This window comes from Mytilus edulis, chromosome 8 (assembly GCF_963676685.1).
Source record: "Mytilus edulis chromosome 8, xbMytEdul2.2, whole genome shotgun sequence".
Taxonomy (NCBI): domain Eukaryota; kingdom Metazoa; phylum Mollusca; class Bivalvia; order Mytilida; family Mytilidae; genus Mytilus; species Mytilus edulis.
This window is the reverse complement of record NC_092351.1, coordinates 64,099,215-64,366,681: the sequence shown is the minus strand read 5'-3', so window position 1 is coordinate 64,366,681 and position 267,467 is coordinate 64,099,215. Positions and strand designations below refer to the sequence as shown.

At 31.1% G+C, this 267,467-nt stretch overlaps 7 protein-coding genes across 10 annotated transcripts; 2 read left to right on the top strand and 5 right to left on the bottom strand.

The window, feature by feature from the left end:
- Positions 1 to 28,983: 28,983 nt before the first annotated feature.
- LOC139486070 (protocadherin-9-like) lies at positions 28,984 to 42,316 on the bottom strand. 2 transcript variants are annotated; one of them, XM_071270763.1, is made up of 5 exons: positions 39,563 to 42,316; positions 36,474 to 36,638; positions 34,928 to 35,069; positions 30,068 to 31,635; positions 28,984 to 29,771 (listed from the first exon to the last, which is right to left on the bottom strand). In XM_071270763.1, the coding sequence occupies exons 1-4, from the start codon at positions 42,314 to 42,316 to the stop codon at positions 31,148 to 31,150; spliced, it is 3,549 nt and encodes a 1,182-aa protein (XP_071126864.1). In that variant the 3' UTR covers positions 28,984 to 29,771; positions 30,068 to 31,147. The 2 variants fall into 2 exon arrangements, with proteins under 2 accessions (XP_071126864.1, XP_071126865.1); XM_071270764.1 differs by lacking the exon at positions 28,984 to 29,771 and adding an exon at positions 33,879 to 33,907 and having other exon boundaries at positions 30,884 to 31,635.
- On the bottom strand, positions 39,687 to 149,430 carry LOC139486072 (ATP-dependent (S)-NAD(P)H-hydrate dehydratase-like). 2 transcript variants are annotated; one of them, XM_071270768.1, is made up of 11 exons: positions 149,299 to 149,430; positions 147,671 to 147,818; positions 147,276 to 147,321; positions 146,507 to 146,595; positions 143,090 to 143,201; positions 142,687 to 142,737; positions 139,682 to 139,786; positions 132,405 to 132,525; positions 114,886 to 115,006; positions 63,511 to 63,672; positions 39,687 to 42,459 (listed from the first exon to the last, which is right to left on the bottom strand). In XM_071270768.1, coding segments are annotated over exons 1-11 (1,017 nt in total). In that variant the 5' UTR covers positions 149,360 to 149,430; the 3' UTR covers positions 39,687 to 42,458. The 2 variants fall into 2 exon arrangements, 1 of the variants encoding a protein (XP_071126869.1); XR_011655470.1 differs by lacking the exons at positions 39,687 to 42,459; positions 63,511 to 63,672 and adding an exon at positions 109,936 to 112,142 and having other exon boundaries at positions 113,477 to 115,006.
- A 16-nt stretch (positions 149,431 to 149,446) lies between these two features.
- On the top strand, positions 149,447 to 183,045 carry LOC139486071 (coiled-coil domain-containing protein 138-like). 2 transcript variants are annotated; one of them, XM_071270766.1, is made up of 15 exons: positions 149,447 to 149,517; positions 151,702 to 151,766; positions 153,578 to 153,751; positions 154,986 to 155,062; positions 156,006 to 156,137; positions 172,523 to 172,642; positions 174,184 to 174,261; positions 175,278 to 175,397; positions 176,723 to 176,872; positions 177,473 to 177,595; positions 178,686 to 178,896; positions 180,186 to 180,310; positions 181,216 to 181,406; positions 182,076 to 182,498; positions 182,812 to 183,045. In XM_071270766.1, exons 1-14 carry the CDS (start codon positions 149,489 to 149,491, stop codon positions 182,221 to 182,223), a joined length of 1,743 nt encoding a protein of 580 aa, XP_071126867.1. In that variant the 5' UTR covers positions 149,447 to 149,488; the 3' UTR covers positions 182,224 to 182,498; positions 182,812 to 183,045. The 2 variants fall into 2 exon arrangements, with proteins under 2 accessions (XP_071126867.1, XP_071126868.1); XM_071270767.1 differs by having other exon boundaries at positions 149,495 to 149,537.
- LOC139487081 (E3 ubiquitin-protein ligase TRIM71-like) lies at positions 169,983 to 171,805 on the bottom strand. Its single transcript, XM_071272086.1, has one exon. It carries the CDS (start codon positions 171,706 to 171,708, stop codon positions 169,990 to 169,992), a length of 1,719 nt encoding a protein of 572 aa, XP_071128187.1. The 5' UTR covers positions 171,709 to 171,805; the 3' UTR covers positions 169,983 to 169,989.
- Positions 183,046 to 186,615: 3,570 nt separating the features above from the next.
- LOC139484282 (coiled-coil domain-containing protein 138-like) lies at positions 186,616 to 222,190 on the top strand. The gene is made up of 14 exons (XM_071268017.1): positions 186,616 to 186,766; positions 187,083 to 187,250; positions 187,653 to 187,817; positions 190,039 to 190,178; positions 191,589 to 191,720; positions 211,560 to 211,679; positions 214,379 to 214,456; positions 216,133 to 216,252; positions 217,947 to 218,096; positions 218,693 to 218,815; positions 219,023 to 219,233; positions 219,812 to 219,936; positions 220,878 to 221,068; positions 221,546 to 222,190. Exons 1-14 carry the CDS (start codon positions 186,616 to 186,618, stop codon positions 221,691 to 221,693), a joined length of 2,022 nt encoding a protein of 673 aa, XP_071124118.1. The 3' UTR covers positions 221,694 to 222,190.
- Positions 222,191 to 226,866: 4,676 nt separating this feature from the next.
- Positions 226,867 to 228,594, bottom strand: LOC139484281 (uncharacterized). The gene has a single exon (XM_071268016.1). The coding sequence runs from the start codon at positions 228,553 to 228,555 to the stop codon at positions 226,867 to 226,869; it is 1,689 nt and encodes a 562-aa protein (XP_071124117.1). The 5' UTR covers positions 228,556 to 228,594.
- A 4,620-nt stretch (positions 228,595 to 233,214) lies between these two features.
- LOC139486066 (uncharacterized) lies at positions 233,215 to 243,805 on the bottom strand. Its single transcript, XM_071270758.1, has 2 exons — positions 243,567 to 243,805; positions 233,215 to 235,520 (listed from the first exon to the last, which is right to left on the bottom strand). The coding sequence occupies exon 2, from the start codon at positions 235,505 to 235,507 to the stop codon at positions 234,068 to 234,070; it is 1,440 nt and encodes a 479-aa protein (XP_071126859.1). The 5' UTR covers positions 235,508 to 235,520; positions 243,567 to 243,805; the 3' UTR covers positions 233,215 to 234,067.
- Between the last annotated feature and the right edge of the window lie 23,662 nt (positions 243,806 to 267,467).

Sequence of the window (267,467 nt, the reverse complement as noted above, 5' to 3'; positions counted from 1 at the left end):
GGTATACATCCATTGCACAATTTATGTACAGGAAAAATCACAGAAAAAGCAAAGGAACAGCGCTTTCAGTGATGTTCTTCGTCTCAAAGCCAAAGAGAGGCCTTCAGCACGGAGCCAAACAATAATCTGTGCTCAGTGCATTTTTTAGACGGTTTGAGCTGAATTATTTGGAAAATGATTCGGCTTTACTTTGTAAGATGTAGCACTACAAAATCGAGCATGACCAAAAATAAAATATTGGAAAGCTGTATATGATATTTAAAACAAAATAGTTCCGAGAATATAAAATTTGTTTATTGTTTGTTCATTTTTGTTGTAATAATATTTGTTTAGAAAATAAGGAGATGTGGTATGAGACAACAATCCACCAAAGTCCAAATGAAGTAAGTGTTAGTAATTATAGACAATTGTACGGCCTTCAACAATGATAAAGAACACATACCTTATAGTCAACTGTAAAAAGGCCAGCACAATTAACCACTTTACTAGACACATAAAGAATGTGGCGAAGTTAAACATTTTTTAGCACTAAACACCCCTTACATATGACATTGCTTGTTACAACACAAGATAAGAACACACTAAAAAAATCAGCTAATAAGTCGTCAGATCGGTACAAAGCAGGAAAACTTCAAACAAGAAAGCCCAGACTGGACAGGGTATATATAATATATACCCTGTCTATATATATAATTATGATCCCTTACAACAGGAAAGACACAAACTACAGATCTGAGAGTACTCGCAGTTACTGACAGCTTGTTTAAAATCAATAACCTACTTATAAACAAATCGTTCAGCGTATGTTCACTTGTGTTATTTATAATATATCTCTTGATTAAGTGAAGCCATTTCAATAGATATATTTTATAGTGTTGTGATGTTACACTATTTTTTCAGATAAGGATGAAGGTTTGGTACTATTAAAACGTTTGAACCCGCTGCATTGGTTTGCACCTGTCCTAAGTCAGAAATCTGATGTTTAGTAGTTGTCGTTTGTTGATGTGGTTCATAAGTGTTTCTCGTTCCTTGTTTTTTATATAGATAAGACCATTGGTTTTCCCGTTCGTATGATTCTACACTAGTAAATGTTTGGGGCCCTTTGTAGCTTGCTGTTTGATGTGAATCAAGGCTCCGTGTTGAAGACCGTACTTTGACCTATGATAGTTTGCTTTTGTGGGTTGTGACTTGGATGGAGAGTTGTTTCATTGGCACTAATACCACATCTTCTTGTATCTAAATCATGTATATAAGACCAGTACACATCCAACATTCAATGTAGTGTAAAGATGCCATGAACAGCCAGTATATAGTATGGTTTCAATTTACTGATCAAAGTGTATGGGAATGCGTTAAATGTTTCTTGTAATGTGTCTAAAAACTTACATTAGGAGACAGGAAAGTCTGCATTACGGGTCAATATGTATGTACAAATAAACACTATATTCAAAGATCGAATTACAATGTTGAATTGGTGACGATTGATAAATTCATCCGGATCGTACCTTAATTTCTGGGCTATATAAAACATCATCTTAGAAATTAAATGTGCTGTTCCCTTTGAATTAAGTTTTTAACAGGTATAGCCAAAGTTTGAAACGCAAATTTAGTAAAAGTTTTAAGAAATGTGTGGTAACTCTGAAATCAAAAACTATCACTGGAGACACAGCATTGCGAACTATTTTTGATATATACACCGTAAGACGGTGCCATAGGAACATCATCGCAAAAATAAAAATGGAAACTAGTTATTTGTTTAAAATTAATTTGTCTTTCTTAACTGATAAGTGTTTTGTTATTTGGTTATTTTTGTTTGTTTCATTAATTGTTTTAAAAACAAACATGGCTGACAAATGACATTGTTTTTTCCGTCTTTTTCTTTCATGTTTAAAACAACAATGTACAAGAACGGAATCTTAAAATAAGGAATGGAACAATAAGTTCAAGTCCGCATCTACGGACTTCATTGTAAGTTTCTAGATTTGTAGAGGTTTTTGTCCTGTATTTGTTGGAATTGATTTGTAGACGCCATTAAAGATCAAATCGTATGGGGTCTTTTTTCGGGAATATATATGTAACACTCCCAAACGTGTCCTGTCCCCCAAACGTGTCTGTTCTCCCTAAACGTGTCCGTAATATCCAATATTCCCCAAACGTGTCTGATTTTATAACCCCCAAACGTGTCCGATAATTGTTATTCGCCAAAACGTGTCCACTATTTAAGGGCATACGATACAGTTACAGGAGAGGTAATGACGTTGCTAACGTAAAATGTTATTTTCGCGACGTCAAACTATGACATATCGGGAAAAGATGCATTTTTCGACTGATTTTTATCGTTCAAACTGATTTAACTTGAAAACGAGTGCATGGACCCCTATTTTTTAAAACGACATTTTGTTTCATTTTGCAGGGAGATTATGTGGACCAAATTTTATAAAACTGTAAATAGTGCAATTTTTTTAATTTTGATAAATATACAGCGAAAAATTACGTTTTTTTCTCAATTCATGACCATTTGATAAATATGACTTATTTTTGAATAAAAAATGCATAAATTTTTATGATACTTATAAAATACAGAAATTACAAATTATTTAACAAAAAACAATTTGTGTTTATCTTTTAAAACAAAAAAGTTATGGGTTTCTTTCGAAAGGGAAAATTCGGCCAGAAATCCGAATTTTTAGCAAATATACAAAATTTCGACCTCATTTAACTCAAAAAGTAGCACATGAAGGTATATTTTTTATTACATATTTGATTTAATCAGGCAAAAATTAGCCTATATAGAAATTTTCATCAAACTGTAAATACGGGATCAAAACTGTATCGTATGCCCTTAACGCCAGGACGTCTCACGTCTTTTAGCGCTATTACATGAATAAAATCAATACCGTTTACGGCAATTCTATAATCATGATGGGGACATAGTTGATGATGTGGTCATTTATTAGTATAAGTTGGTTCAATGCCGGTTGTTATTGCAAATTTAATCTGTAACATATAAATCGACTTTTGACTGAAATTGCTTATAGTCCAGTTGCAAGTATTATGCTCGTTTAGAGCGCACAAACATGTACAAACAATTCTAGTTCAGTTGGATTAAGCGTTTACCATAGGATAACACCAAATTAAATTCAAATACAATATATTCAGGTTAAACTATGCTTATACATATTGTTTAAAGGTGTTAGTCTTATTTATAAAGCTTGTATTAACAATTACACAAACAAAGCAAGCAAGCCAAACAAAGTTTTACTTTGCAAGCATTAGGAAATCAGCTGTATTCCGCGAATACTGCACGGTAGGATTTTAAAAGAATTGACTTCCTTTTTTTCAACAGTTCTGATATTTTAAAAGATATTCAAATCATAAACTGGTTATCAGGTATTTTAATAAATTTTAGATTTCCAGCATCACTACTAAAGTGAAGACATACAAACAAGAGTCATAAGTCCAGTGCCAAATATTTCAAACATTATTTGAACGATATCATATTAACAATGAATACTATACATAAGTTTTATTATCAAACCGGGGATTTAGGATTGGGCCTAAATTTGTTTACGATTATTCGGGATAAACCTTAGTTAAACTTAAAAATCTAAAGAGCCAGTAAAGACCGATTTTTTTTAAAACTTCACTAAGAAACTATTTGATTCTCTCAAAAAAATGGAAAAAAAGCTCTAAACATTATAAACTTGTAGTAAGGTTTTTTTATTATGATATTTTAGTTTCGAGCATCACTAAAATACACGAAAACTAGAGACATTACGTCCAGTGGCAAATATTTCATGCATGGACAGGACGACAACATACTTTGGATAAGTTATATATAACGAGATGCAGAAGAATATTTGCCGGAACTCTTGGATTGTACCTTAATTATTCCGGGAATTTGGGATTATGCCTAAATGAATTGTGTACAGTTATAAGAATTTACACTTTACGGTTTTTAGGTATCTACACTAATCGTTACTCGGAATTAAATTATATTTTTTTTGGAGCGGAAAAGGACAGTTTATTTTTACGGAATATCAGTGTAACAATCTTTTAGTTCTCTTTATATTATAGGACAAGTTTGGGGGATTGGGCACGTTTGACGGATTAGGCACGTTTGGGTGTTTATTAAACAATGGACATGTTTAGGCGTTTAAATAATACAAATGACACGCTTTGACGCCCTTTTTACAACTAGACATGTTTTGCAGTTCAGTGACGTCGATGTGGACACGTTTGGGAGTATCGGACACTTTTGGGGGGAAGCACACGTTTCTGAGTATTACATATATAAATCAGTGTAAGGGTCTGGATGGAGCTCTTCATTTCAGTGTTCTTTAATTTTGTTTATTTATTTCTCTCTGCTCTTTGATGATGTTGTGGTTTTGTGTTGTTTTCCCGTTGTTGTTGTTTTTGGCTATTTATCTGTTTGTTTGTTTTGTGTGGTTTTTTTAGGGAAAGGGGTAATTTTGTTATGTTATCTTATGTTTCATTTCCTTGAAATTTGAAAGCGTATGAGGAAAAAAAAGTTCCGTAAAATTGTGTTATGGCTTATTGTTGTTTTGTCGTTGTTTTCCCCCAATTTATCTGTTGGTTTGTTGTGTTTTTGTTTTTCTACGGGAGGAGAATTTTCTGATCTTATCTCATTGAAATTCTTTGTTCTTTGTTTTTATATTAATTGTTTTTTTTAAGGTTGAACCTTTTTTGTATATTCTTTGTGTATTTATGTTTTGTTCATTTGTGTTTATTTGTGTTTATTGTTTTGTATATTTGTGTTTATTGTTTTGTTTATTTGTGTTTATTGTTTTGTTAAGTGTTTTGTTTTTGTTATTAATGTTTATTTTGTGTTTTGTTTATTGTTGTTTTGTTTTAGTTTTATTCATTTATTGTTTTGTTTAAGTTGTGTTGTTTTGTTTTAGTTTATTGTTTTATTTTTGTGTTTATGTTTTTTTATTCATTGTTTTGTTTATTTGTTTATTGTTGTTTTGTTTTGTTTAATTGTTCATTTTGTGTTTGTTTGTTTGTTTACTTTGCTTATTGTTGTTTTCTTTTTGGTTTATTTGTGTTTTGTGTTTTGTTTTATTGTTTTCTTTTTATTGTTTTGCTTTTATTGTTTATTGTTTTTTTATTCATTGTATTTGTTTATTGTTTTGTTTGTTTGGTTTTTTTTTATGTTTATTTTGTGTTTAATTGTTTACTTTGTTTATTGTTGTTTTATTTTTGGTTTATTTGTGTTTTGTTTTGTTTTATTGTTTTGTTTTATTATTTATTGTTTTTTATTTTAATATTTAATTAGTTTTAATTGTTTGTTTGTTTTTATTTATTATTTGTTATTTTATATGTTATTTTCTTCGTTATTCTTAGGTTTAAGGTGGGATGGGATAGTTGGGTTTAAATTTTATTTGAAAAGATAAGACAACAGTGCACAATAAAATCTTTATTCAAAAAGGCACTACACAATTAAGGACTGGTCATTTGGTTAGGTACTATGCTTTTTTACGTGCAACGTATTCCATGGCAAAATTGGTTAGGTACTATGCTTTGAATCACGTGCAACGTCTTGTCCCTAGGCTGTCTATGGCGGGAATGACTCCCACAAGCAACCGTTGCTACGTTTTATGTTTAAGACGCGGACGTGATAGAGAGCACCCTAGAGACATAAAGACAAACATGGCTGACAAGTGACATTGTGTTTTCTGCCTTTTTCTTTCATGTTTAAAAGAACAATGTACAAGAACGGAATCTTCAAATACGGAATGGAACAATAAGTTCAAGTCCGCATCTACGGACTTATTTGTAAGTTTCTAGATTTGTAGAAGTTTTTGTCCTGTATTTGTTGGAATTGATTTGTAGACGCCATTGAAGATCAAATCGTATGGTTATTTTTTCGGGAATATATATAAATCAGTGTGAGGGTCTGGATGGAGATCTTCATTTCAGTGTTCTTTAATTTTGTTTATTTATTTCTCTCTGCTCTTTGATGATGTTGTGGTTTTGTGTTGTTTTCCCGTTGTTGTTGTTTTGGGCTATTTATCTGTTTGTTTGTTTTGTGTGTATTTTTTAGGGAAAGGGGTAATTTTGTTATGTTATCTTATGTTTCATTTCCTTGAAATTTGAAAGCTTATGGGGGAAAAAAAGTTCCGTAAAATTGTGTTATGGCTTATTGTTGTTTTGCCGTTGTTTTCCCCCAATTTATCTGTTGGTTTGTTGTGTTTTTGTTTTTCTACGGGAGGAGAATTTTCTGATCTTATCTAATTGAAATTCTTTGTTCTTTGTTTTTATATTAATTGGGTTTTTTTTTTAAGGTTGAACCTTTTTTGTATATTCCTTGTGTATTTATGCTTTGTTTATTTGTGCTTATTGTTTTGTTTATTAGTGTTTATTGTTTTGTTTATTTGTGTTTATTGTTTTGTTTATTTGTGTTTATTGTTTGTTGAGTGTTTTGTTTTTGTTATTAATGTTTATTTTGTGTTTTGTTTATTGTTGTTTTGTTTTAGTTTTTTTCATTTATTGTTTTGTTTAAGTTTATTGTTTTATTTTTATGTTTATCTTTTTTTATTCATTGTTTTGTTTATTTGTTTATTGTTGTTTTGTTTTGTTAAATTGTTCATTTTGTGTTTGTTTGTTTACTTTGCTTATTGTTGTTTTCCTTTTTGGTTTATTTGTGTTTTTTTGTTTTGTTTTTATTGTTTTGCTTTTATTGTTTATTGTTTATGGTTTTTTTATTCATTGTTTTTGTTTATTGTTTTGTTTGTTTGTTTTTTTATGTTTATTTTGTGTTTAATTGTTTACTTTGTTTATTGTTGTTTTATTTTTGGTTTATTTGTGTTTTGTTTTATTGTTTTGTTTTATTATTTATTGTTTTTTATTTTAATATTTAATTAGTTTTAATTGTTTGTTTGTTTTTATTTATTATTTGTTATTTTATATGTTATTTTCTTCGTTATTCTTAGGTTTAAGGTGGGATGGGATAGTTGGGTTTAAATTTTATTTGAAAAGATAAGACAACAGTGCACAATAAAATCTTTATTCAAAAAGGCACAACACAATTAAGGACTGGTCAGTTGGTTAGGTACTATGCTTTTTTACGTGCAACGTATTCCATGGCAAAATTGGTTAGGTACTATGCTTTGAATCACGTGCAACGTCTTGTCCATAGGCTGTCTATGGCGTGAATGACTCCCACAAGCAACAGTTGCTACGTTTTATGTTTAAGACGCGGACGTGATAGAGAGCACCCTAGAGACATAAAAACAAAAATGGCTGACAAGTGACATTGTGTTTTCTGTCTTTTTCTTTCATGTTTAAAAGAACAATGTACAAGAACGGAATCTTCAAATAAGGAATGGAACAATAAGTTCAAGTCCGCATCTACGGACTTCATTGTAAGTTTCTAGATTTGTAGAAGTTTTTGTCCTGTATTTGTTGGAATTGATTTGTAGAAGTCGTTGAAGATCAAATCGTAGGTTTTTTTTGGGGAATATATATAAATCAGTGTAAGGGTCTGGATGGAGCTCTTCATTTCAGTGTTCTTTAATTTTGTTTATTTATTTCTCTCTGCTCTTTGATGATGTTGTGGTTTTGTGTTGTTTTCCCGTTGTTGTTGTTTTGGGCTATTTATCTGTTTGTTTGTTTTGTGTGTTTTTTTAGGGAAAGGGGTAATTTTGTTATGTTATCTTATGTTTCATTTCCTTGAAAATTGAAAGCTTATGGGGAAAAAAAAGTTCCGTAAAATTGTGTTATGGCTTATTGTTGTTTTGCCGTTGTTTTCCCCCAATTTATCTGTTGGTTTGTTGTGTTTTTGTTTTTCTACGGGAGGAGAATTTTCTGATCTTAATTCATTGAAATTCTTTGTTCTTTGTTTTTATATTAATTGGGTTTTTTTTAAGGTTGAACCTTTTTTGTATATTCGTTGTGTATTTATGTTTTGTTCATTTGTGTTTATTGTTTTGTTTATTTGTGTTTATTGTTTTGTTTATTTATTGTTTGTTTGTTAAGTGTTTTGTTTTTGTTATTAATGTTTATTTTGTGTTTTGTTTATTGTTGTTTTGTTTTAGTTTTATTCATTTATTGTTTTGTTTTAGTTTATTGTTTTATTTTGTGTTTATGTTTTTTTATTCATTGTTTTGTTTATTTGTTTATTGTTGTTTTGTTTTGTTTAATTGTTTATTTTGTGTTTGTTTGTTTACTTTGCTTATTGTTGTTTTCTTTTTGGTTTATTTGTGTTTTGTTTTATTGTTTTGTTTTTATTGTTGATTATTTGTTTTTATTCATTGTTTTTGTTTATTTGTTTATTGTTTTGTTTGTTTGTTTGTTTTTTATGTTTATTTTGTGTTTAATTGTTTACTTTGTTTATTGTTGTTTTATTTTTGGTTTATTTGTGTTTTGTTTTATTGTTTTGTTTTATTATTTATTGTTTTTTATTTTAATATTTAATTAGTTTTAATTGTTTGTTTGTTTTTATTTATTATTTGTTATTTCATATGTTATTTTCTTGGTTATTCTTAGGTTTAAGGTGGGATGGGATAGTTGGGTTTAAATTTTATTTGAAAAGATAAGACAACAGTGCACAATAAAATCTTTATTCAAAAAGGCACAACACAATTAAGGACTGGTCAGTTGGTTAGGTACAAGGCTTTTTTTTTTACGTGCAACGTATTCCATGGCAAAATTGGTTAGGTACTATGCTTTAAATCACGTGCAACGTCTTGTCCCTAGGCTGTCTATGGCGGGAATGACTCCCACACGCAACCGTTGCTACGTTTTATGTTTAAGACGCGGACGTGATAGAGAGCACCCTAGAGACATAAAAACAAACATGGCTAACAAGTGACACTGTGTTTTCTGTCTTTTTCTTTCATGTTTAAAAGAACAATGTACAAGAACGGAATCTTCAAACAAGGAATGGAACAATAAGTTCAAGTCCGCATCTACGGACTTCATTGTAACTTTCTAGATTTGTAGAAGTGTTTGTCCTGTATTTGTTGGAATTGATTTGTAGACGCCATTGAAGATCAAATCGTATGGTTATTTTTTCGGGAATATATATAAATCAGTGTAAGGGTCTGGATGGAGCTCTTCATTTCAGTGTTCTTTGATTTGTTTATTTATTTCTCTCTGCTCTTTGATGATGTTGTGGTTTTGTGTTGTTTTCCCGTTGTTGTTGTTGTTGTTATGGGCTATTTATCTGTTTGTTTGTTTTGTGTGGTTTTTTTAGGGAAAGGGGTAATTTTGTTATGTTATCTTATGTTTCATTTCCTTGAAATTTGAAAGCTTATGGGGAAAAATAGTTCCGTAAAATTGTGTTATGGGTTATTGTTGTTTTGCCGTTGTTTTCCCCCAATTTATCTGTTGGTTTGTTGTGTTTTTGTTTTTCTACGGGAGGAGAATTTTCTGATCTTATCTAATTGAAATTCTTTGTTCTTTGTTTTTATATTAATTGGTTTTTTTTTAGGGTTGAACCTTTTTTGTATATTCGTTGTGTATTTATGTTTTGCTCATTTGTGTTTCTTGTTTTGTTTATTTGTGTTTATTGTTTTGTTTATTTGTGTTTATTGTTTTGTTTATTTGATTATTGTTTGTTAAGTGTTTTGTTTTTGTTATTAATGTTTATTTTGTGTTTATTTTGTGTTTTGTTTATTGTTGTTTTGTTTTAGTTTTATTCATTTATTGTTTTGTTTAATTGTTTTGTTTAAGTTTATTGTTTTAATTTTGTGTTTATGTTTTTTTATTCATTGCTTTGTTTATTTTTTTATTATTGTTTTGTTTTGTTAAATTGTTCATTTTGTGTTTGTTTACATTGCTTATTGTTGTTTTCTTTTTGGTTTATTTGTGTTTTGTGTTTTGTTTTATTGTTTTGTTTTTATTGTTTTGCTTTTATTGTTTATTGTTTATGGTTTTGTATTCATTGTTTTTGTTTATTTGTTTATTGTTTTGTTTGTTTGTTAGTTTTTTGTTTGTTTTTTATGTTTATTTTGTGTTTAATTGTTTACTTTGTTTATTGTTGTTTTATTTTTGGTTTATTTGTGTTTTGTTTTATTGTTTTGTTTTATTATTTATTGTTTTTTATTTTAATATTTAATTAGTTTTAATTGTTTGTTTGTTTTTATTTATTATTTGTTATTTTATATGTTATTTTCTTCGTTATTCTTAGGTTTAAGGTGGGATGGGATAGTTGGGTTTAAATTTTATTTGAAAAGATAAGACAACAGTGCACAATAAAATCTTTATTCAAAAAGGCACAACACAATTAAGGACTGGTCAGTTGGTTAGGTACTATGCTTTTTTACGTGCAACGTATTCCATGGCAAAATTGGTTAGGTACTATGCTTTGAATCACGTGCAACGTCTTGTCCCTAGGCTGTCTATGGCGGGAATGACTCCCACAAGCAACCGTTGCTACGTTTTATGTTTAAGACGCGGACGTGATAGAGAGCCCCCTAGAGACATAAAGACAAACATGGCTGACAAGTGACATTGTGTTTTCTGTCTTTTTCTTTCATGTTTAAAAGAACAATGTACAAGAACGGAATCTTCAAATAAGGAATGGAACAATAAGTTCAAGTCCGCATCTACGGACTTCATTGTAAGTTTCTAGATTTGTAGAAGTTTTTGTCCTGTATTTGTTGGAATTGATTTGTAGACTCCATTGAAGATCAAATCGTATGGTTATTTTTTCGGGAATATATATAAATCAGTGTAAGGGTCTGGATGGAGCTCTTCATTTCAGTGTTCTTTGATTTGTTTATTTATTTCTCTCTGCTCTTTGATGATGTTGTGGTTTTGTGTTGTTTTCCCTTGTTGTTGTTATGGGCTATTTATCTGTTTGTTTGTTTTGTGTGGTTTTTTTAGGGAAAGGGGTAATTTTGTTATGTTATCTTATGTTTCATTTCCTTGAAATTTGAAAGCTTATGGGGAAAAAATAGTTCCGTAAAATTGTGTTATGGGTTATTGTTGTTTTGCCGTTGTTTTCCCCCAATTTATCTGTTGGTTTGTAGTGTTTTTGTTTTTCTACGGGAGGAGAATTTTCTGATCTTATCTCATTGAAATTCTTTTTCTTTGTTTTTATATTAATTGGGTTTTTTTTTAGGGTTGAACCTTTTTTGTATATTCGTTGTGTATTTATGTTTTGCTCATTTGTGTTTCTTGTTTTGTTTATTTGTGTTTATTGTTTTGTTTATTTGTGTTTATTGTTTTGTTTATTTGTGTTTATTGTTTTGTTTATTTGATTATTGTTTGTTAAGTGTTTTGTTTTTGTTATTAATGTTTATTTTGTGTTTATTTTGTGTTTTGTTTATTGTTGTTTTGTTTTAGTTTTATTCATTTATTGTTTTGTTTAATTGTTTTGTTTAAGTTTATTGTTTTATTTTTGTGTTTATGTTTTTTATTCATTGCTTTGTTTATTTTTTTATTATTGTTTTGTTTTGTTAAATTGTTCATTTTGTGTTTGTTTACTTTGCTTATTGTTGCTTTCTTTTTGGTTGATTTGTGTTTTGTGTTTTGTTTTATTTTTTTGTTTTTATTGTTTTGCTTTTATTGTTTATTTTTTATTGTTTTTTTTTATTCATTGTTTTTGTTTATTTGTTTATTGTTTTGTTTGTTTGTTTGTTTTTTGTTTATTTTATGTTTAATTGTTCACTTTGTTTATTGTTGTTTTATTTTTGGTTTATTTGTGTTTTATTGTTTTGTTTTTATTGTTTTGCTTTTATTTATTGTTTATTGTTTATGGGTTTTTTATTCATTGTTTTTATTTATTGTTTTGTTTGTTTGTTTTTTAATGTTTATTTTGTATTTAATTGTTTACTTTGTTTATTGTTGTTTTATTTTTGGTTTATTTGTGTTTTGTGTTTTGTTTTATTATTTATTGTTTTTTATTTTAATATTTAATTAGTTTTAATTGTTTGTTTGTTTTTATTTATTATTTGTTATTTTATATGTTATTTTCTTCGTTATTCTTAGGTTTAAGGTGGGATGGGATAGTTCGGTTTAATTTTTTTTTTTGAAAAGATAAGACAACAGTGCACAAAAAAATCTTTATTCAAAAAGGCACAACACAATTGAGGACAAGTCAGTTGGTTAGGTACTATGCTTTTTTACGTGCAACGTATTCCATAGCAAAATTGGTTAGGTACTATGCTTTGAATCACGTGCAACGACTTGTCCCTAGGCTGTCTATGGCGGGAATGACTCCCACAAGCAACCGTTGCTACGTTTTATGTTTAAGACGCGGACGTGATAGAGAGCACCCTAGAGACATAAAAACAAACATGGCTGACAAGTGACATTGTGTTTTCTGTCTTTTTCTTTCATGTTTAAAAGAACAATGTACAAGAACGGAATCTTCAAATAAGGAATGGAACAATAAGTTCAAGTCCGCATCTACGGACTTCATTGTAAGTTTCTAGATTTGTAGAAGTTTTTGTCCTGTATTTGTTGGAATTGATTTGTAGACGCCATTGAAGATCAAATCGTATTTGTTGTTTTTTCGGGAATATATATAAATCAGTGTAAGGGTCTGGATGGAGCTCTTCATTTCAGTGTTCTTTAATTTTGTTTATTTATTAAGGTCTTTCCTTTCTTAAATGGAAAGACCTTACTGTATTTCGTTTGTTTATTATTATTATTATTATTATTATTCTTTTTCTTCCGCCGTTTTCAAAGTCAATCGCCAAGAAAAGTACGCAAGATATCAAAATAATCTTTGGAACTAAGTATCGGGTTAATAAAAGCTATCTTGTATTAAGGGCACCGTAGTGTACTATTTACCTTATAGGAGTTATCTCCCCAATTCCAAAAAAACTGTTATCGCTATAACTCATGAACTATAAGACTTAGCGGCAAATGGTTTTTTTTTAAATGTTCCTTGCCAAATGATACAAGTTCAAATAATTTTAACCGAAGCGATCCAGTGACTTATTATAGGAGTTATTTCCCCTTGAATATTTTAATTTTCGATATGCATATAAATCTCATGAACCGTAAGTTGTAAAGACTGCGGGTCTTCAGATTTGAGTTCATTGGACCAAAACTTAAAAATATAGGTCAAGGTCAAAGGTCAAGGTCATATTTTTGATTTTCAAAAGTTTTTCATTTCCCTATAACTATTGAACGGTTATAGATACAGAAAATTTAAGCAGTGAAAACTGATTGGTACTGCAAGGGGCAACTTTTTTACATTATGACTATATTGATTTTACCATCATGTAAGGGACATAACACCCACTGATGGTTTTTAAAAAGCCATTTTTAGGCAAAACTCTTAAACAAAAGGTCCTTGACCCATAGGGTCTTTTGCAATGACCTTGTGGAGCAATGAACTTGACGAAGGTCACAAGGTCAAAGGTCAAGGTCATCAAATTATGTGGTTTTGACACTATTTAAAAAGTTTTATGTGTGTTTGAATCCAAACCAACCAACCAACCAACCAACCAACCAACCAATCAATCATTCAATCAATTAATCAATCAATCAATCAATCAATCAATGTTTCCGTTTAATGTGTTTCATAAGGGATCCAAGGTGGGGTTTTTTGCTGGTTTTAATTGAGCCTATTAAACGTGTTTAACCAACCAACGTGTTTAACCAGCATATTTAACCAACGTGTCTTATTAACCAACCAACCAACCAACCAACCAATCAATCAATCAATCAATCAATCATTCATTCAATACATGTTTCCGTTTCATGTGTTTAATACGGAATCCAAGGTCTCTTTTTTTCGCTTGTTTCAAGAGACCCTATATCAAGTGTTTAACTAATAAACCAACCAACCAACCAACCAACCAACCAACTAATCAATAAATTTATCAATCAACATATATATGATATATTTATTTATGACAGTATAATTAAAAGAAAATGGAAGGAAAGACCTATCAATTATTCAAGAAGAATTGAACTTTAATTTCTCTCTGCTCTTTGATGATGTTGTGGTTTTGTGTTGTTTTCCCGTTGTTGTTGTTTTGGGCTATTTATCTGTTTGTTTGTTTTATGTGGGTTTTTTTAGGGAAAGGGATAATTTTTTTATGTTATCTTATGTTTCATTTCCTTGAAATTTGAAAGCTTATGAGGGGAAAAAAGTTCCGTAAAATTGTGTTATGGCTTATTGTTGTTTTGTCGTTGTTTTTCCCCAATTTATCTGTTGGTTTGTTGTGTTTTTGTTTTTCTACGGGAGGAGAATTTTCTGATCTTATCTCATTGAAATTCTTTGTTGTTTGTTTTTATATTAATTGGTTTTTTTTTTAGGTTGAACCTTTTTTGTATATTCGTTGTGTATTTATGTGTTGTTCATTTGTGTTTATTGTTTTGTTTATTTGTGTTTCTTGTTTTGTTTATTTGTTTATTGTTTGTTAAGTGTTTTGTTTTTGTTATTAATGTTTATTTTGTGTTTTGTTTATTGTTGTTTTGTTTTAGTTTGATTCATTTATTGTTTTGTTTAATTGTTTTGTTTAAGTTTATTGTTTTATTTTTGTGTTTATGTTTTTTTATTCATTGTTTCGTTTATTTGTTTATTGTTGTTTTGTTTTGTTAAATTGTTCATTTTCGTTTGTTTGTTTACTTTGCTTATTGTTGTTTTCCTTTTTGGTTTATTTGTGTTTTATTGTTTTGCTTTTATTATTTATTGTTTATGGTTTTTTTATTCATTGTTTTTGTTGATTGTTTTGTTTGTTTGTTTGTTTGGTTTTTTTTATGTTTATTTTGTGTTTAATTGTTTACTTTGTTTATTGTTGTTTTATTTTTGTTTTATTTGTGTTTTGTGTTTTGTTTTATTGTTTTGTTTTATTATTTATTGTTTTTTATTTTAATATTTAATTAGTTTTAATTGTTTGTTTGTTTTTATTTATTATTTGTTATTTTATATGTTATTTTCTTCGTTATTCTTAGGTTTAAGGTGGGATGGGATAGTTGGGTTTAAATTTTATTTGAAAAGATAAGACAACAGTGCACAAATAAAATCTTTATTCATAAAGGCACAACACAATTAAGGACTGGTCAGTTGGTTAGGTACTATGCTTTTTTCACGTGCAACGTATTCCATGGCAAAATTGGTTAGGTACTATGCTTTGAATCACGTGCAACGTCTTGTCCCTAGGCTGTCTATGGCGGGAATGACTTCCACAAGCAACCGTTGCTACGTTTTATGTTTAAGACGCGGACGTGATAGAGAGCACCATAGAGACATAAAAACAAACATGGCTGACAAGTGGCATTGTGTTTTCTGTCTTTTTCTTTCATGTTTAAAAGAACAATGTACAAGAACGGAATCTTCAAATAAGGAATGGAACAATAAGTTCAAGTCCGAATCTTCGGACTTGATTGTAAGTTTCTAGATTTGTAGAAGTTTTTGTCCTGTATTTGTTGGAATTGATTTGTAGACGCCATTGAAGATCAAATCGTAGGTTTTTTTTTCCGGGAATATATATAAATCAGTGTGAGGGTCTGGGTGGAGCTCTTCATTTCAGTATTCTTTAATTTTGTTTATTTTTTTCTCTCTGTTCTTTGATGATGTTGTGGTTTTGTGTTGTTTTCCCGTCTTTTTTTGTGACTATTTATCTGTTTGTTTGTTTTGTGTTTTTTTGGGGGGAAAGGGGTAATTTTGTTCTGTTCCGTAAAATTGTGTTATGGCTTATTGTTGTTTTGTCGTTGTTTTTCCCCCAATTTATCTGTTGGTTTGTTTTGTTTTTGTGTTTTTAGGAGAGGAGAATTTTCTGACCTTATCGTATTGAAATTTTTTTGTTCTTTGTTTCTATATCAATTGGGTTTTGTGTTGTTTTCCCGTCTTTTTTTTTTTTTTTTTTTGCTATTTATCTGTTTGTTTGTTTTGTGTTTTTTTAGGGAAAGGGGTAATTTTGTTATGTTATCTTATGTTTCATTTTCTTGAAATTTGAAAGCTTATGAGGGAAAAAAGTTCCGTAAAATTGTGTTATGGCTTATTGTTGTTTTGTCGTTGTTTTTCCCCAATTTATCTGTTGGTTGGTTTTGTTTTTGTTTTTTTAACGGGAGGAGAATTTTCTGATCTTATCTTATTGAATTTTTTTTGTTCTTTGTTTTTATATTAATTGGGTTTTGTGTTGTTTTCCCGTCTTTTTTTTTTTTTTTTTTTTGCTATTTATCTGTTTGTTTGTTTTGTGTTTTTTTAGGGAAAGGGGTAATTTTGTTATGTTATCTTATGTTTCATTTTCTTGAAATTTGAAAGCTTGTGAGGGAAAAAAGTTCCGTAAAATTGTGTTATGGCTTATTGTTGTTTTGTCGTTGTTTTCCCCAAATTTATCTGTTGGTTTGTTTTGTTTTAGTTTTTCTACGGGAGGAGAATTTTCTGATCTTATCTTATTGAAATTCTCTGTTCTTTGTTTTTATATTAATTGGTTTATTTTTTAAGGCTGAACCTTTTTTATGTTTTGTTCATTTGTGTTTATTGTTTTGTTTATTTGTGTTTATTGTTTTGTTTATTTGTTTATTGTTTTGTTTTTGTTTCTAATGTTAACTGTTTTTATTTTTGTTTATTGTTGTTTTGTTTTAGTTTTATTCTTTTATTGTTTTGTTTAAGTTTTGTTGTTTAAGTTTTAGTTTATTGTTTTATCTTTTGTGTTGATGGTTTTTTTATTCATTGTTTTGTTTATTTGTTTATTGTTTGTTTAATGTTTTGTGTTGTTTTTTATGTTTATTTTGTGTTTGTTTGTTTACTTTGTTTATTGTTGTTTTCTTTTTGGTTTATTTGTGTTTTCTATTTTTGTTTATATTTTTTTATTGTTTTTTATTTTTTATTTTAATATTTAATTAGTTTTTATTGTTTGTTTGTTTGTTTTTATTTATTATTTGTTATTTTTTTTGTTATTTTCTTCGTTATTCTTAGGTTTAAGGGTGGATGGGAGAGTTAGGTTTAAATTTTATTTGAAAAGATAAGACAACAGTGCACAATCAAATTTTATTTAAAAAGATAAGACAACAGTGCACAATAAAATCTTTATTAAAAAAAGCACAACACAATTGAGGACTGGTCAGTTGGTTAGGTACTATGCTTTTTTACGTGCAACGTATTCCATGGCAGAATTGGTTAGGTACTATGCTTTGAATCACGTTCAACGTCTTGTCCCTAGGCTGTCTATGGCGGGAATGACTCTCACAAACAACCGTTGCTACGTTTTATTTTTAAGACGCGGACGTGATAGAGAGCACCATAGAGACATAAAAACAAACATGGCTGACAAGTGACATTGTGTTTTCCGTCTTTTTCTTTCATGTTTAAAAGAACAATGTACAAGAACGGAATCTTCAAATAAGGAATGGAACAATAAGTTCAAGTCCAAATCTACGGACTTCATTGTAAGTTTCTAGATTTGTAGAAGATTTTGTCCTGTATTTGTTGGAATTGATTTGTAGAAGTCGTTGAAGATCAAATCGTAGGTTTTTTTCGGGAATATATATAAATCAGTGTAAGGGTCTGGATGGAGCTCTTCATTTCAGTGTTCTTTAATTTTGTTTATTTATTTCTCTCTGTTCTTTGATGATGTTGTGGTTTTGTGTTGTTTTCCCGTCTTTTTTTTTCACTCTTTATCTGTTTGTTTGTTTTGTTGCTTTTTTTTAGGGAAAGGGGTATTTTTGTTATGTTGTCTTATGTTTCATTTTCTTGAAATTTGAAAGCTTATGAGGGAAAAAAAGTTCCGTAAAATTGTGTTATGGCTTATTGTTGTTTTGTCGTTCTTTTCCCCAAATTTATCTGTTGGTTTGTTGTGTTTTTGTTTTTTAACGGTAGGAGAATTTTCTGATCTTATCTTATTGAAATTCTTTGTTCTTTGTTTTTATATTAATTGGGTTTTGTGTTGTTTTCCCGTCTTTTCTTTTTTTTTTTGCTATTTATCTGTTTGTTTGTTTATTGTTTTGGTTTTTTTTTTTTTAGAAAAAGGGGTAAGTTTGTTATGTTATCTTATGTTTCATTTCCATGAAATTTGAAAGCTTATGAGGGAAAAAATGTTCCGTAAAATTGTAATAGCTTATTGTTGTTTTATCGTTGTTTTCCCCAATGTATCTGTTGGTTTGTTTAGTTTTTGTTTTTTCTACGGGAGGAGAATTTTCTGATCTTATCTTATTGAAATTCTTTGTTCTTTGTTTTTATATAAATTGGTTTTTTTTTTTAAGGTTGAACCTTTTTTGTATATTCGTTGTGTATTTATGTTTTGTTCATTTGTGTTTATTGTTTTGTTTATTTGTTTATTGTTTGTTTATTGTTTGTTTATTGTTTTGTTTTTGTTTCTAATGTTTATTTTGTGTTTTGTTTATTGTTTTCTTTTGGTTTATTGTTTTGTGTTTATGGTTTTTTTATTCATTGTTTTGTTTATTTGTTTATTGTTTGTTTTTTGTTTGTTTTTTGTTTTTTTTTAATATTTATTTTGTGTTTTTTTCTTTACTTTGTTTATTGTTGTTTTCTTTTTGGTTTATTGTTTTGTTTTTATTGTTTTGATTTTATTTTTTATTGTTTGTTTTTTTTATTCATTGTTTTGTTTTATTGTTTTTTATTTTATAGTTTAATATTGAATTAGTTTTAATTGTTTGTTTGTTTTTATTTATTATTTGTTCTTTTATCTGTTATTTTCTTCGTTATTCTTAGGTTTAAGGATGGATGGGAGAGTCAGGTTTAAATTTTATTTGAAAAGAGAAGACAACAGTGCACAATTAAATTTTATTTGAAAAGATAAGACAACAGTGCAAAATAAAATCTTTATTCAAAAAAGCACAACACAATTAAGGACTGGTCATTTGGTTAGGTACTATGCTTTTTTACGTGCAACGTATTCCATGGCAGAATTGGTTAGGTACTATGCTTTGAATCACGTGCTTCGTCTTGTCCCTAGGCTGTCTATGGCGGGAATGACTCTCACAAGCAACCGTTGCTACGTTTTATTTTTAAGACGCGGACGTGATAGAGAGCACCATAGAGACATAAAAACAAACATGGCTGACAAGTGACATTGTGTTTTCTGTCTTTTTCTTTCATGTTTAAAAGAACAATGTACAAGAACGGAATCTTCAAATAAGGAATGGAACAATAAGTTCAAGTCCAAATCTTCGGACTTCATTGTAAGTTTCTAGATTTGTAGAAGTTTTTGTCCTGTATTTGTTGGAATTGATTTGTAGACGCCATTGAAGATCAAATCGTATGGTTATTTTTTCGGGAATATATATAAATCAGTGTGAGGGTCTGGATGGAGCTCTTCATTTCAGTATTCTTTAATTTTGTTTATTTATTTCTCTCTGCTCTTTGATGATGTTGTGGTTTTGTGTTATTTTCCCGTCTTTTTTTTTTTTTTTTACTATTTATCTGTTTGTTTGTTTTGTGTTTTATTTAGGGAAAGGGGTAATTTTGTTATGTTGTCTTATGTTTCATTTTCTTGAAATTTGAAAGCTTATGAGGGAAAAAAAGTTCCGTAAAATTGTGTTGTGGTTTATTGTTGTTTTGTCGTTGTTTTCCTCAAATTTATCTGTTGGTTTGTTTTGTTTTTGTTTTTTTAACGAGAGGAGAATTTTCTGATCTTATCTGATTGAAATTCTTTGTTGTTTGTTTTTATATTAATTGGGTTTTGTGCTGTTTTCCCGTTTTTTCTTTGGCTATTTATCTGTTTGTTTATTTATTGGTTTTTTTTTTTAGAGAAAGGGGTATTTTTGTTTTGTTATGTTATTTTTCATTTCATTGAAATTTGAAAGCTTATGAAGGAAAAAAAGTTCCGTAAAATTGTGTTATGGCTTATTGTTGTTTTGTCGTTGTTTTTCCCCAATTTATCATTTGGTTTGTTTTGTTTTTGTTTTTCTAAGGGAAGAGAATTTTCTGATCTTATCTTATTGAAATTCTTTGTTCTTTGTTTTTATATTAATTGGTTTTTTTTAAGGTGGAACCTTTTTTGTTTATTCGTTGTGTATTTATTTTTTGTTCATTTCCGTTGAGTGTTATGTTTATTTGTGTTTATTGTTTGTTTGGTGTTTTGTTTTTGTTTCTAATGTTTATTTTGTGTTTTGTTTATTGTTTTTCTTTTGGTTAATGATTGTTTGTTTTAGATTTCTTTATTTATTGTTTTGTTTAAGTTTTGTTGTTTTGTTTTAATTTATTGTTTTAATTTTGTGTTTATGGTTTTTTATTCATTGTTTTGTTTATTTGTGTTTATTGTTTTGTTTATTTGTGTTGATTGTTTTGTTTATTTGTGTTTGTTTGTTTAGTGTTTTGTTTTCGTTATTAATGTTTATTTTGCGTTTTGTTTATTGTTTTTCTTTTGATTTATTGTTGTTTTATTTTAGTTTCATTTATTTATTGTTTTGTTTTAGTTTTGTTGTTTTGTTTTGGTTTGTTGTTTTGTTTTTTTTGTTTATTGTTGTTGTTGTTTTTTTTTTAATGTTTATTTTGTGTTTGTTTGTTTTCTTTGTTTATTGTTGTTTTTTTTTGGTTTAGTTGTGTTTTGTGTTTTGTTTTGTTTTTATTGTTTTATTGTTTATTGTTTATGTTTTTTTTTATTCAATGCTTAGTTTAATTGTGTTTTTTTTTTATTTTTTTTATTTTAATATTTAAGTAGTTTTAATTGTTTGTTTGTTTTTATTTTTTATTTGTTCTTTTATATGTTATTTTCTTCGTTATTCTTAGGTTTAAGGATGGATGGGAGAGTTGGGTTAAAGTTTTATTTGAAAAGATAAGACAACAGTGCACAATAAAATTTTATTTGAAAAGATAAGACAACAGTGCAAAATATAATCTTTATTAAAAAAAGCACAACACAATTAAGGACTGGTCATTTGGTTAGGTACTATGCTTTTTAACTGCAACGTATTCCATGGCAGAATTGGTTAGGTACTATGCTTTGAATCACGTGCAACGTCTTGTCCCTAGGCTGTCTATGGCGGGAATGACTCTCACAAGCAACCGCAATCGTAACTACTCGGCCATTCTCGCTACGCAGTACAATAGCTTCGTGCAACCAGAAAGGCCGAGTTGTTCCGATTGAAGCAACCGTTGCTACGTTTTATTTTTAAGACGCGGACGTGATAGAGAGCACCATAGAAACATAAAAACAAACATGGCTGACAAGTGGCATTGTGTTTTCTGTCTTTTTCTTTCATGTTTAAAAGAACAATGTACAAGGACGGAATCTTCAAATAAGAAATGAAATAAATACATTAAGTCTGAATCTACTGACTTCATCATATAACGTTCTAGATTAGTAGAAGTTCTTGTCTTATGACATTTTTCCTTATTCCTTATATTTTTTTACACGTTATTTGAGTTCCGTGAGATTATATTGTGAGTTATGTCGCTGTTTTTTATATATTTTTATATATTTGTTTTGGTTTGTCTGCTTAAATAAACTTTGAGAATGGAAATGGGGAATGTGTCAAAGAAACAATAACCCGACAATAGAGCAGACATGCTGTCCTTCTTTTTCTTTTCTTTTTTATTGTGTCATGTCTTATTTCTTTCTTTATTATGTGTTGTTCGGGTAACGGGTGTTTGAAACTTTTGTTGAAATTACGGTCTTGATCATTGGGGAGGTCTTCAATATTTTATTCTTTACCTTCAAGATATTTTTTCTATTCTTAATTCATGTTTAGTCTCTATTCTTTATATTTCAGGATCCGATTATTTAAAAAAAAAAATTTAGGAGCCTATTTCTCTGTATTCTTTATTAACTTTGTCCTTTGATTTGCATTTTTTGCTCATTATTCTCGTCTCTCTATTCTATTGTACCGAGGACGATCCCATTCACACTGGCAGTGTTTATGAACTAGATCGAATGGTTTTGTGTGTTGGCTTATTACAATAAAAGGTAAGCATACTGATAAGTTTCACTGTAAAAGCTTAAGCTTATGGCTGGTTCCAAAATGTATATATCGTTAAATTTTGACAAAAGCACAAGCAATAATTCGACAAAAAAAAAACAGCTTATCTAGAAGTTAATATAATTTGGTCTTGCTAATCTAGAAAATTTAAAGTGTCTATTCAATTTGTCAGATTGCAATTCGCCCCACGTCAAGCATAGGAAAGGTGAATAAAGTAATTTTAGATTCCTGAACCTTTAAATATAAGTCAATTAGAGTTATCCTTCTTCCAATAAACTACGCTACACATAAAAAAAACCACACCAAAAGAACCATTTGGCATATATAAGGGTATATTAATGTTGAATTATTCGGTTCGGATGAAGTATTTAAGGTTTATAACTTAAATTAAAACGGAAATCAGTACCATGCATATATGAGTCGGACTTTTAATTCAGATTTCGTAAACTGAATATGGAATATTACTTATAATGTAGTTGAGAGGTGAAAAATACCACAGGAACATTCAAATTCATACGTCGAATTAAACTGACAAAGTCATGGCTTAAAAAGAAAAAAACAAACAGCAAATTAAACATAACATAAAAGAAAACCCGAAAGACTGAGCGACATGAACCCCACCAAACACTGGGTGTAGACATTTGCCGAAACCAGGGTATCATAAAGTCAGAGAGATTGAACCAGGCTGCTATCAAATATTTAAAAAATATCTTGTATCCTATATGCGTTGTGACTATGTATGTAATATTTGTCATGGCACATTAAAAAGCAAATTACAATCCATCAATAAAGTCGTTTAAAAGTTTGGTTTTTTTTTTGGGGGGGGGGGGGGGCTAAAGAGGATTGGGCTATACCAAGATTGTTACAATTCAAAAATGAACTATAACCCAAATGCATTCTTGTATATCTCAAAGATTATCGTGACCACTGGATGTTAAGCAACCAACAATCAATCAATCAATCAAAGATTATACAAGGTAAATCTGGTTTTGTTTAAGTGGTTTTTGTTAAACAATCAGAACTTCCACGATGGTCTAGTGATCGATTCCCGACCGATTCAAACCAAAGACTTAAAAAAATAACGTTTTCTTATCCTTCGTTATGAATAGTGTAATTTAGGAGTTTGAGCAAATTTAAGAGTCTTAGACTCATCGACTCGGAATTAGAATAATGCGCATGTGTACTAGGTTTCCGTGTTTTCCTGAGGACTGTGCCTTGTGAACTAGCACGTAAAAAATCTGTTTCAGCGTTCGGTCTAGTACAATGCATGGTTCCTATTCATATCCCGTTTCCTAGATATTGTTTTTGAATATAGATTTCATTTGATTTTGGAAGTTACAATCAGCAATGCAGCTGAAGACAAATTTGATAAAATATTTCGAAATCGTGTAATGTAAATTTTGCAATTGAAGAACATCTTTAAATGGAAAGATGACACACAAGCTTTACTGTTTGTAGAAGTCGTATTTTGGTTAACTAATTATAAAGTATGTTTTCGATCATAACTTGCCAAAATTGATCAAATTTGTAGTCTAGAGTATTCTTATATGCATTGATAATCATGTACAAGAATGTTTAGAAATCTGCTGTAATATTTTAGAATCTCAAAGTATAGATACATGCCTAAACTGTGATTCTGTAACCTTTGGTAGGAGTGGAAGACTTTCGTTGACATTGGCCCTTATTTGAACTATTTAATTGGAAATTGGAAGTACTATTTATCCACAAAATTCGGGACTTGAAAGAGCTTATCAAATTGTAAAGACGATCTTTAATATTTCGTGGACTTCAATTTCGGATGTGTCGAAATTGGTGTGGTATGTTATACTGTATAAAAATCTTTTCTGAAGCCTGTTATCCTTTGTATGAAAAATTCCTGAAAAAAATGAATATTTCAAGAACAAGGTTTTTTCCTGCTCTTCTTTATTTAGATTTTCGAAATAGAATTAACAACTTTCACCTAAAAGCAAGATTAACATGACTGCTATTTATATAAACGACGATTTTAGCGATACTCGGACACTGAAAGATAATGTCATGCGCGTAGCTACGTTTACGTCAAAACGCCCGGGCGTACACTTGAATTTTGAAAATAAAACAAATAATCGACATAGAATAAGAAAAAACTGGTCAAAAGCACATCATCCTTGTTTTTTCAATGGATTGTTATTTTGAACAAGAGGCTCTCAAGAGCCTGAATCGCTCACCTTAAATTTTTTGCTTAAATCTTCCATCAATGATTATTTTGGGTTTTCAATTTATATAAATGGTTCTTCGATTCTGTCATATCTTCTTCAAAAGCAAAAACAAGAGTGGACACACTGAAATGTCTCGTTTGTCTCGTGTTCATAATATAATTTATGATGAAAGTATGAAAAACCATTGTATACCTCAAGCATTACATTATTGCTGTTTACAGTTTATCTACATCTATAATAATATTCAAGATAATAACCAAAAACAGCAAAATTTCCTTAAAATTACCAATTCAGGGGCGTTGTCCGATTCATCTGAAAATTTTAGGGCAGATAGATCTTGACCTGATAAACAATTTTACCCCATATCAGATTTGCTCTAAATGCTTTGGTTTTTGAGTTATAAGCTAAAAACTGCATTTTACCCCTATGTTCTATTTTTAGCCATGGTGGCCATGTTTTTTGATGAAATGGGTATTAAAACACAAACTTTATTCTAGATACCCTAGGAATCAATCAGATGAAGTTTGGTTTGAATTGGTTCAGTAGTTTCAGAGGAGAAGATCTTTGAAATAGTTTACGACGGACGGACGACGACGGACGCCAAGTGATGGCAAAAGCTCACATTTCCTTTTGGAAAGGTGAGCTAATAAAAAGGGACTAAATTTACTCAAATAGATCATTCCAATCTTTTGTAAAAGTCTGAAATTACTATGAATTCTACGTACTTTTCTTATATTTAAAGCAATTCACTATCTGCTCAGATTCGATATGCTGTTTGTATTTTTGTCGAGACTGTGATGTATGTCCCAAAAGCGAGACAAATCGGCGTCAATATTTAGGGTCCAAATGTGTAAAGTCTTTTGAATGACTCTCCGTGAAATTTTACGAAAGTTGGACAGAAACTGTTTATGATCAAAAGAGTAATCAGAGCAATATAATAATGCAATTATATATTTAATTTTCCGTCATTTTAAGGACAAAATGTATTTCTTTCTGCAATTAATAAGTGGTCGAAGTTTGGGCTTACATTTTGTTATTTCTCAATTATATTAACTACTTGTCGAACCTTCATCGAATTTTATGAAAATGCCGAAGAAGCTTTTTCTATGACTAATGTCTAAAATTTTGAAAGCATTTGTTTTCGTTCATTTTTCTGTTCTTTTCTTATAGACAGATAGCCGGACTCTTCTTTACGCAATTAATTGTTTTACATGCTCAATTTATAAATCTTTAATTCATAGATTGTCGTGAAATATTCCTGATCAAGAAAAAAATATCAAAAGAAAATTTTAGATTTTTTTTTAAATCCCTTTAAAGGAATGATGAGTTGATTCACTTTTTGTGGGAAGAAATCCTAGGTGTTCTACAATTTTTTTTTTTATTGCACCTCTCAGAAATATTTTTTTTCGTGTTCATTAAAAGGTGCTTTTGTCGATTGTATGCTCACTCACGGCACCCTTTAAACTTATTTAAAAGTAATATTGGTTTGGACGTTTTCTCTAAAACCAATGACCATTAGGCTAGTAGCTTCCAGTTTAACACTATGAATAAGTTAACATATTACAAAATTTAACCAAAACAAACAAACCATTTACATGTAGATTCAAAAGTATGTTGCTATCAATGATTTTTTACTGACAGGAATCATTACGGTATCTCATTCTCGGTAGCTTTCGGGGGCTTCGTCCCTTTCGAACCCACTACCGACAGGTGCTTTAACATTGAGCGGTTGGCACCCCTTATATCCCTCGCCAAGGTTCGGGCGTACACGTAAAAATGACACAGCTACGCCACTGCTCTCAAAAAAATATTTGAAGAAATTTTCTTTTTATTTATGAAATCTGAAATGAGAAATTTTTTTTTCACATCCCCTTCCCTTATTCCAAAACTGATCTCAATTCAAATTTCTAATGGAGTTTGCAACAATAACTACTCATTTAAATACATCGTAAAATATTAAAATGTAAAAAAAAAGTGCTTGTTATCACTGAATTGTAAAGATTGTTTTAATTTATCAGTTGGTAGTAAAATTGAATATACATTGTATATTGTGTAAAACAATGATTTAAGTTGATTCAACTACTATTCTGGACAAAGAAAGATAACTCCAATTGAAAATTTCTTGCTATTGCAGAATATTGTGCAATAAGATATTTCTGGCTATTGCGCAATACTGTGCAATTGAAAATACTTGCTATTGCACAATACTGTGCAAGTGAAGATTTCTTACTATTGCACAATACTGTGCAATAGAAAATTTCTTGCTATTGCACAATACTGTGCAATTGAAGATTTCTTGCTATTGCACAATACTGTGCAATTGAAGATTTCTTGCTATTGCACAATACTGTGCAATAGAAAATTTCTTGCTATTGCACAATACTGTGCAATTGAAGATTTCTTGCTATTGCACACTACTGTGCAATTGAAGATTTCTTGCTATTGCTGAATACTGTTCAAATAGAAAAATTCTTGCTATTGCACAATACTTAATATAATAATTTTGGATCCTGATTTGGACCAACTTGAAAACTGGGCCCATAATCAACCAGATGCTCCACAGGGCGCAGCTTTATATGACTGCAGAGGTTGAACCCTGAACGGTTGGGGCAAGTATGGACACAACTTTCAAGCTGGATTCAGCTCTAAATTTGGACTGTGATTAAATAGTTGACACAGCATAGGTTTCTGACACAGAATGAATGTGGTCTAATGAACTTAAAATGTTTGTTTTGCCTTTGAGCAATTCACTATGCTGTTGAATATTAATCCTCTCAAAAAAATTGAAGAAATAGCAATAACTACTCATTTAAATACATCATAAAATATTAAAATGTAAAAAAAGTGCTTGTTATCACTGAATGGTAAAGATTGTTTTAATTTATCAGTTGGTAGTAAAAGTGAATATACATTGTATATTGTATAAAACAATGATTTAAGTTGATTCAACTACTATTCTGGACAAAGAAAGATAACTCCAATCAATTGAAAATTTCTTGCTATTGCTGAATACTCTGCAATTTAAAATTTCTTGCTATTGCACAATACTTAATATAATAATTTTGGACCCTGATTTGGACCAACTTGAAAACTGGGCCCATAATCAAAAATCAAAGTACATGTTTAGATTCAGCATACCAAAGAACCCCAAGGATTCCATTTTTGTCAAAATCAAACAAAGTTTAATTTTGGACCCTTTGGACCTAAATGTAGACCGATTTGAAAACGGGACCAAAAATTAAGAATCTACATACACAGTTAGATTCGGCATATCAAAGAACCCCAATTATTCAATTTTTGATGAAATAAAACAAAGTTTAATTTTGGACCCTTTGGGCCCCTTTTTCCTAAACTGTTGGGACCAAAACTCCCAAAATCAATCCCAACCTTCCTTTTATGGTCATAAACCTTGTGTTTAAATTTCATAGATTTCTATTTACTTATACTAAAGTTATGGTGCAAAAACCAAGAAAAATGCTTATTTGGGCCCCTTTTTGGCCCCTAATTCCTAAACTGTTGGGACCTCAACTCCCTAAATCAATCCCAACCTTCCTTTTGTGGTCATAAACCTTGTGTTTAAATTTCATTGAATTCTTTTTACTTATACTAAAGTTATTGTGTGAAAATCAAGAATAATGCTTATTTGGGCCCTTTTTTGGCCCCTAATTCCTAAACTGTTGGAACCAAAACTCCCAAAATCAATCCCAACCTTCCTTTTGTGGTCATAAACCTTGTGTCAAAATTTCATAAATTTCTATTTACTTAAACTAAAGTTATAGTGCGAAAACCAAGAAAATGCTTATTTGGGCCCTTTTTGGCCCCTAATTCCTAAACTGTTGGGACCAAAACTCCCAAAACCAATCCCAACCTTCCTTTTATGGTCATAAACCTTGTGTTAAAATTTCATAGATTTCTATTTACTTATACTAAAGTTATAGTGCGAAAACCAAATGTCTTCTGACGACGACGACGCCACCGCCGCCAAAGTGATACCAATATACATCCAAATAATTTTCGATTTTTGCGGTCGTATAAAAAGACTAGTTGACTCGAATTCAGAATAATGTGTAGAGTTATGGCAACATTTTAACAGAAAGCTAGCTATCAGTGTTTCTAGCAGTCTAGAACAAAGCTTTTATAATTTATATGTATCACATTAACATGTTCTATTCCTGAATATGCATTTTCCATTGGATGTCAAATCTAGTTTCCTTTTGTGAAAAAGAGAGACATCAAACCAGGAATTAACTGTTCCAAAGTTTTTTTTTAAATATCAGAAAATGAACTACTTTTTGTTCAATTGCCTCTCAAACTTTGTCAGTGGTGGTCTTATATCTTTATGGGATTCAGGTTTTTTTTCTTCTCTTTTTCATTTTAAGAATTCTGTATTGAAGGCTGATCTTTTTTAGTCTATTTTTGGTTTTCATAATTCATGGCAATATAGACTATTTAGTTGCAGACTATGTTGACCTCTTAATGTGTTTTTGTCATTTGTGCTGTTAGTTTGCTGTCTCATTGACTATACCCTTCATATACATCTTTGTTATTCCAGTTTCAAAGGAATTAATAAATGTAATTAATAAATGTATTGAACATTTTGCAAATCTATTTACTGTAAATTCAGAAATTATTGCGAGGTTTTTATTATTGCGAAAAATGCGACAGAGTTGTAAACGCAATAATTTAAACTCGCATTGTGAAATATTTTACATGAATTAAACACGATTTTTTCTCAAAATCGTAAAAATTAAAGTCACATTAAAGTCTAAAATCACAAAATCCCAATAATAAATGCACGCAATAATTTCTGAATTTACAGTACATTGAAAATAATTTTACGATCTAAAACTGTTGTGACCTAAAGAGAGTTATTCTCTATTTTCCATTTGTCTTTCTTAGGTTGCTGTCCCATTGTCATTTACTAACGCTTCATATCTATTCTATACTCAAAGATGAACACAACGCAACATTTCATTTGTATAAAGATTTATTACGTTTTTCTGTAAAAAATACAATAATTATGTACAAAATATCAACAAATTGTTTGTACAATTATTCAACATAAATAAAAATTGTACGTTATCATTAAAACAACAATCATTTTCAACATTCATACTCTGAGTTTGATTTAAAATGTATGCTCATTACAGAGATCTTCTGAGAGCACAACAATAAGGGACATAACTCTAAGACAGATTTTAGATATTAATTTATCTTTTAAATCCCTAAAATTTTTAAATTCCATTTCATTTGTAAAATCTAAATCAAAAAACAATTTGAAGAGTATAAATTAAAATATGTAAAAACATAAAATCTTAAAATCATTTCTAAAAAATTTTATGTTCTTAAAGCACTTTAGTTTAGACTTTTGGTTCATTTTGGAAAAAATAATTTGTCAAGAACAATTGTACTTCTAATTTCTTTTAGTATTACAATAACAGTATTATGATAATGCATGTTTCATAAATTATAATGAAAAATATTTGATGAAATGTGATGATAATGTCTTTGATATGAGAAATGACTAGAGTATTTTAGTTACCAAATAATAATATCTGGTTTATCTCCCCTTAACTATATTTTTTTTGGGTCACAGTTACTTCAAAATGCTTTGTTTTTTTTCTTCTCCAGTTTAATCTCAACAAAGTCTATAATCAATAGAAAATTCCACAGAGCTTATTTAAACATTTTCTGTTCTATTGGAAATTTTTAAGATCAAGTATGATAAAAATAATAATCCAACCACCTGTAAGGGAGCTACCATTTGATTTTTATGGGGGGGGGGGGGGGGGGGGGGGCTAGGATGAAAAATTTTGTCCTGCATTTTTTTTTAGCTGTAATCTCTGTCCTGCCTTTTTATTTTTCACTTTGTTCGGTCCTGCCTTTTTTTTTTTAGTTTATCCTGACTTTTTTTATCTAAATTGTCGTCCTGACTTTTTTTTTTTGCAAGTGTCTCATCCTGCCTTTTTTTTTTACTCAAAACTCCTGTCCTGCCTATTTTTTTCAAATTTCATCCTAGCCCCCCCATAAAAATCAAATGGTAGCTCCCTAACTAAACAAATCGTTAGGTAAAAATTCAAACAACAAGGATTTGATACATTACATTAAATAAATATCGAAAGACTAAGCATTTCTTTATTGAGACCTTAGTATCTAAACTTGGTTTTCATTATACCCCTCAGAAATTTCTTTCCAAAAAAACTACATGTTTGTTTTGTCTGTAGAGAAGGGAAATAATAAATACTGAAATATTTGAGGTCCATGATAAAATTTAAAAAATCTTCGTAGAAAATACCTTGAAGTTAAAATGTGGCGATTTATTTAATTTTCATCTTTTAAAACTTACTGACCAAAACATTTGAATTCTATTAGTGTGTACATATGGAGACACTAACTATGTCTGGTAAATAATTTCTATTGAAAAAATAAAATGTACCCAGTTATTGGTTTGATTTTCACTGGCCATAGGACTGTAACAGGTTCCAGACCTTCTTTCACACAAAAATAACTATGTAGCACTATAATCAATTATAATAACAGGAATTCTATTTTGGTCAACAACTCTACCAGAGTAATTAATTCTACTTCTCGAGGAGTGAGGAATCTGAATAGCCTCAAAAAAGAAAATGTTAGGTTTTGGACAATTTTTTTTTTTTGTAGAATTAAAAATTCTTGAACTCTATTTCTACAAATCAATTATTTTCCATGAAAAGTCATATACCAGATTGACCAAATGTAAGTATTAAAATTGTGAAGTAAAAAATGAAAATTAATAACCTCCCCCCTATTACTTGGTGTTAAAGATGCACAAGTCTCATTGTTGAAAGTCTTTGTGAATTCAGAAAAGGTTTAAACAAATATCTAATATATTTTCCTTCTTATATGATAGAGTTATTGACCTGAATTGAGATTTCTACAGCTCAGTATATTATGTTTTTCATGCAAACATCACAGTTATAACATTGAGACAACAAAAAAGAGCACCTTCAATGTGCATGAAACACATTTTATTTTGATAAATAGAAATGTTGCTATGGTTAAACAAGTTCCCATAGAAACAGTTCTGAAAATGAGGCAGTTTAAATTGTAACATTTTGGCACCAAGGACTTAAATAACAACCATACAACAAAGATTACACAATTACATCCGAATTGAAAAACAAATTGTCTATTTCGTTGACTAGCTCGTCGGGATTTATCGTGTAACTTCCGGACGTTGTCGTACTGGCTCCGTCATCATCTCGCGTGGCGATACTGTCACTCATTGTGTCTATATCTTGCATGGAGTATCTAAGTCCGTATGCACTGTGAGATGCCTCATCGAGAGTTTCTAAAGTTCTTCCGTGAGATAAATTATTCCGTGAAGGAGTCTGAATAGCACTAATTCCACTTTGTGAAAAGTTCGGCAAATGTGCGTTCATGTATGACGCCACTAGCGCCTCTTTTCGTTTGACATATTTTGATTTTAATTCATCGACTGTCGTATTTGCGTTCACACTATCGTCACTGAAGCTTATATTCCGTGGATAACTGTCTGATTTATTTTTGATTGGCGTATCAAAACTGGAATGTAAAAGACTGGAGTTCTTAGAAGAATGGTTCCCCGATTTGTATGGCTCATCTGAAAATGAGAAAAACAAAAATTTTAGAATTTTGTAAACAATGTCATTTTAACAATATTCTGAAAAATTATGCCAAGTGTAACACAGGTTTATTTTGTTAATATTTTCCCTATTGAAAATTGACATCAAATAATGATGATTTTTTCACTACTTAGAAAAATATGTTTCATAAAAGTTTGTTTTTTGTGCTTTTCCACACACGTCATAATAATTTCTACATGTGTAAAACATGTCAACAAGTTCAGTCCTTTTACCCAAGAATAGCAACAGTCACGCAGTTTAATATCATAATGATAAATTCCTTTGTTCTACAAGTGGTATATAGAAACCAGATTTCTTCCTAGGATAGATACTTAAGTCACAAATTCTTGTACGAAAAACAACTATTAAAGCATTTACAGCAATCGTTAAACAAATTGTCTGAATACTTTAGCATAAATATCATTCTTTAAGAGGCATATCAAAGACCAATTCACAACATGGTACTAGAACACTCTTAGTAAATGCATGCTTTTGAATATCTCTGAAGATAGAAGGAACGTCTCACAGTTATTCACTTCAGAGAGAATAAAGAGTTTTTGGTTAATTGCGAGGAAATGTTAATTTTATCAAAAATTATAAATCACACAGAACAAAGCTAAACAACATCAATCTAAATTATATAATTGTAAGTTGTAAACGAAATTCTTCAAGAGGAAACTTCCGAAGACATCTTGAAATTCGGAAACAAGCATTTTTATTAATATTTAACATGCTTTAATAATTCTTATTATATTTTACTAAATGTCTATGGTAGTTTTTGGTACAGAAAATCACAATGCAATTTAAAAAATGTTTTAACATAATGTCTTTTGGTACAGAAAATCAAAAGGCAATTAAGAGATGTAATTTCCATTATGATGAAAAATTTAAAATTCAGTGACTGACATATGCTGGAGAGTTCTTTATACTCATCTGTTATATCAGACTACTTAAAGAGTTTTAGTGAAGCAAGACATTTTGGCTATCTGTCAATTTCTTAATTACAAATTGTATATTTCAAGGTGAATGAAAATGACAACTGTTTTAGGTTCATTAATGAGTTACTTAGCTTCAAAATTGTTGCCACCCAGATAAAAAGATAAAATAAATTAAGATTGAATGGGATTTAAAGACAAGAACTTACAGCAGCCATTGCCATCACACTTTATCATTTTGCTAATTGAACCAAATCTTTTTACATATCAATTTCTGTAGCAAATGATTTTCTTAGTTATTTTTGTCAGCTCAATTATGTTACATGAAATTAACAGGGATTCCAAATCTTTCAATCAAATTGCTTTTCCTGACATACAGAAGCCATGCTACTTTTTTTTGTTCAGTCTTTGACAAAAAAATAGTAAAAAAAATATTGAGAAATCGAAAATTACAAAAGTTTTGGGATTGGGAAAATAAAATGATAAAGGAGTAAGTTCGGTAAGGGCCATATTTGGCCCCAATTATAAAGTTCATTGTTACAAGACAATAAATGCTTTAAGTTGCCTTAAAGACATGTGAGAAAGTTAAACAGAACTGTTTTTGTCAAAGTTTAATTCTAACACGTTGTTTTTTACATCCCAAAAAGGTCAAGATAAGGGATTTTTGTGAAATTTGACAAAATCAGCTGGATTTCAACCAAATAAAGGACAAGGAAACAGAGAGCGCAGGCGTCGACAAGCTTAATATTCAAATAAGACATGTGAAATGTCTTCACAAACATTATTTTAAAAGATCTTTGTTGTCGACGTATGCGCTCTATGTTTCCTGTCCAATAATCTATGGAAATTTACCCATTTTCATTTATTTTTTCGTGAAAAATCAATATGAGTACAACTTGTGACCTCATAATGAAATGCAGAAACGTGAAATTTTCAACAAAATGGCTTATATCCTATCTAGTCAATGTATTAGCTAAAATTTATTGTAACAAATCCGAATTTGAAATTTACGCTAAAAAAGGGGGCCATTTTAGGACCTTATCGAACATACTCCTTTGAGTTAAAGCCACAGGCTTTACCACTCCTCTTCAATTTACTGTTTAATATAAATCCTTAGCCTTCAAATATTTGCCTTTAATCGTTCCTGATGAAGTCAATCCAGAAAAGCGCTTCAAACTCATACAAATTATTAAGTGTTATTTTAATTTTTTTGGGGGAAAAACATTACATATTTTGTCAAAAATGCTCAAGATTTACCATGCAGATTAAAATAGACCTGAACTTACTTCTTAAACATAGCATTGATAAAATACCACTGTAAAATTAGAAACAAATGATTCAGAACTTTAAAGATTTATAATTTTCTTAAATAAATAAAATCATAACATTTGATTTTGTCATCCTTTTCAAACAGATGTACTTATTTTATAGTGTAAGTGTTTATAAAATGATTCATGTTCCAGATCATTAATTTTGACGTTTATCTAAAATATTTTACTTGATGACAAGATCATTATCATTTTATCACCAAAATAAAGATATTAACACTCATATGTAATAAGTAAAAAGGTTCTAACTTCTTTTATGAAATCGTAATTTGTCCCAATTTTACTAATTTTGATTCAAGTCCGAAAATTTTCTTTTTTAAAGTTCCTTGCAATAAAAATCAATGTTTTCAAAATTCCAATAGGAATAAAAAATAATAAAAATCAAATTAAAATTGTTATATAAATTTGTTTTCATATAAATGTTCCACTGTCGCCACCTCAATTTATGGTTTAAATTTTAAATTTATTACCTTTTAAGGTAATTTATTTTTAAAATTTACATCATAAGCAGCTACAAAAAACGAGACATTGATACATTTAAAAAAAAATATTCAACCTTTTTTTTATCCTTATAAATTTTCTAATAAATACCTCTTTTTGTCACAAAGAACATTTTAACGATTTTGAAATAACTTGCTCATTTTCGTCCCCCATTAAACACAGTCCCATTATGGTGAGAAGATTTATATATTCTTGCTTGAAGGGGTCAAAGTTATAAAAACGTTTGATATCTCAATAACTTTCTAATAAGGTAAACGTCAAAATTTACAAATGAAAGAAAAAGGTACTGAAATTACAGCATTATAATTACTTTTGAAATGATGAATTGGTCTTAAAAATCAAATACATCTTAACTGTAAAATCATTTCATTTTTATCACCTATTTAATAAATATGCTAAAATGACACAAATTTTTAAAATCTGCAAAAAAAGATGACCGTTTTCTTTTGAATCTTGTTGAAAACAATGTTTAGTTGATTACTGAATACATTGCAAAGGTCAATTACCTGTGTCACTGAAAGGGTGACCTCTGTTGCTATGGATATCTTCTTCGCTTCCACCTCGCCCGCTGTCGCTGGTTGCCGATTCTGCAGAAGCTTCACTATGTGCGTCATCGTTTTTATGAGGTAGTAGCTGCATTTCTCTGGCCTAAAATACAATAAATTCAGAGTTACTAATCAAGAGGTCACAGTTTAAAATAGTTATTTGAGGTCAAAGTTTAAAATACTTACATAGATATCAACTATACTAAATTCAAACAGAGCTATTATTTTTTTGTTCACCTCTTTAAAATTGATAATTTAAAAGCATTAGAAAAACATAGTACATTTTACTGCATTCAAAATTCTTTCCTCTATAAAGTGTACTGATAGTTACATTGCATGACCACCCCTTTAACTATTCTGCCTCAGGCAGTTTGTGTAACAGTTATGTTGTAAAAGATTATTTCAAACAAGTATATCGGGTCAAGTAATTCAATTACAAAAGGTGTACAAATTAATTTACATGATACACAAATCTTGAAAAAAAAATTAAAAGTTAAAAAAAAAAAAAAAGAAGATAAAAGAACAGGGGAAGTAACTCCAGCATTTCTTTCACTAACTTGTCACCTATGAAACTTAATATGATATGATAACATTACAAATGTCGAAAATGATTAGTGAAGATTTAGTAAAAAGATTTAATTCCTTTATGAAGAAGAAAGTTTCTGAACTTCTTTTGATATATTATGATAATATTTATACGGAAGATGACCTCCGTCTTTTGACATGAAAATTGCCGATGGTTATGTGAACAGTGCGTTTTCTATTCTTAATGGCAACAAAAAGAGTCGCTATGGCAAATCCATTGTAAAGAAATGTAAATAATTATTTCAAGAATAAAATCACTAATTCTGATCCCTATTTAACTTTACAAACACAACGACACTTAATATCTATTTTTAATCATTTTCTCACTGCTCATCCTTGCCCACGGCTAAATATTCAACAACCGAATGAAATAGTTAAAATATTATTTCATACGGACATTTTAAGTAATAATTTTTACAACTTTTTTCACTTTTGATGTTTTTACAATCTATTACCTCCCGGAAAGATTGAGAGCTGCTGACCAAACATGTTTACATAAATATTTTAATTATTGCACTGTATAATTTTTTGACGAGTCTTATAACATTATTTTCTTTACACTGGTTGTCTGTTGTTAAGAACTTAGTACCGTTACCTTGTAATACATTTATTGTATAAATGTAAAACGCTTTCTATTTAAAGCAGTGAAACTAAGAGCATTTAGTCTTGACACTAAATTGACATGACCCATTGACACAATTTCCATCTCAATACATTTTCCTATGATGTGTTTGTGTACTTGCTGGCCAATTCATTTTCTTTTTGTTTTTTGCTTAGGCATGAGAGTTTCTCTTTGGCTTGAATGGACAAAAGTTCAATTAATGTCTTGTAAAAGTTTCAAAAAGGGAGAGACAACTTACAACTTAACTCAACTAACAAAATTTCATATACCCTGTACCCCTGTTTCAGTGATAACACCTACCTCTTGCTCTTTAAGCTGTTGGTACCAGTAACCAGGACTTTGTGGACGGGGATCAGCCTGGTACCCTAGACAATCTATCCCATATTGCTTGTCACCATATGAATGTTTACTGTTTTCTGGATTCTGTGTATTGCTTGTGATCAAAGAACTACTGGCTTGTGGATTCTGAAAATTTTAAAACATTTTAAATAAAGAAATTTAAATCACAGCCAATGAGAAAACTTTCCACCAAAGAACAAATGTAGCTAGGTCACCTATTGCTCATTGTTGCCTTCAATAATGAGCAGAACCTATATCAAATACTTTTTCTATATCTAAATAATTTATAATTTCTTGCAATGTGTATATAATATATTTGTACTGTATAGTCACAATTGCCTTCAACCTCTCAGTATAAATGTGCATTATATCTTCAATAAATAAATATTTTGTTGGTATTATATTTGCAATATTGAGAATAAAACTAAATGCAAGTTTTGGGATATAAATTTCAGAATATGAAGACAACAATCGTATCATAGTTCTCTTGGTCATAAATAAATAAATCAAGATTTTTGAAGGTGTCCTTTATGATCAATAAAAATAAAAAATTTAGGACTTTGTGGTTCTAAATTTACCAAACACCAGATGCCATTCAAATCAAGCTAGCACTAGCTGATCGATAAATCACACACCATTAAAATCATTTCCTTTGCCAATATTTTCATTGTGATTCAAAGTCGACTAATTTGTCCGCCATTAATTCATTTGGGTGTTGATTATTCATTTATTTACTGGTTAGGTGATTTTGTATTGTTGATATTTGAGGTCGACATTTTGTTTTTATTTCAATACAATTGTAATTCTTATCTATTCCGGAGGTTTTCTCACCCGTAAAAATTCGACAGACATTCTTGTCAAATGATTAAAACTTACCAAACTTATTTAGGCAAACAAAAACATATAGATATTTAAAATATGAAAATTGACGATAATTCTCAAATTAAAACTTATCTTTAATTAGCGCCACAAACAAAATCGAAGTCACCACTAATTCTTGACTTAACTTTGTGAGGGGAAAAACTTCATTCAAAATGACCTTACGTTTTCAATTAAGCATGAACTGAATCTCTTTAACTTGCATAATTATCTAGTGAATTTTGCGCCTTTTAAAATTTGCGTTCACTTAGTCTTTCATATGGTCATTTAAGAAACCTCAATAATTATGTGTATTGTACACCTAAATTTCACATTTAGTATTTAAAACTAACATCAACTGTTTGAAATATGCATCATACCTTATCATATAACAACCAACCCTTAAAACAATATTTATTATTCAAATGAACTGTGGATGAATTTTTGGAGGAAAAAAATACTTAAGAATAACTATGACCCTAAATCCAATTAAAAACATATTCTGTGGTTCCAAATATGACTAAAAACATTTGTAAAACTATTTCTGAAGAACATTTTTCGAATGACTTACAAAGTCAATGTTTAAACTTAGGATAAGAATACATGTAGTTCTTAAAATGTTTGAACGAGGTGGGTTTAAGAATTCAACAAATATTTGGAAAATTTGTTGATTTTTTCAAATTAAATTTTTGATACACAATGATTTCATTTAATTTTGAATTTCAACAGGTTTGTCCTTATAAATCAGAAAATTTAGGTCAACTAGAAATTATTTTTCAGTGTCAGAGTCCATAATTTTGTTGTTTTTTGGCAGAAATCTTTTTAAACAAAAAAGTTGATAATAAAATAAGTTTCATAAATAGGATTCTTACACTAGTACATCTTTCTTGTTTTGTTTATCTGTTTTTGCAGGGTTAGATCATTTCTAATTAAAGATGTCAGGATAAATTAATAATTCATGAAATTTATCATTTAATTAGATCTCCAAGAAGGTCTATAGGGTTTCTAATGCATTAATTATTTAAGTTAGCATCTGTTTCCCATCTTAAGAAATTTGTAAATCATACCTTTTTAACAAAATTTGTAAGTTGTTGTAATTAATATGGCTACATTTTATTTCTGAGTAATTTGTAATAAAGGAGTCTTCTTGATTTAATCAGCTTTCATGATAACTTTTATCACTCAAATATTTGAATGGTAAAGAAAACCAAAATGTTTTTTTGGTTTTGTAAAATAATACTCGTTTTAAGCATACAGAAAATGAAAAAAAAAATGTTCAAACTTTGAAAACCTTAAAAAAAAAAGTGGGACTAAAATTTATTATGATTAAATTTTAATGCAACCATGGATTAAAATTTATCATTCAAATTCAATAATATTTGTATAGAGATGAAAAACTTCAGCAATCACATTTTTCGCACATATTCAAACTCTAGGCACCACCCAGATTTATGACACACCAAAATGGGTCTTTAATTTCAATTTAGTCCCCCACATATCTTCTGAATTATGAAATATTTTTGAAAACTTATATCATTAACCAAACACACACATCATCGTGACATGGTTGTATGTCAATTTCAATGTGAAATAGAAATAAAAGATGTAGATTTCATTATTCTCATATTTTCAATGCTAAGCATGACAAGAATAGCTTGTCAAGGGGAGGTAATTAATCTTATTTTGTCAAAGAGGATTAATTTTACAAATGATATAGCAAATAGTTAGCCTATCAAAGTGAATGATGAACTATCTTATCTAACAAATATTTTGAATATTGGATCATTATTTAAGCATTTATCTTAACAAGGAGGAGCTAGGACTTCTTCTTTTTTTCACCAATCAATTTTAAACCAAATATTAAGTCAAATATTCTAAAGACTTTGTACTATAGCCTAGAGTTTTCAGGTATCAATTTTTCTGTTTCTTTCAATTTTAACATACTTTTGACTGCTCATAAAGAATTCAGAATGCTTTTAAAAGTTTCATGTTGGTTTTAAAATCAGAGGTTATAACTGCTGTGTTTTTAGACTTTGGTTGCTGTCTCATGTGATTGATATATACCCAACATTTTCTTTCATCTATATTTTGCTAATTATTCATCTCTAAAACTGTCATTCAGATACCCCTCCCCCTCAAAACTACTGTGCACCCCTCTCTCATTTCCCCTTTATCATAATAAAAATACTCACGTCTATAATTTTTCCATCTAAGAATGTAATGCCAGGATGTTTGGATGTTGAGAATGACGTAATGTTTGTAAATGTTGATGTATTCACAGAATCAGATTCTTCACTTAACGAAAAACTAACTTCCTTTTTGTTTTTCTTCTTCAAATTCAATGGTGCATCTGAAAATTGTGACGATTCTGTAGAAATGGTCTCATTATGATTTGAATTGAACATTCGTTTCTCATACATGGTTTCTTGGTTGTTCTTTTTCTGCTGACGATGACCCAGATCCAAGCGCCGAATGACACAGATTGTTATGATAATGGCTGCCGAGAGTACAATCGTCACGACGATAATGACTGCGACTATGACAACATTTGTTCCTTGTTCTTCTTTCTGTTTGACAGTCAGACTTGTTTCATTGGTCAAGGTCACCACGACATTGAAACGAAAGTAGGTCACATGTTGACTATATCCACTATCTTTTACAGAAATTAGAACTCTGTAGGTATCAGAGTCGTACAAATGCATACTTTTTGCAACAGATAAATTCCCAGAATGCATATCAAGTCTGAAAATGTTTGGATTATTTGGTGAAATACTGTCGATGCCATAAAGCAGACGTGCATTGTTTCCAAGGTCACTGTCAGTTGCATTTATAGTCATGATGACTGTTCCTGCTGCAGCAGTGTAAGGAACGTAAAACGTATCGTTGTTGATATTTGGCATGTGTATAATGGGTGGGTTATCATTGTCATCAAACACATTCACTGTGACTGCTGCAGTCGACGATAATGGTGGATTCCCTTTATCGGTGACCTGAATGGTAAAGTTGTACTGTGACTGTACTTCTCGGTCAAGCTTGCTGCATTTGATGACCCCAGTATTTGGGTCAAGGTAAAACACATTTGGTGCTGGAAAACGGAATGAAAAAGTAAATTGTCCGTTTGAACCTGCATCAAGATCTTCAGCTGTAACAGTTCCAACAGTGGGTTCATTTTCTTGTCCTTCCAAAGCATTAAAAATGAATATTGATTTTTTGAAAGTTGGCGGGTGGTCATTGATGTCCTCTAATGTCAACACAACCAATATTGATGACATTTGTTGAGGTATTCCATCATCGGTGGCATTCACATGAAATCTCACTTCAGAGTCTACAAATGCTTCACGATCAAACACAGCATTTGTTTTAACTACACCGGTTTCATTGTCAATGATGAAATTATCTCCAGCATCAGTGTGTAAAGAGTACGAAACTTTACCATTGTCCCCACTATCCTTGTCAGTTGCCGATATCTGAACAATTTCTTGAAAAGTTTCCAAATTTTCTAAAATGGTTGCTCTATACATGTTAGTTTTAAATACAGGTGAATTGTCATTTTCATCTTTCACATAGATAGTGAAAGAAGTTGTATTTTGTTGTTGGGGAATTCCCTGATCTTGGCACGTTAATGTTATATTGTGAGCTTTCTTTGTTTCGTAATCAAGTTTACTACTGATCACTATTTTATACATATTAGTGTATAGTTCTTCCAGTTTGAAATGGTCCCCTAAAATCTGACATAGCACTTTTCCGTTAGACCCTAAATCTTTATCGGATACAGAAACTGTGGCAATGTAACGTCCAACTTCTGCTGATTCTGAGATCAGAGTGCCACCTGGTGGAAAATTTGTATTTATTTGAGGTGCATTGTCATTTATATCAACAACATCAACTGTTACCATGGCAGACGAGGATAGTGGAATTCTCCCATGATCCACCACTTCGACTAAGAATTGATATTGTTTTTCCTCCTCATAATCCAGTCCTGCTATAACATAGATTTCTCCAGTGGTTTCATTTACTGCAAATACCTCTGTCACTTTTGATAAAACTCTAGAATTAAAACGATAAGAAAATTTCCCATTTTGTCCAATGTCAGCATCTGAAGCTCCAAGTGCAAGGATTGGCGTTTTTAAAGATGCACTTTCAGGAACGCTCGTTTGATATGTTGGTTGTGAAAAAAGTGGACGGTTGTCGTTGAAATCAGTTATACTCATATTCACTGTCAAAGTTCCAGTTCGTTGTGGAAATCCACCATCACGAGCAAAAATTTTCAACTGATAAAAATCCCTCGTTTCACGATCTAACTTATAATTCACAATGAGTCCTAAATCAGATGACCCATCCAAATTTTTGGTCACATCTAAGCCAAACATTTCGTTTCCTGGAACGAGTTCGTAAGTTTGGACGGAATTATTGAACCCTGTATCTTTGTCGTCTGCTGCACTTGTATATAATATATATCCAACAGATACTGCTTCTTCGACTGTCAATGCTATTTCAGAGTTAGGAAAAACTGGAGAGTTGTCATTAGTATCCTCTATCGAAACATTTATCTGAATTATTTTGTAGAGATCTAATAATCCGTTTTTTGAATCCCTTTTATAAACAGCTACATTGAAATTTAGGAAGCAAACTTTCTGATACGGACATAAAATTTCACGATCTAAAACTTGTTTACTGTAAAGTGAACTGCTTGTTTCGTTGATTTTAAAAAGAAGTGCATGCTGGTTGCCCTGCGTTAAAATTTGAAATCTCATGTGACTAAATTCCTCCTGCGTAACATTTCCATAAAGTAAACTGTCTCTTGCAACATTTCCAACGAACGTGCCCTCCATTTGTTCTTCACGAAAACTATAACTGAGCGACGTAGATTCCTGTGCAGCGGTAAAGCTGTGATACACGTCCAAAGCTAATAATAGAAACAACTGTCGAACACTTGAGCTTGTCATGTTGATATCTTTTATGATTGATGCGAAATGTTGAGATGATGATGAAAATGATTTAATTTAAACAAAGTTATGCACAATTTATATTGTTTCACATTCACACTACATGTTGCATTTAGTCCATCCAAAGTGCTCCAAAACCAATCCTGAAAGATATAAAAATGAGGCATTTAATCTACAGAGTCCACAATTTAAATAACGTATTACTCAGGCTATACAGCAATCACTTTATTTTACCTGTTCAATGAGAAAAATCTAAATATTTACCTAAAGTATCAAATATTTTTCAATTTAGTCAATTTGTTTGTAGAACCAGTTAACTACTTCACTTGTATTCTGAAGTCAACAGCATGAAATGTACATGCTAGTGGGAGTGAAATATACAACTCCTCTGACAGCACCTATTGTTCATTTCTGACCAATCAGATTGGTCAAATTTACACTGACCAGTGGCCAGATTATGATAAGCTGGACAGTGAGTTTTTTTCATGCTAATTATCCAGTTAATTGACATGATCTAGTAGTCTGAGGGCCACCTGAGGGCTGATATGTCCAAAACATAAATATTAATCTGATCAATATATCTTATTAGAATGAGTTGTAAAAATTGACACATTTATGCTAACTTAAGCTGGTTTTATGTATGAAAAAATAAAATTGAAATTAAAATTATGTTTTTTATTTAATCTCAAAAGTTTACTTAAATTTAATGATCCTTTTATTCATTTAAAAAAATTTATATTTTAACATCTGTCATGTAGAAAAGTTTAAAATCATCTTCAAAGAAATAATAGATAATTTATTTTCAAAAATTTGCTTTGATATGAAAATTAAATTACTTTCATTATTCCCTTTTATCATTTCTGTCTCTGAACCACTGTTTAGATTTTATTTCCAATTGAATGAAACATATAAATACACTGTTAAATATTCTGTTTCTTGTTATAATATTATATCTTTTAATTATATGAAGCAATTAAAGTAATTATTGTGTATCTATTTTTGTTTGAATTTTTTTTTCATGTTTAAAATATACTTTATTCTATTTTCAATTTGGAAAACAATCATCCTTTTTTTGTTGCAAAAATATTTTCTGTGTATTCTTTATTCATTTCCATAATGGCAAGCATTTTTTGTTGCAAAATGAGTTTTCTTTTCTCCATAAATACTTACTTTTAAACCTTTCAAAATTCCAAATTAAGGTTTTAAATAAAACAATTAAATTATCAATAGTCAAGGAAATATCACGTATTACAATACAAAAATGGTCAATAATTAATTAAAAAATCTGTTCACAGAAAGGTTGACATTCTGAATATTACAACTCAATATCGTTGACAGATTTTTCTCAGGACTGAGTCAAAGAGGGCTAATGTAAATATCCTTCTGACTAAATTGCAATGAAAACTCCTGACAGTTTTTGTCATTTAATCCATTTACAGATATTTGTAAACAAAACATTGACTTGTGTCTACTGTAAACAATCAACAACATCAAAGAAATGTACATTCCTTGTCAATCATTCATTATATCCATTAGTGAAATTATCTCCCCTTAATGGATGAGTATTTACCAACATTGTTTTTGTATGTAATTAACAAAGAAACATACATGTAAATGAATGTTAATGTTATCTAAGTAAGCAAAGTGTTTTGTAGCAATTTACAACTCATCGGAAATTCGCATATGCGAGGACTTTTTTCTTTTTTTCAAAAGCAAGTTATAATTGTCAAGCATCAATTTGGAGGGACAATATTTTTGACTCGATATCTGCATTATGAAATGAAATAGATTTTTTTAAATCTGAATTGAAATGTAAACAAAGACTATAAATTTATTAACTCATCCACTGAAAAGATTATAGTACCTCAAATTTGTCAAATAAATTGTAAGCATAGCCATTTTTATTAAAGTATGGAAGTTATTAGGCTTTTTTCTTTATGGCAACTACTTTTTAGTTTGTATTCTATTCTAGTACATGTATCATATTTAATTTGTATAATCAACACTTCTTAATTATGATAACAAGGATAATCAAACCTCTCAAAACAAGTGTAAATCGTATCTTTTATTTTTCTTTTCAACTTTCTTAAAACACTTCCAAACTTAAAAAAAAAATGTTTTTCACAAAAATGTCCAAGAGAGCACTTGTATTTTTTTGACAGCCATTATGGATTAGGTCACCTGCATGGTAAATTTCTTTATTAGACTGAAATTAACCCTACCATGTCATACTTATCAGATATATATTAACAATACATGGTAATGAGATGCTAATTATTCGTGGGGAGATGAAAATTAGCTGTGACGACCTGGTGAGCGGATAATAATATACTCCCAGCATGGGGAGGGGGATAAGGAACTTATGGACCCTTTCCAAGCCTATCTAATTCACCCAAATAAACCAATTTAGGTGTCATACAGAATGTCTACTAATGCTTATTTCCAAAATCAATAACAAATTAATTTCCATGTAATCACGTTAATTTCACTTCTTAAGAAATAAACGCCAAACAAATGTCTAGTAGATTTGGGATTATGACATATTTTTGTGATTTAAGAAATAAATTTATCTATAAATCCTTAATACATGCGGAGAATGCAACTTGATTTTCTAATAATTTCCAGGGATGAAATGAATTATTATGACTAATCTAATTATGTACTTGTATCTTTCACATGTGCTTCATTGTTGTTTGCTTTGAGTTCAGTGGCAAATACTCCAGTAAAAAGTTTCCTAGGCTTGTGAATCTTCATTTTAAATGTAACCTCAAACAGATCCCAATATCCCTTATATTATCTATTCAGAAAGGTCATACAATGTGACCAGGAAGGCTCTGTATATAGGTTGTTTTTAGAAGCAATGTTCCCTAAAACATTTATGAAGTGTTCAAATTAATTGGTATATTCACTTTAAATTTACTGGTTTATAAAAAAACATGTGCATTTGTCTTCTGAGTGCCTCATCGTGTTACTGACTCCCCCTTTTTTTCATACATAAAAATTATTGACACTGATCATCCGATCATGTTTTTTCAGGTGAAGGCTGACATCAAATGCAGAGCTTGACTAATTTGAGTTATCATTGCTACTGACAATATTATAATTCATTCCTAAAGTACAGGAAATGCTTACTGTTTTGATCCCTCAAAGAATGCCTTATTTAAGTAAATATAACTATTGTAAAATATGACAAAACCCTACCTGTTCCTTTCCCTCCAAACAGTCCCAATAATCCCCTCAGAATAAAATTTACTCAGGTGCCGACCTCATGCAGTCCATTTAAACACAATAGTCCAAATCAAAAGTTAATATTAAATCTCGAAAGAAAACAAACTTCTTACAATCACTCAGCCCCTATCAAAACTAACAGATAATTAAAACTTGATTATTGTAAGCTGGGGGATTAAGGAAAGGCTACCCCCAAAGCCCCATATTTGATATATTTACAATTAACCTGGATATTTTATAAATCTTATCAACGTTCGAAGTAAACAAATGTAAGAAACTAAGCGAGAGTCGTAGATATGGTTAAAATCACGAAAAATTTACCATTGCTTAGTATTGATAGAATGTCGCCATATTGTTTATAAAATTGCAAAGATGTTTATTAAACTTTGACAAACATTGTGTTAATATCTTAAGGTATAGGTTAAAAGATCTGACCAGATGTGGACGTTTACACGGTGCCGTGTCCGGGAACCTGGTATGTCATCAACATTGTTCTGATAAACTGTGTCAAGTGCTTCATCATCTGTCTGATGTAAGGGGAAAATTATTTAAATATAAGGGAAGCAACTCTTTGAGTGTTTGTTAAATGAAATCTGTATACTATAATATTCAGGCCAAACAATTAACTAGTATAAATTGCTGCAAAGCCAAATTGTCACATACTTGCTTTCAATTCTTATATAATCTTATAATTGAACTAAACAAGATACCTACAGGAATTAAATTGTCTGTATTCTACATCATAGAAAAATATTGAGAAATTTTGTATTGAAATTTAGATACATATCATCAACTGAGTGAGAAAAAAGCTAAGAGAAGAAGTGTAAAATATACGTCGTTGCAACTCAAATACAACTGATTTGCTTTGTACATATATTGTAAGGTGTACAGTTTTTAATGTCAGTCGCTTACTAGGATTTTGAACCAAAATGAAATAACATAGCACAGATATACAGAATTTGTGGCAAAGCATTGATGAATTTAAGAATCAACAGATCTCAACATACAATGGAATTAAATAAATACCAAATTTAAATTTTCTAGTTCAAGTCAATAACGAGCATAAATTAAACCCCCAATTATCTCGACAGGGCACTAGTTTATAAGATCAGATATATTTTCCCCCTAGCCTCATGATGACATGACAAGATAATTTACTCCCTTGCTAACCCTGTTTTAGCCATCTTAGTTTGTGATGGTGTCGACTGATAATGCTAATTGTATGTAAATCATGTTTTGACACCTATCCATATTTTGGTCTGAAAAATATCAGGGATTAAATCAAAAATATATTGAACTGTATGTGTTACAATTTCCATTTTCAGCCAAATTTTAATAAACAATTTTTGAAATTTCCTTAATTTTTTTTTTAAAGTTTCGCGAACGACTTTGGCCCAATTGAGCTCTTTTTCCAATTACTGAAAAAAAAGTCCATCATTTTTTTTATCAAGTTTTTATCATTTGTCATGAAAAGACAAATTTTCTTTTTTGCCTATAACAAAGATAAGATAGGGTACTAAATATGGCTTTACACCAATCTTACACTTACTTAGCTGTTCTGAATAATTTTTAACAAATACTGGAAATTTTTAATCAATTATATATTCATTTATGACTGATTTACTATACATTTTAATAATTACTTGAAACTTTTAATTAAATTTAATAATTCAACATTTTATGATAATTCAATAATTTAACAATCGAATGGATCAGCTGCAAATATAATTTTGGTCAGAAAAAAGTTGAAAGTCAAAATAAACTTGTTTTAATTGTCATGATTTAACAATTTATCACTTCTGATCAATTAAACTTCTAATCTAATCTTTAAAATCATTTAAATCAAGGTTGCAGATTTCCTCATACAATGATTACTGAAATTGTGAACAGTGTGAAATTTATTTTCGAAATTAACAACAGTATGAAATTGAGGTTTGACCCCATTTCCCTGCATAACAGTATTATCTAAAATGGTTTGAATTCATTAAACTGATTATGCACAGATATTTTTTAACTATTTAAAATGGCATTTACTGTGTATTATACAATCTCAAATCATTTTTGACAAGTTGAGAACATTTTTGAACACCTATGCAGTAAAATCTGCATAATTAGATCAGAAATGAACATGATTTTAATCTGATATTGACACTGATTATAGGTGATATGCAAAACAGCAGGTAAAAAATTGTATTCAAGGAAATGAATTCAAATAAGTGAAGTACAACTTTTAGTGAAATTTTTAAGTTGTTTTTGATTAGAATTTTGGATAAAAAATCACACAACAGAAAAAAATCTTAGCACATAAGCTTATTTTCCCGAAACACAGCATGCAATTTAGAAGAAAGACTGATTCATTTGCTAAAGCAACTGGATGAATTCTTTAAACAGAAAATCATAGGTGAATCATTCCATCAACCTCTTAAGATTTGTGTATGTCTAATTTTTTAAGGCTAAACATTGGCAATTTCATCTCATAAACCATATTTCCTCCTTTCGCATCATCAATACTATAACACATCTATTTACAAATCAACAAATAAAGAAATTACAGAGATCTTTGTTATGTCCTCAGTTCTAAAACCATGACAGATGCATCTTTAATTTTACAAAACAAATTCTGTGGTTTAATTTCACAAAGCAAATCTGTCAGGCGAAAAATCACTTTTATTTTCATCTACTCATGATCGTCCAAGTGACTAATCAAAAACAGTTTCACAACTTGAATTGCTTAAAGAGTTAAATTGTTTGGCACTTGAAGACCAGAGCCTTGGAATTCTCAAATTGTTACTAAAACAGGTACAAATCATGCAACCATTTGGAAAGACATGGAGAAAAGATGTGAAATTAAGCGAAAGAAGTTTTGAAAGTCAAAAGTTTAATTAGCATATTAATTTTTATATTTCAAAAGTGTTTGCACTATCATCTTTTTCAAGTGAATGATTTAGGGTTTGCAAGAAAATGGATTAAGGCACACAGTAGTATTAAATTCCCTTTAAAAGATGGCTTTTGTGAACATTATAACCCTTAACACTTCAATTTTTTAAAATTTAATGAATGTTCTTTCAATCTATTTGCTTTTATAATAAATTGTACTTAATTCATATATTTATATTTTTATCCCATTTTAAATGTTAAAATTTCCAATATGGACATTTTAAATTACATATTGTGATGGGTGTAATACAATTATTAAAATAAATATAAGTCAACACTAAAAGGTGTTTTAATTCCCATTAAGTCTGTCTCCGGAACAAAAAACTGGCATACCAAGTTTAATGACAATCTAGCAGTGTAATTTGAATTTTAACGTTTTGACATTACAAGGAATTAAAAACTTGTACACAAATCCTGAGCATAAAATTTATTTCAAATTTATTGCAATGCTGCACCTGTATGAAAAATACAAGATGAAATCTTGTGATATAAAAATTTAATATTTTTGTAATCCTTAAATTTATTGTTATCTTGTTTTTAAAGATATATAAATACATCTAAAATGATCTTAATCTTGTTATAAATATGCCATTACGAAGGTGTCACTGCGACAAATATTGCTTGGAGCGTACTCAAAAATCGGAAATCACAATCCCCCCAAACAAGTTATGAGAAGAAATGGGTATATTTTGAATAAGATATTCTTGACAACAATTCTAAGGAAATCTTAAATCATAGATTGTGACATCTTTAAATCAAATGCTAAAATAATTTAATTGATTTATTTGAATTTTTGAAAACACCATCTGATATAATGATACAATTTATTGAAATTGACAAAGATTAAAATAAGTGAAAATGGCCTTATTGTTATATTTGTAAATAATAATGACTATAAATGCTTGAAATTACAAATTTTAAAATTCTGTGAATTTTTAAAAATATTTTCATTAAAAAGAACCAAATAACTTATTAAACAATTGTAAAGTAAAAAGACAGCCTTTGCAAATTTTCAATTTTTCTTAATTAATTTGCACTGAAATAAAATTTAAAGTAGCTATGATTAAGAAAAAAACTAAAAATTTTGTGACTCAATATAATGGTTTTGTCCCACACTTATTTTGATTATGTAGGTATGCCTATATATTGATTTTTACCTACATTTTACCTTTACTTCTTTGATCTTTTGTTTTTTACCCAAGGACATAAGCAAATTTGCCAATTACAATAAAAACATATACACTTTAACTTGTCAAAATTAAATGATTAAATTACATTCATTTAACCATACACCAAAGCTTAGTGGACAATGAAAAATTGTAAGTTTTGCCAAAAAACAAATTTCGTTGATTGATCTTTCAACAATAAAGGTGGTCTATTTTTATAGCAATTTTCTAAATTAGGTTACATAAACTACAAAAAGCTTATATATTCTCCATATATGTATTTACTTAATTTCTCCCCATAAATCTGAAAATTATATGTGGGAAATCAAACATCAAAGGTACAAAGCACTATGGGAAAGATGTTATAAGTTATAAAACACTGATTGAGGAAAGTGTTACTTAAAAACTTTCACAAAATAAAGAAAATTATTGTAGGTATCGATTCAAATTCACCTTTTCTGTTACTATGGGTTTAAAAATACCATCAATAGTATGTGTTAAAGTACACCTACACTAACCACGAAATTGTAAGCCAATAACTACAGTTGCGTTAAGTGTACTTCATCTGTTGTGATTTCATATGAAGTATCCAGACCTTCTTTATCCTTCTAAAACTTAAGGCTTTATGCAAAAATATTTATGACATTATGTGTATTTTGAAAAAATTGCAGCGATAAAAAATTAGCTGTTTACATCGCTGGATTCATAATGAGATGCTCTCTAAGGAGTTTTATCAACTCATATATATGTTCCAGACCGTATGAGTATTTGGACCGTACGCGTACGGTCTGGACCGTATGCGTACTTTTTCAAAATACTCATACGGTCGGACCGTACGCGTACGGTCTGACTAATATTAAGAAGTTGGTCAAGTTTATTAATTTCAAATGTATATTACAGATCAACATAACTTAATTCTCAAATTAATATAAAAAAGTTCAATTGTGATTGGAATAAAAACTTTATATTCTAACTATTTAAAAAAATCACGCTAATCAACTCTGTTGATCTCTTGTATTTAGCATATCAATCAGTTATACATTAACTGAATTATGATCACTGAAATTGAAGATATCTTAAGTAAACATAATTGTTGGAACCCCCTCCCCTTTTTTTGGACGATCAATGCATTTGTATGGGAGCATATAGTTGGAACCCCCCCCCCTTTACTCTGGCCGTTGGAATTCCCTTTTTAAAATGGCTGGATCCGCCCCTAATTTTTAATTGTAAAAAATATTACGTTACTCGTTGTAGCAAGTGTCACCTTGGGCGAGTGTACCAACATAAGATTCAGAAATACAATTAAACAAATGTTTAATTTCAATTGTTCGTTTGTTCAGTTTATCCATCTAATTGTAATAATAAAAATTTGTAAAACTAAATTTAAAGATTGTGATAAATTGTTTAAATATAACCCATATGATCCAATCACATGTATGGTCAGCTCGTACTGGACCATACGCGTATACTCATACGGTCCGACCGTACGCGTATGGTCGGACCGTACGAGTATACGTATACGGTCCGGACCGTACGCGTACGGTCCAAATACTCATATGGTCTGGAACATATATAAATATTCAATATGGGGCATTTAATACAAGATAAACTTCTTACTATTTTATCTGCTCCAGTCAGAAAACCAGATGAAAAATCTTCTAAGTGTCAAAATATTTTTATTACATCATAAATGATATAATGTATACTGCTTGCCTGAAACAGATTGTAATAAGCAAGGTTGTTGGCAAAAAGGTTTCTAGTTTAGTTATTGGGAGTTTCTTAGTGAATATAGATTTTATAGTCAGCTTATGTTTTATAACCTATGACCTTCATAAGAGTGCATGTCAGTTTTATAGTTTCAAAAAATATAATATAAAAAAGAAGATGTGGTATGATTGCCAATGAGACAACTGTCCACAAGAGACCAAAATGGCACAGACATTAACAACTATAGGTCACCGTACAGCCTTCAACAATGAGCAAAGCCCATACCGCATAGTCAGCTATAAAAGGCCCAGATATGACAATGTAAAACAATTCAAACAAGAAAACTAACAGCCTTATTTATGTAAAAAAATGAACGAAAAACAAATATGTAACACATAAACAAACGACAACTACTGAATTACAGGTTCCTGACTTGGGACAGGCACATACATAAATAATGTGGCGGGTTTAAACATGTTAGCGGGATCCAAACCCTCCCCCTAACCTGGGACAGTGGTATAACAGTATAATATAAGAACGAATAATATGGTTTGTGTTAGCTGGGACGATATCAAAAGTTCAATGAAGGATAAAAAACTTAATTCACATAGTTTTTTCACTGACACCCCCCCCCCCCCCCCCCCCCCCCCGCTTAACTTAATTTGGGAAAAATTGATTGACCCATATAGATATATGTAAAAATCAATGTCGGATAACCACATCTTGCAGCAGGAATCAACCTCCCCACCCCCAAACTATTTGAGTTTAAGTTTTTTATCTTACATTGATCTTTTGATGTCATCCCTAAATACTCATTCTTCAGTTTTCTTTGTTGTGTTTTGTATATACACTGTTGTTTGTCTTTTGGTTGGTTTTCATTTTAGCCTTTGAAAATCTGAGTTACCAAAAAGGGGGATTGTTTCAATAGAATCATGTTCAAAAAAATTGACAGACCATTAACATTAATAAAACAATTGATATTGAAACATGAAAAAACAGAGAGACCAATGGAATTCTATAGTTCATCATCCTTGATGAGCATATGAAAATTTAAATAATTCATGTCATGATATAAAACTATATCCGGCCTGCTAAAGGCATGATTAAGTGAGAAATCCATAAAAATAATTTGTTCTGGGATTTGAAGAAATTTAACACAGCTTTATAAAGTATAGGAAAATACATCATTTCAATTTTCAATTCATTATATAAACCGCTAGGTTATCACAAATTGATGCAATATCCAACAAATATTTAAGTTTATTCTCAAATAGGGAAAATAGATAAGAATATAAGGAAAGGTTGAGTATATCAATGAGGCAGTAACCCAACAATACAAAAATACTAAAATTAGAGTCATGAATGCAACCGTCATCACTGAAAAATCCAGAATCATACAGTTTCAAAGACAGGGGTAACATCCTATTGTATCTATACACATAGGCGGATCCAGGGGAAAAAATTTGGTTGATTATATAGGGAATCATTGAAGCATGACTGGAGTGGGCCTCCCTTAGGAAAAGTTCTGGATCAGCCACTGATACAGCACTATATATTATCTCTATATAAATAGGAGATGTGATTACATCTATTAGACAGCAACTGGCCAACATGAAACAGGTAAAGAGGGGTTAAAGTGATAAAAAGCTTAAACCTCTAAATGTCTTTAACACCTTTCACCTTTCTCTGCAATGTTGGGTTACTGTTTCATTTTCAATTCAAATAACTTTACATTTTTTTTCATATATAATGCATCTGAAAATTTGAGTCATATCTTAAGGCATAATAGTACGAAGCAGAAACAATTTGATCATATTACAAAAGGAAACAAAATACCAAAAAGACAAAACAGAATTATGTATTAAATGAAACATAAACCATGTTTTGCTAAAGTATAGTTTTACACAAAAACTTCCCATTCTCAAAGCTTTAAAAGAGCAAAGATGTTTGATCCATTGATCCACCTATTTTACAAAAATTCTGATATTTTCAGCTTTTTCAATAAAACTACATGGGAACACCTTAGTCATAATTACAATATTCCCCTTAAATTAGAAACATATCGCCAATTTCCATGTACTTTAAGCTTTTTAAAAAATGTTAAAATGTATGTTTTTCTTGGCATATATTTCCACCATTGATTTGGAAGTTTGAATTCATTGACCAGCTAAATTATTAATAACTTTCAAATAAATTATTAAAATCTCAAATTTTTCAAAGAAAAACATTTTTTTTATTCATGATGTTAAAATATTTTATTCAAGATATTGTTACATATGATAAACAGCATAATTTTCATTTCTTTTCTCACCGATTTGATTTTACTGAATATATGAAATTTATTGCATGAACCAATTAAAGCAGATGACAAGATGATCAATGTTCAATAACATATACATGAACTGCCTTCTTTCATTTTTTTTTTAATAAATTAAAGTGTCTTACAAATTCTAAGCAGCTTACCTTAAATTTCATCTTTTTAACGTAAAATTAATCCTTAAATATTACAGTTGAAACATTACAACAGTATGGTTATATCCTAATAGTCTCACAACAAGTCCAAACCATGTTTACGAAAAAATTGGTAGTTCAAACAATTTTCCGATATATGTTCAATTATTTTCTTTTGTTTAAAATCCTTGAGTATTTAGAATACAATCTGAAAAGTGTTCTTTCTCTTTTAAAAACATAAGTTGAGTCATACCATTGCAATTTAGAAACACGGCATTTGTACCACAGAGCAATTTTCGAAATCGCGGAACTTTAAATTTTTTCTTTTAATGTTTTTAATGTTAATGGAAGGTATAAACCCGCTGACGTGTGATTGAAGTTTTAGACTGATATAATTATATGATTGAATGTTTTAGATGATTTAGGTCTCAGCTCTCATTCTTTGATATGGTCTGACGGAGCAAGAAATCGCCACAAGCGATGCGTCCATTAGTGATTTTTTTACCTAAACCTCTTTAGCACATAGCGGAGAATCCCACCTCCAACATTTATTGACTTGTTAAACTTCAATTACGGATGTTTTTAGAGGTTTATGGCTAAAATCTATAATAATATAGAAACATGTCACCTGTCCTACTCAGGTCAGTCATATCAAAAGTTCATCAAATATTTAAAGTATTTTGGCCACTGAAACATAAAACAAAGACCCATAAAATTCTTTCATGTTCTGAATTGTTTTTGTTTTAGTTCTATGGCAACACATTGACTTGGTTTCTTCGTGTAAGTGCCACATGCAGTCTAAGAGTTTCATCTCAGTATTTAATGAGGGTTTTCTCATTTATCCCGCCTTATTGGGGTAATTCTTTCTCTTCTTTTAGCCAGACCCCACTACTTTTTAACCCATATACACGACATCCCAAGTCCAAGAGTGTCATCCCCTCCTTATTTCTACTTTAAGAATAGAAACAGGGTTACCAAGACCTCTTCAGACTGACAGTTAACCTCTTGTCAAAGAAAGGCGTCAGTTCGGCTGTGCTTCCTGTATAAATAATGGATGTAAAGAGTGTGTATCAGTTCAAAACATTTGGTTGAGGCAAACTTAAGAGAATGATTACCAATTTTGGGACTTGCAGACGGACAAAGGCAACACTTAATGAGGGTTGTAATGGGGGTAACCTTTATTACGAATAATGGTAAAAATTCTTACCAAATGATGTTAACAATAATTTTTGGAGTGTGACAATAAAATGTACACTTTCTTTTCAACGATTAAAACATGGACTGATTTAGACGAATCACCTTATTTTTTTCTCCAAAAAACAATAATTATTTGAGACCTCTGACGAATCATGATAAGGATATTTTTTGACGAATCACGGTAAAATTTTAACGAATTTGACGCTAACGGTAGCTGAAAAATGACTGTTTCACCCCTGACGTTGAAGAGCATTAATTCCCTCCTCAATGCCTCATCCTGTGACTGCAGGGACATAAATATGTATTCCGAAAATGCTGATTACATAAAATTTGCCTATCCCTATATAAAACCTTTGATGTTTGAATTATCTCATAAAACATACATTTTAATGCTCTTCGATTTTTTGATTGCATAACTACTTATTGGTATACGTATCGATCTCAGTTTAGTAGGAGTATCAGTAATGTTTTGTTTAATTTCATCGATTTTATCTGTAATTTGAGTTCTAAAAACAAACTTTGTTTCTCTTAGTTAATTGTACGTTTTTTGTAACAGCATGCAACTAATTGTTACATCATGTCCAATGAATCGTGTAACACGGAGAAACTGTGATTTCCTGTGGGACGAGAAACTTGCTTTATCATACAGGACATGTTTTTGTTTTTACCAAAGTAATTCAACATTTCCTGGCATTCTACATTTTAAATGTTATTTCAAGTAAAAAAGCTTAAAATTCTTTTAGAAAAAAAGGTATACAATTTTGTAAGGCTGCAATTTCCGCATAACAATACTCAATTTAAACATCAATACCAAACTATAATTTTGTTTTATTTAAAATATTTGTTTCATAATTTTAGACATGTATTTTAAACTAATGTTATATTTATTTGCACAAAAGCCTTTTCAAAATACAATACCCATGCATTATAAGGCTGTGTTCTCTCTGCGTGGAAAAATAATTGCTTCTGCCATTTTTATATAATTTTGCTTTCATCTATTTCGTTTCTATTTTTCGTATTTATGTAGGAAATACAAATTTTACTTACATTAAACATTATGGCAGATTGCAAATAAATCCTTTTTCTTGTTAATTTCTATTAATTCCATATAAGATTTAAACACAGCCATTTTTTATGTTTTTGAACTTCTAATTCTCTTCCGCTAACTTTACTTTCTGATATATCTTAATTCATGTGTTTTCTATCGATCGACCCTCAAACGTCGAAAATTATAACCATAAACAAAAGGTTGGGGTAGGGGTTGATAATTCTTTTGTTTGACCGTTATTATTGTTAAGCATTATAGCGGGATGGCATATATAGGTATTTAAATCTCTTGTAAATACAAAGTCAGTGAAAGTTATGCTGAAAGCGTCACAGTGAACGGAAACAATAGCAGCGAAAGTGGCCCGAAAAATTGTCTCTTATCTTTTAACAAAACAAACAAGTATGAATTTCTAGCAAGAAAAATGGGTATGAGTCATGAAAGATATCACTAATGCCTCATTAAGCAGTAATTAAAAGCTACGATATCATAAAAACTTAGTAAATTTTTTAACTAATTTGCAGATAAGGAAGCATTAATGCCTTTGTGTACTTTTTATTGTACCGATATCAAAATTGATGGAAGGCCAAAAGTTTAATCATTTTTAGTTGTACTGAAACAGATATAAAACATATTCAAAATATTTAAACATATAAGTGCTTTTAGCATTAAATTGTTTTTTGCGATTAAATTTGTAGGAATTTTAATTTAATTAAATTTTGAAAGTTTTTAAAATTGAAGAGCAAAAAAAATATTTCAGATAATACTTTGGGAGTGTTCAGTTTAATCAATTTTTATTTCATCTTTTAAATCTTAATTGAGCTGTTTGAAGTCCATATTTTATGAGAAAATTGTAGTCAAATAAGTGAAAAGCATCAAGTCATATCTATATTTGATACTAAAGAAAAAACAAGGTTACAAAACCAAATCTATATAGATTACATTTATTACAAAATATTTGACTGTCACCCCTTTTTATTACGAAAGTAAAAACTATATAAAAAGGTGTGACAAATCTGAGCGAATACCAACAAAAGATGCACCTGAAAACCTCAAACATAAAAAAAGAAAACAAACAAAAAAAGTAAAAGTGTCTGAAAGATGGGAAAGTATCAAATGAGGCGAATCTGACAGTGGCGCTGAGCACATACAAAGCACACGATAGCCGGAAATTGAGCAGAAGACAATACTATCGCCACGAGTACGATGGCTATCAAAAAGATCTCAGATTGATAGAACTCAAAGCTATGAGATAACACCCTTTGTGTGGTTTTTGACCTTTTTGCACAATCAATATCTAATCTCTAAACAGAGGGTAAACTTGAAACTGATATTCCGATAAACTCAGATTTATATCAAGGCAAAATTCATTGAATATGGTGTCAATAGCGAATGATTAAAATACGTATTTTATTACTGAAATGGAGGTTTTTAATTCAAATTGTTAATTACGTAAGAAAAGGTGAATTATATTTGTCCATGGAAATGTCATCTAAAATTATAGGAAATTACTTTAGTTGTTATTTGAGTCTATTTTTTTGGTATAAATTCAAAGCATAAATGTTTACATCTTCGTTCTGAAGATCTCAATGAAAATAATACACTCTTATATGAATAAGTGTGTTCAATGTTTTAGATATTTCTTATTTTGATTCAAAACATTAACTTTCTAGGAAGGTAAACTCTAAATCAACTGCAAAAGAAAGATGGTTGGAAGAGACTTATTTTTCACATCATTTTTTCTTCTTAAAACGGAAAAAAGGGGGGGGGAGGAGTGTGGCAATTCAAATACAAGGAACTAACTCTTTGCACTTGCCACTTCTGCTGATATGTAATTCCCAAAGTTTAAGAAATTTATAATCCTTACCTTGAAGCATCAACAAATTTTGGTCTCATTTTCCGAAAAAAGCTTCGCTGACAAATTCCTTAATGTCCTTACACGAAAATTCAATTCAACGACTAATGAGCCATGAACAGAACCAAACAAGCTTAAAAATATTTCCCAAAGGTTCTCATCAATAATTATTAGACTAATGGACACCATAAAAGCCTTAAACAGTTGAAAAAAGAAACATTCTATCCTTTAAACAAACAGGCTAAACCTTAAAGTAATACTCTTAAGTCACCTGCTGAGAGAGTGTGGTAATGTTGTGTAAGGTTAAGTCAATTTGTCCCTCATACATGTTAATCTTAATCCAATAATTCATGACAATGAATGGTAGGAATTTAATTAATAAATCCAATTAGGATAAATTAGGATTAATTAGTCAATGGGCAATACATAACTTTCTAAGAAGATTGTGGTTATTTATGACAGGGTAAACAAGATAAAATTATGTGACAAAAACATTTAAAGACTTATTGGCATTTGTCATAGGTTTCTAAATGATCAACAGTATAAGTCAAATATCTTAAAGCTTTAATATTTAGAATGTTCATTTACAGTAATCTGGTATCTTAAAGCTTGTTCAGAATGTTCTTTCCAGGAACATGTGACTAAGGAATGGTCATACAATTTTGATACTTCAGGCAAATACAAAAATGTTTTTTAGAAGGGTAAAAGTGTACCTTGTATTAATCTACCTAATCTTATTTGTTTTTAAGGTATAAACAATATATATAATATATATATAATAAAAAGTGCCTAGAAAATCAATATAATGATGTTAGAATAGATCTGATTCGTAACTTCCTCCCCGACAGGGGCTATATATATATGCAGAAATTAGACCTTAATTGAAGTCTGCATTATTTTTATCAGAAATATGTTCTTAAATGACTGTTTATGGTATTTTTAAATGTGGCATAGAATTTTAAGCCCTAAAACAGAGTGTTACAAACCAAAAGTCGTTATTCATATTTATGATGTCAAATCATATGAAATCCTTGATGATGTCCATTTGGACAGCCAATTACACCTTCTCATCCCCCCTTTACCGACTCATAGTAAGAAAATATTTTGTAAGCCTTGAGAGCTTTATTTCATGGGATTATGAAAAAATTCCACTGTCATTCATATTAGGTAAACTTGACTCTAGCTTAACTAAGAAAACAAAAATCTATTCTAAACCTTGAGAAAATTATTGAAATATTTTCATAACACTTGATAGTGCAATAAGCCAGTTCTGATATGCCACATCATTATAACGTTTGTATCCCATGTCAACAAGACTTTGCATTCAAACTTACCTCTAACCAAGAAGATACCATAAAAGTGATGACGAAAGTCAATTCAGATCAAATAAAGTGTCACCGAGGGTCCTTACAATTTATCTGAGTCAACAATTCAAATCGAATTTCGTTTCTGCTAATACTTTTCAAGTGTTCAATTCAAATAAATGTTTTTTATAATTCCAAGCACTCGAGGATGCCCAATGTTTCGATTTAAAATACTACAATTCAGAAAAAAATTCGTTTGAAAAGCAATGAACCTGCAATGCATATTAAATGTTATATTTAATATTGGACTGAGAGGCGCTTAAGTAAAAATATTTTCAAGTGTTAACTAGGCAAGTAAACACGCCTCTTTTATTGAAATCGAAACTGCGGTATACAAAACGAATTTCAACATTATACAAGAGAACAATTTGCAACAAAAGTGTCCCACTCTGATGTGGTTTAAGTTTGATAGCGCCATTGTCATCAGAAATAGGGGGACGATAAATCTACCTCAATTAAGGTTGATTCAATTGAAAATTTAATGTTTTTTAAATTACAATTCGGATATCGACAATTAAACTGTCAAAGCGCCACCTATTATTACGTCTTTGGACGTTGAAATCAGACTGTTTTTGATGTTGGTGATATTATTATGTTTTTATTCAGAACAACCACCCATCAAACTAAATAATTTAATCACTCTCAATAATTCAACTTTATTTCCCGAAATAATCTAAAATTAAATACAGATAAATCTTTTTGATCAAGTTTACAAATTTTACAGTAAAATATTCCCATGATAATTTGTACCAGCAATCCTTTAAGGTTAAATTACTGAAGTTTTTCAACAAAAGTAGCACAACCCATCAAATTTTCAAGATGGCTGACTAATGAACAGATCTAACAGTAACTTGGCAGGAATGTAGTTCTATAGTAACAGCCTGCTTTGTGACAAGTTAATGGTCCAAAATTTAGTCGAAATAATCTCTATGAAGCCAGTATCCTGGTTTGTCGAAGTGCATTTAAATAATCCATGGTCGATCTATTTCAAATATTATGACAAATTAGAACTCTTTTACAGGTAAATGATGACTATTTAATCCAGAAATCCTCAAAGTACCCATAAATGCTATTAAATTATATTGAGAGGTACATCTGTCTGCAACTTCATAGATTTGCATAATTTCTTTTTTTATGATCACCCTTTTTGAAAAGACACATGCAAGTATGGATCTGGATTCTAAATTTTGAAGAATGATCTTATTTTCGTGACCAAAATAGATGCAGGCATTGCGCTTATTATATACATCAATGAGACGGCAATCCAACACAAAAATAAGCAAAAGACACACCGAAAGAGCAACACATTAGTCTTAAATAAAAAAAGGGCAACACATAGAAGATGTCCACACAATATGTCAACTTTCTGTTCTATGATTACCATCAATAAGTCATAGACATTTTTTCAATTCTCAAGACACATATTCTCTAACTTTAGCTCTTCTAACTATTTTTATTATACTACAAATATTAGAAACTGCACACATTTTCTGTCTGCAAAAAATCATTACACATTGCACAAGGAGACAGCACAGAATATCAAAAAGTTGTAAAGAAAAATATTCTATCTAAAACAAAGACTTTTTAACAACAGACAAGAAACTTGTCTTTCAAGTTATACTTAAAACCCCAGACAAATATTTGTACAAATACATCAATAACATGTCCTTATTATGAGTGGTGCCGTATGTCTACCATATAATATAGATACATAAAATAACTTATTTTTTAAAGTGAAAGTCGATTATGAAAGAAAACCGTAATTGCTTGTTTATATCCCATGTAACTCATTATGTACATAACTATCGAAACTGATTCAACCCTTTACTAAATGACGCATACCATTTCCAAAAGAACTCTTTACTTATGAAAACAATAAGTATAATGTACTTCTAAGCTTTGATTGAGATTTATTTCCTTCACGAAAAGTGGATGGTCTTAAGAATTCAATAAAAGATGCAATAATGTTTTTTGCAATTCCAATTTCGTGTTTGAAGAACAATAATATATTTTTCTTATTTCAAAAACAGAAATATAAGATAAAGAGAAGGTTTTATTAGAAAATCCAATTATTTGTGAAATTAGGAATTCTGTTTTTTTGAGTATTATTGTAAATCAAATTGACTGAATTTTGTAGTGGTGAATTATTTTTATCAAATTGATAACAATTTTCTATTTTCTTTTTATCTTCTGAATACAAGGATGGATATAACTCAAATCTTTACAAAAATAAACTTGTTAGTTAGAAAAGCCGGAAGAAAGTACTTTATCAAAAACACATTCAATCCACAATTCCTTGAATTAATTTGTAAAAATAAAATCATTTACGTAAGCTTGATACCAAGCTATTCAGTTTTCTTACAGTGCCTATAAATAATGCAAAAACTTTAATGGAAAATGACCGAATTTTCCTTCATATTTCTGAGAGACCACTAACTTTATCGGATTATTTCAAACACATTGTACCTACAAAAAGAATTTGAACATACAAGCAAGACAGCAAAAGTACAATTTCAACAATTGCATAATTTTAATTTTAATTTCACTTCCCCTATTGTGAGTGACAATACCAAGAATGTTGATTTGATTCTTGAAAATCAATATATCAAACTAGTCACAATTATATGCAACCATGACAGAATGATGCACAGATCTTTACATGAAGCCTCTTTAATCTTCTATTAACTTAAATTTGATCAATTAAAAACATTTTACCAAATAATACCAAAAACGTAACTTTTGAAATTACACCTGTCCAATTTGTGTTGGTTGTTTTGGTTTTGATTCAGATTTTTTGTCGCCTGGGTGGATGGTCAGTTTGTGTCCAGACAGCGGTCATTTATTTTCCTGATGACCGATTATTGTGGTTTAACAGAGTGAAAGTTTGTCGACACCCACTTTTTTATTCTGTTTACAAATGTTTATTGTCCATTTCTCATTATGTAAGCTGTCATCTGATGAAATGGACACCTTTTAAATCTTTGGTCAATTACAAGTTTCAAATTTCCTTTACAACTTTGGTTCAAATGTGGTCTTTGCTATTGCCAACATTTTTTTTTATTCTTTAGGCGAAAAAAGTTATACCTTAAAACTTATCAATACAACATGCATGCAATTTGTTTTCAAATTTTTCTTGTCATTTAGGAAAAGTCTTTTTAGATGGCCTTCATCAATAAATGCACCAAAAGAGTCTATTTTACTGTCAATTAAGGTACAAGATGGCTTTTAAAATTTATATGGGACACCCAAATTTTTTGACACTTTCACTTTCAAATATTTTTTAGACTAAAATCAAAACATTTTGATAGTTGATTGATCAAGGCATGCCAATGTTCACTTTAACATACAAAGACAACATGCTTTTAAACAAAAGCTTATCTTTTAAACATTTCTTTATCTGGTATTTTACTAAATGCAACAAACAATGTCACTTTCTTTTTATTATGTGTTTGTTTATCAAGAGGTCTGCACTTATTTGCACCGGTCTGGTCATTTTCACTGATCGCTATCGGAGAAATCACACCCAAATTGTCATTAAAATTTCATTTCCTTTCACTGAAATGTACATTTCTCATTTACCTGAAACATACAACCTTAATGGGAATAAACAAGGGAATATACATTAGTCAAAAACAAGGAAATAGTTGTTTTAATCTAATATTCCAATAAAATATAGTATTGGCAATGTAAATTTTATTCCCATTTCCTGAGTTGAAACTTTATGGGACAAGTTTACTAACTGGTAAAAACATAGAAACGGCAAAGCCCAGCAGGAGGTATGTGAGCATGTTAAAAACGAAAAACAACCCTTTGTACAATTTTGTGTGTCCAAAGCACTGTTCTAGATTTACTTTTATCAGAAACACTCGTTAAGTCAAATGATTGAAACACAGGTATTGTTCGATGAAGACTGTCATTTGGTCTCAGGTTGAGAGTGTTGTCTCTGACATTGGCAATCATTCTACATATTTTTTTTTATTTATTGTAACCCCACCATATCTATATAGTGACAAACCATGTCAGAATATCTAGACCTTGTTTCATTTTTCAGTTCATTGTCTTTGTATGTATTTTTTAGGGGAGACAAATGTTGTTGGCTGCTTTTTTCTGTGGTACTGTCCATTATTTTTAGAAATGCCTTTTTATTTTTTAATGTTTCATCCAATTCTTTTAGACTAAGGGCTGGTACCCTGTTTGGTATGTTTTGCTTTACTCCGAACATAATTTTTCTGTCTGGTACTTACTATTCAAACAGTGCTTCAAATGATGACTGGATACAATCTATCATATCCGATGTGGTCGTGGAACGTCTTTTCTGACTGTATGCCTGTTTGTTACACTCTTTTGTCAGTAGGCACGCTGCATAGGCTGCACACAGATTGGGACCGTACAGGGATAAAAGGGCACTGAAAAGAGAAAAATATACTATTTCAAAACTGAAACTAAATAACAAACATCGAATCATTACTTAATAGGAATCTGAGTACCAGTGTAACAAAATTTACAGACCGATTAATAAACAGCCAGACATATCATGTTTGTGAACCCGCAATTTGCATGAGTGGGGGTATAAATTCAGAATACATAAATTGAGAAATTAATGTTTAGTTTTAGATCAGAAAGAGAATAGACAAAGAAAGTCTTGCAGTATATGATTCACTCAATAAGTTCAGGAAATGAAATAAACTTTGTCATTTTGTTTCTCCTTAAATCATCAATTAGGCATTTAAAAAGAAGAAATGTTGTAGATTTGTTTCATGTTTTTCCTCACCAATTCAAGTTCCCCACTCTATATTTAGATTGTAAGAAATCAGAATGTAGTCAGACATGCTGATGGGCAAACATCTGTTCCATGTTTAAGTCCACAAATTCTCTTTCAATTTCTTTGTTAAATTTACAATTTTAAATTAATTTTTTAAATTCACGAAAATAAATGAAATTTTGTCCATTTCATCAGTCCTCAACTGAATCAACACAAACGTCAAAGTCTGTCTATTTCATTAAAGAATCAGGAGGCCTCTACTGAAATTAACTAGAACAACAAAGTCTTTGTCTATTTCATTATAGAACAAGGCCCCAACTGAAATTAACATGCAATAGATGTTATTCTCTTGTCTCATTTCATTTGATTCTTGGTAAAGTTGGGTCTAATAGATTACAAAGCAATGTCTAAACATCTCAAATTAGTGTCAATTTCAATAAATGGACATGGAAAATTCTATAATTTCTGTATGTTCAGCTGACAAATTGATATTAGCGTAACACATGCAATGAATTTTATTCCTATATTCGTCCATATTAGGAAAGTTAAAAATCAGAAAAGATTAGTAAATTACATTAGTTAGATTTGAATGTCTAAAATTCAAATCTGGGTTTCCATACAATGATGGACGTCTGTTAGCAGAAGTCACATGCGATTGTATAATTTGCTTGTCAATTTTAATCAGAGAGAACAATTTGAAACTTTGTAATGATCTTTGATTTGATGGAGAATAAATTAGCAGAGCTTTTGCAGCAAGGAGTTTAATTAAGCATAGGCAAAAATAAATATGTATATCTCATAAAATTTTACATTGTTTGCCATGTTGCATTATTTTAGCAGTCCTGCAAATTATGACTATTTGACAATATCTTTCTTTTTCTTTGTATGCTCTAGTTTGTTGCTTACTTAACCCTTTCCTCCATGGATTTTTATTTTAACATACTTAATTCGCATAGGATTTTTTCAATATAAAAAAAAATCATCAGGTTTAAAGTCTTATATATAATGCATTCGGAAAACAAATATTTCATCAATGAAATTCCAGTCGTATATTCTCATGAATATTCTTTTTAAATTAGATACAAACTTAAACCTCAAGCGGGACAGATTTTTTGTAGGAGAATGTTTTAACTGTGGCACTACACAGGCGTCAAAAGGCGTCATTATGGAGTAAAGGGGTTGCAGGCGTCATTATGGAGTAAAGGGGGTGCAGGCGTCAAAGGCCTCATTATGGAGGAAAGGGTTAAGTCTATGCAGATGGTTAATTGGCTAAGAAGTAAAATTTAGAGGGGATTTTTTATCTGTGGTTTAAAATGTATTAACATTGATCTTTTTTGCATGGGTCACAGAATAATAATTTCTGTTCATTTTCATTCTTGGCTCAACCTCTCTTAAAAAAAGTGCTCTGCTACCTATTATACCAGCTGATCTTATAAGATAAAATAGACAACATAAATCAGGAAGCAGTCCATAAATGGTCACTTAAACTGACCATTAATTTCATCCTTGAAAAGATCAACAATGGCAAAAAAATGGTATAAACCCTGATGTCCACCCTTGTTCATGATTATGTCAATTACATGACTGTTGTAACTAATTTGTAAACATCAACAATTAATGATCACATGACATTTGTAGTAATTATTTGTGATTTAGGACACTAATTATACATCATTTTTATCTGACCATACTGTGAAGAGATTTTTTATTGGCTGACAACAAATATGTCCATTTCAGTTTCTGGTAATAAGGCATTCTGTAAAATAAATACTGTTGTAAAAACTTAAAAGCACAAATTATTATTATTACAGAGGAAGAATAGAGGGGAGGGGGAGAGGGAGAGGGAGAGGGGAGGGGGAGGGAGAGGGAGAGAATGTTGAATTTTTTTTAATTATAAAGGGAATCACTGAAGCAAATGACTGGAGTGGCCCCCTCTTAGGCAGTCAGTGGGCCCACTTTTGAAAATTTCTTGATCTGTCACTGTTAATGAATTCTTCTTTATTTTTCAAGAGATATTTCTTAGCAATATTTTGTCCTGTTAATACACATGGTGCTTCACTATTCCAAGCAAAGTAAAACAACAAAACAGTAAATCAGTGATAAGCAATTGGACACCTAGCTGAACCTCTTTCTAAGTTCATAATGGCATTGCAAACATTTGAAGGTTTTTTTTTAATTAATATGTTTCCAAATCAGCTAATAACTAATAAAATCACCTCTTTTAGTTATTTCTGCATATGTAAACAACCTATAGCTTCTTAATTCCAGATCATTTTTTACACTAAGCCAATATTTTATTCAAAAGTTTAACTGTCTATTTCCTTTTGTACAACTTTCTCTTTAAACCACAGTCCACAAACCATCTGAAAACAACTTCCTTACAAGATAATAAAGTCAATTTCCTTTTCTTCTCTCATAAAATTATCCTTAAAGTGACCAATGACAATCTAAATGTGACAAGATGATTCTCCCTAAATGTGGCAAACTTATTGGAAGGTTTAAACAGTATCCTGTGACTGAAATTCATTTTAAACCTTTAATCCAGTTTTAACTTTTTAATATTTAAACATGGTTCTTATGATGAAGTTAATAAACCCAAGAATGTAGTTTTGGTAACAGATTTTGCTGAAAAAAAGGTTTCAGTATTGGAAACTAATTGATGAAGGAATATAAGGAAACCTTTTTGATTACAAATGCAGTCTAACTAGAAATGTAAAACCATAATTACATTGTAATAATTAAAAAAGTGGGATTATTGCTAGAAATTCAATATTTGCTCATTAAATATATAAATCCTTAGTTACAATAACTCAATACTATAGATTAAAAAAGCAAATAGTAGTTTATGAAAACATATGTTGGCATGTAAAAATTGCATCAGAATTTAACCATACTGTTTTTGCATTGCTATCTTAAATGAGATACATTTCAGTAAAACTATATAATGATGGATGTTTAAATGTCTTATTTACTTCAACTACTGCAACAAATTTTAGTCACATATGATACTAATATGCCAAGAGGCAGTTAATCCAGTGCTTTTATATATGCTGTTTTTGGCTTAGAATTGTAACTTTTCACATTTTGGGCTTTACCTGATATAACGTTTATTCCAGAAACAGGTTTCCTTGTTTGAAATGCTTTAATTCTATCATGTTAGGGTCTAGACTCAGAAACAGACGATTCAAAAATAAATTTCCTATGACATCAGCAAAAACTTTCTATTTTAGAGATCGGATCTTCATTTCCTGTTTTTGGATGTTACAGAAATGAAGATCCAGAGTGACCTGCTTTGAAAAGTCCAGTGAATTAGAACTATCAGAACTATCGAGTCAATTAGCAGCGATCGTTAATCTTGTTATAAGATGAAAGGACTTTTAGTAGAAGTGTTAATTATGCTTTGTTTGGATTAAAAGCTTTGAATCACACCAGTATATAAACTAATGCAGGACTGTCATGCAATGTCCTTGGTTAATTGGATAGCTTCATTTTATGAGTCACAAGGTGCAATTAATTATTCACAACAATATATTTAAAATTCTTCATATTTTCTGAGTGGCCAATCTTAAACATCCTACACAGTGAAGTTTGTTAAATGCCAAAAGGTTGTAAGAAAAGACAACAGATGTTAATAAGTAAAACAGTGCAATATATTTTTCATTTTATTCCCTTTACATCTCTCTCTATTTTCTAGACCCTGATTAGAGATCAAGGTTCAATGCAAGCTTTTTGTTATAAGTTTTTCAATAATGTGCACATTTTTAAATTCTATTATTTTCATGCATTATATTCTATAAAATTAAATATAACAGAAATTTAAATTATTATATAAATAACATAAATCATGAGGATTTTAAACAAGCATTATCATCTGTCCCATTAAAAAAATATAAAGATAAACTTGCTTTTTATATTTTAAGAATTCAATTTAAACCTTGTTACAATTTTCCCCTGAAGAAATAATAAAAAATCTTTCCATTTGTCACCAAGCCCATTAGCATCAGTCCAGTATGGACATCATCTAGATTTGACCAAAAACCAATTAAATACTATCTAACTATGTAAGGGCATTATTTTTATGGCTTAAACAAAGATGTGTGATTATGAGGTCATGTTTTTCTAATCAGGGGGGCCATGTAAAACATAAAGTGCCCATAAAATGTGACATATCTTGTCAGCCAGTATGGGCCGACTTCCCTTTGAAGATAGACACCATCACCAAGCGTCATGGTTGATCGCCTAAATAGATGATCATCACTTAATTTATCAAACTATTTTTTTTCTATTATTGATTGATGGAGTTTTTGCTAAATCACTGCTACTGTATGTTTTTTAGCAGGCCAATAATATAAGGGAAAACATGACCATTAAAATCTCATCTTCTTGTCACAAATAAGATTGATAAATGTAGAAATTATTGGCCATTCAGACATAATACTAATAGTATTTTGTAGAAATTATAATTATATTAACAAGTCTGATGAGGATAATGTCATCTTGTGTCACATAATTAGGACATTAATCAACACTAATTTTATGGTTGATAAAAAATAAAAATAAAATAAAAGTATGGACTAATTTATAGAGATATAGTAGTGCAGTAAATGTAAAAGAACAATTTCAGTAGAAGTGCTGTAAGCAGGCGCGGATCCAGCCATTTTAAAAAGGGGGGTTCCTAACCAAGGACAAAGGGGGGAGGGGGTGGGTTCCAACTATGTGTCCCTATTCAAATGCATTGATCGTCCAAAAAAAAGGGGTGTTTCAACTCCCCGAACCCCCCACCTGGATCCGCCACTGGTAAGACATCTTTCAATTTGATAAAAAAAAAATATTTTTTTTTAGCACATTACAATTTATAAGTGGTTTGACTCAACTGAAGTCATTGTTTGGTGGCAGCAGTGGAGCAAAAGGTTTTTCATCAAAAGCAATTAATATAAAATTCAATAACATTTAAAATTTAGCACAAATTAAAAAGAAAAGAAAGATAATCAATTTACACATGCTTACTTTACATGTTAGCAAAAATAAAATTTCGATATCTTGCATGGTCAAATAGTTTTTTTTTACTAAATGTATGAACCATCTGTGTAACAAACTGTTGTATTTGGCAAACAATTCTCAACACCTGTTGAGAGTTAATACAGTACAGAATAATTTGGTCAATAAACTTTTGTATTTATACAATTATAAAAATACTATAAGATATATTCTTTATTATATTATATTTTTCATATTTCACGACAAATTGCACAATTAGTTTACTTTAGTTAAATCCTTATTTCACACATACTTGATTTAGCAGGAAAGGTGTCAATCACATCTTGAAAATGGGAGAAAAAAAAGAAAGATCTGCAATTAAATTCATCTGCTTGACCAAAAAAGCTAATTAACCCAATTTTTAAATTTGGGGCATTAAATCGAACACAAAAGATCCCATTTTAAGTATTCAGCCTGATCATATTAAAAGAATGAATTCTATTAACTTTTTATGATTCAAATTCCATGGACGAGATTTTTCGTTCATTTAAAGACATAAAATTCAGAAATTTGATCATGTAAATAATTTGGCCAACAAAGTTGACACAAAGTCGGGAGTATAAAACAGTTTGACCAGACCATTTGCTTGATTGACATTAAAAAATTTTAATACTGGACATGGAATGGATAATCATCGATTGTGGAAATGAGCCTTCAATAAATACATGAAAATTTAGTTCAAAATAATTTAAAAAATAATAGCCTTGAACATGTGCTTAATTTGACCCTAATGATAAAGTTGTTTTTTACTGCTGAAACAAATGCCCAATCTTAATAAGTAGAATTAATACAATAGATTAATTACTAAATGAAAATACAATGGTTTGAAATATTACTGGGCAGCCAATTAGAAGTTTCAATCTCTAAAAGTGCATGATCGACTAAATTGATATTTAAACTATGTTACACATTTTTATTTCAGCAATAGTTTTCGAAAGTTATCCATTTAACTATTGCATTAGAATGAAACACTAAGGAGATGTGGTACATGTATATTATTGCTAACAAGACCACTATCTACCGGAGTCCAAAATTTGTGTATGCTAGCAACCATAAGTCACCATACAGCCTTCAATAATTAGCGAAACAATGCCCTAAAATAAACTATAAAGGGATCTGATATGACAAAATGTTAATTTAAAAAAAAACAACCCCAAAATGATTACATGATCAGTGTATATTTCAATCAGAATGCCTACTTCTATAGCACTTTAGTTAAGCTGTCTGTATGTTCTCTAGAGAGCAGCTTCAAGTTGTTTCATTTGATCAATCATTATACAACATGCCCTGTTTCATTTGAGTAAAACTGGTCCCAAGACCACACTTTTTCACACTTTCATCTTTACTAGGGTATTTCCCAAATGTAACAGAAGTCATATAAATAGCCGATTTTTTATTTCATTCATGTGGAAATCCATAAAACTGCACCAAAGTCTGTAATTATAGAATTAAGCCATTTTATTTGCAACGTCCCTCTACACAATTTTCTAATAAATTTCTCTCTTTCTTCATCTGTTCATCAAACAAATCGGTAATAATTTTATGTTGGGAAGACACCCTTCATAAATTATTGATAATTGTGAGGGATTAATTAAACCAGGCTGTAAACTGTAGCCCTGTAACTAGTTATGCATGACACAATGGTATATTAGGTACAGAAACCAAGGGAAACAGTGTAACAGACAAAGAATCGATTTCTTATTATGACGGAAATCAAAGAAAAAATCAGATTACCGTACTTTGATTTACAAAACAAGCAACCAAAATAATGAGTTATCCAAAAGAGGGACGAAAGATACCAAAGGGACAGTCAAACTCATAAATCTAAAACAAACTGACAATGCCATGGCTAAAAATGAAAAAGACAAACAAACAACAGCACACATGACACAACATAGAAAACTAAAAAATAAACAACACGAACCCCAAAGTGTTACCTTATAGTGCTACAGCACTTTATACAAACTTTTAAGTTCTTTGAAAAGGGAGGTAACAGATACCATAGGGACGTAACAAACTCACAAAACGAAAATAATAAAACTGACAATTGCATGGCAAAATAGAGTTATCAGATTTAAAGCCATCCACTAAAAAGAGCATTCTGTTGGTATTGCAACGAGTTTATGTCTTATAGACTAAAGCTTAGCATCTTATGTCTAACATTGGGATTATGGAGCTGAATGTAATTGACAAGAGACAGCAAACCATCTATAGAAAATAAAGCATTTACAGACATTCTTCAAAGCATGTTGTTTTTCATTAAATTTTTCAATAGCATCTCCAATAAAAAATTCTCTTTGAAAAATTAAGAAAAATTTTCCACATAAATTCCCTTAAATTCCATAAATATTTATTTTTACCTGGAAATTGTTTTCTTTGTTTCTCCAAAGTAAAATCCATCATTATAATCGGTTGTTTACACGATCATATGATCAATGTACATTAATAGGTTCCTAATGTCATCGCAATTGACAAGGGTTAATTAATGGACAAACAATGTTTTAAGACATAAGAAAATGATGTTTTACAAAAGTTAAGTCATCGGTTAAACATTAAAAGATTGATTTTCGGCATAATGTCTACAAACTTTAATTTAGCCTTTTTGACAGATCTTTTCAAATATATAATTCATCTTTCATATTACTTAAGTTTATAGAATATTTCAAAATTTATTACTTTTTAATTTTGAATGTACTATAGTTTTATTACATGGGTGATTTATAGGAATTTGTAATTTTGATTGACAGGACTTCAATATTATCAAATTTTATTTCCGCATAAAATACAACAGCTACCATTGCACATGCAATCAGTGACAATGCCAACAAAATGCAAAAAACAAACAAAGAAAGAGAAAAGCAAAATATAACTCTTTAATTTCATGATAGATTGTTGGTTGTTTAATGTCCAGTGGCAAACATTTCATGCACGTTAAGGACAACTTAATTTCATGGTTCAAGTTGCAGCATGTGTTTTTTTGCTTAATGACATCATATAACACTTCTATGCTTATCAATATTGGTTTGCTGCCCTGATGATGTTTTCTTTTTGCACAATTTTTGGCATGTATTAAATTTGAGAAAATGCTTTTTCAAAGAATCCTCAAAGTCATAAAAAACTAGTAAAATTACCATTCATTCTGTATGTTCTGCCAATGGTTCTAACATAAATCCATATTTAGGTGAATTGTCTACTATCTCCCAAGGTGTTTACTTAGAAAAAACCTGTTTGTTCTTCTATAATAAGTTGGTTCGTTAAAAAAGAATGTTTACAACAAGTCAAGTCTTCAATCATTGTAATCGATTGATTTTTCACCTTAATGATTGACTGCATGCATATGTTTTATTTTCCAATCGATTTAAAAGTTACAATTTTGTTAAAAACAAAATAAACTAGAACTGTCAATGAACTCACAAAAAGATACCCAAAGACCCTCAAGTTTGATAATCTCCCCTTTAATACTTTGATTGATTTTTGGTGTTTTAATGCAACTTTTAAGCACTGCTTTTGGGCTATTTCGTGGCGGCCAGTTTTTTATTGGTGGAGGAAGCTGGAGTGCCCATAGAAAACCATGACCTTTGATAGAAAAACTGACAATCCTAGTCAATTAAGATTGGAGTTGAGTGCACCCACACCAGCAGGGTTGGAACTCACAATCACAGTGTTGACTAGCTTGTGATCCTTTATTACATTATAAAGGGACTATATTTCTATAAACGCATTGTCAGGTATGTTCTACCCCTTTGTAAAGTTTCATCAATGTCCATCTAGCTCATTAAGAGGAGTCTGCACATGAAGAGAAAAGACTTGAATGAGATGGAATCTTTTAAAAATAACTATGTACAGAAATAAGTTCATGAGGTATCATCTCACGACATCCCTAGTTTTCTTCATCTCAACCTTTGCTAGTGGACCAATTGACTATATATGTATAGCTAGGATGTATTGTTAAACAGATATATGGCTCTGTACTGAAAACATGCAATAATTCAAATTTGATATCTGTCAAAAAAAGAGGGACGAAAGATACTAAAGGGACAGTCAAACTCATAAATCTAAAATAAACTGACAACGCCATGGCTAAAAATAAAAAAAGACAAACAGAAAAACAATAGTACACACGACACAACATAGAAAACTAAAGAATAAACAACACGAACCCCACCAAAAACTAGGTGTCAAATCGTCCCTTAGTTTTTCCAAAAATCGATGACTGTCTCTGATAGACCTTATATTAGTGACAACCATTTATCGATTGCTGGCCTTTTCTATACATCTCCAAATTTACATTTGAGTGATTTTCTCACACTTGAATGCCTTTGATGTCCAGTGGTAAATGACCAATGATAAGTAAATTATATGGTCATCCTAGGTTAATCTGCCATCCTTACAATGGTCAGTCATGGCTACAGACAGATCTTATAGGATTAATGGGCTGTTAGAGGTCCATACAATATGCTTTTATTCACATTCTTTAGGCTTTCATGTCAAAAATGTAGTAGTTGGTTACTGCATGGTATTTCAAAACTGAAAAGTTTTTGAAAAGATGAAAGGAAAAAATGTCCTGTTTAGCGTATATATTAAAGATATGTAGATCAATGATTTATAAAGATATTTCTGTACATTTTGTTAATACTGAAATTAGATTTGCATATAAAAACCTCTTATATTGTGAGAAAAATGTTCAGTGAAAAAAAGAATGTACGTGAAGACTTTAAAAAATATTTCTGCACATTTTTTCATATTTGCAGCATTTAATATTGTGAGAAAAAATGTCTTGTGGAAAAAATTTACATGAGATCAAACCCTTACAATAAAAGGGAGACAATTTACCAAGAACAATATATAATTAAGTAAGGGAAGATAACTTATCAGCAATACATTAAAAATGATTTGGGATTTTGAATAATTCAAGGGAGATAATTGTATAATTGGAGTTTGGTATTTTTGTCATTAAACTTTTTAGTACAATTCTAAGAGGTTTTATACTATCAAATTCATTATGTCAGATAAGATAATTTAAAAGAAACATAGAACTTTGTTAGATTTCAAAATCTGACAGGTCAATGACTTCGATCAAATTCATATTTTAACCTTTTGTCCAGTTTTCCAACTGATAATAACTAGCATTTTTGCAAATTGAGCCGATTCTTAACAAGTAGCAATTGACAGATGTGGAACATGGTCTGTAGATTTAGTGAGAGTAATTAGAAAACAAACCCTGTGAGAACTGACGGATTTAACATTGATCCTTGTTTAGACAGAATTCATCTCAGTCATGTCAAAACATCTCAACTAAAATCGTGGTGGGAAACTAAATAAATATAATACCCCGTGCACATGGTGCAGTTATAGCCAAAACATCTGGTTTTTTCATACACAAGTGACCAATATGAATTTTTTTTTTATGTTAATATATTACAACTAAAGTATCATTTATAAGCTGGAAAAATTTGTTTTGGTTGCATAATCTCTTATTTCTGTGTAATTAATTTATAACTGTTATCAAAATTGTTTTTTACAAAATTTTAATTTAAGAAATATATCCCCATCTCAGTGGCGGATACAGAAATTTTCATAAGTGGGGGCCCACTGACTGACCTAAGAGGGGGCCCGCTCCAATCACGCTTCAGTGATTCTCTATATAAGCAACCAAATTTGTTCCCAAAAAGGGGGGCCCGGGCCACCTGGCCCCCCCTAAATCTGCCTATGCATCTACAAAGCTCTGATTTGATCTATTTTAAGTCCTTTTTGGTTTATGAGCATCATTGTTTTACAAGTTTGGGATTTTCAAATATTTTGGAGAGACAATTATTGCTGAAATGCACATCCAGTGCAGAAAATTGGTACTCACAGTTAATGTATTTTAATTCTTTGGAGGATTGAAGAGCTTTACCTATCAGAGGGCAACCTATATGTTGCCTTATAGCCAGTTATAGATGTATAGTGCTGTGTTGTTAAGTTGCTGTTTCACTGAGGTTAAACCCATATCTTCTTTTTACATATCAAATGGTATTAAAATTCAACCATTAGGTACCATGCTGATGTTTATAGGTGGGAATCAAAAACATATCCTGGTGGTTAATTAAGATCATGTGAAAAAAAACCAGAGTCAAATATAATTGTAAAAATGCACATATAAATGTGCATTAAGTGAGAAAAAAATATCCAGGATGTCTGGGGCTTGCAATAATCCCATAATTACAAAACTAGCATGTACTTAACCTCTATATTAAATCGGTAAATTGTAACATATGGCGGCCTGTTATGAAATTATCCTGTCAAAATGGCTTTTAATACCCACATGCTGTTGCATAATTGGTAAAGTACATCCTCAAAAAAGTTACGAAATTTCGGTATGTGGTCCAGTATCAATTCCTTTTTATTTTTTGAAATGGCATTTTAAAATGCAGAAAAGCATTTTTCAATGTTTTTATGTATAATCTGAAACATGTGAAATTATTTTTGTTACTTTTTAAAAGTATCATATAATCACACCATATGTTTTAAATGCTTGAAAATGATAATTTTTTCACTGACTCCTACATGCAACTTCAGTGTACAGATGAAGTCAGAATGATTTAGTTCATTACTTTATATCCAGTGGCAAATATTACATGCATATTAAAGAACACATTATAAAGATGGACAATAACAATTAATATCTAATTTAAATGGCCAATTATTAAATGTACAGTTTATTCACAAATAATATGAAAGAAATGTACATGACTCCTTCAACAAAAGTTCTACAGTTGGTGGCAAATAAGCATTCTAAGATATGTAAAGAATATTGCAACACAATTTGTATAACACAGCAAACTTTAACCGGGTCTGAAAATCAACATGACATTTGATTTATAAAATGTGTTGCAGCAAAAAAAGAAACTGAAGTAACAGATTGGGAGCATTAAAAAAACTTGACAAAGCTGTGCATTTCAGTTTCATTTTTTGTCATTTCGTAAGAATGATTGAAAGTTTACAAACAAGAAAGTGTTTTAATATTAATTTAGCTACATACTTAAACAGTCAGGCCGAAATAATATCAATGACATGGTGTAAATAAATATTTGTCTTAATTATGTTCCTCAGATTTCATGCTTAAGTTTTAGATGATTCTTTGTAAGATATAAGATGCTCCCAGGCCTGTAGCCAGGAATTTCCAAGGGGGGGTTATTTGGACCCACGAACTCGACTTTAACAGTCACAATTCGAACAGAACGTTGACTTTAACAGTGCTTATTTGTTTTCAAGGGGGGTTCGTCCGAACCCCTCGACCCCCCTGGCTACGGGTATGTGCTCCTTACATTTTATGATACTTAAATTTGAATGCTACACATCAGATATATTAAACAAATTGTCCAGAAGCATTTACTATCCATTTTTCTACAAAAGCTACAAGCTTTAGAAAACACGTCTTTATCTTCAGAGATGTTGGGCTTTACCTTTTAAAATCATTCATATCAAGTAATTTTCATTTATATCCAATTTATAATATAATTAAATGAATCCTTAAAATGGAACTAAAAGTATCTAAATTGACCTTTCTTATAACATTTCACCTCTTTTATCAACAAACTGTTTCAGACTGCTTAATTTGTTATCAATTATTTCCAGTTCAGAACTATAATCTTGACACAAAATGCTATAGTGAAAAAGATTCAATAACTTTTACAAGCTAAACATATTGATAAACAATTTGGCGTTTCATTTAAGCTTTCCTGATCAAATTGTTTTTTTCAATAATGGAAAAAAAAAGTTTGTGGGAATTTATAAGTAGAGTCATATGGAAACTATCCTGTTAACTTTTGTAGTATAGTATACATTACAACTATTTGTATTGTTAAATTACTCTAATTATAATTTGTAACATGCAAAAGTGTTTCTATTTCAGATAATTGTTTTAAAACAAGGGGGATATTTTAATGTTGTATTGAAAAATAGCTTTAAAGTATAAATTCTAAAGATTTAAAAGCTAGTTGGAATTTAAGAAAGAATAACTGTTTCAAAAGTCAGTTTTCTTTTTCTTTCAAATTTTAATTAAAAATCTATTCTCTTGTTAAAACCTATAACATCTTTAGCATCTCGAAAAATGCCATCTTTGCTACTTTAAATCACCCAAAACGAAATCAAATCTATTTAACATAAATTGGATTAAAATTTACTTTTCATTTCTAAAACATTCTATTTATCATGAATACATAATACATCTTATCAATAAATGAAAATATTTTTTGGGATTCCTTTAGACCTGTGTGAATACAAACTCAGTGACATTGGAACATTTAACAGTTATATATATCAAGTGAAATAGATTTGTATCTATCAGAGATACCTACATGATAAAATATCTACAATCTTTCTGATCCGTAATAAATACATAAATTTCAAATTAAGATAAAATATAAGCACAGTTGGAATTATTCAAGCATTAAAGTGATACCCCTTCACAGCAGTACCATATTTTAAAACTAGCAAAGAAAATTGATGCAGTTCGAAATTGACAACTTATTTAATTTTAATTGAATTAAAATTTCAAATTATAACTTACCAAATTGATTGTGTTTAAAATCCTAAAATTTGTCCTTGTTTAAAACACAAACAGAAAATTTTACTCCACAAACAACCACAAAAGTGAATTCAAACTGTGAACAGTAGTTCAGGATAGAGTTGTTCATCAGAAATATTAAGCTCCTCCCATCTCATGATTACATGTCAATCAATCAATTTCTTCAAAGTGAAATGGATTATGTGTATTCCAGGAACTGTTGGAGAACAGATTAGAAGCTTTGAAAAGTATAATAGTGATGTTAATCATTTTTAAAAGGGAGAAATGAGGCTGAAGATGTGATATTATCATGTATCTTTCAATTTATTGATTTAAACTGATCTTGCAATTCCCACCTTTAACAGTATCACGGATTTGTGTAGTTAAGAAGACTTTACTGTACAAATCCTTAAAAAATAATCTTCACTTTTGTCCCAAAATTCAATATTGGATAATTTGTTGTGTTTACAAAATAAAAAGAAGAGCTGGAAATTTGTACTTTGAAATAAAATAATCAATAGTTTTTTTTCACAGATAATTAAATATTCTAATGTGATTAAATTTTGCAGGTCCTTACCCGAATAAGCCATACAAGGAACAGCAAATGAATACAATCGATATAGAATAAACAACAAGACAGCAAACTAACAACAATGAAATGAGATTAATTCCTTCTAAAACAAGAACTTCACTCACTTCTTTCGTCTAAGAGTATCCAGAAAATGTATTGCCTTACAGACTGAAATAGTCTATATACATCCAAAATATTAGAAAACATGTTCAAAAATAGAAACCCCAGTCAATCTTACACAATGGTAAAACTTTCAAACACATGATAATTGTCTATATAGTCTATAAACCAATTGTAGTTCAATTGTTGACAAATTCAAAAGGTAATTGGTTGAACCACATAAGTTTCTAAATTTGAAAAATTAGGTAATATTGCAAACTTTTGACTAATTGGTGCATTGCATAAGAAATTAAATAAAAGTTTTTTTCTGAGTAATGCATTGAACAATGATAAGACAATTAAAACACATTTGTTTTTCAACCATTACCCATTCTTTCAAAATATTGGTAACTAAATTTTCTAGCATTTCATGCAATTTTTGTCTTGAGTGTGTCAAATGCAAAGTTGCTGTATCTCATAGTTGTTTTTTTTCCCTGTTTATTGTTTACAATTAAACCATAAGTTTTCTGTTTAAATTGTTACACAATTGCCATTTTTCATAGCATGGGTTAGCTCATTGTTGAAGGTCGTAAAGCTGTGATCTATGGTAAAAAAAAGTTGCTAGAGTATTTTCATTTACTCATAAACAGAATATTATTTATCCTGAATGTCTTTCGACAGCTGTATTTTTTTAAAGATGAAACAAAAGATGTTGCCAAACAAAAATTATAAAGACTACTCTTATTGTAGTTGACTGAACTTCAGACAGTAAGATATCAAAGAAAAGCCTTTAAATTAAAGCTTCAATATGTCTGAGAAATCTAAAATAAAATGCATTTGAAATGCCTAATGAACACTTTAATGTGCAACAGTTGTAGTTTAAAGTGAATCATTTGTTTGTATAAAAAATTCTTATTCTTTAAAAATAAGATGTTGTATGATTGCTAATGAGACAACTATCCACTAATGATGTGGTACAATAAACAATCATAGTCCATGGTACAGCATTTTACAATAAGAGAAACCCATACCCCAGGCCATAATAAATAATACCCCTGTGAGATGATAATGAATAATTCATGAATATGCATGAACATTTCATGAACTGTTCATGAACAGATTTCATGAACAGTTCATCATATCTTCATGAACATTTGATGAACAATTCATGAACTGAAAATCGACAGTAATGTTCATGAACTTTAATGTTCATGAACAATTCATGAACAAGAAAGGGTTCATGATGATTGTTGTTCATGAACATTTAAATGTTCATGAACCTTTCTTGTTCATGAATTGTTCATGAACATTAAAGTTCATGAACATTACTGTCGATTTTCAGTTCATGAATTGCTCATCAAATGTTCATGAAGATATGATGAACTGTTCATGAAATCTGTTCATGAACAGTTCATGAAATGTTCATGCATATTCATGAATTATTCATTATCATCTCACAGGGGTAAATTACTGTCAAGGAGAGGATTCTGGGGGGGATTGGAACCCCGACCCTTTTTTAGCAAGATCAATGCATATGAAAGGGTTTATAGTACATAGTTTGAACCCCACACCTTTTTTAAAATGGCTGGATCTGCACCTGTACCCACCCAATATTAAAACTAAAGTAACTATGCGTCAGATATAATAATATAAAAGGATACATGTAAAGTTTCTGCTTCTTTCTGTAAAATTTTGTTGTCTCTGTTCTTCCAAGTAGAATCGCTGAATAAATGTAACTAAAATCTCCACGGAATCTGTTTTACTATCAAAACTGGCAGCTCCAGTTTGATATTTAATCATTCAATCCCCTAAAAGTATAAAAAAAATCCACAAAGAATCAATTGTTCTAGATGTTTTAAAGCAATAAAATTCAATTGAAATGTTGTTGCCTGTTTATATACTACATCTGAAGCTGTTAATGAATCAAATTCATTTCAAAACCCTCCCCCTTTTTATCCCCTGAAGATTAAAAAAACTGGCTACTTATTATTTTCACAAAAGAACAATTCAAACAATTCAAAAACTATAAATTTTAGGTAACTACCAATAATCATATGTGGAAACAATTATTCATTTTGTTTATATAATTAAAAATAAATTTTCAAATATGCTTTCAGACTTTCTGATGTTGCTTTGCTCAAAGAAACCATAAAAAAATTATATTTCCTCAACAAATTATATTTTATAATAATATACACATGTCTGTCATGTTAAATTAAATTTGTAATGCACTTATCTGAAATCTTTCTGACTGGAAATGTCTTTTCCGTGTTTCCATCAGCGTAATCTCCATTTTGGTGACGTATTACCCAAGAGTGCACTTACGCTGACGTTGAGACTGTGACAATCTCGCCCCAGATAATATCGGCCAGAAGTTGATCTGTGCCGTAACGGAAGTATGAAAATAAATCAAGGGTGTCGCAAACAAATATTTATTAATATGCAGTTTTATTAAGTATAATAAAAAAAAAATCTTTAGTTTAAACGGCACATGGTGCATGTGAATAAACAAGTGGACTCACTTGGAAGGTATTTTTAGGGCCGAACTGTTCAGTACGATTAAAACCACGAGGTCAAGGTTTGTTTACATTGTACATACGTTGAGAAACGTCTGTCGTTGGGCCTATCTTATAATCATTGATCTGATATTTTTCTAAGTTATTTATATGCCGGACGACAATTAATAGAAAGGCACATATGTGAACTTGGAGAAAATCAGAATTTACATCTTTAGCAGTTTAGGGAAAGGAAGAGTAAAAAAAACCTTCTTGCAGCAAACCAGTAACAGCAGTGACAGTCCCACACGCAGTGTTACCAGTTACTAAATCATCTATTATTCATAACACATGCATATGACAGATGAACATTTCAAGAATTTCAATGATCAGCTCGTGATTCATCAAAACTTCATGAACATTCATAAAATACTTTTAATGAACATTTCATGAATTTTTATGAGCAGCTACTGATTCATCAAAACTTCATGAACATTCATAAAATACTTTTAATGAACATTTCATGAATTTTTATGAACATCTAGTGATTCATCAAAACTTCATGAACATTCATAAATACTTTTAATGAACATTTCATGAATTTTTATGAGCAGCTAGTGATTCATCAAAACTTCATGAACATTCATAAAATACTTTTAATGAACAGTTCATGAATTAAATTCATGAACCTTCATTAATGAATTATTTATGAATTTTCATGTACCATTCATGAACATTCACGAACCATTCATGATAGTTCATGAAGTCATGAATTTCTTCTCACCGGGGTCTAAGGTTTGTTTGCCCAAACGCTACCTACCAAGAAAAAAGCTGCCCACTCAAATTCTTTTATTGTCTTGATTTGAAGAAGTCTTTTTTTAATCAAATAGGCATGAAGACTAATAAACATCTGATACTTCAATTTCTTTTTTTTAAAAAAAAAAAGAAAATGCCTACCTACCTACCCACTGTCTCAACCTTTGGGTAGGGTTTTGGCAAACCAATATATTTTTAAGTGTGGCCCCAATACTGTATTGCCAGCTATAAAAGGCCCTGGCATGAAAAAAATGTGAAACAATTCAAACAAGAATACTAATGGTTTTAACTTGAGAATATAATGACCTCAAAAGCAAAGCCTTAAGCTTCAATATGTCTCAGCAATCCAGTGCAACTATAGCTTATTGGGTACAAAGTTCAAAAATCTAAGTGTTTGACTTTGAACTTGAGAATATAATGACCTTAGCTTCAATATGTCTGGCCAATTTAGAGCAAATAAAGGCATATCTGCACATCTAATTAAGCCTGTAAGCAATTCCCATTCATAATTACTGGAATCAAATCAGAAATATTCATTAGAATCCATTCATTCTCTGAGGAAAAACGGAGGGCATATTGCAAAGAGCAATAGATCTGTTAAGATCACAGATTCTAGGAAAATAGAGAAACAAATCTCATAGAAAATTAAAAAGTGTAGAAAAGATTTCCTTGATCAATATGACCTGGTGTTGAACCTCGTATTTCAATTCCCCTAATTTTCTAACTTGATTGTTTTCTCTTAATAAATAATTCAAATTTTTTATCAGATATTGAGAACAGATGTATAGTAGCTGATCTCTTGACCACTATTGACCAGAGTAATGAGCCATGTGATGAGATCTATATATATGTCAGGTAGCAAGATGAGAAAAGGTTCTGATGGGAATTCAAACAATCTATGCTGCAAAACCTTAATTAATTATAGTACAATATTTTAAAAAGATACAAATTGTCATGATCCCTTATACTTTTCTAGTGACATAATGCCTTTCCTTTAGAAAACAAATTGCATTAAATTCTGTAGTGACTGCATTAGCTTTTGTGGTGACATTACATTACATAGTGTGGTGACATTACATTACACAGTGTTGTGACATTGCATTACATAGTGTGGTGACATTGCATTACATAGTGTGGGGACATTACATTACATAGTGTGGTGACATTGCATTACATAGTGTGGTGACATTACATTACATTTTATGGTGACATTGCATAACCTTTGTGGTGACATTGTATTGCATTTTGTGGAGACATTGTATAACATTTTGGGATAACATTGTATTACAATTTGTGGTAACATTATATTACACTCTGTAGTGACATTTCATTACCGTTAGTGGTGATATTTCAATATCTTTTGAGTTGACATTGCAGTACCTTTTGTAGTGACAATTCATGATTATTTTTGATGATATTGCAATTCTGTTTGTAGTGACAGTATCTGATGATTGATGGTGACATTGCATTGCATTTTGTAGTGACAAATCCTGATAATTTGTGGTGACATTGCATTACATTTTGAAGTGACAAATCCTGATAATTTGTGGTGACATTGCATTGCATTTTGTAGTGACAAATCCTGATAATTTGTGGTGACATTGCATTACATTTTGAAGTGACAAATCCTGATAATTTGTGGTGACGTTGCATTGCATTTTGTAGTGACAAATCCTGATAATTTGTGGTGACATTGCATTGCATTTTGTAGTGACAAATCCTGATAATTTATGGTGACATTGCATTGCATTTTGAAGTGACAAATCCTGATAATTTGTGGTGACATTGCATTGCATATCTGGTGACTTTTTATTGCCATTGCAGCATTTTTTTCAATACCACTATAAAGACTTTGTATATGGTTGTCCAAAAATGGCATAAACTTTGCATGGAGTAATGTGTTCTATTATATTATATAACTTTTTTAGATAAAATAATGCAAAAATATTTCATTCTGAAACCCTTGCAATTGGCTTATTGGAGACACCAGAGGTTAATAAAAGCACTGTCCATTACATATTCTCAAAAAATGAATTCCCCCATTTGAACCTCACACAATGGACTTAATTGGAGATAACAGTAGCTCACAAAGGTACAGTCCATTTATTCTCAGTAATCTATTTGCATCATTTGTCTGGACATGGCTGTTTGAAGATAATTAGAGAACAATAAATTTACAATACATCAATCTCACAATAACACTTTGCAAACATGCTGGAGTGAGTTTCAGAAGTACAGGAAAGAGTCAATAACCTAGGCTGAAATTCTGTATCTAGAATGTAGCATTGTCTGCTGTACATCAATTTATTTTTTCTTGGGTTTGAGGAAATTTAATTTTTTTCTTGGGTTTTGAGGAAATTTTATTTTTTCATAGATATTTGATTTTGTTGTTCAGACAAAGTCAGAAAACAATGTACTATATATATAAGAGAAGCCAAAGTCTCTGATTTCTGGCTTTTTGTGTTGTCCAGTTGCTGTCTCATTAATTCATATCAGATTCTGTATACATGTGGCCTAAAAAAATATCCAAGACCTTATTAAACTGAATTTTCTAAAATTTCATGTTATTTCAGACATTCTGAATTTTAGTGTCATTTCAGATGAATTTGGAGTTATATTGAATTCTATTGTTACTTTAGACAAAGAAAATTTTCCAAAAATTTCAGAAGATATGAATTTTCATGTTATTTTAGACAATCTGCATGAATAATGAAAGTTAACCCACTGAAAATTTTCAAATCATTTCTAACAATTAATCCAATTTCTGACAATCAGCTTTCTCTTAGATATTTTTAGACAAAAGTTTCTTCATTTGACCGAGATATTAATATTTCCATTCACAAGTCCCAATCGATTTGCACTGATCAATAACCGCCTTCCGATCGGTAAAATCATGCTAAGCGATTAAGTATGAATATATAAAACAAATTTTATAACTATTTCCTGATGTTTATTATCCACATTGTATGTAAATACACCTGTTAGTTTTACCTGCGTTTTTACCTGTAACGAGTTATGAAGATATCATTTTGATCAGATAAAAATCATCTAGGAATATGAATCATTTATAAAGCAGGTATTAAAGTCAAATATTTTCTTATTAAGGACCAAAGCATGGGGACAATTTTTAAACTGATCTAAATTCTCAAAAAGAATCAAATTACCCCAAAAATCACCATTTTTTTTCTTTTTTTAAAACAACTTTTCTGTTATGGTAACAAATTATCAACAGTTTCTAAATAATTCCAAATAATATATTTTCAATATTTTCTATAATCTGTACCAAAATGCCAAATTGGGACCTCAAATGCATTTACATATTTTGAGAACATTAAAGCATAAATGTTCATATAATTACTATACAAATTACTTTCTTTAAATTCACACTTGGTGAAACATACAATATTAAAATGTTATATTTCAGTAATTTAAATGTTTGATCTTTTCTGATGACATTATTGTGATAAGAAATGTGTCGATTAGTGGATTAATAATTTAAAAGATATTAATAACTTTTAAAATGTGTCTTATTATGGATATGATTTTATATTCTTTGATAATTCAAGGAAGATAAATCATTATTGAAAATCAAAATATAAAAAAGAAGATGTTGTATGATTGACAATGAGACAACTGTCCACAAGAGACCAAAATGACACAGAAATTAACAACTATAGGTCACTGTACGGCCTTCAACAATGAGCAAAGCCAATACTGCATAGTCAGCATAAAAGGCTGTAAGAATAGGTAGATATTGAATGATTGCCAGTGTGACATTACTATCAACCAAGGACTAAATGAGGTGGATGAAAACAGCCATAGGCTAGGCCACCACACAGCCTTTAGCAATTAGCAAAACTCATACCATATTATAAGTTAATAATATCATTATAAGTTATTATAACATAATAAGTCCAGCATACTTTCATACTTTTTGAAGCTTTAAACCAGTTCCGTTCAATTTCAATTCCTGATTATTTTTCCTATCTATGTACACCAATTTTCCTGTCTAAAAAATGAAGTGAACAAATATAGGCATATCCTCATTTAATTGAAATGTATACCTTCTACAACAAAGCTTTTAAGTCCAATAATGTTTATATTTACACAGTACAATGTATACATTTTTTTTAAAGTATTATTTTTTTTCCTGGATCCAGTCTAAGCAAACAGTTTCGAAGCTGAAACTCATCTGGTGGCTTAACTGCTTCCATCCCATAATCCCTAACAAAACATCACCTCTGCGATATTAATTCCTATGTCAATGTCAGGATTGAATATTTCAGAAAAATAAACATCTTTTTTATTGAAAAATTTTGATTGTTTTAGTATTATTGATTACATGTAAAATCAATTGGAATTTAAAAAAAATTGTATCTCTTATTTCAGCATTTAGTTTTCATTGATACTTTAAAGTACAAATAAACAGAGGCTCAAAAGAGCATGCATTGCTCACCTAACCTGCATAAAATCAATACAATGCAAAAATGTATAAACATGAACATTCAAGGGCAATAACTCAATTATGAGTCAACAATTTACTTACTTCTTCCATGACAATTTAATTGTAAATAATTGTTTTTTAATCAATTTTGTTATTTACAGTTACATTGACTTAAGTAAGTTTAAGAATCAAAGTTTTTCAAAAAATTTCTATCAAATTTTATGTGGTACATTATGTATGGGTTTTGCTCATTGCTAAATTCCTGTACAGTGATAACCATGATAACAGTTTCGACATTTGAGGGCCCTCATGGGGTTTTTGATTATGTGATTACTTGGCCGGTTTTTTAATGATTATTTGATTATTAAGCCAAATATTTCATGATTATTTGATTACCTAGGACTGTATTTTTAGTTTATGATTATTTGATTACTAAAGATAAGCAAATATTTAATGATTATGTGATTATATTGGCAAAAAAATGGTGATTATGTGATTACTAGGACCCCCCTCCCCCCCCCCCCCCCCCCCCATGAGGGGCCTCACATTTGGTCTCTCAGGTGTAGATTTGTCTTATTAGCAATCATACCACATCTTCTTATTTCTTATCTTGAAAAGATACTTTTGAAATATTGTAAACATAATATAGTTTTTAATATGAAATAGGTTTTAAAAAAAAAACAATTCTCTCTCAAAATCTGTTATAATATCATCGCATGCTTGAAATCATTTACTCTTTTGATAAGAAATTTATTAATCATTAATTTATATTAAATCATAGTCCTTTAATGTAACAACATTAATATTACCCAAGGTCCTAGACAGAGGCATAATATGGAGTAACCAACTGAGAAATTGCTACCTTTTTATGAATCCCTATTTATTGAATTAGCACCCAATAAGGGATCAGACATTATGAAATAATACCGTGTTAAATTTGACTAGATCATTCAATTACCTGATATAATATCATAAAAATGTTTGGTCAAGAAAATTTATTACATTATCACCCCATGAATTGTATGGCCAAACCTCTCTTCAAGATGTCATGTGTTTTCAGCTTTTTCTCTCTCTCTAGAGAATGATTCTTAATATATCATATCATTCTTAATAAATTGAATTATTAAAATGTGCTATTAGTAGATTTGTTATATAATTCTTGATTGGAAATTTCATTTTCCATCACTTTATGTGACAAAACTTTACAGAATTTTAAATGTTGGCTTAAGGTATTCTACCTTTTTCACCTTATTACATGTATAAAAGATCTAAAGTATACATTAATATATATATATATATTGCATAACATGCATAACATCACAGATATAGATCACATCAAAACATTTCAAACATCATATTTTGTTCTCTTTATTTTCAAAAACATTGTTCATGGAAAAAATTCCTCCCAAAAACACTTCATATATGTCACAATTTTTTTTTTTGACTCATTATAAGTCATACACCAGTGTGATACAGGTGAAATATTTTCTATAATCTTCTGGAAACATGCAGAGCATCTCCATATGTTATCATGTACCAGCAAATATTAAAATCATAATTCACTCGAATTATCAGTATGACCTATCTCTGAAATTAGCATATCAAAGTATTGCAAATCTGTATCCTGCAATCGGTAATTAAGGGTCAAAGGAGTCAGCTGCAATATGAATACGGGGACAAAATTGGCGAAAGAAAAGATCGGGGTGACGATTAAAAGTTCAATTTCAAGACAAGATAGTAACTAAGCTGATTACACCATATTAAATTGAAAAGGAGGCTCTGGACACTGTGCAATGACAAAGCTAAATGGGACACAAATAATTTCCGCAATGAGGACATGAATAGAAATATTTTCATCAAAACAGCGTCCAACAGAGTCAAACATGGTGACACCGAAAATTAAATTCAAATTAGCATTGTTGTGGATTTCTGTCGTCTCATTTCAGATTTTTGTCGTGGTCAATTTGTGGTTAAGCACATTACGGAGATGTTTTCATGAGGAGAACAATAATTATATACACCCGGTAAACCACTCAAGTCCAGTAAGGTACTTTTTACAGTCCTTCCATTGTTGCTTTTATAATGAGAAAGCTTATAAGAGAAGTCTTTAGTCAAAGCTGTTATTTGGTTTTGTGAAGTTTACAGTTGTATGTCTGAAATACCATGCAGAGATGACAAGATATGTATCTTGTGTATTAACAACAATGAGAATACAAAAATTTTGTTTTAAGAGTTTCCCTCAAAGGATAAAATAAATGACAAGAAAACTTTCAGGAAATAAATAAGGCTCAGCAACTGTGACTTTCAAATAAAATTGAGAACTAATGGAAATTGAACTATGTCAAAGAGACAACAACCGGACCAGAGAGCAGTAAACAGCCACCAAGAGGTCTTCAAAACAGTGGAAAAATCCAGGAAAATCTTCTTGCAGCTATCTCCAATCAAACCTCAAATGAGGGTACTTTTATAATTTCCCAAACACTGCTATTTGTCGTAAAAAAATTCTCACTCCCCACTTACCTTCTTTTCACAGATCTCCCTTTTTCTTAATCCCTCATTATCCCACATCTAAAAAGTGTCTCAACCCACTCGTAAATGCCTCTATTGTGTCAAAACATTTAGACAAATCTAAATTGCATATAAAAATAAATAAAATTTGTGTTTGGAAAAAAGTTATTGTGTGATTAAATGTGGCCTTTTTTCACCTTCTTTTTTTCATCACTAAAAAAGAATATGTGCCACAATTGAGTGACCAAGAATTCATATATTTCCAATTAGTTTCTGATGTGACAGGAAGTGTCCATTTCGTTGATAAATTCCTCATGGTTCATTTCGCTTTATAAGATCTAAATTAAACGAAATATTTTCAGGAGCAAAATCAATTTGTTCTGGCCTAAAGATAAGTCTTTTTTATCAAGCAAAAATGAATAATTGATGAAAATTAAAACGTGCATGGGTGACCGGCAACATAAAAAGTTCAGACAATCAGTGTCCATCTCGAGTGTCCATCTGGCTGCGGAGTCATGTAGATAAGATGACCAGTGGACATTATGACAAAAAAGAAATTGAAAATGTAAATATCATAATTAGATAAAGTTTGGTATTGACAATCTTCAATGAAGAATTCCTCTTTAATTAAATTCTGAGAGGTGAATTTAAGTTCATGATGAGATTTTTTTGGGGGGTTTATTTTTTTCTGATTTTTTTTTTATTATTAAAAATTAATTTCAAACAGGAAATCAATGTTAATACTGTTTATTATTCTCAATTTAACACTTCCTTCAAATTAAGCACCCTCAAGATTTTGATGGGATCATGGACAGTAACAATGCTAAGATATAATAATGTTGTATCCTCTAATATCTGATGTCCATAATGTTGTATCTTGTGTATTTGGAAATACCTTTCATGATTTTGAGTCCTCTCTACTCTTTAGCTTCAAATCTTTTTTTTATTATTAAAAAATCACTGATAAGCCCTCACCTCAAGGGTCAGACTTCTTCAATACTTAAGACATATCTCTTATCTTCTTTTATGTTGAGATTTAAAATTATTTCTTTTTAGATCATTTGATGTGAATTACAAAACAAAATGTATACCAAAATAAACAATTTTTTATATTTTTAACACAATACTTATAGTTTATGTATGTTATCATATTTGTATTCAAAAATGATAATTTAAAATATTTTTAAGTAATATCTATAAATGTTTTTTTTTTTCTTGGTTTTTTAAATCATTAAAAATGCTGGTGCCGTGTGTCTAAAATTGTTAAAGATAGTATAGGTAGCAACTGGCAAGTTAAAATTTTAGTCGGAACACTATATTTCTATTATTGATATTGAGAAGGTCACTGAAAGGTACCGACTGCTTTTCCAGGTCAAAGTATAGCTCCATTGTTTCATGGTGCAAAAAATCTGCTTAATATGACGTACATAAAAAATTAAGCGAAAAACGATACGATAAAAATCACATTAGAAAGCTTTAAATCTAAATTTAACAAGGTACAGTTTGTTTCTGGCTTTTTTTATATCGGTTAAAATGTCTCAACACAATGACGGAATGTTTCTTATTGTAATTCAACAAAGAAAACTTTTGTAACTGTTAAGTTTTAATGAATAGTAATGACAGACTCTAGGCAAGAAGTCGAATCAACACTTTACAATACAAGACAAAATAACATCAACACTTTAGTGTGATTAAGTGGGAAATGACAGTGTATCGGGTAACATGTTAGTTTGAGGTCACATGCCGTGATCATTCTTGTTTTGAGAGGTGCAACAATAAAAATTGTGGGTATCACAAACTAAAATATTTCCGAGGACATTATTTCACATGACGGGCTATTATAATGTGAAAACATTTAGGCAGTTGCTCTGTGGAAATCTGTAATTCATTTTAAATCGAATCGATCAAAATTTGCCGTTACAATCGGGGACAGTCATTATGCAAATTTTTACACCAGATTCGATGTTATTAAGTGTGAACATCCCTTTATGTTGTACAATTGGGTTGTGAAGATTCAAAATATTTTGACAAATTTTACACCACCAAATATTTAGCTGAAAATTAATTAAATTCCCCAAATATTCAAAGTTCAATTACATGTATTGATTTACTTATCTGCTTATTTACTTAAATTTTTTACCCAACAGATATTACAAATTAAGCTTAATTACTTTTAAGATTTTGATATACGTCGACTAGTTAACGTCAGTTCAAGAGTTACAAAAATACAGATGCCATATAAATATAACATTTGAAGTCCAAAATGAAAAGATGCACTAATTTGTGAATAAAAACAGTTAACCTTATATAGTTGTCTAATTGCCTATAGCTATATCATACCACATCATATTATTTTTTTGTCATTTGATAAACCTAATGTTTCCAAATTTGTATAACTGTTGAAGTGGTTTTTTTTAAATTCTGGAATCCAGATGGATCCTAGCTGTTATTAAAATTTCCATCAGGAATGGTACTGTATAGAAGGTCATTTTCGCTGGGTGTAAATTTTCGCTTATTTTAACGAATAGAACAAAATCGATAAAAGTTTTGAATCCGCCAAAATAATAACCGCCAAAATATTTTGTATACCTTAATAGTCAATGAAAATCGCGAAATTTTACACCGCAAAAATAAACCCCTACACGGTATTCAATGAAAAAGTTAAAAAAATTTGTATTCCGGTAGTTTGGGACGAGTTTGGATTTTTGCAGTCAGTATTAACAAATGATGCAGTAAATGATCTTGAACAGCGACAAGAAAAAGATCAAAAAGCAGAGAAAAGTACTTTCTAATATAGCAGTTCAGATTTGTGGACAGTATAACAAATGATGTTGTAAATCATCTTGTAAAGCAACATGAAAAAGATCTAAAAGCAAGGAAAAAAATATGACAAGATAACTAGCAACCTCTTTGTCAAAAAGTTTAATAAAAGAGACTTTAATATACCTATCAGTAGCTAGGTATTAAAAACAAATCAATCTCTTTCACTAGTATTCAAACCTATCATTTGTTACAGGTATGGACATTATAGGACATTAGTTTATGTAACTCCCATTGTTAGGGACACCACACCCACAAAAATACAGGGTACCTTAATACCCTACATATGTCTGCTGATTTGTTTTCCCTGCAGGAAACAAACGCCCTGTCTAGCAGTTGACAAATGGTGTTCTGGAAATTATGGACTGGATTTATGACCTGGAGTAAAATGTCCATGGCATGACATCATCCAAATCTACGGAGTTCTAGAGAAAAAAAGATCTTGAAGATTTCAAAGTTCCCGTTTTAATAATGCTAGCTAAATTAATGTATTATAAAGACATAAATTGTAAAAATGGACATACAATTTCAAAAGATTTTGAAAATTCAGTCTACTTTTTCCTGGATTTTTGCAAGATGCTTAATAAAAAAAAAACACAAAACTTGTTTACCATTACCATAACATTGGAAGTTCCCATTATTCACTTTTTTGTCACCTAGTTAAAAGCATCAATTCCATCTTTTATATGATGCCAATAATAATTATAATTATGACCACTGGTCAGCAGGTGGCTGAGGTCTGCTGGTCAGACATGTCCACCTCACATTAATCTTGTACTCTGTAATTACATGGAATTAATCTGGTGTAATCAGAAAAGAAGTGGACAACAAAAATGGTCATTTTTCTTCTGATTAAAACACAGGAGTAACTGTGACAACAAAGTGAACATGACCATATGTTGTTTGGCCACATGACAAACATTTTAGCAAACAAAACTGTCATCAGGTTTCTGGATGAGATATTTTTCCCCATGCATTCAGGACCTGGCAGCTAAGATTATAAAAGGCTCACAGACTTTTCTTTCTCCTTAACTTTGGGGGGGGGGGGGGGAATTGAGTTTTTGAAACATTCCATTTTATTCCTTGAAGATGTGGTATAATTGCCAATTGCCACTCTCTTTTGCTTAATACATAATAACTTCATCTCAATGATTAAGGACTGACTGCTATTCACCTCTCTGATGTGTTAAATATTTAAATGAAATTTGGTTACTTCAGTGACTCAAAGATATTTTTCAAACTTTTTGGAAATATTGCATCTACTGGAAAACACCTCATGAATGAAATTGCTGTTATTCTAAAGCTTGTGATCTGCAGCAAACTTCCCTAACATTCCAAAAAAAAAGATGATTCAGAGCTTTTGTTGTTGTAAATTTTTGTCATTGCCTTTAAATAGAACTTTTGACTTTGACCTTATAAACAATATTGTCACAATACTAACTTATAAAGCATTAACCATCAGAAGGGAAATGGAGAGCCTAACATCAAGTATTAACTATTCAGTTTCAGTTTTCAAAATGTAAAGGAATGTTTAAATATGAATCTAGCCGATCATAAAGCGTTAAAATACTTCCATCAAAACCGATAATAAAGTTTTCTACTACAATGAATAAGTTCAAATTCATTTGTACTCAAATCAAGAAAATAAAAGAAATTCAATTTAAAACCTTCTAATGACCTCCTGCTTTGAGCTTCATCTCAATCACTTAAACTCTTGGTCCATTACCAGCAGACAACAGACCAATAATGATCTTTTTGCTAAATTTAAACTCAGTTTTCTGTTTATTTTTCATTCTGAGCAGCTGTTGAACTGTGAACTATGGGAATTTCTCAAGAGCAACACTTCAAAGTATAATGTGTAACAAGTGTCCCATGGAACAGTCACCATGTTTTAATTTAAAGCACAAAAAGGTGTCATGTTACTGTGACATTATGGCCATTGGGTGGATCCATGGTTACCATGTACCACTACATACAGACTGTGTGTGGTCAGAAACTGCAAGGTGTTTTTAATTAATTTCACAACTTTTAAATCATTAAAGCAATTTGCATATTAATTGACATTTACTGACACTAACTTCAGCAAACAAAATAGTAAAAGCTTTTCACAAATTTGTCACCGAAACAATTTATTCTTTTTAAATTCTGTTTTCTTATGCATGTACTTTCAAGCTGCCAAATTTTTCACAGACTTCCTTTAAAACAACAAATTTCAATACCAAATGAACTGAATATTTTTTGGTATTTCTAAATAACATCATGCAAGCATGAATGATCCCCCAAAATCCACACTCACTCTCAATGAAAACTGTAATATTTACTAAATCTATTTATCACAATGAAGAACCTCTACAACAAAAGTCTTTCCCTCTTAAATTAAAACTACCAGTCCTTTTTTGGTATTTTAGGTATTTTGTCTTTCAATTCACAGTTGTGTATATAGTCATTTAAGACATATATGTGTAGAAACATCTAATGGATGAAGTCCTACATTCCAAATCATTCTTTTTTTTTAGACCATTCTCTCTATTCTTTATATTTGAGGATTCATTATTTTTTTTATCACTTTTATCTGTTTTCTTTTAGATTTTATGCCATTTTCTTGGTACATTTTAACCCATTATTTCATATCCCAGAAAATACAATATATATAGAAGTCCAGATTTCCAATATATTTTTTTTAATACTTTTTAATGACATAACATTTACTGACATAAGAAAAATTAAAAATAATCTCCTTTTAAACTTTTTAAAACTTTTCTTTGAAGTCAAGATTGATCAATTAAAGGTACATTATAATCAATTTCCAGTCCTTTTCCCATTTTGTCATCAAGGCCATAAAACTGATGACCACTGGTCATTCTAAAAGTTTATGTCCAAGCAAGACATAGCATATGTCCAGTTAAACAAAATGACCATTGTTAAATTTAATGTCCAGTCTTTGTCCAAATCAATTAGCCCATCATTATTATGGTGTAGGTGACGTAATGGTCACACTATCACCACTTTGATATTAATGACCAGTCTTTTAAATGTATATGGTCAATTTAATCACTATGTCCATCACAAGTTAACAAGGTATGAACAGTGGACAGTGGACTCAGGCCATCTTGCTTTTTAAACATTGATGTAATATTTTGACATTAATTGAGATTACATTTAACTGTGAAAAGATCAACTAAAATATCTATTAAGATAGGACATGTCCCATCTGTCTATAAAATTCTGGATGATACAAATCATTTCTTTTTATATTGTAGACTGGCAATAAAATAAATGTACTATTTATATTGAAAACATCCCAATTTAGATATTCATTCCTTTGCACAATATTATAAATCAATAGATTTTATGCTCTATGATCTAATGCACAAATGAGGTGCGATATAATATGTCACGTAACGATTAAAGCTTAAACCAAATATTTTGCTCGAACGGTAATTAAGATCAATAGATATAAGAAGATGTGGTATGAGTACCATTATTAGACAACTTGCTATACAAGTCACAATTTGTAAAAGTGTAAGCATATATTATATTTAGTAAAACGCCTATTATGACTTAAAGTACATGTAGTAAATTTAAATTCCTTACCCCAAATCATTCAGATAAAAACAGTACTTTAATGAAAGAGATAGATGTTTCACTACTACATACAAAATGACTATAATATGACTATAATACTATTGATTTGATTGAGTTTCAGGTATGGTACCATAGACAAAAAAACATGAGTACTACTACTACAGGAAATATTATCATATTGTCCAAAGACGACAAAGAATTACTGGTTTGAAAATAAAGAGACAAATTAGAAAGAGGAAGCATTGAAGCCACATGTTATTTGTGCATTTTTTTTGGCTATAATTTCCCCCCAATTATTTGTCACATTACACCATAATTGGGTACATTTTAAAACATATTATTTCCCAGAAAAGTCATTGACTGTTTATTTTTTGTCATAGATGCAACTTCAAAATAAAATGATGGATTAAAACCAATACCAACAAAATTCTTTGCTGTTAGAAAGAACAACATGTTTTGTACTACTTTTAGGCATTTATTTAATTTTTTCATGCAGAAAATATTGACATTTTACAGACATTTAAGGCCTTAAATTTTAAACTGAATCAGGCAAAATCTCAGAACCTCTAATGTAGAAATTAAACTTTTGTTTTCTGAACAAGCTCAGGGGGTCCAAAATAACAGTTATATTCCAAATCAATTACAATAGCCTGTGGTCAAACTTTAATGTTGTTTTATAAAAGTAACATCCATCACAGCCTTGTTATAATATTTATTTATGTAATTTGTAAAACTATTACCAGATAATGTGTAATTTGTTAAATCTAATGGTCATTAAATGACCAACTGACCACTGGAGGGAAGCGACTATCAACTTTAATGATTTTATAGACCCTCAAAAAGCTTCAAATAATATTCTTTTTTAAAAATACAAAAAATAATAAATTTTCCTGCAGTATTAAACATACAATATTCCCCCTGAAAATGAAATTCAATTTTTCATTAATTTTAAAGAAAAAACTTATATAAAGTCCTTCAAGTTCAGGTGGATTTCAATGATTTAGCTATAGTGCATTTGAGGCCCCCTTTTGACTTAACATGATCCCCCTTTCATTTTCACTGCAAGATCTTTGATTTATAATTTTGCTCACAAGAAATTACCTAATGAAGTTAAATCTATGTATAATGTAAGGTTTCATTTCAAATCATTATGTAATACAGTGGCTCAATTTCAAAATGTTGATATGTTTATTTTTGCTTGTTCAATGTTGCTCTAAAATAAAAATTAAATGACTGGAAAAGATTCAAATGACCCCTACATTTGGATACCAGTCTGCTCATAGATATATATATAATGATTAAGAGGCATCTGATGTTCAGTAGTTCAATCACAGTAGTTTGTTGATCAGGTTCATCAACTTCACAGTAGTTTGTTCATCAGGTTCATATCAACTTCACAGTAGTTTGTTGATCAGGTTCATAACTTCACAGTAGTTTGTTGATCAGGTTCATATCAATTTCACAGTAGTTTGTTGATCAGTTCATAACTTCACAGTAGTTTGTTGATCAAGTTCATAACTTCACAGTAGTTTGTTGATCAGGTTCATAACTTCACAGTAGTTTGTTGATCAGGTTCATAACTTCACAATAGTTTGTTGATCAGGTTCATAACTTCATAGTAGTTTGTTGATCAGGTTCATATCAACTTCACAGTAGTTTGTTGATCAGGTTCATCAACTTCACAGTAGTTTGTAGATCAGGTTCATAACTTCACAGTAGTTTGTTGATCAGGTTCATAACTTCACAGTAGTTTGTTGATCAGGTTCATATCAATTTCACAGTAGTTTGTTGATCAGGTTCATAACTTCACAGTAGTTTGTTGATCAGTTCATAACTTCACAGTAGTTTGTTGATCAAGTTCATAACTTCACAGTAGTTTGTTGATCAGGTTCATATCAACTTCACAGTAGTTTGTTGATCAGGTTCATATCAACTTCACAGTAGTTTGTTGGATCAGGTTCATCAACTTCACAGTAGTTTGTTGATCAGGTTCATAACTTCACAGTAGTTTGTTGATCAGGTTCATATCAACTTCACAGTAGTTTGTTGATCAGGTTCATAACTTCACAGTAGTTTGTTGATCAGGTTCATAACTTCACAGTAGTTTGTTGATCAGGTTCATATCAACTTCACAGTAGTTTGTTGATCAGTTCATCAACTTCACAGTAGTTTGTTGATCAGGTTCATCAACTTCACAGTAGTTTGTTGATTAAGTTCATATCAACTTCACAGTAGTTTGTTGATCAGGTTCATAACTTCACAGTAGTTTGTTGATCAGGTTCATATCAACTTCACAGTAGTTTGTTGATCAGGTTCATAACTTCACAATAGTTTGTTGATCAGGTTCATAACTTCACAGTAGTTTGTTGATCAGGTTCATAACTTCACAGTAGTTTGTTGATCAGGTTCATATCAACTTCACAGTAGTTTGTTGATCAGGTTCATCAACTTCACAGTAGTTTGTAGATCAGGTTCATAACTTCACAGTAGTTTGTTGATCCGGTTCATATCAACTTCATAGTAGTTTGTTGATCAGGTTCATAACTTCACAATAGTTTGTTGATCAGGTTCATAACTTCACAGTAGTTTGTTGATCAGGTTCATATCAACTTTACAGTAGTTTGTTGATCAGGTTCATAACTTCACAGTAATTTGTTGATCAGGTTCATAAGTGTTTCTGATTTTTTTTATAGCTTAGACTGTTGGTTTTCCTGTTTGAATAGTTTTACACTAGTTATTTTTGGTGCCCTTTATAGCTTGCTGTTCGGTGTGAGCCATTAGCTCCGTGTTGAAGGCTGTAATTTGACCTATAATGGTATACTTTTACAAATTGTGACATGGTTGGAGAGATGCCTCGTTGGCACTCATACCACATCTCCTTATATTCCATTCAACCAAACTTTAGATATAAAGTCATGCTATATATACAGTGAAAATTTCTCTTTATTAACCGAATAATAGGACAAATCAGCTATCCAAGGATATATATCAAATATGATTGATGAAAACGGAAGTATTATTGTTAGGACCTCAATCTTAAATAAGTTACAGACGACAAGAAATTCCCATAGGGACAGCAGCTACTCATGAACTTATCTACTTCATGACAGAAATATATGTCAATTGTTTCATTCTGTCTGGGAGACAAAAAATATTAATCAAAATCAGGTTGATCTGACAATCTCTGAAGTGAAGATTCAAATGACAAGTCAGCAATACTAGTAACATAAATAACTGGTAAATGTTGAAATTAAATAAATTGGGAAAGTATCCATGGGACACAGATGATGCCCCTGCTTGCATATCATATTAAGTTATAAAGGGACATAACTGATAAATGGAAAAAATGACACTACCCAAATATGTACTTGCATTGGAGTTTTGTTGTAATAAGTAATGTGTATAAAGTAGGGATGGCAACGAGTACTCGAGTACTCAGGTACTTGATCGGAACACCGAGTACTCGAGTACAGTTTAAGTACTCGGATACTTGTTTGCCTGTTATACATCTTGAGATATTTTCTCTTCACATTTCCACTCACTTTAGTTCCGTTGAAATATCACCTTCGTAATACTAAATAAAATCAATTTAGAACATAGATATGTTTATCCTGATGTATAGTAGTACCAGCAACGTTCTTTCCTTCCGAGGGAAATTTTTAATGTGCACTACTTGTAACAAAAAATAGAAAGTCAAACAGTCTTTCGTCTGAAATTGTTGACCAGATCATATTTCTAAACAATAACATAATCAAAGTGACCTGCGGTGAACCCTACACAACTGATGAGAGACATTTTAACGGTGTTTGTACAGGGATCAACACTTTTTGGATTAATAATTAACTCATCACAAGCCGTAAAACTTACCTTTGTTTGTTTATCAAGACTTCTATGTAAACGTGATTGGTATGAGATGTACTTTTAAATTAATTTAATTACCAAGTATTTGAAATTTAACTATAATTGTTTAATTTACAATTGAAAAATAGGCCAAAGTACGATAGCGACATTCAAACCAAAGAGTCGAAAATAAACTGACAACGTCATGGTTAAAAAAAAGAAAACCAGACAAACGATGGTGCAAAAAAAAAAACACAGAACAAATAAGACTGATCAACATGAAGAAGCACAAGTAATTTGAAGTCCAATATTCTTGTTGACAAATTAATGGACAAGTCGTATCATAACAAATACCAACTACTCAGGAACAGATGATACATATATTGTCTACTTAGTCGGACTTTATATTCAAATATTTTTGATTTTATTGGAATTTGGTTCATGAACACGTACTATACACAAACAATAATTGGTATTATGATCTGTTATTTGTAGAAACATCGGTCGGTAATTCATTGTTTAATTGATCCAGAAAAAAAAACAGAGGAGCAAGCTATGTTTGTAGTACATTTGTCTTATGTTTATGAAAAGTTGTAACACAAATACTGCATCCCACCTAAAATCTAAACTTTTCAATAGACGTTTAAGATTCATCCGAGTACTCGCGAGTACTCGAGTATCTTGACCGAGTATCCAAGTATTAAATTTCAGATCTTTTGACATCCCTAGTATAAAGTTTCAAAACATTTGGTTGAGAACAGAAACCAGCTTTGGGACGTATTTACGTTACCGTGGGGGCTTAAAAAAAGATAATCGATTCAGGGCCCCCTACATTTTGGATCTGCCACTGTACATACATCAAGTCTTGAATGTTGAACATGGTGTTTTTTATATGTAAAGACTGAGTAGGTACCAAAGCAAATAAAACTCTACATAATGCAAGTTATGGTAAGACAGAAATGCCCTCCTGCGTTATATTTAGATAAAATAATTTTAATCAAAATTCAAAATGCTGACCAAATATGAAATCATTCCTTTTCATAAAAGACAAAGTTTTCTACAGAAGTTCTTCTGAACAGACAGAGTTGATCGGTTATGACCTCAGTGGTTTGCTGTTTACCATTAAGGTAAAAATAGAAATTATATCCTTCTGGTTGTTTTTAAGATACATAATAAAATTGAGAATGGAAATGGAAAATGTGTCAAAGAGACAACAACCCTACCATAGAGCAGACAACAGCCGAAGGCCACCATGAATGGGTCTTCAATGCAGCGAGAAACTCCCGCACCCGGAGGTGTTCTTCAGCTTAAAGCCCTATACAAGTTCAGTGATTTTTATGGACGTCATACATGCATTTTCACACTTAAAAAGAAAGAAAAAAGAAAGTAATATTAGACTGCTTCAAACTTCAGAAAACAGCTAGAGAAAAAACTTTTTCCTATAATATGAGAAGGGAAATGAAAGGCATATTCCTTACACCATGCCATGAGCCTATGACTACCACACCATTACCAAATGATGGATGCAACCTGATGTAACATGTATTATCCATTAATTCACAGGCATTATGGGTAATTAATGTTGCAGGAGATGTATAGTCTGCACAGTTATATCATAAATTAGAAATTAAATTCAAATAAAATCCTGCCATTTCAGATACTTTTTCATCTGGTTCTAATCAGAGTGATGTAAACGTTTGTCATTAGCAGATTTCCTAAGACACTTGAAAGATATTTTTTCACCCAGTTGCATCTTTAAATAACTTTTTTATAAGAGCAAAAAGAAGAATCCAATTTACAAACCTATTGAGAAAATAGGAAAAAACTGAAATGATTGCAATATTATAACCACTTTGAAATAATTAAAATTGTAAAATTTGGCAGGAATGAGTTTTAGAAGTGTGAAGTGTTATGTTATTTGTTTCAAAGTTTGATATTAAGTAGATACTATGTTAGATTAGGTTAATCAACTTTGGTAAAACAACAAACAAAAACTTGAGATTCTTTCTTGAAGAAAGATAGTTTATTTGTTTTAACTCTAATTTCAAAATATTTTACCATAGAGCAAAGAACTCCATTATGGCACCCCTCAATATACTAAACAACTTGTATGCGTATATAGGCTCTTGTGATTTAGCTTTTGATTTTGCCATTTGATGAGGGATTTTCTGTTTCAAATTTTCCTCTGAGTTCAATGACTTATATTTATTTAACTTTTTGCTGACTACCATGATTTGAAATCTATGGTGTGCTGTTGGATTGGTGTCTCAAACTTAATTCATTTAAATACTGATTTTAATATTATAAAACAAAATGTAATGCTAGTTATTTTCAAAGTTTGCAAATGCATAAGACTTTTGATCTATTGGAAAGTTTGTAATTTAAAGCATCATTTTTTCTTAATCAACATTTTAAAAAATGAGTCTTCAATTTATCAAAATTAACTTTTTATTAAGCTTTAGTGCAGTGGTTTCAATAGTGCACATGTTTTTTTGTAATTACAGTGCACCAAAATTCTGGCTTTAATGAGTTTAATCTCAAACTTTACACTTTTGTCAAAAGTACAAATTTAGCATGCAATCATATATCTCTATGAAACATATTTTTCTCAAATGCTTCTGAAACTGACAACTCAATCAACAAATTGCCATCAAAGTATCCTGTCAATCAAGTTAATAAACATATATATTTTAGTGAGATAACATTTCTCTTTACTGGCAGATCTATCTCCCAAATTTATCAGATATTTCACATTCAGGGGTCAATTACATAGAAAGATAAACGCATGGTTATCTTACAAACAAGATAACGTGATAAATGATCCATTGGAGGAGGCGAGATTGACAGATAGAATGGTAACACAGTACAGAATCCAGGGAGTCTGGGGATGGAGGAAAGGGGGAGGGGATATAAAGGTATGGTTATCTTCTAAAAAAGATAATGGGATAAATGATCCTTTGGAGGAGGTGAGATTGACAGACAGAGTGGTTACATAGTGCATATAATATATTTTTTGTAGATTCTATGAATGAGGGGGAATTAGCAATGCTGGTGGTGGTGGTGGTTTTTTTTGTTGTTTTTTTTTGGGGGGGGGAGTCTTGAGTATATGGTGTATAACAATTCTCTGGAGGAGGTGAAATAGACAATGCAACTAAGTGTTTTTCCAGGAGATGCCATTTATTCTGGGGAGTGGTGGAAGATTAAGAGGATGTTTTTGACCCTGTTCAAAGCCTGGAATTGTATATTGTTTTAAAAAATGGTGTTTGACATTACAGACCTGTTTCTGTTTAATTTAGTCCAGTTTAGACTCAGGACATGTAAAGCTGATATATGGTTTCTATTGATAAAGACTGAACATATAGATGTCTTTATAAAATAAAAAGATGTGGCATGATTGCCAATGAGACAACTCTGCACCAGAGAAACAAATGAAGAAAAAGTTGGCTCGTTTGGTGTGTTTGAGCTTTTGATTTTGCCATTTGATAAGGGACTTTACGATCTGAAATTTTCTGAATTTTGTTATTTTACTTTTTAGAAGTTTGGTTATTTTTATCTATTATTGAAGACAGTGTGTTGACCTCTGGGTGTATTTTGGTTAGATTTGTAGTTGGGTTGCTGTCTCATTGAAGCAGAGGCGGATTTAGGGGGGGGGGGGCAGGGCCCCCCTTTTTTTGAAAAAATTTGTTATTTATATAGGAAATCACTGAAGCGTGACTGGAGCGGCCCCCTCTTAGGCAGTCAGTTGGCCCCTACTTGTGAAAATTTCTGGATCCGCCACTGTGAAGTATATTCCACATCTCCTTATTTCATTTACTATGTCAAAGTTCTTTGATTGTGCAACTATACATCCCAAGCAATATGTTTTTAGCATTAAAAAAGTTCTTTAACATCTTTTGAGTAGGAGAATTATACAGATGATGTTTTAATACTACATAAAAACAGCTGCTATTTACAACTATCACATGCATGTTTTTCAAGAGCTCTCTGTTACAAGAGCACTTTACATAGAAATGTTACTTCCGAACAAGTTTTACAGAGAGAATGGTAACACTTAGAACCTAAAAGTTTGGCAGCGGCATTGACGGAAGGAAAAATGATTATAAACTCATTTGTTGATGTTACAAATAATGTATTTCTTTTTCTTGCAACAGACAATTGAACATTATTCAAACAACCAAGTTTTTAGAATGTTTACAGATGAGCTTTTTTTGTGAAAATATTATGGAAGACAATTAAAGTCGTAACAGAGGCGGATTTAGGGGGGGGGGGACCCCTTTTGTTGAAAAATTTTGGTTGGTTATATAGGGAATCACTGAAGCATGATGGGAGCAGCCTCCTCTTAGGCAGTCAGTGGCCCCCACTTATGAAAATTTCTGGATCCGCCACTGGGTAAGGTTGAAATTGAAAATAACTTAAAGATATGATCTTAGACCTATAATCCCAAACTTTGTTACATATGCATTTGTCTTTATGTTTGTTTTTTTTTCGTTTTTTTTTGCCCTGACATTGTGAGTTTGTTAAGACTTATGAATTCGAATATCCCTTTGGTATTGTTCAGCTCTTTTAATTAAGTACTCGACAGTTCCTTGTTGAACTCTACATGTCTTTAGTAAATCTTGTTTTTGGGTTGCTGTCTCACTGTGGTGTCTTATAACTTTTTCTTTTTATTCATAATGATCTACTTTACTACTTCACAAGACCCCTGACTGGTAAAATAATAATAAAGTTGATTTCATTTTAAATATTATTTTCTATAAGTTCTTTTTCGATTATGTCATAAACTACACAGTAAAATAATAATAAAATTGATTTTCTCTTAAAACAGTAATTCTATAATGAATGTTTTTTTTTCAATTTTTTTCTTCTTTCTCTTATGTCATAAACTACAAAGATGTATAATAATAATGTAGAGAATTTCTCTTTTAACAGTAATTCTAGGAGATTACAGTTTCTGTAGATTCCTAATCCTGATCAATGAACTAGATTATACAGATAACCATTTTCCAAGACAACAGAGTTTCATGGCAGTAAAGAAAAGAAACACTCTAATTAATATTTATTATTCTTAATAATTTTATCTAATCATTCTGAGAAAACATTTACTTTCTATCCTAAAAATCAAACAGACATTGTCTACACACAATAACATGGAGGAATGTAAACATTTCTTTTATCTATGTCCTATCTTGTAACTGAATCCCTGTATTTATTTACTGACCATGATTATTGATAACTTGAGAATGAAATCAGACCAGAGTTAGATGAATGAGACATAAACAATAACATCACATAATGGCAGGGGCATTTAGGGTGATTAAGACTCAGGATAAAACAGATGGGTTAACTACAAATATTGGCTTCTAGATGATGATAAATAGGAGACATTGAAAGTTCAACATGCAAATATAATACTCCATGTTTAAATATACCATTGAAATAATACAACCTGATTATAGATAAATGTGAAACTCAGTCTTCACAAATTATTACAGTGGCTGGCCAGTTTTCCTGAACAGAGGCTTTACAGGCCATATAAATCTTGGGATATAGTGACAAACTGATTTTTAGGCTACCTAGACAAAATTGTTTCTGAGGATACATTTCAAAAGCTGTAAATGTGCTACTTGATTCTGACATCCATAATTATTATGAGTTTCCATCCATATGCAGCTGATTGAAGGTATTTTTTTAAACCACCCAGAGACACTACTTCAATTAGTTGACAAGAAAATATTGAATATGAAAATATTTTGTCTTTTTATTCTCAATTGTCAAAACTCTTTCAAAAAGATGGATATAACATCAATACACACAACCTGTTCTGGGAGTTTTGAATTCAAGTTTTTTGGGTTACAATAATATAAGAAAAGGGATTTACATAGTTAAGCAAACAAAGTTTTTTCCCCAACAGAAATATGGAACGTTATTGTATGAAACTTATGTTTGCACAAATGTGTTTTAAAATATTCTTTGTTTTAATATTTTTCTATCAGTGTTATACGTTTTGGAATAACATAAAGGATTTATATAATCATGAAGACATTCTCAGCTAATGATGTCATGACAGACATGCAAAATGGCTTTTGCACAAAATCAACAAACATTACATAGTTTTGAACAATTTCTCCTAATTTTTTATTTCCATGGCAATTTGGTTCTAGTGAAGCTTGAATCTACAGAATGACAGCAAAACATATGTAACAGAAGTCATAAAACATAAGTCTACAAGATGTTTGCCAATAATGAGATATTTTAATTACCATAGGAAACTGTTAGATCTATGTTTTTTGGATGTTTGACAGTACAGCTTCTCCTTTGTGTAATTAAAACATTCATGTAATCATGCATGTAAGAACAACTGTTACAAAATTGGCTCTCTGACCTCTAAGATTAAATAATTAGTTATGATGAGAAAATCAGGATCAGCTTGTGTCTATAGAATTATATATAGAGATCTTTTAAAAATCTTGTTTTTTACATGTCAAATGTCAGAATAGAAAAAAAAAAGAGGGGGCGGGGCGTCAATAAGAAGCAATTCAACAACCCAACAAGAAGTCAAAGATATATTTGAGATCAACATATGGATTTGCATAGCATAAACATGTTTAATATTACAATATAGTTTAACTTTGACAACCCTAAGTCTTTAGAAATAATATGACATCAACACTAAATTTCTTACAGGAAATTTGAGAATACAAATAAAATGAAGGAAAAAAGGAAACCACCCCATTTCAGGATATTAGCTCTGACAATCTTAGAACTTAATTAAACAGCCTCACAAACTCACTCAGAATGTCACCTCCAGAGGGCCAAAATATAAGCCATCATATAAAATGTCTTCTACTTTAAAAAACAAACAATAATTGAAATTGCCATTTGGAAACAGTCTTCCATAAATCTTAAAAATATGATGTCTTTTTTTATTTTTGTCATCATATAAAAGAAATAATTTAGTGATATATTTGCAAGATATTCTTAAAGTGAAGCAGATGTAAAACAAATTTTATGGGATGCCTTTTTTAAAGAAGAAATAAAGTTCCAACCACTGCTAGTTTCCCACATTTGTCATTTTAACAACTCAATTAACTAACCAGGTGCTCCGCAGGGCGCAGCTTTATACGACCGCAGAGGTCGAACCCTGAACAGTTGGGGCAAGTATGGACAAAACATTCAAGCATGATACAGCTCTGAAGTTGGACTGTGATCAAATTTTTGACATTACATGGTTTTTTTTTACACAAAACAAATGCCAAAATTTTACAAATCAATTAAAGATTTCTTCTTCAAACTTTTTAAATCTAAAATTAAATAGTTGACACAGCATAGGTTTCTGACACAGAATGAATGTGGTCTAATGAACTTAAAAGGTTTTTTTTGCCTTTGAGCAATTCACTTTGCTGTTGAATATTAATCCTCTCAAAAAAATGTTTGAAGAAATTTTCTTTATATTTATGAAATCTGAAATGAGAAAAATTTAACCCCCCCCCCTTTTTTTTCACATCACTGTTTCCCTTTTTCAAAACTGATATCAATTCAAATTTCTAATGGAGATTGCAACAATAACTACTCATTTAAATACATCATAAAATATTAAGATGTAAAAAAACTGCTTGTTATCACTGAATGGTAAAGATTATTTAAATTTATCAGTTGGTAGTAAAAAGTGTATATACATTGTATATTGTATAGAACAAAGATTTAAGTTGATTCTGGACAAAGAAAGATAACTCCAATTAAAAAAAATTCTTGCTATTGCACAATATTGTGCAATAGGATATTTCTTGCTTACTATTCTGGACAAAGAAAGATAACTCTAATTAAAAAAAATTTTGCTATTTCACAATATTTTGCAATTAGATATTTCTTGCCATTGCACAATACTGTGCAATTGAAAAGACTTGCTATTGCACAATACTTAATATAATAATTTTAGATCCTGATTTGGACCAACTTGAAAACTGGGCCCATAATCAAAAATCTAAGTACATGTTTAGATTCAGCATATCAAAGAGGCCCAAGAATTCAATTTTTGTTAAAATCAAACTTAGTTTAATTTTGGACCCTTTGGACTTTAATGTAGAATTTGAAATTTGAAAACAGGACCAAAAATGAAGAATCTACATACACAGTTAGATTTGGCATATCAAAGAACCCCAAGGATTCAATTTTTGATGAAATCAAACAAAGTTTAATTTTGGACCCTTTGGACCTTAATGTAGACCAATTTGAAAACTGGACCAAAAAACTTCAATAATCAAGAATCTAAGTACATTTTTAGATTCAACATATCAAAGAACCCAACCGATTCATTTTTTGTCAAAATCAAACTAAGTTTAATTTTGGACCCTTTGGACCTTAATGTAGACCAATTTGAAAACGGGACCAAAAGTTGAGAATCTACATATACAGTTAGATTCGGCATATCAAAGAACCCCAATTATTCAATTTTGATGAAATCAAACAAAGTTTAATTTTGGGCCCTTTGGGCCCCTTTTTCCTAAACTATTGGGACCAAAACTCCCAAAATCAATACCAACCTTCCTTTTATGGTCATAAGCCTTGTGTTTAAATTTCATAGATTTGTATTTACTTATACTAACGTTATGGTGCGAAAACCAAGAAAAATGCTTATTTGGGTCCCTTTTTGGCCCCTAATTCCTAAACTGTTGGGTCCTAAACTCCCAAAATCAATATCAACCTTCCTTTTGTGGTCATAAACATTGTATTTAAATTTCATAGATTTCTATTTACTTAAACTAAAGTTATTGTGCAAAAACCAAGAAAAATGCTTATTTGGGCCCTTTATTGGCCCCTTATTCCTAAACTATTGAAACCAAAACTCCCAAAATCAATCCCAATCTTTCTTTTGTGGTCATAAACCTTGTGTCAAAATTTAATAGATTTCTATTAACTTAAACTAAAGTTATAGTGCGAAAACCAAGAAAATGCTTATTTGGGCCCTTTTTGGCCCCTAATTCCTAAAATGTTGGGACCAAAACTCCCAAAATCAATACCAACCTTCCTTTTATGGTCATAAACCTTGTGTTAAAATTTCATAGATTTCTATTCACTTTTACTAAAGTTAGAGTGCGAAAACTAAAAGTATTCGGACGACGGACGACGACGACGACGACGACGACGACGCCGACGCCAACGTGATAGCAATATACGACGAAAATTTTTTCAAAATTTGCGGTCGTATAAAAAGTAACTTATACCATTTTTTACAGTAGCATTAGAAACCAGAACATTCAAATGTCACTTTTATATAAACCATGGTAAGTTTTATTACATACTTATGTCAAAACTCCATATTTATCAAACAAATTTATTACTGAGAATGATAGTTTTTTTCAACAGATCTTTTACCAGAATAAACATACAAATGACTTCACAGCAGATCAGAGTCTGGTAAGTGCTTTGTTATGAATATCTAGTGTTAATTTACTAAGCAGTTACCAAGTTTATAACATTTGTTACATGAAATGTTTGTAGTTTTCATTTCATCAAAGTATTTCTTCTCACCAGGGTTGGATTCAGAAAGAACTTCTACACATGCTAAAACCATTCTCCATGAAAGTCTTATGTTTATGATGGGGGAACCATAAATTTTACTGCTTGGACGTAATCTCACAAAACCCCTCAAAACAGGAGCTGTGATTCAAATTCAATGTGTTGACCTGCAACTTAAAATAAACCTTCTTTTCTCTATAATAAACAGTTTTTAAGTATTTTTTCAAGTACCCAATGTTAATAGGTTCACAATAGATTCATTTACTTTAGAGTTAGCCTTCTTGATATCATTTTATAATCATAAAATTAGATTAGCAAGTGAAATGCTTCTTTTCTTCTAGAATAAGTTAAACTAGTATCAAGATGATCATTTTGATATAGATTGAATGATAGTTGTTTGTTTAAATCCAGTTATAGCCATAAGGACATGACATATTTGCCACTGGACATTAAACAAAACAGTCTTTATTTTCTATGTTGCGTTTCATGAACTATTGTTAATCTGTTGTTTTTTCTTTTTTAGCCATGGTGTTGAAAGTTTATTTTTAATTTACAAATGTCCCTCTGGTAAATTCTTTAGCCCTTCTTTTTCAATGAAGCAATCCCACTTCTTCTTCATAAGACTGCCTTAATTTTACTAATAGGGGGAAGATACCAAACTAATTATGGCTAAACTGACAACACCATGGGAAAAAACGAAAAAACAATAAAAAAAACAACCAAATCTACATAGGGAGTGACGAGAAAGAGTAGTGAGGGCCCTCATGGGGTTTTTGATTATGTGATTACTTGGCCATTTTTTTTAATGATTATTTGATTATTAAGCCAAATATTTCATGATTATTTGATTACCTAAGACTGTATTTTTAGTTTATGATTATTTGATTACTAAAGATAAGCAAATATTTAATGATTATGTGATTATATTGGCAAAAAAAATGGTGATTATGTGATTACTAGGACCCCCCCATGAGGGGCCTCAGTAGTGGCTATTGTAGTCGTTTCTGTAATCAATATTTTTTTTCCAAGGCAGGGTGATTAACCCTACGCTTAACCCCTAGGCCCAGAGGACCGGCAGCTAATTTGTGTAGGGGTTTCAATCCCTTGGAAGTTTGCAGTTGTTGACAAGCTCCATCTACCTGGATTTTCTGTCTGGATTTACTTTCATAGCCTTTGATTCAAAAATCCAATCACAAGGCAGTGATACTATTTGACCCATAGCTGGACGCACATAGAGAGTACTGAAGACAAAAAACAGCGCTGATCTCAGTTGCTCTGCAAAGATAATCAAATCCTGCTGCACATGAAACACCTATCATGTTGTTCAAATTCAGTTATAAACCTCATTCAGTGAAGTCACAATCCATGAAAAGAGAGCAGCGGACTGTTGTAAAGACAATTGAAACAGGTTATAAAGAAATATCTCAACAATTTTCTATACATTTTTCCAATGCAATAGCTAGTAATAGTAAAGACAAAAAGTTAAGGCCTATTGCAAGTACTGATTGTACAATATACTTAGGGAAATTTTACCGTTTTTCTAATGATCATCATATAAATGACCTCTTTCAAAAGACATTACTGGCAATTAACATCAAAATACTCACACTTTTTGTTTTATTGTCATTTAATTCAATTTCTCTGTCAGTTGTTACATGAAATTAACATTTTAGGTACCAAATTGAATTTGTAGTTCACTTATCTATAGAAAGTGTAAATTTTTAACATCGTTTTGTTACAAATATTTTGGTCTTTGTTCGTGAGAAAAGGTTAGCTTTTCCTTTTTTCTGCATATGTCCCATCAATTTTCTTTCTTTATTATTCTTCTTCATTTTCTAAAAAATTTCTGAAACATTTTTTGTGATGGGTTTGAAATTGAAAGTCGGATATATGATCCAGTCCCGCAATAAACCACAACTTTAGCTCATATTTAAAAAAAAAAAATAGTCTGTCACTGTAATCTTTAGAATGATATTCATAAATGATTTTTTTGTATTAAATTATACATTTTAATTATCCATCAATATCTATACTGTGGTATTAGTCCTCCTTCTATTGTAAAATAATCATTCGATAAAAAAATTCTGAATAAAGACACAGAAAACTGATAGTGAAGATTTTAACACATTAGAAGAGAAATCAGAGGCTTTAATAAGTTAATCTAATTTCTGACTCAAATCAATAATCTTGCTTTTCTGGGAATTTATCAGCCATAAAAACGGAGCATAGTTTTTAATGACGCAGTAATTTGTCAATTGGAATCGCTAAAAAACTCAAAGTGAAACGCTTCTCAAGATTAATAAAAGAAACTGTTTGTGACTCAACGTTACAAATTGGGAAGTCAATATAAATTTAGCGAACATTTTCGGCCCATAAACTTCATTAGATATTGGTTTAATAATGACATTTTATGCCTCGTGAATCTACGAATTTATTTCTTCACGTTCTTTTACTAAATTAGGAGAGATCGGCAGAGTAATAAAATCAGCCAAGCTAACACTCGTAGATGATGGCAATATAATTCCATTATTCTGAACGATGATTTTGGACATGAAAATCAAGATAGCCTTTTGGTCAACGATCGTCCAATGTTAACAAGACATTTCCGAGCTGGACATTTGCTGATTACCAAAATGAGATTACTCTGACAAATACAATATTCCACAGGAAAAATATTTTTCATCACCGTGGGTGACGATCTTTAATTAAGACATGGTCAGAACAATGAAAACTGACCGATTCCAATTTAGTGAATGTTTGGCCATCCGTGTGAACCAAATGCTGGTTTGTTTCTTGTTAAAGAATAGGCTTAACTCTATAGGGATGTCGACTGATGAGCAAAAAAATTGGCCAAAGTTATTTGAAATGCCTTGGGATCTGTTTCTGAAGACTTTAATCCCAAAGGCGTGCATTCATTTGTTCATAAATTAATTATATTTGTTTTTTTCGGAATTGATTCCATAAATAAAGGCCACAAAACTATTTCTAACAAATCGACCCTATAGATTACAATAATGAGCTTAAGGCTATGAATATATTACAATGAGCTTATGGAACTAATTTTGGATCACTAATTTAACTGATTAAAAAGGAACCAGTTTCACAGAGTTTTATTTTTCAACTGTCTTTCCTCTGTTCCATAAAGATACTAAAACTGAATAGGGAATTTTATGTAAAAAAAATAATGTATATTATTCTATAAATGGTTAAAAGTCAAAATTTAAAATAGCAATAATTCCTATTAAATGGTTTTCAGTAATATCTGAAAAGTATGAAAGCAACTAGATGTCAGTTGAACTACCTAAACATAAGTACATGTATACGTATATCATATCTACAAATCAAAAATTCAATGTAAAAGTTCACAAGTTTGTAACAAAAAAATCAAACAAACATTAAAACTATTAATAAATGTCTTCCTCAAAATAAATAAAAAGATTTTCTAAATTCACAGATTATTTCTGTCAATACAAAACTCTCCCCATTTCAATTATAGAAATTTTCAAGAATATCATTATATGACCAATTCCAAAGGAGTGACAAATTTGATGAAAAATTTTGAGTTGAAATAATTGAAAATTTTGAAAGATAAAATATTTGTTCATCAAAGAAGTTACTATGTTACAAAGATAACACACTGATTTTTAAGTTGAAACAGGATGAAATAGAGGATTTAATTAAAGATCCCATCCTAAGCCACCAAACTACTTCTCCAAAAACAGATGGTCAATATAACCTCATCTAGATGTCATGTGAAAAAATGTGATTTTTTTGGGGTGAAAAATAATGTTATGATGACATTTAAAAATACTGTCTGATTCAAAACATTAAATCACTGACAAATATCAGTGGCAACTAGATATCATTGAGATGGGAGCCGTCTCTGTGGGCCCTGCTGTGAATAATGTGCATTAAAAAATTGTATCTTTACCATAGGACATGGGTTTGTCAACTGAAATCAAAGTTTTTGACCTTAACCTTTGACCTAGGAAGTTGTAAATAAATTATGACACACCCTTTGGTGTTGGTTTATAAACATGTCAAGTATAAACTTTGAAATGATAACAGTTCTCAAGATATAGAGCAGACACAATCTTTACCATAGGACATGGGGTTGTCAACTGAAACCAAAGTTTTTGACCTTGACCTTTGACCTAGGAAGTTGCACATAAATTATGACACACCCTTTGGTGTTGGTTTATATACATGTCAAGTATAAACTTTGAAATAATAACGTTTCTCAAGATATAGAGCGGACACGATCTTTACCATAGGACATGGGTTTGTCAACTGAAATCAAAGTTTTTGACCTTGACCTTTGACCTAGGAATTTGTAAATAAATTATGACACACCCTTTGGTGTTGGTTTATAAACACATGTCAAGTATAAACTTTGAAATGATAACAGTTCTCAAGATATAGAGCGGACACAATCTTTACCATAGGACATGGGGTTGTCAACTGAAACCAAAGTTTTTGACCTTGACCTTTGACCTAGGAAGTTGCACATCAATTATGACACACCCTTTGGTGTTGGTTTATATACATGTCAAGTATAAACTTTGAAATGATAACGTTTCTCAAGATATAGAGCGGACACAATCTTTACCATAGGACATGGGGTTGTCAACTGAAACCAATGTTTTTGATTTGAACTTTGCCCTAGGCAGTCGTTCATAAATTATGACACACCCTCTGGTGTTGGTTCATATACATGTCAAGTATAAACTTTGAAATCATAACGGTTCTCAAGATATAGAGCGGACACGATCTTCACCACAGGACACAGGGTTGTCAACTGAAACCAAAGTTTTTTTTACCTTGACCTTTGACCTAGGAAGTTGTACATACATCATGACACGCCCTCTGGTGGTGGTTAAAAAACATGTAAAGTATAAAGTATGAAATCTTAATGGTTCTCTAGATATGGAGCGGACACAAAGTTAAAGTGTTACGGACGAACGGACGGACGGACAAACTGAGCCCTAATGAAAATATTGAATAACAAATATTATTAGATATCTGTTGATATAAGTATTTGAGGAAAATTAGAAGAAGGAAACAAATTTATCTACAGTTAAATGGCTATAAAGATGAATATACTGCGGACGGACGGACAGACGAACGGACGGACTGATCACTATAGGGCGACCCGCCTAAAGGCGGGGCCCTAATGAAATATAACTTTTAAGAATTTGCACTTTTATGGTCTAACCAAGAAAGTATATTTTTTTTAGTTCAAATAAAATTTCAATCAGGTTAAACGTGAAACTGACCTCTGACATTGATATCAAATTGGAACAATTGTATAAGAACCATAGGAATCAAATACCATTGTAGACCCTTAGATGTTTAATTTTTCAAATTTTAAATTGTCAGGTTGTTGTTTGACTGATGTTTCAAAATCTTTTCATTCATATTGTAAATAGATATAAGAAGATGTGGTATGAGTGCCAATGAGACAACTCTCCATCCGTGTCATAATCTGCAAAAGTACACCATTATAGGTCAAAGTACGGTCTGCAACACGGATCCCGGACTCACATCAAACAGCAAGCTATACAGGGACCCAAAATGACTAGTGTAAAACCAATTAATCTATGTAAAATACACTGAAAACAAGTATCTCAATTTTTTCGTATTTGGCACCCCACCCTGTAAAGTTAGTCAGCTACCAGCATACCTATTATACAACTATTGTACTAAAACAACAGTAAACAACATGACTGACTTCATTCCCTCCTGAATATTTGATAACCTTATCCAATAAACAACATCAATTATTTACAGAGTCCGCAAGACGGAGATGGAAATTTCCAATCAAAGGAAGATTTACGTAAGAGGAAAATTCTATTTCATGTTATTGTCATGCTTCAGCAATCATAACAGAGACCGAGAGTTGGTATCTTTCAATTCTTTTGAGTTTTTTTTTATACATATTTATATAATATCCAATTAAGATCTTCATTATATATTATTACAGAAACAGTTACAATGATGCACAGGTCTATGTACCTGTCCCAAATAAAAAAATCTTAAGTGTAAAATTTATCGTAAGTCTAAAATATTCCTCAACAATTCATCTAAATATTTTTATCGTAAGATTAATTTTACACTTAAGATTTTTTGTGAAAAGGGCTACTGGAACCTAAGTAGTCAACCATGCTATTGAATATTTTCTTTTCATGTGACAGTGTTTGTTTTGTTATTTATAAAACTTGGTTACTGCAAGCATACAACATATTTGTGTGTTGGTCCCAAGTCAGGAACATCAGTCAGTCATGGTTGTCTTTGATCATTTTCATGTATTTTGTTATTTGGAGAACCCAATTTTCTCCGTAAAGTCTAAAGAATATCAAGTTACACAAACTACTATGATATCGTTATAGAAATCTTCCTTATTTAGTATAAAAAAGAAGATGTGGTATGATTGCCAGTGAGACAACTCTCCACAAGAGACCAAAATGACACAGAAGTTATAGGTTACCATAACCAAGATCCATTATTAAATGTCTAGCAGGGGCTGTAACTGAAGTGTCCTATAATGTTAGAAAAAGTGTCAGTAATTCAAATCTTACTTGTCAGTGCCTCTCTCAATGGCTTGGTGTGCCCAGTAACTGAACGTCCCCATCGCACCAGACAAGAGGTCACCTTGACCACCACATCTTCTTGGACTTCCCTCACTACAGCATACCAGTACTGTAATATAAATATACATGTCTAAATTAGGATAAAATAGCAAAAATATCAATTAGAGTCTGGGTGAGGGTTCATTCATTTCTGTTTTTTTTTTTAATTTTAAGTTTTTTTTTTCTGTACTCATTATTTTTTTGCACTACTTTTCTCTATTCATTATATTTTTTTGTCCTTTTTTCTGCATGTTTTGACTTTTAGTCTATATTCTGTAAACACAATCCAGACCCTCATCCATTGCAAAATAAAATAAGGGAAAAAAAGAAGGTTAACTTCAACTTGATATAGTGTTTTTTTTCTTTCTCTCTCTCTCTCTCTCTCTCTATATATATAAATGGAATGTGTAATTTTTTAATTTTTTTAAATTTTTTTCTGTTCTTGTAATATTTTTGTAATGGATAAATACCCAATTATCCTTTGCTTTTCTATCATGAAAAGGAATTTCAATGTATTTTCTCTAGATGGTGTAAGATTTTAATTCTTCAAACATATCATTGATGCATGTCAAATTACTATACTGTGAAATACAGCATTGATTCTTTTAATAGGTATATAATCATAAAAATAAAGAAATAAAAAGTTTGTCATAATTCTAAAATACATATGTACATGTGTATGACAAATCTTGCATTTAAACACAAAATACACTTTTCTATTTTTTAAGACCAAATAAAATTTATTCTGGTGCAAAAACATAAAACATCTGTATAAAATAAAACAGTTACAATTGCCATATTTGTTCATGATATTATAAATTCATCAGAAAGTGACAAATTTATTTGTGTTTTATTCTTCCTCTCTCCATCTGCTTGAAGTGTGGCTGTCTGTAATTAAAGAATAAAAATCCAATCAAATCTTCATACTCAATAAGAGACCATCCAACCAGTGTTTTTTATGGCGAACATTAAAATCTGGACATGATTTATAACATGGACTCCTATAGTACTAATTAAGACCTGTAACCAGAGTCTGTCAAACTTAATTTTTATGACTACAAAAAAATATATCAGGCTTATTAAACTTGAGGCTCCAAAGAGCATGCATGCATTGCTCATTTGGCAAAAATATGCATATTAAATTTTAATTTTAAGATATTCGCACCCTATGCCACGTAGGCACTGACAGGAGTTGTAAGTTGTAATTTAGCAATAGTGGCACACACTATGTGGTATGGTTGCCAAGGAGATAAATATCAACTAGAGTGCAAATGTTACGGATGTTAGCAAATATAGGTTACCGTACAGTCTTCAAGAATGAGCAACCATACTGTATAGTTAGTTGTAATGTGGATTCATTATTATTCATTGGATACCAATTTTCGTGGATTTGTGGGTAAAGGTGAACCATGAAATTAAATATTCAAAAAATGAAAATTTCCTATAGGATTGTAAGGCAAACTTCTGCAAAACCTTGAAATAAAATATCAACCAAAAATACATGCAAGTTTTCCTTAATACACGAAAATTGGTACCCACGAAAATAAGAAAATCACAGTCAAAGAGCCAACATGACAAAATTTAAACAATGCATTAGAGAAGATCCACTGAGAGAGAAAAAAATTAAAATATATTTTAGGACAATGAATCCTATAAAGAGTCAATTGATGATTTCTATAACTTGATTTATTTCAAATCTAATGTCTAATTAAAAAAATTTGTATCATTTTCTGGCATAAAAGTATAGTGACAGCTTAAATAAAACTGAGAATGGAAATGGGCAATATGTCAAAGACACCAACAAACCGACCAAAGAGCAGACAACAGTCAAAGGCCACCCATGGGTCTTCAATAAAGTTTAATTCTGTACGTTGCCTTATTGACATTTATCAAATTAAATCTTATTCCTGTAGATAGTAGAAATTAATGGCTGGAGTGAGTTTAATTTTGTCATGGGCCAGGTTCACTGTGCTACATGTAATCAGGATTTCATGAAATATTTAGTATTAATTTACTCTGCAGAATTGAACAATCATGAAAATGTGATCAATTTTTTTTTTACATAAGCATGTTTCCTACACAGAATCCTGATTTATCACCAGTACAGGTTTGGGAATAAAGTGTTAATGACACTTTTTATATTCGTCTCTGCAGGTCAATTTATTCACAAGTCTACTAGTTTTTGTATGCCTTACATGCCACTTTATTCATTTTAAATAAACCCTTGTAGCTAAATAAATTTTCTTTTATAATGTAATTTCAAAATCCAAAACAAAATGGAGTTACATTGACCTATAATGGTTTACTTTTTTTAAATTGTTATTTGAATGGAGGGTTGTCTCATTGGCACTCACACCACATCTTCCTATATCTATTTAATTCTGAGATGGGTTTTAACATGCTAGCTAACTCTCAAGGAAGAAGACTGGCAGGAGACCTATTCTGAATCCAAGCCTACCAGTCTTTGTTGTTACTCCTAAAATGTGCATGCTTAGAGGAAAGACAGCAAAACCCAATCTCAAAGTGAACATTTCAAACAGGAAGGGGATTGAACCCAATTTCCCTCTGCATCTTAGGTAAACATTTGTGCAAAATTTTTCATGTGTCAAAATATATTCCAAATGGAGCTTTAGAATTCTCCATACTTAACATAACTGGCTAGTTATAAACCCTGGTGCACATGAAATGGCACATCCAGAAACAATAGAATTCTAAATGGTAAACACCTGCTTTCAGGCCTACTCAGTTTTGAAATACAACTCTGTCTCGGTCCTGCCATCAACTCATAAATCAAATGAGCAAAAATATCAACTATCAAATAAGATATCAAAAACGAGTTATCATAAAAATACAAAGCAATCAATTTGGAGAATTGTCAATGCATTGAATGACAGCCGATAACCCTGCAAGATAATGGCGTATTCGTTTCCTTTAATTTGACTTTGTATCAGATAGCCGATGCTGGCAAGTTTTCTGATCTCCCCAGTTCCGGAGGTCAATCTTTCACCAATTACTTTTTCGTAGAAAAAAAGATGATGAATTGGGTGAGAAGTATTAGAAATATTTAGCTTTTCGTAAAACGGTTCTTAATCTAATGATTAAGTGATGCTATTTCTAGGGTCGAGTATCAATATGTAATAATTCGAAAAAGAATTTTTGTCGTTTTTCATAATTTAAGTTGAAAAATATGATTAATGAGAAAGGAAGACCTTAAAATGACTGATTGTTTGGTAATTTTGTTTTTCTATTCTAATTAGTAAAGGCTGTGCAAAAATCTAAGTTTTGCCCCCCTTTATGATGGAATCTCTTCTTCTGCATAAGACTGAACCATTAATATTCAGTGAAAATCAAATTCAGGAAAAAAATAATAAAACAATTTGTACTTCCTTAGGGACAACATCAAAAGTTCAATGTAGGATAAAAAAACTTAATTCACATAGTTTTTTCACTGACCCCCACCACCCTCTTAACTTAATTTGGAAAAAAAAAAATTGATAGGGATATATGTAAAAATCGATTTTAGATATACAAAACTTGCAGAATTTTAACCCCCCATCCCCAAACTATTTGATTTAAGTTTTTTTTATCCTACATCGATCTTTTGATGTCGTCCCTTATATTGATATTCTATTTCCAATACTTTATTCCATCTATATATGTTTCATTCCAAAAAAAAATTGGAAACTCAATTTATCATAAGGAAACTATTTTTCACAACTTTTTCATATTTAATGATAGTGACCTTGCCACATTGACTCAAGCTATAGGCGTCTTTCAATTTCCTGTATAGTCCATCTGTAGAAGTTTCATTAAAATAAGGAAAGATTAATATCGAATTAAGTATTTTTCAAGATGTTTCAATCTATGGTAGCAGTATAACCTTGACCTTTGACATATTGATCTCAAAATAAAAAGCTACCTTAACCTGTCCATCAGTATATGAAGTTTAATTCTTATCAAGCATGGGATATACATTTTCTTTTTCTTTTTGTAGTATGACAATGAACATGCTGGTTTGACCAGAAAGGGATTCTCAAAATATCATCTTCCAACCATTTATTGAGGACCAACGACAGAAGGACGGACAAAGTGTACTAGATGCTTCGAAAAATATTTCATTAACAAAATAAATTATGGAAGTTCTATTTCTGTTAAAAAAAGAATATTGCTGTTCTGTTCTTGCACTTAAACATCATTTAAAACTTGTTGCATTTTAATTGGTTTCCATTAAAATAACAATTTCTTTTGGAAGTTAAAAATGCAGTTGTTTTGACTTGCATTAATATTATACTGATCAGAAATCTGGCATCATCGCAAACATAACTTAATTATAGAATATAATCAAAACATTTTCCTGCTTAGGAAACAAATAAATTGATCAAAATGAAGTTATTCCAAAAACATCGCTTTCTGCTTTAAATTGATTATGTTTAAAAGAAATTCCATTTATAAAACTTAATTGTTTCAATATCATGACAATTTTACTATAGTGTTTAACCGAAATTCTCAGAAAACGTGAAATAATTACGACAAATGAAATGCCTAAACATGAAAGGATTATAAAATGATTTAGGAGAAATAAAGATTCAAATCTTGCCAACTACAAGCTTAATCTGAATATTAATGGTAGTTCATGAAATCTGAATCAAAATCAGTCTTTCTGTCACTCAGTGGTTCTCCCTTTAATTAAACGCTGTAGCGAATGTGACAAATTTCATCTGACTTCTGCCAATTTTCTTGCCAATTCTAACATATCTAATATATTGTTGACAGAAAACTTGTTAAAAGAGCTATATCAACATGGCCAGACTCTGACCAACACTAAATTATTTTTATGCAGATTTGGTCAAGAATTGCAATTTTTCATTTTTTTTATGCAAATGAGTATAAAGTTTATTAGGAACTGAATAATTTTTCTTGTATCTGTCACATAGTTTTCACATCATACAGAAAATTGCATTTATATCCAAAATTATATAGTGAATGCAATATTTCCACTAAATTTCTTTGCAATATCAATAAATTATATCTATGAATATTTCTACTAGTCATTCTAGAAAAAAGATCTTACTAGACTGCAGAGCATTCTCAAAATTGCTCAACAAATATTGTACAATACATACACTAAAAGCATTTGCAAACTTAAATATTCGTAATTTATGAAATTAAATTGAAACAATGATTTTTTACACGCTTCGTTTACAAGAGACTCAATAATGATGCTCAAATAAATACCTTAAAAGGCAATAGAAAAACACGACACAAAGAGAATTTCAATCTTTGTTGATACAAACCCCTGAAAGTTGCAGAAAACAAACATGAAAAAGGGGGAGGGAATTATAATTCAAATATTAAAACATGATATCTAATATTGTCTAACAAAAAAACCATAAAAAGAGGGGGGAATTGACAATCCACTAAACACAAAATTAAAGGTGAACTCAGATAGGTGCTCTGGGATGCTCAACATTTCCTTTGCTAAGGAGAATCAAAGAATTGAAGTGGCAAAATAACGTAAATACATATTGCAATAGTAAGATAATTGCCATACACAGCTGCATGTTTATTTTTAAACTAAAAGATTTTTCTGTAAAATCTGACAAATAACAAATATTATCAAATATAACGAATACAAAGTGCTAAGCAACCTGAAAATTTGTTTTAGCTTAAATCAACTTAATTTGATTCAATTGAATGTTGATATTATTTTTTTACCATTTATTTGTTCAACTGCAAGAAGTCATTAGTTAAAATATTTTGAAAATCAAACTGCAAAAAAGTATGTTTACACACACACACCTTGATTTAAGAAAATTTTACAACTTTACCTTAAACTTATTGTAGTTTAATTTTTTTTTTTTTCATTTATAGAATAAAAGATAGATTGCAATGCAACAAGTATTGTTATGATATTGTAATTATTATGTTTATTTATGTTGGCCTAATTTGTGTTGTATGGCCTGATAGTTGTTTACCAAATAATCTTATAACTGTGCAGTTTAGGAATCACTGGAACAATCACAGAATGATTGGAACTTTCTAGAATGATCCTTATAAAAGATGCGTAATTTAAACTTCTACGTTATTCCAGAAACTTCCATTGTAACTTTCCAGGATTTTCCACAATGTTCCATTATAGAGTGTTCCAGAATTTTCCATGACAACACTATATATACAGACACTAAAGTTAAACTCTCATAATTAAACTTGGACATAGACATTGATAGACATTAGTATTCACAGCATTTGGATTGACACTTTTATTCTACAAACAACATCATACTGGATTGTGACCTTAGTAGTGAACATAATATTCAGATTGGATTCCGAAAGATTTCCGGATACAGATAAAGATAAAAGATTGGACTCATATTTTGACAGTTAAGTTAACAGTAAATTTTGTGTAATACCTTTTGTAAACTTTTGTATAATAAATATTGTTAAATTTTACTATTGATTTGTGTCTTTTGTTGGCTACAATTTAAAGGCGATTTCTGGCCGTAACAGAAATTGGGGGCTCGTCCGGGATCTTAAAAATATTTTATTCAAAATTTGTTTAATATTTTTATTATAACTAGCCAACAAAATTCTACAAAATGGCATTTGATGCTGGTAAATTTTTGAAAACGCCAGACCTGGAGAGTTTTGATAATTTAAAGAAAGAGGAATTAGTGTTGCTAGCTAAACAACTGAAATTAGTTTTTAAAGTATCTATGAGAAAACAAATTATAAAAAATTTGGTTATAGACAAACTAGTTGACGCAGAAATTTTAGGTGAAGAGGCTCTTGAACTTAAGGTCGAAAATGTTGACGCCTTTAAATTAAAACAGCTTGAGTTAGAACATGAACTTAGATTAAAAGAACTGGAAATGAAGGAAAGATTGGAAATGGATAAACAAGAAAAAGAAAATGAAGATGAATTCAAATTAAAACAAGATGAACTTAAATTAAAACAGGCAGAACTTGAAATGAGGGAAAGGCTAGAGATGGAAAAACTGAAAATTGAAATGGTCAAAGAAGAAAGCAACACTAAAGTCCAGTCAAAATCAGATTATTTTGATGCAGCAAAAAATATACGTTTGGTTCCAAAATTTTGTGAAAAAACAGTCGATAAATATTTTCCACAGTTTGAGAAAATTGCTAATAATTTGAAATGGCCAAAGCCATATTGGACTACAATGCTACAAAGTGTTTTTGAAGGAAAGGCAGCTGAAATATACTCCGCACTTCCATCAGAAAAAAGTTCTGATTATGACACGGTAAAACAGGAAGTTTTGAAAGCTTATGAGCTAGTACCAGAAGCATATAGACAGAAATTTAGATCTTATAAAAAGTTTGATTCACAAACATATGTGGAATTTGCTCGGGAAAAAGAAGATCTATTTGACAAATGGCTTACGTCAAAGAAAACAGATAACAATTTTGATAACCTAAGACAATTGATATTATTAGAAGAGTTCAAACTATGTGTTCATTTAGACTTAAAAACACATTTAGACGACAAAACTGTTGAGTCGATACATGATGCAGCTGTCATTTCAGATAATTATACTCTTTCACATAAAAGAAGTTTCAAGGGTAAAAATGTCAATACTTCCAGTGGAAATTACAAAAATCAAAGCAATGAGCGTACTGATAGTAAGTCTGTTGCACAGAATAAGAGTCAGTCCAGTTATAATATGTCTAGTCCAAAATTTGATACTTTTGAGAAGAAGTCACTGACTTGTGCTTATTGTAAGAAGATTGGTCACCTGATGGCTGATTGTTTTAGACTCCAGAAGAAGAATGAACGAGATAATAAGCCGAAGACCAGTGCTTGTACGACACCTTATAATACCAGTACATTGGAATGCCCTGCGCGTCAGGCTTTTAAGTCCAGTTTTTGTGATTACATGGAGGAATACAAACCCTTTATGTCTGATGGGTTTGTTTCTATTGTTGATGATACCACTCTTCAGCCTATTAAGATTTTACGGGACACTGGAGCTTCTCAGACTTTATTGTTAGAAGGTGTGTTGCCTTTGTCCGAGAATACTTCTGTTGGTGCCTCCGTTTTGTTACAAGGTGTAGAGTTAGGTTGTATAGATGTTCCTCTCCATCGTATTTATCTGAAGTCAGATTTGATAACTGGACCAGTTGTTGTAGGTGTTCGTCCTAATCTCCCTGTTGAGGGTGTTACATTATTGCTAGGAAATGATCTAGCTAGGAACAAAGTGGTTGCTGAACCAATTGTTACCAGTGAACCGGTGGTGGATGTTAAATCACCTGAAGATGATGCTGAATTGTATCCAGCTTGTGTTGTTACTAGGGCGATGGCTAGAAAACAACAAAATCAGAATTTGCAAGAAGACAAGTTTGATTACATGGACCTTTCTGACACTTTTATAGCTGACATTGAAGGTCCTGGTAGCTCAGAAAAGGCCATTACAAGACCACCTAGTGTTAACAAGAATGTTATTATGCCATGGCCAGACGTTAACAGCCATTCATTAGACCGAAAGAATTTATCTGAAGAACAACATAAAGACCCTGAGGTTCTTCAGCTCAGCCAGAGAGCTCAACCACAGGAGGAAGCAGACAAAGTGGCCGAATGCTATTACCATCAGGACGGCATTTTAATGAGGAAGTGGAGGCCTCCTGATGCCACCCCAGAGGAGGAATGGAGAGTGCTATACCAAGTGGTGGTGCCTAAAGTTTATAGGCAAGAAATTATTGGTCTTGCCCATCACACCCCCTTGGCTGGGCACTTAGGTATAAGGAAGACTTGCCTAAAAATATTGCAACATTTCTACTGGCCCAGACTTAGAAATGATGTCGCAGAATACTGCAAATCATGCCATATATGCCAGGTTGTTGGTAAACCTAACCAGAAAATACCACCAGCACCACTTCTGCCTATTCCAGCCTTTGACGAACCTTTCAGCAGAGTTCTAATTGACTGTGTTGGACCTTTACCAAAGACCAAGACTGGAAATGCATATTTATTGACAATCATGTGTACATCTACCCGCTTTCCTGAAGCTATTCCGCTCAGAAATATCAAGACACCTACTATCGTCAAAGCTTTGATCAATTTTTTCACATTAGTAGGACTTCCTAAGTCTATACAGTCCGACCAGGGATCAAATTTCATGTCAGGTTTATTTCAGCAAGTGGTATACCAGTTAGGGATTGCTCAGTACAGATCAAGTGCTTATCATCCAGAATCTCAAGGTGCCTTAGAACGTTTTCATCAAACATTGAAGAACATGATTAGAACTTTTTGTCTTCAATTTGACAGAGACTGGGATGATGGAGTTCACTTTCTACTTTTTGCGGTTCGAGAGGCTGTTCAAGAATCCCTTGGATTTAGTCCCTTTGAGTTGGTATTTGGTCATACTGTAAGGGGACCGTTAAAATTGATTAAGGAAAAGTGGCTTACTGAACATACTGACTTGAATCTTTTAGACTATGTATCTAGATTTAAAGAAAAATTGTATACTGCTTGTCAAATTGCTCAGAAAAACTTAAAAAATGTACAGAACAAGATGAAAATATGGTATGATAAAGATGCCAGGGACAGAGTTTTTGAGCCTGGTGATAGCGTACTTGTATTTCTGCCTGTCCCTGGACATCCTTTACAGGCTAAATATTGTGGTCCTTATACAATAGAGAATAAAATTAATGATTTGAATTATATTGTAAAAACTCCAGGTCGGCGCAAACAAAATAGAGTGTGTCATATTAATATGTTAAAACCATATTTTGAGCGTACTAATGTACTATGTGATAGTAAACCAGTTGCCACTTTAGGCATGGTTAAATTTGAGAACAATCATGACAAACCAGATGTAATTGAACCACCTTTTAGTCCTAAAACTATGGAAGAGACAGTTAGATTGAAAAATTCAGATATTTTGTCAAATTTAGACTCAAAACTTGCACATCTGTCTTTTGATCGTAGAGAAGAAATAAAAACTTTGGTATTTTCTTTTAAAAATCTTTTTCCAGATGTGCCAAACAAAACCACTGCTGTTTGTCATGATGTTGATGTAGGAGATGCTTCTCCAATTAAGCAACATCCTTATCGGCTCAATCCACTCAAACTTGAAGTTATGAGAAAAGAAATTAAATATATGCTTGACAATGATATTATTGAGCCGAGTAACAGTGAATGGAGCTCTCCTTGTCTCCTTGTGCCAAAACCAGATAAAACTTTTCGTTTCGTGACTGATTTCAGAAAAGTAAATTCAGTCTCAAAATCTGATTCCTATCCGATTCCAAGGATAGACGATTGTATTGACAATATTGGTCAAGCAAAATTTGTGAGCAAATTTGATTTATTGAAAGGTTATTGGCAAGTTCCATTGACACAGAGAGCTCGTGAAATATCAGCTTTTGTTACACCAGATGGCTTATTTCAATATACTGTAATGCCATTTGGCATGAAAAGTGCTCCAGCTACATTTCAAAGAATGATCAATAATGTTATAAAAGATTTAGACTGTTGTTATGCTTATATTGATGATCTTATTGTATGTAGTGATAGCTGGGAACAGCATTTAACACATTTGTATGATACTTTTGATAGATTGTCATATTCAAATTTGACTGTTAATCTTGGTAAAAGTGAATTTTGTCAGGCCACTGTTGATTATTTAGGGCATACAGTTGGCCAAGGTCAAGTAAAACCTATTATGGCTAAAGTGGAAGCTATTTCCAAATTTCCACCTCCTACAAATAGAAAACAACTTATGAGATATTTAGGCATGATAGGATTTTACAGGAAATTCTGTTCAAATTTTGCTACTGTTGTTCAACCATTGACTCATCTTTTACGGAAAGATTCTAAATTTATCTGGAGCGGAAATTGTCAAAAAGCTTTTGAAAATAGCAAATCACTTTTAATTAATAGTCCAGTTCTGATTACTCCAGACTTTGAAAAACAATTTAAACTTGCCGTTGATGCAAGCGATGTAGGAATAGGAGCTGTTTTATATCAAGAGACAGATGATAATGTTGAAAAACCTATATCATATTTTTCTAAGAAATTAGATAAACATCAGAAAAATTATTCAACTATTGAAAAAGAGTGTTTTGCAATGTTGTCAGCACTTCAACATTTTGATGTATATTTGAATCCCACTGTATATCCTATTCTTGTTTATACTGATCATAATCCTCTCATCTTCATGCATAAAATGAGAAACAAGAATCAGAGGTTGACTAGGTGGAGTTTATTGTTACAGGAATATGATGTAATTGTAAAACATATTAAGGGTAAAGATAATGTAATAGCTGATGCTTTATCTAGAGCTTATTAAATCACTTTGTATATATTATGTATTTTTGTTCATATTATTCATGATAAGTTTTGTTAACTAAAACTTCTTTTAAGGGGGGAGGTGTTATGATATTGTAATTATTATGTTTATTTATGTTGGCCTAATTTGTGTTGTATGGCCTGATAGTTGTTTACCAAATAATCTTATAACTGTGCAGTTTAGGAATCACTGGAACAATCACAGAATGATTGGAACTTTCTAGAATGATCCTTATAAAAGATGCGTAATTTAAACTTCTACGTTATTCCAGAAACTTCCATTGTAACTTTCCAGGATTTTCCACAATGTTCCATTATAGAGTGTTCCAGAATTTTCCATGACAACACTATATATACAGACACTAAAGTTAAACTCTCATAATTAAACTTGGACATAGACATTGATAGACATTAGTATTCACAGCATTTGGATTGACACTTTTATTCTACAAACAACATCATACTGGATTGTGACCTTAGTAGTGAACATAATATTCAGATTGGATTCCGAAAGATTTCCGGATACAGATAAAGATAAAAGATTGGACTCATATTTTGACAGTTAAGTTAACAGTAAATTTTGTGTAATACCTTTTGTAAACTTTTGTATAATAAATATTGTTAAATTTTACTATTGATTTGTGTCTTTTGTTGGCTACAATTTAAAGGCGATTTCTGGCCGTAACAGTATCTTCTCAAGTTAAAATGATATGATGCAAGCAACTATCATTCATCGTTAGGGCCTTCAACAGTGAGCAAAACCAATCTTATTGTGTGCTATCTGAAACTTTTCATTCTGTTTCATTACATAATTTCTTAAGTATTCTTGTGGGTGGTTTACACAGAACATTTAATACAAAATCAGATTACAATTCTAGTGTCAGAAACTTTATTTTTGTTAGGAGGTGATAAAATTTAAAAATCGGCAAATAATCCATCTTGTTCAAAACAACTGTTAAAACACAATGCAAAATGCCAAAAAAAGAAATATTTCAGCCCTTTTTTTCACTGGAACATATTGTAAGTAATTCTGGCCCATCATTCTTAATGACAATATCATATGAATCAATTTTAGACAAAAACAGATTGCAAAACATTTTTTCATAGGAATCTTTGCCATTTTGTAATGAAGCAGAACACCTTTATGTAAGTAATAGTTTTATCTTGGGAGAGAAGTAGAAAAACACATGCTTTAAAACAGATGTGTAACCCTGAATATTAATAACTCCCTGGAAACCTGAGTGGTTGTTCAAGCAGCCAACAAATTTACTTTTAATGTGGTATTTCTTCTTGATATACAAAGGCATTTCAGAAGAAAGAAAAGTCTATATAAATTGAAGAGATGAATACTTCATGCACTTACCAAAAAAAAACAATAGATGCTCTTCCCTTGCTTTTTGTGTTTTTTGCTGTGCAGTGATTGTGCACATACTAATTTTGTGTCCTACATGGATGGATTCTCCATATTCTTTCTTTTCTATTAGTTTCATGTTCCCTTCTCTATGGTAGGACATTCAGGTATTTGGTCAAGTAAGAGCAAATACAAGAAGTTTAACCAAGTTCATACAATCAGTGTAATTTTGGGAAAAAAATAATTGTTTTATGTTTTCTATACACAAGAGCCTAATAAAGTGACAAATATCTTTTAAGGTGGTACCCAACACCTTGACTAAAATTTCTTTTGCTCGTTTAATTTTCATAAAATTTTAACAAAAATATAAAAATTTGAACCAACCAATTTATCAGAAAAATTACACTGGTTTATATAGCAGTTTGACCAACACTAATTTTGATCATTGAGAAGTTTTATATTCTGTTTTGCTTTTTCCAATCATATTGTGTTGTAAAATGATGCCCTTTATGGGTTCTTGATTAGATTAATAAAATTCTTATCTTCTTATCTATTCTCTTAACAAAACAACCTAATTAAAACGTTTAGCTGATTTTACAGAGTTATCTACCTGTAGTGTTAGTTACCATTTTAAGTATTAAAAGTTATGAAGAAAATATAGATTTCATCATTTTTAAATTCAATAATGTTTAGATTACATGATATTACTGATTCTAGTAGGAAATAAAAATGCTTTGTTTTTATGTAATAGTATATGGATATCAAGTTAATAAAGCATCAGCTATGGGATTGCAGATCTTTTTACACCAAATGGTATGCCTTACTTTGGACCAGGTTTACTAAATTATTTATGTATTTATAAGTGATTCTCCTTAAAACATCTAAACAGAAAGCCTGCAGGATTTTCTCCCTATATTGAAGACCCAATGGTGGACCTGGGCTGCTTTCTGTTCATTGGTCAGGTTGTCATCTCTTTGACACATTCCCCATTTCTATTCTCAATTTCATAAAACAAAAAAATAAGGATATAAAGTTGGATTTATTTAAAGTCATATGAAACGAGTGACTGGTGAAAAATAATGTTTATCCAATTCTTGAACCAATGCATGTATATATCATAAACTTAATCTTCTGTGCATGAACTAATCCTTTTTTATGCAAACATATCATATTATCATCAATTTTTTTCTCTCTCTGTCTGTTATGAAGAGAAAATATGGCTGCAATATAATTGCCATGTTATGAAGCTGTAGTTTACTGATTGCCACTTTATAGTAAACAATTCACAAAGAAGCATGGATATTGAGAATGTGTATAGCATGTACAATCAGATAATAGTTTATTCTAAGGACAGATTCATGCTTATTGCGATCACCAGAGAAGGGTCACGCTAAGGTCACTTTGCTACAGAAAAATATGTCGGTGAATTGCTTCCTGGAAGCAAGCAATTAAAAAAGGTAAACTTCTTTTAAATATGGACAATTGAAGAATTTTCTTAAAAAAAGTGTACATGTAGTCATGTACATAGAGAATAATACATTACAAAATCTGTATCATATGTCGTATCATCCCAACTCCTCAATTACTTATCTGAAGCACCTGGGTTACCTTACAATTTGCCTGCTGTTGTTTTAAAAATATTTTGTTTATTATTGTATTTATTTGTGTGTTTTGTATTTTTTATAGTTGCATTTAGTGTGCCAAAAAATATGAAAACTTGACGTTCGTGACGTCAAATACCAAAGGAGGGGGTGTGATAAAGGGTAAGCGATAATGGGTAGGGGTGTGATAAAGGGTATGCGATACAGGGTGCGCATCACAGTTGCGCGATATTGATTAAACAGCAGGCTATTTATCAAATATGCAAAACTACTGTATTTACTACTAAACATATGATAAATAACTTTTATATTGAAAACTATCCATTTGGTTATAATTTAATTGTGGATGTAACGCGTCCTCTGATTGGCTGACGTTATTTTGTTATGAGCCCATATACATAATCTAATCATGTGACCGTGACGTCATCAACCTTTTTTCATGGTTTTCTATGGTTTAAAATGGAATTTAGAATTAAATTATAAGAAATGACTGTAATATTTTTTCTGTCATAAAAAAAGTGGTGCACACTGTTAAATAACCCGCTACGCGTGTTATTCAGTGTGCACCAAATTTTTTATGTTATTTCTTCATAGACAGAAAAAATATTACAGTCATTTCTTAAATAAAAAAACATATGCATCAGGTTTTTTTAAATAGAGGTTTCATATGACTTTAATTGTTATGTTTTAGATAGATTTTTCTCAATACTTCATTAAATGGTTAGCTGTCCTTTGTGGACAAAAAAACGATGTGCTTATGTTGGAGAGGAGGTTACTGGGCCAATCTTTACAAAAGATATTACTATTGTTTTGCACATTTTAAGTTTTTTACTGACAGTTCCCACCCTTTTTGAAATGTGACATTAAATGAGTACATGTATTTGAGATCCACTGAATTTCAAATATAAATACTTTCTGACTAATTAGTCAAATCAAATTATCAACAAAATATGCACCTTATTTTAGATATCAAAGAAACAGCTCTGTGATAATTTGTGGAAACCTACATCAGAAAAAGACAACTACTAATCTATTTCACAACAACAATGAAGACATCTTGTCTAAAAACAATACACAGAAAATCTGTTTCTTGTACATAATGGCCATATTGTCACTTAACAAGCTAATATGTTCTTTCAGGTGAAATGTTTATGTATTGGTTATCGTAAGGTCAGCTATAAGACTGATTTTTATGACTAAAAGATTTTGCAGGTGAAATATTTATGTTTTTATCATCAAAAGGTCAAGTGTCTTGTGTATTGGTCTATGGAAAAAGAAATAAACAGGCTGTAAAAATAATCATTGACTCATAAAATTAATGAACAAGATCATGTTAATTTCTGATAAGAAAACCAACGACATGGGTGGGGCTTAATCATAGGATATTCTCTTTGATGGGAACAGATATAAATAATATATATAAGAATAAATATGATCTTTGGAGTAAACATTCAAGAAAATTTAGTGCTACTACATTATTATGCAAAATAAAAATATCCATATTGAACCTTTTTTTTAATTATATTTACATAAAACCAAATGGATAGTAAGTCTAAAATAAGAATTTGATCTTCGTTCAAAGTTTCTTATTCTCTTAGAAACAAACTGGTCAAGGCTCTGGTCAATTTAGAGCTTGACATAGGGAAGACATTTTGTCATTTTTGAAGACTATGTACTGAACTTCAGCTGTTTTTTCTGTTCTTTTTTAGTTGTTGGATTGTTGTCTAACTTATTCAAATTATTCTTGTGCTTAAGGATGTTCGCTGCTCAGTTTCAAAACAAATAACTTTTCATAAAACTAGTATGTATTGATAGGGAATAAATTGAGGAATCAAAAAAGCAAAAAAAATATAGGGGTCAATGTACTTGTTTTCGAGACATTAGCCATTGGAATTTTGGCGGGAAAATATTCTCACTTGATTTTTCCTAGCTTTATCATTGACCAGTTAAAGTTCTCAAATACTATTAAAAAATAAATAAAATTTGATAAGACTTTTACTAATGACTTATAATTATACATGTAAAAGATTTATGAAAAGAAAAATGGGGGTTCATGGGGATTTTTTTTAATGCATTCAAATGGATAAAACCAGAGGATTCCGAAAATCTGACAAAAATTCCAAAACATGACAAGCAGACATCCTTAAGCTTTATAAGTGAGAATTTACAGAATGAAAGCATTGAGATTGTTCATGTTTGCAAAGCTGTATGATTTCTTTATTTAGACAAAAATCAATTTACTACTTTGATAACAAAATCCCAAAGGGAACTTTACAACTTACAGTCAGAATAAAGCTTTGATTAAAAGGTCTGAAAATTTATTCAAACACAAAAAATCTTATATTCTTTTATTTTGGTCACTTTTGAAATCTTTGAAAGTTATATACAAAGTATATAAAATAAAATAAAGTAACCCTATCTCAATAGATAATAAGAAAAATATTTTTTTTTCAAATGATAATGTCTAATCATATACTCGTAGATTCAAAAAAGAGTATTTCTTATTAAACCTACATTCAAATCTAAAGAATACAACAATTAAATAATTAAAATAATCACACAAAAACATGACAAGATAAAATATGCACCACAGGAAGTTAAAACGACCCAAATATTTATCATCCTACTCTAATGATTCCACTAATTACAGGTTCAAATGATAATTAACAAAGTCACACAATCTGTGAGCAAAGGGAGATAATTATACTATCGCATTACTGACACCACAGTTATAGGTAGGTATAATTACTCACATGCTAACACATACAGGTGAAAATTAGTGAATCATTTCTGCACCTTATCAACCTTTCCTATTTTGGAGCTTTCAAAACTTGTTTTTTTGCATTTTTTCATTTCGTTTTATGGTTTATCTACTTTTTGTATTACTGGCATATAGGTAATTTTGTAATTTACATGTAGAAGCTATTAAAAAAAAGTGTTTTTTTTTCATCCAACTGATTGTCATTACTGTGAACATATATTTTAAGCTAAAATTGAGAATGGAAATGGGGAAGCCTCCTGTATAAAACTGATTATCAACTGACATTTATCTTTTTTTTTTAAACTAGAATCCAAATATAAATCATAATTCATTGGATATTTTTTAAATTGTAGACTATAGTAACATCAGACCTTTTTACTGTCATTTTCCTATTAAGATATGACTTCTTTATAGCTTTTTGTCCACCACATAAAGATTTGACCTTTAACCTACCATTTTCGCCATCTGATATGATGTCATTTGGACCTTTCTTTACAATGGTAACATTGCCCAGAGCTCTGGACAGAACTTTTACAGCAAGTACTGGCTCTTCTGGTTTCGGCTTCTCTCCCATCTGTAAAACATTTTTAAAACCATCAACATGTATCTGCAAGATATTTTTACACTAGATGTCACACAGATAAAGCAGAAGACAGTACTTCAAACTAAATGTAACTGGTTAAGATGTTTTAAATAATCAATCGATTGCTGGTTGCTTAAAGTCCAGTGGCATATACTTCATGCATGTTCAGGATTTAGTCACCCAAAACTCACAAATTTAAAAGTCAGTGTTCATTATGTGTCAATAAATAATCACAATACCAAAAGATGAATGATTTTTAATTAATAATATATTTTCTGTAAGAAACTCAGGATCGGATCCATTAAATAGATTTTTAGAACTGATTATATTGTTTGAAAGCTTGTTGTTGTGTATTTAAAAAGAATTCTCCAATAATCTATTTTCATATCTATTACCAACTTTGAATCCTGATTATAAACTTATTCCACAGTTTAGAATATTCTAGTACTCAATCAGGTGAGACAGCAACCTTATTAAGGAAGTTCGCTGCTCAGTTTCAAAATAAATAGCTTTCCAGTATATATTGATAGGGGATTAATTGAGGAATAAAAAAAGCAAAAAAAATATAGGGGTGAATGTGCTTGTTTTTGAGATATTAGCCATCGGAATTTTGGCGGGAAAATGTTCTCTCTTGATTTTTCGTAGCTTTATCATTGACCAGTTAAAGTTCTCAAAAACTATTAAAAAATAAATAAGATTTTGTAAGACTTTTACAAATGGCGTATAATTATACATGTAAAGATTTATAAAAAGAAAAATGGGGGTCCATGGGCAAAATTTTTTAAGGCATTCAAATGGATAAAACCAGAGGATTTCAAAAATCTGACAAAAATTCCAAAATATGACAAGCAAACATCCTTAAGAAAACTCAAGCCTACAAGTAGTGCAATTTTGAAACATATAACTGCTTTGTTATTACAAAAATGTATTACAGTAACAGCAAAATCATCACCCCCCCCTGAAATTATTTTTTTGCATGATTCAGTGATTATAAACTTCATTTTACTTCTTTTATTTGCTCTTATTTAAACCTGTTGAACAGTTATTATGCTCAGGAGTCTGTTATGTAATAAGAAAATAGTTTTAATTCAAGGACCAACTTGACATTCTTAATTAAACTTTAATATTTAAAAGTTTTGACCAAGAGTTCAAAGTGATTAGAAAGGTGGAAATGTTATTTTCAGAAGCTATTCAAAATCATTCAATATAATTGAAAGTTTTTAATTACGTGTTAAAATTTCTTTGATCATTATATATTGTCTTACAGGAATTAAAGCACTTATCTTACAGTGAGGCTACAATAAATTAAATAACCGCCGTGTCTACCTAACAATGCTATCAGACCTCGTCATCAGCGAAACACTTTCTCTGCCGACCCGATACAATAACGAAAACACTAATTATTGGACTGAGGGCAAAATTTGGTCATTTTGACGGAGTTGTCAAAGTATTTAAACACAACATGAGAAGATTTCATCACCGTTGTTTTCCGATCTGTTTAAATAATCTTATCCTGAACGGGACATTCAGAACACCTTGTTAACCCTTCGTAGCAGACTTTGTGTCTTTGCTTATAGTCACCTTTCCAGGGTTATTTCCAAACGACAAACACTTTCTTGGGATATAAAATGTGTTCTTAGCAAAAATGAACTGTTCATAGCGTAAAAAGTAATTTTTATAATAAAATTTTGGGCAAAATTGCTAAAAGTGTTATTTATAGTGTTAAATAATGAAACATGTATTTTTTATCTTTGAATTTTTGATTTTTTTAAAAGTTTTTAACATGGTTTATTGGATCCCCCAACCACTTAATATTTTGAAACACTTTAAATTTTATTAAATTGCCAAACAGTACTTCATTCAAACTTATGCAGATACCCACACCATTTTTTTCCCTCTCATTGATCAAAACTTCCCCAAATCTAAAAAAAAAAAAGTACTATTTATCATACAAGTCAGAGGTTTAGCTAGCTATACAACCAGGTTCAATCTACCATTTTCTACATAAGAAAATGCCTGTACCAATTCAGGAATATGACGGTTGTTGTCCATTCGTTTGATGTGTTTGAGTTTTTGATTTTGCCATTTGATTAGGGACTTTCCGTTTTGCAGATTCCTTGTAGTTCAGTATTTTAGTGATTTCAGTTTTTACTCTTAAAAATTTTAGAATAAACTTCCCATTGAACACCATAATATTATGTATGCAAGACAAGGCTTCCATGTCAAAGCTAATGGTCTATGGTGAAATCTTGGCTAATTTGGAAACAAATAAACAACCATAAAAATAAAATAAAAGTCTGCAACAAATTAATTAAAACAATAAAATGATGATCGGCCAATTGTGTTCTTGGAATTGTAACAATATAAATTAATTAAAAGTGGAAAGGACAAGATTGTTGTTATTGAAATTAGCAAATTTCAGGAAAGTGAGGAAAAATAATTGTACCATAAGATAAATATCTGTTCATTTCAAAGATTTATGATGGACTTAAAGAAGGGATCAAGAATCTTAATCATGATAAATGTTGCAATTTTCTAGCTTACCTCCCTTTAATTCCCTGGCAATACACTGGGGTCATTAATTAGGTCATTTATAATACAAATGTAAATAAAGTGACAGAAATGGACATTGTTAAACAAACAGTGATCATAGTTGGTCCTTTGAATTATGGGTAAATAATGAAAATGGCTTCCAGTTTGTTATTTCTGGGGATTCTTTGGTGTCCAGTTAAGTCAAATGGGCAGAATTTAACCAATTATCATCAATAATAAGAGGCAATTTTCTGACATTTCATTATGAATAGGGGAGATTGTAGGATTATAGATGTATTAATCCTTTCATTAAGGTCATGACCCTAAAAAACAGATATTTCCAGAAAATTGTGATTGATTTTTAATCATCACCTTCAAAGGTGCATTTTGGAAAGCACTGCAATCTCATAATTTATTAATACGCCAAAAACAAAAAGTTATGTGTTGGGTTTTTCTCCTTATGAAAAAGAGGGTATGAAGGTAGGATTTCATGTTTTTCCTTTTTCTCAATTCAACCTCAATTCTATATGGAGAAACATGCAATTTTGCAAAGGACTAACAGCACTTTGGTAATTTTTGCAATATTATAATAAAAAGTGAGGACCAGCAGCTTTTCTTCAAAGACCACCAGGAGAAAAAAGATTTCTACACATTTGCAGATGTTACACTTTAAATCTAAATCGATCAGCAATGAACAAGATTAAAGAACAAATCAGTAAAGGGAAAAGACTTGAGCTAACTTCTATGTCATAATAATTTCTCATTAAATCATATAACATCTTCATATTTTAAAAGTTATCTAGTTAACTGACAATTAAAAAGTAGGTACAAACAAAATCAAATAAAGAATTCCTGATCAGAAGGTTCACAATGAAAGCAACCTTATTGATCTTTGTAATATATAAAATTTCCAGAAAAAAGAAGATTTTTATAAAAAAAAGTGTTTTTTTTATTAATTTTGTACAAACATCAATAAAAACTTAAATGGATTTTTGAAATTTGGAATCAACCATATAGTTTTCATTAAAGGGATGTTCCTGGTTTAAAATTTCTTTGAATGAAACATGCTAAAGGTTGGAATGACAACAACAGTGGATACAATATCAACTGATGAATTATATATTACAAATTCTCTTATTGAATTACAGTTGCTGTGTTTACAAGGTAAAGGTCACTTTCATTCAAAATGGGTCACTCAAGAAACCTTTGTAACAACTCTTGGAAGGGTCTGTGTTTGCAAGTTGTAATGCAAAATGTATGCATTTTACCAAAATACCCTCATTGTCAGCAGTAATTCTTAATTCCTCCGCTTCATCGCGGTTCATCCATTTTTTTAAACCTACCTATTGTATCAGCTGGTAATGTTTTTATTTTTTGCTGAATATACATGAAATATGTGTCACTGGACATTAGGCAAACAAAAATCAATTTATCAGAATGATAACATGCAAATTACAAAAAATGAAAAAGAAAAGAATGAATACTGTTGGGGTAATAATGCAGTGAATTTCTCTTTTTTTTTATGGATAAACACAATTTCAGGTCTTCAACAAAATTCAAATTTCATGATTCCTAAGAAGAATTTGTCAAACCTTACAAGTTTTAATTTTTTTTGGTAAATAAAATCCATTGAAATTTGTGTATAATGTATCACTCAAAATCAACATGCATGACATGTCCACATTATAATTTTTTTTTTACCCAACTAGTTGCAAATGAAGGCGGTTTGCTGACCCCCAACTCTTTTCATCTTATATTGGTGATGGATTACTTTTTCATTAAAAATTTCACCTGCGTTCTGGTGTATATGATGGTCAAGGGGAGATAATCGACTTTTTCATATTTTCAAAGTTGAGATTGGCATCAATTTTATTTTTACCCAAACAGTTGCAAATGAAGACAGTTTGCTGACATCTAACTCTTTTGATCTTTTATTAATGTTGGATTACTGTTTCATTAAAAAAATCACATAGCCTATCTTTAAAGATTTCATTTTTTTTTTTTATCCATTGTACATGATGGTCAAGGAGAGATAATCGCCTTTTTCAATTTTTTCAATTTTTCATTTTTGCAATGCAGAGATAGCCATGCATCCTTCCTTACATCAGCAGATGCGATTAGCCATTAGATATTTCCATAAAAGATACCATTTGAATAAAATATAGTTATGGATAGAGATATAAAATCAAAGAATCACTGATTTTTTTGCATGGAAAGAAATTTTGCACAAATGTGTTCAATTTTTATGTGAGATAACCAAAGACTGACTTGCAGAAAATAAACCACTTTTTTCTGTTTCATAAAATATATTATAAAAAAAAGAATGAGTACCGTCTTTGATTTAATTTCAGAAAGTGGATTATCAAGATACAGTGTTCTCCCCAGAAATTTTGGATAGCATCACATTTTGCGTAAAAAAAAACAACTATTTTTTTTAATGTCATTTGTCGCGTCGCGTCGATGCTCTTTTTCCTTCATATGTTTTAGTTTATATTGTTATATATTCATAACTGAGAATACAATTAAACTATAACCTCAAAAACAGTTGTTTCAGTTTATGTTTTCTTTATTCATTTATAGTTACAGAATTATTTTTTTCCTCTTGTGCCAAATAAAAATAAATATGTGGTTTCAGTTACCCAACAATAAGTCAAATGAATGAATGGTTCATTATAGTGCAAGCTGTATATATACAAAACTAAATATCTAGTACACAAAATTAACTATTTTTTATATTATATTAAGTAAAGATAAAGTAGCAAAAGTAGCAAAAAAAAATCAATTTAAAAACTTTTTTTGTTTTGTTTATGAAATTCATTGTTTCATGGCACTCAATCAATTAGTCCCAGTTGATTCTTATCTTTACATCAAAATGATATGTATTTTTAACAAAGTTATCTAACAAATAATAAGTCTGTTAATGCATAGTTTTTTCTCTTGGTATATTTTTTCGATCTGTTGTCATTATCGTGAAAATGCGGATTTTTGTCATATCTGGTCCGGTTCCGATCCGTAGTTTTCCCAAAAATGTGCAATGGCGGCCGTGGAAAATTTACGAAAATGAGTCCGAGAATAAACATTGTTTGACAAGAGATTGTGAATGAATAAGACGCTTTTAATGCATTAAAAAGATTAAACATAAACTTAAGCCAATTATGATAACTTTTGAAAGAAGTATTAAACTTATTTTAGCTCTAAACCAAAATTCTCGCTCTCGGAAGAGAAAGAAAGTAATTTTTGGAGAGTTGCACAAATAAACGACCTTTTATTAAAAAAATAAAAATCGTTCCAATCTTTGCAAATTTCTTAATACAAAACGTAGATTTCGAATTGTTTTGTGTTTGCATTTTTCCATGTCTAAATTGATGTTTGTAGACACGTGCCGTGGTATTAGTCATGTCATAAGTGTCAGCTTGGGATATTCGCATCCAAACAGTTATCACCCTGAAGGCAATTAACACCTAGCTATTTAATCTCTTAATTGCCTGTAGTTTCCGACTTAAAGGGATTACAATTAAAGGTGATATAATGTTTATGATCATAATCGATAATAGATGAAATTTCAAAATTGAGGAAAAGTAAAATAGCATCTTCAAAATAATTATAGCGTCGCAGGAATAATTATAGCGTCACGGAAATTATTATAGCATCACGGTAAAAACATATAGCGTCGCGGTACCGGGACGCTTAAACGGCCTGGGGAGAACACTGAAGATAATAACTTACAAAGAGAATGTTTAAATCTCTATGCATCATTTTTTTTTATGTAAATAGGAAACATTTCCCTTATTTAATCACAGCTAAATAGATTAACTGAAAAATTCTTAATACAAAATCATAATTACAGTTAGATTTATTTTTCAACTAAAAGTTGGAATGCATATACATTTCAATATTAAAGAAACATATGTATTTTTTCAATTTTTCGAGTTGAAATACCATAAAAAAATTCTATAGCAACATGACCTAAAAAGTTTTTGAATTATCATAACAATAAATGAACTCATAACCATAAACAAATGCCCATTGTAGACTAAATATGGATTGAATTGGCACAAGTATTGTGGCAAACCTTTCATACTGAAAATCAAAATCAGGCACCTACTATACACAGCTACTTTTGCATAGGTACTATTTGTGTACTAAAAATCTGCAGTACTGGAAATTTACTTTTAATATTCAGTACTATTTTGTTACTTTAAAATTATTGTAATATTTAGGTACCTGTATTTTACAGTACTTAATTTGTACTTGAAATTTAGGCACTACAGATTTTTGGTTACTACCATTACATTTTCAGCATTTTGAAAGTTTTTCTATTTCAAATCTCTTAAAATTATGATTTTCAAACATGGAATATTGTATTATTTCTGTACCAAAATATTTAGTACAAATCAAGTACTGTAAAATACAAGTACCTAAATATTACAATAATTTCAAAGTAAAGAAATAGTACTAAATATTAAAAGTAAATTTCCAGTACTACATATTTTTACTACAGAAATAGTACCTATGCAAAAGTAGCTGTGTATAAGCTTTCAAGGAAAGGACTATACAAAAAAACAACTTTCATATTGTTTACATTTTCTAGTAATATATATCTGATTTTACTTACCATTTTTTCATAAAGTCTTCCAAATTCTACTATATTTGGTGTAAGTATGGCCTTTCCATAGGATTTGATTAAATCTGGATATTCTGTTACTAAGAAAAGTCCATCCTGAAAAAAATAATGTTATGGTCAAGGGGAGATAATCTATACAATACTATGTCTGATGAAAAGGAAAATTGGAGTTTAAAATGTCATTTCCTACAAGTATGTTCATTATAGTTATACATATTCTACTTCCATTGATTCATAAGACAGGTAAATCAACATCAAAATATAGGAACGATTTAACAATACAAGACACTATCTCTGATTTGATGAACTTTCTCCTCCACCCTTGAAATTCAGTCTGTGGTAACCCTGAATGGTTAGGGGATATGAAAGCAAGTGACAGAATATTTTGCTTAATTAGGTAAATTTACAAAATCTGCATCACATAAATATAGATTCTACCACTGCATTGAGTGTAATGCGATATTTATCCACTCTCGACAGTTAAATTTTCAAATTTAAAACGCAGGCTTGCCGAAGCGTTTTAAATATTTAAAATTTAACTGTCGAGAGTGGATAAATATCGTATTACACGAGATTTGGTGGTGGAATCTGTTTCTCTAATGATTTTCTAACATTATGCAGGCAAACTTATTCCTTCTTTTGGAATGATCTGCAAAAAGATGTGTTCTTTCTATGTCACGTCATCAGGCATCGTCGCCTTTTGTCATGCCATCACAATAGGAATTTCAGAGGAAAGCAAGAACATTCGACGTCATAATCGGATTTTAACCACTGAAGTACTGAGATCAAACGAACCACACGTTGATTAAATTTTTTTTATACAATGGGTGCAGAAAGGGATAAATTGACGAAGAATTAGAGAAACATATTTACTTTCCTTTGTACCCATGGTGACACATGCTTTAAAGTGATAACTGGTTTTCACATGATATCAGAGTTAATATATCGTAATTTTAAACTTTGCAAATCTTTGAAATATCTAAAATTTCTCTTAAAATTAGAAAATATCTACTGTGCAAATCTTTGATATCTCAGATATTTCTCTTAAAAATTACAAAATGTATACTGTGCTGTGCCTATGATATGCATTATATATATATTTCATGTTGGATGTTTACTGATTGACAATTTTGTCTTAGATGCATGATTTTTTTGATTAGTTGTTGTTTGCTTTGAACTAGCTGTCAGTAATTGCGAGTACTCTCAAATCCATACTTAAGTGTCTTTTTATTGTTGAGATGTACAAGTACATGGCTACTTCCACTCTGTTTTAATTAGATGTATTTCACCTGTAATTCAGTGGTTGTTGTTTACTGCTGTGTCATATTTTTGTTTTTTGTTCATTTTTTTTGTACATTTCAAAATGACAATTGTCATTTCGGGGCCTTTTATAGCTGACTGTGCTGATAGGCTTTGCTCATTGTTGAAGGTAGTACGGTGACCTATAGCTGTTATTTTCTGTGTCATTTGGTCTGTTGTGAAGAGATGACTCATTGGCAATCATACCACATCTTTTTTGTTATATTTAAGTTTTTTGTGTGTTCCAGTGTATACGATGGTCAAGGGGAGATAATAGCCTTTTTCATAATTGACATCCTTCCTTGCATCTAAGGCCGAGTTCACTTGAAACTCTACAATCGACTTCAGAGTTAATAGATTATCATGTGAACGCACCAGAGTTGATATTCGGAACAACTCTAAGCAACTCTAGGGTAAGGCCCTGACCAAGCATAAACAAGAGGCTGTCACAACGACAGCAAACCGGATTTATTAACATTTATTTGTGTCCTGGCAATATCACAAGAACCATTACTGATTAATGGTGCAAGTGAAAATTGTCAATATCAAATTTGACCTCCATTTTGTCATCAGTATCAACATATTAAAATTTGAAAAGCTTAGATTGAATGGTTCATGAGTAAATGCAATAAAGTGAATGGAAACGCCATATTACGATCTTTCAAGAACCATAACTCCTGAACGGTAAAAGTCAAAATCGTGACCTCTATTTTGTCATCAGTAACAACATATAAAAATTTCAAAAGCTTTGGTTGAATGGTTCATGAGAAAATGCACGGACATGACTGGAAACACCATTTTTCAATCTTTCAAGAACCATAACTCCTGAACCTTAAGGGTCAAAATCGTCATTATTAAACTTGACCTCCATTTTGTCATCAGTAACAACATATTAAAATTTGGGAAGCTTTGATAGAACAGTTCATGCGTAAATGCACGGACACGACTGGAAAAACCATTTTTCAATCTTTCAAGAACCATAACTCCTGAACGGTAAAAGTCAAAATCGTCATTATTGAACTTGACCTCCATTTTGTCATCAGTAACAACATATTAAAATTTGGGAAGCTTTGGTAGAACAGTTCATGCGTAAATGCACGGACACGACTGGAAAAACCATTTTTCAATCTTTCAAGAACCATAACTCCTGTATGGAAAAAGTCAAAATCGCCATTATTGAACTTGACCTTCATTTTGTTGTCAGTAACAACATATTAAAATTTTAAAATCTTTGGTTGAACGGTTCATGAGTTAATGCACGGACAACATTTGATTGCTGCCTGCCCGCCAGCCCGCCATACATCCCCAAATCAATAACCGACATTTTTGTCACAAAAATCCGGTTAAAAATAAAATATTCTCATTGGTTTGACGTCATTCAAGAGTTTCTCGAGTTTAACCCTGGCTCGGTCAGGGTTGGAACCAGGGTAAGAGAGGTTAACTCGAGTGGTTCAAGTAAAATCGTATTGTTGAAACCCGAGTAAGTAAAGTTAACTCAAAGTTTCAAGTGAACTCGGCCTAAGAGTAGTCATTTGATGTTTTCATGAAAGACACCTTTTGAACAAAATAAATCATGGATATATATTTCAAATCAAAGAATCAGTGATTTTTTGAGAGTGAGTCAAAATGTGTTAAATTTTCTTGGGAGATAACCAAAGACTTAATACCATATCTTCTTTTTATGTTTATAAACTTACAGCATCTACAACAAGAGGTAGGTTTTTCTTCTTTACTTCTTCTAATATATTCTGAAATATAAAATTATTATCTAAAATTAAAATCTTTCCCTTTATCCAGCCTGAATTTTACATAAAAGGGACTTTTTGTTATTGGTAGGACAACCATATTTTTTTTTCTAAATAAACTCCTATTTTGGAAATAAAAATCAGGGTTAATTCATTTCTATTCTGTTAAAAAATACTAAAAAATTGTCAATGAAATGCATAGACTTAGCCAAAAAACTAAATTACCAGATGTAAGAACAAGTATAGGATATTACCTTGTGTTAAAATATAAAATTCACTAGTTTGAGGTTACAAAACAGATAGAATGCTAGGCTTCAAATTCATATGTAATTTTTATATTTATTACATAAACTACCTTAGCCGTATCTAAACAGACAACTGGATCCCTGCCCAGACCTGGTCCCAGGACAACAGCATGCATCCTCTCTAACCATTCACTGGTTTCATGAACAGCAAACTTTGATTCTCTGAAGTGTACATAAAAGATGAAAATTCAAGATATTGGTTTTAGAAAATAAAACATAACTAGAGGCTCTAAAGAGCCTGTGTCGCTCACCTTGGTCTTGTGCATATTAAACAATGGACACGGATAAATTCATGACATAATTGTGTTTTGGTGATAGTGATGTGTTTGTAGATCTTACTTAACATTCTTGTTGCTACAATTATCTCTATCTATAATGAACTTGGCCCAGTAATTACAGTGGAAAATATTTTCTAAAAGATTACTAAGATTTACGAAAAAATGGTTAAAAATTGACTATAAAGGGCAATAACTCCTTCAGGGGTCAACTGACCATTTTGGTCATGCTGACTTATTTGTAAATCTTACTTTGCTGAACATTATTGCTGTTAACAGTTTATCTTTATCTATAATAATATTCAAGATAATAACCAAAAACAGCAAAATTTCCTTAAAATTACCAATTCAGGGGCAGCAACCCAACAACAGGTTGTCCGATTCATCTGAAAATTTCAGGACAGGTAGATCTTGACCTGATAAACACTTTTACCACATGTCAGATTTGCTCTAAATGCTTTGGTTTTTGAGTTATAAGCCAAAAACTGCATTTTATCCCTATGTTCTATTTTTAGCCATGGCGGCCATCTTGGTTGGTTGGCCGGGTCACGCCACACATTTTTTAAACAAGATATCCCAAAGATGATTGTGGCCAAGTTTGGATTAATTTGGCCCAGTAGTTTCAGAGGAGAAGATTTTTGTAAAAGATTACTAAGATTTACGAAAAATGGTTAAAAATTGACTATAAAGGTCAATAACTCCTAAAGGGGTCAACTGACCATTTTGGTCATGTTGACTTATTTGTAAATCTTACTTTGCTGAACATTATTGCTGTTTACAGTTTATCTCTTTCTATAATAATATTCAAGATAATAGCCAAAAACAGCAAAAATTCCCTAAAATTACCAGTTCAGGGGCAGCAACCCAATAACGGGTTGTCGGATTCATCTGAAAATTTGAGGGCAGATAGATCTTGACCTGATAAACAATTTTACCCATGTCAGATTTGCTCTAAATGCTTTGGTTTTTGAGTTATAAGCCAAAAACTGCATTTTACCCCTATGTTCTATTTTTAGCCATGGCGGCCATCTTGGTTGGTTGGCCGGGTCACGCCACACATTTTTTAAACTAGATACCCCAATGATGATTGTGGTCAAGTTTGATTTAATTTGGCCAAGTAGTTTCAGAGGAGAAGATTTTTGTAAAAGTTAACGACGACGGACGCCAGACGACGCCGGACGCCGACGACGACGGACGCCGGACGCCAAGTGATGGGAAAAGCTCACTTGGCCCTTCGGGCCAGGTGAGCTAAAAAAGGATGACAGGATAACACCAACCTTGAAATACAATATTTTTTTGAAGATGCTTACCCATGCTGTTTGGGTAGGTAGGTATATTTTTGCCAACAACATAAGTAACATGTCACAGACAAGTAAAAGATGTAAGAGTAGAAAATAAATCTTAAAAAAAAAAGATTTATTTATTACATTTTTGAATAAGCTGCTTTTTAGTTGGCAAAATCTAACAATCTAAATTCTATTTTAGACTTTTCACGATTAAAAGGACAACTTATATCAATCATCCAGCTATAATTAAACTTTTCAGTCTGACATCAGAATAGCAAGCACTTCCTTAATTCAGAAAACTTAAAGATTACAGGTAGTACCAATTTTTATGTAAAATTGGTAAAAATGTTGCATCCTTATTAAATATTTTATATTATCTCTATTATTTGCATTTTTCCTTTGATCATTTTATGTGATAATTTTTCATATCATGCTACTCGCTTGAGATGGAAAATTATCGCTAGAACCTAAGGACGCATGTGGCATGGCTAATGAAATTGACATGAAATTGACATGAAATTGACAATGTCGTCATAGGTAAAATAACTGTAAACAGATTATCATTGGTTATCTCAACTCAATTGCTTTTCTCGGTTTCACCGTACCAGCTCAAGGGATACGATTGCCATTGTTTTTGTTGCTACATGCATTAATATTATTTTCAAAAATAATTCAACTGCACGTGTAAAATGCTTGTAAAATGTAATTTACGTAATCTGAATAGTTATTCAACTTTAAAAATAGCCAATCCTCGATACAAGTGTCTGAACAATGTACTTATTGTGTTTTATTTTTGTACTATCAATTCCGAGTTTACTTTCCACAGCAGTCTTTAGTCAATAAGAGTGAGAGAATGTATTTCACATCGTACCTTATCAACTATTTTCCTACATGAATTCTAGGTGGAACCCCATTCCTAACTCTTTAAATATTTAATTTCCTTTGGGTCAGTGGGAATGACTCCTTTCCGTACACATTCCTCTGTTTAAATTGCGATCGGTTTTAATATAATACGTCGTCTATCGACAGAACGAGTTAATTTTTCTCTACTTTTCATCGTTTGACTAAAGATACTTACGGAAGGGAGACAACTCGAAGCAATAATATGGAAGACTCCATTTTGGCTGAAGGGGTGTTCTAGTTACATCTTCACGTTGTGGACTACATTTATTTTAATTCAAATGATGCATATGATTTTAAAATTATGCAACAACAATAACCCTCAATAGCAGACAGACATAGAAAGAATCTCGTGAGTTTCAAATTAATCAATGGAGTGGGGAATCCAGAGCAACCATTCAAATCTGATACCCCTTCAAGTCAAGAAAACTATACACATGCGCATAATTTCCTAAACAAACCTTAGACTTGTGATTTGTAGCAAGGAAATATATTAAATGTTAATTAAATGACCTCCATTTCTTTATGGAAGTACAATATTAAATATCAGTGACATATAAGAAAACTCCACTTCAGTTCTTATATGACAAATGTATGACAGAAATAGATTTATCGATCGGAATTCAGAACTCTCGCATGTTATCAAAACTGGGGAATTCCCTCTGACGTGTTTCTAAATTTATAAAAACACTATATATAAATACTGCTTAAATCTGATTTTCCATGTTGTTAAAAACATGCATACAAGTCAAGGGAAATATCGAAACATGAAGATTATGAGAAGAACATTATAGGACAGTTATTTAAATTCAATCCTTTTGTTTTTTATACCATTTAAAGCAAGACAATCTCAAGAATCTGAGATGTTCCTTGATGTTTAGAATAAAATGGTTGATGTGAGGGCATGGCCCTGAGTCAATGGTATAGGTCTACAGATTGCTTAAAAGCAATCGTATCCCAAAAACCCTCATAGAATGAGCAGTATGAAACAAGTTAAAGCACTCACAGTATTGGATGTACTATCAATTCTGGACTGTAACTTTTGATTACAGTGGATGCTCCTTCAGTGCAGAAAACATGTGACAAATCAGCTCCCTGTCAAATATATCAAAATTATCTTACTACATTTCTAATATTCTACTAAATCTTCTTTTTTTTAAATTCTGAGTGTATTTGTAATTTCTTTTTAATATTTTGTACATCGTAAGTAAACATTGTGTTGATTATTCTTAATAATATTTCATTTAGTCTTGCAATGTAAATACTCTATATATGATACAAAATAATAATACGGCAGCATGCATGCTTCAATTTAACCTGGTTGTAATATGTTTTTAATTCCTGTCTATATTGTAAGAATTAAGATGCTCGGAGTGGTCTTAGCAGAACTACTGTATCACTAGGGATGTCAACTCTGAGTTTGTGAGTTAGAATCTTGCCTTTGCAGGTGATCTAGGCTCCAATCTTAATTGACTACGAATGTTAGTTTTCCTTAATAAAAGGTTGTTGGTTCTCTACAGCTCTCTCCACAATAATTGACCACTATTTTAAGGAATTACTCACAGTTATAGTGAATATATATTCAACTCTTATCAATCACTCAAAATTAAAATTTATCAATAGAAATTTGTCAATAAACAGTTTTCCACTAGAATCTATAATTGAACATCCCTTCATAAAAATGTAAAACAAAATATGAATTGATAAAATTTGAAAATAGCAGATGCAAGAATGGTTAACCCATAATTGGTTTATAAACATCTGTGTGAACTAACCACTTTTAAAGCTGATATTGCTGCAAAGTATGGAGCTCCTGTGTACCTGAAATAAACAGAAAAAAGGTTTCAAGCTGTCAATAGCAAATGTTGATTTTTATGTACATGTATTAGCAAAATTCATATAGAGAAAATTCACCAATAATTGATACCTTTTCTTTCTTTCATACATGCTTTTGAAAAGAGGGTAGATTGATTATGCAAATTACTTCACAACCAAATATTCAATCAAATTAAGAATTACTAGAAACAAAGAAATCATTATCATTCAACATGTTAAAGAACCAATCATAATTAAATGTTTAAAACTGTCAAAAACTTAGTGAAAGGTTATGTTTACCCTAAGAAAGGAAAAGTATAGGTCAGTAGTACTAGGAACTAGAGGGATAACTTACTCTTTTGATCCTCCAATAACAGCTATCCTCCCTGCCAGACCTTTATGGCTAATAAATGTGATTGGGGGGATTACTGACTGCACCATCTCTAATAATAGCCCTGGTTTGTTGTAACTTGTGTGAACCCATTGGAAACTTCCAATTTTGGCTGAAATTTAATTGAATATTGTCATGGAATAGATTATCTAATAAAGGTTCCAAATATTCAGCAATAGAGATAACATTGTTTATAAGGCCAAATAAAAGTAAAAGAATGGTTCCAGTTTATCCTTTAAAAAGCATGTGTCGGTATGTCAGCAATTTAATTTATAATTTTTTGGGGGATCACAAAATTGGGGAAAACAATTGTGTCGGATTCCAATATCATACAAGTCCCTATTGGATTTTCACCATTTTCCATATGTTTGTTTGCAAAATAAACAGATATGTTACTTATTTATTTAATTTTGATGCATTCTGTTCATAATGTTAAAATTTGTTGCATTTTAGCCGTAGTGGATACTTCTGATGGAAATTCAGATGACAGTCACACTCACAGAAGTTTGTTCATTGAACTATTCAAATTCACATTCCTTAGACATGTCAGCATGGTCAGAATTTTATCATTTGAAAATTTTCACAAAAAAATTCTAGAGTCAGGGTTTATTGCAAAGCCCACACCACACAGTCAGCTATAAAAGGCCCCGAAATGACAATGTAACACAATTCAAACAAGAAAACTAATGGCCGCCTGTTGATTTTTCTAATACCAGTAATGTTGCTACATTTATGTATGATCATCAGAGAAAATACTTTTAAATAAAATTCATCTGTAAATGACAATATTTAGTATAATAAATTAAATAACACATAGCTGAGGGTAGTAATGGGGATACTTTATGACAAATAACAGTAAAAATTCTTGCTGAATGCATTTACAGTAATTTTTGGTGCATGACGATAAAATGTACATTTTCTTTTAGACGATAAAAAATTTGACTGATTTAGACGCATCATGTTATTTTGTTTTCTACAATTATGACACTAACAATAATTATTTGAGACCTCTGACGAATCATGATAAGGGTATTTAAATGAATCACAATAAAATTATAACCAATTTGACAATAACGTTAGCCAACAATTACAGTTTCACATCTGACGGTAAGGGCATATCTACACTCATAGCTTAGAGGGTTATAGAACAAATTGGTACCCCCTCGGAAAAGGATCATCAACCTCGGCTTCACTGTGGATGACAATGTTTTTTTCAGGGTACCAATCTGCTCTATCACCCTCTCAGCTATGTGTTATTTATATATATCATGGGTATATAATGAAATAATTTCAAAAACTTCAGGAAACTGGAAGAGTGTAAAAGTTTTCAAACATTTATTCAATTAAAATAGGTTCAAAAGTAGATATACATTATTTGCCAAATCGATCTTATACAGCACACTCTAGATACATAGGCTAAAAATGTGTAGATATTCAGAACTATATACAAACTACGCAGTGAAATGTAATCTTGTGCTGTTTGGTAACAGTGTGTTTTACTTGTTAAAAACAGAATGGTTAAGGTTTTTGTCTAAATTTAGGAAAAAACATGTTTTCAGAAAGTATTTGACAACTTAGATATTAGTGACAACCTGTTGGTCCACCACTGGACCTGCTCAAAAGTGAACCTAAAAGACTAGCTACAGACAGCATTTTCCCCGCGGTTTGTCCTTGACCTTTTTCTCTACCGTCTGAATAAGTCTAGAGATGTTCGAATGTCTTATTTTTCGGGATACTTCTAGTAGTATTATCGAGTCTAAGGGAAACTCCAGAGAAACAAGAATGAATCCTGCAGAAAAAAACAAGATGGCGTAAGAAACTATAAACAAATGTAGAATTTTCAAACTTTAAGTGACATTTTATCGCTTAAGCGCTCTTAAATACTTCATGCTACTTCTCAATAACAAAGCTCGCTTTAGTATAGTCTTTTGATTATAAGATTTTAGTAGAATTAAAGCAGAAATGCTGTTTTCATTTGGGGTTCTGTTTAAATTCTTGTTCAGACAAGAACAACAGGTTGAGTAAATAAACATAATGAACATGAATCAGGTGTTTAATTTTAAAAAGGGTAAAATCTGTTAAAAATAATCATAATGCGAAGTATAACAGGCTTTTATATGTAATAGGAGAGCATGAATTTCATAACAAAATCGCTTGACTCCACCGAGACTCAAACCTGGGACTTCTGAGTCAACCAGTACCTCGAATGACCGAATAACAGTGTTATTATCCGAATAACACTTGTAATGACCGAATAGAACTTTAAATTTTAAAATTAGCACATATTGGTGACTTTTAAACATTGATTATTAAATAATAGTATATTATCGATGTATTTTATAACTCATAAATGATTTATAGAAGGCACATAAGCTCATAAAAAACTACTAAAATTTAGTGTGTGCATCCAATATGGTGACCACGGAAATCACAATGGCAGCCATGTTCAATGTACATGTACACACTAAATTTTAAATGATCTTTATGAACTTATCTTCTTTCTGGTATTCATTTTTAAGTTGTAAAATACATCGATAATATATTAATATTTAATAATCAATGTTTAAAAGTCACCAATATGTGCTAATATTAAAATTTCAAGTGTTATTCGGTCATTCGTGTTACCCTGAGTCAACCAACTAAGCTTAAGAAGTACTTCCTTAGCTCAATCGCTTACAGCTGGCTAAGTATCTACCACATTTTTTACTTCAGGGAAGCAATCCCATCACATATACATGTATGTAAACAGGTTTAACCCGCCAAATTCTGTATGTGCCTGTCCCATGACATATGGTAGGAATCTTCATTGTTTTTACTTCTACCAAACTACTTTTATTTCGTTCTACACTAAAGCTAGTTTTAACACCAGTCATGATTTTCAAACACATTACAATAATACCTTATTGGTTTTGTGAATACCAATTAAAAAAGAGACAATTATAGTATGATATGTTATAGAATAGTATATGTCTCTGATACCAATTAATAGCAATCATATATAATTATTAATCATGTCATATCTATCATTTGTCTATAGATCTGTCTATCATGTCTATATAACCCCTAAAAATATTTTACTAAAAAAGTCTGACAACATTCCCCATTTCCATTCTCAATTTTATGAAATTTTATTCATGAAAAGATATATACATCTAATAATTTAATCTGTATTTGAATAAAAAATAAGGTGCCATCAAACCCAGGTGGTGAACACGAAGGGTGCAAACGTGAAGGATGAGAATGTGTTTTTAAGAAAACAGATATCAATGAATTGGCTCATGTAGCAGATAACCAAGATTGAAAAAACAGTTTCATATTTATTATAAATGATAATAAAACACAAATACATGTACATGTATTGCAATATCTCCATATGAAATGTATTTTGAATGTTTACCACACTTTCAAACTTGAACTTCACTTTAAAACTCCAAAATCATGATAATGAATTAGCCACGTCAAAAGAAAGTGGTTGGCCTTAGTTCTATAAAATTCATTGAAATAAATCAATTCACACACTAGAATTTAGAAGTTTCTGATTACTAAAAATATTAAGAACTGTTTACTAGTCATCTTTAATAGTAACTTCAGAATAATTCAGGACAAGAAAGATTTTTCTTTTTTTCTTCCCTACACAATTTTTGTTTTTAATACTACTTTGGGTTCATTTATTTTCATGGGTATCAATTTTCGTGGATTGCTGAACACTTCAATATTCGAGGATATTTGAATTTGTGGTTTTGCCTATATATATCTCTGTATACATGAACTATTGAAAATATGTTATTTGTTGAACATTTGACATGTTTGAATTCATGGTTCACCTGTTCCCATGAAACCCATGAATAATGGTAATTTGGTATCCAACGGCAACGAATAATTATGAATCCCCAGTAACTGAAACACTCATTGTACACACACTATTATTGAATGGTCCTGAACAAGATGAATATTGGCTACATTTGTCATTACAATTTAAAATTATATGCTTTCAGGATGAGTAAAGGAATTTTCAGACCAAAGAAAATGGACTTCACAGAAAGTGATGATAGCGATATTGGTAAGATATACAAAATAACACAGAATTGTTGTAGTGCTGTCAAAGGATTTATATTTAAAGATATAAGAAGATGTGGTATGAGTGCCAATGAGTGACAACTCTCCATCCAAATCACAATTTATAAAAGTAAACCATTATAAGTCAAGGTACGGTCTTCAACATGGAGCCTTGGCTCACACCAAACAGCAAGCTATAAAGGGCCCCAAAAAATTACTAGTGTACATTCAAATGGGAAAACCAACGGGTTAATCTCTATAAAAAAATCGAGAAATGAGAAACACTTATGAACCACATCAACAAACTACTGAACATCAGATTCCTGACTTATGACAGGTGCAAACGATTGCAGCGGTTTTAAACGTTTTAATGGTACCAAACCTTCACCCTTATCTGAAAGAACAGATTATTATAATGAGACAATCAAACAACACAAAATTCCAAACAACAACCTACATGCAGCCTGTTAATTCTAAATAATATGTGTTCTTTGTTTAAAATAAATATGAATTAGTCTTACTGAGACTATAACAGATTAGACACCAAAATCTCAAATGACTAAACCATATAGATGTTTATTTGATGAATGGCTATTATTTATTTTGAATTTATTGAACCATAAAATTAATTTTGGACTCTTTACATTGAATAATCCGCGTGTTGTTTATTCTTTAGTTTTCTATGTTGTGTCATGTGTACTATTGTTTTTCTGTTTGTCTTTTTCATTTTTAGCCATGGTGTTGTCAGTTTGTTTTAGATTTATGAGTTTGACTGTCCCTTTGGTATCTTTCGTCCCTCTTTTATGTAAAATGTGAAGCGTCAAAAATTAATTTTATGGGTCAATAAATTCAAAATAAATTATTGCCATTCATTATAAATAAATTTCTGTCAAAAATAAGGCTCAAAGAACTTTTTATATTTTTTATATTAACAATAACAATGTACGTATGTACACATGTTGGCGTATGAATACACAACGTCAAAGTGGGCATGTCGCCATAAAAATTGACAACATTGAAAATAAAACTAATACTTTTAACCAATCAGAAGACAGTAAATACACCAAATTTATTTATAAAGATATAATGAAAGAAAAACACCTAGTGACTGATAACCTTGAGTTATTTCCTACATGAGCATAATCAAATAAAAGCTTCTATTTGCCTCCCAAATGTTTTTCTTCAAGAAGTATGGGTCAGTCAGGCATCTTTCTAGACTAAACACATATTTTAAACATAGTATCTGTTTCTATTGACTGGGCCAATAACACTTCTGGTAGACATTTCATCCCCTATATGGTTTTACTAGTCCAAAAGTCAGTAATTTTGTGTTGACATGAAATGTCATTTTCTGTAACTGACTTTTATATAAAAATGTTGAGTCATGAAACACTGATCTTTGTCTACCAGTAACCTCCATGCACAGATTACCTTTATAGCTGTGTTTTGGACAACTTTCATGAACCTTCTTTTTTTTAAAGCTTTTAAATTTGAATTTTATTTTAGGCCTTTCAACTGTGATAACTTTTATTTAGATGAAGTGTGTATCTGACATACCGAATTATAGGACCAGTATCTTTGATGAGGTTTTCCACATACATTTATAGATATTCACAATATTTTACATGTAGGTCCAAGGTTTTATTATATTTGGTGAACCCAAAATAGCTCTATGAATTACAGCTACAAAGTGTTATTTTTTTTTAAGTTTCTGTCTTCCTGGCCCCTGGGGATTCTATTTGACATCTAAAATGTTTGTACTAATTACTCTATATAAATATATACTCAGCCATGAAGTACTTCATTTATTTTCAGATTCCACAGTGACCCCTATTAATCCACCAGATGACAATCCACATGGACAAATCATTGAGTCGGACAGTTTGTCAGATTTCTACCTGAATGAAGCAAAACAACGAAAACATCCAAAACATCAGAGAAAAAAGAGAAATCATTACCACTCTGACCATACTGCTGATGAAGCTGAAGGTATAATTTAATTAATGGAAATAATAATAGCATTAAAAATGTAATACACCATTGTTTATATTTTCAGTTTTTATTGGACAAACTAAGTGCTTGTGTTTTTGTGTATATTACTTTAGAATATCTGACTACACAGAACTTTGTTTGTCTGATCTGATCAAAATTGTTACTTGGTAATCTTGTGTGTTTATGAGTGTAAGTAACTTTAAAAAAAAATAGCCACAAAATTGTTTATCTGATCAATCAGTTTTGCTTAAACAATGGCAAAACTTGTTGTGTGTTTATATATATACATGTTGCTATATATATCACCATGATAAGAAGATGTGGTATGAGTACAAATAAGACAAATCTCCATCCAAGTCCCATTTGTAAAAAGTAAACCATTATAGGCCACAGTATGGCATTCAACATAGAGCCTTGGCTCACACTGAACAACAAGCTGTAAGGGGCCCCAAAAATGAAAAGTGTAAAACCATTCAAACAGGAAAACTAACGGTCTAATCTATATAAAAAAAATAAAACTTGAAACATTTATGAACCACATCAACAAACATCAACTTCTGAACAACAAGTTCCTGACTTAGGACTGGTGCAAACAAATGCATCTGGTTTAAATGTTTTAACAGGCCTTATCCCTAACCCGAAACATGTTTGATAACACAATCATATCAGAAAGACATCTTGGTACTGATATTAATAAAGCAAAATGTTGAATACACACTATTGAGACAGCAACCAAGGGACACAGAAGGCCAAACATACTCTAATCATACCACATCTTCATATATCTATATATATAGCAAAACCATTTTCCAAGTAAAGCTTAGCTTTTCCTTTTTTTTCATTTTGCTAATAGAAAAGAAAGAACATGGGGTGTCCATCCATAAAACAAAATCAGTAAATGCACAGCAAAAACAAACACACAAAAGCAAAGAAACATCACTGTTCTGCTGTTTTTAATCTCAAAGTCAAAGTGAGGTCTTCAACACTGAGCAGAAATTTTGTCATTCACCTGTTGGAAATTAAAAAGTGGAACGTTTGAAAACTTACTTGTTACTGTGCCCATCCAAAGTACAGGTGCCTTAAAGCTTGATATATTATATAATTATCTACTTAAGGATAGTGATTCTTGACTCCTGCCACCAGTATGTTATTCTCCATAAAGAATAAAGCTTTGTTGTAATTAAAGTAAAGATGTCAGTGTTAATTTAAATTATATTGTATTTTTTTGTAGATGAGTTCAATAAATCGAAAGAAGAAAACATCAAAGATATATATAAAGAACTACAAGTTATCAGTGATAAGTTAAAGGTAGTATCAAATCTATGGATATTCACTTATTTATCTGAACCTGCTTTACACACATACAACTATTGTCAAATATCACATTTGCCTCATGCTGAGGTATTCACTGTGAAAAAGGGTGATTTCGGGTCTTTTGAATCAAAATTAATCCTATACAATCTCATTTCAGATTCACCAGCATTCAATTAATTGCAAATTGCATATATAGTATGTTAATTTATCTTCAGAAATTCAAATGCAGCTATTACATTTAAAGTAGATTATTGCAAAAGTGATTGTTATCATTATATTGCACATGTTACTTTCAAAGGGAAATAACTCAGGAATATCTGAAAAAAACTTCAACATAGATAGAAATATATATAAACATGAAAGAAAAAGAAAAGAAATAACATGAAATATAGGACCATAAAAAGACCAAACAGTCAAAAAATGCCTGATTCCACCAAAAAGCAACAAACAAATACAACAAATGATAGTTCAGGAACTCTGATAGTACAGACGCAAAATATGTTATGGTTTAAATAGTGTTTATGTGGGCACTACTGTACAATTCTTGTGTACAATTTGAAGTTTAGTATGACGTTCATTATCACTGAACTAGTATATATATTTGTTCAGGGGACAGCTGAAGGATATCTCCAGGTGCAGGATTTTCTAGCTGCATTGAAGACCTGTTGGTGACCTTCTGCTGTTGTCTGTTCTATGGTGGGGTTGTTGTCTCTTTGACACATTCTCCATTTCCATTCTCAATTTTACTACTGTAATCAGCCATGTATAACCTGTGTTTGAATATAAGCCACACATCTTTTGTCATCACTGGAAATCAGGAAAAAAGACATTTTGTAAAGTCCAGTAAACTATTAATTTAAAGTTGTTTATGATAATTTAATTTGGTATTAGATATTTTCTGATCACAAATCAATTATATTTAATATTCTGTGTAAAGATGGAAAACAAGAAGATACACGAAAGAGAAGAAAAAGTAAAAGAAAGAGAAAGAATTGTGGCCATCTCATCAGCCAATGTTAAAACTATCACTGAACATGAAGTCAGAGAGAAACTTAAAGTGATGGAACAGGTATTTACATTTGTCATAATTCCCTACAATTAAATTAACCTGCTTACACTTAGTTGAGTCTCTGCATAATTAAAATATATCAAGTCTTTCATATATACACAATGTAAGAATATTCAAATCAGCCAATATCCTGATTTATGTACAAAACAACAAACAAAACCAAGAATGAATTTCAACAATAAATGACTATTGCTGCATTACAGGCCCATGATGTGGGCTGGCACATATTGACAGTTTAGCACTTATCTTAAAAACACCTTATAGGAGTTTTGCCCCTTAAATGAAAATCCTAACCCTGTTTCATGTTTAGGCCAATGATTTAAGAAGATGGACAAATATTGTCAAAAGCAAAACCTTTGTCCCAAATTGTAGTGCCTTTCCAAAGTCAGAAACTTTATATGTTTTGTTGCCTTTAGCTACATCATCTTCATGTTTTTGTCCCTGTTGTAAAATGTCATGACTGTTGGTTATATATCGTTCTTAGTCACTTTATGATTTATCCAAGTCTTGTTTTAGCTGTGGGCAACTTATGAATTTTACAGGTTGTTTTACACTTTCAAGCATAAAATATTCCATGTTGCAGAATTTTATGATTTGTGACACATATTGCCCCAACATATTCTATTACATGTATTGATGTTTCCACTGTCTATATCACTCTGCTCAGCTCTTCATTAATTTGCATATCATAGCTTTGTGATGTCAAATACACTAACCTTGTTTAAATAACTTTGGACATATCACAATTATCATAATGAATGATCAAATGTTGTTAAGTTTGATCTAAACTTATCAAGTCATCTTCTGGTTTTGTGGTGAAACAAAGAAAATCAAGTCATCTTCCAATTTGGTTGGGGAAACAAAGAAAAACACATGCAAAATTCACAAATACAATCCCACAAAAAGGTTATCAGATTTTATTCATATAAATTTATGTTGTAAAATACCAGCTGTTGAACACAATATAATGCATTTATTAACTCTTTCACTGAGCTTATTGGACAAAAAGTTTCATTTTTGTGACTCACAGCTGATATTTAACAATATCAATATGCAGACAACCTGATAGTTAGTTTCATGGATTTCCTTGATACTGTGGATTCATTAATATTCGTTGGATACCAATTTTCGTGGATTTCGTTGGTACAAGAGAACCACGAATTCAAATGTTCAATGAATGACAAATTTTCTAAAGGAATGAGTGTAGACTTTGCCAAAACCACGAAATTAAATATCCACGAATATGTAAATTTTCCTCAAACCACGAAAATTGGTACCCACGAAAATAAATGAATCCACAGTATTACATATGTAAATCAGACTAAAACCTGTATATTGATGAGTACACTAGTTGTTAAGGTTTTGTTTGCATTGTTGGATTAATGTCTCGATGATGTTTACCCCTTATCTCATTTTTTATGCCTAAGCTTCATAGTAGAGGGGCATTATGTTTTATGGTCTGTGCTTTTGTCTGTTCGTCTGTCAGTCCGTCTGTCCCACTTCAGGTTAAAGTTTTTGGTCAATGTAGTTTTTGATGAACTTGAAGTTTAATCAACTTGAAACCTAGTACACATATTCTCCATGATATGATCTTTCTAATTTAATGCAAAATTGGAAGTTTTAACCCAAATTTCACAGTCAACTGAACATAGAAAATGATAGTGCAAAGTTCAGGTTAAAGTTTTTGGTCAAGGTAGTTTTTGTTGATGTTTCCTATGATCTTTCTAATTTAATTGCTAAATTAAAGTTTTGATCCAAATTTCACAGTCCACTTAACATAGAAAATGATAGTGCGAGTGGGGCATCTGTGTACTTTGGACACATTCTTGTCTTATATGTACAAACATGACCTGATAACTCATAGCTTTTATTCTTGTTTTTTAACTATGTTGATTGAAAGGAAAGATAAACTGTTTTGGAATTCAAATGTTAGCAATTTTTAGAATAAAAGACTAAATCGGGTTAACATTTGAACTGATTTTTACTGTGCATATTACTGTCTGTTTGTTTATTCTACATCATCTACAGGTATAGGGGGAGAGTTGAACATGTTTAACCCCACTGCATTGTTGTGTCTGTCCAAAATCAGGAGCCTCTGGCTTTTGTTAGTCTTGTATGTTTTTTAATTTTAGTTCGTTTATATTTTTGAAGTTATGTGTGACGTCCATTTTCATTGAAGTAGTATACATTTCATTTAGGAGCCAGCTAAAGCCCGTCTCTCTTTAACACATTCTCATTTCTATTCTCAATTTAAACCAGAAATTTTTGAACTGCATCTTGCACTGAATATAATATTACAGCTCTGATTGTTCTTGTCAGTTCCACCTGCCTGCTATGTGACAATGTCTTGTCTTCTATGACCTGCCTAATGTGGTTGGCATACTCTAATCTGCCTTCTGTGACTTGTTCATTCAAATTTATCTCAAACTCTGTAAAAACACATCGAATACAAAAGCTTTTTTTTATTCAAGTTTTTTCTCATTGTAAAAGAGAGGGATGACATGCTGTGGGATGTAGGATTAAGGGGGTATGTTTGATAAAAGGAGGGGAAAAAAAGTAGGAATTGGATTTCTTTTTAATATTTTGTGATGAAGCCTGGCACTTGAGTATTACACTGCTATATAAACTCAAAAATGTGAATCTTTGCACTACGATATGTTTCATCACTCCCCACATATAACTTTTGGTCTTTGTCAATTGCTAGACTTCCTAAATCATCTACATTATGGCCCAGGTTAGTTAGACGCAAATCCGAGTATCCAATTGCACTACCATCTTGGGATATAATATGAAAAGTCTGAAAAAGTCCTATTGGAGCATCATAAATTAAGATGCATCCTGCTGAATTAATAACTGCAATATCCTTAGGACATAAAAAATAACTTGAAGAAGATTGTTGAAGACCTGTACCATGATATGTCCATTTTACCTTTCCCTCTTGATCTATTCCAACAATCCTTCCTTTATTATTTATTTTTTTGTCATAACCGTCTCCATAATATTCCTTCTTATAAATGTCTATAAAGCAGATTGTATTGTCTAGATTTGTCACTATTCTTGTAGGACATACACACAGTTGGTCACGATATTTACCCTGGTCAAATTCATGTTTTATTTTAATACTTCCTTTGGAATTCAGAACTACGATTTTTCCAGGTTTGGATACTTCGTCTTTTTCATTTGGAAATCCAGCACTTATCCCCACAATGATTTCATTTTCTCTGTTCACATGGACTCCAAATGTTTTTAGCGGAGAAAATGGATGAAAAGGTGCATGCTCTGCAATTTCATTCTCCTTAAACAGTTTTAACTCACATTCCTCAACTGAAAGCAGAATATCACCATTTTGCATGATATCCATATCGAAAATTTTTGTATTTGACATTTCTTGTTCAACTTTTAGTTCAGATTTTTCAAACTGTATTCTCTGCAGAATTTCATCTTTATAGCTTGCTATTACTGCCTTACTATTATCCATCAGTATAAGTTTTGATATGCTTTTACATTTTGTTTCAAAAGAAGCAGTTTGTTTAAAATTGGGACCTTTTAACAAATTCAGCTCAAATAGAAATCCAATTTCATTGGTCAGTGTCACCCTTCGAGTCTCTTCAATTATTGTATAAAAAGTTTGTTGAAGTTTCTTGTGAAAAATAGAGTCATTAACTTTATAAAATATATTTTTTTGATGTTTTCTAGTGAGCACCTCAAATGGGGTAATATCCTGAGATAAAATTTCATCTTCTTCATCAAGCTGGCCTTTTACTCGATCAACTTTTTTCATTTCTTTATTCACTGATTCTTCAATATTCTCCCATTCAGATTTTATTTCCTCAACTTGGGATTTAAAATATTCTTTAGTTTGAGAAAGTAACTGTCTTTCTGTACATAAAATATTTTTTCTTGTAGTGTTGTATTTCTCTGTCGCCTTTTCAAGCATATATTCCAGATCATTTGCAGTTTGTGTACAATGTTTGATAGATGATTCAATTCTGTTTTGAAAATCTTTCCTTTCAATGCTTTTCTCTTTAAATATGTCCTCTATTGATACAAGTTCATGGTTTTTATGAGACCCCATTGAAACACAGATTTTGCAGATTGGGTTATGACAGTCTTTGCAAAATAGATCACATTTTTGTTTGGAATGGGATTCACAAGTTACACCCTCAACTTCAGCTTTACGAATTATCTCAGTGATATTTTCAGTGTCACAATTTTCAATGTCAATTTTAGTATGTCCCGACAAAATTTTATTTTTTCTATGGAATTTGAGCTCACAGTTGGCACAAAAGTACAAATCACATTCTGAACACATCCATTTTAAGATAGAAGAATTGTCACAAATCTGACATTTTGAAGGAATTGTAAAACAACCTTCCTCAGGCTTAATAGAAGCCATTTTTAATTGAATGAACAAATGTTTACTGATAAACAGTTTTATCTTTCAATATAGAGAGACAAGCAAGGGACAATCTCAAAACTCATGAAAAAAAAAAGTAAAATTGCATACTCTTGGCCAAGGAAATTTCGTAAAAAAAACACCTGAAACCTAATAAAACACTGCAAAGATTATAAAACATAAGATTCAATTGATGTGTGACTACATTTATCATATCATAACCCTAAATAACCCCCTCTCACCAAGAGACATCTTGGCCTCAGGCTAGGTTTGATTATTTTATTTAGCTTCACACTTATAACAGGTATCAATTACTGTATAGCTGTCAAAAGATATTCAATTGTCAAATAACTTATTCACTTTGCATTATTCAAAATTATTTGGAAATTAATGTTTTGTTTGATTCTAATTGTATCTTGAAACAGTCCCTCTATAAGTTTGAATCATACAGGTTCTTTGTACAAAGGTTAAATATGTAATCACACTACTTTTATCATGTATAAATATTTGCTTAGTAAGTAATGTTGTTATCAGGATTTAGTTATGTGGTAATTGATACAGTTTGTCCTTAAATAATACCGCAGTCCCACAAGGCCACCATCTCACTACAATCTGTGAAAAAAATGAAAATTTTGACGATCTTAGTGCAATCATGCAAATCGCAGTAAGGTCGCAATACAGTTGTAGTGAGGTCTTCATGGTTGTGATGAGCTTTGCCAACTTTGTTCAAAACAATCGTCGTGCGATTGTGGCGAAATAAGGTTGTAGTAAAATTATAGTCTATGTTTTTTGTTTTAATTTAGTGTTGCATGGACTTTGTCATACATGTATCTACACACTACATATAGACATCCACTTTTCATCTTAAACCCCTATAAATCATAGTTTTGAGAAACTTACTGTTAAAAATTTCATTAGAAAATCATTGACTTTTCCATTGGTTTATTTGGGGAACTGATGCATTTGGCATATGCAACTCGCCCAATATTAAACGGATAGTAGCTACGATTTTCGTTAAAATTACTTTTTTAATCTATATGCCGGATTTTGTACAAAAAGCAAAATAATTATGATTAAAACAATTACTGGTTACGTTCCATTAAGCATTTAGAAGTTTTTTAACGTTTAACACCTACATTTATTTATTATCTATAGATAATAATTCGATGTTAAGCCCAACCCTTATTCATATGACCTTTACTCGTCAGTTCCCAATGCGCAATCGCACATTGTGCCTCGAAGGGAAAATGGTCGAACAGGGGAATGTTATCGCGGAAATGATACGCGAATTTACAGTTTCAGCGAGAAAAAAAAAGAAAAGAGGTGCAGACAAGTTATTGTAAATTAAAAATAAAAAAACGTCGATGAGATCGGTCATTAAAATCACTCGAAACACCTGCGACGCAGGCAAAGTCAAACAAAAGTAGCCGACGGTTTGCGTAATGTTTACATTTCTTAAATTTTCCAGATCACATGAAAAAAAATCTCAACGTGTTCATAATTGTCAAAAATATGTTTATAAATTTACGGGCAGTAATCTCCCACCTTAGAAGAAATTAGAAATCAACTTCCTAAACTTAAGTATTATTCTTCAAGTGAATCCTTCATGGAGGCCCCAATTTAACACACAAACACTTGTATACATTATCGGCATGGTCAAGTCATACAAATGTAATAACAAGTGTATAATATCGCCATTGTTGGAGAATCTTGGGTTGGAATAATATGCCGGTATTTGTTATATTTTTTATTTACATAATTTGATAAATGGCGTCAAATATGTACGTTTGATAAAGAGTAATTATCAAATATGTAAGAAAACAAAAAGCACGTGTTCGTATCTATATATATCTTGGTTAGCTCACTCGCTATGTCGGCAAAGTTCGGGAAGTAAACCCGATGCATAATTAATGAGATGAATAGGCACACAACACGATATGAATTATCAATTATTAACACTTCTGTAGTTTATGAAAACATTTTAGCGATCTTATTGCTTATATTTAGTACATATCTTTGATTTTAGCAGCTTTAAAACTTGTTCATAATTTTGTCAAAATCGTAGCTACTATCCCTTTAATATTGTAGCTAGGATTTATTGGAAAATAATAAGTATTTTAACAATGAAATGCCATTGTTGGCCACCTATAGTGTTTTGTTTTTGTTCCAATTTATTTTTAGTCGTTTCTTGGACTATTGATATTTATATATGGTTATCACAGGAGAAGCAGGTTTTCAGGAATGTTATCAAGGCCTTTATTTTTTATTTGAAAATCCAAAATCTTATACAAATGTTGAAGAGCTGAGAACAAACCAAACCTTGACATGGAATCAGAAGGGAGATACATTTTCATGAACACATTGTATTGTTCCAATAGCAGATACATGTACTGGCAACTGAGTTGGTGGTGATCCTAAGGAACTAACAGTTCACTATAGTAGACTCACAAGTATCTACTTTGGCCCCAGGGGTAGTTATAATATTAATAGTACAAGTTTCACTACACCAAATGCACATTTAGACAATCAATCAATGTGTGTGCAATGGCTACTAGGCTGGTAGATAGTAACCAGGATTATAATTTAGTTTGCGAGATGAGTGTTTCGTCTACATAAGACTCATCAGTGACGCTCATATCAACATATTTATAAAGCCAAACAAGTACAAAGTTGAATAGCATTGAGGATCCAATATTAAAAAAATTGTGCCAAATATAGCTAAGGTAATCTATGCCTGGGATAAGAAAATCCTATGTTTTTCTAAAAATTCAAAGTTTAGTAAACTGGAAATTTATAAATGACCACATTATTGATGTTCATGTCAACACCGAATTGTTGACTACTGGGCTGGTGATACCCTTGGGACGAAACGTCCTCCAGCAGTGGAATTGACCCAGTGGTGTAAATATTTGTCAAAAGTACCAGGATTATAATTTAGTACGCCAGACGCATGTTTCGTCTACATAAGACTCATCAGTGATGCTCATATCAAAATATTTATAAAGCCAAACAAGTACAATGTTGAAGAGCATTGAGGATCCAATATTCCAAAAAGTTGTGCCAAATACAGCTAAAGTAATCTATGCCTGGGATAAGAAAATCCTTAGTTTTTTCGAAAAATTCAAACTTACTATAATGTTTGTGTTTAGATTTGTTTTGAAAATGGAATGACTTCTAATTAGTCAATGGTATTTGGTATGCAGTTGCATTAACATTGGCACATCACATTTACATGGAGATTGTTAAACAATATTTGTATAACTTATGTTACATCACTTTAACATGTTAAAGTATTACTATTTTAATTTCAACTTTTGCATAATCAAATTGTCATATCTTTGAAACATAATTTTCCTTTTCACGTAAATATAAAAAAAAACTTGCATGAGAATAAAAATTAAAGAAGTCAGGAAAAAACTGAAACTGCCCTATTTTTTCTTTAATTTCAAAACATATGTGTTATGTAAACTCAAAGATGTGAAATTTAACATATGGCCAAAATGTTTTATGACGATTCTTTTCTCCTACATACAACTTCATTTCTTTGTCAACAGCTAAGCTTATTTCTGTTATGTCTTCAATGTTTAAATGATTTGACTTTGTAAGAACACTACCATTTTGGGATAGAGTACAGAAATCAAGTCCAGCTGTCACAACTAAAAGACAACTTGCAGTATTCATCGGTACTATTTCTGTAGGTCTTAAACCATATTTCTCTTCATATGTCCATTTCAGTTTCCCTTCTTGATCTATATTCACAATTCTACCATCATAGAATCCATTTTTACCTTTTTTAAGTATGTCAATAAAACTGATTGTATTGTCTTGATTTGTTACTATTCTTGTAGGACATGTGCATAAAAACTCTTTTGAATTTGTTTTCTTGTCATATCCATATGTTCTTTTAACACTTCCCTCAGAACTCAAAACCACAATTTTTCCTGGTTTTGAGATTTGCTCTTCTTTGTCTGGCAATCCGCTACTTATCCCAACCAGAATTTCGCTCTCTTCATTTACATGAATACCAAAAGTTTTCAGTGGGGAAAATGAATGAAATGGTTTTAAAGTTTCCTTTTCGCTAAACAATTTTAATTGGCTTTCTTGGACAGAGATGATAATATCACCATTTTGAAACTTGGCCATGTCGTAGGCTCTTGTTTCAGGTAATGTTTTTAAAATTTTTATATCTTTATTGTCAAACTGAATTTTCAGAACAATTGCATCCTTTTCACTTGCAATTAAAGCCTGATTGTTGTCTAATAATACAACTTTTGATATACCTTTTAGTTTTGTTGGATAAGATTTTTTCATTTGAAATATTAGACCTTTTTTTTCCCAAAGGAAACGTTCAAATAACCTCTTAATGTCAAATTGTTTTATTTCATACTTTTGATTATATGAAATTTGTTTGAGAACCATTTGGTAAACTGATTTCTTTGGTGAATGCTTATTCTCAGAGAGAGGATAAAGTCTGGTTAACATTTCAGTAGGAGATGCAATATTGCTGAAAGCTTCTCTTTCTTTTTCCATCTGATTCTTTATGGTTTTCATTACATTTATCTCTTGTTTTAATGTTCCCTCTAAGGTCTTCCATTCAGAATCAAGTTTATCTAAAATTGTTTTTGTGTTCTTTTTAGATTCTGTAAGAAAATCGGCTTCTTTTGTTAACAATTTTTCTTTTTGTTCAGTGTATCGTTTCATTCCACTGTCAAGAATCTGTTTTAGATCAATTTGGACATTTGAGCAAAATAGTATATTCTTTCGGACTTTTTTATGAAAATCATCCATTTCACAGAATTTTTCATCATAAACATCACTAATTGAAAAAAGCTTATGTTCTTCATGTGAATTTGCTAATACACAGTTTGTGCATACTGGTTGCTGACAATCTTGACAAAACAGAACACAAATTAGATCGGAATGTACTTCACAGTTCATATTCTGAAGTCCTGCTTTATGGATTGCTTTAGCAATGTTCTCGGTCCCACATTGTTCAATATCAATTTTATTATGTCCTGCTAAGGTCTTACTCTTTTTATGAAATTTTGATTCACATTCTGCACAAAAAAATAAATTGCATTCAATACACATCCATTTTATGTTTGAAGATTCATCACACATTTGACACAAGGTAGGGATTTTTACCTCCTTATTCAATGGAGTTTGTTTCTGTGCCATGATGAAGATGGTGTTAATGACAGCATTAAAAGTCTGTGATTGATTGATTGATGGATGACTGCTTTATGTCCAGTAGCAAATATTACATGCACCCAATCTGAAATTGATTGAAAATCATGTTTACAATAATACAAATCATAACATTGTTAGATATAAACATTTTTAAATATTTGAAAGAAGATTTGTTTATAAAAAGTGTGCTTTACCCTTTTCAGATTTATATTGGTTACAATTTGAAGATAAAACATTGCATGTCACTTTTAAAAAAGAATAAAGTCAATCATTTTCTCTATTCAGTTATTTAATTGTTAAGCAGTAAACTAACAATATGAAAACATGCAAATACTATACTATGTCATAAAAGATGTTACCTGTATGAAAATGGATTGCAGAAATGAATTAAAAATTTTGATCAGATTTTTCTGAAAAACATTTCACAACATCCATTAGAAAAATATGTATATTATTTACTTATGAAATCACTTTTGAGATTTACCTTTGATATCATATGAAATAGGTCCTTGGTCCTTAACTGGGCGCAAACACAAGAATAAGTATATATGACACTGCATGAGGTTCAATTTTGTCCCATGATCATATGATAAAGTATATTTGTACAAAATGTAAGAGATAGTTTTATCATTTATTGATTAAAACTAATGTGTCAAATTATTGCCAGTCCAAAGGACAAATTAGAAATAGGTTGAATTTGAAAGATTGAATTAAGGTATGAGGTAGATAAATATTTTATTTTTAGTTTGAATTCACCTTTACATGCTCCTTGACCTTGCACAATCACATGAATAAGTATATAGGACACTTCATAAGGTCCAATTTAGTCAAATGATATCACACAATAAAGTACAAAGTGTAAGATATTGTTTTTATAATCATCTATTGATTACATCGAATGTGTCAAATTGAGGCCAACCCATAGAGCAAATTAAAATTGGTTGTATTTGGAAAATTAAATTAAGGTACCAGGTAGATAGGGCTATATATAATCTATTTGAATATTATGTTTATTTTGCTTTAATGTTGAGGCCATCTTGACCTGCAGCTGAACATTGCTAAAATTTTACATGTAACAAATTTAGTTTCATTACAATACAGTTTTTGTAGGAATATCTAAATTTTCTTACTTTTGGCTATTATATAAAAATGTGGTGATTAATTCATGTACACTATCGAAGCGGACCCCTCCCCCTTATTTTCATATATACCTTTAGCCTTATATAAGTGTAGTGTGTATGCGTTAGAACCAGGGTTGGCAAAGTATTACCCGCCCGGGAATTCCCGTGTGGGAAAACCCGGGTTTTCCCGGGCTGGGCAATACTCTAAGAAATGGGAATCCTGGGTAATACTGGGCAATATGATTTTTTAAGCTTATTTTAACACAAAATAGTTAAGTCTTGGTGTAGTTTCATAGTATTACAGCTAAATATATACTTTTTATACATAAAAGAATGAAAAATTTAATTTCATTCCCTTCTATATATAGACAAAATACAAGATTTGCACATTTAAGGAAACCTTGTTAATTACCAAGCATTGTTTCAATATTTATCCATACTTTGAAAGAAAAAAAAATATTGCAATGTTTTAGTTAATTGTTCATTTCAAATGTTATACATTCATATTGCTAAATAAACACCCTAAGGGTTCATGCCATTAACAAATATAAAATTGAAAGGGCTGATTATTGTTACATAAACAAATCTGCATTTTAATCTGAATAGTTATTTACTAATTAGTGACAGTACATAGACATTATGTAAATATAATTTTTCTTACATGTAATTGTTAATCCTTAATAGGAGTTATTGTTATTTAATAAACAATTTTTGCTTTATATTTACAGTTTTACCAATCCAAACAAACAAAAAAGGTTATATATATCTTGAATGTATAACATTTGTGTTTTATCACTGAATACTCTACAAAATTCAGACCAGTATTTTATATTACCCAGTATTGCCCAGTATTACCCACTAAAACCCGAGTTTTCCCAGTATTTCCCACTGGGCTGGGCAATACTCATAAAACCCAGGTTTTTGCCAACCCTGGTTAGAACTAATGTGAACTCATAAATAGTTGGGTGCTTTCACATGGTTGGAAGCAAGATCATATCCTATACAGCCACTGTAAGGAGGAAGCTGAATAGAGTATCATACTCCTACCGCCATGTATAACCACATAGACATAGGTTGAGGAAAACATAATACATGTTTAGGCGAATAACCACAGTTTTATTAATCTTTGCATCATATATAAAGACATTACATTGAAACAATAATATTTTCATTTTGCACAAACAGTCTTTAAAAAATCTGTGGTACACCAAATGAAACTCCAACAGACTCTTAATTCTCAAGTGACAATGTTTGCATGAAAATTGTATCAATCAGTAGGATTATTGGAGGTATACTGTTTTACCTCTGTCTGTCCATCCATTAATCCATCAATCCATCTGACACTTAACTCATATGTTCACTTGTTTTTTGTTACAACATCTGCAACTGGAATGATGATTTAGATATGATAACAGGGGGTAATTCTATATGTTACCTTATTTGATATACTAATGACTATTCTTACATTATTTTTTGTTGGAAATAATAATATTAATTCCCTACAAATATGGTGATGTCACCATGATATATCTAGATTTTGTTGTATTCTGAATTTGTGGGACATTGTATCTGAATTTATAACAGTATTTGTTAAATTCACATTCCTGTTTGCCATGTATCATCTGACCATGTCAACTCTGTATTTATTGCTGTATTTCTATCTTCATCCAAATAACAATTTATAAAAGTAAACCATCATAAGTCAATGTACGGCCTTCAACTGATTGTTATAGTTAGATCTTATGTTGTACTGTTACACCACTGTCCAAGGTAAGGAGGAGGATTGGGATCCTGCTAACATATTTTACCCCGCAACATTCTGTATGTATGTGCCTTCCCAAGTCAGGAGCCTGTTATTCAGTGGTTGTCCTTTGTTGCTGTGTAACAATGTTTGTTTTTGTTTTAATTTTTCATACATTAATTAATCACTAGTTTTCTTGTTTTACATTTGTCATTTTGGGGCCTTTTATAGCTGACTATGCAGTATGGGCTTTGCTAATCGTTTAAGGCTATTTAGTGACCTATAGTTGTTAATTTCTGCGTCATTTGGTCTCTTGTAAAGAGTTGTCTCTTTTGCAATCATATCACATCTTCTTTTTATATTGGTTCATAAGACAATGATTAGTTTTACTGGCTAAGGCTTTGTCTTCAATACTATTTGAAATAGGTCAACTATATTATATGTACATGATGTAAGGTGTACATGTCTGTTTGGCATGCATCCTGTTCTTTATCATGGTTCATTGGTGACTTATTCATTTTTTCTGATTTGGTCTATTTTGTTTTTATACATGTATTAATTATTAGCAGAAAATTCACCTCAAATTTTAATATTAGAGAAATAACAGCTTCCTGTTGTGATAGACAAGCTATTCACCTTGAAAGTTTTTATCAATTAAGCTAGATGAAAGAATATCAGCTGATAATAGGCACCTGAGATCACCCCTAGTTTTTGGTGGGGTTCATGTTGTTTATTCCTTAGTTTTCTATGTTGTGTCGTGTGTACTATTGTTATTCTGTTTGTCTTTTTCATTTTTAGCCATGGCGTTGTCAGTTTGTTTTAGATTTATGAGTTTGACTGTCCCTTTGGTATCTTTCGTCCCTCTTTTAAAAAAGGTGGTAAGATAAATTCGTTACATAGTGTGCTAGTGACGTAATACAGTATATATGGGGTCAGTAAATTCCATATAGCGATTCGAGCTTTGCTCTCACCCCATATGGAATTTACTGACCCCATATATACCGTATTAGGTCACTAGCACACTATGTAACTGATAATATCATTTAATAAGAGATGTTGATAAGATTAAACTAAGTATGCCTTAGTCCTGCATAATTGTATGCCAAAGCTTAAAATCTTGTTTTAGAAATTTTTTTGATTATTTTGTTTTTGTATTACATGTGTTTGTCTCTGATGACTATATCAACAAACATGTCTAACCTCAAAGAAAAAATAGGTCCTGTCATACAATGTAAACTCTTGTTTATTGTTGAAGGTTGCTTTGTGGTGTTTAGGTGTCTATTTTGGTTTTCTCAACTTTTAATTTGATTTGAAAATGTAAAAACATATCACAAACAATAATAAGATAATAAGTCTGAGTCAAGTTTTATTATTATTATTAAAAAGCAAATAGTATCCAACAAACTATGAAAATTTGAATGAGTAGATTTTATGAGTCTTCACTTCTTCATTGGATCCTCTTATTCCACACCCAACCCATAATATCCCTTGATCATCAACATCCAGAGATGCAGGAAACATTGGAAAACCAATATCTTGTACGTCAATCCACCCAGTAACATCCCCATCTTTATTTATTGCATGTATTGAATTGTCCAAATAATCACATGCAAGAATAAGACCTGCTGAGGTAAATGTTATATCTTGTGGATAAAACCGTCCCGTTACAGCTCCTGATTTATCAGAATATGACCACTTTTCCTCCCCCTTATGATTTAATCCAACTATCCTACCACCCTGAAGCATATGATTGTCTTTATTTCTCTTTAAGGTATTAATTACACATATAATTTCAGAATTAGCTGCTATTCTTGTTGGACAGATAAAGAGTGGTTCTCCAGATTTATGTTCTTTACCAAATGTGCATTTAACTTGTCCCTTCATATCCAATAGAACTATTCTACCATCCTGATACACTGATTTCTGTAAAGATTTTGCAACTCCAACAAATAAATCCTCTTTATGAACGCACACACCAAATGTCAAGAAAGGAGAAAAAGAGTGAAACAATTCTTTACCCCCATCTATATTTATGAGTTCTAAATCTGAGGTTTCTTTAGAAAGAAGAAGTCTGCCATCAGGTATCATGGCTAGATCAAACACTTTTGTCTTTATCTCATTTTCAACCTTGATTTCATTACTGTCAAATTTAACTTTTTGTAATAATTCCTCATTATAATTTGCAATGATGCAAGAACTATTTTGTAAGTGAATTATTTTAGAAAGATTTCTCATTTTTGTTGAATAAGATCCAATCATTTTGTAATGAGGACCTTTGTAGAGGCGTCCATTCAAGTAATAACACCTATCACAGCTGTCTTTTGATAGAAAACCATGTATAAACTTGGCCTGTTGCAATGACATTTGGTAAACACTTTTTGATGGTAAAATTTGAGAGATATTTGAATGATTTGATGTGAGAATTTCTGAGATTTTTTGGGGGTTAAAAATCTGGTCTATTTTTTTCTTTTGCGCTTCCATTTGTTGAATATTTCTTTGGATAAGTTCTAGTTCTCTATTGATAGTCTCTCTTGTTAAATTCCATTGATTTTCCGCATCTTTTAAAAGATTGTCAAAATGTTTTTGTATAAGATCCGTATATATTTTTTGATTGTGCAAAATTTCTGTCTTTGTGTCATCAAATTGTTTACTTCCTTTGGAAAGCATAACTTGCAGTTCCTGCTCTTCATGCTCACCTACAGAAATATTCTGCTCACTTTTTACTCTCAAGTCTTTTAGCTTGGTCATTTTTTGCTCGAAAATTTCACTTAGCTTGTGTAGGTCATGGTATTTGTGACATATTACACAACTGAAGCAGATTGGTTTATCGCAATCTGAGCAAAATATACTGCATTTCTGGTCACAGTGTTCGGATCCATCACAATTAATTTCCTTAAGTTTTACTTTGAGAATTTTGTCCAGCGTTTGTTCAGTCCCATATTCTTTTATGTCCATTACAAGATGGTGTACCAGTGTTTTGCTTTTTGAATGAAACTTTACATAACAGTCCTGGCATAAATATAAATCACATTCAATACATATCCATTTCAGTATTGAAGATTCTTCACAAATTCCACACACAGTACTCTCTTGTGCCATGCAAATAGCTCCTGATATAGACATATTCAAAAATGTTTAAAGACTCTTTTAGTAAATAATACAGTTAATGACAGTCCTGGCTTGTTGAAGTATATTTTCAGTAGAATGTTAATTTCTACAACACCACTTCTATTGTAATCAATTGATCATTTATGTTTTAGACCAATTATTTTAGCCCCTGTATTGAATACTTATAATACTGGAAAGGTTAAATCCTATTAATATTTAGTTAGATCAGATTATTTATGTCTCTAAATATATGATATGTATAAACAAATTACATGTATTTGAAAAAATCAAAGTTCTTCTTTTATCTAGAACAGGATGTTTACCTTTTATCTGCAAATTATCTCAACTTCTAATATTGAAGTCCAATTGATGATCAGTATGAAAAACGATAGGTCTGGGTTTTTATGCCCCAGACGTAGCATAGCCAGCAATAAATGTTACTCTTGTCCATCTTTAATACCCTGAATGCTGAATTTTTCATTTCTGTTACCAAGCTATGAAATGAATAAACAATGCTTATTACTACAAAACTCTGATCAAGTACAAATTTGGGAAGTGTTACTTCAACAGTTCTTCAGTTATATTCATTTATAACGTTGTAGGCAAGTAGGAGCATCATCTGTGTCCCATGGGCAGATTCCGTGTTTATGAGTTTGAATATCCCTTTGGTATAATTTGCCTCTCTCCAAACCCTGTTTCCTGAAAAATAAAATTAGGGTACCATAAGTGAGCAGTAGCTTATTGTTCTACCTGTGGATGATATTATCAGATGATACAAATGTTTTGTTCTTGTTTTTTATCTGTTAACTTTTATATTATTCTATTACAGAAATACAAAGAAGAGATAGTGAAGATAGAAATACAATTAAAGGAGAAAATTAAAGAAAACAGAAGATTGAAAGACAACTTTGAAACACTAGTAAAAGCAAATGATGCCATGAAAAAAGATGCAAGTTTTTTTAGTCAATTTAGAGCTTCTTTTCCAAAAGCTTGTCGAGTAAATGTTTAGTTGGCTTGTATGCTATGTTTGAATAAATAATTGCTCGAGCATTGTATTTCAGATTGAAAATTGCAATCAATTCATAGGCAGGGCTTCAGATGTATACATTATACTCTGCATTATACTTAACATCCAATGTCATTTAGGTATATTGCATTCAAGCTGAGGCCTGGCCTACCTATTGATTGTAGATGCCAATGTTAATTACAATGCTTGACCCAACATTAATACAATTAAGCAAGCAAGCCACAACGTCATAACTGTTCCTATGAAACTGAAAAATTGAAATCCATGCTTCAGTTTTTCACCTTCTTTATTCACAGGTATAACATTAACAACAATATGCTTTATTTAAATTCACATGTGAATCAAACAAGTGGTGAATACATACAAAATACATAGGTGAATGATGTTGTTTAATTATGCTTTGCTCAAGTGTCCATAGCCAAAAACTTTTGTATAAAGACTGTAAACCCTTTTATTTTTGGGACTTTTGTAAGTTGAAAACTAAAGGGAGTATGATAAACTTAATGGAACTTCCATACATAAATATGCTAACAGAAAAATAAATCTCTGCAAGTCACCTTAAAAAGGCTAAACATGAAATAAAATATTTTGAAAAAAAATGGTTGACAATATAATTCTGTATATCAGTATAAAATTCACTATAAATGTATTTACTAAAAGCAGATAAACTATTTATTTTACTATCACTATGTTCACAAATCAGGTTATATTTACATGATGAGTTTATTTACACCTACTGGGTTGATAAACTATCATAATATTCACATGATGGGTCTGATATATTCATATTGACACAAGGTTCTCTGATGTAACTGATATGAGTATACAATATTTACACTTTAAGTGCAATATGATTGAAAAAAGATTTTCTGACAATTTCACCCAGAATGTGCGTGAAATAGTTTCCACTGAAGATTATGCAAGCAACAATCCATTAACCATAAGGAGAAAATTATGAGTATTTCTGAGGAAGCCTTAATCAGGCCATTACATTTCTTTTTTTATTAGTTTCACTTTTTTTTTATCCCAGGACTTTATGACAGTATGGGGTTACCTCATCGTTGAATGCTACATTGTGACTTCTTATATTTCCTATCATGGTCCTTTGTTCTCTGTTGGTTAACTTTCTTATTAGGTATCAAACTACATCTCCTTATATTTTCATCAAGGGAAAAATATCATAATTAAACTTTATGAAAAACATTTCAAAGATGTCTTATGACCTGATTAATTTCAAAAAGATAGATAATATAAATAAACAATTTAAACAGGAAGACAAAAAGGACTACTATGCATAGCACACATACATTATTTTGTGTCAAGAACACCAGAAACCAACAATTAGATACAAGAACTGTATGACATCATATTTAAAAAAAAAGAAAAGAAACTTGAAACTAAAAAAATACATTTGAATATTTATTTACTATTTTTGATATATTGGTACATGTATCTCTTTTCAGTTTGAAACATTACAAAGTCAGCATGACAAGTTAGAGAAACAAGCTGTCAGTGTTCAAGCCAGACTTACAAACTTACAAGTAAGAACTCAAATCAATTTAGGTTTAAGGAATTGCTGATGGTGATAGATTTATTTAGATACATTGCATATTGAAATCTTACTTCTTGTCATTTTTAAGGGTAATTTGTAACCTTTTTCTATTATCTTAAAATAGAGAAAGGAAGTGGAAAATGTGTCAAAGAGACAACAACCTGACGAAGAGCAGATAACTGCCGAAGGCCACCAATGGGTCTTCAATGCAGCAAGAAAATCCCACACACAGAGGCGTGCTTCAGCTGGCCCCCCCTTTTTTTTTTGTCTTAATTGAAATTTAATACATTGTACACCATTTCATTAAGAATGAATATTATATAGATTTGGACAGCATGCTAAGTATACTTTGAAACCCCTTTAAATCACAACAAAAAACAATATGCCACTCTCTAAAAATACATACACAAACATAAAGACAAAAGTAGATTTGTTTGTGTGTTTCAAGGAAATAGGCAGAACATGATTTGAAATCATTCATGGATGTTTAATGGATCATAGTACTATTAATTTAGATATATAATATTAAAACTACATAAAGCTTCATATTTATAGAAAAAATACCATGTACAAACAACACAATGTTTTGTATTTCATATTTTTGTTGTTGTTATACGATGATGACTGATGTACCCATATTTTGACTATTTTGTTTATTGTGTCTGTTTAGTTAACGCATCAATGTAAATATAACGAAATTTGATGAGACTGTCATCAAAGTGAGAGGGTTAGCGCTATAACCACCATTTTCTACATTTGAAAATGCCTGTACCAAGTCAGGAATATGACAGTTCTTGTCCATTCGTTTTTTATGCGTTTTGTGATTTGATTTTGCCATGTGATTATGGACTTTCCGAATTGATTTTCCTCTAAGTTCAGTATTTTAGTGATTTTACTTTTTACACCAAAGTTAACATTTGCTATCTTTCACATTTTGTTTCTCAATATAATTTTAAAAGTAAATGATATGAAAAACAAGTTACAACAATTATATAATTTTTTAAGAGAAAGCAAGACTTTACAGAAAGACAGAAGGAAGTAGAACTGGGTAATATAGCCTTATCTACTTCTGTACCTAAACAGAAAGGACAACAACGAGAAAACAAAGTACAGAAGGAGAAAAAGGTAACTTTGACAGGTTCAATTTAATTTAAACATATTTAGTTATAGTGGATTGGGAAATAAGTTATTGCAACTTATATTGATCCCTTTCCATTTTGTGGGTGCGAGTGCTGCTCTTTTTCAAAATCTATAAGGGTGTCTTTTGCAAGCAAGAGATATGGCTATCTCTTAACATGGGTTGGCCATTTATTGTCCCTTTCCAATGGCCTATCATTGCTTCTTAATAGTTTCCTCAAATAGTGTCAAGGGAGAGCCAAAAATTCCTTTCCTGAAATTTCTCCCAGGAGCGTTGATCAAACCAGAAACCTTTGTGTAAGTAGTCCAAAGGGCTAAACACTATAAACCACGGCTCTCTTGACATGTTTAAAGTGGAGAAAGTGAAAAGTTATCAAATGAAAGTTACCGGGGATACTTTATAAATCGTAGGCTCTTATTTTCGTTGATTTCGTTGATAAAGGTTTATCCACTAATATACATTTAAATTATCAACACACTTCAAATTTCATAAAGCTTATTTGTTCAAACTTTGGCAAAAACTGTGAAGTAAAAAAAAATTGGTTGTATCAATGAGACAGCAAGCCATCATACAAGCATAATTAAGGGACATCTACAGAGCATCATTCAATCTTGAGCAAAATCAATTTTCTAAATCACTCTGAGTAAAGTTTAATCCAGGGGAAATAACTCAAAAAATATATTTGAACTTGTTGAAATAGTACAGAATATTTTGCTGATTTAACTCATTTGATGATAAGAACTCAATTGATTGATGTTTTACATCAACTATATATATTAATAAGAATTTGGAAAGCATTTGGTTCCCATTAGATCAGAAATACACATATATTAACAAATATAAACAATAAATTTCTTATCCAATATCATAATAATTCAACCAAAAAGATAAATAAACCTAAACAAATTATTCAAAAAGTACACATCTAAAAAATCCATGAATTTGGACAGCACAACAATTTAAGGCTTTGATTTGGTAAGGTTTTTCTATATATTAACATTGTTTCAAATTGAAATTGAAATACAAAGCAAAAGTTGGTACAAAAGAAATACATGTAATGTTTTTAATCAATGGGAGATAACTCAGAAATAATTTGAAACTTTTTGAAGATAGTAGAACATCTAAAGTTTAAAGTCATTGTTTCTATGAACTGATCGGGAGAAAATACTTTTAAGGATGATTGTTTCTTTTGTTTAAAGATAATTGAAAAGTGTTTAAATTTTGTATTCTCTCTGGGTTTTTTTCTCTGGATAGGAGCAATGATAGAAAGCTGGTTTAGACTTATGTTGATTCTTTATACCTTTTTTCCAAGTTTTCCACCAGTTCTTGTAGTTATGACATCATGGGTATATTGCTTGATTGGATCTGTGATGCACATCTACGATACGCTGTGACAGACCAACCAACCAGAGCTATAGAAAGGTTCTCCTCAACAGAGTACATACTGGAGAGAGTTTTAAAGGTATCATTACATTTGTTTTTTAAAAAGTCCTATGAATAAAAATTAATTGAAGTTGAGGGTTAATATCAGTGAAAAAGCAACCCAACACCAATTACCAAAAGACATATAGATTTTTTTGTAAGACCTTAATTGAAAATATCACAAGTGGTTCATTGAATTATAGATACTGACGATTCATTATTATTCATTCAATACCAATTTTCGTGAATTTCATGGTTACAGGGAAACCTTGAATGTAAATGGTCAAAGAACTGCAAAACTGCAAATTTTCTGTAAGATAAAATGCAGAATTATGGAAAACCACAAAATAAAATATCAAAAGTATTCTATGTACGAAAATTGGTTACAATGAAAATAAATGAATCCACAGTATGTATTTTAATATCAGTACAAAAAAAACCTACAAAACACATTTAGTGAATTTTAAAACTTTTGAAAGCCTCATTGATTTATTCTCAATTTTGATGTATTGTTTAATCATTAAAATTATATATTCACGTAGCACTTTTTAATTTTCAATTAAATAGTATAAATAAGAAAACAATTGAAATTGAAATACTTCAATAGTTTTACAATAAATCGTTTGTTTATATTTTGTAGATCTTACCTACCTCTGTTGATATGCTGAGAGAGTTCCCTCCAAATAACTTCAGGATTAGTCTCCCTTGTTTACAATTTATATACTGGTCCCTTATCAATGTAGAGCAAGCCTCAGGCCAACAGGTAAGTAGTTAATATACAATCCATATGGTATTTTAATCTTTCTGGCAAGACATTTCTGCACAAATTATGTAAATAACAACAATTCTAGTAATGGAGCATAGGCAGATTTATTTCCTTTTTTTTTTTTGGGGGGGGGGGAGGTCAGGGTGCAAAGGCCTCCCACTTTTGTGGTTTAAATTTGGTTGAATATTTTTAGTAATCACTGAAGAATGACTGGAGCGTTTCCCATCTTTTGCAGTCAGTGCCCCTGCTCCTCTTACACAAATTATTGGATGAAGATAACTCAAAATTGAAATGAAGGAAAAATTATACCTTTCCAAAAATGATTGTTTTCAAAAGGATTCTCATTACTTATGTTGTGGTTGATAAAAGATGTGAATACAAATTGTAGGATCTTTAATATTAGGATTAATGTTTTGTACTGCATATGCCTCTTTAAATTTTTGGAGACTCACTGTTTTGTTGAAATCATGAATACATATTTCTGCTCTATGGTCGGGTTGTTGTCGCTTTGACACATTCCCTATTTCCTTTCTCAATTTTATTAAGTATTTTTATAATGTCTCTTTTATGGCTCAACGTTATAACCCTAAATCTAAACAAATTCTATCATAATTTTTTGCCCATTTTTCATAAGCTTCCTGAGTCAGAATCATATGTAAAAAGTAAAATATCAAAAATTCCCAACTCCTAGGGAAATTCTATACCAAAAGTCTGAAATCAAATGACAAAATCAAAAGCTCAAACACATCCAATGAATGGATAACAACTGACTTGGTAAAGGCATTTACTTGTGTAGAAAATGGTGTATTTAACCTGGTTCTATAGCTAGCTAAACCTCTCACTTGTATGACAGTTGAATAGAATTCCATTATATGGAAAACGATGTGTTGACCAAACAAATAGACAATAGTTTAAAATGTCAATAATAGGGGTACAGCAGTCAAAATTGTGTTATAATCTTGATCACTAAAAAAACAAATGCCCCCTAGATTGGAGCAAAGTTTGTTCAATATTTACAATTATTTTTTTTAAAGGATAAAGCAATAATTCACAATTTTATGAATTAAATGATCTTTTAACTTTTCAGAAATCTAACCTATCATCCACACTAAGACGACTGGGAGAAGAATTATACAGATCTAAAACAGTCAAGTTTATGGATGTTAGTAGTGACAAGAGTGATTTCCCTTTATCACCAACAAAGCTAGACAAATCAAAAGATGGCATCTACTTTAGAAGTTCTAACCAACATGTCAGGCTCTTGTCCTCTCTTATTATACTTAAAACTTTATCACAAGGTAAGTTGAGGGTAAATTTGGAAATGTTGATGCTTTATAATTGGTTAAAGATGAAATAGCTTAGTAAATTTGAATATCACCATTTTGTCTTTTTTTTTTAAATTATTTACCTATACAAGTAGGAAATACATAGAATCAAGAATGTGTCCCTAGTTCGAGGATGCCCCATTTGCACTATCATTTTCTATGTTCAGTGGACCGTGGAGATGGGGTAAAAACTCTTATTTGGCAATAAAATTAGAAAGATCATATCACAGGGAACATGTGTGCTAAGTTTCCAGTAGATTGGACTTAAACTTCATCAAAAACTACCTTGATCAAAAACTTTAACCTGAAACGGGGCAGAAGAATGGAGGGATGAACGAATGAATGGACGCACAAACCAGAAAACATAATGCCCATAAATGGGGCATAAAAGTAAACCTATTTGCTGTCTGCTGTGATTAAATAAACGTTTTTAATGAATTTTCCAACAGATATCTATCTTTTAACATTACAAATAACAAATATTCTGTAAACATAACAAAGAAGAAGTGGTATGATTGCCAATGAGACAACTCTCCACAAGAGACCAAAAAACACAGAAATAAACAACTATAGATCATTGTGTGGCTTTCAACAATATGCAAAGCCAATACCGCAAAGTCAGCTATAAAAGACCCTGAAATGACATGTTAAACTATTCAAACGAGAAAACTAAGTCTGATTTATGAAAAAAAATAATGACCGAAAAAAAATGTATAACAATTAACAAATTACAACCACTGAATAACATGCTCCTGACTTAGGACAGACATATTCAGACTGCAAGCTTACATTGTATTTGTACACATACCATTAATAGACGAAAGACCAATAAAAGGGATGAAATAATTTTTCTGAAACCCTTTGTCTTATATTAATCAAGATCTAATTGTAAAGTTCGACTTATCTCCCACATTCTTCCATATCTATGCGCTAAAAGTATAAAAAAAATCATCATTGATACGAGAATTCAAACTTTGTATGTCATTTACATGTTTGGTCAAAAGACAAAAGACTCATCAGTGACACTTGAATTAAAAAAAGTTAAAAAGGCCAAAACAAAACATGTAAAAAGGCCAAATAAAGAACAATGTTGAAAAGCATTAATTACACAAGATTCTGAATGGGTTTGTCAAATACTTAATGGTATGATATTGGGCTCCTGCTTTTTAGTCTTTAGTAAAATAAGAAGATGTGGTATAGGGGACTGTATGTAGTTTGCTTTTCTTATGTTTTAATGTTTAACTTGTATATTTATCCAACAGTTGATCTGGTAGCCCATGTATTTGATGTGTTGAAGAATGATCTGAAGTCAGACGTGTGTAAAGAATTGTTCCTGTATTATCAAGCTACGCCAGTTGTATTACAGTATCTAAAACCTATTAATAAGGTATGACAGGAGATAATTAAAAGTTATTTAAAGTTCAGGAGATACCATCAAAATAAAAAGCTTAAGAAAAAAACAATAATGGTCAAATGTTAAAAGACACACAGATCTCAAAACTCTATATTAAAAAAATATTGAGCAAAAAGTTGAGTTTGATGTGAAGACCATTTTCATTGAAGTAGTACTCATTTTATTTTGGGGCCATCTGAAGCTGTACTCTGGTTGCGAGATTTTTTTTCTGTGTTGAAGACCCATTGGTGGACTTGGCCTGTTTTCTGTCTTTTTAATTTGGTTGAGTTTTCTGGATTAAACTTGGGTGCTCTGGAAAAAAAATCATTAGTTAAAAAAAAATGTGACAATACATTGCAAGTAATGAAAAACAATGAAAATACAAATAGACATTTAGATGTGATTCAGTTTCTTAATTAAATACTAACTACTCTATGCTATCTTTCATAGATTGATAAATTTTAAGCTTTGAAATTTATGCATTTTGAAGATTTTAAATATATGGAAGCATGCTTTAAGAGTTGCAATAATAGTGAAACTATTATGTTTTTACAGATAGCAATAACATTTTCATTATCTTTAAAGACTAATGGTAGACTGGTAGAGAAATGAAAATAAAAGATTTTATTGAAGAAAATAATTAATAGGTATTTGAGGAAAGCATATAATATTTTTTTCTGTCAACTAAGAAAAGACATAAAGAATGTGGTGCAAACTTTATTTATGAACATATTACAATGTTGTTGTTGTCACAGTCAATGACAAAATTATGTCTATGACCTGATAACCAAAAAGCATTCAGCCAATTAGAGACATCAGAAGATGTGTTACATCCAAAGTTAAACTATTAAACAATGGCCTGCTAGAGGATATTAAATGACTCTAATTTGAACTTTCAGGCATTTATGGGCGCTGCTATGGATATCTTCCTGCAGTTGTCAGCTGACACACCTTTCCAGACTCCATTCCTAGAGAGCTGTGGTAATGAGCAGTGGTTTAGAACTGTCGCTATGGTACTGAGAGCTCCTACTCAAGACAATAAATTATTGGAAAAACTCAGTATAATTCTACAAAAATTATCCAAATTCAAGTAAGTTCATTTTAAATTGTTTAGGGAGAGAGGAAAGGTTAGAATTATAATTTATACAACTACAGTTGCAGTTGGATGCACTCTTGTTTGAGTATGTCCAAGGAAAAGTTCACTAGAAATTTCATACTTAGTTTATATTACAAATTTTCTTTTGATTTTTGTCAGGTGTATTTTTTGTTTGCAAAACTGTGTGTAATGTTCAATTATTTTACCGTTGCCTTTTTAGAAATACTTCATCATTTCTGTGCTATAGGCCAATATGTTAATTTTATAAGGAGTTATTTAGATATTATTGTATAAAGCCTTTAGAAAATGTTTTGATATTGAACTATAACCCTGTAACCAATAATACAGCTAACCAGGTAATCAGGTTTGTGCTAACATGAGCAACCCCACGGATGCCACATGTAGAGCAGGATGGGGAGCTGACATTACCCCAGTTTTAGGTTTTAGGTGGAGCTATTGTTGCTCAGTCTTTAGTTTTGCAATTCATGTTTTATTTTCTGTAGTGTTCTGTTATTTGTCTCCTTCTTTTTTTCATCAATGGCCTTGTCAGTTTATTTTTAACTTGTGAGTTGAATGTTCTTTTGGTATCTTTGTATTTTTTTAACAGTCTTTTGGTGCCAATAAACTGTGTCATGCTCTCATAAACTGTTTTTCTATTTTCAGAACCAACAAAAGATTTTTTGATGTGTACACCATAGTTGGTATTATCCAGGAGATATTACGTGGATGTTCCACTGACCAAGCATTCCTAGCATTGAATCTCAAGTCTATACTGTTTAATCTAACTTCTACTGGAGGAGTACAATCATAGCATTAGTTCTAATTATTGAAATACTAAAAATAGTCATACTTTTACATTTTGTGTACTGAATGGTTATCACATTTTATTTTTTTGAGAGCAAGGCTTGCATTTTACAATTCATTACAATATGTATACCTTAACAAAAATACAAATTATAAGAGATCGTTCTCAAATAAAATTTGTCAAACATAGTCCTTTTCAATTTGGTAATTATTTCACATAAAAAATTTTCAAATGTATCTTAATTTAGGTTTTATAGTTTATTGAGAAATGTTAATATATTAGTCTAATCTAACTTCTACTGGAGGAGTACAATCATAGCATTAGTTCTAATTATTGAAATACTAAAAATAGTCATACTTTTACATTTTGTGTACTGAATGGTTATCACATTTTATTTTTTTGAGAGCAAGGCTTGCATTTTACAATTCATTACAATATGTATACCTTAACAAAAATACAAATTATAAGAGATCGTTCTCAAATAAAATTTGTCAAACATAGTCCTTTTCAATTTGGTAATTATTTCACATAAAAAATTTTCAAATGTATCTTAATTTAGGTTTTATAGTTTATTGAGAAATGTTAATATATTAGTTCCTATGCTGAATGCTCTAAGTTTAATTTATCAACCAGCAGTTATAGTAACTAAGTATTGGAGGCATTTTAGTTTTAGATCTTAGCGTAAATGTGATTTAAAATATTATGAATATGAATTTAATAGGTTCATTGCAATTACAATTGCTTGAAAACTTGTGTTAATATTCGTCAAAGTGATATAGATAGATTTTATATTTTATTTATTTGAATAAATTAATCAGTTACTGATAATAGTTATGTTGATCTGAACCTTCATAAGTTGAATTTTACAGATTATTGATTGAGAAATAAATGTTTATTTTCCACCTACTAATGGACCTATAATGTTCTACTTTTATAAATTAGATGGAGAGTTGTCTCATTGGCAGGCATACCACATCTTATTATATTTATATAAAGTATATATATGGGACTGGGAGGTACATTGGGGACGCTGAATGGTGTTTTATTTGCAGCAGTGGTATGGAAATTTTAATTATTTCATTTTGTTCTAACTCACCAAGTAGTATTTGCATATCAAACATCTTCTATGTTTTTGCTTTTAAGGTTAAATAACCTTTGTATGAGGTTTCAATTGTGGTCAATTTTCTGAACAATTGTAAGAAGAACTGCTTTATGTTTTACTTTAAACAACTGAAAAGCTATATCCTACAAATAAATTTACTTCTATAAGACTTGTGAAACTGAATATAAAAAAAATATAGATAATGTAGTCATTCACACTCCAGCATAGCCAACAACAATATAACATCACAATGCCAACATCACACTTCAGCATGACAATCATAGTTTAGATCCTACATATATACATATTAATATTTATAAGATATAAAACTCTTGACAGTTCTCACAATGCATGTTTCAAGCATCTTTTCTTTTTGTACTTTGCTGACAAGAAAATTGTGGAGGCCAAATTCATTAAAACAGACTTTGTGGTCTTTTAGTAGCAAGTTTTCCTAGAGTTTGGTGGGTTATAAGGGTCAGATCAAAGACATTAAAATTGGTATTTGCTGTCTCTGCACAAAACCAGCAGTATTAAGGAACAAACTCATCATTGATACCAGTATAAAATTAAATAGGTCAGTCTCTTTCTTGTCTTGACAACTTGTCCTGTAGTTGAATTCCTTAAAATATTGATTGAGAAATGATTGATTATTTTCCAACTCCTTAGACAGGCATATATGTATGTAGTATGCAGAAGTGCATTGTTCATGCTTAAATGGTATGGTCTGCACCTTAGTGTGATTGTTCTTTTGCTGATGTGTCCTGGTTTATAAGATGGTTACTAGTGTAAAATCTGCATTTTTTTTAGACTGCCAAATATTTTTTGCGTTGATAACGTGTATAATGACTTAATGTCGTAATCAAAACTTAGACAGTATAAATAGAATAGGAAGATGTGGTATGAGTGCCAATGATACAACTCTCTATCCAAATAAAATTTATAAAAGTAAACCATTATAAGTCAATGTATGGCCTTCAACACGGAGCCTTGGCTCACACCGAACAACAAGCTATAAAGGGCCCCAAAATTACTAGTTTAAATTATTCAAACAGGAAAACCAATGGTCTAATCTATATATAAAAACGAGAAATGAGAAACGCATATAAATTACATAAACAAATGACAACTACTATACATCAGATTTCTGACTGAGGACAGGTGCAAACATTTGCAGCGTGATTACGTTTTAATGGTACCAAACCTTCTCCCTTTTTTTGAAACATTAGTATAACATCACAGAGAGCCGTGGTGTAGTGGTTAGTGCATCGGACTACTAACACAAAGGTTCCTGGTTTGGATTCCCGTTCGGGAAGAAAATTTCAGGAACTCAATTTTCGGCTCTCCCTTGACACCATTTGCGAGTATTGTCTTGAGGAAACGATGATAGTCCGTCGGAAGGGGACGATAAATGGCTGACCCGTGTTAAGAGGCAGCCATATCTCTTGCACGATAACGACACCCTTGTAGATTTCGAAAAAGAGTAGGCGAATGCCGCTACAAGGCAGCACTCGCACCCGCAAAGTGGAAAGGGATTAATATAAGTTGCAAAACTTGTTTCCCAATCCACTATAAACAAATATGTTTAACTAACATCACAACATAGAAAAACACACGTTAAAATATCAATTGGAAGGCTTAACTCAAACAAAAAACGTAAATTAACACACTATGAACGAATAAATTTGATCTGCGATACCTAAATGCAAATACATAGTTAATAAAATTATTAGGGACAAACTTTCAAGGCCAAAAGCAAAACAAACAAGTCCAAACAAAGATATGGTAAGACACCACCGCAATTTATTTAACAACCCTTAGAAAATCATCAATTTTGAAAGCTTGAATAGTGTGTTTAAACTTGCACCAACTATTCAGGGTACGACCTCTGCTGTCGTATCAATTATGAGAGCGTGGATTTATTAAATAGCCAAGGAAGAAACCTTTCCCATTCTGAATTAAAACTGACAGGATTCGTCATTTGGACAATTTTATACAATGGCTTGTTCCTTATTCGAAGAAAAAAAACCCGAGTGCAAACTTGATAGTTGTATCAGAATTCCTGTTCGCCTCTTGAGTTCACGCTTTATTTGCTTTTCTCCTCTGGATGTTTTTGTTACTTCGTTATACCGAAAGTTTTTTGTCAATACTTATAAAGCAATCTATTCTTGGTAATGTTAAGCCTGAGTATTTCGAAAAATTCCAAGTTTTGTAAACAGTCTAAATATAAAAGTTATAGTTACAAAAAATAAATAAATCGATAATCCATGTCGACACATTAATTATTTTATACCTTTTCCTAAAGACTACACAACACTGAATCACTTATCTATTACATTAAATCATATCTGTTGACATGTTTTCTTAAATCATTTCTTTTGACATGTGTTCTTCTTTTAAATACTAAATTAATATTATGTAATTCTTTAATAGATTCTTATTTCATTCTTCCAACAAAACGAATGTCTGACTTATTTTCAAGGTAACTCTATACAAATGCAGATTAATGGAATGAGTTCTCGTTTGACCGAATATCCTTGAATATATCGCACTATGTATAGCCGTTGCTAATCACATATATTTAAATGAATTATATATATACATCTAATATTATCACAAAATCTAAAATATATAAAAAGAAGACTGAATAGCAAACCTAATTCAGGTTGTTAAAGGTTTTTTTTTATTGAATTAGGCATACAAGATGTACATGAAATGTCATTTTTACTTATTAAAAAACGATGCATGTGATATTTTTATTGTACACTTATCAAAGCTTTGAAAGGGTAAATATTTGCTTTTCAACAATTAAAGAGTCCATTTAAGAGAACATACAAAAAAACATTATAGGTTTCCATAACAAACTAGTTAACAATCTAGTTACCCGCAGTCATTCTTCAGAGGGGAAGATAGGAACTATGTCGCTCTCTAGATCAGTTCAAAAAGCACAATCTACTGCAACATGTCCACTATGTGAGCAGACAACAAATTTAAAATGGAAATGCAATGAGTGTGATTTACTGTTCTGTGATAATTGCCATCCCATGAATTTAAAGTTACATTCAAAAAGTAAATTATTGAAGGATCATGTCATTATTGACATTAAAGATTTAGGACAGAAAGAAGAAACCCAATGTATTCAAATGGCTCAGTTGGGAAAAAAATTCTGTGCGAATCACGTGAACCAAAAGTGAAGCTTGTTTTGAGTGCAAATTTGTAACACTTCATAATGTATAATAGAAAATTCACACAGAGATCGTGCTCTGAATGAAATAAGCGACGTTTATGATAAAAAAAAAATGAAAATTCTTAACGATGTGAAGAACGAAACAGAAGACGAGATAGCTAGATGTATAGAAGAAGAACGTCGAAGTAATGTATCGTTTGACAATGGGCGAAAGGAGTATACAGAGACACGAAGTGCAATTATTCAAAGAGATCTGGAACTTAGTAATATTTTAAAAAGGTATAGTGGACACCTTTTGAAAACACTGAATGATGAATTGGAAATGACTAAAAAAAATTATCAGCAGTAGACAAACTGAGGTCGCCGAACACAGAAAAAAAAATAGAGAAAAAAAAAAGGAATCCATAAATCTAACACTACCGTCGCAACACGTTTTGGAAATATTAAAGACTACGCGTACTCCCTGTGAGAAATTGAAGACAAAAAAATATATATATCAAATGAAACTTCAACAGTCAAAAGTGAATGTGTGCCTGAAAGATGTAAAAACTTCTTTACAAAACTTCTTTGGTGCTTTAGATAGTGGTCCAAAGTATGAATTCCACCATGTGTTAAAACCAGATTTAAAGGATTTATCAAAATTTTTGTGTTATGAAAAAGACCGTGTGATTTTTTCTAGTGTAACAGAAGCACTATTACAAGTTAAGATTGAAAATAACGATATAGTTGTTGAAAAACAGCACAACGGTATTAAAGTTTATGATATATGGCACTCATGAAAAATAGCAAGGTTCTCCTCTCAATGAAAAGTTCTAAACTAAATATATGGGATTTGGAAGGAAAGTTGGGGCTTTTCCAAAGCTTTAAGTCTTTCGATACATATGGCATTTGTGTTGGTAAAGAAAACGAAATTTTGGATGGCCTTTCATCTTCGAATGTTGTAAACGAACTTGACACTAGCGGTAAAGTTTTAGTATTAAATGCTGAAAAGGAGGTTGTAAATACATACGAACATGATAAAAAAAAAAACGAAACAAAAACTGTTTAAGTGTCCTTTGAAAATTGTAATCAATTATGAAAAATCGATATGTGTTATTGATGTCGACAATAATATGAAAGATGATGAGAGTGTTGTGTTTAAATCCGTAGGGTCATTAAATTGGAAATACGAAGGTTCAAATTCCCCCAATTTCATACCTTATGATTTAGCAACGAACAGTGAAGATCTAATGTTTGTTCTCGATACACCAGGAATGATACATTGTGTAAATCAGGAAGGAATAGGAACTACATATACAGTGTTTTATACAGAAGGTACATCTCACCTGCCTTTTTGTGGCACTTTAGCAATTGATTCTGAAGGTCTACGTCTAGTTGGACACACTGATGGATATCATAGAAATAGCAAAACAACCGTTTATCAATTGAAATAATGAAATAAAGTGCAATTACAAATTTAGTCACTATAAATCCCATCAAACTTTAATCAATAGAAATGTTGAAAAAGAGATGATTTCAATTTTCAAGTTGTGAATGTTTCATTTCTGCGTTGCAACACTCCAGCTGCATATTTTTCGAGTTAAAAGAATATTCTAGTTTTACGGTTCCTATCATATCAATTTAGCAGAGGGTAACTGCTTCTAAGCTATCTATATAGCATCAATAGTCCAAAGTTATAAAGTTGAAGTCTTCTTTTCGATACTTTTACGGAGGTTATCTTGGTTTGTTTGACTTTAATTCATCTCACGCAGTGTTGTCATCTTAGAGATATTTTAACATTGCCATATAAGCTGGCGGTTTATATAGCCATAAAACCAGGTTCATCCTACCATTCTGACTGATAATGTGCAGTAACAAGTCACGAATTTGGCTGTTTTTGTCATATAGTTCCTGTCTTTGTATGTTAACGTCTGTATTTTTACACTTTAGTGTTCCTCTTGTTGTTGAAAAGCGGTAAACTACTGTCGACTTTATGTATATCGGTTTCACATATGACTTTCGATATGTTCCATATATTGTTATAACCACAATCCTGTCCTCTTTTTCTCGATCGCGAGAAAAACCGGAAGTAAATTATTAACATATTTAGCTTGTTAAAGTCATAAGAAACGAGTGACAGGAGAAACATAATGTTTATCCAATTTTTGAACCAATGGATGTATATATCATAAACGTAGTCTTCTCTGCACGATTTTATCATTTTTTTATGCATCCGTATCATGCGTATAGTCGTCAAAAACAATTTCTCGCGGTCTATTATGATGTGAAAATATGACAGCATTAATAAATTGTCGTGTTTTGGAAATGTAGAAATGTCACCTTAGAATAAACATTCAACCAAGAAGCATGGATATTGAGCACGTGTATAACACGTATAATGGGTAATAGTTTATTTAAATGACAGATCGATGCGTATTGCGATGACCGGATTTTTACGAGAAAGGTCATGTTGAGTTCACTGCATACGGATAACATATCGGCGATTTTTTTAAATTTGACTTTGAAAAAGGAACTGCAAAACTCTTCCGGAACACTCCGGAGGATTGATGGAGCTCGTGTTGCTACGTATTTGGTTTACTTTATGATGTTTAGTATTGTTGTTTGTCCGCTTCACAATGATTACGATAAATAATTTTGATGATGGCAATGGTCACACCATAAATAGTTTTACTGTGCATGACTTTACAACATTATCAGATCATTGTGCAATAAGCTGTACCTTGTTAACCACTTTTTATGACAATACTAAAACCCAACAAGCATACCATTTAAAACCACTCCCAGATTAATTTTTATGGGATTCAGAAGCTATAAATCGTTACTCTACACTAATACTAATATGCATTTCTTATAAATAAATTTCCATTTAATGGAGCTTACAGAAAAGAATACTACTCTTACCGCTCAAAATTGAGGCGAAAATGTAAACAAGAATAAAAAATATGCAAGAATAAAATATGTTCTGATTTGTCCAATAATATCAAAAGTGACCCCAAATCCTTCTGGGACTTACTTAATAAATTGAAACGAGCATCAGAAAATAATACTACAGAAAAACTGGACGAGCAAACATTCTATAACTTCTTCAAAAATTTAAATTCTTGTGAAGCTCGACCAAAGCACAGTACATTTCATAAAACTATCCTTAAAAAAATAGATGAGCTAATAAATACACTAAAAACAATGATAATATGTCCTATAACCAACCAATAGCATAATATGAAATAATTAAAGCCTCTAAAACCTTAAAAAATGGTAAATCCAGTGCAAAGGACTTGATTTCAAATGAAATGATTAAATATGGTATACCTGTACTAGTTGACCCTTTAACTAAATTATTAAACCTAATCATCAAAGAAGGAACATTTCCTAAGGTATGGAAAGAAAGTTTCATTTCATTAACACACGAAAAGGGCAATAAGCTGGACCCTTCAAACTACAGAGGTATTTCTATAACCTCTAATCTGGGAAAATTATTCAATAAAATTATATATATAAGAATTACAAAACTCATGAATGAACACAACATTATTAGTGAAAACCAAATTGGATTTAAAGAAAAAATCCCGTACCTCAGATCACATCTTCACCTTAAAATCTATAATAGAACAAAAGAAAAATAAGAAACAGAAGGTGTTTGCTGCCTTTGTTGATCTCAAGAAAGCCTTTGACACAGTTTGAAGAAATGGATTATTTTATATCCTTTTGGAGCTTAAATTGTCCTGTAAACTTTTTAATATGATTCATTCTATGTATGACGATACTACATGTAGAATTAAATTCCAAAAAATGGTCTCAGTGAAGAATTTGTCTCCAACTGTGGCGTTAAATAGGGAGATGTTCTCAGTCCATTATTATTTAATCTTTACATAAATAATTTGGTAAAAAGTCTCCAAGATGCTAATACAGATCCCATTGTAATTGGAGATACAACAATAAATTCCCTTTTATTTGCAGATGATTTAGTTTTATTATCAAATTCTGAAAAGGGATTACAAACAGCTTTAAATAATCTTAGTGTTTTTTGTAAATGCTGGAAACTAGAAGTTAGGGAGCTACCATTTGATTTTTATGGGGGGGGGGGGGGGGGGGGGGGGGGGGGGGGGTGGTGGGCTAGGATGAAAAATTTTGTCTTGCTTTTTTTTTAGTTGTTATCTCTGTCCTGCCTTTTTATTTTTTACTCTATTCGGTCCTGCCTTTTTTTTAATAGTTTATTTTTTTTACCCAAATTGTCATCCTGCCTTTTTTTTTTGCCAAGATGCTCATCCTGCCTTTTTTTTCTCAAAACTCCTGTCCTGTCTATTTTTTCAAATTTCATCCTAGCCCCCCCTCCCCCCCATAAAAATCAAATGGTTGCTCCCTTAACATAAACAAATCAAAAGTCATTATATTTAACTCAAATGGAAAAACCCATAATATTTTTTTTAGATATAATAACGAATTCCTGTCCTGAAAAACTGTCAAATCATACTGCTACCTTGACATGGTACGGCAGCATACAGGAAATCCAAATCTGTGCAGCTCATTGCTTGTTGAAAAGGGTAGAAAAGCACTTTTTAAAATTAAAGAAAAACAATTGGACTGAATAACCAATGCAAGCTATCAGAAAAATTATTTGACTCCCTAGCTAGTTGTACCTATTGCTCTATACGGTAGTGAAGTATGGGGAATAGGCAAACAACACAGGGATTCAGATCCCTTTGAACACTTGCAGTATAAATTTATTAAAGAAATTCTAGGAGTACATTGTAAAGCATCAAATGCTGCATGTTTAGCTGAGCTGAATAGATTGCCTTTATATACCAGAATAGAATTTTAAGCAATAAAATATTGGCTTCATATACTTGAGTCAAATAATTCACTCGCCCTAAAAATATATAAAGCAACTGAAAAAAATAACTCTTGGATAATAAATATGAAAAATCCTATTTCAAGACTTGGATTTCATTTTATTAATCTAAATCAGGAAAAAATACATTTTGTAAAGTCCAGTAAACTATTAATTTAAAGTTGTTTAAGATAATTTAATTTGGTGTTAGAGATTTTCTGATCACAGATTAATTATATTTAATATTCTGTGTAAAGATGGAAAACAAGAAGATACACGAAAGAGAAAAAAAAGTGAAAGAAAGAGAAAGAATTGTGGCCATCTCATCAGCCAATGTTAAAACCATAACTGAACATGAAGTCAGAGAGAAACTTAAAGTGATGGAACAGGTATTTAGATCTGCCATACATCCCTACAATTATATTAACCTGTTTACATTTAGTACAGTCACTGCATAATTTCGATATATCAAGTCTGTCATATATACGCAATGTAAGAATATTCAAATCAGCCAATATCCTGATTTATGTACAAAACAACAAACAAAAACAAGAATGAATTCCAATAATAAATGACTATTGGTGCATTACAGATCCATGATGGGGGACCGGCACATATTGACAGTTTAGCACTTGTCTTAAGAACTGTAAATATGTAACCCCTTATAGGAGTAAATGCCCTTCAATGATAACTTTTAGTCTTTTTAACATTTGGACCAATAACTTCAAAAGATAGACAGAAATTATCAACAGCAACACCTTCGCCATAAATCAAAATGCCTGTCCCAAGACAGATACTTTTGTTGTCTTTAGTTATACCATCTTATTGTTTTTGTACTTTTAAAATTGTTAGTGATTTTTATCTTTCATACTCACTTTAAGATTTATTCATGTCATGTTCTGTCTAAGCATGACTTATGAATTCATCAGGTTGTTTTCATAATTCAGGCATCAAGTTTCATTTTTGTGACTCACAGCTGATATTTTTATATAAATATGCAGACAACCTGATAATCAGTCTAAGGGATTTCCATGCCTTCCTTGTTTTCACCAACTCGCGTATGTAAATCAGATGAAAACTTTTACAAGAATGGGTACCTAACCTAGTTGTTATGATTTTTTTTGTATTCTTGGATTGATGTCTCAACAATGTATTTATATGTATCCTACATGACCTGATAACTCATAGCTTGTATTCTTGTTTTTGGACTAAGTTGATTGAAACAAGAGATATCTGTAAGATGTTTTTCTATATATGTATTCATCTTATAGTTAAGCATTTTTCAACTATTATTTATAGCTTGTTCTTGTGTTGTACTTTTACACCACTGTCCCAGATTAGGGAAGAGTTGGGATCCTGCTTACATGTTTAACTCTGCCACATTCTGTATGTATTAACCTGTCCCAAATTCAGGTGCCTTCAATTCAGTGGTTGTCGTTTTTTGCTGTTTTACATATTTGCTTTTCGTTAATGTTTTTGTACATTAGTTAGGCTGTCAGTTTTCTTTTTTGAATTGTTCTACATTTGTGATTTCAGGGCCTTTTATAGCTGACTATGTGGTATGAACATTGCTCATTATTGAAGGCTGTACGGTGACTTATAGCTTTTAATTTCTGTATCGTTTAGTATCTTGTGAGAGTTGTCTCATGGCAACTATACCACATCTTCTTTTTCCTTTTTATATATGCTGTTTTTGAACATGTTATATGTGAGCATTTAAAAAATCAACTTGAGTAGGTTTTTTTTTGCAATCTTTTATTGAAATATATAGTACAGCTCAGATTGTTCTTGGCAGGTCCACCTGCTTCTGTGCCATGCCATCTGTGACATGCCTTCTTTTACTTCTCAATTGTGACCTGCCTACTGTAACCTGGTTTACTCAAATTTTTTGAAAATAACCCACATTTATTTCAAAAGCTTAGCTTATTTTATTCAAGTTATTGTGTGTTTTATTCTCATGGTAGAAGAAAGGAATGACATGCTGTGGAATGTTGTATATAGGGGATTAAAAAAATGGTTTGTTTGATATACATGTAGGATGCAAAAAAGTTGAAATGTGTTTCAAGTGGGTAAAAAAAATGCAATTTTAACATAAAAAGCAGGAAGTGGGGGAAAAAAGAAAAAAAACAGGATTTCTGAAATGAAGATGCTAGTGTCAACTCCCTAATAATAATGACAGGTTGATGCAGGGGAGCATCTATACATTTTGTCTCTCCTGTACAATTTAGAACTGCAATCATGAACATTTGGGAATCACAAAATCTGCCTTAAGTGTAGTGTAGTGTATAATTCTAGATTTAAGACTGAAAGTTTTGTAATAAATAAAGCTATAGTTTAAAGTATTTTATATTTTAAAAAATCTTTCTAAAACATAACTCTGCAGTCTGGTACTGCTATAACAACTCTAATACATGAATTTTTGTATTCTTAGAATAATAAGAGTCAGTCTCTTCCCAAAGATTCAACTTTCTGTCTTTGTCAATTGCTAAACCTCTTAAAAATCTTAAATTGTTTATTTTAGAGCTCATTTCAGTTTTATACAATTCAGAGTATCCAATCACATTGCCATCTTGTGATAAGATGTGGAAAACAGGTGAACTAATTCTGTTATCATCTAGAAATTCATAAATCAAAATACAGCCAGTGGAATTAATTACAGCTAGATCTTTTGGAGAGAAAAAAACATCTCTACTATATTGCTGAGATTTAGTACCATTATATGTCCATTTTGATTTACCCTCTTGATCTATTCCAACAACCCTCCCTTCATTTTCTAAACTCATTATTCTATAATTTTCTCGGTGACTATAATATGATTTCTTAAAAATGTCTATAAAGTAGATGGTATTGTCTTGGTCAGTCACTATTCTGGTAGGACATACACACCATTCTCTCCAATATTGGTCCTTGTTTGATTCATGTATTCTTTTTACCATTCCATCCAAATTTAGAACCACAACTTTTCCTGGTTTTGGTTTTTTGTCTTCTTCACCAGGAAATCCAGCACTTATTCCAACAATAATTTCATTGTTTTTGTTAACATGGATGCCAAAAGTTTTCAGTGGGGAAAATGAATGAAATGAAACATGATCAATGATTTCTTTTCCCTTCAACAGTTTAAGCTCACATTCTTGAACTGATAGCAGAATGTCGCCATTTGGCATAATGTCCATATCGAAAACTTTTGTTTTTGATAGTTCCTGTTCAACTAATATTTCAAATCCTTTACACTCATCGTCACTAAAAAGATTGGACTTAAAGTCCATATCGTCATCTTCTGATTCCAAAAATTCCTGTTCATCTTTTATTTCAGATTTTTCAAGTTGATTGTCACTAATCGTATTGGGAATAATGTCCATCCCTGCATCTTCTGTTTCCAAAAATTCCTGTTCATCTTTTATTTCAGATGTTTCAAATTGATTGTCACTAATCGCATTGGAAATAAGGTCCATACTCGCAACTTTTGTCTCCAATAATTCCTGTTCATGTTTTATTTCAGATTTTTCAAACATAATTTTCTGCAAAATTTCTTCTTTGTAGCTGGCTATCATTGCTTTAGAATTATCCATCGGTAAAAGTTTTGAAATTCCATTCAGTTTTGTTTTAAATGAAGTAATATGCTTAAGATCAGGACCTTTAAGTAAATTGGCCCTCAATTTTTTTTCAATTGCATTTCCAAATAGGCTTCTTTTATCAAATTGTTTTGTTATAAAACAAGTTTGTTTAAGTCTCTGACGATAAACATAATCATTAACTTGATAAAACAGATTTTTATTATATTTTTTTGTAAGAATTTTCAATGGTGTAAGAGCTTGCGTTAATTCCGCTTGCTTTTGAAGCTTCCTTTTTACGCTACCGACTAATTTGATTTCCTCTTTTAACCTTTTTGTAATGTGGTTCAACTCTGATTCCATTTTTTTCCCCAGGGATGTAACATAATCTTTCGTTGCACTAATTGACTCTTTTTCTGTTTTTAAAATATTCTCCCTAGTCCTGTTGTATTTTTCTTTTGCCTTTTCAAGCATACATTCAAGTTCATTGACAGTTTGTGCATAATGATTAAAATATGTTCCAGTTCTGTTTTCAAAATCTTTTTTATCGATGATTTTCTCATTTAGCATGTCTTCAATTGATGTCAGTTCATGGTTTTTGTGTGTGTCTGCTGAAACACATATTTTGCAGATTGGGTAATGACAGTCTCTGCAAAATAAATCACATTTTTGTTCCTTATGTAAGCTACAGGTTATGTTCTCAAATTCAGCTTTACGAATTAGCTCAGTGATATTTTCAGTGCTGCAATGTTCAATGTTAATTTTCGTATGTCCTGCCAAAATTTTATTTTTTCCATGGAATTTTAAATCACAGTTGGCACAGAAGTACAAATCACAGTCTGAACACATCCATTTTAAATCTGAAGAAATATCACAAATCTGACAATGAATTGGGGTAAACATTTTCTCAGTTGTAGAGGAGGCCATTTCAAATATTATGATAAATTCTGAATAACATATAAATTAATAGTTCAGTATAGATATACAGAAATGAGGGAAAGTCTCAAAAGGAAAGAAATACAGGAAATTTAAAAAAAATTCTTCAAGCTTAAGGCCCCAATAATTGTAATATAACACTAATGAAGTAAACAAATAATTAAAATGTCTTTGATTTTTACTTTTTCATACTTAAAAATCATACTTCGTAAGAAAATTAAAGTGAGGTACATAAATATTGAAGGCATATCTTTGAAAAAGCCCTATAATTTTACATTAGAATCATCAGACAGGTCCAAAGTACAAAGATTTGGTGTGTTATCTTACCAACTATATCATGTATAAATATTAACAAACTATAAATAAATCTGTTATCAGCATTTATGATTGAGGTTATGTGATAAAATACTTGTTGAACAAAGGAGACATCATATAACATTTAACCAAAAAAGAAAATATCAGGGAGTCTTCAATATGCAGGAGTCCAAACAATCTGTCAATATCTTATAAGTTGTATTAATTTAATAGGAACAATCTTAGATTTGCAATTAACACCAAACTATTTAAATACTGTAAATTCAGAAATTTTGTGCATTTCATATTGTGATTTTGTCATTTTTTACTGAAATGCGATTTAAATTTTTGAGATATTGAGAAAAATCGTGTTTAATTCATATAACAAAAAATTGAAATGCAAGTTTAATTATTACGATTACAACCCTGTCACATTTTTAGCAATAATTTCTGAATTAACAGTATATAAATCGCTCACCTTCACTCCCCCTCCACCCCCCACTCCCCAAAAAAAACCCACATTAACACATGACGATACTGACAATGTTCCTTTTATTTGGACAATTTATCCATGTAAAGATAAAAATCTGCATGTGTTATAAATGTGTATGTGATGGAAGACCCACGGCTCTCTTTAGACATATATATCTCCTATTAGTATGCAACCAGGACAATATAATGTTTCTCATTGTTATTTGTTTTGTAATATTAGTAAAGGCACGATTTTCATATCAGGAGATAACTGACAATCAGTTTTTAGTTACTATGATCGATCTGCATTAATATCATTTAAGTTAGATGGGATGTACACATTATAATCCATAGAATTTTTTTAATAATTTGCCAAAATGTAGTTTATATCATGCTTTAAAAAAAAATAATAAAAAGAATGGGTCACAGGCTTATTTTCATGCTACACGCTGTTCAAAATTGAAAGATTTTGTACAGATTATGCATGGAAAACCCAATTTTCTGCAATAAAGCTCAAACTACATCATAGAATATTGATTTTACTTATTAGAAGATAGCTTTAATAGTATGCTTTCTGTTAACCCTTTTCTCCATGGATTTTTTTTTACACACTTGATTCGCATAAGATTTTTTCAATAAAAAATAATCATCAGTTTAAAAGTATTAAAATGCATTGCGAAAACAAATATTTCATCAATTAAATTCCAGTCAGATTTTCTCATGAATATCCTTTTTATATTAGATACAATTTTGTTTATGTCTAATGAAGTTTTTCGTTGGTTAATATGTTTCAACTGAGGCACTACACAGGCGTCAAAAGGCGTCATTATGGAGTAAAGGGGGGTGGCATCAAAAGTCGTCATTATGGAGGAAAGGGTTAAGAAAAAGAAAAAATAGGGTCACCAGACCCTTTTTCTTGCTACATTATAAAATAGGCAAATCCCTAACACTTTCTATTGTAAAAGTACCTTAAAATGAATTATTTGAGTTGCCTTCCTTTATGTGGCAAAAGTGGAAAAAATTTAATCAAACAAAGGTTTTCTGTTTTTTGTAAAATACAACCATAAATATGATAAAACATGTCATTTTCTATATTGAATTGAAAGTTCTTACACATGAATTACCTACTACTCTAAAAATTTGCACATTCTATTAAAGATCTAGACATTGTTTTCTGGCTTTTCCAAATCCAAGATGGAAGAAGGCATCCTATCTACCTTAATGTTAAAAGAACGAAGAGAAAAGAAATTTACCACCAACATAACCAAGCTCTATATACCTTAAATGGAATGTTTGAATTGACTTTGGGGTTATGACTCTTAACATTAAGGAAAAAGGGACCTAAACAATCCTTTTGCAATATTTTGTATCAATTGATAAATTAAAGACCAATTTGAATAGGGTTTAATTAAAAAGTCTTTAGTTCTTAAGGTGTTTTGATATGATGAATCTGTCCCAAATCTTGTAGGTATTTGGGGTTCAATTTAGGGAGGGGGAACTAGGAATTTCTGATTTGTTGACAATAATGTGAGTATAAGTCTATGGATTGCTATGACAAGGTTTCATAATATAAAAGAAAGGGTTGGTTGAATTTTTGGGTAATGACCCCAACCTTTTAGGAAAATTTAGGGACCAAAAAACAATACTTTTGTAATGCTTTGTATAACTTGATTATTTCCTGACTTATTTCAATGGGGTTGAATTAAAAGTCTTGAGTTCTAAAAAGGGTGTTTTAATATGAAGAATCTAATGCTGTATTTGGAGTTTGAGTCATGTTTTTGTATTGAACCATATTAAAGGGCCACTAGCCGTCGAATTCATATTCACCAATTTTTAATCAAATTCTCATTTATGACAATGTAAAGCATTTATCCAAATTATTAAAAGTCTAAGATAAACAATTAACAGGACACTGGAATGAAAAAAATGTAGCTTAGTTTCATGTGTATTTTAGTATGAACGCCATCTAATTAATTATCGAGTTGACCTCTTAAGTCATCTGATGACCATATAAGTGATGAAAACATAAATATAGATATAAATAGATTTAGCTGTTGGACTGTTCTAGGTCTATTTAATTTCATATTATAGATGGGAAATAAGTGGTAATAATCGTTTTTACCTGAATACGAATGATTAATTGTGGATCAATTTAGTCAATCAAGTGATTTTGTTTCACTTTCAATGTTGACATTCTTTTCCTTTAAATAACTTTACACATACAATTCATGTGTTATCTATCTCAAGTTAAGGGGTTAAATTGAAGTTCACATGAATATGGATTCAATGAGGTCGAATTATTCACTTGCAAGTGAATAATTCATAATCAATGTTATTTTGTTTATTTTGACCAAATTGAAGCATGCTGGCTGCTAAAAGCGAATTATTATTTCGCTATTTGCATTTCTTAATGATTGAGCAAAATAAAATAGCTAGTGCCCCTTTAAAGTCTCTAGGGTCCAAAATTTAACTTTGTTTGAATTCATAAAAAAATGTAATACTGGTGTTCTTTAATCATGTTAATATGCAGAATTTAACCATGTATTCAGATTTTTTTTTCATTTTTGTAACATTTCTTCAAATTGGTTCAAATTAAAAATCTTCAAAATTAACCCTTTCAACTCTATGCACTAAATACACAATGAAATATGCGGCGATGATGTACGCTGCCCTCCTCTGCTGTTCACAGCATATGTCATGATTATGATGGATTTTTCGTCTAGACTTGTAACCATTTGGTTTTATTTTGGTCCTCTTTAGTTTTCCTTGTATAAATAGAGGATATACAAGGTCCCGTTTGCAATTGGTTTCACAGGAATTTTTATGGCAAAAGCATGCAGTAGAAGATATTTTGACAAAAGCAAATGTGAAAACTAAAAATATGCTGCTTATATGGAAATATGATTTGGTAGATTTTTACCAGAAGTAAAAAAGGGGGAACAGGTTAACTGAAAATTTGAGGACAGAGCCACATGTTTGCACAACTATTATATTATACATTAATTGTGTATGGTGCAAGTACACTATGGAATCGAGCAACTGGTGTCTTCTTTATTATATGGCAGATTTAACAACAAAATAAATGAAGATTAAAAGTTGTTTTTATTCAAAATTCAACACAAATATGATAATTTAAACCTTTTACATGTTAATTACGGTACCTGAAAATGCAGGTTCTAGTTGTTTGATGAAAATTTTACTAAAATGATTGCATGACATACAGTTCATGCTCTCCTGAGCATTTTTCAAGCACTTACTTTGTCTGTATACCTCTTATAATAAAAAAAAAATACAGCAGTCTGAAAAGAAATATACTAATCTATCTAATGGATGAACACAAAAAAAACAACAACAGCCATTTTTTTAATATGTTGAATCTAAGTGTGCAGCTATATTATTGATTTTTGGTCCAGTTTTTAAGTTGGTCCAAATTGAGATCCAAAATAAAACTTTGTTTGACTTAAGCAAAATTTGAATATATGGGGTTCTTTAATATGCTGAATCTAACTCTCTATTTCGATTTTTGATTTTTGAGCCTTCTATCAATTTGCTCCACATTCTGGTTCAAAGGGCCAAAAATTAAAAATTGTTTGATTTCATTAAAAAATAAAATTCTTGGGATTCTATAGATGCTGAACGTAACCATTTACATTTGGGAAATTGGATCATGATAGATAAGGCCAGTTTTTTTAAACGAAATTGAACAAATTAAACGAATACATTATCCCTGAAATAAAAATAAAAATATTCTAGATGATGAAATGAAATGCATTAAACACTTATTGATTACACTTAATGTTCTGAAGAAAAAAATTGCAGAAATAATCTGTATGTGAATGTATCTATAAATAGACAAATAGATCATAAATGACCTTGAACATGTTGAAATGTTGTTTGTGCAAATAATTTTGTGGAAGGAAACCTGTATTTAAATCCCAATACAATAAGTTTGATTCTCTTTTTTGTCATAAATGTATCATCTTATAGATAAAAAGAAGTATAGGTAATTACAAAAAAAACCCGCATCTGACAGTACATTGGTAAAGTAGGCAAATAGTTTTGCTATTAAATTTTAATTCATAATCAAAGTGCATTACATAATTTCAAAAATATGAATTTGAGCAGATTGTCTTTTGCCTTTTTGAATTGTTTTTTCTCCTGCATATAAGTTCATGTCTTTGTCAATTGCTATGCTGCTTATTTTGGTATTTGGTTCTAAACTGTCTGTTATCTTAGTTCGTAATTGTGCGATATAAGTACCATCTTTGGATATAATATCAATGTTAGCATTAGCCAAAATGCAAATACATCCAGCAGAATTCATAATTGCAATATCTTCAGGACAAAACTGAAACCTGTCTTCTCCATATGTCCACATCCGTTTCCCATTGTGGTCGATACTCACAATTATGCCTTCATGGGTTCCCTGTTCATTTTTTCTAAATATATTTATGAAGCATATTGTATTGTCTATATTTGTGACTATTCTGGTAGGACATACACAGCATTCTTTAGAATGTTCATTTTTTATATTTTCATATGTTCTTTTAACACTTCCTTCACAATTTAGAACAACAATCTTTCCTGGTTTTGTTATCTCTTCTTCTTTTTCTGGCAATCCAGTACTTATCCCAACCAGAATCTCGTTGTCTTTATTTACATGGATACCAAAAGTTTTCAGTGTGGAAAATGAATGTAAATTTTCTATGGTATCCTTTTCTCTGTACATTTTTAAGTTACTCTCTTGGACCGAAATGATAATATCACCATTTTGCATTTTCCCCATGTCATAAGCTCTTGTCTTAGGTATTGCTTTTAAAACTTTCATATCATTTTTTTTGTCAAAATGAACTTTGATTACATCTTCATCATTTTCAGCCCCAATTATTGCTTGGTTATTGTCAAGTAATATAATTTTTTGAATGCCTTTTAGATTTGTTTGATAAGACTTTTTCAATTTACAATTTTGACCTTCCATTTTCCAAAGAAAATCCATGAATATTCCTTTCATATCATCATGTGATGTTTTAGATGGTTTATATGAAACCTGTTTTAGAATCATTTCATAAATCAATTTCTTTGGTAAAAGCATTTTTTCAGACGAAGGGTAAAGTTTGGTTAACATGTCAGAAGCAGAACTAACTTGGCTAGCAATTTCTCTTTCTTTTTCCATGTGATCCTTTAATATTTTCATTACTTTTATTTCTTCTTTTAATGTTCCTTCTAAAGTCTTCCATTCACTTTCTACTTCCTTTAAAAGTACCTTTATAGTTGATTGAAATTCTGTTATGACATCATCGCCTTTTTGTATCAATATCTGTCTTTGCTCAGTGTATTGTTTGGTTCCACTGTCCCTCATGTGTTTGAGTTCATTTTGGATCTTTGAACAAAATGGAATATTCTCTCCTATCCTGTTTTGAAAATCTTTCATTTCACAGAATTTTTCATCATACACATCACTGAGTGAAGATAGCCTATGTTCTTTATGTTTATTTTTTAATACATGTAAACATTTTGTGCAGACTGGTTGCTGACAATTTTGACAAAACAGAACACAAATGAGATCGGAATGTACTTCACAGTTCATATTTTTAAGTCCTGCTTTGTGGATCGCTTTAGAAATGTTCTCAGTTCCACATTGTTCAATATCAATTTTATCATGTCCTGCTAGGGTTTTACTTTTTTTATGAAATTTTGATTCACATTCTGCACAAAAAAATAAATCGCATTCAATACACATCCATTTTATGTTTGAAGATTCATCACACATTTGACACACGGAAGGAATTTTTACCTCCTGTTTTAATGGAGATTGTTTCTGTGCCATAATGTAAAAGAAGTCAATGTCAGCATAAACAATCCTCGATTGATTGTGGATGGATGACTGCTTAGTGTCCAGTAGCAAATATTACATATATTTTAACAGTTTAATCTGAAATTGATTAAAAATCATGCTTACAATTAAACATATTATGAAATTGAGAGATATAAACATTTTGAAAGGTTTCAAAGAAGAATTCTTTATAAGAAATGAGCTATTTGATTTTTCACATTTGTATTTGTTATACTTGGAAGTTGTCTTTTTAGGCAGTCAAATTTTAAAACGGAAAATGTCATGAATTCAATCATTTTCTCATCTAAACCTAAACCATTGAGTTGTCAAGCAATAAACTTAACAAAACAATATTAAGACATCCAAATCCTATATTTTTGTACCAAATATATTACCTGTATGGAAATGCATTGCAGAAATAATGATTTGATTTTTCAAAACAACATTTCACAAATCACATGAATCTCAACATCCATATTAGATAAAAAGACGGGTATCAATTATTGTTGAAATCATTTTTGAGATTTACCTCTGATGTCATATGACAAGGAATTCCTTGGTCCTTGACTGGGCTTGATCACATGAATTAGTATATGTATATATACATGACACTGCATGAGGTTCAATTATGTCCCATGATCATATGATAACGTATACATGTATCTGTACAATATGTTATAGATAGTTCTTTATCATTTATTGATTAAAACAAATGTGTCAAATTATATTGCCAGTCCAAAGAGCAAATACGAAATAGGTTGAATTTGAAATATTAGATTAAGGTATGAGGTAGATAAAAAAAAATATTTTTATTTTGCATTCACCTTTTCATGCTCCTTAACCTTGAACGATAACATGAATAAGTATATAGGACACTGCATAAGGTCCAATTTTGTCAAATGATATCACATGATAAAGTACAAAGTGTTAGAGATATTTTTTATCATCTATTGATTAAATCAGATGTGTCAAATTAAGGCCAACCCAAAAAGCAAACTAAAATTGGTTGAATTTGAAAGATTTTTAAAATTAAGGTATCTGGTAGATAAGGCAACTGTAAATTCAGAAATTATTGGGGGCATTTATTATTACGATTTTTGAAGAATGAACAAAGATGAGAGATAAATTATTGCGATTTCGAAAAAATGTGCATCAAGACATTTGTACCAGATATTAAAATGCGTGTTATTATTATTGCGATTCTCACCCAGTGGCATTATTCGCAATAATAAAAACCTCACAATAATTTCTGAATTTACAGTATATGTAATCTACTTGAATTTTATGTTTATTTTTCATTAATCTTAAGGCCATCTTGACCTGCAGCCGAACATTGCTCAAATTTTATATATAACAAAACTAGTTTCAATACAACACAGTTTTGAAAGGATTATCTGAATTTTCTTACTTTTTAACTAATACATAAAACTTTTGCAATGTGGTCACTATTTACTCTTCACATGGACATCTTATAATATGTCAATATTCCACAACAGAGTCTTAATTCTCAAATGGCAATGTTTTCATGAAAATTGTAACAGTTAGTAGGATTACTATACCCCTGATTTAAAAAAAATTGGGGTATACTGTTTAATCTCTGTCTGTCCATCCGTACGTCCTTAAGCCATCCATCAATACATTTTTGGTGGAAGAAGACGTCAAGTCTTCTGAAGACCTATGGGACCGACTTAAACTCATTGAGCCTCCGTATGCCGCATTCGTTTCTGTGTATTACAATTTCATAACAACTTAAGATTCCTGACACCGATTTTTACACATCATTAAGCATCTGAATCATTTAATTTGTAAATTAGGATTGAAAAACAATCACTATCGTAAATATGACCTTTTTATTTATGTAAATTAATAGATTTCATCTCATCCACATGAAATCCATGAACGTTATTTGTTTACTTGTAACCGGATGTTTTTACCGGAGATATCTGTAGTACGCATGCGTGGATTTGGTATCGGGACAACTCGCCCTGTTTACAAGTTCGCCCTTGAAGTTACGAATTTGCAATCTTGCAGACAAGAAGATTTTGTTTTTAATAAATAAAAAGGATCTATTTCTTATTAAATTGGTGTCTTTATTCATTGTTTTCCTTGTCATGTGAATTAGATGCCTTTTTACTTCAAATGGTTTGAATCTATTTATAAAATTATTCAAGACTCAGTTGACAAGAGCAGTACGTTACTGTTGGGAGAATTTGATTAAACTCTAAATGCTCATAGAATAAGAAATATAATTGAAACTGAATGTACCTCCTTCTGAATAATTTATTGCAATATAAATATAAATCCCTTTTGACAAGAGAAATCTGACTTTGGTCAGAAATATTTTTTTCACATGTGCAAAGGTAATCACGTTTGGCGGCCATATTGGTTTGTTTACAAATATGTGAAGAAGCCTGTAGAACCATGACCTAAACATAAATAGTCTCTGAAAACGTAAACTTTATGCAATACTATTTTATCAATCATGATTATTTTCATAAATCTAAATTTGATTATTTAAAGAAATAAAATTATAACAATTACGATTTTAGATCATAAGAGATTCTACTCAGACATGCTGTGATCTATTTATAGCCAAATTAGTTTACCTGTGTGAAAATGTAAATAATTTGTTTACTAAACAAGTAAAGACAAACTATGGATGGAAGATAATAATTTCAAGGACATTTGATTGATTTTAATAAATATAGGATTTAAAAACTGCAAGTGGAAACAAATTTAATCATTAGCTACATATTATAATCAGCTGATAATTTTTCTCGCAAACATCGTGGTGATGTAACTGATAAAAATCACTCCATCAATCCTCCAGCCCTTTCACATATTAAGCAATAGATCTTCTTATTATTGTAGAATATTCATTGAATATACATTCATCGTCTAATTGAATATATCGGGTAATCGGATATTTTTAGCTGAAATTTTGGGTATCCGATTGTCCGGAGTCTACTGTACTACCATAAACATGATAAAGATAGTAAATAGTATTTGTATGCCCCACCTACGATAGTAGAGGGGCATTATGTTTTCTGGTCTGTGCGTCCGTCCGTCTGTCCCGCTCCAGGTTACAGTTATTGGTCAAGGTAGTTTTTGATGAAGTTGAAGTCCAATCGACTTCAAACTTAGTACACATGTTCCCCCAATTTCACGGTCCACTGAACATGGAAAATGATAGTGCGAGTGGGGCATTCGTGTACTGAGGACACATTCTTGTTTTTCACTAATTTATTGACATAATACTGGTTGTAACATATTTTATTTTTGTATTCAGGTTGGGACCCCCCCCCCCCCCCCGCCAATTATGAGTGGTGTCCCTTAAATAAGGGACTGTTCCTAAAACAAGGGGTCATTTTAATGTTGAAAAAATAGAAAGAACATTTTAAAGATTTTTATTAAACTCAAAAGTGGGAAAATTCTTATATTTGAAACAACTTTTCTAAATGAGGGGTCAAGTTAATAAAGAAGATATGTTTAGAAACAACAGAAATTTTTTTGACATATTTAGTACTTAATAGATGCATAGTTTTTGGGGGAAAGTTTCATCAAATAATATGAATAAAAATGTGCTCAATTTTTACAGTGGGTTGTAATGTTCTTCCAATAAGGTTACCCCTCATTTGGAGTGTTGTTCCCAACCTGTTAAAGGTCCATCTTTGTGTGCATAATTCAAAATTGGAAATTTCAACAAGCATCTAATATTCTTACGCAAGAAAATAAACACTGATCTGCTAGCTTCATCTCTTCTACCGATTTAATAACTAGAATCATGCAAACAGACTTAAGAAAAAGGCATGTAAGTTCATCATACAAATATGACACTTTTTCTAGACAATCCAGATCGTGCAAAATACTTCGCTTAAAATTGTAACCTTAAAATTGTTGTTGTGCACTAAAAACCCCTATGGGAACTTTCAAAAGTTGGCGGGTATGTAACAAGCCTTACTATTTTTATGCTCCATTTGTGGGCATTATGTGTTCTGGTCTGTCCGTTCGTCCTGCTTCTGGTTATAAAGTTTATGGTCGAGGTAGTTTTTGATTTAGTTGAAATCCAATCAACTTGAAACTTAGTGCACATGTGTTCCTTATGATATGATCTTCTTAATTTTACTGCCAATTTAAAGATTTTACCTAATTTTCACAGTCCACTGAACATAGAAAATGATTGTACGGATGGGAAATCCATGTACTTATGACCTTTTCTTGTTTGAAGAAAAAAAAAACATCATAACGATAATAGATCAAAGCAGCCTTTGTAAGTGGGGCTGCTTTTGTGGTAATTCAGGTTACCTTTTATTCACCTTCTTCCACCTCAGAGCTATCAGCTCTTTGATTGGTAGCATCTTTCTCAGGAACTGCATTACAAGGATTTCTGAAATTTGGTTTCAGAGTTTATATGAATCTGCTATACCGTCTGGTGCATTTTGAGATTCACCACTCAAGAACTTCCGGTTTACCTTATACTTTTAGTGGGGCAGGGTATCATTATAGTGAGCAGTAGCTCACAGATTCACTTGTTTATGTTACAACATCTGCAACTGGAATGATGATTTAGATATATAGGGGTAATTCTATATATTTAATATAATAATGTATTCTTACATTATTTTTTGTTAGAAATTATTATTTTAATTCCTTACAAATATGGTGATGTGCCCATGATAAATTTAGATTTTGTTGTATTTTGAATTTTGTGGGCCATTGTATCTGAATTTATAACAGTATTAGTAATCATCTGGCAATGCCCACTCTGTGTATTTGTTATCTGTATATCTATTTGTATCTATTTGATGAGTTAAGCCTTTTTCAACTGATTGTTATAGTTTATTCTTATGTCGTACTAATACATCACTGTCCCAAGTTAGGGGAGGGTTGGAATCCCGCCATATTCTGTATGTATGTGTCTGTCCCAAGTCAGGAGCCTGTAATTCAGTGGTTGTCCTTTGTTTCTGTGTTACATATTTGTTTTTCCTTCATTTTTGTACATTAAGTAGGCCATTAGTTTTTCTCATGTGAATTGTTTAACATTTGTCATTTCCTCATCTTTTATAGCTGACTATGTGGAATTGGCTTTCCCATTGTTAAAGGTCGTGCAGTGACCTAAAGTTAATAATATATCAATAATGATAATAATAATATTTCTTTTCATTTGGTCCCTTGTGAAGAGTTGTCTCATTGGCAATCGTACCACATGTACATCTTATTTATTATATTGGTTCATTGGATAATGTTAAGTTTTCCTGGCTAAGGCTGTTTCTTCTAATACTATTAGGAATAGGTCTATCATATTATTTGTAAGGTGTACATGTCTGTTGGCTATGCATCTTGTCCTTTTTCATGGTTCATTGGTCAATTTTCATTTTTCATGGTTTGGTCTTTTTTTTGGATACCTTTAATCTTTAGCAGCTTTATTCTGCCTCTTCAACTTTTTATTAGAGCATCACTGATAAGTCTTTAAAAAAAAAATCAATCCTGGTATCTATGATGAGTTTATTTCATATTAGAGAAAAAGTAAAAGCTTCCTATTTAATAATAAACAGTATTCACCTAGTCCAAAATAAGTAAGGCGTCAAAGAAAAAAAATATAATAGCCTTTCAAGACGTCATAATTATTTGGACTAAGTATTCACCTTGAAATGTGTTATCAAGCTTGATAATAGAAAATCAGCAGATAAGAGTCACTCGATATAGATTCCTGCTGATGATTCCTGATATCTGTTATAAGTTTGAGAAATTATTCTTATGTTTTTATTTCCTTCTTTTTAACATCATTAGTTTGTGTCTGTTGTTGTAGATAAGCTATAAAAATATCTTCATCTCTGAATCTACTTGTTTCCTAACATAATGTTAGAATACGGGTTAGTTGACAGGTTTGCCTAACATGTACATGTACTAGAATAATTCTTAGATGTCTTGATTAAAATTTAAGAATGAAGTTATGTCAATCTTAATCTCTTAAAATTGAAGGCTGTACTGTGACTTTAGTTGTTAATTTCTGTTTCATCTGGTCTCTTGTGGAGAGTTGTCTCATTGGCAATGATACCACATCTTTTTTATACTTTGTCCTGCATATCTCTGTGCCAGAGCTTAGAATCTAGTTTTTAGTCTTTTTGAGATTTTTGTTTTGCTATAACATATGTTTGTCTCTGTTGACAATGTTGATAGAACATGTAACCTCAAAGGTTAAAAAGGTTCTGTCATACAATGTTATCTCTTGTCCATTGGTTATGGCTGTTTTGGGATGTTTATGTGTGCTGTTTTAGTTTTCCCAACTTTCAATTTGATTTGAAAATGTAATAACATGTCATATAAAATGATAAGCACAAAGTCTGAGTAAAGATTTTTTTTATTAAAAAGCAAATGGTATCCAACAAATTAGGAAATTTTGAATGAATAGATTTTTCTAGTTTCAGCTTGTTGATTGCACGATTTGTTTCCAACCCATAATATACCTTGATCATCAACATCCAGAGACCCAAGAAACATTTGAAAACCAATATCTTGTATCTTAATCCACCCAGTAACATCCCCATCTTTATTGATTACATGTATTGAATTCTCCCAGTACTCACTTGCAAGAATAAGACCTGCTGAGGTAAATGTTATATCTTGTGGATAAAACATTTCATGTTGAGATCCTGATTTATCTGAATATGTCCACTGCTCCTCCCCCTTATGATTTATTCCAACTATCCTACTTTTCTCAAATTCATTATTGTCTTTATCTCCCTTTAAGGTATCAATTACACATATAATTTCAGAATTAGCTACTATTCTTGTTGGACAGATAAAGAGTGGTTTTCCAGATTTATGTTCTTTACCAAATGAGCATTTTACTTGTCCCTTCATATCCAATACAACTATTCTACCGTCTTGATAGTTTCGAAATTTTTCTATAGATTTTGCAAGGCCAACAAATATATCCTCTTTATGAACATACACACCAAATGTCAAGAAAGGAAAGAAAGAGTGAAACAATTCTTTACCCCCATCCATATTTATGAGTTCTAAATCTGAGGTTTCTTTAGAAAGAAGAAGTCTGCCATCAGGCATCATGGCTAGATCAAACACTTTTGTCTTTATCTCATTTTCAACCTTGATTTCATCACTTTCAAATTTAACTTTTTGTATTAATTCCTCATTATAATTTGCAATGATGCAAGAACTATTTTGTAAGTGAATTATTTTAGAAACATTTCTCATTTTTGTTGAATAAGATCCAATCATTTTGTAATGAGGACCTTTGTAGAGGCGTCCTAAGTAATAAAGCCTATTACTGTCTTTTAATAGAGAACCACATATAAACTTGGCCTGTTGCAATGACATTTGGTAAACACTTTTTGATGGTAAACTTTGAGAGATATGTGAATGATTTGATGTGAGAATTTCTGAGATTTTTGGGGGGTTAAAAATCTGGTCTATTCTTTTCTTTTGCGCTTCCATTTGTTGAATATTTCTTTGGATAAGTTCTAGTTCTCTATTGATAGTCTCTCTTGTTAAATTCCATTGATTTTCCGCATCTTTTAAAAGATTGTCAAAATGATTTTGTATAAGATCCATATATATTTTTCGATTGTGCAAAATTTCTGTCTTTGTGTCATCAAATTTTTTACTTCCTTTGGAAATCATAACTATCAGTTCTTGCTCTTCGTGTTTGCATACAGAAATATGCTCCTCACTTTTAACTCTCATGTCTTTCAGCTTGGTCATTTTTTTATCGAAAATTTCACTAATCTTGTAAAAATCATGGTCTTTGTGACATGTTACTACACAACTGGAGCAGATTGGTTTATTGCAATCTAAGCAAAAAATACTGCATTTTTGGTCACAATGTTTTGATCCGTCACAATTTATTTCCTTGATCTTGACTTTGAGAATTTTGTCCAACATTTGTTCGGTCCCATATTCCTTTATGTCCATTACTAGATGGTGTGCCAATGTTTTGCTTTTTGAGTGAAACTTCACATAGCAGTCCTGACATAAATATAAATCGCATTCCATACATATCCATTTAAGTATTGACGATTCTTCACAAATTCCACAAACAGTACTGTCTTGTGCCATACAAACAGATCCTAATAAAGACATATTTCAAAATTTACAGTCCCTATAGTCTACTATATTACAGTTAATGGCATTTACCGTGAAGTATAAATTAGAATGGCCAATGCCTAATTCTTAAATGATTTTCCAATTCATTTTTTTTATGGAAAATTGAAGTCACAAAGCAAATACCAACACGTCACAATATGTCCTATGACAGGTTATCCCTAGAAAGGCCCAACGGAGTAGTTTATTCATAAAATCGAAAGATGAAAACTCCATTGATAGTCCTCAGGCTTTTTGTAGCATAGCTCCAGAAGAATGTTGATTTCTACAACCCCATTTTAATATTTAGACCAATTCTTTTAGTTCCTGTATTGAATACTTATAATACTGAAGAGTTAAACCCGATTAATATTTAGGTAGATCAGATTATTTTTGTCTCTATGTATGTGATACATGTATATACAAATGTTCTTCATTTATCTTGAACAGGATGTTTACCGTTTATCAGCAAATGATATCAGCTTCTGATATAAAAGTCCAATTAATGATTAGTATAAAATTTATAGTTCTAGGTTTTTATGCACCAGCTGTAAGGGGGCATTAAGTGTTACCCTTTTCAGTCCAGAACATTATGACTGTCCCTAAAATTGGTTTCTGTTCTCTGATTGCTAAATTGTTCGTTTCTGTTGTCTAATTACTTTTGTTTGTCTCAACCAAATGTTATAAAACTTATAAACAATGCTTATGAACATAAAACACAGATCAAGTTCAAAATTGGGTGGCGTCACTTCTACTGTTCATGAGTTATGCCCTATAAACTTGGTTGTTGATTTATGTCCCTTTGTATTGTTATATGCAAGTGGGGGCATCCGCTTTGCCTCATGGACACATCCCTGATTTATTGACTTAAGAGCTTGAATTTTCCTTTGGTATCGTCCCCTCTCTTCCTAAAAAAATAAAATTGGGGTATCATAAGAGAGCAGGAGCTTATTGCTCATCTTGTGGTTGATATTTCTGGAGGAGAGGGTACCAATGTTTTTGTTTCCTATCTGTTAACTTTTAATATTATTCTATTACAGAAATACAGAGAAGAGATAGTGAAGATAGAAATACAATTAAAGGAGAAAATTAAAGAAAACAGAAGATTGAAAGACAACTTTGAAACACTAGTTAAGGCAAATGATGCCATGAAAAAAGATGTAAGTTGTTTTTCAATTTAGAGCTTTTGTCCAAATGCTGGTACTTTGCAGGTTTAGTTGGCTTGTATGCTATGTTTGAATAAATGTTTGCTCAAGCATTGCATTTAAGATTGACATTTACAATCAATAGATTGCACGGCTTCAGATGTATACATTATACTCTGCATTATACTTATATCATTTAGGTATATTGTATTTAAGCTGAGACCCTGCCTATCTATTGATTGTAGATGCCAATGTTAATTACAATGCTTGACCCAACATTAATACAATTAAGCAAGCAAGCCACAACATCATAACTGTTCCTATGAAACTGAAAAATTGAAATCCATGCTTCAGTTTTTCACCTACTTTATTCACAGGTATAACATTAACAACAATATGCTTTATTTAAATTCACATGTGAATCAAACAAGTGGTGAATACATACAAAATACATAGGTGAATGATGTTGTTTAATTATGTTCTGCTCAAGTGTTCATAGCCCAAAACTTGTGTATAAAGACTGTTAACCATTTTATTTTTGGGATGAGATCTGTTTTGGTGACTTTTGCTAGTTGAAAACTAAAGGGAGTATGATAAACTTAATGGAACTTCCATTATATAAATATGCTTACAGAAAAATAAATCTTAGCATGTCACCTTAAAAAGGCTATACATGAAATAAAATATTTTGAAAAAAAAATGGTTGACAGTATAATTCTGTATATCAGTATACTAGTAAATGTATTTACTAAAAGCAGGTAAACTATTTATTTTACTATCACTATGTTCACAAATCAGGTTATATTTACATGATGAGTTTATTTACACCTACTGGGTTGATAAACTATCATAATATTTACATAATGGGTCTAATATGATCATATTGTCATATGCTTCTGATGAAACTGATATGAATATATGATATTTACACTTTCAGTGCAATTTGATTGAAAATAGATACTCTGACAATTCACCCAGAATGTGCATGAAATAGTTGTCACTGGAGATTATGCAAGCAACAATCAGTTAACCATAAGGAGAAAATAACGAGTATTTCCGAGGAAGCCTTAATCAGGCCATTAGATTTCTTTTTTGAATAGTTTCACTTTTTATCCAAGGACTTCATGACAGTATGGGGTTACCTCATTGTTGAATGCTACATTGTGACCTCTAATACTTCCTATCCTGGTTCTTTGTTCTCTGGTGGTTAACTTTCTTATTAGGTATCAAACTACATCTCCTTATATTTGCATCAAGGGGAAAATATCATAATTATACTTTATCATATGTTTAGTAGTAAATACATTAGTTTTGAATATGTGATAAATAGCCTGCTGTTTAATCCATATCGCGCAACTTTGATGCGCACCCTTTATCGCATACCCTTTATCACACCCCTACCTTTTATCGCATAACCTTTATCACACCTTTACCCTTTATCACACCCCTACTTTTTTTTTTTTTTTTTTTTACATAGTCATTTTTTATGCCCCACCTACGATAGTAGAGGGGCATTATGTTTTCTGGTCTGTGCCTCCGTTCGTTCGTTTGTTCGTCCGACTTCAGGTTAAAGTTTTTGGTCAAGGTAGTTTTTGATGAAGTTGAAGTCCAATCCACTTGAAACTTAGTACACATGTTCCCCATGATATGATCTTTCTAATTTTAATGCCAAATTATAGTTTTGACCCCAATTTCATGGTCAACTGAACATACAAAATGAAAGTGCGAAGTTCAGGTTAAAGTTTTTGGTCAAAGTAGTTTTTGATGAAGTTAGAGTCACAACTACTTGAAACTTAGTACACATGTTCCCTATGATATGATCTTTCTAATTTTAATTCCAAATTAAAGTTTTGACCCCAATTTCACGGTCCACTGAACATTGAAAATTATAGTGCGAGTGGGGCATCCGTGTACTATGGACACATTCTTGTTTTGTTTTTTTTTTGCTTAAGAAAAATTTCCTCAAAATAGGTCCAATAAAACGGCCATTCGGGCGTGACACAATTTTTTGAATGATGTCATTGTTTGGTATGTGACGTCACAAACGATACGCTTTTATATTTTTGGCACACTAAATGGAATTATAAAAAAATACAAGACACACAAAAAATACAATAATAAATAAAATATTTTTAAAACAACAGCACGCAAATAGTAAGGTAACCCAGGTGCTTCGGATAAGTAATTGAGCAGTTCTTTTAAGGGCTTTGAATCAAGACAAAAGTAGAACTGAAGGTAACCCAGTGCTATAGATCAGAAAACAGTTCATATAATATAATACAGTCTTCTGTTGAAATATATGGTAAAGCGTATAATACATAGCAAAATCCGTATCACATGCCGTATCACCCTTGACCAATATCATCCCTCGGGCCTAAAGGCCCTTGGGCTGATATTGGTGTCTCGGGATGATACGACATGATACGGATTTTGCCATGTATTATTCTCTATTTATCAAAAACATATCAAAGGCATCTTATGACCTGATTAATTTCAAAAAGATAGATAATGAAAATAAACAATTTAAACAGGAAGACAAAAAGGACTACTATGCATAGCACACATACATTATTTTGTGTCAAAAACCCCAGAAACCAACAATTAAATATAAGAACTTCATATTTAAAATAAAAAGAAAAGAAACTTAAACTAAAAAAGATATTTGAATATTTATTTAATATTTTTGATATATTGATAAATGTATCTCTTTTCAGTTTGAGACATTACAAAGTCAGCATGACAAGCTAGAGAAACAAGCTGTCAGTGTTCAAGCCAGACTTACAAACTTACAAGTAAGAACTCAAATCAATTTAGGTTTAAGGAATTGCTGATGGTGATAGATTTGTTTAGATACATTGCATATTGAAATATTGCTTCTTGTCATTCTTCAGGGTAATTCACCGTGTAGAACGCCACATGCAGGGTGTCGGCTATGTTTGACAAGGGGTGGCAATTTCGAAACAAAGAAAAACTATCAAAGTAAAGTTCAAGTATCAAAATTATTTTTAGAATTCTTAGTACCATATGATGTATTGCACGGAAGGATCTGAAACACAATCTATTTCCTGCAAGCAGAAGCAGTCGATTTCAGTGCTCTGTTTTCTCAAACACCTCTCCCTAGTTTTTTGTGTTGCAGATTTTGAGGCTTCATATGCAAATTTCTGGATAAAAAATAACTTTAGACGACTTTCCCTCCTATCATTTATATCAAAATGAATTCATATCATGGAATTAATCCAAATACCAGCTTCCTTCTTAAAAACTTGTTTTTATGCCCCACCTACGATAATAGAGGGGCATTATGTTTTCTGGTCTGTGAGTCCGTTCGTCCGTCCGTTCGTTCGTCCGTCCGTCTGTCCCGCTTCAGGTTAAAGTTTTTGGTCAAGGTAGTTTTTGATGATGTTGAAGTCCAATTGACTTCAAACTTAGTATACATGTTCCCTATGATATGATCTTTTTAATTTTAATGCCAAATTAGAGGGTTTACCCCAATTTCACGGTCCACTGAACATAGAAAATGATAGTGCGAGTGGGGCATTCGTGTACTGGGGACACATTCTTGTTTATCCAGAAATTTGCATATTAATCCTCATAATCTGCAACACAGAAAACTAGGGAGAGAGAGGTGTTTGAGAAAACAGAGCACTGAAATCGACTGCTTCTGCTTGCAGGAAAAAGATTGTATTTCAGTCCCTTCCGTGCAATACATTATATGGTACTCAGAATTCTAAAAAAAGAAATTTTGATACTTGAACTTACTTTGATAGTTTTTCTTTGCTCCGAAATTGCCACCCCGTGTCAAACATAGCCGACATCCCGCATGTGGCGTTCTACACAATGTTATTTGTTAACCTTTTTCTATCATCTTCAAATAGAGAATGGAAGTGGAGAATTTATCAAAGAGACAGCAACCTGAATGAAGAGCAGATAACTGCTGAAGGCCACTAATGGGTCTTCAATGCAGCAAGAAAATCCCACCCACAGAGGCGTGCTTCAGCTGTCCCTTTTTTTTGTCTTAATTGAAATTAAATGCATTGTACACTATTTCATTAAGAATTAATATTATATAGACTTGGACAGCATGCGTATACTATAAAACCCCTTTAAAACACAACAAAAAAACAATATGCCACTCTCTAAAAACACATACACAAACTTAAAGACAAAAGTAGATTTGTTTGTGTGTTTCAAGGGAATAGCCAGAATATGATTTGAAATCATGCATGGATGTTTAACTGATCAGTACTGTGAATGTAGAAAGACAGTATTCAAACACTACATAAAGCTATATATTTACAGAAAAAAATACCATGTATAAACAATACAATGTTTGTATTTCACATTTTTGTTGTTGTAAAGCTTACAAACACCAAAGTTAACATTTGCTATCTTTCAAATTTTGTTTCTCAATATAATTTTAAAAGTAAATGATATTAACATCAACTTACTGCAATTATTTATTTTTTAGAGAAAGCAAGACTTTACAGAAAGACAGAAGGAAGTAGAACTGGGTAATATAGCCTTATCTACTTTTGTACCTAAACAGAAAGGACAACAGAGAAAAAACAAAGTACAGAAGGAGAAAAAGGTAACTTTCACATGTTCAATATAATTTAAACATATTCATTTATAATGGATTAGGAAACAAGTCAGTGCAAGTTATATTAATCCCTTTCCACTTTGTGGGTGAGAGTGCTGCCTTGTAGTGGCATTAGCCAGCTCTTTTTTTAAAATCTACAAGGGTTTCTTTTGAGTGCAAGAGATATGGCTCTCTCTTAACACAGGTTGGCCATATGTTGTCCCTTTTCGATGGACTATCGTAGTTTCTTAAGACCATACTTGAAAATGGTGTCAAGGGAGTGCCAAAAATTCAGTCCCTAAAATTTTCTCCCTAAAACAGGCATAGAACCAGGAACCATTGTGTTAGTAGACTGATGCGCTAACCACTACACCACATCTCTCTTGACATGTTTAAAGAAGGGAAGGGAAATAGTTATCAAAAGAAAGTTGCTGGGATACTTATTTATATCTGGGCTATCAATTTCCTTGATTTCCTTGATATAAGATTATCTACTAATAATTACATTAGATGTATGTTTCATTATAATGCGTTATTCTGATTGGCTAACTGCACATCACATGTTATTCCTTAAGTATTTGTATTACTCAATAAAACTAAGCATTCAAGATAACACGTGGTCCCATAATAAAGTGCACAGGTAAATTAAATAAAAAAATTGATAAAACTCGTGTTTTCATGATCCTAGCTAAAAAATGTAATTATAAGTATTGAATGTTTCTATTTGTAACTTCATAACGTTGTAAAAGCGTTGACCGTGGGCACATTTTTAAAATGAAGCGCGGAAAAATGTACTTCGGTCAACGCTTTTACACCCCAATGAAGTTACAAAAAGAAGCATTCAATTCTTAAATATAAATTGTCAACCCACTTCAAATTTCATAAAGCTTATTTGTGCAAACTTTGGAAAAACTGTGAAATGAAAAAACAATTACTTGTATCAATGAGACAGCAAGCCAACATACAAACATAATTAAGGGACATCTTCAGGGCATCTTTCAGTCTTGAGCAATATCAATTTTGTAAATCATTCTGAGTGAAGTTTGATCCAGGGGAAATAACTTAGAAAATATATCTGGACTTGTTGAAAATAGTACAGAATATTTTGCTAATTTAATTCATTTGATGATAAGAATTCAATTGATTAAGGTTTTACATCAACTTTATATATTACTAAGAATTCGGAGAGCATTTGGTTCCCATTAGACCAGAAATACACATATATTAACAAATAAACAATAAATTTATTATCAAATATCATAATAATTCAACCAAAAAGATAAATAAACATAAACAAATTATTCAATAAGTACACATCTAAAAAATCCATGATTTTGGACAGCACAACAATTTAAGGCTTTCATTTGGTAAGGTTTTTCTATATATTACCATTGTTTCAAATTGAAATTAAAATACACAGCAAAAGTTAGTACGAAAGAAATACATGTAATGTTTTAATCAATGGGAGATAACTCAGAAATAATTTGAAACTTTTTGAAGATAGTAGAACATCTAAAGTTTAAAGTCATTGTTTCTGTGAACTGATCGGGAGAAAATACTTTTAAGGATGATTGTTTCTTTTGTTTAAAGATAATTGAAAAGTGTTTAAATTTTGTACTCTCTCTGGGTTTTTTTCTCTGGATAGGAGCAATGATAGAAAGCTGGTTTAGACTTATGTTGATTCTTTATACCTTTTTTCCAAGTTTTCCACCAGTTCTTGTAGTTATGACATCATGGGTATATTGCTTGATTGGATCTGTGATGCACATCTACGATACGCTGTGACAGACCAACCAACCAGAGCTATAGAAAGGTTCTCCTCAACAGAGTACATACTGGAAAGAGTTTTAAAGGTAACAGAAGATCTTTTTAAAAAGTCCTAAGAATAAATTTTATTGAGATGCAGGGTATGATATACATCAGTGAAAAAGCAACCAAACACCAATTACCAAAAGACATAAAAAAATTAAGACCTTATTTGAAAATATCACAAGTGGTTCATTGAATTATAGATGCTGTCGATTCATTATTATTCATTTGATACCAATTTTTGTGAATTTCATGGTTACAGGGAAACACGAATGTAAATGGTCAAAGAACTGCAAAACTGCAAATTTACTGTAAGATAAAATGCAGAATTTTGGAAAACCACAAAATAAAATATCAAAAGTATTCCTCTATGTACGAAAATTGGTTACAATGAAAATAAATGAATCCACAGTATGTATTTTAATATCAGTACAAAAAAACCTACAAAGCACATTTAATGAATTTTAAAACTTTTGAAAGCCTCATTGATTTATTCTCAATTTGATGTATTGTTTAATTATTAAAATTATATATTCACGTAACACTTTTTAATTTTGAATTTAATAGTATAAATAAGAAAACAATTGAAATTGAAATACTTCAATAGTTTTACAATAAATCGTTTGTTTATATTTTGTAGATCTTACCTACCTCTGTTGATATGCTGAGAGAATTCCCTCCAAATAACTTCAGGATTAGTCTCCCTTGTTTACAATTTATATACTGGTCCCTTATCAATGTAGAGCAAGCCTCAGGCCAACAGGTAAGTAGTTAATATACAATCCATTTGGTATTTTAATCTTTCTGGCAAGACATTTCTGCACAAATTATGTAAATAACAACAATTCTAGTAATGGAGCATAGGCAGATTTATTTCTTTTTTTTTGTCCAATATTTACATTTTTTTTTAAAGGATAAAGCAATAATTCACAATTTTATGAATTTGGTGATTTTTTTTATATATTTACAGAAATCTAACCTATCATCCACACTAAGACGATTGGGAGAAGAATTATACAGATCTAAAACAGTCAAGTTTATGGATGTTAGTAGTGACAAGAGTGATTTCCCTTTATCACCAACAAAGCTAGACAAATCAAAAGATGGCATCTACTTTAGAAGTTCTAACCAACATGTCAGGCTCTTGTCCTCTCTTATTATACTTAAAACTCTATCACAAGGTAAGTTGAGGTTATATTTGTGAATTTTATTTCTTATGATCAGTAAATGATGAAATATTTAAGAACTTTTAAATTATCTCCCTTTCATATTTTTATTTTTACACGTAATATATACGTAATTGAGAATTGAAATGGGGAATGTGTCAAAGAAACAACTGGGCCCCTAGTGCTGGATCAGTGAAAACAGATGTCACACTAAATTCAAAAACATACAAGACTAACAAAGGCCCGAGGCTCCTGATTTGAGACAGGCACAAAAATGTGGCAAATTTTTGTCTATTTGCTGTGAAAATGTGAAAACTCAGTATTGTCTGACATTATTACTGATACAGATTCACCTTTCAACTTAGCAAATAACAAATGTCTGTTGATTTACAACTTTTATATTTAAGCGCATGCTGTCGATTTATTTGTTATTATTTTCGTGAATTCGTAAATATTGTATTTTTAGTTTTAGTGCATATTGATTTCATGGTTTTGCCAAAGTTGGAATACAAGACTTTAGAAAATTTTAACTTTGTTGAACTAACGATAATTTTGTTATATGTTAATGATGAACTTGTATATTTATCCAACAGTTGATCTGGTTGCCCATGTATTTGATGTATTGAAGAATGATCTGAAGTCAGACGTGTGTAAAGAATTGTTCCTGTATTATCAAGCTACGCCGGTTGTATTACAGTATCTAAAACCTATTAATAAGGTATGGCAAAAGATAATATAAAGATATTAAAGGATCAGGAGATACAGAGTGGGAATTAAAAACCCTGAGTCTAAGATAAAAGCAAACACAATGGTCAAATGTGAAAAGACACACAAAACTCTGCAATAAAAAATATTAAGCTCAACAAAAAAAAATTAAAAAAAATACAGAGGTAAACTTGGGTGCTCTAGAAAAATAATTGTCAATTAAAAAAAAACCAATTGACAACACATGGCAAGTAACAAAAAATAATGAAAATACAAACAAGACAATTAAACATTGTTGTCAACATACTTGAATTTTATGTGACTGCCATACAAATGAGACATTTAGCTAGCTATAAAATCAGGTTTTATCAACCATTTTCTATATAAGAAAACCCCATGCATTAAGTCTGGAATATGACAGTTGTTCTTTGATAGTAAGATGTGTTTGAGCTTTTGATTTTGCCATTTGACTAGTCGTTTCATTTTGAATTTCCTCAGAGTACGGTATTTTTTGTAATTTTACTTTTTAGATGCTTTTCAATTAAATACTTTTTGATGTCATTTTTTACAGACTGATAAATTTTGAGCTTTTAAACTACGCATTTGGAACATATATGAAATTAAAAATTTATGGAAGCATGTTATAGGATGTTATAGAGTTGCATAGGAATTCTTAATGTTATTACAGATAACAACAACATTTGCATTATGTTTAAAGTTGATGAAATAAAAACAAAGTGTTAGTTATGTATAAGAAGTTATGTTTAAAGATGACGAAATAAAAACAAAGTGATAGTTATGCATATGAAGTTATGTTTAAAGATGATGAAATAAAAACAAAGTGTTAGTTATGTATATGAAGTTAGACTTATATTAATCTATTGAGAAAATTATTAATAGTTAAAAATTGTTGACTGCTAGAGGATATTGAATAACTCTGATTTATCCTTTCAGGCATTTATGGGTGCTGCTATGGATATCTTCCTACAGTTGTCAGCTGACACACCTTTCCAGACTCCATTCCTAGAGAGCTGTGGTAATGAGCAGTGGTTTAGAACGGTTGCTATGGTACTGAGAGCACCTACACAAGACAATAAGTTATTGGAAAAACTCAGTATAATTCTCCAGAAACTATCCAAATTCAAGTAAGTTTATTTAAAATTGTTTATTGGAGGGAAAAGGTCAGAATTATAATTTATACAACTGAGGTAAATGTTAAATGCACTAAATTATTTAAATATATCCAAGGAAATGTTCACCTTAAACTTGATATTTTGTTAATATGTCAAATTTTCTTTTGATTCAATTTGTTTTACCATTGCCTTTTTACAAATACTTCATCCTTTTCTGTGTTATAGGCCAATATGTTAATTTTGTTTTGTTCTTTAGATATTATTGTATAAATCCTTTAAGGAATGTTTTAATATTCAATTATAACCCTGTAAACAATACTATAGCTAACCAGGTTTGTACTAACAAGAGCCACTCAACAGGTGCCACATGTAAAGCCGGATCTGCTCACCCTACCAGAGCAACTGAGATCTTTTATAACTGCCATTTGGTGTCAACAAAATATTTCCTCCTTTATAAAAAATAAAAAACTGTTTGTTTTCTATTTTCAGAACCAACAAAAGATTTTTTGATGTGTACACCATAGTTGGTATTATCCAGGAGATATTACGTGGCTGTTCCACTGACCAAGCATTCCTAGCACTGAATCTCAAGTCTATACTGTTTAATCTTACTTCTACGGGAGGAGTACAATCATAGCATTAGTTCTAATTATAGAAACACTATAAATAGCCACACTTTTACAATATTTTGTGTACTGAATGTTTATCACATTTTATTTTCTTGAAAGCAAGGCTTGCATTTCACAATCGATGACGATATATACCTTAACAAAAATACAAAATATAAGAGAAATTTGTCAAACATAGACCTTTTTAATGCGGTAATTATTTTAAACAAAGAAGTTTTCAAATTAAACTTAATTTGTGTTTTATAGTTTATTAAGAAATGTTAATATATTAATTCCAATATTGAATGCTCTAAGTATAACTTATCAACCAGCAGTTATAGTAACTAAGTATTGGAGGAATTTTAGTTTTAGATCGTAGTTTAAATGTGATTTGAAATAGTATCAATATGAATTTAATAGGTTCCTTGCAATTACAATTGCTTGAAAACTTGCGTTAATATTAATCATAGTGATATAGATAAATTTTATACTTTATTTATTTGAATAAATTGATCAGTTACTGCTATTAGCTTGTTGATCTAATCCTTTACAATCTAATTTCACAGATTATTGATTGAAAAATGATTTTTTATTTTCCAACTGCAGTTGCATGTATGTATGCAGGCCAGTTATTCATTTTTAACAGCCCTGAATTTCAAAAATAGGTGGGGTTGCATGTATTCTTTCCTTCTGTGAGTTTGTGAACTAACACTTTGAAAACCTGCCTCAACTTGTTGGTCTGATACAAAGCAGGATTCATATTCCTATCGCATTGAAATAATTTCATCCAGAGAACACATAAACGTCTGATCCTCCTCGTGTTTCAAGGGGTCCTGATTTATATGGAATTTATAGGATGCACACATATGCATATTTTTTAGAATCAATTTCTTGTAAATTCTGTTTGGAACTGACATTTTGTAACTCTTTTCCAACAGTATATTTATAATCAGAGACGAAATTGTACTTTAGTATGAATGATAGCATATAATTTGTCCACCTTTCATGTTTGTAGTTCAAGTTAATTTAAATTGAACAAAATTCATAACTCATATCCTACTTACCACCTTGATATTTGTGAACCTGCACTAGAGCTTATCAAATGAAAACCAATTTATTTTGAGACAAATTTCCTTTGTTAGCATTCAAATAAAATAACAGTATCTGTATGTTATAGTGACTGTTGTCATGTCATATAAAAATGGAGACGCTTTGATGTCCAGTATGGTTTAGACAGGTCTTTTCATACAACCTTTCAAGAATATGGTCAAATCTGTTTGACCTTTTTCTTTTCTCATCACTTTGCGTCCGTAGTCGTCGTCGTTGTCCGGCGTCGTCTGTTAACTTTTACAAAAATCTTCTCCTCTGAAATTACTGGGTCAAATTTAACCAAACTTGGCCACAATCATCATTGGAGTATGTAGTTTAAAATGTGTCCGGTGACCCGGCCAACCAACCAAGATGGCTGCCATGGCTAAAAATAGAACATAGGGGTAAAATGTAGATTTTGGCTTATATCCCTGAAACCAAAGCATTTAGAGCAAATCTGACAGGGTAAAAATGTTTATCAGGTCAACATCTATTTTCTCTGAAATTTTCAAATGAATTGGACAACCCGTTGTTGGGTTGCTGCCCATGAATTGATAATTTTAAGGATTTTTGTTTTGTTTTGGGTTATTATCTTGAATATTATTATAGATAGAGTAAACTGTAAACAGCAATAATGTTCAGCAAAGTAAGATTTACAAATAAGTCAACATGACCGAAATTGTCAGTTGACCCCTTTAGGAGTTATTGCCCTTTATAGTCAATTTTTAACCATTTTTCGTAAATCTTAGTAATCCTTTACAAAAATCTTCTCCTCTGAAACTACTGTGCCAAATTAATCCACAATCTTGGCCACAATCATCTTTTGGATATTTAGTTTAAAAAATGTATCTGGTGACCCGACCAACCAAGATGGCTACCATGGCTAAAAATAGAACATAGGGGTAAAATGCAGTTTTTGGCTTATAACTCAAAAACCAAAGCATTTAGAGCAAATCGGACTGGGATAAATTGTTTATCAGGTCAGGATCTATCGGCCCTGAAATTTTCAGATGAATCGGAAAACCCGTTGTTAGGTTGCTGCCCCTGAATTGGTAATTTTAAGGAAATTTTGCCGTTTTTTTGTCGAGCCTGCAACTTTTGTTGCAGAAAGCTCGACATAGGGATATTGATTCGGCGGCGGCTACGGCGGCGGCGTTAGCTCACTTCTTAAAAGCTTTATATTTTAGAAGGTGGAAGACCTGGATGCTTCATACTTTGTATATAGATGCTTCATGTTATGAAGTTTCCGTCAGTCACATGTCCAATGTCCTTGACCTCATTTTCATGGTTCAGTGACCACTTGAAAAAAAAGTTCAAATTTTTTGTAATGTTAAATTCTCTCTTATTATAAGTAATAGGATAACTATATTTGATATGTGCGTACCTTGCAAGGTCCTCGTGTCTGTCAGACAGTTTTCACTTGACCTCGACCTCATTTCATGGATCAGTGAACAAGGTTAAGTTTTGGTGGTCAAGTCCATATCTCAGATACTATAAGCAATAGGGCTAGTATATTCGGTGTATGGATGGACTGTAAGGTGTACATGTCCAACTGGCAGGTGTCATCTGACCTTGACCTCATTTTCATTGTTCAGTGGTTATAGTTAATTTTTTGTGTTTTGGTCTGTTTTTCTCATACCATATGCAATAGGTCTACTATATTTGTTGTATGGAATGATTGTTAAGTTTACATGTCTAGCGGGCAGATGTCATGTGACCTTGACCTCATTTTCATGGTTCAGTGGTCAAAGTTAAGTTTTTGAGTTTTGGTCTTTTTATCTAATGCTATATGCCATAGGTCAACTATATTTGGTGTATGGAAATATTTTATGATCTTTATGTCAGTCGAGCAGGTTTTATTTAACCGTGACCTCATTTTCATGGTTCATTGCACAGTGTTAAGTTTTTGTGTTTTGGTCTATTTTTCTTAACTTTAAGTAATGTGTCAACTATATATGCTGTATAGAAGCATCGTTAGCTGTACCTGTCTGCCAGGCATGGTTCATCTGACCTGGACCTCTTTTTAAAGGTTCATTGGTCTTTGTTTAGTTATCTTGGTTAATGTTAAGTTTATGTGACAGTTGTAATAAAGCTTAGCTTTATACTTAGGACTATCAACATAATATCAATGATTAGTATAGAAGGTTTCAGCGTGTGCACTCTTGTGTTATTATCTTGATATATTATTATAGATAGAGATAAACTGTAAACAGCAATAATGTACAGCAAAGTAAGACTTAAAAATAAGTCAACATGACCAAAATGGTCAATTGACCCCTAAGGAGTAATGGTCCTTTAAAGTAAATTTTTAACAATTTTCATAAAATTTGTAAATTTTTACTAACATTTCCACTGACACTACTGGGCCAAGTTCATTATAGAATTCAAGAATGCCCAGTACAAACACATCACCATCACCAAAAACACAATTTTGTCACGAATCCATCTGCGTCCTTTGTTTAATATTCACATAGACCAAGGTGAGCCACACAGGCTCTTTAGAGCCTCTAGTTATAGAAAAGTATGATCTTTTTTTATTGCAGGTGAAATACAATAAGACAGTTTGTTTAAAAAAAAACATAAACTTCATGTGGCCTTGATCTTTGACCTTTTTGAAAATTCACTGCCGGCTACATGTTTTTAATTTCCATGATTTTGCAGATACTTTTGTCACATGAGGTCATGCACTGACAACCTAATATCGAAAATTGGCATAAGTGTGTTTATTATTGATTGTCATCAAGGACTTTCTAGGATACAGTTTACGTTATTAATCTAAGATATCTCAAACTGTCCAGTTTACCACCCTAACAAAAATAAATTCTGAATTTACATGTACTTCATGAAGAGGAGACATACATTTGTATAGGCATCTACCAAAAGTAGCTTTTCTTTTTCACTACTCTTTTTCTAGTACACGTTCTCTGCCTAACATACATAAACTGTGAGCTATTCTTACTTTCTTCAGGAAAGATATATTTTCATGTTATTTCACTACTCATAAATTTAACCAAAATGAAGTGCTTGTGAAATTATTTGTTTATAATTTCTATTTCTGATATCCAAATACAGGAATCATGTTTCTTTATTGTTATGAGGCTGACTTCATACATGAACTTCTTAGGAAGAAAGATAAGAAGTTAGCAATATCCTTTAACTTTATGTTCCGCTATATAGATAATGTTCTCTCACTAAATAATACAAAATTTGGCGACTATATTAAACGAAATCTATCCCAACGAACAAGAGATAAATGATACTACAGATACAGTTGAATCTACTTCATATCTTGTCTTACATCAAGAAATTGACAATGAGGGTCGGTTGAAAACAAAACTTTACGACAAAATAGATGATTTCAGCTTCCCAATTGTGAACTATCTATTTCTAGCAGCCCCTGAATCATGCGCATACGGAGTATATATATCACTCAATTGATACGATATTCCTGGGCTTTCATTTCCTATTATGATTTTCTTGGAAGAGGATTGGTACTCATAAGGAAGCTATTAAACCAAGAGTTTTAAATGGCAAAGTTGAAATCATTCTTTCGTAAATTTTACGGACGTCATCACGAGTTGGTTTACCGTTATGGAATAACCGTTTTACAGATGATATCGGATATGTTCTTTATGTCGTAACTCAAACCCTTCCCTTTTCATGTATAGGACCTGCCGTATTAGACCAGTTACCGGATTCGTAATAAAAAAAACCAACACAACGGGTGCCACATGTGGAGCAGGATCTGCTTACCTTTACGAAGCACCTGAGATCACCACCAGTTTTTGTTTGGGTCGTGTTGCTTAGTCTTTAGTTTTATATGTTGTGTCTTCTGTACTATAATTTGTCTGTTTGTCTTTTTATTTTTTAGCCATGGTGTTGTCAGATTATTTTCAATCAATGAGTTTGACTGTCCCTCTTTCCTTGTCAAAAAAGAAAATCAAACCCATATATTTTACGTCAATTCATAAACAACAAGTAATGGTGGTCTATCTGAGAACAATTTTACTTGTTTGTTTTCTTGGATAAAACAGTACACTTTCAAATATATTTGAAATGAAACTATGGAAGCGGTAAGTCAAAAAATTGATTTATTAGGATTTAAGTTTTAAATCACAATTGCCAAATAATTTTAAAAGTAGCCATTTGAGCTTCCTTCCGTCCCCCTCCTACAAACAACATCCCTTTACTATCCACAGCTATACATGCAGAACTTAAACGGAATAAATGTCTGGTGTTAGAAACTTGTTCTAGTGAAATTTGGCAAACTGTATCACCCTTTTGGTTAAACACATGAATTTTAGTGTTATAAGAGCCAGTAGTAACTAAAATTAGCCCAGATGACAATATTGCTGACAAGTCTACAGGTTCAAATTTTGTTCCAGATTCACTTGATGTCCATTTGAGTGTCCCTTCATTGTTTATAACTACTAGTCTTCCGCGAGTGTTGAATCTGTTATTTGTTTTTTCAATAAAACATATTGAACTGTCAAAGTTAGTAACTATTCTCAATGGACACGAAAATAACTTGGATTTACCTTTTTCCTTATCATTCTCAAATGTTCTTTTTACTGTTCCTTCGGAATCAAGTACTACAATTCTGCCATCACCGTCATGGCTACTGCTAGCAAGTCCAACTAGAATCTCATTTTCTTTGTTGACATGGATACCAAATGTTTTAAATGGAGTGAAGGAATGAAAAGTCTCAATCGTTTCTATAGCCCTTAACAATTTTAATTCACTTTCCTGTTTTGACACGAGAATTTTTCCGTTCTGTGTTACTGCCATATCATAAACTTGGGTCTTTGGGTAATTTCTTCTAACTATCATATCGTTTTTATCAAAATGAACTTCCTGTACGACTCGATTATTCCAGCTAGAAATTACAGCTTGGCCATAGTCGAGTGGCAAAATCTTTGTAAAACCATCAAAATTTGTTTGATACGTTTCAACCAGCTTTAAACCAGGACCTTTAGACAAGTATCCAAAGACCTGTTTTATTTCAAAACTCTGGAACCTGAAATAATGTTGCTGTGCCTTTATTTGATGAACTTCTACATCAGGTGAGTAGGTGTTATCTACGATCGGAAACGTTTTAGCTAATAATTTGGATACTTGCAATGTATGGCTTTTTACTTCCCTTTCTTTCTTAAAGTTTTCTGTGATATTTTTCACTACAGTAATTTCTTGATTGATTTGTTGTTCAACTGTTTTCCACTCAGTTTCAGCTTCATCTAAAAGTTTCTTGGCATAGTTTTTGGTTTCATTAAGTATTTCTTTTTCTTTCCATATGACATGTTCTTTGATATAACTGTATTGTTTAAATGCCTTGGCTAGAACATCTTTGAGATTATCTTCAGTTTTCTGATACAATGGAATTTCAAATCGAATTCTTTTCTGAAAATCTTTCATCTCTTGAACTTTACCATCATAAACTTCTTCAATGGAATTAAGTTTATGGTCTTTATGAGAGTTTGTCATTACACAGTTGGTGCAGATTGTCTGTCCACATTCTCGACAAAAAAGGGAACATTTCTTATCAGCATGTATATCACACTGAATATTCTGAAGTTCACCTTTACGAATGACTTCAGCAATATTTTTGTTTCCACACTTTTCAATGTCAATTTTACTGTGTGCGGCTAGCGTTTTACTTTTGGTATGAAATTTTGATTCACATTGAAGACAGAAAAATAAATCGCATTCAAGGCACATCCACTTGATGTTGGAGGAAGTATCGCATATTTGGCACACTGATGGAATAGTAAATTCAATGTCCACTTTTGCTTCTTGAGCCATCATTATAAATGATATGGAAGATTTTGAAATGAAACAATGTAATCCGTTGAATAGATGTCTGATAAATGCTGATTGTAAGTAGAATTTTGTTTAAATATTCTCTTGATTGAGGGGTTGTCTCAAAAAGATTTTATTATCCTTTTTTACTGTCAGTACTCTACAGACTTTTGTATTTACACATGTATTGATTCTAATTTTGTAGAAGTATAGTTGAATATAATTATTTGACTTTTTGTGCTATTTGTTATGAAGCAACTACATTGAACAGTTCCAAAATTAAGTCTGGTATCGGAATATTAATTTTTGTTTCTAATCAGCCAAATTTCCGAAAATTAATTGAAGTATTAAAGAACTAAAGACGATCAAGTTTTACACATTGTATTGTAATCAAGCTTGGATTATGTCTGTCTGTGTATGTTTTGGAGATTTTCCTGCGCAATAATTAGTTTAATAAATTTTGAGATGACCCCTCCATGATATCAGTTGACACAAATGTTTGTGGTCCATATTTGTTTTACCAGTTCAAGTTTATAACATCTGTTTATCGGTTTATATCTGTAAACCAATATTCTGTTTATAAGTATAACTGTATTGATTCATTACAGATAACCTATTTTCTATTATCATCATGATCACACGCCAGGTTTGATAAGCATGTTGATTTAACCTCTTATAAATCTGTCAAAATTTTGTAAAATTCCATGAAGGTTTGACAAAGTAGTTGATGACTGAAACACTCCAGACAGAAGAAAAAGATTGACAGTCAAACTCATAGATTGAAAATAAACTGACAACGCCACGGCTAAAATTAAAAGACAAACAGACAAATAAAAGTACAGAAGACAAAACATAGAACACTAAAGTCTGATATAAATTTACAATAATTACACTGGCTGTACACTTTTGATTGAAATGATTTAGTTGTTTGGAGAATTTTGTCCTTAGTATGCAAGAAATGTTTGCAACTGGAAATTAAGCTTACATACAGCAATCAATCATTTAATTAGTTAGTTTCAGAAAATATGAGTATTTTTGCCAAATGCTTAGAAATTTGACAATAGTTAATAAGACGCCTACCAGTACTTTTAAGACAAAACGTGTAGTTTAACCTTGCTGCATTCTTTCACCGGTAGCAAAAATATCAGAATCAAAACTTTTAAATACAACAGCTTAACTAGGGTACCTGTAAAGTTTATATGATAGTAAACACACATGTATATATATGATGTCACACATAGGTTTTGGCAGTTTGTCATTTCCAATTTAAACTTAAAATACAAAAGCAAAGTTATCCATAGCATACACAAAACTTGATATTATAGAGCCACAAAGAAATCTGTATTTCCCAGTAATATTACGTATTAATTTTATTGAAATGACTCTGCCTTTATCAACCTGTCCAATCTCTCCACAATCTGTTTGTCATGGCTATGGGATTTAAGCAGAACTTAACAGTGAGGCATTTCATTTGTGGAAAACTAGTACAGTTTCATGATATTCATGTATGAGACCAGAATAACAAGCTTACTATTATTTTGAATTAGCAATAAACTGCCAAAGGAAGGGGGAAGTCAGCATAAATAGCAGGTTATTCAGACCATTGAGGTTGTTATGTACTAGTATAAAGAATCGATAATAAAAAAATAATTAACAGTTAGTTTTTAACCGGAATTCCAAAGAAAAATATCGGTTATTAACTTTGTGATTCACGGAAGGCGGCAAGGCGGTCGAACGGACGGTTGCCTAACATTGTCCATTCAATACCTTAAAAAATAACCTGCTCCTTTCCGGAGCACCTGAGATCACACCTTGTTGTTGGTGGGGTTTGTGTTGCTGCTGAAACTGCTGAAGTTTTTTTTATGACTGAAGCAAACTTTTTTATTTTTTTTTATTTTCAGTATTTTCTTGATTATATTTATTGATTTTGAATAACGGTGAGACATATATAGATTCCATCACTGCAACAGATGTGTTACGATATTTCTCCACTGGTGACAATTAAATGTTAATATATAAAGTGCGAGGCTTGCCAAGCTTTTGAAATAATTAAAATTTACCTGTCGAGAGTGGAGAAATATCACAATACACGAGTTATAGTGGGGAAATCTGTTCCTCTTATGATTTTTATCCTTCCTTTTTAAAGATTTGAAGATGTGTATTTTTTATGTGACGTCATCGCGCATTATTGCATTTTTTATGACATTACAATAGAAAAGTTCAGAAGAAACAAAGAAAACACAACTGACCAACATTTGCCGAGAACAGATATTTCACTAGTGAGGAGAAACATTTTTCTCATACCGATGAAGAAAAATGAAAATAGCACACAAATGAGAGAATATGATTTTAAGATTAATAGTAAACAAAACTAACTTCCGAATCTTATACAAGATTGATAGAATATTCTTATCGCAAATTAATTGGCTGCAAGCGGATGTTTAAACAACACTGGATTGTTTCTTGAGTGACATGCAGTGATCAGTAGTTGTTATCTTCGTGTCATTTGTTTTTGTATGTCATATGTTTTCGTATGTCATATCATTTCGTATGTCATATGTTTTCGTCGGTTTCAACTGCATACCTTGTGGCGTGTTTTTCGGTTTCTGTATTTAGAACAATAACATCACTACAACTTGACAAATTTAAAACATGTTCAACGTCGCTTTTTAAAGACGTTAGAACAAATTTAATAAAACTGACCTATTTAGCCATTTTTATTTAATATCAAAAATATTCATCACTAGAATAGTTGTGGAAAACAAATCTGTAGGGTTAAAATAAAGTCCAGATATGTTTTTTGCCTCTCAGACATCTGATCTTCATGACATGTGACTGTCATGTGTTATTATGGCCGTTTTAATTACAAACCAGCGAGTTAATTAACAGGGTTCTTATATAAAAATGTTTTTCAAAATCTAATTATTCAATATTTTATTGACAATTTTTTTAAACATCCTTGATACATAAAAATGAGTACAGTCTTAACTTTTTATATTTAATCCTAAATTTTGAAAACTGCATTTTATTTTAGAAAAAATAATGTATTTTGTACAAACCAGGTGCCAATCTGAAATTAATCAAAATCTAACAATTCCAGCACATGAAACACCAACCTAAAACTATTTACCAGTAATTTTTAGTACTGAAAAGTATTAAATATATTTTTTTTATGATTCAAGCAATCACCAGAACCACGACTTTGAAAAATATTAATTTCCGGATTTTATAGTCCTTTCCTGTCCGTGTACTGATCCAATTTTTATTTCAGGTAGCAATATACAGTTAGAAGTTTAGTTTCGCATTATGGCCCCTGTGAATTTTTTAAATATGAAAGTTTTTGTACAATAAAATTGATTTTTAGATAATTGAAGAATAATATAGCCTTCTTAGTGGGTTTATATGAACATTAAGATTGTTTTTAACATATTTTATAGGCCATTTATATGATTGACAGTCCGTATTTTCCTATCCGTACCGTTCATAGGTCCATTATCATTGTAGTTTTTATCAACAAAGATTTTGCGCTCGATCTTTTCAATTCAATTTTATGGAAAAACGAGCAGATAAGCATATGATTTTTTTGGGACCACTTAATAGATATAAACCTATGGATTCAGGAAAGGTATTACTGTAATTGATTGAAATTTTCCTTTAGACCAAATTTTGGAGACTTTTGTGACATGTTCACCCCCCTTTTTTGCTATATTTTGTATCTAAGAAATGCAGATTGTTGCCATGGTTACACCCAAGAGGGATTATATTTCACCCTTGTGACCATTAGAAATCACATCCTTGGAAGATTCTCTTTCTATAAGTATATACATGCATAACACACATATAAAACCTTCTTTGTTAGACAGGAGGGGAAAGAGGGTGTTTAAAAATTATGAGTGTCAATTTTAAGTTTTTTTCCTAACTGTGTATTGCTACCTCATACGAAAACATATGACGCCGTTTTTTTTACATACAAAAATCGCAAAGTTATTGGAAACAGTAAAAAATCGTAGTAAGCCTTGACAAAAAAAAAATAGATACCTAAAATCAATCTACATGACATGCTTTTTAAATTTGAGTAAACACCTTAATAAAAACTCAACAGTGAAAACCGTATGCAGTAAAAAATGTTATTAGTACGATAACACATTACACGATGATAATATACTGTCCGATGATCTTGTCTGATTGTCGTCTTTTAGCAACTTAATAATATGCCACTTTATTAAAAGACTAAACTTTAACATAAATTTATTCATGTTGCCCTACTGATACCAATTAATTGACTTCGTCTTGCGTACTTTTATCTGTCCTGAAATACTGCATCATTGATACTTCCATGTTATCTGTAAATGTGCATTTTGGTGACCAGACCTTTCAACTTGGTAATCAATTCGGGCTTAAGTGACGAGCCTTCTTTACTTTAACAAGGAAGGGATTGTTGTTTTTTTAATAAATTTTAATTTTCAGGCGACCTAAAGCTCTTATCTTATTTCTGCTAAATTCCGTGTTAGTTAAATGGAATTTGGTTTTGCTTTTCAATATCAAGGAATGGTGAATACGTAGGTATGCTTTAGAACTGTCATTTCTTTGTTTAAGAGCTAATAAAAATAAATCCTTTTTTTTTTTATCTGTTTAATCAATTGCTAAGAGAGAACATGGCATACAAATACATAGTAGAAGATATAAATGTCTGACTAGTTTACTATTCGTCAACGTACGAGTGACTTGAAAATCCGAACATTTAAGTTCGAAGTAATTACTTCAAATCAAAGCACATGCATACCGAAAGTCGAACATCTATACTCAAGAAAACCCTATAGCCTATATGTGTTAAACATTAAAAAATATCAAACTTTAAACCCATAAGGGAAACAAACCAAAACCAATTTAGAGGCAAATAAACGATGGATACAACAGATTTACAGAGACATATTTGCTATTGACATGAGATCCAAAGACAAAGTATTTGTCTCTGGTTGAAATATTTGTGGGAGTTCAATCATCGCTCTCTGTGAGGGTGCGCGCGACTCTGATTTTAATTGACAAGGATTACCAGTTTTCTCGATTCTCTGTCTAACTTCAAACAATTAAAACTGTCATCTTTGATAAAGGAAACTAACTTGAAGTAATGTTGAATATGTTTAAACAAATAAAAACGATGTAAATTGAATAGTCGATTTCGCAGTAGTAAACTTTCACTGTATGAAAAGGATTATAGATAATTTATTTGTTAGTTTACCTGGTAACTAAAAGATTCCACAAAACACCATTGATTAAATTTTCATGATACCATAATACATACCATGCAGAAATTCCGAATTTTACACACACGTATCTATAAAGAAACGAAATCTGCACATTGAAAAAACCCAAACCAGTAGCAATTACATGAACGACTACATGCATTTACACTCAACGACAAAAGTTAGTTTAATATATGAAGCGTTCAAACACCAAAGCTTGACACAAACACCACTATGATTTATAAGTTGAGTTTCACATAAAGAAAAATAGTTTTTCAAAACATGTGTACACCACCAGGTTTTCTGTAGGCGTGCTGAAGGCCAAGCAGTTCCTTAAACCGGCCTATGCGATCGGCATCAAGACATTCAATCTCCGTATAAAATCTTTTCAGGTCTAGTAACATCTTGGCATAACTTAAAGTAGCCTGTCTGAAGGTATCGGGACTCATTGATCCATACAAGTTTTTGATGTCGTCCTCTTGTCCAAAGCTGGTGTCGGGAAACATTAGAACTAACCAGGGATTTCCATAGAAAAAGTGTGGCAGCGTTTTGGATCTAATACATAAATCCAGAAACGACAGAAAATAACCCATGGCCTCTTTGACGCCTGACAATGAGTTATGCTCTTTTGGTATCGTTAGTAATGTTATACAATGGAAACATATTGTTTTCAGGTGATTTGAAGCCGCAACTGTGTGAAGCTGATTCGTGCCGTCCTGATTGGAAACGTATGTCTTTAAGATTCGACAAGCCGTCATCAAGAACTGTTGACTAGGATTCAACTGGCAGACGTCTAGAATATGTCTCTCATATCCAGACGTACAAACTCTCCACAAGGAGTCCTTGTCGCTTGTCATTACTGAGTTAGGCATATGGACCCATTTCATTACGGCATATACAGGGCAAACCATTTGTCGAATCCCATTTGGCGAGTTGGTCGTATTAGGATCTGGAACATAATCGTGTCGCAAAAGAAGGGCTGGAACAATATCCATATCCAAAGATTTATTGAATGATCTGGATTCCATTCTAGTAGATTGTCCTTGCAAAGTAATGTTAGAAAACGAGTGGAATAAATCGTTTATATCTCTTTCATTATTTAAGGTTATATTAATGTCTAATGTTGGTGGCTTGGCAGTTCGTCTGAGAGAAAAGTTTGTCTCTCCTGCCCGTAGTTGTTCATTCACCAGTTCACGGGTTTTGTCGATAATAGATTCGAATACTTTTAAGTGTAGATTCCTTGAGTTGATGAAGTATTTGTTCATACCGACTTTTTGAAACACTTCACATTTTCTGGTCCATGGGTATCTTTCTAACAAAGCTTCAGCATTGATGACCCGAAGCCGCACCAACCCAAGAGCATCACCTGGGGCAGGTTCTACAATCATTCCATTTATATCAAATATGAGGATGCTATCAAACTCAAGAGCATCAATGACTTTCAATCCCTCTCTTGAACTACCAAACTTTATCAACTCATCATGGAGAACCAACCCTTCAAACTGTTCTCCTGAAAATTTACGTATTCCTTGCATTACTACCTTGAGAACTTCATCTGTTGTACGACGGTGATCTTCAAAATTTTTAGGATTGATATTCTGCAAATGTTCATTTCTTGAAATTAAATATTGTAGGTCCTGTTCATTGGGACCAAAGATATAAAGCGGTTTACGCCAGTTGTTCATATTAACACCTACTGATTGCAACGTGGCCATGGTCTAGTTGGGTCTGAAAATATATATTTCATACATAAATATAATTATAGCAAATTTATGACTGTATAAGTTTAAGTTGAACAAGAATCCTCACCATAGATAGGTGCCAGACGCGTGTTTCTTCTACACAACAGTCACACCCTTATACGAAATATTTAAAAGGCCAAACAAAGACGGAAGTGGAACATATTTTAAGATATTTCACATCTAATATACTAAAAATCAAATCTTAATCGTGAGCTATTCTAAAGGATGTTCATTCAATAGTACGATTTATATACTCATAAAGTTCGGTATGTTTGAAAGACTTTTTTCAATATTACCGACTTTTGACTGACTTTAGTAGAACATCCTGATACTCGGCCAGGTAATGACAATCAAAAGATTTAAATCACACAGATGAAATATAAACTCCAAAGTCGATAAAATAATAAACAAAAAAATTGATAGATTTTTTTTATATACGCTCAATCGATGATATTGCTTCGTATAGTTTGTTAAACGAATAAGAAAGGTTTGGTGGAGCATATAAGGATTTGATTTGTACAATTGGTACGATATTAATGGTGTGTAAGAGTGGTATTTATGGTATGGTTGGTACGATTGGTATTGATTTTTACGATTGGTATTTAAGGCATGGATGGTAGAATTAATGTTAATGTGTATCACTCCCAAACGTGCCCGTTCCCCAAAATGTGTCTGATTTCCCGAAACGTGTCTTTAAAAGTTGATATCGCACAAGCGTGTCCGATTTCATAACCCCCAAACGTGCCAAGTAATTGTTATTTGCCGAAACATGTTCTTTTTAAAACGCTTGAACTTCTCAAAACTTTTAGTTCTCAGTAACGTCAATAACGTAGTAATTTACGACAATTACGCAATTGGAAATGTTGGGTTCCAATTGCATAAATCTTAAGAAGATGAAAAATGCATTCACAAGACAGTCCTTCATTCCTCTTTATATATCAGATGCCGTTTGCAATTAAAGTTTGGGAAATTCTAACTACCACTAGATAATAAGGCTTTATATACCTATATGGAGTTATTTTCTTTCAGAACGACAGGTCATTCTTTTTCAGAATCAACCCGGACGATGCCATGTTTCAATGATATATGCTTCAAGGCAGAAAATAATGACCTGTGTGAGGTCATTATTTTCCTTGATAAACATGCAATCTATGATTTACTTCAAAACTTTATTCGTCTAATAGTTTTTTGTTTCCGATTTGGAAATTTATTTTTTAAAGTTCAATCGATGATGGGTGTAAAAGAAGCCGTCATTGTAGTCCCGCATTTTAATTTTAGAAACAAATAACGTGAAGTTTTGTTAATTGATCGCTTCAATAAAGAAACATTATCATATATTTCAGATGAATTTTAATGTAGACTTTCATAAAATAAATCAAGATTTAACATATTCGTGTCACTTAACGTCCAGTGGCAAATATTTCATGCATGTTCACTGAACGATATACAATGAATAGGAAATCATACTGTGACCAACATGTGTTCATAATCGTCTTCGTGTCAGTTCTGAACTTTTTAAAATTTATGTTTACCTTTTACTCTATCAAATGATCAACTAATAAGATAATCTTATATTCTATTGAATAACATTAACGTAACTCACGTAAGGGTCGGGTGCGGAGGGTATATAATTATATCCTGATTATATTTTAATAAAATGTATTGCTATTCAAAAGACAATCTTTCTGAATTTTTCATTCGATTCAAGTAAAATTGTTAAAAAAAATAACCACTTTTCCGCGATAGAAATAACATAACAAATAGAGAAAAAAACATACCCCCTCCCCCTTTTCCATAAGCTAAGTGGTACTATAAATTACTTACAATGTGTCTTGTATTTGTCATACACCGTTATCGGATGATGACAATACATTTGTGTCTTACTTCATGCAGTTACAGTAATATTTTTATTGTGTATGGATAATAATTTTTAAAAGGTTTATATCTAAATTATTTAGTGAGTTTTATTTCACATTCTACATGAGCCGCAGGGCGTATTAAATCCTGAACACATTAGAAAGGAATATCCCACTTTAGTGTTGTCGGTAAAATAGGACACTAAATTTTACAAATCTTTATAAAATTAATATTTTTTTGACGGTATATAAGTCAGATAATGCATATTTTAAGGTTTTTCTTGTTGTAGAACACACCTCGGGGTGTCAGGATTGTTCAAAGAAAGACCCCCCCGGTCGGTCTTTCATTTGATCAATACTGACACCCCTCGGTGTGTTCTACGACAAGAAAAACCTTAAAATATGCATTATCTATAACATATGTACGGGGACAACAGAGTTGAATTTCAGCATACCACTGACGGCACCCTGAAAGAGTTATTACAATACTTTTGATGTATAGAGAGAAGGAGATATCTTATTTGATATCCACATTTCAGCATGACATTGTTGCGTATTTTTACTTCTTGCACAGCCTTGGTAAGGTATATACTGTTAGTTTGATAAAGACCTTAAGGATATTATTTTTACTAGTAATTAAATGATAAAAAGAGTTTGAGTCAACGAAAAAGCAATAAACAAGTAACGAGGACACATTTGGGGGTTTTTATATAAAAAAAAAATAATGAACCCGATTGGGTGTTAAAGAATGACATGCTTTAGCGCCTTTTACAACTAGACATGTTTCGGAGTTCAATAACGTTATATAGATACGTCTGAGGGAATCGGACTCGCTTCTGAGTGTTACAAATGTATAGTTGTACGATTGGTAAGAAAGATTTGGATGTTACGATTGGTAAGACATGTTTCTTTGGTACGATTGATATCAATGGTATTCTCCTATTGTTGTGATATAAATGATCGGAATAATTACTTTATTTGGAATCGTAAAATAAATTGTGTGTAACTATAGGGTTGAAATTTAATGAAATATTCATATATATATATATATCGAGGTCAATAAATCATTGACATAATAGACAACTTTCGAGTTCGTTGCAAATCTGTCAAAAACTTTGGTTTTAGTGAAAACCATTCGTGCGCTTTGGGGTGTCGTCAAGTCCGTTCCTTTGTTAAGCGATTAGTGGAAAAGTGATAATGCTATATTGAACGAATTATTCGTCAAATTAAAATTTTAAAATTTATATTCAGCACTGCTATCATAAGGGAATTGTGATAAGTTACCTACGGAACAAATATTAGATTTAGTTTATCCTGCACAATGACGATCACTAAAACGCTTGGTGAACATTAATAGTGCAGGGATACAGGCGGTACCCTCTATCTGGTAAATGGCGTCATAAAGACGTGCATAATTGGCGAGGTTTTTTTCCGGTGACAAACGCAAAAGATTTGGTGTTGAACACAATGTTGACGGCTGTACCACTATGTTTGAATTTTTTCCTATGTGTGTGTTTGTTTTGATCACACATTGTTGTCAGTATAATGGAATATATGCGAATGTCATACAGGTGAGAGGTTTGGTTAGCTATGGTTAGCTATAGGATATTTGGTCTACCATTTTCTGCATGTGAGGATGTCTGTGTCAAGTCAGGAATGTGACAGTTGTTTTCAATTCGTTGGTATGTTCGAGCTTTGGTTTTGCCGTTTGGTACGGGAATTACGTATTTTTGTAATTTTCTTTTTCTATAATAAATATTTCCCCTGTTTAAATCTTTAGTATTTCTTACATTCGGCCTTCCTGGTTTTATTCAAATACATCTGTATGCAGATACGATAATTATCAGACTAAATTAACATATGTTCCGAGCTCATATTTTTAGGCTTTATCTTAGTTTATTAATATTTATTGATCTTAAACAGTTCATACTTTGGAAACTTAAAATTGATTTCTGAACATTGATTCGGGGAAAACTTCCGGAAATCTATTTTGTAATTTTAGTATAATATTGCAACTTTGCAGAAAATCTTGTTTGAATAAATCGTTTTGTCAATTTTTGAATTAAAAAAAAATGAGATCTATAGTATCTCCTAATGTAAACTTTTTAACAACTATTAAATCAATATATCCAAGTAGCATGAACTTGGAAAAACAGACTATTTGTGTGAAGGAAATGACCATCCTCATCAAAATCATGACATCGGGACAAAATTCAAACTTGATATGTTACTGGTCATGATATATAAAAAATATCAAATTAATATTTTTAGCAAGAAGAAAAGATAAAAACTGATTGTCGGACTGACTGGTCGAAAGACTGGAGGAAAGTAGACGGAAGGAGTACAAACCTATTGTTCTCTTTGACTTCGTAGGTAGGGAACCAATAAAATCATGATGTGAGAAGTAAAATGATTGATTGATTAATTGATTGATTAACGTCCAGTATCATATATTTCATTAGATAAATCATGTACACAGCTGTTCGAGAAACGTGTTGTCTCTCATACATATGATTTGATCTCTTTTTAAGAGAACATACTTGGTTTGGTCCAAACAAATTACATACAATCAAATCAATTTGATAAATAAAACAGTGTGGATACTTATAAATGATATTGTTTGACACAGGTTTTCATATTTAGGAAGGAAAACTTATGCATCCGTCATTAAATAAAGAATATTTTTATTATAAATCGATACACCATTAACTGAAGGTAGTAATGCCATCAAACGCCAGGCGTCAAACAGTGATTTCGGCTACTGTTAGCGTCAAATTGGTAAAAATTTTACCGTGATTCGTCAAAATATCCTTATCGTGATTCGTCAGAGGTCTCAAATAATTACCGTTACTGTCATTTTCGGAGAAAAAAATAACGTGATTCGTGAAAAATCAGTCTATGTTTTTATCGTCTAAAAGAAGTTGAACATTTTCTTGTCATACACCAAAAATCGTTAACGTCATTTGGCAAGAACCTTTACTGGTATTTTTCATGGAGGTAGAAGACAGAAACTGAAAGTAAATTTATAATCATTATGATAAATATAGTAAAAATTAATTTTTGCCATCATGAAAAATAATTATGGCAATTAATACATAATTTTATAAAGCTGTTCAAGTATTCAAACAAATATGAATAAAAGAACAATTATAGAAATATCTAAAGCAAATGAAAAAAGAAGTCAAATCTGCCCGGTTACTCTCACGTAAATGTACACCATACACGTCATTCTTCTTTCTACTGACCCAGATATAATGGTTTTTGGAAAACTAGAAACTATAAATAAGCGTTACACATCTTAACATGCTAAAGACATCGATTAATGTGATACATTTAAATTCCTTGATTGAAAAAAAAAAGCGATTTCACTTCACCTTTAAAAAGTATATCAATATATTCAACAAAGGGAAATCAAATGATAGAAATATATATGAAAACAAATGCTATTAAAAATGATTAATGAGCAGTAAGTGGAAGCAACGAGGATTAGGCGTACACAATTATTAGCTTGGTATATTTAATGAGATTTTATTTATATGTTATGTTATTTAAGAGTTGATTACCTCTTATTCGTTAACCGACGTATATTTTTCTGCAGTTCATATACCAAAATGTGCACACAGTCAACGCTATTTAAATAAATATTTATTTATATCTAGGTCAATACTCTATTGACATAACTAAGATTCGGTGTATGTTGAACACAATGTTGACGGCTGTATCACTATTTTTGATTTTTTGTCTATGTGTCTGTTTGTTTTCTTCACACATTGTTGTCAATATAATGGAATGTATGTAAGAGACTTGGTTAGCTATAAAACATTTAATTCCCCATTTTCTGCAGATGTCTAGATAGGAGTTTGACAGTTGTTTTCCACTCGTTGGTATGTTCGAGCTTTGTCGTTTGATGAGGGAATTCCTTTTTGGATTTTCCTTTGGGCTCAATACTTTTGTAATTTTCTTTTTGCATGATTAATATGTCCCCTGTTTAAATCTATAGTGTTTCTTAAATTCGACCTTCTTGGTTTTTATCACATATTATAAAGATATGATAATCATCAGACAAAACATATGTTCCGAGCTTATATAGTTTTGCTTCATCGTATTTTATTAATATTTATTGATCTCAAACAGTTCATACTTTGGAATTTCAAAATTGGTTTCTTAACATTGCTTCGGAGAAAACTTTCGAAAATTCATTTTGTAATTTTGGTAAAACTTTGCAGACAGTTTAGTTTTGGCTAATCGTTTTGTCAAATTTTAATTAAAACAAATATATGAATCATATTAATAGCGGTATGCATATTCTATTGTTACTAAAATAAAACCAAACAAGCATTCGTAGAGTTTTGCTCGGCAAAAAATATAGTCCCCTACCGGTAAATATTCCATTATAAAATAAAATGCTAACTTGATCTATAGTATCTCCTTATGTAAACTGTTTAACAACTATTAAAATGAATATCTCCAAGCAGGATGAAAAAAATACCAAATGCATAAAACAGACGTTTTGCGTGAATCAAATGACTATTACTCATCAAAATCATGATATCGGGATAAAATTCGGACAGAGGGATGAAAGATACCAGAGTGACATTCATATTTGTCATGTCTGGTGATGAGGGAAAACCTGACAAACCAGACAACACCGTGTCCATGGTGACGTCTGTTTCGGACCTTTTTATACTGGTCGACGTCTGAGCAAGTTTCCTGTTTGATCTTCGAAAGTTCGTGCAATTTGAGTTTTGCTACTGGGCGGATGATGTCCTCGGGGAAAAATTGTCCACCAGCAGAGATATCGACGCAGTGTTTATAGAAGAGGGACGAACGATACCAAGGACAGTCATATTTGTCATGTTTGGTGATGAGGGGGACACCTGCCATATCAGACGACACCGTGTCCATGTTGACGTCTATTTCGGACCTTTTTATACTGGGCGACATCCGAGTCAATTTCCTGTTTGATCTTCGTAAGTTCATGCAATTTAAGTTTTGCTACTGGGCGGATGATGTCCCCGGGGACAAATTGTCCACCAGCAGAGATATCGACCCAGTGGTTATAAAAGAGGGACGAAAGATACCAGAGTGACAGTCATATTTGTCATGTCTGGTGATGAGGGGACACCTGCCATATCAGACGACACCGTGTCCATGATGACGTCTGTTTCGGACTTGATATGTTACTGGTCATGAAAAACAATATATCAAATTTCAAAGTAATACCTTTCAGCAAGAAGAAAAGAGTAAAACTGATTTGTCGGACTGTCTTGTAGACAGACTGGCGGAAATACAGACGGCCAGAGTGCACACCTATTGTCCTCTTTGATTTCTTAGGTAGGGATGTGAGACGTAAAATGGTTCATTGATTAATTGATTGATTAACGTCCAGTATCATATATTTTATTAGATAAATCATGTGCACAGCTGGTAGAGAAACGTGTTGTCTCTCAATGACATGATTTTATCTCTTTTTAAGAGAACCGACTTGGTTTTGGTCCAAACAAATTACATACAAACAAATCAATTTGATAAATAAAACAGTGTGGATACTTATAAATGATATTTGTTTGACACAGGTTTTCATATTTAGGAAGGGAAAGCTTATCATTAAATAAAGATTTTTTTTATTATGAATCGATACACCGTTAACTGAGGGTAGTAATGCCATTAAACGTCAGGTGCCAATCAGTCATTTCGGCTACCGTTAGCGTCAAATTGGTTAAAATTTTACCATCAAAATATCCTTATCGAGATTCTTCAGAGGTCTCCAATAATTATCGTTACCGTCATTTTTGGAAAAAAAATAACGTGATTCGTCAAAATCAGTCTATGTTGTTATTGTCTAAAAGAAGGTAAACCTTTTATCGTCATACACCAAAAATTACCGTTAACGTCATTTGGCAAAAACTTTTACTGTCATTCGTCATGAAGGTTCCACCACTACGACCCTCTTAACTATCATTTCTTTTCGATTAACGCCAATGGCGTAGTTGTAGAAGACAGAAAGTGAAAGTAAGTTTATAATGATAAATATAGTACACATTAATTTGTGCAATCATGAAAAATCATTATGGCAATTAACACATAATTTCAAAAAGCTATTCAAGCATTCAAACAAATATGAATAAAAAAATAATTATAGAAATATCGGAGGCAAATGAAATAAGAAGTCATACATGCACGGTTACTCCATCTCTCACGCAAATGTACACGTCATCCTTCTTTCTACTGACCCAGATATAATGGTTTTTGGAAAACTAGAAACTAAAAATAACCGTTACACATATAACCATCAATCAATTTGATGCATTTAAATTCGTTGATTAAAAACGGCGAAGCCTTTCACTTTTAAAAGTCTATTAATATATTCAACTACACAAAAGAATGACAGATATTTAAAAAAATAAATTCTATTAATGATCAGTAAGTAAACGAAACGAGGGATAGCCGTTCCAAATTATAAGCCTGGTATCTTTAATGAGATTTTATCTGTGAATAAGGAATGCCTTTCAAAGTTACATAATCAAGGTCCTTAAATAGAATATGTTAAAATGAGATAACGTAAAATTTTCAATTACATACCCGTTATAAATAAACTCAGACATGGGAGAAAGATCTTGTTGTATTGATATTCCTTCGGTTGATGTAAATAAAAATGTTTAAATGTTCTACGAATTAGTAAGTTATGACATAACTTACAGGCGAATGATTATTATAACGTCTGTTTTACTGTTAGTAGCATTGCTCTGCATATGGTTTCACGAGGAAGGCTTTTTCTGCCTCTTCTACTTTATCGTATTGATCTCAATGATTTTTATGGCAGGAGACATGACACGTCTTAAACATGTTAAAATCAACGAAAATGAAAATAAAAGTAAATGCAGAAAAATTGGAAAAATGTGATAGTGAGTATTATCTTGTGTTTGCTTATTATGAATACTATGCATTTTTATTACAGTTTCAATGATGGGGAAATAAACTCATCATAGATACCAGGACTAAATTTTGTATATACGTCAGACGCGCGTTTCGTCTACAAAAGACTCATCAGTGACGCTCGAATCCACACAAGTTAAAAAAAAGCCAAATAAAGTACAAAGTTGAAGAGCATTGAGATCCAAAATTCCTAAAAGTGTTGCCAAATACAGCTAAGGTAATCTATGCCTGAGGTAGAAAAGCCTTATTATTTCAAAAATTTCCAATTTTGTAAACAGTTAATTTATAAATATAACAATATCAATGATAATTCATGTCAGCACAAAAAGTGCTGACTACTGGGCTTGTGATACTTGTTCCAGATAGCATCCACCCCGATGATCTAGAATTATTATTTGTTATGATTAATCTTTTAAAAAATGTACCAAGTTTTGTTTAAGTCTGATAAATAATTTGACCATGCGTGTGTCCGTTTTGATAATTTAAAAAAATTAGTCTATATTACTTGCGACCGAGGTGGGTCCTTATGGTTTACCTTGATAAGGAATAACCAAGAGTTAATGTTTAAAACCAAGTAAAGTACTAATACACAAGATCTAATGACCAAAGGCGTATACAAATTCCATGTTTATCCTAGTTTTATTTGACTGTGTTTACTTTGATTTATTAAGATAAAGACTTTAATTTTATTTCATTTTGCTCCCGTGTTCCGCTTTTTCTTGCATTGCCTAATCTGCAGTTGATGAACATGGGGTATGTCAAAGCACGTCTCGTCCTGTTTTTAAAATAGTTCCTCGGAAGAAACCAAGACCTTAGTGATAAGTCTACCCGCATATAATGTTTTTTTTTTAAATCCAGGAATTACAAATAACCGTTACACATCTATAGTCATCGATCAATTTGATGCATTTTAATTCGTTGATTAAAGAAAAACGATTTCACTTAACTCTTAAAATGTATATCAATATATTCAACTAAGGGAAACAGAATGATAGAAATATAAAAAAAAAAGAATGTGTTCCCAATATACGGATGCCCAATCCGCACTATCATTTTCTATGTTCAGTGGACCGTGAAAATGGGGGAAAATCTCTAATTTAGCATTAAAATCAGAAAGATCATATCATAGGAAACAAGTTTCAAGTTGATTGGACTTTAACTTCATCAAAAACTACCTCGACCAAAATGTTTAACCTGAAGCGGGACAGACGGACGGATGAACGAACGAACAGACGCACAGACCAGAAAACATAATGCCCATAAATGGGGCATGAAAAATGCTATTAACGAGCAGTAAGTAGTAGAAACGAGGATTAGGCGTACACAATTATTAGCTTGGTATACTTATTATAAGCCAAGTTTAGTATATTATACATGAGAAACTTGAAAATAATGTTACATAAATTATACTTTTAGAATATCAGGAAAATGTGCACATGTTCTGACAGTGGTCATGATGATAGAGCAATGGAAAATCCTTGGATATAAAGCTGTTCCATCTCAGCCATCATCTACAAGTCTACCACAGCAGTGGGACAAGCCCAGATGACCAAAAATTAAGGCAGAGCCTCTGTCCCAAATGATTATTTCAAGGCCAATAAATTTAACAAGAAAAAGAAAACCTGTAATTGCCACATTTATTGACAATAGGTTATTAAAATGTTATGTCAGCCTGTGAGATAAATTGATTACCCCCTAAGATATAGAATGAACAAGATTAAAAGAATGAATTAAACAAACATAATAGAGAAAAATCAAAAGACCTGACTATAAGATTTTTAAAATTGCAAAAAAAAAAGAAATATTGAGTAAATTTGCATGAGACAATATCGCACACAATGCATAAAATATAAAATTATCAATGAACAGGGCCATTATTCCCGTTCTTCATCTTGACAGTAGCTAGAGGGCCTTCAAACATGCTGAATCATTCATACATAACAATTCTATATAAAGAATATTAAAAGCTACTAGAAGTAATGAAGTATTTGTTCCCTTAAAAACGTGTATTTTATTATTGCAGTCCTATTATGTTACTTATTCTTATGTAGTTTTTTTTTTTTTTTTTTTTTTTTTTTTTTTTAACGATAGCTTGTTTATGATCATAAGATAATATCTAGAAAGAAAGTTTGAAAAAAAAACTATACTTTTTCGTAGATTACTCATTTAAACGGACTATTTTTTCCAGTTAAAATAACATACACACTGCAGTTAAAGTTTAGATTTCATAAACCATCCTGAAATTTTAACAAATTTTGATAGAAGATTCTTATAGAACTAGTTAAAAGATAGTATCTACAGGAAAATTATAAATATTGTTTTGATAGCTGAATACCCACTGATTTTCTAATTAGTATTACCATAACTTTTGATCAGTTGACCATATTACAACATTGTTTTAACAGTTAGTAGATAGGTGTAAAAATTCATTTTAAAATCAGTAATTACTGGTAATTACTAGGCAGTTTTAGGAATTACTTGTATTTACTAAGTGCATCGGGAATTACATGTAATTCCTAAATTTTAGTAATTACATGTAATTCCTAATTTCACCTATATACTGTAACATATATACTCTTTAAAAATAGAGGTCGTTACCTCTTACTTGCTGTTGTACTATTTCTGAAATAAAACTGAAATTATTTTCTTTTTATGATTTACTTTTGTATCATTACATGCATTGCATGTAGTATAGCGCATGCCTTGCAATTAGGCAATATAGCATCTATTTCGATTAAACCACTCTATCGACCTGTCTTGACCTTTAAATTTAGTCTAAACTGGTCTGAAGCAGCCCATCTATCTCAATCATTTATCGGTCTTACAATTCTAGGTTATAATCAGATAGTGACCTTTAAATATTTTCAGTTTATGTGGTCTTTTGGTTATTGCTGTCAAATGTAAGGATTTAATTAATAGGGTTACCAAAAAAATAGAACTTTGAACCAACCAACCTGGCATTCTGTATGATCACTGTATTCAAAAATTATCAAGTACTAAATCAGACATAATGAGTAAAGTCTGAGTAAAGTATTGAGTGAAGTTGAGTACATGTCGAGGCTTGGCAAGTAAAACCTATATGCTCTTTTTAGACTCTGAGCAGTTTGTAGTCCTGTAAGATCGCGTATAAAATTTATATACAAATTTTAATCAACGATATATAACAATGTTTGACATTACTTAACAACAATGTCAAGATTTATCAGTAGAGTATGGAAGTACCTAGGTACACACAATTTTGTTATCACATGTGTCAAAGTGTATTAAGCATAGAATACATAAATCTATAGCTTTCGATTTAGTGTTATTGTGTCGCAGAAAACCGAACATATGTAGAACAAAATTAGTTGGTGACACTAGTTTAAATTCTGAAAAGATTAAACTGCTTATATATACTAACGAACGTCCACAGCGCAACACTAGATTGTTCTTTTTAATTCTCATTTTCAAATATGCAATTCTTGTAAAATAAATGTTTACAATTTTTTTTTTCATATCTTCTTCTACAAAAACAGTTTGTAGTTCGAAAGTTTATTTGCCGACGTCAGGTTAAATATGACAATCCAATGGTATGCACTGAAACTCTGGTTTCATATTTATCAATAGATGTATTACAATCGAGGCAATAAATGACTGTTATCAAAGCTTTATTGATTCTTATTTGATAATATTTTATTTGATTAAGAAAATATAATTTTTGTCAGCTAAACTTTTCTTCCTGTCCAAATAAAGACATGAAAATGTAAACCAAGGATGCGAGTTCATTTGCAAAATATCTAACTCAAGAATTGTGAAAAAGGTCATTTATTCAGAATATCATAAAGCATTATATAACTGACAGTGATGGACAATTATGTCATCAAACAAAACTGAATAGTGAACGGTGTTTGATGCTGACGAAGACAATGTATGCTGACTCTCAGTTTGGTTATCAGTGCCGGAAACTGCTTCCTGTGTTGCACTAGAGCGCATACCACACATACTTGACAATCTGTCATCTGACAGTCTGACTCCACTGCTGTCTGTTAGGTGTAAACCAGCTCCTTACAACTGTGTGATCATAGCTGCAGCTATTTCATCTGCTGTTGGTTGTGCTGTTGTACTGGCAATGTTCATCATAGGAGCTGTTGGTGGAGTTGGACCAATGTTTCGAACCCGTTTCCGCCCTCTTGATGTATTACTGGTAGTTGTTTCCACAGTTGGCAAAACTACGGGATCTATGACAAGGTCCCTGTCTGTAAGGTCGGAAGGAGCAGCTCTTCTTTTGGATCTAGCTCTTTGTTTAGGCATCTTTAAAGTAAACAAAAATAATTCTTGAATACCTGATAATGTGTTTTGATTATAATATAACATCAGAAAAATATGCATACATGTACATGTATATCACTTATATAATACTATTCATTGTTAATTGTTTATACAAAAAGTTCACGTAACGAACAATGTGGCACACAAAAATGCAATATTATATGTCAACTACATTGTAACCATACATGATAATAATCATGTAAAGTATGGTACATGTAAAAAAGTATGTAAATAAACCAGTGTAATCTGATACATAAATACAAAAATGCACTATGAATATCAGAACCATAACCATAATGATGGTTAACCATATGTATGTATAATGATACAAAATATAACCATATAACCAGTGCAAATTGATACCATTTTACAAAATTGCACTGACATATATGATAACCATAGCCATAATGATGGCAATAAAACCATGTGTATAATGATACATTTGTGTGCCACACTAATTGAATAAATTTAACAAGAGCAGTGGATTGTCTGCAAAAATTTGTATATATATACTAATTAAAGTATCATTAATGACTGATGCATAAGTTTTCATGAATAACAAAACAATGATGTACATGTACAGATAATAGCATACTATAAATAAGCTTTTTATTTATTATAAGTAAACTATGTAAACGTTCCGTTAGCTGGTTAGATATCTCTTTTTCAGTTTGATTTTATTAATTAAAATTATTTCATACGATTTGCACTACCGACAGCTCCACGAATACTTTTAGCATAGAATTGCATACCTTCACCATTCAAATGAACTTTATCTGACAACAAAGCTTTCGTGTTTTTCCAAAGGCCCCGATGTTTCCAAAAAGTAATATTTGTACGTGATTTCAAAGATGAAAACAGTACCTGATTCACTTTGTTTACTTTGTTGTTATAATCGGGACCCGACCTTTCGGAATACCTCGGAAGTAATTGCCCAACGATCACGTGACCAACACCATACACTGTGATTATGTAATCACAGAACGACGCGATGTCTCGAGCTAAGTTCTCAGGATTCTTCTCACTTGTCAAGTCATTACCGCCAATTTGAATAAATACGGAATCTGGTTTAAAAGTGTCAAAAACTTGCATAAATTCTGGTTTCTGAATGCATTTACGACCCGGACGCAATGTACCACCACCGAAACCGGCAAATTGAACCTGAATTTCGGTCCCATCGAATCCTAAATTGTATAGCCCTTCTGCACGATTCTCGTACACAAATGATTCTAATCTATGTACAAATGAATGACCAAATATTAAAACTCGATGAATCATAATAAACAAATTTAGAATTTACAATATAAAAATAATACGAATATCTTTAATGAAGCGAATATTTTGAATAAAAGAATATTTTAGATGGCTTTTACCTTCTGAACAAGTTCTGTGTAATCCTAACGACGTCTTCCTGTACTTAATCGTCAGTTATCTTCTGTCCAAAATTGAATAAAGCCTCTTTCAGGAACAAACTTGAAAAATGAAAATCTTTACTTTTCTGGCAAAACAAAAATAGCGCCTAGTAGCATTCAGTGCAATTGCGATAATGCGAGCGCAACTTGACGCTTGTTGAAAGTTAGCATGCACTTTAACCTCATTGGTCAATTAAAATATTTGTGGCCAATGATAATTAGTATTGACCCTGATCATGCCATGACCATGCTGACCTTGACTGCCTGTAATCGAAAACTTGCATAATTCCTAGACAAAGACCATGGAAATTTTCGGTTTCTTATTACACCACTGATAAGAAATAAAACCTACACAAGTTGAAACACTATCCCATAAAGCTAAAATTTAGTGAATATAAATTTACTGCCAAAAATGTTTTTATTATAATAAAACTTATTTGATTACGCAGTTATTTATAACATAAATTTGGGGCAACTTAACGATTACGATTTATTTGTTTTATAGTTTGATTAAGAAGATATACCGACAAAGCTAGATAAAACAATAAATTATCAAATTCTAACACAATTTTATATTAATTAAATTGTAATTGTTATATCATAAATCAAATATTATAATAACAAACCTGATTTTGAACTATATCAAACTTTTATAAATTTACCTGTGACATCATTTGGTAGCGTTATCCAGTCGGAGACAATTCTTGTTTTTTTGTGTGTGCTGTTTTATGTGCGATATTTTTTGATTTTACTTGTTCGTTTTTATTCTGAAATTAGTCACTATTTCGGGGATGACATGAACATCAATATTATGGTCATTTTTTAAAATTTACTGTTTGAAAATGAAGAATTTTCTAAGTACTTAGGATTTTCTTATCCCAGGAATAGATAATCTTAGCCGTATAAATGAAAACTACCTTCTGGATTGGAACTTGTTCTGTTTGATGATAACCTAGACTTGGACTCAAATTATTGTGTCAATGTTCAGAAACAAGAAGGCTAGGTTAGATTATGGTCAATTATTCAATGAAAGGTCAATTTTAACATTAGCAAGATTTTACTCAATTTCTTTTTTTGGGGGATGGGATCTTTTGGTTTTCATGCTTTTAAATATTTTCTTTCTTGTCAAATAGATTTATGTAAATTAAAAGGTCCGAGAACACAATTATTTCGTAGTGCATTTCTTTTAGAACATAAATGAAAATAAAAAAAATCCCACCTTCGCTTTCTCAAAGAAACTTTTACAGTGTGTTGTACTACTTTTGGGACACATTAAATCAAAATTATAGAAAACTTCATCAGCTCTAACTCAAAATATGGACAATTTTATGTTTAGGGCGTCTTGAAATCTTTTGACAGCTTCCGAAGTGCTAATTTTCAACCTTTTTCACCTGGACCAAATCACTATTTTCCTATAAAATTCTGGACCCAAATTTTTGTACAGTGTAATTTCACCCCCATACTTGCAATTTGAGGCAATAAACATAGAGAAATAAATTTGGAAGGGGTATAAAAATTAATGGCAAGTAACCCACTGTCAACACTAGGGACTATATTCGTGAACAACGAAAAACAAGGGACAACAATTGTGGTCTCGGACCAAAACTGTTTTTATTGAGCTATATTATATTGATATCGGAAGATATGGTATGATTGCCCCTGAGACATATTGCACTTGTCGTGTTGCTCATGTTATAAAAAATCCGGTAAATAGTCTTATTCGGAAGGTCACACTCATGAAAGGGAGATTGTAGTTACGACGTAAGGAACATAAAACATTGTTCATCACATTTACGGTTTCTTGCCTGCAATATTCATTAGGTCTGATTTTGGATTTTTTTGCTCAAACTCGACAATAAGGAACCAGAACAGTGTTCACTTGGTATGGATTAAAAGAAAATTATCAATAAGGAAAACACCATAAAAATGCAATCATGGTTTTAAATATTTCTTTAATCAATAATCCGATATATTTCATTTCCTCAGGTTTTTAAAAGTCTGTCAGTACATAACTCCAACAAAACTACTTGTTTGTATTACTTTAACGATTTTTGTCTCGCCTTGACGGAGTCAAAAAGCGAGACATAGGTATGCTGTTTCCGGCGTCGGCGGCGACGGCGGCGATGGCGTCAACAATGTATTAGTTTGTGATTAGGTCAGTTTATGAGGAACCACAAGTGGTAGGTTAATGATATTTGGTATGCAGTTGTATAAGCTTTGGCTTATCTCATTTCCATGGAGATAATTTGGCTCCGCCCTCTTAGTCATGGTCTATTGACTTTGAGAATTTTTCTAAGTTGTCTTTTATTAGTTTATGATTAAGTCAGTTCGAGAGGAATCATTAGTGGTAGGCCAATGTTAATTGGTATTCAGTTGTATAAGCATTGGCGCATCTCATTTCCAAGAAGAATATTTGGCCTTTCCCCTCAGTCACAGTCTAATGACTTTGAAACTTAAATAGTGTATAAGTTTGTAATTATATCAGTTTAAGATGTTAAGTCAATGATATTTGGTATGCAAATTTATTGGCATTTGCAAATATTGTTTCCATGTAGATTATATAGCCCCATCCCCTCTCATGGTTAATTGACTTTGAACCTTTTACATAGTTTAAAAGTTAATGAGTGTGCTTAGGTATGGGAACGACCTATAATAAGTCAATGGTATTTGGTATGTAGTTAAATTAGCATTGGCACATCTCATTTAGATGGAGATTGTTTAGCCATGTGGCTCAGTCATGGTTCATTGACTTTGAATACTTGCATAACTTGTGTTAGATGTTAAAGTCAACATTTGCGTTATCAAAATTACAAAAAGGCGAGACATATCTCTATGATAACAGTTTATGAAAGGTATCTTTGCTGATGAAAAATGCATTTTCATTAATATGATAGAGATAAGTATTTTTGTATTCCTTCAAAACAGTAAATATACATTATTTACTTTATTATGACTTTGAAAAAGAGGGATGGAAGATACCAAAGGGACAGTCAAACTCATAAATCGAAAATAACCTGACAACGCCATGGCTAAAAGTGAAAAGGAGAAACAGAAAAACAATAGTACACATGACACAACATAGAAAACAAAGAATAAACAATACGAACCCCACCAAAAACTAGGGGTGATCTTATGTGCTGCGGAAGGGTAAGCAGATCCTGCTCCACATGTGGCACCCGTCGTGTTGCTTATGAGATAACACATCCGGTAAATAGTCTTATTCGGTAGGTCACATTTATGAAAGGGAAGGGGATTGAAGTTACGACGTAAGGAACATATTCGATATCATTTGTGAAACGGTTATTCCATAACAGTCAACCAACTCGTGTGATGGCATCCGCAGAGATGATTTCAACTTCATCATTTGGAACTCTTGATTTAATAGCTTCCTTGTAAGCAACAACCCTATATAAAAAAAATCATGATAGGAAATGCAAGCACGGGAATATAGTATCAATTGGGAGATATATACACCGTATGCAGGTGCTGCTCGAATGTTGCTACTTCGAAAAGGAAAGTTCACAATTGGAAAGCTGAAATCATCTCTTTTGTCGAAGAGTTTTGTTCACAATCGACCCTCATTGTCAATGTCTAGATGAAGTCAAGATATGAGGCTGACGTAACTATATTTTTTGTATCCTTTATCTCTAGTTTAATGGGAAAGATGCATTCGACATAGTCATCAAATTTTGAATTATTTAGTGAAAGAACATCATCTTTATAGCGGAAAGTAGAGTTTAAGGATATTTCTAACTTCTTATCTTTCTTCCTAAGAAGTTCCTGTATGAAGTCACTGCCTCATAATAATAAAAAACAAGTCTGCAAGAAGAGGGGCACAATTCGTTCCCATTGGAATGCAGGTAGTCTTTTGAAAAACACGTCCTCCGAACGTAACAAATATGTTGTCAATCAAGAAATCAAGCATCTTGATAATGTCAGTTTCAGAGAATTTTTTGTTTGAATCAGAGTGATCCTTTACAAAGTACGATTTATCCCTTCCTAAGATATTCTTAGGCTATGCTTACCAACTTATGTGATCAAATAACAATATATACCAGAAAGCATCGCTATCATTATAGATATTAGAACCGCATGCATGCCTGATTACATTATGAATACATGTGTACAATATTGATAATAACTTCCATACATACAATTGTGTACAGTTTAAAAAAAAACATTTGTTTAACCTTGATTGATACTGTTTATGTTAAAGCATAGATTCACAGGTGACGCCGTAAAGTCTATCCAAAAACAGAATTCAGGAAAAGCAGTATTTCAAATGAGAACAAAATGTCATCGAAACTGAAACCATACATTGTTTTATCGTATTAGCTCGTATCTTTTCATGTTAACCTATGTTTTATGATATTAACATGTCAAACTTTGTTTGCAAGTGGGATCCGAGCTTTTAAAATAAAAAAAAAAGACAAATAACAAAAACTCGAAGGAAAATTCAGTACAGAAAGTCCCTTATTAAATTGACTTAGAACACTCAATAAATTATTCTACATTGGCCAGGGGTTAAGATCTTATTAATCATGTTTAACACCGCCACATTTTTGCAGTAACCCCAAATCAGGACCTCTCTCCTTTAAGTCTTGCATATCTATATTCTTTTAATTCAAGTTCAATTATAAGTTTTGGAGTTCGGTGTGACGTCCATTTCACTACACTAATACACATTTGTGTTAAGGGTATAATCAAAGCCTGGCTCTGGGTGAGCGATTTTCTCGCTGTATTGACTGAGGGCTGTTTTCTGCTCTTTGACATATTCCACTTTTTAATTCTCAATCTTTTTGTTATAAATATTTTCTTTGTTAGAGGCTACAGAAAATTGTATTTTAAAGGGGTCATCCGGATTTGTTAACTCTCAATCGATTTATGACTTTTGAACAACGGTATACTACTGTTGCCTTTATCTATTGTCCTTTTTGCTTATTTAAGGAATGATATTTCATTCTATACCTTTGTGAATGGTGTTTTTTTCTAATGAGTTAAATAGTTTATGTATACGTACTGGTATTGGAAATCAAATCCTTTGCCAAGGATTTTCTAATTTATTGTTTTTTGGTTTGAGAGGTTCCATTATTTCCTTTACTGTAATTTGTTGATTTTACAACATATTTTTTGTTGTTTTGTAGTGCAATTATTTGCTCATCTAACCTGTCTAGGATTTTTTTTTAAATTGAGTGTCATTTCATTGAACTTCAAGGAATTCAATTATTGAAGACTTAATAAAATGTTTGCTTTTCGATTTTTTTCTATAGCATTATTTCTTAAAGTCATATGATACGAGTGGTATAAAATAATGTTTATCCAATTCTTGGACCAATGCATGTATATATTATAAACTTAGTCTTCTGTGCACGATTTTATTATTTTTTCCCAAACATATCTTATAGTCGTCAATTTTTCTCTCTCTGTCTTTTATGAAGTGAAAATATGGCAGCTACTTAATTGTCTTGATTTGAAACCGTAGTTTACCGATTGCAACCTTGAAGTAAACAATCAACAAATAAGCATGGATATTGAACATGTGTATAAATGTATAATCAGGTGAATTCAATGACAGATCCATTCGTATTGTAATAACTGGATTTTTACGAGAGGGTCACGCTTAGGTCACTTGCATGTACGGAAAATATGGAAACAAGCAATCAAAAAATAAAAGTAAAATGTGGACAAATTTAAGAATTTTCTTCAGAAAAAAGTATATATACATAACTTTTATAGTGAAAAACTATCCATTTATTTAAAAAACAACATATGCATCATTTTTTTTTAATTTGAGGTTTCATATTACTTTAATGAATTATCCATGTATAACCATAACTACCTTACAAGCTTCTAAAAGTAGAACATGTAGAATATATAGGGATAAACAAGTTGTTTTAAGAATAGCTGATAAACTGTTTGTTGAATACAATAATAAATTTTAAATGAATATTTATGTACACTTCGATTGCATCTCTTTTGGGATATGAATATACTTTTGTTGTAATAAATCATATATGAAATAAACGAGATCGATTGTCCTGCGTTCATGAAAAAGAGGGTCAAAGTAAATACAGATATATTATCCTCGTGCGCGATGAATCTTAAATACTGAACACTGACTCTGATTATACCAAAATGTTCTGAATCTGACATTATAAATATGCTTGATATCATTTTTTTTTATTTCACTTGATAATGAAACCGTTTCTATGTTTTTTTTTTATTAAGAAGGTTTAATGTTCTAAGTATATGTATGTTGATAACGATTTCTTGTAGCTAGTCTTCTTACAAATAAATCAATGGATTGTTGTAATATGTCTGTGTTTGTCTTGCTAAACAGCTATTTAAAGACTGAAATTTAAAAAATAGTCATGTAGAATTGACCAGTCTTTCCGCAGAATATCCAGTGTCCTGCATTTAGAACAGATAACTCAATTCGCTTGAGGTCAATTATTATCGGTTCAGAATTAAAGATGGTATTTACCAGATACGTACATAGCAATGATAACAACAATCTACTAAATTGACAAAGTACAAAAAATGTATAGTTAACTAAAAAAATCCTTTACCAAATATGGTCAGACAAATCATATCGGATGAACATGATTTTGTTTTCATTGTTTTCAATAATACTAGAACACACCCGCGAAATCGCGGGCATTCAGAGCGTAGTTTAAAGTATGTAAAGTGTTGTTGGAAGAGTTTTGTGGAATATTGAATGAAGGGGGAATTTCAGCAAAATTATCATAAATCATAGGTTTAATATTGGGGACAGGAAAATGTTTTTTTTAATCCCTCCTCCTTTATTTCCAAAATTCCCAATGTGTGGTTTTCTATCAATTTCAATATGAATATGCATTTAGTATGTTATGAACATTTAAGTAAGGAGCCTGTACTTCAGTGGTTGTCGTTTGTTTATGCGTTACATATTTGTTTTTCGTTCATTTTTTGTACATAAATAAGGCCGCTAGTTTTCTCGTTTGAATTGTTTTACATTTTCATTTCGGTGCCTTTTAAAGCTGAGTATGCGGTATGGTCTTTGCTCGTTGTTGAAGGCCGTACGATGACATATAGTTGTTAATTTCTGTGTCATTTTGGTCTCTTGTGGAGAGTTGTCAACATGGCAATCATACCCCATCTTCTTTTTTTTGTAATCAATGAATTTTGTAAAAGATTTAATGACTGGAGAATTTCAGAAAAGGTATCAAAAGTGCACATGAATAATTTTAGCGCTTATCTGTATATTATGAACATTCACTATATAAATAAAGTGTATTTACTTTCAATTCTAAGTTTTCTAATCGATCCATGGTGGTCATTGATATAGTATACAGACCCTCTCTATTTAATAAACTCTGTGACCACCGTGGATAGTAAACTTGAAAATGATAGCAGATAGAATTCTGAAAATACACTTTATTCGTAGTATATGTATGTTCAAAGTATACAGAAAAACGCAAACCGGAAGTATAATCTGACTTAAAATTTTGTCCAATGACGGGACAATATCCGGATGCCTTTTTTCTCGATTTTCTCCCAAAATAACTTAATCTGAATAATCATATGAATGGATGACAAATGCGACTATGCACTGCACCTATAGGACACAGAGGCGTGTTGATTAATTTATTGTGGAAAGAAGAGAAGCGACACCAAAAATGAGGTCTTCTCGTTTAATAGTATAGATTTCCTGTGGTACAATGTACGCTTTCGTCAATATTTCCGCATGGTTTATTTGATGATTAATGATGTCGACTTTTTTAATGTTTCTGACAGTATTATTCGATAATGTGTTGAGACTAAAAGGGACCAATGCAACCTATAGTCCGTTTGACTTCTATAAATCTTCAGAAAATAAGTCTTAAAAATTCATTTTTAAATATAAATATTTTTTTTCTTCACATGTGTTAATGTATAATATATACGAACTTTGACTATTAATATCATAATTTTGAATCAATAATCAAAAAAGTTACTCATTAGTGTTCTATGTTATTTCTTTTTATCAATATTAAATACTCAGTGGAGTATGTATAAATATTGTAACAGCCTTCCATTCAAAACAAAAACATAAGACATGTGCTTAAAACCTGTTTCATTGTACCATGTGACTTTACTCATTTAAATAACTCTGGTCATGCTAGTTTTCTGTTTGTATGCTTTTGTATTTCTCATTGCATACGGAAAGCTCAGTAATAACATAACTTTTTTGATTATTGTTTCAAAATTATGACATTCATAATCAGAGTTTGTATATATCATACATTAACACACATGAAAAGAAAAAAATATTTATTAGTAAAAACGAATTTTTAAGAACTAATTTCTGAAGATTTATAGAAACCAAACAGACTTTACAAAAGATGTAAAACACAACTGCGATAATTATTCCTGATTTCAGCATTTTAAAACGTGTTGTCTTTCGAAATCTTATTATATATTATTTAACTTCGAAAACAATATATAGTATTTTTTGGAAATTTTTATTGAAGGAATGGAACACTTAAACTCTTCTGTTGTGATAATCGGAAAGACAGAAATGGTATTTGTGTCGGTACGTTTTTACAATATTAATGTATTTGACAAATTATAAAACGTTAGAAATTTAAATCCTATAAAATACTCTTTGCATGTTTTAAAAATATGATAATAATTTCCGCATATATTTTGTGTTGTCTACTTTTCCAAATTTATAGCCGTTTTACTTTTTATTTTTTTCAAGGAAAATGAAAATACATGGTTTCTACTATGGAATTCTAATACAAATCATAGGCCTCATTCTAGTTAGTTGCTAACCTGATGTGTATTTTTATTCTATGCTTTAAAATCACATCTTAAAAACATAATTTATATCTAAAGACTAACAACAATTGTTATATCGTTTCTTACAAAAGTGGGGATTAATGTAACCAACATCAAATATTCTTGGCAATGCCCTTTTTGATATTAAAAAACATGCAACAAAGAAGAAATTAAAATAAATGTCATTGAAATTAATCGTAACTTGTTAAATTAATTTCACCTTTATTGTTGTCAAAAAAGGATGAATCATATTACATGTACTCTTCCGGATCACCGATTTTTGACTGCGTTTTACATTTTCTATGTTTTTCTGTATGTGGTCTATTTGTTACCATATGCCTTTTTATACTTAATTCAATTGGTTTTTGAATAGCATTACTGTTTTGAACTTTGTCTAAAAAATAGATTTTTAGTTTTTATCATGATGTCTTATTGTTAGCGTTTTATTGTAGATAAATGATTTCGCTTTAATCTAAGTTTAAACGGATTGAGAGACTCTTGTGTCATTTAAAACAAACACACGTCTAATTAAGATATTCAAAAACGCATTCGCCACGTGTTTCCATTCACGGAGAAAAAAATCCCGAATATTTGTACCTCAAACTCATCGCTTAAAGTTGACGTAGAACAAGACTACTCCGATTAAAAACGATCTGTTTCAAATTAACTCATGAATAAGTCAGTTCACACTAATCTAACTAGTAAGTGAGACAGTTTTACAATATTTTAAAATGCACTTTTCCTACACAGATTTAAGTCCAATTAATATGTGTTGATATAACAGAGCAAATAAATTTAATCTATAAAGCAACGAATACCTTAACTACCATTTTTTTAAAAAGAATGTGAAACTGGATATATAAGTGAACCTTGTCGACCATGTAGAAAGGGCTTAATATGGCAGAAAATGTGGCGATTATTGTTTTTGCAATGAATTTGAAATGTGAGTTATAACATAAAAATAAAAAGATGTGGTATGCTTGCAAATTAGACAATATTTTTACGAATAGCTCTCCTGTTTCTTAAAATTATTGGGCAGCTGAAAGTAGCATAACTGATTACAGGTAAATGAAAGTTCAAACACTGGAAAAAACTATCATTTCCGCCAATGCTTTTCTTCATGTAAAAAAAACCCCAACGAATGAACAATGAATAAATCATTAATGGCAATTCCAAAAAAAACCCAAAAAAAAAAACAACATTTCATTAAACTCACTTTCCAAAACAAGTAATTTTGTCACTCATCAAAACTTTTTTTGAGACAAAAATCACTTTCAAATTGATTTCAACGCTACCAATACTTATATCACTGCCATTTTGTTCATGTTTTGCTATATCCCTTATTCACTTGGTTGGTAATGCTCGTTGTATGTTTTCCTATGTCACTCTCAACGGAGTTTGGGTGACGTATTGTTATTCTCGTTTCTTCTTTTTTTTAAGTCTTTCCACTTTTCTGTGGAAATACTTATTGTTTTTCTTCTGATTATTTTTTTTTCTTCCCCCAAATTTTGTTCTTGCGATAAATGTTTGTTTCACAATATGTTGCTTAGATATTTCTCATATGGTATTGTATAGTTTATTCGCTTTTAAATTTCACCCTGCTAAGGGGAACCATTTTCTTTGTAAGAGTTATCTCCCTATTCACTGTTTATCATGTGTGTGCATCTCCTTCGTAACAAAAAAAGATAGCGACAAAATTCCTTTTACAAATTGTTCGTTACATCCTCAGAAATTTTTGGCTAATTTGGATCGAAGCGATTCGATGAAATTTTATAGGAGTTATCTACCTTTACAAAATAATTTTTTTTTAACTCATAAACAGTTAACCGTATAACCCTGGAATGTTTTTTTAGGCCCCTAGGTCCTAACTTAGAAAATGAGATCAAGGTCAAAGGTCAAGGTCAAGTTCTCAAATGTGACTTTTGCTTGTATTTGCATTTTCTCCGACACTTTGAAAGAAACATAGAAAAGAACAAGTGCAAAATGTCTGCTTTATTGTAATGAAGATATGCTACATTTAGTCTTATACAATTTAATGTTATAGGAGTTAGTGCCCCTGAAATGTCTTGATATGATGTTTTTTGATTATAACTTCAACTTAGTTCATTATAAAGGCATTTGACCTTGTACAAAAGGTTAGGTGACAAATGACCTTGAAATTGACTACCGGAAGTGACCTTGAGAAAACCGGAAGTAGCTATTTTTGCAACTTTTTTTCATATAAAAGTACTCAGAATCCATATATTTTGTCATATAGATACATAAACTGATTACTGAAGACTAAAAATGACTTCCAACAAACCGGAAGTGGCCAATTATCTCCCATTCTACATACAAAGTATATAGAAACTATATATTTTTGGAATCAGTGTGAAAGAAGCTATCATATGAGACCGGAAGAGACATTCATTTCACCGGAAGTAGCATATTATCTCCCTTACATCACACAAAAATATAATTAAACCATTATTTATTGCATTAGAATGAACAAACTATCTTCTTATCAAAATTTCTTTAATGTGGAAAGACTTTCAATTGTTCTCTGAACAATTGGTTTTTAATTCTTCTTATTATTCTTCCACTATTTTTTGTCCAGACCTGTTCTCAGAATTGTGTCAAACAATCTCAATATAAATATACAGTAATGTTAACCATGCACCATGTGCAGATATGCAAATAAGGGTTGGGATATTGAAGATGACTGCCGTTGTCATGGAAACAGCAAAAAATATAAAAGACAAAATTCTCGAAAAACTCAATGAATTTTACAATACTGCGTCAAATGTAGATGCCCCTTTAACTTTGGAAATTCAAAATGGCTGCTGTTAACCTGGAAATGGCGAAACGAGTGTAACATCCATTTTTGACAAGTACAAATCTTGTTTTTATTGCTTTCATGTATTTCTTTTTTTCAAAGATTTATTCTCTTTCGTCTTTGGTTATCAAAATTGACCTCTAATGTTGCTCTTATTCTTCCTATAACCATTTTGTTCAATTTAAATGATGTAATGCTTCTAACGTTTGATAGATCATGCTGTAATACAAGTACTATACACAACCTAAGCATAACCCTGTGTACAATGTGCAAATCTAGAAATTACTTCATGAACAAGAGGGACTACAATAGTTTTTTTTTATATATTTAAGTTCTCAGAGTTGATTAAAAAGTTGTTGTGTTATAAATATAATGCAACCCTTCGCTAATGGGAAGCAGAATAAAGGAACACGTTTCCGCATGCTATCTTTTAAACAAATCAATCTTGTGTATATATGCACTTTGATCATAGTGATTATTTTATGTTACAAAAGAAAATGAAAAAAAAAATGTTCATAAAGGAAATCGAGAGACAAAATCCTTTTTCGGTAACTTTAAAGAAAAAACCCAACAAGGAACAGCAATACAGAAATAAATGAGAAAAAGGCCACACGGCGCTGCAGACCACCCTCCCCCCACTGTCCCAGGTTACTAGAGTGTTGAGCACGCACAAACATGTTTAACCCTGCCACATTCTTTATGTGCATGTCCCAAGTCAGGAGCCTGTAGTTCAGTGGTCATCGTTGGTTCATGTCTGTCATATTTGTTTGTCGTACATCGTACTTTATTTATAAATGAGGCAGTTAGTTTTTTCCTTTGAAATGTTTCAAATTTGTTCATGTCGGGCCTTTTAAAGAAGAGAAAAACTTAAATCATCACGTCTTTACAAAGAAAAACATCAATCAAAATAGACAGGACTTGGTATGTTATATATATACATATCCGTCACCCCAAAAGCAAAAAAGACTGTAAGTGCAGATTTAACACAGTAGTCGCAGTTACTGACAGCTAGTTCATTGTTAATGGTGTGATGTGCATACAGAGGTTTGTATTTGTATTAACTGACTTATTCATTCTTTTTTGAATAGATATAGGAAGATGTGGTATGAGTGACAATGAGACAACTCTCCATCCAAATAACAATTTATAAAAGTAAACCATTATAGGTCAAGGTACGGCCTTCAAAACTGAGCCTTGGCTCACACCGAACAGCAAGCTACAAAGGGCCCAAAAAATTATAGTAATGTAAAACCATTCAAACGAAAAAACCAACGGTCTAAATGTTTATTTGTTAATGCCTCTTTTTCACATTTTGTATAACGTTCATGTGCTTATCAAAACACCATGTTATTTGACATGACAGCAAAATGTATATAAATGCATATGAAAGTATGTCTTTTACTGGGCTTCTTAAATATCAAAACCTTACAAAATGTAAATTTTTGTACATTGAGTACCTTATGAATATCTAATTTTTTGATAATTTATTTTCAAGGTTATTTGTTTTTGCAATCATGTTGTAGGGTGTTCAAATTACTTCAGGTAAATACAAATGTGAATCTTGCTGTGTCAACTAAGATATGCACACTCCTTAAAATAAGATATATTTTAACTTTACTTTCTTATTTCTTGTTCGCCATTTAGTTGCCGTTGCGTGCTTTGAACCCGTTGATAAAGTGTCTTGCCGTTGGTCTAAAAAACCAAAAAAAAAAACCAAAAAAAAAAAAAAACCCAACAACAACACAAGATACCGAAAAAATTGCTTGTTCTGTCAGTTTGAATTGATCTGCATTTGCGTACACTTGTGTGATATAACTTGTAGATATTGTTCGCAATGTGAGTCCCCTGATATTATTAATGAACGAAAATCCCCTCGTTTGACTTCATCTAAACGTTTATATTTCTGATCTTTTTATAATGTGTAAAATATAATGAACTGATTTCAATGCATACAACATGTACAAATACAAAAAAAGATTAATTTGAATGTAATTTAATAGAACAGTTTTATAATTTTTATTTGAACTTTTATGATTTATTGTAGAAAGTGCATTTACAGAAAAGGCAAAGACAACAAAAATGGAACCTCGTTTGACTGGTAAACACATTACTTCGTATATTCCAGTTGCATTATTATTTTAATTAAAAAATAGACAGTTGGTATGTTTGAATGGTTATTTATGACCCCTTTAAGTTTGCTGTTCGGTGTGAGCCAAGCCTCCGTGATGAAAGCCGTACTTTGACTTTTACTTTTTATAATTGTGACTCGGATGGATAGTTGTCTCATTGGTTCTCATATCACATCTTCTTACATAAAGATAAAACATTTGTTTTGTTTGCATTCAAAAATATAAAAAAATGTGGTTTTTATCAAACGTTATATGTTTGAACGTTGTTTCAAATTCAGACTTGTTTTAATCTTATCGTGAGGGTTGTATTGTATTTGCCTTTGGGTTCATATTATCCGTTTATACTATTTCGACTCTTAAAATTCAAAAGTCTATCCTAAATTGATGTAGATTATATGGCATTTGAAATACCTTTAGAATCTTGACATCACTGAAGAGACATTAATCGTCAAAATCCGGATATGGTGTACAAATTTTGGCATCTCATATTTGCGTTATAACAATTTTTCTGCATGTGTATTGTTTTCTGTTTGATATAACGTTAAAAATCGATACATTTTCCTTTACATCTGGTGCTAAGTTTATGACAGTCAGCAGCCTTTAAGAACATCAGTTATTAGACCTGTCAAATGCGTTTAATCAAAATATACATTTTCACTATTTTTGACTTTTGGAAAATGTTGTTTGTCCTGTATTTAAACCCAACTACCAACAAATTTGTTATGCATGCACACGTTTAGAGATAGCGAGTTTATCAAACGCTATCATATACTTGAAGGTTGTTTTCAATTTATACTTGTTTATATGTTTTTGTGTGGGCTTGTATTACATTTGCTTTCGTTTATCTATTTTCGACTCTCAAAATTCAAGAGCCTATCCTTAATTGAGATAAATGATATGGCATTTGAAATACCGTTTCGATTCCTATTATCACGGAAGAGATATTAATTTTCAAAATCCGGATATGGTGTACAAATATTTATACCTCATACATGTCATATGTGCGGTATACCATCTTTTCGCAATGTTATTATTTCTGTTTGGTATTAAATAAATAATAGATCTTTTTTGTTTTATCTTGTGATACCTTTCGTAGTGAACATTAACAAAATCACGGTATCACTCTGGTCCATTTCATGTGCTCAATTTTTCTTACCAACATTTTAACTGTCGTTATACATAAAAGCAGAACTTTTTTTTGTAAAACCCTAATGTTTTTATCTTTTGCAAACAAAATTACATTGATTTTATAAAACTGTTTATTAGCAAATTCTAATGACTTCGTTTCGTAGTAGACATTTTGTCTGGGACACACCTTCTGAAATCAAAAATCCTATGTTAAAAGCTGTTTATTAAAATATGTTGGCTATAAACATACTTTTGAATTATTAAAGAACTTACAGTATTTATTTCTACATTTTTTACGATATTTTAAAGTATGAATGTTGAAGAGGTGGTCTAGGGACATGCCATTTTGGTCGTTTTCGACATTTAGAATCAATATCTTATCAATCCCTCTAAATAATAGTTTCTCTGCTTAAAAATGTTAAATCTAATTCAATGTACTGCCTGCACAAAAAAATATTTGCAAAGATCAAACACATTTTTTTAAAAGTGGCTGGGACAAGAATTCATGTTTACATTGAAAAACGCCCATAAGTACCATTGCCGACGACAGCCGACCTTCAAAATTGTAGTAATGATAAGGAAATTATTTCTGCTTGCGATTTAATGAAATTTAAAATAACAGCATTTGTGTATTCAATCGTCACGTTACTTATTAAGTGATTTATCATATTTTAACTGTAGATATAACCAATATGGAAATGATATTTTTAATTCGAAAAAAATATTGCAGAATTCCTTGACTACAAGATTATAAATTTGAAAAAAAAAATATCTCTTTTGATCATTTTATTTGTCGATCATTTAATGGGGGGATCGTAATATTTTGAAAGTGCAAATTTCAGTTCTTTTTTTTATTATTGGCTCGTTGTGTTCTTTATGTTTGCATGACATCTTTGAAATTCAAAAAGCATTCATGGCTATAAAAAGTAAAATCCCAAAAATTCTGAACCCCGAGGTCAATTAAAAAAGAAATGGCAATGGCACATGTCAAATAACATAAAACAGACTAAACAGTAAAAGTAATATTCATAAAGACAAATAACAGAAAACTGAAACACGTTATTAAAATTATAAACATCGTCAGTACGCAGAATCAATACTTCAAGACAATTGTGTATTATTCATGTTATTTGTGAAGTTGATACGGAATATTTATCAACAAGGTCTTGTGAAACACGATTGTGATTCGTTTACGTTGCAGAGTCGTTTGATATATTTATATAGCATATTGTTTTTGGAGGAGCTATACAATCGAAAAATGTACTTTACATAATTTGCACATGTGGAGTTACCTTTGTGATTACCTTGAGTGTGGTTGCCTAGAATCGTCTTAGAAGAAAACGTATTAGAAAATTAAATATACAACAAGTTGTGGCAAGAAAAAGCAACGAAAATGATGAAACAAACAGCAACCAAGAGCAGGATCCCTATGAAAGAGTATATGATACAATTGATGAATCTGAAATAATTGATTTGCCTGGTTAACATCAAATCCAAACTGCGGAAAGATCTAGTGTTTCATCAGTTAAAGATGAAATCAACCTTTCTGATGGTTATCTGAATCCATATCAACCCATGGTTACGGATCTTGACAATCATGATTACCTCAAAGCAAAACTGTTTGATGAACATGATCTACTAAGCTATTCGTATCAAAACCAAGATAATGCTTCTTTCTGTACACAACTTAATCCTTACGAACAAGAAATGCAAGAGATACCTGCTTCAGTATCACTACTTCCAGAAATGGAAACAGAATTAAAGTTTTCTGATTATGTCAGCATGAATTAAAAAAGTTACATCAGACACATCATCAGATATTTACTTTTTTATACATCTGGCAAGTGAATTTTATTGAAATTTTATAGATTTTTAACATAAAAAAGTCGTATAAGTAAACAGCATGTCAACAATAGGTACTGTTCTACGAAGGGGTTTTTATTAAGAATGATTAAAATAACAGAAGTTTGCAATATTTTTGTACGCGTTGAAAGCTTGTACGCGTAGATTAAAAGTACTAATCAGCTATCAATGTGTTCATTCTATGAAGTTTTTGCAACAATGCATTATTGAATCTCCATCATGGTTAGATATCTAAGTGAATCAGAGGTTCTTGCTGAGACCACTATTAGCAAGAGTTCAGTCTGAAAGCTTGTAGACAACATCAATTACGTTGCTGAAGAGCATCAAAGCAAAACCATAAACATAACCAAATATATTTTAGTTTAAACAATATTTAATTTTCAAAAGTGCACACAATACAATAATACAATAGAAAAAATAGGAATTCGGAAACAAGAAGACTTATATAAATCCGTTTCCCTTGAAAACAAAAAGACAAAATTAGGAAAATAGTGTAAGAAACCCACACAATATACAATTTTCAATCAACATTAAATATTTATTCTAAAATACATTTTGTTAAGGCCATGCATTTTACTAAACAAAACAAAAAAGCGCGTCGAAGGATTTTAATCTTTTAGAAAAATTTATAAAATGCCGTTCAATACATGAGGACATCAACAGTCCATGAATTTTGCAGGATTT

Excerpts from the sequence above, each read along its gene's own strand:
- LOC139486070 (XM_071270763.1), bottom strand. The coding sequence starts at position 42,316 with ATGACAAGCTCAAGTGTTCGACAGTTGTTTCTATTATTAGCTTTGGAC. Across the intron at positions 36,639-39,562 it reads TAGATGGAAAAATTATAGAC|AATCCACAAGCCAGTAGTTC; the intron begins GTGAGTATTTTT and ends TAAAATTTTCAG. Across the intron at positions 35,070-36,473 it reads AACAGCTTAAAGAGCAAGAG|GCCAGAGAAATGCAGCTACT; the intron begins GTAGGTGTTATC and ends ATTGTATTTTAG.
- LOC139486072 (XM_071270768.1), bottom strand. The coding sequence starts at position 149,359 with ATGCTGTCTGTAGCTAGTCTTTTAGGTTCACTTTTGAGCAGGTCCAGT. Across the intron at positions 132,526-139,681 it reads GAAGACTTTATGAAAAAATG|ATGGGAGAGAAGCCGAAACC; the intron begins GTAAGTAAAATC and ends AATGTTTTACAG. Across the intron at positions 63,673-114,885 it reads ATTGAGAGAGGCACTGACAA|TGCCCTTTTATCCCTGTACG; the intron begins GTAAGATTTGAA and ends TTCTCTTTTCAG.
- LOC139486071 (XM_071270766.1), top strand. The coding sequence starts at position 149,489 with ATGAATCCTGCAGAAAAAAACAAGATGGC. Across the intron at positions 156,138-172,522 it reads AACTTAAAGTGATGGAACAG|AAATACAAAGAAGAGATAGT; the intron begins GTATTTACATTT and ends ATTCTATTACAG. Across the intron at positions 175,398-176,722 it reads AAGTACAGAAGGAGAAAAAG|TTTTCCACCAGTTCTTGTAG; the intron begins GTAACTTTGACA and ends CTTTTTTCCAAG.
- LOC139487081 (XM_071272086.1), bottom strand. The coding sequence starts at position 171,708 with ATGTCTATATCAGGAGCTATTTGCATGGCACAAGAGAGTACTGTGTGT.
- LOC139484282 (XM_071268017.1), top strand. The coding sequence starts at position 186,616 with ATGAAAATTCTTAACGATGTGAAGAACGAAACAGAAGACGAGATAGCT. Across the intron at positions 191,721-211,559 it reads AACTTAAAGTGATGGAACAG|AAATACAGAGAAGAGATAGT; the intron begins GTATTTAGATCT and ends ATTCTATTACAG. Across the intron at positions 211,680-214,378 it reads ATGATGCCATGAAAAAAGAT|TTTGAGACATTACAAAGTCA; the intron begins GTAAGTTGTTTT and ends ATCTCTTTTCAG.
- LOC139484281 (XM_071268016.1), bottom strand. The coding sequence starts at position 228,555 with ATGATGGCTCAAGAAGCAAAAGTGGACATTGAATTTACTATTCCATCA.
- LOC139486066 (XM_071270758.1), bottom strand. The coding sequence starts at position 235,507 with ATGGCCACGTTGCAATCAGTAGGTGTTAATATGAACAACTGGCGTAAA.